The sequence below is a fragment of the Cygnus olor genome, chromosome 19, assembly GCF_009769625.2.
Source record: "Cygnus olor isolate bCygOlo1 chromosome 19, bCygOlo1.pri.v2, whole genome shotgun sequence".
NCBI lineage: Eukaryota > Metazoa > Chordata > Aves > Anseriformes > Anatidae > Cygnus > Cygnus olor.
In genome coordinates, this window is record NC_049187.1 from 9,405,046 (window position 1) to 9,641,638 (window position 236,593).

General features: G+C 46.4%; 9 protein-coding genes and 2 long non-coding RNA genes across 31 annotated transcripts; 4 read left to right on the top strand and 7 right to left on the bottom strand.

Moving 5' to 3' along the window:
* Positions 1 to 5,111: 5,111 nt before the first annotated feature.
* Positions 5,112 to 73,465, bottom strand: KCNT1 (potassium sodium-activated channel subfamily T member 1). Of its 8 annotated transcripts, none has more exons than XM_040531200.1 (32): positions 40,468 to 40,859; positions 31,182 to 31,223; positions 26,035 to 26,114; positions 25,100 to 25,199; positions 23,874 to 23,930; positions 23,511 to 23,559; positions 23,283 to 23,342; positions 22,618 to 22,692; positions 22,348 to 22,431; positions 21,809 to 21,903; positions 20,946 to 21,126; positions 20,589 to 20,753; positions 19,942 to 20,078; positions 19,575 to 19,638; positions 19,378 to 19,486; positions 18,904 to 19,012; positions 18,032 to 18,181; positions 17,634 to 17,872; positions 16,506 to 16,722; positions 15,886 to 15,991; positions 15,634 to 15,806; positions 15,335 to 15,406; positions 14,905 to 15,039; positions 14,589 to 14,700; positions 14,076 to 14,177; positions 13,892 to 13,975; positions 13,370 to 13,498; positions 13,078 to 13,098; positions 11,958 to 12,237; positions 10,445 to 10,507; positions 7,929 to 8,013; positions 5,112 to 7,827 (listed from the first exon to the last, which is right to left on the bottom strand). In XM_040531200.1, the coding sequence occupies exons 1-32, from the start codon at positions 40,614 to 40,616 to the stop codon at positions 7,707 to 7,709; spliced, it is 3,645 nt and encodes a 1,214-aa protein (XP_040387134.1). In that variant the 5' UTR covers positions 40,617 to 40,859; the 3' UTR covers positions 5,112 to 7,706. The 8 variants fall into 8 exon arrangements, with proteins under 8 accessions (XP_040387134.1, XP_040387133.1, XP_040387132.1 ...); XM_040531199.1 differs by having other exon boundaries at positions 11,958 to 12,255; XM_040531198.1 differs by having other exon boundaries at positions 11,958 to 12,261; positions 16,506 to 16,716; positions 40,468 to 40,858.
* An 11,080-nt stretch (positions 73,466 to 84,545) lies between these two features.
* B3GALT9 (beta-1,3-galactosyltransferase 9) lies at positions 84,546 to 87,051 on the top strand. Its single transcript, XM_040531206.1, has 2 exons — positions 84,546 to 84,961; positions 85,737 to 87,051. The coding sequence occupies exons 1-2, from the start codon at positions 84,956 to 84,958 to the stop codon at positions 86,841 to 86,843; spliced, it is 1,113 nt and encodes a 370-aa protein (XP_040387140.1). The 5' UTR covers positions 84,546 to 84,955; the 3' UTR covers positions 86,844 to 87,051.
* Positions 87,052 to 88,455: 1,404 nt separating this feature from the next.
* PSMD5 (proteasome 26S subunit, non-ATPase 5) lies at positions 88,456 to 96,477 on the bottom strand. Its single transcript, XM_040531209.1, has 10 exons — positions 96,268 to 96,477; positions 95,954 to 96,098; positions 95,185 to 95,298; positions 94,603 to 94,731; positions 93,755 to 93,864; positions 93,223 to 93,365; positions 92,468 to 92,659; positions 91,519 to 91,628; positions 90,749 to 90,889; positions 88,456 to 90,295 (listed from the first exon to the last, which is right to left on the bottom strand). The coding sequence occupies exons 1-10, from the start codon at positions 96,438 to 96,440 to the stop codon at positions 90,038 to 90,040; spliced, it is 1,515 nt and encodes a 504-aa protein (XP_040387143.1). The 5' UTR covers positions 96,441 to 96,477; the 3' UTR covers positions 88,456 to 90,037.
* A 718-nt stretch (positions 96,478 to 97,195) lies between these two features.
* CUTA (cutA divalent cation tolerance homolog) lies at positions 97,196 to 106,291 on the top strand. Its single transcript, XM_040531210.1, has 6 exons — positions 97,196 to 97,369; positions 99,522 to 99,670; positions 103,187 to 103,246; positions 104,023 to 104,068; positions 104,424 to 104,473; positions 105,028 to 106,291. Exons 1-6 carry the CDS (start codon positions 97,292 to 97,294, stop codon positions 105,128 to 105,130), a joined length of 486 nt encoding a protein of 161 aa, XP_040387144.1. The 5' UTR covers positions 97,196 to 97,291; the 3' UTR covers positions 105,131 to 106,291.
* LOC121057298 lies at positions 97,687 to 103,178 on the bottom strand. 2 transcript variants are annotated; one of them, XR_005813742.1, is made up of 3 exons: positions 101,938 to 103,178; positions 99,092 to 99,284; positions 97,687 to 97,875 (listed from the first exon to the last, which is right to left on the bottom strand). It is a non-coding gene; the product is annotated as an uncharacterized LOC121057298 (long non-coding RNA). The 2 variants fall into 2 exon arrangements; XR_005813743.1 differs by having other exon boundaries at positions 101,538 to 103,178.
* Positions 106,292 to 106,391: 100 nt separating the features above from the next.
* Positions 106,392 to 115,088, bottom strand: PHF19 (PHD finger protein 19). 2 transcript variants are annotated; one of them, XM_040531208.1, is made up of 15 exons: positions 115,038 to 115,088; positions 113,759 to 113,959; positions 113,395 to 113,476; positions 113,147 to 113,242; positions 112,941 to 113,041; positions 112,677 to 112,825; positions 112,270 to 112,365; positions 111,964 to 112,032; positions 110,991 to 111,111; positions 110,172 to 110,239; positions 109,912 to 110,082; positions 109,749 to 109,836; positions 109,489 to 109,574; positions 109,282 to 109,377; positions 106,392 to 109,143 (listed from the first exon to the last, which is right to left on the bottom strand). In XM_040531208.1, the coding sequence occupies exons 2-15, from the start codon at positions 113,948 to 113,950 to the stop codon at positions 108,792 to 108,794; spliced, it is 1,767 nt and encodes a 588-aa protein (XP_040387142.1). In that variant the 5' UTR covers positions 113,951 to 113,959; positions 115,038 to 115,088; the 3' UTR covers positions 106,392 to 108,791. The 2 variants fall into 2 exon arrangements, with proteins under 2 accessions (XP_040387142.1, XP_040387141.1); XM_040531207.1 differs by lacking the exon at positions 115,038 to 115,088 and adding an exon at positions 114,766 to 114,828.
* Positions 115,089 to 119,532: 4,444 nt separating this feature from the next.
* On the top strand, positions 119,533 to 122,246 carry LOC121057300. The gene is made up of 2 exons (XR_005813744.1): positions 119,533 to 120,422; positions 120,770 to 122,246. It is a non-coding gene; the product is annotated as an uncharacterized LOC121057300 (long non-coding RNA).
* TRAF1 (TNF receptor associated factor 1) lies at positions 121,283 to 139,645 on the bottom strand. 2 transcript variants are annotated; one of them, XM_040531213.1, is made up of 11 exons: positions 139,538 to 139,645; positions 137,574 to 137,795; positions 136,475 to 136,559; positions 132,944 to 133,042; positions 131,356 to 131,517; positions 127,757 to 127,828; positions 126,913 to 126,978; positions 126,022 to 126,459; positions 125,457 to 125,634; positions 124,716 to 124,864; positions 121,283 to 123,517 (listed from the first exon to the last, which is right to left on the bottom strand). In XM_040531213.1, exons 2-11 carry the CDS (start codon positions 137,780 to 137,782, stop codon positions 123,299 to 123,301), a joined length of 1,677 nt encoding a protein of 558 aa, XP_040387147.1. In that variant the 5' UTR covers positions 137,783 to 137,795; positions 139,538 to 139,645; the 3' UTR covers positions 121,283 to 123,298. The 2 variants fall into 2 exon arrangements, with proteins under 2 accessions (XP_040387147.1, XP_040387146.1); XM_040531212.1 differs by having other exon boundaries at positions 126,913 to 126,981.
* Positions 139,646 to 150,869: 11,224 nt separating this feature from the next.
* C5 (complement C5) lies at positions 150,870 to 183,616 on the bottom strand. Its single transcript, XM_040531214.1, has 43 exons — positions 183,299 to 183,616; positions 182,133 to 182,325; positions 181,236 to 181,398; positions 180,552 to 180,622; positions 179,806 to 179,897; positions 177,617 to 177,699; positions 177,009 to 177,099; positions 176,590 to 176,695; positions 175,677 to 175,803; positions 175,237 to 175,352; positions 174,822 to 175,022; positions 174,057 to 174,260; positions 173,348 to 173,557; positions 173,018 to 173,167; positions 171,963 to 172,092; positions 171,571 to 171,636; positions 170,764 to 170,964; positions 170,011 to 170,101; positions 169,488 to 169,564; positions 168,691 to 168,830; positions 167,821 to 168,042; positions 167,171 to 167,231; positions 166,477 to 166,566; positions 165,989 to 166,201; positions 165,770 to 165,845; positions 164,748 to 164,907; positions 164,187 to 164,282; positions 163,754 to 163,925; positions 162,702 to 162,907; positions 162,167 to 162,319; positions 161,733 to 161,795; positions 161,265 to 161,346; positions 160,529 to 160,580; positions 159,690 to 159,792; positions 159,211 to 159,285; positions 159,007 to 159,112; positions 158,724 to 158,810; positions 158,266 to 158,355; positions 157,087 to 157,170; positions 156,424 to 156,562; positions 154,184 to 156,153; positions 152,193 to 152,319; positions 150,870 to 151,197 (listed from the first exon to the last, which is right to left on the bottom strand). The coding sequence occupies exons 1-41, from the start codon at positions 183,361 to 183,363 to the stop codon at positions 156,024 to 156,026; spliced, it is 5,037 nt and encodes a 1,678-aa protein (XP_040387148.1). The 5' UTR covers positions 183,364 to 183,616; the 3' UTR covers positions 150,870 to 151,197; positions 152,193 to 152,319; positions 154,184 to 156,023.
* Positions 183,617 to 184,921: 1,305 nt separating this feature from the next.
* Positions 184,922 to 218,554, top strand: CNTRL (centriolin). 5 transcript variants are annotated; one of them, XM_040531215.1, is made up of 45 exons: positions 184,922 to 185,199; positions 186,659 to 186,914; positions 187,327 to 187,460; positions 187,987 to 188,117; positions 189,460 to 189,601; positions 190,075 to 190,261; positions 190,357 to 190,550; positions 191,692 to 191,739; positions 192,295 to 192,414; positions 192,739 to 192,964; positions 193,401 to 193,510; positions 193,768 to 193,962; positions 196,303 to 196,456; positions 197,107 to 197,327; positions 198,019 to 198,195; positions 199,153 to 199,287; positions 200,311 to 200,456; positions 200,936 to 201,116; positions 202,003 to 202,182; positions 202,472 to 202,651; positions 203,209 to 203,325; positions 203,741 to 203,885; positions 204,381 to 204,520; positions 205,172 to 205,349; positions 205,593 to 205,903; positions 206,223 to 206,431; positions 206,616 to 206,808; positions 207,128 to 207,258; positions 207,387 to 207,527; positions 207,650 to 207,776; positions 208,243 to 208,407; positions 209,188 to 209,347; positions 210,079 to 210,194; positions 211,088 to 211,305; positions 211,748 to 211,905; positions 212,150 to 212,223; positions 212,956 to 213,144; positions 214,079 to 214,304; positions 214,557 to 214,762; positions 215,064 to 215,204; positions 216,291 to 216,563; positions 216,673 to 216,735; positions 217,323 to 217,529; positions 217,845 to 217,952; positions 218,378 to 218,554. In XM_040531215.1, exons 2-44 carry the CDS (start codon positions 186,692 to 186,694, stop codon positions 217,926 to 217,928), a joined length of 7,056 nt encoding a protein of 2,351 aa, XP_040387149.1. In that variant the 5' UTR covers positions 184,922 to 185,199; positions 186,659 to 186,691; the 3' UTR covers positions 217,929 to 217,952; positions 218,378 to 218,554. The 5 variants fall into 5 exon arrangements, with proteins under 5 accessions (XP_040387149.1, XP_040387150.1, XP_040387151.1 ...); XM_040531216.1 differs by lacking the exon at positions 191,692 to 191,739; XM_040531217.1 differs by lacking the exons at positions 184,922 to 185,199; positions 186,659 to 186,914; positions 187,327 to 187,460; ... (2 more) ...; positions 190,075 to 190,261; positions 191,692 to 191,739 and adding an exon at positions 191,401 to 191,457 and having other exon boundaries at positions 190,495 to 190,550.
* Positions 218,555 to 219,673: 1,119 nt separating this feature from the next.
* RAB14 (RAB14, member RAS oncogene family) lies at positions 219,674 to 236,129 on the bottom strand. 7 transcript variants are annotated; one of them, XM_040531221.1, is made up of 9 exons: positions 235,898 to 236,129; positions 234,468 to 234,723; positions 227,870 to 227,928; positions 226,528 to 226,581; positions 224,944 to 225,121; positions 223,758 to 223,824; positions 222,766 to 222,853; positions 222,406 to 222,436; positions 219,674 to 221,789 (listed from the first exon to the last, which is right to left on the bottom strand). In XM_040531221.1, the coding sequence occupies exons 2-9, from the start codon at positions 234,515 to 234,517 to the stop codon at positions 221,612 to 221,614; spliced, it is 705 nt and encodes a 234-aa protein (XP_040387155.1). In that variant the 5' UTR covers positions 234,518 to 234,723; positions 235,898 to 236,129; the 3' UTR covers positions 219,674 to 221,611. The 7 variants fall into 7 exon arrangements, with proteins under 7 accessions (XP_040387155.1, XP_040387158.1, XP_040387161.1 ...); XM_040531224.1 differs by lacking the exon at positions 235,898 to 236,129 and adding an exon at positions 233,759 to 233,922; XM_040531227.1 differs by lacking the exons at positions 234,468 to 234,723; positions 235,898 to 236,129 and adding exons at positions 229,452 to 229,746; positions 229,831 to 233,649.
* Between the last annotated feature and the right edge of the window lie 464 nt (positions 236,130 to 236,593).

The following is a 236,593-nucleotide window of genomic DNA, read 5'->3' on the forward strand; positions in this document are numbered from 1 at the left end:
TTTTCTTTGATCTCTTCAGTATTCAGGTAGTGCCAGAACTTTAGAAGCACCAAGGGAATGTATTTTGCCAGACTTCTTGGTGTTAGCTTGCTTGTGATTTTTATAGGCAGGTTGCCTGAATAAGCTGGCGATTTAAGCATCATAATGCATCTAGATTGGTTGCACGAAAATCAAGTTTTCATTCTCAAAGGTATAATTTTTCCAATGTAGAAATAATTTTCTGCAACTGACTTTTTTTCATACAAAAACAGTTCTTGTAGTTTTTCAAAAAAAATTTAACATGATTTTTTTTAGTCTTCATGCAGACTGAAATCTTGCTGCCCGTAGAAAGGACCGGTCTACAAAAAGGTTGTGGCACCTCCAGCGTCCTGGGTCTCGTTGTGCTAGGTCATGTCCTTACTCTCCCTGCTGCAGTGTGGTTTCGTTTACTACTGGGAGCAACAGGAGGCAACATCTGCTTGGAGAGGGAGAGGAGCTGGGAGCGCTTCATCTGTAGGCAGCGTCTAGTTCCGAGGATCACAGGGGAAGGAGAGGAGAGATTGAATTGTCTGACACATACGTAGTCTGCAGAGCATAGTTACCAAAAAGTGTTAATACTTAATAGCTTGGTAAGGAACGTGGTGCATTAATTCAGTCCGAAAGGCAGGAAGCTTGTTTGCAAAGGCTATAACCTTGACTTCGTGGGTGTGTGTGCAGAGCAATGTAGGGAACCCGTAGCTTTGTGTAGGCAAACAGGCCGTGCTTTGTAGAAGGGAGAATAATTCATAGACTTAAAAACGTTTTGCACAATCTGTGGCTGTAAATGTCAAATGTGTTCAGTGTCAGGCTGGGGTAAAATGTGAGTGCAGGACCATGACTATCTTTGTTAGCGTTTTTTATGTCAAGTTTACCAAATTCTGAATATATAGGGTTTCTCATTGTTTCCAGTGAAATCACTCGTACTGCTTCACTTTAAATGACCGAAACTTTAAATGACTGAACTCTTTCCCAGGAGCTTTGGTAGGAGGGGAGGATGGGAGCTGGGATGCAGCTGCAGTACCAGCTTCTGCCTCCTGACAGGAGAAGGGAAGTAAATTGCAATAGCTTTCTGAAAGCAAGGGGCTTGTTTCCCTGAATCTTCGGAGACTTCTGTAGCGCTCCATGGAAGGGGGGGATGCAGCTCCCTTGCTGCATTGCCTCTGAGCTAGGTAATCAGCACCGAGCAGCATCAATGTGGATCTGTCTTTTGACCTCTCTCAATTTCTTACTTGTTTCTTTACAATAAATACAAGAATGTACATCTTTAAAGTGCTTTAAGTGCAATTTCTTTTTCTCAAACTTTCATACTTCAGTGTGCTGTGTATTTATTTACGGGTACTGTTTTGCTTTTGTGGTTAATGTGTCTGTGTCTCATCTTCATCATGCTCCCTGGTTCAAGCAAGAACAATCCAAGCTTTGAAAATATTTACTCGTCTTGAAAACCTTCATATGGTTCAACACTATGCTGTATTATTAGGACGGTTGCACACAGAAAAATAAACCTGCCTTTCCTCCCTGTTACACTAGGGAGATAGGAGTACCCAAACCGCTCCTCCCTTGGGAGTTGTCACTACTGCCACCACTGCTTTGGGGAGAGAGGAAGGGCAGAGAAACGTGAATGAGTTCTCAGGACCTGAATTTTCCATTCAACTCTGACACAAGTGGCAGTACAAAACACTCAGCAATCCCCTACCAGCACCCCTTAAACAAACCCAGCGAACAAGATGCGGCGTCTTCACTCTGAACCTGCTGCCCTTGGGGTTGGGTATCCAGCGTACTTCCTGACAACAGGATCACACCTGGGCTCTTATTTCCTCAGTCTTAAATTAGTATAACCAATCTCTCATTATGGCTATGTATGAAGCTGCTATTCATGCTACGCTTACCTAATTAAGCACCTCTGTTATTTAGAGTTTTACATTCATTTTTTTAGCAGGTCAGCGAGACGTGGGTGGTTGGGGTCTCCCAGTGTGATTGAAAAAGGCGCTGGTGGGGAGAAGCTGCCAGGTACTGAATGGCACTAAGTGTCACTAAATGTCTGCAGGGGATTTAGTGGGCAAGGCGGCAGGCAGTAGCTGAACTCCAGGAGCTGAGATGAAGCTGCTGTTCTGGGGCACTCAAAGGATACCACTCGACAGTGAGGTGCAAAGAGGGTTTGGGGCGGGGGGGGGAGACTGATTTCGTACCCATTTTACTGTTGTGTTACACGTGCAGACCTGAGAAATCTGTGAGGTGTTTTGTGGGGGAGGTGTTTTGTGTGTGCTCCTGAAAACTTTTATATAATGCTCTTCAGGACGCTTTGAAATAATTTGAGATATTCCTGTGGTTGACGAGTATATTTTTTTAAAAGTCTAAAAAATGCATCTTTCAGTACATTAAAGCCAAAAGAACTGAATTCTTATTCTCGCCTCCATCAATCAGATGTTTTGTTGAATCATACATATATATATATATTTATATATTTATGAAGAATGAGTATTAAAAATGGGAGAAAAAAGTTGAATTCATCTCACCTTTAATTTTTTTTTGTGTTACCTATTTGTTACGAGACCTAAATTTTCTGTGGATGGCGATTCTGGTCCTGGCTTTAGTTCTAATACCTTCTTGCAGCACCCAGGAGCGTGGATGTGACAGATCCTACGAGGGTCTCCACAGGCAGCTGTCAGCGCTCACAACATGAAGGCAATTTAATCCCAATTTAATCCGCCTCTGTCGTGGGCTTCAGAAACGCCGAGATAAAAACAGTGAGTCTCGACTTGCTTTCTGACAAGCGCATGATATCCAGGCCGTATCTCAGGCAAACTCTCGGGGCAAATATACGAGAAGTGCAGCGAGAAGAACGGGACTTGGATTTTGTGAGTTGCAAGGGGAAAGTACATGTAATAAAATGTGAGTACCTTGCACGTGCCGCATCTGAAATTTTGCTGTTTTCTTTGGATAACAATTCATAGAATGTCCCTTGTTTGTTCTAAAATAAATCAACTTTCAAATTACATCTTGGTGCTGAAATACTGGCTTATACAGTAATGTCTAATAAATTCTCTGAACTTGTTCAGAAATAACATTTATTATAATGGGGGGACAAAAACTCTGGGGAAAGCTTCTTAAAGTGATGTATGCAGCAGGGATGATTAAAAATTCAATATACAGCATTTGTTAAATTCAAATGAGCCCCTTGAAAGAATAGTGTGAAGCTTAGAAAAACCCTAGAATTACCACAGCATTACATGAAAAATCCTACTGAAGAGAGAACTTATTTCCTTTGGATGTATGTCTTTCAGGGAATAACTCTATTAAAACTGAATTTACACTAAAGTGAAATATCTTTCATGGTTTTAGTTTGCTTTTTGCTTCTTGATAATATTACCATTATTTTTCTTTCTAATGTATATTTTAGTGCTCTAGATTTTTCTTGTCTGAAAGAAGTTTTCAGTGTTAAAACTAATTTTTCTCAACTATGGCAAAGTTTTAAAATTAATTTTGGTTACTTGGCGGTATTGTTTCCTCTTCTTCTCCTTCTGTGCCTGTTGCTGTGGGATGTGAAGCGAGACGAGGAATTGCTGAGATGAGAGCTCCGGGCAGGCCGAGGAGCGCGGTGCTCGGGAGAGCTCCCACCCCCTGCTGGAAAGGGCAGAAGCAATGAAGTTTGAAGCTTCTGCGTGATCTGGAGTCCTTCAAAACGCAGCTCTGCCTGGCTTCTGTTGCTTCCCAGCTGGAACAACGGGGAGCAAAGTGGGCACCCCCAGGACACCACCCCCGTGGGATTGCTCAGCGGCGTTCCAGAGCAGCCTGGGCTACTTTGGTGCTGGTGGAAACAACTCCGGGCACCGGCTCCTCTGCTGCTTCCAACCGTCACAATGCAGCTGTACTGGAAGCCATTTCACCAACTTTTGTTTAAAGACAACAATTAAGATATAATTTTGACAGGGAGCTGCAGTCCTGCTTTCCTCCTTGACCAGGAAGAGTTTACAACAGAGTGACTTGATGGCTTCGCTGAATTTCTCCTTTGTACATGTTTGTTAATCCTCAAATTATCTTCAGTATTTGTGTCTTTCCCTATAGTAGCAAATAAATATATTGTAATTTTTGCAGTATTTTTCTAGAATGTCTTAAAAAAATAATAATCTGAAACCACCAGGCAGGACAGCAGTTTCTATTGTTGCTGCATGCAGCTCTTTTATTTTAATTTGTCTTTACAGAAATGTGAAGCATCTTCACAATAATTGTACAAAAACATCTCCAGTTGGCTGTCTACAGTGCATACCAGAAGAACATGTCACAAAATTAGGTCTCAGAGAGGGAAAGAAGTGATTTTTATCTGCCATGGCTGATAAAAACCCATGCACGAGCTGACCTTGAGAGATGACAGGTCCCTCACTCGGGAAATAAAAACATGTTTATATAGGCTGAAGTAAAAAGGGGGTTAACAGGAGATAAATATATCCTAACATTTGTTTGAATACTTGGTTTTGCTTTAATGCATGATATATGGATTTAGTCCATATTTAGAGGATGAAGCTGTTAGTGGACGTGTAACATGCAACGGGGTCGTTTGCCAGTAAACCTGAAATACCGCACCCACCCGGCTCTCGCCTATTTCTGTGTTCCCAGGGCCTTTTGTGTCCGCGTCAAAGCACAAATATTTCCTTTAGAAAGCTACATTTTTCTAAGTTTATTCCCTAACACTGGGAGCAATAGCAGGGCATTTCCTCTCCCACAGAAGCTGCAGGAGGGCTGAGCTGCACGTGCTCTGGGGTGCCCACGGTGCTCCAGGGACCCCGGGTGGCCCCAGGATTTAGGATTGCTTTCTGACACCCCAGGTGGGGTAAAACCCCCACATCCGCAGCCAGCCACAGCACGTGCTCTGCGTTTGGTTATCGTTTCCAGCTGGCCTTTCTCCAAAACTGTGCCACCTGTGACAACCTGCAGGGACTGGGCTGGCTGTTCCCAGGCTTATCCCTTGGAACATGGTCATGAATAGTTAAGCCATCTTTTTTTTTGCTAGTTAAACTGGAAAAAAAAATGAGAATAACCACCTGATTTATATATATATATACACACACACACACACACACATATATATATTTTATATATACACATATATATATAACATGTGTGTGTATATATATATTTGTATTGTGGTGAGTTATGGCTTAGCCACTGGGTTTAAGCAAAACTGGCATGCCATCACACCGTGCACCCTACCTCCTGCTTCTTGCTGCTTCTGCAGCACCCGCCGCACACCAGAGCACGCAAACCCACTGAAGAGTGCAACTTCATCAGTGCTTGCTCCTCTACGACAGCCCTTTTATAAGCAGAAACAACTCTTTTTGATGCATCAGTGTTTCCAGGACCGTTACAAAAATAAATATTCTTGTTTTTACATTAGTATTGTAACCGAGTCTAAAGAATTAGAAAAAAATTAAACATTTGTTCTCTGACTTGCATTGACCACAGTTAAGTATCTACAGGATTTTTTTTTTTTAAACATCTCATTAGAATGTCAGCTATAAATTTACACCATAGAAATAACGTATGCAAAATGAGTAGGATTTATACACGCAGCTTTTTCTCTTTAAATACAGTATTTATACATTAAACAGAAGCATTGGTGGCACACAGGCACAGTGAGGGCGGCTGTCTCGGCACACTCACGAAGCCCCTGCAGCCTCCCCCGCCGTGCTAGGAGGGTTTAAGGAGGGTTGATGTGGCTGAACCTGGGGCCGTGGGGCTGCGGATGACCCACACAGCTCTGCTGAGCCGACCAGGGGGGCGTTTGGCCCCGCACACACCGCAGCCGGACACAGGACGGTCCCTTCGAGGGGGGTCAGCACGTGGAGCATCACATCACCCACGTCGTGTTTTGGTTTCGTAGCTCTGCTTTGCTCTGCTGTCCCCAGGGGCTAAGCAGGGCTGGAAACTCTTCGGGCTCTTCCCTAGGCTCACCCAACCGCACCACTTCTGGCGGTAGCAGAGCATCGCGAGGCTGACGTGGCGCAGCCCCCTCGTGCTTCTGTCCCCCAGCTGCTCTCGCCGTTCAGCCTGCAAAACCTTTTTCTTTTTCAGATTTTTTGGCATGACAAGGTACAAACAGAAATAAATAAAACGTGTCTGCCAGAGCCAACAAGATAAAAAAAAAAAGTTAAAAACAAACAAATAAAAAAAAGTAAAAAGCATCAGAAATGGTTCTGTTTGTGCCCATGTCTAAGCGCAGGGGAAGGGGCAGGGCTGCCTGGCTGCAGGTTGTGCAGGGCCTCATGGCCAGCAAACCAGCAAAAATTAGGATTACAAAAAGCCCAAGCCCAGAGCCCGTCCAACCATCAGCATGCAGAAGTCCTATTGACTACCAGCTGGCCTTTTTTTTTTTTTTTTTTTTTTCCTCCTCCCAAAGACCTCCAACAGCTTGCACAGAACTGGAATTTTTCCTCCTTTTTCAGGTGCCACAAAGGTCTGTCCAGTCTCAACCCACTTTGCGAGGTGCCGCAGTTTTTATCAGGTTTTTGTAAACAGCTTTTATTTTGTGTCATGGAGAAGGACTGGCAGATGGTAACGGCAAAAGCCCACCCACCTGGCAGCGACTGGGATGCTGCCGGGATGGCATGGCCACATTGTGCTTTACAGGCTTCTCATCCAAAAAAAAAAAAAAATTAAAAAAAAAAAAAAATCACATTTAAGTTTTAACATATGAATGTAAAAGTATATAAAGTTACCAACTCGGTTATTTACTTGGCAGTCAAAGAAAACCTTTACACGTCAACATTGTAAAGTGTGCAAAAATAGATGGAAAATACATCTCGTGTTCTGCTGCAGAGGTCTGTGCCGCTCAGCCGGGGCGGGCGGGCGGCAGCGCGGTGCCGCGGCGAGGCCGGGCTGTGCGTCCACGCACCGCCACCGCGGGCAGGAGCCGCTGGCATGCGGGGTCTGGGTACAAACAGCACTGCGAGAACCTGGGAATGGGGGCAAGGGGAAGGGGCAGCATGGGGACACATCCCTGCCCTCGGTGCCTTTGGTGCTGAGCCCCAGGAGCAGTGGCCGGTGCCAGCATCACGCACCCTGCCAAGAGCCACCGCGACACCCGGCGTGGCAGCCGCTGGAGCCAGTGTTTGGCTACGCCTGGGCACATGCGACAAGGCCCGTGGCAGACGTCTGGCACAGCTTTGGGTCCGTTTTTGTCTTTTTGGTGTGGTTTGGTTTCTGGAGATGCCGCCAGAGCGCTGCAGGGGGCTGCAACGTCCTCCCCAGCGCCTCCGCGCAGCTCCCGGCAGCACCCAGCAAGCCGACAGGGGGAACACCGGGGTGAAAGAGCCACATTTTGGGTATCCCTCAGGGATGTCTGGCAAAAGAGGAGCAGGATGAGCACAGGGTGGCTTCTCTTGTACCAACCGTGCCCCAAAAATTGCAAACGACCTGCATCCTCCTGCTGAGCAGCCTCAGTTGTGGTTTCTGACACATCCCACCAGCACCAGCGAAGACGTTCTCACTAGTTGCGGTATTCATACAAAATGTTAAAAACACCCACGCGGGTGACTGCCAGCTGGCCGTCTGTCCGTCTGTCCCGTCCCTCCGGGGCATTTCTCAGCCAGGCTGGGCATCGCCCGGCTCCAGCGCGGGGCAGCAGCCTTCCTTCCTTCCTTCCCTTCCCTTCCTTTCCCTTCCTTTCCCTTCGCCCCCAAGCCCCGGGGGTGTGCTCAGAGCTGGGTCTCGTCCCGCGTCTCGGGGTTGCAGGGGCCCAGCTTGTTGCTGCAGCTGCTCTTGCGGCTGTGCCCGTCGTTGGCCACGTGCGCCAGCGGGTCCGAGCGGATCAGGTACCTGCGGGGCAGAAACCGGGCGCGCTGCAGGGCTGCACCTCAGCCCCGTGCGTGGAGACCCCAATTTGGGGGTTGGACTGGGGGTTGGTGGGTGGCACCTACACGATGTCGTTGAGCTCCAGCCGCGTGTCCGGGGGAGGATTGATCAGGACGTAGGACAAGGTGTTCTGGTGGTCGTTCATCTCGTCTGCCAGGGGAGGGAAGGGGATGGTAGGGTGAGCGGGGCCGGCACCGTGCCCTGGTGGGCGTGCCAATGGGCACCCCGATGGATGCCCCAGTGGACATCCCAGTGGACACCCCAGAGGACAACCTGACAGCCCCGGCTCCCACAGCCCCCTGCAGCATCCCCAGCCCAGCGGGGTCACAGCCGGTCCCCAGGACAGCACGTGGGTCCCTTTGCAGGGCCGTGCCACTGCGCCTGGCGAGCACCACGAATACTGACACCACCTCCTCCTGTGCCCCACAGCCACTCCCCAGCCAGGGGACTCGCAGACTCTTCACTTAAAAATCCCCCCCCAAAAGAAATAAGTAAAGGTGTCTTACCTTGTTTTAGTGCAAAAAAAGGAAAGACGTTAGTTTTGCCGCGTTAAGTACAGTGCAACGCCTCCAAGCACCTGCTCAGGGCACCTCAACCACCCCCCCCCCCCGCCCAGGGCCACGACAACGGTTTGCCACCTCCTTCCCTCGCTGAACTGCTGAATTTATCACCCTCCAGCAAGAGCGCTAAGCTCAGCCATCGCTCCCTGCTCCTGCCCGGGGGACACCGCTGCCGTGGCGCCTCCCAGCCACCGATGCCCTTCGGGGACGGCCCTAAGGCACGAAGCTGCCGCGACGCCAGCCCGAGCACGCGGGGCCCTTCGCTACCAAACAAGATCATGGGGGGGTGGGGGGGTGGAGCAGGCACCAGGGAGGGGCAGGGGACACAAGTAGCAGCGGGAGCACAGCGAGGGCGTGCGATGGACAGGACGAAGGGGATGGCGGGGGACAGACGGGCGCGGGGGGTGGCGGGATGAGCGCGGCGGGACACGGGCTCGCTGCAAGGCTGCTCATCGGGACGCCGGCACGGGTGGCTCTGCGTGACCCCCCCCCCCCCACCCCACCCCGAGCAGCACTGGGGGAGCAGTGGGACACATTGAGCTCCATGGGGGCGCGTGCTCGGTGGTGCACGGTGGGCGAGGAGCAGCTTGGGTCCAGGCTGAAACCTCCAGCACAGGGTGGGCAGGGGGATGTGGGAAGGGTCTGTGCATGGACCCCCGCCTCCCCCCCCCCGCTTTTTGCTGCTCACCCCCTCCCCAGGGGCCACCTTTGCTGCTCTCATCGGTCCCACCACCGCTGAGAGCCCTCGGCCGTCCCAGTGCTCAGCCTTACAGCGAGGCGGGGACGGGGAATGGCGACGCTGGGGCGCACACAGAGCGCGGGACCCACGGGGTGCGCCGTGACGGGGGTCCCCAGGGCACCGCAGGTTCTCCTGCGCCATGGAAGCACCTTTTCCTTTCCCCCCCCCCCCCCATGCAGCGCTGCCAAACCCACCATGTATATTGCCACAGTGTCCCTTGCACCCAGGCAGGGCTCAGCCCATCGGCACCCTCAGGTAGGTTTTTTTTTTTTGGGGGGGGGTGGGGGGATCTGCAGCTCCTGCTCCCACGCTAGCGATGCGCCCACTGCAGACGGGTGCTGGTGGGGGTGGCTCCCGGTGGGCTCCCGGTGCCAGGACCCCGCAGCACGGCTCACGGAGCCAAAACGCTGCCGAGGGAGGGGGAAAAAGCAGCGAGGTCTGAGCTCCGCAGAGCAGCTGGCAATATACCGAGTTGGAGCGGGGCTTCCATGAGCCACGGCTGGGCTGGGTCTCTGGTGATGGACGCGGTTGATAGGAAAATGCCAACTTTTCACCTTAAGCGTGGGCTAGCGAAGCCTAAAATATGGATCGATTGGGCTGTGGCTGACCTCTAGGCTCTCCTGAGCCCCGCTGCACGAAGCCGTGTGCCGAGCATGAGACCCGCAGTGCCGAGCCGCCCACGGCAGGGCTGGGACCACACGGCTGCCCTGCGACCTTTCCCTCCCAGCCCCGAGCTGGGCCTGGGGTGACTGCTGGGACATGTGGGCTGCCAAGCACGGTGTTCTCCCAAACACAAACCTGGGATGAAGCAGGGCTTTCCAAACCCTACAGAGCCATGGAGCTCAGAGCGAGATGCAGGCAGCACGGAGGCGAGCGGCCGCACTCTGCTGTCCTGCTCCATCCCCAGCGCACGTGGCGCTGGTTTGCCCACCAGGAGCCCAAAATCCCCTCCTAGAAATGCCTCTGGTTTTACAGATCAACACCAACTTGCAGAGCAATGCAAGGAGGTGGCTGTTAATGACAGCTGCAGGCTGTGACTTCCTTGCAAGAATTCGGCTAGGGAAGTTGTGCTGTTTGTCTCCTGACTTCACAGAGCCTTGCATCTGCCCCGCAGCTGCAGGACGGTCTTTGGTTTTCCACCTCCACCCAACAAATGAGTGTGTGAAAGGCTCGAATATCTAAGGTGAAAAACGGCAAGGGTGTGGATTGGGCTTAGCTGGCATGATCTTGTTGGACGCTGTACGCCGTGAGTCACGCGTGACTCCCAGGGAAAGAGCATTACCTTGCAAATATCCCAGGTTTACCCGATTCATCACATCACTGGCTGTTAAATTTGCTACATCCTCTACAGAACATACAGGGAAAGGCACAGACATAAACAGAGAGAGAGAGAGAGGTCAGCAAGCCATGATTCGGCAAATATTAGAGACGAGCTCCTGCACTTCAGCAATTAAATGAGCAAAAGACCAAGGCAGGGGAGAGCAGGCACAGCAAGGTGTTCTTCCAAAACACCACGGCGTCCAGGCTGGCAGGCGACACGTCATGTCCCTGCGCTGTCCCGGGGTGACCGGGGAGCTTTCCATCCCCACCGATGGCCCTTCCCTGCCGTGCTCTCTGCGGGGCCGGGGGTGCTGGAGCTGCGTGGAGCTGCCCGCCTGCAGCAGCGTTTCAGGCAGCGAGTGCCATCAGCCGTGCTGCAGGCCCTGAAGCAGAGCCGAAGGGAGCTGGGAGGCTCCCGGGATGAGCCGCAGGAGCTCCGGGGACCAGTTAGGGACACAGAGAGGCGAATGCTACGCTGCGAGCTGCACGCGGCCCTGTCCCCACTGCTCCCACAGGCCCCGTGTCCAGCAGCCCTGGGGTGGGGAGGCGCCCAGCGCTCAGCACCCAGTGCCCAGCACCCAGTGCCCAGCACCCAGCGCTGCAGAGCCCCGCAGTCATTCACGTTGCCTGCAGGCTGCAAGGATCAGCCAGCGGCAGGCAGCAAAACCCCAGGGGGGCCCCGGGTCGGCGCCGTGCGCGGGGGCCTGGCCGTGGCGATGGAAGCTCGTCCAGCATGGAGCAGACAGGCAGCAGCACAGGATGGCTCGAAGGAAAGAGAGGACAAAACGAACCAAGAAAGCCGTGGGGTGCGGGCTTTGTCGGGACCGGGGGCCGGGGACCCGCCCGGGGAGGCAGACAGGCTCCAGCAGCGGTGCTGGGCGGCAGACCCCACGAGGAAGGCGGCTGCACAGAGGGACCCTGCGCACTGACGACACCACGAAGCCGCACGCACAGCGACACACACGGCGGTCACACGCAATGAAGCAAAGCCCTCGGCCCTGCCGCTACCGAAACCCCCTCTGCGGACGCTTGATGAAGGATGAGGAGCCAACACCGACACCAGGGCCTTGCACCAGCCCACCGGGGGTCACTTCTCCCTGTGGCGCTACGGGGTGGGACTCTTGGGTTTTGCTGATATAAGGGCAGTGGGTTTGGTGTCTCCTTAACGCCATTTCTGCCGGGCCAAACGCTGAGCCAACCTGGGCTCTGTGTTACAGGCTGCCCAGTGACCCCCCATCCATCCGCAGGCTCAGATCCCCACTGGGGCTGTCCTGGGAATGGTGGTCACTGCCCGGAGCAGCGCGGGACGTGCAGGAGGAAAGCTGGCAGCTGACCAGAAGTGCGCCCACCCCAAGGGACAGGACTGCAAATGGAGACGGGCCCCAGCGTCATCCATGGGGCTCGGGCACGCTGGAGTTACCTGCAGAGCCCACGGGGCGCGTTGCTGCAGGGAAGCGCGACCGAGCGGCACTTACCGTACCCGGTGGTGGGCAGGCCCAGGTGCTTCATGCGGTTTTTGACGAGCTCCGACAGCTCCTGCCTCTCCGAGCGTCGGTACAGGCTGAGCCGCTGCTGGCTGATCCACTCGGCCGTCTTGCTGGAGTGCTTGTTGCCCTTCCTGCTCAGCCGGCGCGCCCACTGCATGCTCTTGCGCCGCAGCAGCGGGTGCTCGGACTGGTCGCTGGAGCACGAGTTCCTGTGGTGGCTCGTCTTGATGCCCCAGTGCTCCTTCACGTCCTTCGTGTCCTCGCAGTCCTCAACATTGATGGAGATCTGTGACTGGAAGCCCGGCAGGTGACGGGGGGAGCAGGGTGACGGAGCACCCAGGGGCACGTGCGGGGGCTGCTGCCTCCCGGCCCACCCCGCACCACGGGACCCGTCCTCGGGACGGAGCCTGCCTCGGGAACGGCTGCTTTTTAGCACCCTGGCCATGTAAGAAGAGCCAGTCCTGTCTCTTGACAGGGTAGGACGTCTCCGGTGGGCTGGGATCCCACCTCCATGCTCCTCCAGCACATCACCTCCGTGCTGCTAAAGCTGCATGGGCAGCAGGTGTGGGGTAAGCACTCCAGAACACCATCGGCCATGGGGCATAATGGGTGCCTGCTAGCTAATCTCCACTAGCACAATTCTCTCTTTGCTGCCCAAGTGGCAGAATTGCCCTCGTCCTCCTCTCCGACATCTTGCAGCAGATGCGCTGCCACATCTGACACAGAAAGCCCCGCTGATAAGCACTAATTTTCGAATAAAGTGGATTAAAGCACCTCTAAGAACGAACAGGATCGCATTTAATTAAATGTCAGCATCCAGCTCCCTGCAGCTGCTTCTACAAAGCTCAAAACCAAAGGTATTCACAGCGGGGCCAGGCTCGCTCCTGCTCCCTGTGCTGTGTAATTACACCTCCCGGCTGCCGGGGCCGTGCCGGAGCCGCAGGAGGGGCTCAAGGTGAGGGGGGCTCCAGGTGCACACAAACCAGCCCCAACATCGCCCACGGAGCAGCGCCTGTGCTGCGGGGGGCCTGGCAGAGGAGCTGATAATCCCAAGGGAATTCCCCACCACCGACCTAGCACCCAAAGACTGGGAGCAAATGGTACTCACCTGCGTTCTGATGTCGTGGGGCTGCAATTGGGGAAAAAAGAGGGGAAAGACGGGTCAGCACAGGAAATGGGCATCCCCAGTGTGCAGCATCCCCTGGCCCCTGGGAATTTAATGACATGATGTGCTGGATTGCTGATAAAGGCCACCCCTGCTCGCCTGCAGGCACTTCTTTGAGATGCTTCTCTCCCAGATATAAGCATTTGCACAGAGCCCCAGGAGCCAGGAAACGCCCCCAAGTTGTGGATGAGGCCGGGAACACCCCCAGCCCCTTCCTGCGTCCGCTGCCCCTTGCCTCAGAGGTGGCGAACATGTGCGACTCCGTGCGGTAGATGCCAATGGGAATCTCTGCGCTGGAGGAGCAGAGCTTCTGGAAGAGGCGGCCGTACGTCCGGATCCACAGGTCGTCCTCCGTGATCTTCATCTGAGCAGCAGAGCACAAACAGCGACCGCCGTCAGCGCCTGGGGCTGCGTCTGGGCTTCCCCCAGGCACAGAGATGCCAGACCCGAAAGGAAGCCTCAAAAAGATCAGGGGCAGCTCCCGTCCGAAAGGAGGACGTACGGCTGTGGGGCTTGGGACATGGCTCAGAGGTGGACATGGCCGTGTTAGGAGGTGGTTGGACTTGGGGATCTTACGGGTCCATTTCAACCTAAATGATCCTGTGGTTGTATGACTTTGGGGGCTCTGGGAGCCCTGAGATTGCCCACACGCGATGCTGGGAGCAATGAGCTGCCCCGTTCTGCTCCATTTTGCCCCCCACCCCGCTCCCCCAGAAGGGGACCCCCCAATGCCTGCATGCACAGCCTTGGCGCCTACCGCGCAGAGGTAGCCGGAGCCCGGCGTGGTATCAAGGCCCAGCAGCAGCCTGGTGATGGTGATCATGTAGTCCTTCACGAACGACTGCGGGGAGACATTTGGGCAGGAAGGTGGGGAAAAGGTTTGCAGGGGCACTCGCAGGGGGACGCGCTGCCCCCCGCCGCCGGGCTCCCGCGGCGCTCACCTGGTAGAGCAGCGTGTCCAGCATGCTGATGCTGAAGACCCGGCCGGCCGCGAAGGGCAGGCGGAACATGAAGGCCAGGTTGGAGCCGTTCTCGCGCTCTTTCTGGAAGCAGAAGGGGTCTGGGGAGCGCCCTTGGTGCGATTTTGTTCCCGTCCTCCCAGGGCATTTAGAGTAGCAAAACCCCACGGCCTCCCCCACATGTGGTGCGAATGGGAGGACACCAGCTGAGCATCTCTGGGGGTGCCAGCAGGGAGGTGGGGAAGCATCCCTCACGCTGGGTGAAAGAGGGATTTTTCTCCATGGAAACGTGTGAGACATCATCATCGGTTTGGTTTTTTTCGGACACAGGCTGGATGTGGCGCTATGATGTGCCTCAGTGTGTGGTTTAGGGGCATTTCCCCGTTGCCAGAAGACCTCAGCACAGTCACTGCGCTGCAGTCAGAGCCCAGAGGCCACTGCTCAGCATCCCTGCACCCAGCACTGCCTTCCCAGGAAGTGAAGCCCTTCCCTTACCTTTTCTAGCTTGGAAAGGGCTAACGAGTAACTGTCCTTCGCTCTGAACTGCATGAACCTCATGTTGGAGGGGTGGGTCAGCTCCGTGATGATGCTGAGGCTGGGAAAGAGCCTGCGATGGGAAGAGACCTGTGGTCCAGCGGCCGCCTCAGAAGCGAGGGACTGCCTGCATGTACAGCCTGAGGAAAAACCAAACCTCCCCCATGCCCTTCTGAGATCAGAAATAGTGGGATAGATTTGTGTCTTCCCCGTGCTGCTGTGACCTCTCCCTGCAGCACCTGCACCCCCTGGGCTCGGCCGTGACTGCCCACCCCACCTGAACATGGTCTGGACGTTGACGATCGTCTTGGCATCGGCCATGTAGTCCTCCTCCGCGCTCATCGTGCTCTCCTTGTCCACCACCACCAGGTTGTCGGCGTAGATGATGCCGCACTGCAGCAAGCTGTCCAGGCTGGGCAGTCCCCAAAGAGAAGAGCGCGGGGTCAGCCCTTGGGAAGGACACAGGGAGGCAGCGCGCTGCGACGCGCACCCAGCCGCCTCCTCGCCACCAGCGCCCAGCTACCGGCCGTGCTCCACAACCCGAGAAACCCACGACGGGGTCAGCTCTGTGGCAGCTGACCCATGGGACGGGAGGGTGAGGGGCTGGGGGCACATCTCCCCCCCAGCATGCAGGTGTCAGGACTGGGTAAATGCAGTGCCTTTAGACAGCAATGCAATTAACAACGGCCACGGGCAGAAACACCTACTTATCGATCGTGCCTTCCATGTAGTAAACCATGGGGAAACAGCAGATGGCTTCCAGAAAGTGGTGCTCTGGCCTGCAGGGAGAGCAACAGAAAGCAATGGGGTCAGCAGCTGCATGGAGTAAGGGGCCACGCACAGCACCGCGCACAGCACCGTGCACAGCAGTGTCCCCACCACCGGCCGAGGGGCACCCTGGCGGTGCCGCTGCCTCCCCTGCCCCATCCCCACGCAGTGTGAAATGCCCCCGGTACTACAGGGAAGGGCTCGGTGCAATGGAAAGCATCTGCGGAGAAGTACTTGCTTGTTGTCCAGAAGCAACACAATCGGGTTTAACTCTTTGCGGGACCGGTAGTACGCACGAAGGGGGACAATGAAGTTATACAGTCCGTTGCCAGCCGTCTCTGCCGACACGATGATCAGCTTGTTCTTAAACCCATAGGCCTTGGCGTCTTCGAAGCTGTTGTGCTTGCAGCCCTGCGGGGAGGGGAGGCAGCTCGGGGACCCGTGGCAGCCCCCGGCCATCACCCGCCTCGGCCCCAGCGCTGCCGCTCACCTTGTCCAGCCTCAGGCAGCAGAACGGGGCCTTCTCTGGTAAAAGGTGGCACAGGGTTGGGGAGCTCCCGATGTAGGGGGAGTTCGGTGGGTAGCCTTTCACGTACCTGCAGCAGAGAGAAATTGCAGCACTGTAAGGACACAGGGGGAGTTTCCCATGAATACAGCACTCAGACCTTTGGAAAAACCTTTAAAGTCACAGACCCAGAACTCATACACACCACTGGCAAATGTTTTGCAAAACTCTCCTGCATCAGATAGAAATGTCTAAAAAGACACATACTTAGGAACGATTTTTGTTATGCAAAGGGTCCTGAGATTGCAAATAGGCAATGTTCCCAGGACAGGCAGAGAACACAGCAGGTAGGAGCAGCAAGCATGGCTCAAGGGAGACAAGACAGTGAACTCCAGGAGAGGAGGGGGACGCTAAGCCATACAAAGAAGCAAAGACCTCAAGGCCCATTTTTAGATTTGCTTTCGGTTAACAGCTGTTAAGAAATCACAATTTGCATTTCTGATCGGACCAGAAGCAGCAATTTTCATTTAAAGATGGGCACAAATTAAAAAGCGTCCGTGCCTCTCTGCAACGAGGGACGGCGCGACCGAACGCGGGCAACTCACTCCACCACCGCTGAGCCCTCCTCATCCGACTGCGTCATCTCGTCTTCCGACTGGTCGCTGAGCAGGTCGCAGGGCAGCAGGGACGAGGTGTCGGCCAGCTCGAGGACGGGCGCGATGCTGGGCCTGCGGTTGCCCGAGCCGTTCTCCGCCGGCAGCGCCAGCTTGCTGCTGTTGGCGGGGCGGCACTCGGTGTTCTGCAGGTCCATGGCCACTGTACCTGGACGCGGCGGGGAAGGAAGCACAGCGCGCTCTATGAGGAGGGGAAGGAGCTGAGACAGCAAAGCATTGAGCCCGTCAGCCCTGGGGGGACCAAGCACCCCACCCAACCACGACCTTCAATATGGACCAGAGAGGCTGGATGCCCCCATGCTCCAGCACCTCCTAAAAACCAGATGTATTTATGGATTATTAATCATGGCCATCAAGGTTTTGGCCTCAGTTGGAAACCCCAGCCAAGGCTGTCATCTGAATCTTCACCGAATAGTTACTTTCAGATGGGTGTGAAAGCCGGGAGCTCCACAGCAAGCCAAGCACGGGGCTGGGTGCCCTCCTCCCCCAGCAGCCGTGGGGCTGGACCCGCTCGCACTTGGGCAATTTCTCTCTCATTGCACTTTCTGAAAAAGTCCCTCTGCGAACAAGCCACCTAACGAGAACATTGACGAGCGCTGCTCAGCAAAGTGCTCTGTGGCTTGCTGTGGGATAATCAGGCAAATTGCTGCTCATGAATATAAATGCATAAATTATTTGCCTGAAGTACAATGTGCTATTGCAGCTCAGCCTCTCCGGACAACCCCACAACTTGGTCTTCCCAGCTGCAGGCTGGGAGCAATGACTCATGGCATTTTTTATTTGAGAAACTGCACCACTCGCTGCAGAGCAAACCACGCTGCTCATCGGGTTGTGAATCATAAACATGATTTAAGAGGAGGCCAACAGCATTCATTCTTCCAGCCAGGACGTGGGGGATTTCTGCAGACAAATATCCTTAATGGCAATGGGTATCACGAGCTCTAATGGTGATTTTTGGGCTTGCTGAGAGCACCCAGGATGCGAGGAGCAGGGACCTGTGTGTATTTTGCTGGTGGGGTGATCTGGGAGGGGGTGGAGAAGGGGGCCCCGTGGACTCACCCATGCTGGCGATGATGCTGTGCACGGGCAGGCGGGACGGGCCGTCGTAGGTGCCCCTGCCCGCAAAGCCCTTCTTCTTCTGCTTCTCCTCCTGCTTGAAGATGAAGGCAGAGTTCTCCTCCTTGGTGATGTTGATGTAGAAGCAGGTGTCGGACGCGGCCATGATGTGCCGCGGGCCGGGGTTCAGCAGGATGCTCTTGTTCTCCTCCCTCCGGATGCCGATCAGGCAGACGCCGTACCTGTGATGGAAGCGTGGTGCGGACGTTCAAAGCCAGAGAAAAGCCTCTCCAAGGGCCTCGTCCCTGCAGAAGGGACCTCAAAGCACCCTCCAGCCCCAGTGCTGCTCCCAGCACCTTGTCCCTGACCCCAGCTCTGCCTGCCACCCCCCCAGTCCTCACTTCTTGTGTGCGTGGAAGGCGGCGTAGGTGAAGCTTTTCCCCTCGTACTCCATGAAGAACTTGCTGTCGCCCATGCGGATGTGGTAGACCTCATTGCCTGAGCAGCGCCCGTACATCCTCTGCCACTGCTCTGGGGACTCCTGGCCCTCCCTGCAAGCACAGAGCTGCGTGCCGGGATGGGGCCGCAGCCGGCACAGCACCATCCTGCTCCGCAGGAGCACCCAGGGGTGCTGAGGCTGCCACCCGGTCCAACAGCGGGGAGGTGGCGGTGATGAGCTGTCAGCACTTCCAGGCTGAGGCTGAGCTCATTTAGATCTCTGACTTTAAGTGCCTTTTTATTTAATGAGGGCTCCCAGGGGAGTGGCGGAGGCAGGGCTGAGAGCCAGTGTTGGCAAACAGCTCAGAGCATGGGGCGAGAAGCTCTGGGAAGGATGTTTTGTAACTCTTTGATTTCACTTTAACAAAGCACAGCAAGTCCTGGCTCGGCTAAGGGGCAAGGGGCCCGCGCCAGGGCCCACCTAGCTGCTTCCAGCTGCACTTTATACAAACCCGCAAAACAACCTGCAGGCTCCAGCCTTGCAGTTTGTAAATCAAGCTTCCTGCCAGCAGGATCAGCTCAGTACAAACAAGATGTTTTACTCCTGGCCTCCAGCAAGGCAATCTGCACAGGAACAACCAGGCTGTGCGCCCCGGGCTGCCGCCGAAGGCAGTGCCCCCAGTACCTCCCACCACTAATCTCTGGCTGGAAGAAGACGACTCTGGGCTGCGACTCAGGTGGTATTTTGCCAAGATAGGAGCCCCGGGGGTGCAGACACGGCGCTGCCTGTGCCGTGGGTGCCCGGTCACCCCCACCCCACATGGGCAGCACTCACTGGCCTCGGGAGGTGTGCACCAGCAGCGTGATGAGCGTGGAGGTGGCGGGGCAGACGCAGTTAAGCGCCAGCATGGCGTACTTGCACTCCTCCTCGCAGACGACGTGATCTGCAAGGAAGAGGAGTTAGGGTTAGGGTTAGGGCACCGGCTGCCTCTGCTTGCATTGCTTGGAGATTTCGGGGCAGCAAACCCAAGCAGCCCGCGGTGCCTTGTGCCGTGCCGAGGAGGGCAGAGAGGTGCCGGGGTCTGAAAAGTACACTGTGGTGGTGGAAGGGGACAGGGGAACATGCTGGCCCTGCAGACGGGATGGGGACCCACGGCCCTCCCTCCATACACCTCCCTCCCTCCTCTACTCTGAACCCCTGGTCTGCAAACCCACCCCTCGGTGGGCTCTGAGGATATGGGATGCCCCCTGGAAGCATCAGCTGGTCCTAAAATCATCCAGCTCATGGAGGACAGCCCCGCAGACTCACCGGCAAACTTCACGTGAAACTTGTTCTCCGGCTTTAAGATCTGAACATAGAGAGGGCAGTTTGGAGCAAAATCTTTCACAGCCCAGGCTCTCAGGATGGTTTGGTGGTCCTAACAGAAGAGCAAAGCACAGGCTAGCTCCTGGCAGCCTATTTCCCCCAGCACTTCTGTAGCTAGGACAAACTACAAAGCAGCTTACCGCTGCCGTGCGGTCCACCTCGTTTCGGCTGCTGAGGATGAAGCAGGCTTCTCCATTGTCCATCCTGCAAACAGAGAGCAGCGCCCGTGCACCACCCAGGCCGGCCATGCCGGGAGCCTGCAGGCACCACCCGGGGCGCCCGCAGAGATGTCAGCGTGGCCATCGTCACCCAGCCAGTGACTGCTGGGGACGCGTGTGGCTGAATTACACAGTGCTTGCAGCCGTCCTGCATCCCCCCGAGGAATATTTCATGTTTAGGGATTAGTGAGCAGCACAGGCAGCATCCTAGCATCCCCGGCAGCAGCGTTTCAGCCCCAGCCCAGTACCCCCCCATGGCTGCCTGCAATCCCCCCGTCCCGCTGCTCACTTGGCTCTCATGAGGTCCTGGTCCTTCAGCGCGGAGCCCTGGAGGTAGATGACCCGCTGCGACCACAGCGGGATCTGCAGGACCCGCCGCACCTGGATATCCATCTCCGTGGGGCACAGTATCACCACGTAGTAGTCCTGAAAGAGAGAGAGGTTCGTGTAACCTTGTGGGCTGGCGTCCCGCATGCCTGAAGACAGAAGTGAGCAGGATTTTTAAAACTCAATGTATGGAATGAAGGCTGAGCATTGGTAATGAAGTGTAGGTGAGTTTTGCAAGGAAATGCCAATCTGAAGCAGCTCTGTAGTGCTGGCGCCCCATGGAAACGGAAAGGCGCAGTCATTTGCTAGAAGATCACTAATTAAGTGAGGATATTCCAGTCAGGTAAATCCCCCGACGTTTTGCAGTTACACATTCTGTTCCTGTGTAAGATTCCATCCACTGGAGGCATCCTTACAGAAGGCCGCCCAGTATGTATGTGTACGCCACACATACGCAGAGCTGTAAGAGGCCTGGCCACAAAACCAGGGCAGATCAGGCAAAACAAGAGCCAGGCTCAGCCGGTGCAGCCCAGCCATGCCCAGCACCACTGAAGCCCAGCACGGGCAAAACACAGAAGCAGTGAGCATGGGCACAGGCCCAGCCCTGACCTGCAGGCGCGGGTGGGCATAGAACTCGTTGAGGAAGTCCATGAGGAGGTCGATCTTGAGGGAGCTGACGCACAGCACAACGTGCTTCTCTGTCTGGGCCCGATGACGGCTGTAGTTGCCTCCCGACTTCTGCCGCTCCATCCACAGGTAGACGAGCTCCTCGAACTGCAAGCAAAAGCCGAGGGCTGATGTCCGAGCAGCAGGGCGGGGAGGCAGGCCGTGGTGCTTTGCTGCCTCCCAGACACGGTCCGTGGGGTGGCTGATGGCAGCAGGCAACTGGAGAGCCCTGGGGACGCGGGGAACATCCCCGTGTCCAGCCCAGGCTCGGTGTCCTGCCTCCCCAGCCCTGCCTCTGACCTGCAGCGGCAGCACGACCAGGGCAACGCAGATCATGATGACGACGAGGAGCTGGGAAGGCCAGATCTTTGGTGTCACGTCTCCGTAGCCCACCGTGGAAAAGGTGACGATGCAGAAGTAGAAGGACTTGAAGAGGGAGAGCTTCTCACCTGCTCTTTCTAAATGCTGGATGCCGCAGGTGCTGCAGGGAGAAAGCACAGGTCCCTCGAGCACCCGCACCAGGCAAACAGCAGTGCTCCCTGCCTGCAGCCTGGCACTGCCCTTTGCTCTGTGAAGGCAGCCTTCGAAGGTGACTTCCACTTCTGTCCTCAGGGGAAATTTGCCTGCAATATGCTGCCTGCATCTGAAGTGCATTTACAGCACCAATAAAAAGGATTCGGCTCACGGCACGAACAGATTAAGGAGTTAGTTTGACGTGGTTGCTCATCAAAACCATGGTGGGAAGCCGAGGTGCTGGGGGACACATTGCGATAAAGCACGGACAGCACTGAGCATCACAGGCGCCACAGCGGGCAGGAGGTGCCGCGGGTGAGGAGCCCGCTGAGCTCAGAAATTGCATTAGCCGCTCATCTGAGAAGATTGCCTTCGTTGTCAGAGACTCAAGAGCCCAAAAGCTTCATTTCCTGTCCTCTCAGCAACTGAATTGATATTATATGCTTCAAATGCAGAGCGAGGGGACGGGAGGAAAGCTCCAGAAGCCCGATTCAGAGCTAAGCACCCACCCGGAGCAGGGCTCCTTTTGGAAACCTGCCCCTGCTGTTGGCCAAGCACAGGGTAAGGGCCCTGTTAATTAGCTGGGCCTACAAACGAGCTGCTCAGAGGTGCGGTGGCGGGGGTTCGGTGACACGAGGCGCGACACTCACCCCGTGAAAACGAGACAGAGCAGGGTGCAGATCAGGATGAGCACCTGGTTGAACATCGCCGACTGGGTCCGTTGGATGGCTCGGTGCAGGTCGTTCTGGGGACGGGACAGGAGCCTCAGCAGCTCTCGCCAGCCGAGAGGCCGCAGGAGCACAGCCACAGGCCCTGCAGCTGCCTGCAGGCTCCAGAAACGTGCCGCCCTTGGCAGGGTTGGGCACTTCTGTGCAGAGCCACGATGGTTGGCCCAGGACCAGGCTGTGCCACGGGGCCGGAGGCACGCAGAGCGGGTGGGCATCCCCTGCTCACGCACCGAAGGGACCCGATCCGCAGCCCAGCCTCACCAGGAGGCGGCTGGCCTAGCCTCAACCCCGCAAACTTCACCCCAGCGCCTGAAAATCTGCCCCAAATCTGCCCCCAGGCACCCCAGTGCCAGGCTGCAGCATGGCCCGCTGCCAGGGCTCGGGCAGAACAGCTTTGGGCGCTTTTAGTTCCTGTGGCAGAGGAGCTGGGATGCCTGGGAGGGACACGGCTGGTCACTTACTATCATGTTTTCCAGGGCGTACTTGGCAAGCCAGCAGTTCAGAAAAACGGGGATGAACAAATTCCGCAGAGGAGGCCAGAATATCTAGAAAAGCAAGGGTTTCTCACAGGCTGACTTGCAAAGGACTCAGAGCAACCGAGTTCTTTACCAAAAATAACTGCCAGCTTTAAATGCTGCTTGGCCAGACACCTGCTTTTGTATATTTCACCACCAAAACCGCAGTATGTGTTAAACTTAAAGTTGCTTTAAGTGACTCCGGGGACTACACACCGTGATAATGAAGGGCACTGTGTTGATCATCTCGAGGATGAAAGAAATGCGGAAAATCTGTTCCCAGATGTTCCCCTGAGGAATTAAAAGTAACAACAATTAATTAAAAAGCTTGAAAGTATGCCAAAGGCCAATTAAGACGCTCCCAGTGCCCAGGTCCCTGCTAGATGTGAGAAGGACGCTAGCGCAGGCAGGATGATGCCGCGCTTTGCCTGGGAGTCGCGGTGCTGGTGCCAGACAAAACTTCCCAAAACGCCTGGTTCTTTCCCAGGCGGGTGGCACCTCTGTCGGTGGCTGTCCCTGACAAAAGCTGGGAACAGCAACGCTTCGTGTAAGGACTGAAGGCAGCAACGAACACAAACCTCTGACTCAAACACATGTGGGGGACGCCGGGGCTGAGCCTTTTCTGCCCCCAGGGCCAGGAACCAGCCATCGATGGGCCGGAGCCAGAGAAATATCTCCACCAGCCACACAAAACCATGAAAAACTCTCCCGAGGACTGTGAGGAGATGCCATTTGCTAAGGTCCCTGCCCTTGGCCAGCTCAAGGAGCCAGCTCGCCCCCGTCCCCGGTGTGCCCTGGGGTGGTGCCCGCTGGCAGCAGCGGGACAGGCACACGAAGGACAAGCGGCCGCAGTGACTACAACCTCCCGGCACAGTGCTCACCTTGTAGCTGAGATAGATGAGCAGCATGGTCTCCAGGAAGCTGATCAGAGCTATGCTGACCTGCAGAGACAGACAGCAGGCGCTGCTCAGGGTGCGCTCCTGCAGCCGCCCCCAGCAGCGGTGGCTGCCACACACTTCAGCCTCAGCCTCCCCGCTCGGTTTTCCTGCACCCGTCTGGTGCGTCGGCGGGCGCCCAGCACCGTTACCTCTGCATGGCCGGCCACTCACCTGAACAGCCCACAGTGGCAGTTTTCTATCCACCCAGAAGATATGTGACCTGCAAAGAACATGCCAGATGGATCTGAACCGTAGCTTAATTAGCAGCGCTTTTACTTCTCACTGCCTGCCAACCCGAGGCCATCTCTGACTTCATCCAAGGCAGGCTCGTTACTGGTGTTGCTCCATGCAGAGCCTGAAGCTGGGTCTGACAGTCCCCAAGCTCCTGTGAGTCCACCCAGCACAGCTCCTGTCCCACCAGCAGCCCCAGGCCCCTCCCAGCCCGCTCCTCACTGGGAGGCTCTGCACCCACCACCTGCGTCCCCACTGTCACGGCAGAGCCAGACCCAGCGCCACGAGCATCCCACAGCTCACCAGTTTATCTTTGTGGACTGGTTGAAGAGCGTGTAGTTCTGCTTTTCGCATTCCCAGCTGGAATAGAAACATAAACCAGGGGAGAGCCGTCAGTGGGACGGTGAAGGGACAGAAGAACGGACAAGAGGTGCGGGCTTTGGCTCCCTAGCTTATGGGATGCCATCTCCGATCTGTCCTGACACTGGGAGAGGTCCTAGGACAACATCCTATGGGGTCAGGCTCATTTTGGTCCCCATCCTGGTGATTTCTGCAGGACCCTAACTCACCCCGGCAGTGTTGAACACTTTACTGCTCCCATGCCGAGGTCTCGCCCTGCCCTGCTGGTGAGGGATGTGCTCCCAGCAGCCAGCATCTGCTTTACCACAGGCACACCAAAAGGGGCTGATGTTCCCCAGCTAACAGGGAGGCTTCCCCAAATCGCAGCTGTGTTAAACCTCACAAGGCTGTCTGTCTATGTCGCTCTTAATTCTCACAGGGCTGCAACCACTTTTGGGCAGTGCAGATGTCCTTGGCCGTCTGCAACCTTTCCAAAGAGAAAATTAAACTGCTAACTCTCATAGAGCGCCCTAGCCCTTTGAAAAAAAAAAAAAATCAGCATGTGAGATAAACAAAGCAAGGACATATTAAAAACAGGGCTATGCCGAAACCCAGAGCAGAGCTGCTAGATGGAATCATCTGTCACCTCAGGGATCTAAGTGGCAAAACGCATTTCATTCCCAAACTCTTAAATGGGATTTAGCAGAAGTGTCTTCAAGGGCGTCGCTATTCAGAAAACACCTGCCTGACAATGCACTGAAGCCACGAGCACGCGCCTGGGCCGGCAGGCAGGGTGGGCTGTGCACCCCAGTTTTCAGAGCCCCAGAGGCAGGCAGCCCGCAGCAGAGCCGCCCCAGCACGGTGGCACCACTTCTGCTCGAGCTCACGGTGCAGAAACTGCCCCTGCACCGACCTTGGATTTTTCCACCACCTTTGCCCCGTGCATTGTGCAGGGCCAGCACGCCTGCATGACTTTATTTGAAACAGCGAGAGAAGCCCTCGGGGACCTACAGTTTTGCTAAACCACCTGTTGGTACAGGGAGAGAGAGGATGGAGTGAGAAAAACCACCTATCCCCCTGTGTGTGCGCGCCGGGGGGAGTGAGCGCCCGGTGCCAGCTCTCACCACTGACCGGGGGGGTTTGGGGCTGTGGTGGCACCGTGGTGGCACCATGGTGGCGGTGGCACTCACCAGCCTATGCCCTCCTCCGGGTTGTCGAGCAGGACGCGGACGATGTAGAGCAGGCAGGTGAGCAGCTTCAGCGAGAAGTTGAAGAGCCGGATCCTCAGACCTGCGGCGGAGGGGCCACGGCGTGGGCAAGGCAGCGCCCCACGGCACGGCCCCATGGCACAGAACCACGGCACAGCACCACGGCACAGCGGGTGCAGAGGAGGAGGAGCAGACGCAGCAGCACTGCGCTGCTGGGACATCCCCCGTGGGGTTCAGCATGGGCCCCCCCTGCACAGCCACCCCTGGGGCACCCACGCTTTGCCCAGCCGTGTCGGGTGTACCGCAGCATTACAGACATAAATACTGGAGAGTCAGCTGCTCACCAGCCCCAGTGGATGCAAGACAAATCGGGGAGCTGCTGGGCTGTATCCCCCTCGTTAACCATCACCCATGAAAAGCACGGGACTGGCAGGGCCTGTGCAGCGTGCAGGAGGGGGGCCGAGCAAATCCACTCCATCCACCCTCCCTCCGCAGCCAGTTTATCGGGCTATTACTCAAAGTGCAAGTGAGGAATTCATCACATTTTCATTAAAAACTTCCCCGCGGGCACCCTGTTGTGCCACGCTCCAGCTTTTTAACGAGCCGGCAGGATGCAGGGAGGAAAGGAAAATGTGAGCTAATAAATTAACGAGCGGGCTCCCTCCGGACAGCTGATGAGAAAACAGCTTCCAACACCATTAGTCAAGGGACAGCTCATCTGCAGGGCCAAAGGGAGGATAGTGGAGTTACGGGGGGCTATGGGGGCCCCCAGCTCCAGCTGGGGACAGGACAGGGGGTGGCGGCAGCCCCAGGCTGGGCACCACAACCTGGCTCAGCACCAGGGCTGGACGGGGCCGGCTGCCAGCAGATGGCAATGGCTTCTCGTCCCCACCTCCGCGTGGGCAGGGAGCACTCACTCGACCGCTGGTTTTTGATGAAGAAGAGCTTCAGGCGCTCCTTGAAGGTGTTCTCATTCACGTAGAACTCCACCTGCACCCTGCGGGGACAGTGCCCGTGGGGCCGGTCAGTGAGGGGGGCATGGGCAGGACCCCTGGCACCCAGCCCTGGCCCCTGCAAGCTGGGTTCCCCCCGAGCCTCCCCCAGCTGTCCCAGTGCCCCCAGGGCGGCCCAGCACCCACCGGTGGCATCCCACTGCCCCACAGCATGGCTGCAGCTTGGGTGAAGGGCTCTGCTCTCATTCAGGTGCACCAGGCTGGAGCCTGGGGGGCAAACACCTCCCCTGCCATGCACCCTGCAGCTCTCCTCACCCCTGTATCCCCCCAGCTCCGTCCCCCTGCCCGCTCGCAGGGCTGCAGCCAGCCAGGGCCGTGTCCCACGCCCCGGCCTTACCCGTGCCGGAGCAACACTCGGCAGCGAAGCTGTTAAGAACCAAATCTGATCTAAAAGGAGGAAAATTCCCCGTGTTGCTAAGAAACCGCATTTGGCCATTCCAGAAGAAGCCAGGAGCTGCCAGCCAGCCCTGAGCATCCCTTGGTGGCTGGTGGCACTGGGGTGAGGCGAGGGACAGCCACCACCGGGGGCTTCTCCCAAACAGGGTTGGAGCCAGGAGGAACAAGGGACCAAGCCAACCCCACTCACCCCGGCCCCGCTGGGCACGGCCGCTCCCATCCCAGACACATCTCCCCCACCACAGCTCCATCTTGCATGCCCAAAGCCAGAACCCAGCCGCAAATCGCTCCCGTGGGCAGGGCTATAAGTCACACTGCCTGCTCAGTGCAGCCCGGCAGGGATCGGTTCCCGATGCTCTGCTTTAGGTTCCCGGCAGGACAGGGTCCGCTCTTCAACGCCACAGCTAATAACGGGGCCAAGTGCCAAGATTTAGCAATTTCCCCTCTCTCGCTCTAAGGCTAAGCCCCTGAAATGCTGCTATTATTACTGTTTTTTAATTGCTTGAAGGTCACCAAGGCACATTGCCAGGCGAGGCGCAGGCCACGGGGACCAAACCACAGTGTCAGACCCCGAGACCCCCTCCCCGTGCCTTCCACCTCTGCAGCCCCCGTGCCCACGTGGCGCAAGCTGCAGCCAAACACAGCCCCGAGGACGTGATTTATTGGGCAGCAGCTGCCAGGCTCACGTGGTAGAGGGGAGAACAAACCTTCACCGTGTGTGAACACCGAGCTGGGCGGGCAGGGAACTGGGGAAGGCTCAGGAGCCCCCCACTGTTGGGACCCCGTGCTGTGATGCCGGCATTTAGCAGCCGGCCTCGCTCGCAGGAGCGTGGCATCCCTTCGAGAGCTGCTTGTCGGGTTGGAGAGGCAGGCTTTTACTTTACAAGCTTCTTATGCACAAAAAGCAAGAGCACGGAGAGAAAACCATTGCCTCAGGCATGATAGTTGGGATAATATTTTATAAGGGCTATCAAACTTTCAGTTGCCAAATGTGTCCCTCCGGCCCCGGAGCAACGCAAACCCCAACACCTGCACCCCGCAGCGGCCGGGACGGCAGCAGAACCTCAGGGGCTGGCAGCGGGGGGATGAGGAACTTTGCAAGCAAAGCTCAGACGCACATTAACATTAACCTTTTCCAAAGCCAGACTTTGCAAATAATTCAGCTGTGCCAGGGCATAAATTAGGCAGCTCGCGATGCTGCATGCACGAGGTAATTGCTCCTTCTCCATGTTAAAAACATCCCCAAAATGCCCAGAGCGGGGGGACCTCAGGGACAGCGCTCATCTCCCCACATGAGCAGCACAAACCCCTGGGGGCAGCCAGATGGTTAGCTGCTCTCTAGCACTGCAGCCCACCGCAGGACTGTGAATATAAACGCTGGTGGATAAAAGTGAACGATTAGGAGAGATCTCTCTGACGACGAAGTAGCCATACACCTCCCAGTAAGAATGGCAATGGGAAGAGGCAGCACTGGGAAAGCAGCTGAAACGGATCCGGGGGGAGGTGGGTGCTGGCTGCTGCCATGGGGCAGGCAGGGGATGGGAAGGAGACTTTCCGTGCAGGCCCCCACCGCTGCTGGGTCTGGCAGCCCCGGTGCGAGCAGCGCGGGGCCGGGCCAGGCACCGGCCGAGCCGCGCGTCCCACAGCGAGCGAGTGGTGCCTTTACCGGGCAGCAGTCACCAGAAAGCACAACAGATCCTTCTCCACTTCCAGCCAAGAGAAGGCGATCAGATCATTTAGAGCACATCCTTTAATTTCCCTGTCAAGAATTTAGCTTAAAATAAAAATCAGCGTGCCCACGGCACACCCCGGCTGCGCTACCACGCTGCTCGCAGCCCCAATTCTGCGTCCCCGCTGCCTGGCTCACCCAAGCTGCTCTCCCTGGAGCCCAGCTGGGCCCACAGCACCCAGCGAGGAGCCCCAGCCCCCCAGGACCCCTGTCTGCAGGGTTTGCACCAGATCGTGCCCTCCCAGCACCCAGCAGCTCCTCAGGGCCGTGCCCTGGGGGGGCGGCAGCAGCTCAGCCCCGCCAGCCGCCCCGATAAGCATCGAGGTACAAGTTTGGTCACAAGCCCTCGCTTGGAAGTGTAATTACTGCTATTATGCACTTCATAATGCCTGAGCAATTTCATTTTCTTCGCCCGGTTATTTACTGTGCTTTATTAATCTAAGATTAGAGACAATTTGTTCTAAGACGATGAGCTCCCGAAAAAAAGACACAATAATTTGTTCTGAAAAGCGCAGGGTACGAGACCGAAACGGGCACAGCTCTGCTCAACGGCGTTACAACAGGCGAGGAGGAGCCCGGCCAGCTGCCAGCCCCCACCCGCACCCCCCCCGGCCCCACGCGCCCCCCCCACCCCCCCACCAACCCACCCATGACGGCGACAAGCACAGCTCCACGCCGGGGCTCACCGTGGGGGGCCGGGGCCGTACCCCGAGCTCCTCATCCCCATGAGGCCCGGGGGGCACGGTGGGCGCAGCGGCTCCTCTCTGGCCCCGCAGCTGACAGCTGCCTGAAAACTGAGCCGGCTCCGAGAGCAGGTGCCCAGCAGGGTCCCAGCGCCCAGCACCGCCTGGATGCTGCCCAAAATCTCGCCGCTGCTCCCTGAGGAGGGGTTTACGTGCATGGGATGCTTTTGCTCTGTTTCACAAGGATCAAAATATTTTGCCGTGAGAAATGCATCTTTGAATAAGCGTGGCTCTTGAAAGGGAGGAAAAAGTATCAGCACCTCTCTGCGTCTCCTGTCCTTGCTCCCATGCTGCAGCTGGCTGGGGAGCACCGTTCTCACCCAGGGAATTTCTCAAGACAGGAGGAGGTGACCAGCACATGTGGGGGCACCGGGAGCCACCATGGGGAGCTGATGGGGACAGTGGAGGGGACAGCCAGCACTGCACAGCTGGGGCTGGGAGAGGCAGTGCTGCTGGTGCAGGACAGACGGACACGAGCTCTGCCACGAGCACGGTGCGAGCATGGGAAGGGGAGATGGGCGCATGTCTGCACATCAGGTGCATGTATCAGGTGCATATATAGCACCTGGGCGCCTGCCAGAGCGAGACGCGCGGCGCAGGCTGCCCCCGCGCTCCATCAGCAGTAATTGAACAATTGCTCGGAGGAGGGGGGCACCGCGGCTCCGCACCGCCCGCACGGCTCAGCCCCGGGAGCAAGCAAGGCAGCGGCTTCGAAACGGGGCCCAGCGTGCTTACCCAGCGCCGCGGTTAAGTGTGCCTCCCCGTGAACGTCTCGGCTTCTCTGGGGGCTGCCACACACCCCCCCAGCATTTCTCACGACACCAGCTTCTGCAGGAAACCTCTGGAGCGCGGTTAAGCAGGGCAGCACAGCGCTCCGTGCTGCAGAGGAGCTCCGATGGCCACGAGACGCCGCTGCCCCAGCACCGCCAGATGCCCGGTGCCACTCCTGAAGCACGGCACGCATGGCAAAGCCACTGAGAGATAGAGCCCCCAGGGACATGGCACACTGAGCTCCAGGACTGGCTCAGAAAGGGGCTTCCTCAAAATTTCCTCCATTCACCATGGGAATAAACTGAGAAAAAAAAGGTATCTCCTGTTTTATTACAGGAGATTTGTGCTTTGTGCCCAAGGGAATGAAGCGATATTGCCAATCTCTCCATGGCAAATTAAACACAGCTGGACTCGGATAATGCCACCCTGGCTCCAACAGGGAACACTACAGATTTTTTAAGATTCTGGTAAAAAGCAGGCTCCAAGCAGCTGCTTCCGGAAAGGCGCTGCCCATGAGCAAGGGCAGCTGCACCTCGTGAGGCTGGTCCTCCCGGCCACCCGTCGCTGCCCCATCCACCAGCTCCACAAATGCCTCCGTGCCGCCAGGTGGAACGGCTCAGCCCCTGCCCATGCTGCAGAAAAGTGTACCAATAGAGCAGAAATCTGCTGCTGAACTTATTTTCCTCCTTGCTGTTCACTGGGGAGGCTGCTGGGGAAGTGGGAGTTTTATGTTGCAAGAGCTGACCGGCTCGTCGTGCCCTGGAGGATGCTGTGGTTCCTCTCCGGCTACACTCAGCACCTGTGGCGCTCAGCCTCAGGCCGAGTCTGCAGCCTCGAGGTGTGATAGCTGCAGGTGGTGAGGAAGGGGATTTTCCTCCTCACACGTGGGCAGCACGAGCCCAGGCAGGGACACACTCGTCCCTGCATCGACCACACGGGGAACCCAGCCCCACGCTGCCCTGCAGCCGCACCGTTGCTCTCAACAATAAAAAAAAAAAGATGAAAAACCAGAAAGAGAAGAAGCAACAGAATAACATGCTGTGCTTTGTTTGCCGTATTTGTTTTGCAACATTGGAGATTGACACTCAGGAATCTGCTCCGATAATTGCTTCTGCTGATGACTCTGGATTGTTTAATTAGAGTCTGCGCACGGAGCTCATCGCTAATAGGCAATCACCAGTTTGCTGCCAAGATATCACTCCTTCCCCAGGAAGGAGCCGAGCAGATATTGCTCCCCGTGGCGGGACCCATTTCTGTTTCAGGAAGCTTTGCAGGCACTGCCCGCCACCCTTGGTGCCAAGAGCAGCCAAGGAAGGAGCTGGGGCAGCCCGGAGCACCCTGAGCACCGCTCGTGGCAGCACGTCCTGCTCGCGCCGCTCCCGACATGACATGCAGGCATGCACGGCACTTACTGCGAGAAGGAGGAATCCACGCTGAAATCCTCGGCGTGGGGCCTACGGGGCGAGAGCATCACAAGGGGCGAGGTCAGTGTCCAACAAATGGCACGGCGGCCAGGCAGCGCCAGGGAAAGCTGGCACCGAGCCCCGGGACTGCTCGGGGACACCCTGGGGTCCCGTGTCGGGCACCTGGGGATGCTCGGGTGGCTTTGTGGGCACCCGGCTCTTCTACGGGCTCAGCTCCACAAATAAAAATCTTTACGTATGCTCTCTGGGTTTTCTTTGATGAGCCTCTGCTCTGTCTCGAATCAATTTCACACTTTGTGCAAAGAATTTACATTCTGGAAGGTGCCGCTCGGGGTGCTGCTGGGAGCCCGGCACCGTGGGATCCCTGCGCACCTTCAGAGAGCTGAGCTTGCGCTCACAGTTGATGATGAGAAAAATGAAAACAAACCAAAAATAAAAGAACGCAAAGGAACAATGACGGTGACATGGAGTGTCAATGGCGTGGTGGGAGAGAGCATAAAGATGGGCAAGAGCATGGGGCACTGCAGAAGGTACCAGCTTCACACCCCACTATGTCCCTGCAGGTCCCAGCAGAAGCTGAAGGAAATCCCCCAGCGGCTGCCCCAAGCTGGGGAGCAGCCCCACAGCCCCACACAGCACTGCCCTGCTGCCATCCGTGGGCAATAACCCTTCCCCGGGCTGAAATAACGCACAGCAGCACGGTGCTGGGCAACACAGCCAGGAAAGAAAGAATCCCCTGTGCCAAAATGATGCCCCTTTCAATAGGGGATGGATGTGACCCCCTGGGAGCCCCCACACAGTCAGTGCCCTCCTGCCTTCTGGGGGAGGCAGCCTCGTTTAACCTGATCAGGGCAAGTAGGCAATACCGCCAAAGAAAAAGGGGCAGGTACAGCTTGGGGAGGTTTTCTTTTATTTCGCCTCACGCTTTATGAGCCCACAGCGCTCTAGTATAGTCCAAACAATATAAAAGCAATAAATTCTCATTTCAATTAAAATGCGAGTCCAACAGAAAGCTAATTCACTCCCCAGCTATCCAGCAGAGAAGTCTCCCTGCCGTATATTGAGTTTGCTGTTCTGCCTCTGCTGTTATCTGTGTGACGGCTGCCCCAAGAGGGCTCGCGGATGTCCGAGCAGGCACGCAGCGAGAAGCCGAGGTGTGAGGCTGGAGCCCTCCCTCACCAGACAGCACAAAGGCAGAGCAGCCCCCCCCATACCCCCAGGATGCAGACCCGGCCCTCCCCAGCCCCACTCCCTGCCCTGCAGCTTCTCACCCCCACCTGAGGCTCTCGTGCCACCCGTCCCAGCAGTGACGGACCCCAAGAGCTTGAGGACAAACATCCCCGAGCTCCTCCAGCTGCAGAGCGCAGGCGAGGAGAGCGCAGGAAGGCGCCCAGCCAGCCCCGCTCCCCTCGCATAAAATCGGATTAACACAGCGGCAGGGGCTGCTCCAGCCCCCCCCGCACGCGCTGGGTTTTGCACAGGACGTGTCCGTGCCTCGCAGACACATTATGGGCAAGAAACTGCAAATTAATTGGTTCTCTCCTAATACACCGGCAGCTGGCAGCCGGCTGGTGAGAGGCTGGCACAAAGAGGGGGTTGCTCCAGACCCCGCTCCCCACGGCAGGGGACGAAGGCTCCCTGGCAGCACCTGGCCACGGGGCGCTGAGTCGCACCGGTCTCTGCTGGCCCTGGAGCTCCGGCCTCCCCCAGGGAGCTGCAGCTCCCCGAAAGGCACCGCAAGAAAGGGCTCAGAGGGACAGGCAGCCCCCAGAGCTGAAGCACTGCAATGAGAACCCAGCAGCAGGTGCTTGCGGTGTCCAAAGCAAAGCACCTCTTTGTCCAGCTCACAGAACAAGAAGCAACCCCGAGGCGTTACACTGAAACTTTCCCTCTTCCCACCAGGCACCCGAATTCACAAAAACCGTCTAATTGCTGAGAAAATATGTAAAATAATTTTTAAGGAAAACTAAACCCCACTCCAATTCTCACCCGAAAAAGGGTTGTTTTCCACACATCAAAAACTTAACAAAAAGTTGGCGGGCTCAGCTTACTACAGGAGGGCCGGGCCCGCTTTCTGCAGGGAGCAGGATGGACAGGAGGACCCACAGGGCGCAGCACTGCTTCTACAGGCAATGTGTTTTAATGTGTTTTAAGTAACCTACTTTAAGTTCACCTGTTTTTTTCCTCCAGATCAGCCTTCCCGAGCATCGCTGCACCCCTCCTGGCCATACCCTGGCAAGCCCTAGCCGGGAGGCAGCCAGCAGGGTGCTCACCCCCGGCTCCCTGCAGGCTGGTGGCAGAGGCACTCCTACAGTGACAGCAGTGACAGCAGAGAGCAGAGACAGAGCAAAGAAAGGAACTTCGCTGCCGCAGACAGCTCTGTCATCTGCTCCTGGAGCTGCAGCCCCTCGCAGAGGGCAGGGCTTTATTGGGAGGGGAAGAGACAATGGCACGTTTATTATTAGAACAAAGGCAACCGAGGAACCTTGCTTGTGTACAGGAGCGAGCAAGCACCTGCCCGCCCACGCTGCACCGCAGCTGCTCGGCACTGTCCTGCTCCAGCTGCACACCTGAGGCTGCGGCACCTCGAGGGAGCGTGGAGGCATTCAGCTCCCCTGCCTCTTGCGGGTAATTTGGGGCAAAATGCCTACACTGTGTGTACGGTGCTTGAAGATGGAGGAGACGGGGGAAAGGCACAGCTTTGCCGGGCACACACAGAGCCTGCGCTCAGCTCGCTCAGGTCTCTTCCCCCCAGCCAGTTCCCAGTGCATTCTCTGCCATCTTGCAGTTTTCTGGGAGGTATTTTGGTAAACGATGGGTATTAAAATTCACTTCTGGTTGTGAACTTCCCAACATTTCCAAGCAAAGAGCCCCTGCCTCGACTAGGAGCCCCTGGACGACCCCAGGGCACCAGTGATCGCCCGCCAGCACCACACTCAGCTTCAGGCTGCTCAGTTATCACCTGCCAAGCTCAGAGGCATCTCGAGGTCGGGGGCTAAGGGAACCCCCAGCTTGGACAGGTCTGTCCTCCTGGGGAGGAGACGGGGCAAGGCAGGGGGACGAAAGTGAACTATGCGAGGTAACTGCTGGGGAAGGCTTCCCAAAGCGCCTCTAAGAGCGGAGATGCACCACGGTTCTTACCATACTGACAGTGAGAAACTAATCCACAAAAATAGCCCGATGTGAGAAGGACAGATGGGAGGAGACGAAAAAGGAAAGCAAAGAGGGGGAGAAAGAGTGAGAAAGAGGAAGGGAGAAGCGAGCGGAGCAGGCACACGTCTGGCCACCAACACGTGCGGGATGGGACGGAGCAGCCCCGGTGGCTCCGCCGGGCAAGGCAGCTGCATCCCAGGGGCTGGGATGGGGATTGCATTACGAGCCACTTGCAGCCAGTGCCCAGCGGCTGCTGGTGCTGCCAGCCCTGCCCTTGCAGAAATGCTTGGCTCGCCCGCGTGCCAAGCCCACTGGGCAAAGATGCCCTGAGAGGCGCGGGTGGCTCATAATGCACGTCTCCCTGCCTTCCCTGATGGGCTGAGCGGTTCCCTGCGGCCCTGCTGAGCCCCGGGGAGGCAGTGCTGCACCCCAGCTCCACGTGTCCCCGCTTGCTGCAGCCCTGTGCCACCTGCAGTGGGGCTGGCAGTGGGGACAGCTTGTGCCACCCGCAGGGATGCTCCCCCAGCGGGGCTCGGGGTCTGTCCCGCTCGCTCGCACCGTACCGAGCAGGTCAGCCTCCTCCTCCGCAGCAATGCTCTGCCCCCATGCCCTGCTGGGCCCTGATGGGCTCAAGAGACCAAAAATAAACAGGGCAAAAACCCAAGCGCACGTTTCGAGTGTGGGTGTCCTTAGGCTTGGCACCGCATCCACATCTCAGTGCCTATATAGGGCACGGCGCCGTGCGGGAGGAGCATGCCAGGGACGAGCCCAGCAGGACCTGCAGGGACTGGGAGCACAAACACAGTCCGAAACATGTCCAAACCCTGCAGGAGGGAGTCGGGAGCTGAGCCCTCGGCAGGACACGGTGACCTAGGGACCAAACAGGGATGGTGAGCACTACCACGGAGCAGCTCCAGGGTGAGCGCAGGAACCAGGCAGCCCCAAGCCCACCTGGCTTGAGCCAGTGACAGTCGCAGGCTGTGTTTACAACCCCTCTGCTTGGCGCGACTGCTGGCAGCTGGCAGCTCCCTGTGCCGCCAGCCGGGACCCGGGGCTGCTGCCTCTCTGCCAGGACCAACAGCACGCTCACAGCCCGGTGCTGCTCGGGATCTAAGCCATCGGGCACCGCGCCCATTTCTGCAACGGGACTCCACTGCGGCCCGTTCAGTGCCACGCCGCTGGGGTGGCAGAGCAATCACCTGCCCTGTGGAGGAAGGAGATGCCCAAGCAAAATGCACCTCCTGACAGCTCCTCCTGACAACAGCCTCCAAGGCGGAGAGGGGTACCAAGCCCCCTCAGTCCCTACGCTGGGCACATCCCAGCCCCTTGCCCTGCTTTGCCATGCACAACCCTCAGCAGAGCATCCCAGCGGTGCACAGGAGAACAACCCGAGCACAAAGAGGTGCTGCGGGATCCCCGGGATGCTGAGCACGAGGCAGATCCCAGATGGAGAACACCCCTGGTATGCTCGCTGTGCTGGGGCAGGCTGTGGAGATGTCCCATGCCCAGCTCCGTGGGACATCCCCACTGCTCCCCTTTAGGGCAAAGCCCTTCCAGATTCCCAGGCAAAACCCTAGGGAGCCAGCCAGGCTCTTTTTCAGGTCGCCTCCGTGACGGCTCGCAGCAGCACAGCCCGCAGCACTACGGCTTTCTGCACGCCCAGCGCTGCGGGGGCACATCTCAGTGCCTGGCACCGCCGGTCCCGGCTCCCAGAGGAGCAGGACAGGAGCCGTGCCCGGCACAGATGCAAAAACACTTCACTAAGCACACAGTCTGGGTGCCTCCTGCCCCAACACTGCTCCGTTTCTGGTTCTGAGAAGTGGGGCTCAGCCCTGGTAGCGGAGAGCTGGGGCTGCCGGGGGCAGATTTTTGCCATGGCAAAGGCAGTGCTCAAACAGCTGGACATAGGCAGACACACGGACACACAGACCCTCCAGCACAGCCCCGCCAAGAGCTCCCTGCTGGGGGCCACAGCCAAATAGCATCAGCAGACGAGCCAAAGAGGGACCACAGAGGTGGGCAAGCCCTGGGAAGGGCCCTCTGTCCCCTCTGCAGACAGCCCTTTTTTCCCAGAATCGCCTCACCTGAGGCTGGTGCACAAGCAACACACGGCTTTTATTGAAGCAAAAACAAAAGAAATTTGGAAAAATATCACTTTTGGCTTCTTGCCCTCCCCCAGGGGGGTTCAGCCTGGCAACACATTCAGCTGCAGGTGGAACTTGCACCCGGCGCTTGTTCCCGAGACCTGCCATGGAGACCATCGCCGAGCAACCCGGCTGTTAAACGGAGCGGTTTTCATGGTCCCAGCAGCCCGACTGGGCCCTTCCACAGCCCTGCTTGTGTCTGGGCGTCAGGCGACAAACACACACCCAGCAAGAGCTGTTTGTCAACGCCTGGCGGCCCCCTGGGAGAACACGCATCGATTGCTTAGGAATTACATTTTCAAACACGTCTGGGAGGTTTTCTTGCTCTCTGAAGCGCTCGGCATCCAAGAAGCCTTGGGTTAAACTCTCCCAGCAGCGTGCTGCTATTTCTCACCGGGCTGCTGCTCAGTTCCCTGTAACATGGCTGAAGCGAAGCCCCACTTCTTGGTGCCAAAAATACCACAACCGCCAGACGAGGAGAGGCTGGGGGCGGTGGGACCGCGGAGCCTGCAGAGGAGAGGTGAGGGAAGGAGCTAATTGCTGCCTTCAGCTACCCGATGGGAGGCTGCGGGGCGAGAGGCAGCCAGACTCCTCTCCGCGTGGTGAAAGGACGGGAGGGAGCAGTCACAAGATGCAGCAAGGGGAATTTAGACTAGATATAAAGAAAAAATATTCACCCTCAGAGTGATTAAGCACTGCGATAGGCAGGCAGAGAGGCTAAGAAAGCTCCGTCCTGGGAGGTTTCCAAAACTTGGCTGGATCGGTCCTGAGCAACCTGATCCAACCTCAGCCTTCGTCCCTTGAGCAGCGGGTTGGAGCGCAGGCCTCCCACCGCCCCTTCTAACCTGAACTAGTCTACAATTCTCATTTTCTCCCCCAGACCTCAGCAGCTTCATTCGGTTTCAAACAACAGCACCTCGTGGTCCTGCAGCCTGAGTTCAGGACTCGTGCAGCGTGCTTGTGCAGTGCTCAGAGCACCTGGAGAGCTCGCCCTGGGCCACGCCAAAGCTCTGCGGAGCTCCATGCCCGACCTCTGCGCCATCCAGGGTAGGAGGACCACTGCTGGCCCCTGGCCCTCCCGGCTTTTTGGGCAGATCTTCAAACCCGGAGCCGTTACGGGTATGTTTACAGTCCCTTAAGAATATCAGTTTGCCCCAGGATGCATAGTGGCCAGAATTTCCCCTACTTCCCAGCAGAGCTGCATAAACAGGACACACATATCTTGTAAAAATATTTAAAAAAAAAAAAAAAAAGTCCGCATGTCCGGTGATACAGAGAGATCAACAGCACACGGAATGAGATCCGAGCACGGTGATTTACATACCCTCACGCCTGCCAGCAGCTGCCTCCCAAAGACAGAGCCCTCAGCCTGCAACACCGCAGCACTCTACGGAGAGCACAGCGGAGAATTTGGCTTCCCTGTGATTTTCTCCCACCTTTATGCCTCCCCCTCCCTGAGTCCTCCCCAGCACCAGTCCCCCCTCATTTGGGAATGAAGCCATCTCTCCCAGAGCTGCCCAGCTGGCCCCAACCCGCTCACACCGGTCCCCCCGGGCCAGCCCCGTGCGCCCTTTGGTGGCTTCACGGTGCGCAATGTTGGGGCTGCGGAGCGCTCTGCTCCCAGATCCCTTCCCAAATCCTTTTCTCTTGTTGTGACCGAGAACCCCTAAAAGCTTTGAGGCGCTGCAGTGACTAAGAGAGAGAGCAAGAGGCAAATAAAGTAGGTGAGAATAAAATTCCCTGGCTTCAGCCGTCTGGAGAGCTGCTTTGCATCCCTGGGAACATCCTGTAACTCACATCTTCTTCCACCGCCACCTTGCAATTTCACCCCAAACTCCCAGCAACAATCATTACTGCTAACTCGGTAACGCTGCTTCCGTCTGGCTTTGGAGGAGACGAAGCGTCTCAGACGTATTCATAATTTCAGAAGCAATCTTCCTTCCTTTGTTGCCTGCATACGCAGTGCAATACAAGTGCACAAATCTCGCTCATAACAGCCAACTCAATTACCAAGGAGCAGCGCAGGAGAGCTCAGCAGTCAAGGAATTCGGGCTCAGCTGGCTGCCAGAGGAGCACAGAAGTGTTGCCATCAACTTCCCCACCTCTCGCCAGCAGTGTCCATGGCACCACTGGTTCCTTACAAGAGGACTGCAGCAAAACCCTTGACTTCCAGGGAAACCCAGGGACCTGGGGTCAATGCTGGGTCTTTACGAAGCCCTGAGGTGCCCTGCTGTGCTCCGCACACTTGGCCTTCTGGCAACTGGTCCACTGCAAGCTGCAGCTCTGTGACTTTGGGAACTGTTGTCCCCGTGCCCCTGGATCCAGCGCTGCCTTGCAGCGTACTCCTCGTGCCACACTCCCTTCCAAGGGACGCGGAGGGGCCAGCCCTGGGCATGGAGCTGTGGCCCCACGGTCCTGGGCAGGAACCCCCCTGTGTTTAACCGTAGCTGATTAGCAGGGGTTCGGATGATTTCGTTCGAGTCCCCCAGCTGCAGGAGTGAGCCTTGTCCCAGCCCCGGCACGTCTGGGTTTGAGAGGCCTGGCGCCGTGCTGAGGGGCACATCGCAGCGCATGCAGGGGTGCCGGGAAGCACACGGTGCCATGGCTCCTACCCGGGTGGGCCAGCCTGCCATGCCGGTCAGAAGGAAGGCATAAAACCAGAGAAGGCACCCCTGGGAGCACAGACTGAGATCGCCTGTCGAAGCGCGATGACACCCCCAAAATCAGGGACATGGTTCCTGTGTACCCGCATGATGCCCAGCTGCAGCCTCCCGCACGTTTGCAGCTTTCGGACGCGCCAGCCCCAGCCTCACGAAGTCAGAAGGCAGCAGCCCACCCAAAAATCAGCGCCGGTGCCATCTGGAGAGCTGGCACATCGCGCCCGGGCAGAGACCTGCACTCAGAGCAATGTGGGCACAGCGGGACTCTGCCTCCCGGGCCCGGTGCCCAAAGCGGGCACCGGGCCCAGCGTGGTGCCAGGGGGGTCAGTGGTGTTGCCAGCCCTGCCTGTGCCCCCTCCCAAGGGGCTGCATCTCCTAATCCTTGCTTGTTGCTACCTCTGCCAGCCCACCTACGGGCTACGGGAGGATGCTGCAGCCGAGGCAGTTAATTCCTTCCAGTCTAACGCCAAGCAAGTAAAATTCGCTGTGAGCAGGAGCCTTCCTACTGTGCTAATTTGCACTGGAAACCAGAGCTAGAAACAGCACCAAATCACATCCTGGGAGACACACAGCACACAACCACAGGTGAGGCAATTTTTGCTGAGAGGGAAGAGAGCATGGATGGGCTGAAATGTTGAAGAAATGGAAAAAAAAAATAAAAAGAAAAAAAAAGAATAAACAGAACGAGAACTGAATTACTGACATATGCATCCTCGTTATAATGAGGGGACCTAGCTTCTTCTGAAACACTGTGCAATGTAAATCGTTTTTATCCTCCTAAAAAATAGCACGTTTCTGCCTGTACATATCAGTTGTGTGCTTGCAGAAAGAGGCTGCAGCATTTCCTATGGTAGCTTTTTTTTTTTCCCCAGTTGTAAATAAATTATTCCTCAGAAGGGGGATCAAGCATCTTTTCTCCCAACTGCAAACATGGTGCTTCTGCACAGTGCGTGCTGTGGTGTAGGCAGTGTAAATAAGCTTCAGTCTTGTACCGCACAGATAAGGTGCAATACAAGTTAACAGTGTCATGTAGCAGCCCTACAGTCTTAGGGCTGCCATTCACACATGCTTATGGCATATTAAAAAAACATGGAACACTTATAAAAAATGTAAAGGAACTGGCTTTCTTCTGCTCCAGCTACCTATTTCATAATACAACTTTAGAGCTGCTGTGGCTCTTTAACATCGCTCGCAGAAGGATTTCATCTGCCACCCCTCCGGCCCCCAGTGGCACTAATCCTTTTCCCCTTATTCGAAAGATAAACCGTGCTGCCTCCCCCACCCCAAAACCCACGCACCACTGCAGTCCTGCAATACCTTTGTCCGACATCGCTCCCCAGGGATCCCATCCTCCGAGCTGGTAACAAGGGGCTCACCCCGTGGACATCCTCGGTCGTTGCCGGTGGGACGGTTTTCACGTGCGAGTTGCTCTCGGAAGGGGAATTCTTCAGCTTGGCTCTCGCCATCCTGCGAGCCTCGGCTGCTCCGAGACTCCCTCCTCTTTCCCCCCTGAACTCTCCCGTACATAGCAATCCTCACCGCATTCAGTTCAGAGCCGTCGGCACGTACCATCTCCTTCCTTCTTCCCTCTCCCCACTCGCAGCAGCCCAGTGGAACAATCCTGCCCTGTGCATTTATTTTGGTAGTGAGGGGAGTCAAGGCAAACTCTCTGGCCTTGCTGCTGCAACCAAGTCGGTGCAAAATGACCGGGGAAACATTCACAATGCAGAAAGCTCTGAAATGGCTTTGTTCAGTAAATAACGCAATTGCCTTGGCAGCCTCCTTTAAAAAACAGACGATTGCATTACTCCTATCACCACAAGCAGGGCAGGGGACGAGGGATTATTTTTTCCCCATCCCTGTTTTTCAGTAGCGACACGAGGGGGAGGAAGCTATTTTATCTTACCCCTCTGTGTAAAGAGCAGCGTGTGCGGACTGGATGCCAAGGAACAGACGCAGTGTGCTTGGCTCGCAGACACAAAGCAGCAGAGCAAGGTTCCTCCTAAACGTACCCGTGGTGAGCTGAGTGGGGGGAACCCCCCGCTGCATCCCTCTGAGCGGGCAGCGGGCGCCCAGCGCTTCCACCCTGCCCACCCGGAGGTGCTCAGGCAGCGCCCAGAAAGGTGCTGTGCCAGCTCAGCATGGCTTTCCCTCCCCAGGTGAGAGCCCGAGCTGCTGCTCCTTGAATTCGCTTGGCATCCATTTCTCAAGACATCAAACAGAGCAGGGAAATCTTCATGGCCAGGGGAGCCCCTGACGAGAGAGAAATCCATCCGTCCCCCCGTGCGGGGCTGGAAAGAGGGGGTCATGCATCTCGTCCTCTTTCTGGGGGTGCCACCAGCCCATAGCTGCTCCTACTCATCTCACGCTTGATGGCTGCTCTCCACAAAAAGCATCTTCCAGCCGGCCTCGGCGGTGCCAGAGCTCATGGGGACGGCGCCACAGCACCACGGACAGAGGTGCCCCAACACCGCCCCATGGAGAGCCCCCAAACCACCTCACGGAGCACCCCAAAACTGGCCGGCCATCTCCTTTCTCTGCCGTGCCAGGGGCCTGTCGAGCCCAGGCTCTGCTGGCAGCTCTCCTCCCCGCTGTCAGTGCCTCGAGGGGCCTCGTCCCGGGACACAGAGGCAGTCCCAGGCTGGTGGGGAAGAGAAACCAAGTCCCTGCCTCCTGTTAACAAAACCCACGTTTGCCTACTCGGCGAGTAATTTCTTAATGGGATTTCTCCGTAAGACGTATTTTATTTCAGCATTTTGAAATGTAAAATGGATAAAAAACCGCAACCCATTTACTAATGTGCCAGCTTTCAGCGCACATTTAATTTCTCCTTTTGCCTCAAAATGATTCATCAGATCAATGCGCCTGGTTCCTCACCGAGCCGCTCCTGCCTGCCTCGGGGCTTGCTTCAGCTCCCCCAGCCCCTGCCCCGGACCCACCGCATCGCTCTGCTTCGTGCCCTCCTGGCCAAGAAGGGCCAGGGGCTGGGGCAGCAGGACAACTCCTGTCCTATAGGTAACTACCTGTAAGTTCTGCTCTGCGTGGTGCCCCCAGCTCCAGAGGAATATTACGTTCAGCATCGAGGTTTGATGGGAAAAGTGGATTACGCTGAAATTCTAACCCCGGCACTGATGCCATCAAGCAGCAGCACTGGGGATAAAGAGGTATTATTAGGGAAAGGCTTGGGGAATTTTAGCAGAAAATTGCAGCCCTCCTGTCACACTTTTGTTGTATAGGAGGTGACAAAAAGCATGCAGCCGAGCCCCTTGAGAAACTCAGCTCCTGCCTGTGGGAGCCTCTACCTGAAGACACCTCTTCCATTAAGCACTTAACACAAGCCAAGGCACAAAAACCAGGAGAGAGAGGAGCAATCCAACGCAGGGTCACAAGAAACAGGACGCAGGGCTGCTGTTCTGACCCGCCGCTTCCCTTCCGAGGCAGGAAAGAGGCCGTCCGAAGCCGAGGAAACCTCCCGGAGGCTGCCAGGTCCTCCAGAGCCAGTCAGGGCTGTGCGCTGTTCTTCAGGCTGCAGCACAGGAAGCCAAGCTGCTGGTGAGGGGAAAAAAATCAAGGAAGCATTTGGCTGCCAGGTCGCTGGTGGAGCATGATGCTGTCTGTAAGAGGGGAAGGGCTCACACTGAGTGCTGCAGCTCGGAAAGCGAAGGTCTGTTACTCAGCAAAAGATGTTTAAGACTAATTGCAGGTCCCCTGTGCTGCTGATGCCAGTTTATGGCTGTTAGACGCTTACCCAGAATTCAGACAATGCAACAGTCAAAAGGCAGCACTCAATATATAATGAGCGGTGTCCAGAATGCCCGTTCTTGCTGGGAAGTTGCATGTTCCTAGAAAGAGCAATGGCTGTAAGATGCAGCCCAAAGCACACAGTACGAGAAGGCAAAGGACACCCCCAAGCATGGGACCGCGGAGGAGGAAAGCCACCGAAACACAGCCCCGGTAACTTCACGGGCTGAACCAGAATTCCTCTGGCCCAGAAATATTTGCCCGGCTAAATGAGTGCCAAACATCCGGCTGCAAGCCAGGAAGCCAGTGTTTAATTTTAGTTTGAGAACCCATTACAAACTGCTGAGCTCTCATTCCAGGGCCTGCATTATGCAGAGACCACTGCTGTGCTGCTGTGCCAGGGTCTAGGGAAATGGCTCGGAATTGCTCAGCAGCAGTTGCAGTCATAATAATATTTCTTAAGATACGATTTTAAAAAAGAAGCAGATTTTTCCTTAGTCTTAATTGAATCCACAGCAACTGTCTCATTAGATATTTCCCTTTTATCTAGGTAGCTTTCAGTCCCAACTGCCAAAACTCCTTTTACGCACCGGTTCAACATATTAATAATAAAGCACGATCTAGCTTATTGTAAGTAGCTGATGAAATGGGAAGGTGGTTTTTTTTTCAAATTCTTCTGGCAAGTAAACCCATTATACTCAGACAAGACCTAAAAGTGTTAGCATGACAGGCTTCTGTAAGAAAAGACGGTTTAATACCTTTAAAAACCTGGAGAAGTCACCCTGAAAGGCATATACTCCATGTAGGAAGACTTCAGAAAACCACAAAAGGTAACTCGGTTGTGTAGGGTGTGCATTTTGCCAGAAAACCTCTGTGCTCACGGCTGCAGCAGCACCGCACCGGAGAGATGCCAGCACCCATAGCCCTGTTGCTGCCAGCAGGACTACAGGGAAATGAAGACTAATTAAGGCTCATTACCGGATCACTAGCAAACCCCCAAGTTCTGGGGAGCGCTGGGAGCTGCTCCAGGACCACCCGTGCTGGCCCAGGCTGCCCAGCTCCGCACCTGGCTGCATCCTGCCCTCGCAGGGCAGCCGTCACTGCTTCGTGCCACGACTCCGAGGAAAAGCAAGGTCCCACGCAATTTTAACCACCACAAACTCTTCATCAGATGCAGCGCTACCAAAATTTCAAGGGCCCTACAAGTTTAACAGCATGACATTAGCACTTTAGTAAACTTCAGAGCACCCCTAATACTTGACAAACATTACAAATTTCCCTGGCCAAGCCATTTGCTGAAGTGTTTTTCAAGAAGACAACCCAGGCCGGATCCACCCGTTAGTCACCAGGGAATGCCCTACATTTCCACAATGCATTTTGCAAACAGCATTTCAAAACCTGCCAATGCCTCAAGGTTGCCAAGGTTAGTGCACAGCCCTGCAAAGCCAGTGGCTCTGCAAGGCTCCTGCAGCCAGCCTGGTGTGGAGAGGCACGAAGAAGAGCTGCTAAACACCAGCAGAGGCACCTCTCTTCAACTGAGCTGGCTGCAAACGTCAGTATTTTTCAGGAGATTTAAAGATTTTTTTTTTCTATTTACCATTTTTTTCTCTTTTCCAAAGGGAAATTAAAATTGCAGAAGACTGAGGTTTGGCTTCCTCACTAGAATATCTTTTTCCTCTGACATTTGTTTCAGTTAAAACAACAAATTTGTCAAAAAGAAAAAAATGTGTTGATGCTCCCTTTTCTTTCTCTGCGTGGGACGCATCCCTTCCATCTCCGTGGGGTGCCAGCGCTTCTCATCCTCCCAGCGCCGCGGTGCAGGCAGCGAGCCCAGAGGCTCCCCGGGAGCAACCGAGCTGCTCACCATGTGCAACACTGACCCAAGTAATTCTTTTCCAAACAAGCCAGATCCTCCTGCCCATATTTTTGTCCATCCAACAGTAGGTGGAGTTGCGGTTAATGGTAGGGCTGAAGCCAAAGAGCCTCAGTTCCTTTTACAGTTGAAAATACGATATCAGTACATTGATTACTTCAGAATTGCAGAGAGATTAGAATATACACGAGATGTCTGGGAATCTTCCCTGAACAGCGAGGATGTGCTTGTCTATTGATAATCAGGCTTAGAAAATACTGCCTATATTGATCCTGGACCGATCTGAAAACCTCTCTCCATTTCCCTTCCATCAGTGAGGGGAGGAAGCCCATCCGGCACACCATGGGAGTGGGAGCCCAGCGCCCGGCTGCTGCGGGGAGCCAGCAGGTCCTTCTGGGCAAGGAGCACGCCATGAGCACCGGGGTTCAGGAGAGAAATAACCCAACCCTCTCTGCAGGGTCCGGGGGAAAGGCAGGGGCTGGCTGGAGGCTCCAAGCCAGCACCCAGGGATGCCAAGGGCGAGGCCACCATGGCACTTGGCAATCAATGCACCCGGGATGTGGTTTGCAGCTAAGCACGTGTGAAGCCCCACATCTGGCACACGGCAGCTCCCAACCTTCCCTCTCTTCCCGGGCAGCAGATTGCCAGAGGCACTGGGGGGGGTTTCCCAGGACTTTGGCTTTCTTTGCAGTGACCCCGTGTCTTGGCAGCCTCATAAAGAGATCCAGCAATGGGCTGCACGCAGCAGGAGAAAGCATTTCAATGACTCTCCCCCCGCATTCGCTGTGCACAGATGCATTATTATTCTCCATTTGCATTACTGTCACACCGAGAGGTCCCAGCCAAAACAAGCCTCGGCTCTCCTGGGTTTGGCAGAAGCACAGAGCAGCAAGCTAGGCCCCTGCAAGCCTGAACTCTGACCAGAGTTGGGGTGCAAGGGGGAACACATGGCAGGACAGAGAAGGGGGATGAAAACCCCTTCCCAGGAGCTTGCTCAGAAATTTTGGCCTCTTTGAGCCCTCCAGATAAGAAGCCAGCAATTATTTCAATGTCACTGCTCCCCACACGAGGATTTTCAGTGCCAGGAGCTGGGAGTCCCAAACCAGGCTTGGAGCGACCGGAGAGGCAAGGTGCAGGGGAGTGATGCTCATGGGGGTATCAGGGCAAAGCAGCTCTCTCTGCAGTGCCCGCACACCAATCCCTAAAGCACAAGCAAGTGAACGGGGTGTGCCCAGTCTCACAGCCATTTCCACCAGCTTCTGGTCCCTCCACGCACTGCCTTAGCAGGGTTAATTCCTGTGCACAACAGGACCCTGAGAAGTTCCCTGAGAAGCAGCTGGATGGATCTATACCACTGCGAGCTCTCCTTTGTATCCGGGACTCTTTCCTGACATTTGTCTTTTTAAAAGCAACACCATTCATATGAAAAGTTGATTACTTCCACTTGTTATAATTATTCTCACAAATAAAATCCAGCTATTCCCCCCTCTGTGAGTATGGGGGATAATGGTCCTTACCCTTCCCAGCAAAGCGTTTAAGTACCCAGCCTGAGAAGCTCTGTTCAGAGCGCTAAGTGTTATTATTAAACTGTCATTAAAAGCATTTCAGGAGAAGTTCATAAAACCGCAGGGATTTCGGTCGTCGCAGCAGCTGTCGGGAGGGCAGTTCAGCTCGGCGGATACTGCCGAAAGCGCCAGCCGTGCGACAAGACCCCGTTGCCTTCAGCAGCCTCTGCTGGGGCACCTGCACCTTGGGCAGTGCCAGGGTAAGCTGTAAGCCCCTTACCCGTGCTGTGCCCAGGGATCAGCCCCCACCGGGACGGGCTGGGTAGGGGGGGCACCCAAAAGAGCCCAGCCAGAGAGCCCAGAGCAGCAGTGTGCCACTGTCCACCACATCCCCTGGCAGCTGCCCGAGCCTTTGGTACCGCAGCAGACACCGGACGCTCGAAGGCGCACAGGAGATTCGCGTGACTGTGCAGGCTGCTTTTTTCTTCACTCGCTCTCCCCGTTTAGTCCCGGCAGTGCAACCAGCCAAGGCGATTGCAGAGCCCCGGGAGCAGCTTCAAGCAGGGGCTCTCGGCCTGGCGGGGTCTGCTCAGCGGAGTTGGGAGACTTCTGTGATAAACTGGAGCGCTGCGGTTTCAGGGAGGAACGCTTCAGAAATGGAGGGAAGCATATTTAGCAGCAGCAAGAGGGCTGGAAATAGAAGGAAGCCTTTGAAGAGCCTGGCTGCTGGATATGGATGGGAAAACTATGTACAGCAAGAAAACGCGCGCAGAGCTGGCAGGCAAGCTGCAAGCCCAGAGGGGGGACGGTGTGTCTGATTGCAGAAGAGCCTTTGATTTCACTTCTCTTCCCCACTTCTCCACATTAACATTTCCAACGTTAACAATCCCCAAATGTTCACGTGTACAACGGGGGAGAGCATCTCCCCTGAACGCCCAGGGCTCCGGCAGGGCCCAGCACCATGCAGCCGTGCTCTGCGGCTCCGTGCCAGGGGCTGTGGGTCCCTGGTCCCAGGTCCCTCATCCCTCTGACTGTGGTGCCCCCAGAGCCAGGGCTTACGTAACAGCAGGGACGTGAGCGCCGCGTGTGCCGAATCCCAAAACTGTCATCGCAGCCTTTACAAACCCATTTTTACCTCCCTAAGTGTGGCTCGTCAGCGACGAGCATGAAAGCTGCAAAACCAGCATGTTAACTCGGGACTGCTCGGCGGAGCCTTTCGGAAGAAGAAATAGAGCAGACATGAAGAGATGCTGAATAAATAACCCTACCAAGCCGTGATGCCTCCGGCACTGGGTTCCTATTTCTTGGTGCATTTTACATGCTCAGGAGCGGAGCAATGAGGCCCCAGAGCCTGACAGTGATCTCTTCCCAATTTTCTTGACAAAGCTGCTGCCAGGTTAAAACGGCCAGGGGAAAAAGGGCACGTATCTGTATACCTGTCACAGCTGCTGGAGTCAGTGAGGAAATTAAAACCCTGGGGTAAAATCTAAATATATATCTGCAAGCAAAGCATGAAAACTCTCCGGCTAGCGCAGAGCAACCCGGCACGGCTGAGTCCCTTTCCCAGGCAAGCACAGAACAAGGCTGCTACCAACCAACCTCTCAGGGTTTAATGGGAGCAGTGACGAAGCTGACACCATCGGGGCTGCACGGCGGTGCTCGTGGCGAGCGATCCCCGCGTGGCACGGGTGGCACGACAGCTGCGGACCCGCTCCCCCTGCACGGCCTGCCATTAGCAGCAATCCGCTGCCTGCCGGCCGTAATGAACTTTGTACTGTTGGTGTTTGTTACCCCGAGCATTCGTGTGGTGCCTTTTCCCCAAGAACCAGAGAATGCCTTGCAAACACTGCTTGGTGCGGCTCCGTGCAGCAGGGACGCAGACGTCCCTGTGGCCAGGGTGGGTGCGTGGCATGGGGTGGGCTTGCAGGACACGGAGCTGCTAACACGCACCACAGAGACTTTCAAAATGACAAAGTGGCTCCTAATTTGCAATTTTAAAGGACTCTGAGCCTTTTCTGCATGAGGTTTTTTCCCCAGAAACTTTGTAATTAAACTATTAAAATTCTAATGAAATGACCTTTAAACCGTAAAACAGTATTTACTGAGAAAATGGCTCCAAGGTTCTGCTTAAAATGTGGAGAATTTTGGCATCTAGAAGCTTTCCTTAAAGGTTTTTTTTTTTTTTTCCCTTTTTTTAAAAGATGAATCTTCAAAGGAGAAATTTAGGCCTTAGGACTCTCCATCAGCTCTGCCAACTGTGTCTCACGGTAATAAAAACTTCCTCTGTCCCCAGGGCCGCTGGATCATTTGACGTACCATTTGCCATACATTTCCAGTATCTGTCACCATTCATTTTTCTAATACGTTATGTAAGATGGAGAAAACTGCAAGTCCCTACAAAAACAGATTCACGATGTGCTGCAGAAATGAGGCATGAACTCCGTGGAGTTTCTGACAGCCTCATCGGGCTGTGTGGGAAGGACAGGAACAGGGTTTGTACCAGACCAGTGACCTCCAAGTACATTTCTTATTTTAAATTCAGTGAGGAAGTTCTGCTTACCAGCAAATAGCGTGCTGTAGCTGAGCTCTGCCATGAGCCAGGCATCACTCAACGTCCAGGCGATGTGCAATGACAAGGCTCGTGCTGTGCCCAGGTACCATCAGGGGGCACAAGCAGGCTCTCTCTATTCACACCCACGGCCAAGAGCAGGGATCAGCACCAGGACATCGAAAAGAGAAGAAATATTCCTTGTGTGCTGTTCGGCCATGAGAACCACCAGCACGAACAGAGTTCCTAAAGCCTTACACACAGCATTGATGGGATGGAGACGGTCTTTGGCTATCCCTGCATTTGGTATGTTCTGGCAAAAAGCGAGTAAAACAGGTGGAGCACTGCATGAAGAACCATGCACCTGACATGAGAGGCCCCTGGAGCCCCCTCTGCACAACCCCTGAAGTTCTCCCCGAGGAGCCGAGCGCTGCTGTACGCGCGAGCTCTGTGCTGCCTTCTGCCGAGGAGCACGAGCTGAGCGACAGTCGTGGGCAGCAGCCAGCCAGGAGGCTCCACGCTGCTGCTCGTCTGCTGGCGGCTTCTGCTCAACCCCATAACCAAGTCCTGCACGGGGACAGGGATGGGGATGGGGACGTCCCTGCCAGGGGCTGGTCTGACAGCAGGTGCTGCCTCGCGGACACCTCATCTTCGCTGCATACATTTAGAGTAAAAAGCACACGTAAAAAGATAAAATTCTTGGCCTATTCTCATATCTCATATAAGGACACGCGTAAATAAAAAGCAACAGACCCCCATTTTTTAAACAGTGCCTCCACAAAGATTTAGCTGCAAACTTATTTCTCAGCGTCCCTCCACTTACACTCGTTCTCGGCAGGCAGAAGCTTTTAGGAAGAAAGACTGTTTAATGAACAGACATCTACAACATACGTCTCTGATCTTGCAGTCACATCATCTGGAAATGAGTCCATTAAAGCAAGTGAGAAACTCTCTGGTCATTAAGTTTGTTTAATGTGATCAAGATTAAATTGTATCATGAATTTGTTAATATCTGAACCAGCCCTTTCAGTTGTTCTCCCTTCTCTCCCTAAAACCTGGCAGTGGGAAACAGAGCAGCTTAGAGAGGAAAAAGGCCTTAGAAGGTGTCTTAATAGTTAAAACTCCTAAAAGTTGCTCAAGAAAAGCAGCCACCAGGTCCCAAAGCCGATTTCTGTGCCCTCCCACGCTCACTAATGCACCCGACCAGCAGCAGCACCCGCTGTGCTCTCTTAAATCATACGAAGCGAACATGGGCACACCAAAAAGCACCCACGGTGCTGCAAAAGGGCATGGGACTCATCCAAACGTGCGTTTCATCTCATTCTATCCTCATTCTAAAGATTCCCCTGCAGCAGAGACGAAGGGCACTCCTTTGCCTCCTCCCTCCCCAAAAGCCCGGCGGGGCCGTGTTCCGCTCCGCTGGCTCTGGAGGACGGTCCTTCCGATCTGAGCCGCGCACAGAACCAGGCGGCAAAGCAGCCCGTGGGGATGGGAGTAGCAGTATTCGGCAGGGCAAATCCATGCGTGGCACGGTGCCACTTGCTTCAGCGGAGTTACACGCTGAATAAAATTTGTGCCTGAAATCCTAAGCTGGAATGCCTGCCTGCAGCACAGCGCACCCACAGCTCTGGAAAAAAAACACGCATCGCAGGAGATGACGACACTTCCCTGTACAGCACAGAGGCAGAACAGCTTCTCCGTGCAAAGGATCTCCCTGGATGCACCTAACCAACCCCTTGGGGCACAGTGCAAATGCCAGGACGGATTCCTGCCTTGACCCTGAGCTGAGCACCAGCTCTGCAGCCACAGCACGGGCGGCATGAGTGTCCCTTGGCACCGTCCTGCTGCTGCAGCCTGCACCCCGGCTCCACGCCTGCCGTCCCTGCCACGAGCCACCAGAATGGCCCTGGGCACCCAAGAGGGAGCCATTGGGCTCAGTTTTCTCAAGGATTTGATAGCTGGGCTTTGCTCTTTTTCACAGCTTTTTGTTTTTCTGTCTGTTTTTATCTCACACCATTGGGAAGCATCTGTCCTTCGTACATGCGCAATGTGCTCTGCGCACATCCATGAGCAGAAATCTTTGTACCACCACTTTTGACCCTGGAAGGCAGCTCTGAACGTTTCTTAGCCACAAAGCATTGCATCCGGCATTAAAACGCATTTACAAGCAAAGTTCCTAGTAAGAAAGAAATATCTCCCATTAGAGACCATAACAAGAGCAGGCCAGAAATTGTTTTTCCTCTCAATTTTAGCCCAATGGCTGCTGGCAATAAACCTCTCCATCAGCACTGGGCCGTTCTAAGTGCAGATGCTGTGGGAAGTCCGAGCGAAGTGACAATATTGAGCGTTAAAAGCACTTTGGAGAAAGACGAAGAGGAGCAATTGTTGGATGCCAGCAGTGAACGAGGCTCATGAGACCTCACGGCTCTTCGTGCCACCATCCCTCTGCCACGCAGCACTCTCAGTGACCCAGCAGGTCATCAGCTCCTGCAGCAGAGCTTTCCGGCTCACGGCCACACCTGTACGACAGCTCAGCAACGGCAGCACAAGGGATCAGCCCAGCCCAGAGGGATTCTCTAAATGCTTTCTCTGCATGGGGAAACCTCACGGTGCCAATTTAGCGAACTGGAACTGAAGACACGTATGTAGGCAGTGACGAACTTGAGGCAAGAGGGGATGAGAAGGTGCACAGCAAAGACAAACGTCCCCTTTCCTGCTTGCATGCCGGCTGGTGGGCGAGCACACTCATGCACGTATGTGTGCGTGAGTGTGTCAGGAAGTGTATGTCACCGCGCCAGAGAGGCGGCGCTGCTCCGGATGACTAGAAAGACCAATCCAAAGTCATCCGAAGTGGGAACTGAAGTGTCAGAGAAGGCCTCCACTCTCAACAGCGTGGGCGTAATTGCATCAAACTGTAATGAAGCGAGCCCGTCTTCAAAATCCAAGCTTGGGAACAGTGACTAAATAGCTTCACCGAATAAATGTCTTTCCAGGGACCAGCTGTAACTTCTTGCTGAGAAATATGAGCACCTCCTAATACCCTTTCCTCTAGCCCTGAACAAACAATGTGACTGTGCATTATAAATACCAAGCTAAATTAGTACACTAGCATGCATTGCAATTATTTCAATTAAGCTCTCTTCTAATAACCAATTACTACCCATTTTATTAAATTAGAAATTTTTCAAGCAATACTCCCATATGGAGCTATTAGCCCTGAGGTAATTACACACTTCACACTTTGACACGTGGACACTGGGTGGATGAGTTTCTTTAGGGCTGTGCAGCTCTCCCCAGCCCCAGTCCCGCAATCACACCCAGAGCCGGTCTGAAAGGAAAAGTTTAGACAGTGTAGAAAGCATTTGAGCTTTGAAAAAATGTATTTAGCATCTGTCTGCAGAAGAGCTCTCTGTTTAAGCTTTTTCGCACACATACCAAGTAGCACGCTGCGTGCAGCGAGAGGGCCAGTTTCCAATTAAATAGCTCGTGGTGATTTATTAAGGCGTTCAGAAGTGCCGCAGCACGGCCTGGCCCGATGCTGACGTCCTAACAGCCAGAGATCTCGTGCCGAGAGCCTTCCTCGAAGGCGCGAGCCGCCAGCTGCCCCACGGGTAGCCACGGAGCTCACGTTGGTGTCAGCCACCAGCGGCAGCACCGCCCGAGCCTCAGCTGCCTCCTGCACCAGGGACGGAGCTGGATGAAGCTGGGAGCAAGAAAAAACAAGGAGAGGAGCTGGCCCCATGGCGAGGGGCCGCTGCCTGGCATGGCCACTGATGTGCCGCGTCCTGGCCGTGCCGCTGCCACCTGCCCGCCTGCCAGCGCGGGGCTCCCACATGAAGCATTCACTCCACCAGTCCCAGGGGCGGAAAAAACAGCCGCTTTTGGCAAAGGCCTCCCTTCCTCGTAAACATTGAGCTGTTTGATTTTTTTATTTTTTTTTTTTGCTGCTTTATGACAGGATAGCACATTTCTCAGCGATGTCACTCCTGCCCACAGAATGGCAAGGTCTCAAGCTGACATTTGCTGAGCATCTTCACCACCTGCTCCCCAGAAATGCTCCTCTCCTAGACAGAGGAAACGTTCTCCTCGGCAGCTCCTGCCACCGGGGAGCTGCGCCTTGTGCTTGGCAAGCAATGCCTGGCCTGCTGGGGCACCGAGCCCGTGGCCATGGCTCGCAGAGGGCCAGCAGGGCCATAGCAGCAGCACAGCATAGGGAAGCCCCGCTCCCAAATTAACCCCCTGCATCAACCCAAGGTCAGGAACCGAGTGCAGCAAGGACCGACAAAAGCAATGACTTTGCTAACAGCCACCACCAGAGCCCAAGGACAGCCGTGAGACACACAGAACAGCTCTGCGACCGACCTACCCGCGGCCCTGAAGGGAAACTCGCAGCCCAGACAGCAATCACTCCCTGCCTGAAGGTAGCTGCTACGTTCGCCAAGCAATAATCCTGCTCCTGCTCGAGCCTGCGTGGGTTGCAGGAGGAGCAGTCACTGATCTAAGCACAGCCGCTGGAGCGCAGTCGCTCCCTGTGTGCCCCTGCGGATTCCTGCCCAAGGGCACTGCAAAGCCGGGGCCTTCGATGCGTGGCGCCGCGGGTGACAGTCACACGTGGCAGCAGTGCCAGCAGAGCATCGCGGCACGCACACAGGTGAAATCCCCACCCAAACAGCATCTCCTTAACAAAATCCAACATGACTGAATTCCCAGCGGCCTCTTTCTTTCTTTGAATTCCCAGGATCTTCAGTCGCAGAAGATGGGAGGGTTTAACCCAACCTAAAAATGACTTTTTTTTTTAACTCCTACTATTGTAACAGGCAGCATCAGTTATCAGTGTTAGAGGGAGGGCACCGGGGCTCCCATCACAGCTGTCTGAGAACTAGAAACAAATACCCAACGTGCGAAGAAAAGCAGGAGGCGCAGGAGGAAGGGGGAGCACAAGCTCAACTTCCACACTTAACTCCAAGAGCTTCAGCAACCACAGCCAGGACGACAACAGCACCAGGCTCCCCCTGCACGCCACAGACAGCGAATTCAACCCACTGCTGCCAGCTGTGTGCGAAGCCGCAGCCAGAAGCTAGAAGACAGATGACAGTGACGCGTTCCGGAGAGAATAATAAAATCACAGTTTTACCAGGGGCCCAGGGAGCTCGGTCCGACAGGAGTCGTATTTGTGCTGTCCTCAAGAGGGCTCTGCCACGGTGTTATGAAAGAACAGCAGCAAAAGTCGTTTGTGACAAAGAAAGCGTTGACATGAGCAGACACGACATAGGGCCCGGCACACACGTGCCCCACGAGCCCCCTGGGGGCTCCCCAGAGGAGCCCTCCTGCCACCCAAAGCAGCTTCCTCCCTTTTCTGCCTCACTGAGTCAACAACCGGCTGTGCGCTCCCCCTCTCTCACCGCACTTAAGTCTTTCACCCTTGAAGCAAATCAATTCTTCGGTATCTACGCTCTCCCGCTGACCCCACGCGCCGTGAGCCCAGCCTCCTGCACAACCTCTCCTCCCTGTGGCCATGCCCTGGCCTGGCCCTGAGCTCCCCAAAACCACGGCTCTTGCACACCACGGGCGCACACTTGCACACCCACACAACGGCCACAAAAAAAAGCAGGCAGGGAAAAGCAACGACGGCATCTGCTCAGGGAGAGAGCGAGGGTGAGCAGCGCGCTGTCACACGACGGAGCCTGTTCAATGGGAAAAAGTCCAGGCAGGTTTCCACTCGGTTTTTCTACACCCGGGTGCCCAGGAAAAAGCCATCGGACTGCAGAGACTTCAGTTCCCAAACTAGTAGGCTTTGAGCATTTTGGGACTAAACACCTAGCAACTCTTTTGGAAGGTGGCACGATCCTGAAGCTTCCATCCATAAAACACCACCTCCGTGTCCTGTTTGTCAGTGAAACCCCACGGCCCCGGGCCACCTCCCAAAGAAAGCTGATGGAAGGGAAGCCATCGGTCTGGTCTGCCTCCCTGCAGGACACAAGCACTGACCATGCACCAGAGGCCCCACGGCAAGCCCAAGGGGGCAAAGTGACTCGGAGCTCCTGCGGTTCTTCCAGAAAGTTGCAGATGGCCCTTGCAGGGCACATCTGTCATCCGCAATGAATGGTCTGAGGTAATCTTTAGAACAGAAAATAACGCTTCAGGATGCTTGAAAGCTAACATAACTGGTGCAGAGCGTTGCTTGATCCAACATCACAGGCTTCCTGCTTGAAGGAGAGGTTTTCTGAGTCAGAGATCTGGAGATCATGCCTTTTTTTTTACTTTAATCCTCTAGTCAAGCACTCAGGTTCACAACCTATCTGCCCCCCCAACACTTAAGCCCAGTATTTCAACTCTGTCACCACCAGCTCCTTCATTATCAAGTATTTATCATCTAGAAACATTGAAGGGGTGGCGCTGAAATGCACCCAGGGGACCTGCGGCCGGGGAGCCTCCTCCCCCAGCTGTACAGGGGAGATGTGAGGACACGAAGTAAGGTGCTGGGACGGGGACACCAAGGTGCTGCCTCCCTGGGGACTGTCAGCCCCGTAGGAGCGGTGTTCTCTTGCTGGCTGGGCTTTGATCAGCCCCCTGCGGTAGCACAGGCAGCTGTGCTCGCTGTAACAGCAGCTAAATGCTCCCGAAAAGAAAGGAAAGAAGGTAATGACAGCACACAAAACTCAACACCATGTTTTATACAAAGTGAGAGGCATCAGTATATCCTTAACTCCAAACCCTCTGACAGATAAGAAGGAATGTAAGATAAGCTGTCTCCTACCAACGTAATTCAGCCAGTAACAAAACGATGCCAGAAGAAACCTCCGGTTCCAGTGGCTCCTGGGCTGGTGCTGCTCAGCCTCGAAGTGCCCGGCCCTGCAAAGCCCTCCTGTGCCAACTGCAGCCAGCACAGCCCAACAGGTAGCTCGGAGACATTTGCACGGTGCCTGCACAACCCATTAACTGAGCTGCCAGGAAAGAGGAACGTGAAGCATTTTCTTTGCAAATTAATACCCATAGTTTTTGCTACAGATCCAAGCTGGTGCCGACGGAGCAGAGGCAAATGCAGCATGGCAAGGAAATCTGCACTAGCTGCAGGGTTTCAGCAGGCAATGTGTTCACTTCCCTGTTGATAAGCAGAGCTGAAAATAGTAGATTATAAAATTAACCCTGAGTGGAACGTCTCAGAAAGAGAGAGTTCAAATTGCGGTCCCTTATTTCTCTCTAAGCCTGTGTGCTGCACAAAATGAGGTCTCTGAGATGCTGCGCCTTACATGGGGATTTTCTGACCAATTTATTTAGGATCTGCTTGTGATCCTTTTTGCCGTGACCGTGCAGAGGTCTGCAAGAGGGGCCGGGCTGGCTGCAGGAGGCCGCAGCTCCAGCACCCGTCTCCCCAAGCAGGCGGTGCAGAGGAAAAGGAACGAGCACCACCTTCAGAATGGCAGTGAATTATTTCCCTCGGGAACAAAGATGCAACTGTGACTTAAAGTGGTGGGAAAACATAGCAGAAAAAATGTAATGCATTCTCTGCAATTACAGCTACAGCTGCCAAGCTGTTTCTCGTGCTGTCATTGCAGCAGATGTGACAACCACGGTCTCGGTCTGACCTCCCAACCTCCCCAAAGCCGGCGGCAGCCCTCCCATTAATTCCTGCAGGCACAGGGGTTTGCTGCGATGACAAATATCATCATTGCTTTGCCAGATCCATGGGCACAGACTCATATTCTTGATGCTTCCCTGGTGCAAAAGGGAGACAGGTCCCATGTAGATCTGTGCCGAGATCTTACACACAGCCAAGCTTCTTTCAATGGCTTGTGTGTGATTTCTGCTCTTTACCAGCATGTTCAAGTGGCTGCCAGGCAGAGCCCAGGAGCTCCAGGAAGCAGCAAGCAGGAAGGCAATTCTGCCCTTACAACTCGTCAAAGGGAGCAAAAATCCTCCTTTTGGCAGCGTGGTTCTTTGTCCTGCAGGGAGCCTGATGCTCCCCTGACTGCATGCCCAGGTCCCCGCTCTTCCCCTCTGCTCCAGCTCGCAGCGGGAGCTGGGGGACGGATCCTCAGCTGGGGTGACACTGCCTGCACCACGCCACGCCGCCCAGCCCAGCCGCCCCCGGGGAGCTCTGCTCCCCGCACTCCCAACAAATTGAATGGAAACCAAGTTGAAAGTAAATAAGCCGGAGAAAATACACCAGGGAGGGATGGAAATTGGAGCCCTTAGTGTTAAGTTGTGCTAAATAACTGAAAATCAATGTTGTGCTTCCCTTTCATCATGGCACAGCTGTACGTACTGCATCACTCCTGGGACACCTCCGCTCATTCCACGAGGCAGCTATGTGCACTCGCTTTTATTGCCAGCAAGGGCCCGTTGCTGACAGTAAAAGCAATATCCCTGAAAAGAGTAATGACATTTTGTTTATAAAATAATAGATATAATTGTAAGAGAAGTGCGTTTCTTCTCTTACTCTATTACTTTCATAACTTTACTAATATTCCTGCTGATGTCCAGGGGTTCTTGCATTAAGATGAATACTCAGCGGTACATCAATAGGTACAAGGAAACCTCAATTCAAAAAAAACCTGAGCAGCACATCGGTTAAGACACCCCATTAGCAATCATCACTACAGCCTTTCAGAACAACTGAAAAAGCAAGCCGCAATTAAGAAGGCCATATATCATTAAAAAAACAATCTACAAACAGAGGGAAAGCCATATCTGTTTGATAAAGCCGCCCCAGGCTCCCAACATGCTCTGCCCTCCCACGCATCCCACCAGGAGCTGGGCTGAGGACCCCACGGCAATGCACTTTGGTGTTGCCTGTGTGAAAGGCAAGGAGCTGCTGCAGCCCCCCCTGCAGCCCCCTGCTGCAGAGGACCCGCTGCCCAGGGCCAAGGTGCCAAATGGGACCGGTGGCAGATTTAAGCCCGCTAACGCCCTGCCCTGTGATGTGTTTGTGGGCACCGCTGTCAGTTCTCCCAGCCGGGGCCAAATGCACCATCCCACAGGCGGCTGGTGGCCCAGGGTGCCCCTGCCCGCTGGCTGGGAGCTGGCAGCAGCCCCACAAGGCGTGCAGTGCGTCCAGCCCCCCGACAGCTCAGGTGGCACCTGGGGACTGAACGGGGTCTCGTCCGCAGCCCTGGCTGGCACAGCAGAGCCACAGGCATGATGGCACATTGGCATTTTCTCTGGGAACAGCTTCACCACCCACCCGACCTTTTCTAGCAAGGCACTAGGGGCTGGCTAGGGGAGGGGTGTTACAGCCGCAGGCTGCCTGAGCTTCCAGGAGCCCATACTTTCCTGAGCAGCACCAGGCCAAGGCTATCTGACAAAGCATTGACTCAGGAAAACAGCTTAATCCCATTAATACAAGTTTTGATTTTGCTTTGCCAGGTGGCAAAAGCAGAGAAGATGCAATTCAATTCGAGCGGTCACACAGGCACTTGCACATTTCGGGTTTGGATCCCAGCATCTTCCCCCGAGTTATTTATTACTCAATTTGGAGCAGGGCTCGGGCATCACAAGTGAGACTGAGTCACCCCTTGTGAGATTCTGCACACAGGGCTGGTGAAAATAGGGTCTTAACAGTGACTTATTGATGTACCTGGGTACTAGGCAATAAATATTTCTTTCTCAAGCAAGTGGTCAAACTTCTGGCAAATGGAGAGCCTCAGCCAGAGGAGTTTTGTGGCAGAGGGGGGCAGCAGAGCTGGATCTCCTAAATCCAAGCACAAACCTTTACCACTTAGTACAGCCAGTACAGCCTGAACTGACTTGCAGGCCAAAACCTAAAACATTGACCATTACCTCACCATCACAGAAATAAATGTCTTTAGCTTCTGGACACAAATGGAGATTTTTCAATTACTATCCACATCTTCCAAATAAAATGAGAGAAATTACCCATTAAATCAAATGGCAATGAAGTGGGGATTCAGCTGCAGATATATTCAAGGAACCTGACAGAAAGACACCGAACTGGGCTCATTTTCATTAATGTAATGATGCATCCGATGAGGATGTCACTTTGGGCATGTTAGCATGAAACTACAAGGATAAGATTCTACAAATCTGATATTTCAGCACTACTGCTTGCTTTTGCCTTGTATAATCTAACCTGCCACCTCTTAACAGAGGGAGAAGCTTTCAAAATCTAACTTTGGAAGCAGAAATTTAAAAGAATTCGCCCTAGTTGCTAAAACCTTCTCTTTTCCTGGTTATGCAACGTATCAAAAATCTTTGATTTGAAAAAGAGACGTTAAAATTTTTATAGAGATGTTGCTGAATTCTTCTGCACAAGCAGCTCTTCCAAGCTTCCTCACCCATTAAAATGATTCTTTGCTGATAATTAGTCTCAGAAAATGCACTTAATCAAAGTGATATCCATTAATTCTTGCTACTGTAAATAGGACTGTGGCTTGTGATGATGATGATTTTCTGGAAAGTATTCAGACTATCTAAATTAGGCTACAATAAGTTCCTAATGGTGCTGCTCTGAGATACAGTTTAATTTTATTTATGGGCTTTTTTTTTTTTTTATTCATGCCCCAACCCAGTTGTCAATGCTGCCCAAGAAAAGAGAATACAAGAGATCAAAAACTGCTGTAGTCAGGGCAGCAAAGATCAGAGGGATGCCACAGCTTGCGGTATAAAACAATATTTATCAATTCAGCAGATGTGCTTTCTCAGCTGCCTTTAATCAGCAAACACCGGGACCACTTCGGAACAGAAGCCCTCCTTGCTGGAGAAGCCCCGGCTTGCAGCACCAGTGGGATCCTACCTTCGGCTCCTTCTCCCTTCCACCAGCAGCCCTTGGCCTTGCTCCTACACACAGATGGTTACAGAGGATTCCCATAATCCGAAGAGTCGTGTGCCAAGTGGGTGAAAGGGTAACTAGGCAAAAGCAGGATTTGTTCCCCCATTTCTACACCTTCTTTTTGTTACAGGCCCGACACCACAAGCTCTGGCTTTACTGCTCTGTTCCAGTGGCTCTGAATGACTTTCACGACAGCAAAACACGAGTGAGATACGACATGTAGCACTGCCATCGCAGAGGAGAACCAATCTCTTTATCTTTGACATTGACAAAACCTTCCAAAAAGAGGGAAAAAAAACTTCTAAACTAGACAGGACTTGGAAAAGGTGAGTGAGGCAAGTCCTATGATCCCAAAGAGAAGTGTCCCCAGAGAAATTACCTCCCAGTCCCCATTAGTCAGATTTCTGCCTTGAGACAGCAGTTTGTATCCTCTGGAAATGTAAAACTGAATGGCAGTTAATCCTGTTTCTATAAACTAAATGACCTGCCTTGCAAAAATGCCAAGCACAGCATTTAAATACAGCTGCACTGCATTTAAGCACAGCTAAGCCCCAAGTCTTCCAGATGCCTCACGGCAGCGAGTTCCAAACATGAATAAGAAGATGTTGGAAGGAGCATTTCCATTTGATAATTCTAGATTTGCTTGTCATTAGGCTTTTCACTCCCTATTGCACAAATCCACTTACCTCCCCCACTGCTCTTCTATATGGTCTTTTCCTATTTGTTTCCTGGCTGATTTATTAACATCCTCCACACAACACTTAAAGTATTATTTTAATTTTCACGTCAGTCTACCTGCCAAAGGATAAGCCTTACTTGGTTAGATTGACTATCTTCACCTTTCACAGTCCAAAAATAGAAGTAAAATAGGCACCATGTTTTCCACCTGCCTATTCACTGATTAGTTCTTCCAGTTCTGTGGGTTGTCTGGACACGATCTCTCCTCCTGCCACACCACATCTCTCTAATTACCCACTTGTTCCAGCAAGCTCTCATCAAGCTCCAGCAATCTCCTCAAGCTCCAGCATTACCTCATTCTTTTACCTCGGATCAGGGTTGGTGTCTCCTCAGCATCCTCTCTGATGAGGATGGATTAATAAATATACCACAGTCATCTCAGTGCTGTAGCAAAGCACTTCAAAGCACATCTCCGAGCTGCTCGGTATTTATAAGCACAGCATAGCCTAAAAGGCTGTCTGCTTTTCTTCTGCTGGCCTAAACCAGCTACTGATTCAGTTGGTTTGGAACAGATTAACCTACTAGTCACAGCTTCTCTGGAGGGTTTGCTTCACCTCTAAGGTCCCAGAATCACTATGGACTTAGACAGAAACAGAGGCCGAGCAGTGACACTGCCAAAAACCCTCAGCAGTGGCTCCCCGAACTCCCAGTGGGGTCAAGCAGACCACATGCAAACAGCAGAGGTGTGCTCCTAGATTTGCACTCCCAAACACTGTGAAGTTGCTATTTTCTAAATGAAGGGAAAGCCAAACAGCTAAACATAACAGCCCACATAGGCAGTGAAACAAAGACACCTTGAGAAACAAGGCTAATTTGCCAAAATAACCCGGAGTATCTCCACACTAAAATTAAAGAGATTCTGAATCAGAAACATTCAAATCTAGATGAAAAGGAAAACTAAGGGTTATGACAGTGAAACACAGAAGAAACACAATCTGTAATTGCTATCTTCTGCATTTCTGTTCCATTAAAATACTTACATATGAAAACTACTGAAATGCTGAACTTCAAACTTATTCTAATGAACCATATCATAACCATTCTGAAATTCAGATATTTTCTACAGCAGGAATTTCCAAACAACCTGTCACTTGATACCGTAAGACTATATCAACGTTTAAGTGCCTGTTAGGGAAATCTGGGCTTTAAAAGCGTAAGGATCACAGACTCATTTTTGAGAAAGACCAATTTTTATGCAGCTATAAAAGTTAGGAATGCTTATTTAGAACATTTGTAAATCCCACATTCTCAAACCCAAATTCATATATATTTTGTCTGACATTTATGCATGAAATAATGAGACTACCTTTTAACACAGACGCACAAAAGCTTTGTTTCGGGTCTACCAGATACACAGCAGCTACCCAAAAGGTAACTCAGCAGCAATGGAAGGGGTATTTTCAACATGGGTTACAGCTCTCCCCGTTCACATCGTGCAGTCAGTTGATGGGAAAAGATGACATTTTTTTTGATTCCCCACTGGCACTGTAGCTCCTTGAATTTTATCATATGTACAGACTTGAAAGGACAGTTATTCTTGTTGTTCTCCATGTAATTGCTCCTCTTACGGAATTCACTTGCCACTCATGACATTCCTCCTCTCGCTTTAGCTCAGTCAACCTAGTAATAAGCCCCCGCCAGCCAGGAAGGAACAGCAGGCTTGGTGCTCAAGCCACATAGCCCATTTCCCTAGACAGCCCAAGAAAGGGAGAGTTGTGCCTCATTCACAGCAGCTCTTTCGAGTCAATCTGCTCCTATCGGCATTCCCTGCCACAAAGACAGTCTCTGAGAACAGGCTGGCTAAGCTTTACTTCTTAAATAAACGTCCGCACTCATGCACACGGCTTAACGGGGAGTTTCACCAGCCTCTCACCTCGCCATCTGTACGCTATCCATCTCCCAGAGAGCAACCCCTTGCATCCTCGCCATCCCTTAACAGGACTCCCAGGGACAGCAGGCTGCCCGGCAGACCCTCAAGTCTCCACGTCTGCTTCCCCGGTACCCCCACAACTCCGTGCCCAACATGCCCCCGTGCTCCCCTTGCCCCCCACCCGAGCCGTGCCCCCGCACACCGCAGCGCCAGCTGCCTGGGACGAGCCCGCAGGCCCACCCTCCTCCTCCTCCTGCCCCCCCCGGCTCCTCCAAACCCACCCCAGCACCCCGATGTACCCAACGCCTCCCGGCGCCCACCCCCGGCCGCCGCCAGCACCGCGGAGAGCTCCGCACCCGGCGCGCTCAGCACCGCGGAGAGCTCTGCGGGGCCCCGGCATGCGACCCCCGGCCGCAGGTACTGTGTCCCCCCCGGGGACGTGTGTCCCCCCCCGGGGACGTGTGTCCCCCCCCGGGGACTTGTCCTCCACCCCGGTACGTGAGTCCCCCCCCGGGTCCGCGTCCCCCCCCAGTCCGTGGCCGAGCCCCCCGAACCTGTCGTCGCTCTGGAAGGACTGGTCGCCCAGCAGCAGGTCGCGGAAGCGGTAGCGGGGCGGCAGGGGCAGCACCTCGGACTCCAGCTCCGTCATCTTCAGGGCGGCGATGTCCAGGATGAGCCCGCTCCTGCGGCCCCCGCAGCCGCCGGGCGACGAGAGCCTGCGGGAGACGAGGGGGCAGCGGCGGTGAGATGGGGCGGGGGGGGGGGGGGGGGGCTCCCTGCCCTACCCGGCCCGGCCCTGCCCTGCCCTGCCCGCCCCCCCCCCCGGCACCTCCTCCCACCCCCCCGCAGCCCCGCACGCACCGCCCGTGCATTTACATTGCGGGGCCGGCGGCGGCGCCCCCCCGGCAGAGCGCCCCCCTCGGGGGCATGGGGGCGCCCGCGGGGCTCCGCCGGCCTCGGGCGTGGGGAGGGGGCAGAGCTCGGCCCCCCCCGGGCTCGGCTCGGCTCGGTTCGCTGCGCAGGGCAGCGCAAGGAGAGGAGCCACTGGAAATGGCAAGGGGAAATAAAGACAGCTCGCAGGGGAGCTCTACAGCTGAGAGCCAAAGCCGGATCCTCCCCCTCCGCTTCCCCCCCCCCCCCCCCCCCCCAAGGAAAAAGTAAGGATGGTGGAGAGATAAGGAGACGGCTCCCCGGCAGTGCTGGGAGCAGAAGCACAACCTCCTCTCCAGACTGCCGGCACTTAAATCACCCGGACAGTCCCGGTATTAAATGAGAAACCGCGAAGGCTGATGACTCAGTCATCTGTCCAGCCGCCAAGTGTCATGGCCGAGAGGATATATCGCCCGTCCCTCGGCGTGCTCACGCCTCTGATCAGAGGTGCGGGGGATCGCGGAGCCTGGGAGAGATCCAAAGCGGTTGTTCAGACAAAGAGGGCTTTGTACGGTCACCTACACGCAGCCTGTTCCTGCCACACAGCAAAGAGACGAAGCTCAGCCAGCTCTCAGACTGGCATTCGAGATGGCTAAGAGCTTGTCTTCGCTCTCCTTTGTCAAACCACACTCACCAAACAGAACATGGGTACTACACCGCTCCCCATGTCAGCTAGAGCTGCTAATTAGAGCTGATGGGAGTTAAGCTAATTTCACAAGGCAACGAAGCCATTCAATCCTGTAGAGCCAACATACAGGCACACAAGGCACAACCCTGGTCCTGAGCCTCTGGGTCCTGACTTCAATTTCAAATTAATCTGTGCCATGAGAGTCACTCCAATTTCACAGGCCCTTTTTGGAAAGCAGGATGGAGGGGGAGACCTCAGAAGAGGGAATGTGGCACCTCTGCAGCAAGACGATTGCCCTCACACATAAGCTTGAAGTGAGAGGCATGCAAACAGCTGAAAGGGTCCAGCTCCTGCCAGGTGCACTTCCAAGGGGCTCACCCCAAGCCTCTCCAAGACTCACTACCACCACCTTCCCATCGCTTGGCCTCCGGCACATAGTGTACAAGCTCATACAGGGGAGAAAAGAGGGAAAAAAAAAAAAAAAAGGAAAAAAAAAGCTTCAAATAGCTTAACAGTAGATTATCAACAGACATCTAACTTTTTGCTGCAGGCTGCAGAGACCTGAGGCTCCCCAGATCACCTCCTACCTCTAACAACTCAACCCCCATATGTAACTCCCCAGCTGACCAGGTTCCGAAGTCCTGAGCAGCTGCTGGTCGTAACTTTCTGGAAGAGCAACCAGCGTGCAATATTTCTGCTGAACACAGCCCCAGAAGACAGCCCAGCTCACTCCCAGCACTTCAGATGATTTTTGCTAGTTTTTTTGCTACTTAATTCTACACCCCCAGAGCTTTTCAGTTCCTTTTAGCTACCATATGCACACTGCAGCCGAGGCTCTGTGCTGAGTAATGCATCTGTGTGGGGCCTTGGGCTTCAGGGAGGTTATTCTAAGATAAAAATTGATCTGAAACTTGGTCTTTAAGAGAAATCAGACCAAATTCCTGTCAACTCAAGGACTCCCTCTGGATCAATTGATATAAGCACAGAAGTTAGCTGTCCATCTCTAGCTCACATTGCAAAAGAGGATCTAACACTAATCTAATCACAAAGCCACAATTAAGTCTTTCCTCTTAGAGCTCAACCATAGTTATGTCAAAAGCTTGCTTTCACCAGGCCACCCCCAACAAAGCACAGGTCCAGCTGAGACTTATTGTTGCTGTGAGGCCAGGACAGCAACCTAAGCTTGGACTTTCAAGGAGAGAAAAAATAAGAATAAATAAGAAAAAGCATTATTATACTTATATACTTATTATACTGCATGCTTTAAAATGGGGAGCCAGGTGCTGACTCCAATTGTGGGCAATTGTATTTGCATTTGAAGTGGACTGTTACACACAGTAATTGCCTTTGATTATTAGGTGCCTGTTTAAAGGATCGAGCATGTTGCTTCTTTTCCCGGAGGAAAGGCAGAAAGCTAAGGCTGCTCAGCTCTGGACACACCGACTGCCATGTGGAAAGGGCACCTTTACGCAGAGCTGCCATCACGTCCTTCCTGATGCACGTAGGTTGCATGTAGGCAGGGCTGCTGTGACCCTGCACCCACTGAAAGCTAAGGGCACCCTTATCTGTGCACGGCCATCCTCTTCAAATGTCAAGCCTTTGTTTGATTGTTTCTTTAACATCGCTCTTTTTAAACCAAATTAATCCATCTCTTTTGGCCTCAGACCATGCGTCAAAATTCATGAAGCAAAGCAAATATTTGCCAATGTACTTTATTACTTCTAAGAAATTGTAATAAAATCCAGCGATACAGTATCTTTGGAAACACAATTTCTGCTATGTATTTGCATCTGAGTTTGTTCTCACATCCACAGTAACACCTACATTTTGCATACATTCCTTGTTTATTCTCACATATAGAATCATTCAGAATTTTTAAAGTTTGGCACATTTCTTTATTCTGGCTTCAGATGAAGGTTGGGTAAGGCAAGTATTGCATGCACCTATTTGATAAAGATGTCTTTCTTACACACTGACTTTAAGATACGTTGCAAATCAATGTTTCAGAAAAAAAAAGTGCTACTGCAGTGCACACAGATTTCCTTACATCGGTACAGAGAATTTGCAACCCTCCTCTCCGCCCAAACATTGGGATTCTGAGCTACAGAAATGCCACAGCAACACAGACAGTTCTTCCAAGCAATAGTGGTATAAAATAAAAAATTCATGAACAAGCTTGCTTATTGCATAGTCTTCAAATACTACTGAAAAAAAAAAAATCCCAAAGTGGTTTATAGCTAAATACAGGACTGCAGCTTTATTTTTATCTTGCCTTTCCTTCCTTCCTCCAGAGCCACGTACAACTAAAAATGCATGCTGTAATCAGCATATGGAAACCTCAACACTATTCCACTTCATCGCTACGACACCGTCTCTCCCCCAGCTTGGCCGGCTCCCCGCAGCGAGCAGCACGCCGCGAGGGGGACACCCTACTGCTCCGTGTATTGGGAACACAGAAGCTGGGATCGAGCCGAGCGTGATCCACCCGAAACCTCCCTGTCGCTCTCTTCTACCACTAAACTGCAGCGTGACACAGTCACGGTGCCATTTTAGCAAGCACAACTGCCCCTTGGAGCATGCTCCACCAGGTCTCAGAGCTGCACCAGCCTTGGTTTTCTTCGGTAAGCGTTCTCATGCACAGGCTGGTCGTGATCTCCTTCCTTCTTCCCTCACTCTATTTCCCCACAGGGCACACAGGAAAGCTTTGCTGCTGGCAGTGTGGTCCCCAGAGACTGAAGGCACACGGAAGAGAGCAGTGACAGCCCAGGCACTTGCCTGCACCAGCTGCAGCTGTGCCCAGCCACCTGCCCTGCGGAGCTCATCGAATGTGGTTCTGGTCCTTAGCACCCAGAGACAGCTTTGCCTCAGAGGACACCCCACAGGCTGGTAGCTTGTTGCAGCGCGTTTTCGGATTTTACCACTATTTTTGACTGCATACGTCAATGATGAGGATGGACACAACCCAAGTTCCTCTGATGCTTCCTTGCATGCTGCGCAGGACATGCTTGGCAGCCAGCCCGTGCCATCTCTCACCCTCGGAGCGGGAGCTCTCTGGGCCCTGAGCTCCCCCTCCAGAAGGCGAGTCCCATCCCCTTCTCTTCCCCCACAGCAGGAAGAACAAGGTCCCACAAGAGCACGTGGGTTTCCAAGCTCCTGGCCCACCCCCAGCCCTGGTCCCGTCAGCTGCTGCCTGTGAACAGAGCCCTGCAGGAAATTCTGCCCTTTCATTTTCTATATTTATTAAAATATATATAATCATCATTTATTTGCTTCTCCTCCCACAGCTCTTATGGTTACCGGGTTACAGTTGTCATTACCCCTTCTTTTCTTTTTTTTTTTTTTCCCTTCTGAGTGACATCCCTGTGGGGTCTCCTAATGGCCCGAGTGCGTAGGGAGAAGCAGGCACTGCCTCCGGAGCTGGGCTGCGCCCCTCTGCTGCTGCTGCACGCGTGGGCACCGCTCTCTTGGCCAGGAGCTGAGTGCCCTTCTGCAAGGGGCCATGCTGGGGAAGAGCACACACAGGACACAAGGCTTTTCCCCCCAAAACACATTTTAAACATCTCTTCTGTCTTCTAAACACAAGTCTCATAGCCAAGAGGTAAGCGATTGCAATCAGAACGCCTCCCAACCTTAAAAATAATCCACGAGGAACAAAAGTGCTGCAGGATGCACGAACGGAGCCTTCCCCAGCACACCCTCATAAAACACCACTTGAAAGGAGCGTTCATTGAGGGCAACTCCACAGACCAAGCGTGGGGGCAGCAGCGATGAACTGGTGAGCTTGCAGTGCTACTCCATGATCATGTATGAAGAAGAGCTCAAACGACAGGCACTGAGGACCTAGGCACTACAACCCTCAGCTTGACACAGAGAAAGGGAATCAGGAGAAGATGGGGGCGATCTGTTTGCCTCAATAAGACCATTTTCTTCGTAAACATTTCTGTGTCTACAAGCAAACACCTTCCACATCATTTAATTTTTATCAGCTTCTTGTTGCTTGTATGATGGTCACACTTCTTGATTCAAAAAGAGTTTTAAGTGCTCCAAAGGATATGAAGAGGCCCCTCATAATGTCCATGCCACTGTTCCAGCTGCTCTTGGCAGCCTTGTCCCAGGCTATGCTTAGTGGGTACGGCGGGTGCAGAACATCCCCACACACATGCAAGATATGAAGTGCTCGGTCTCCCAAATTTAACTCTTGCATCCACGTTTGCATCTCCCTGGACAGCCACACTGTCCATGGCAGGGGCTGCAGTTGCTCGAAACTTCTACATAAAACTGCTCAGACCTCTGACGAATCCATCTATTGCTTCGCTTTCAACAAGCAGAGGCAATTTAGCTCCACAGGCCTTGCAGAAAATTTAGCATGTTGTGTATTTCACTTTGAAAACTAACAGGAAGCGTGAGTCAGTGCACAACTCCGCAAGCGTTCTCCCCACTGGCAACGCTATTTTCTAGAAGATAAAAGTATAAATTGTACCTTCCAGGTCCAGAGTCGTTTTTCTTATTAGACAACCCTGTATTAGCAATTCAGTGCCACATATCCCCATTCCCTTCTGGCCTGATGCACACGTACAGTTTGTACCGCAGGGTAAAACTCCCCGCAGCCGAAGCCCTGCCGAGAAGGCTTGTCACCCCTCTGTCCGAGCAGAAACACGCCGCCCATCAGGCACACGAGTGGCACAAGCCAGCACCAAGCTCCGCTGGCCCAGCCCTGCTGCCTGCAGCGATTGCTCCTGGCAGAGGTAAACACATCGGGCTGATGCCCCAGGAGACTGCAAAGCCAAAATAATGCCGGGGGAAAGGAGGGGAGCAGAGCCTGCACACCCTGCGCACTGCTTCTGGCAGGCAAGCAGACCGGCTCCCTCCTCCGCAAGCCTGGCCTGGGGCTGCCACGGCAGTGGAGCGAGACGGAGGCATAGAAACACGTTTCCAATCGTGACATGCATCTAGTTACACCTAACATCTGGGGGGATTGAAGCCCCCTAGACACAAACAGTGTAGGCCAGGACAGGCAGGACACCCCAACCCAGTGCTGCCTGTGGCCACCCGTCCTGCCCAGCCCTTCCCAGCAGTTCAGCCACGAGCAGCCTGTGCAGGAAGGACAGATCTGAAACGCTCCCAGCCTGCGAGCCGAGGTCGCTAACCCTGCCGGGAAGCTGCTGACCCGGCGATCTCCGGGGCTATTTATGGATTTCACCATTAGAGTGGATTTTCCCCTCACAAGCTCCAGCTGAAGAGCAGGTTTCCCCGAGTTCAGCCCTTCCCAGCAAGGACTGGAGCCTTTGTCTTACCATGACGTTGGGTCCGCAAGGTGGCCTGGAAGCACGTGCAAGCTCACTTAAAAGCGGAATCACTCCCAAAGTTCAAGAAGCCAAGAGACAAGGATGACCGCTGCTGGGAGTAAGAAGCTGTCCCTCCCTCACGCTCCCACGCCACGAGGCCCCTCGGTGCCGCTGGGGATTTCCAAGCCCTGCACACCAGGCTCCCTGAAATCACCGGGCCTTCAACGACAGGATGCTCTCACGGGCAGGGACAACAGGCTCACGATTCACTCTAAACAACCACAACAAAAATTAAACCGAATCAGATTATTAAACTAAAAAGAGAGCAATGCACTTGTCACAGCCCCCTGCTCTGTTCCCGGAGCCACTAGCCAACCCTCTACTATTCCCTGTGTAAGAAGGGGAATATAATTCCTACCGGCAACACCACAAGCCTCCGCATCTCAGCGACTCCTCTGTTCACCTCCTTTAGCTGTCGCTTTTCTCAATGCGGCCACGCTCGCTGCCCAGCCCCAGGGCAGTCCATATGTCCACGAGCTGGAGATGCCATAAGGAACCTCGCCCACAGGTCTCTGTCCCCTTTTTCCAAGGTTTGAGGTCTTTTCAGATGCCTCCTGGCTGCAGGACTGCTCCGGGCCCAGGGTCTGCAGCCTGCCCCCACACCTCTCAGCCTGAGCGCTCCCCGGCCACCCGATCTCGCCGTGCTATGTCCCTTCCCGTGTCACCCTTCCTGTGTCACCCTTCCCGTGTCACCCAGCAGCTGTCCCTGGGGACCCTGCTCCAGCTGCTGACATCACGAGGAAGCCCAGAAAGTCAAGTGGGTCTTGGCCACTTCCAGCTCTCCCAAGCAGACCCTTCTCATCCCCCACAGCCCGCTCCATCGCAGGCTCCATCCTGCCAGCACGCCCCTTTGCAGGTGCAGGCAGACCTCCTCCCTCCAGCCTGGGGCACAGAAAAGCTTTCCTCCAGCTAAACTGAGCCTTGACAGTCCTTTACCCTCTTGCTGTTGCCCAATCTTTTATTTATTTATTTTTCCTGGGGCTTCCCTTCCCCACGCGGAGCTTACCTGGGACCGACTTCATCCACCCCACCTTGGGAGCCAGCCAAAAGCCTCATCTCAGTAGATGCCTGGCTGCAGGCAGGAGAAAGCTATCTGCTCCCAGCTGCCATCAGGGTGAGCAAGGAGAGCCCCTCCAGGCAGAGCTCGTTACTCCCCAGGATTGTTATTCTCAGGAACCAAGGGCTCACCTGGTATCCCACAGCACAGGATCCTCTCACTCACCCTTCTGCCCCCAGCTCTTACATGCCCTCCCAAATCTGCCAGTGCCCAATACTTTTCAGGCTCATATTAAAAAAAAAAAAAAATGCGGCTGCAAAATCAGGACACTGCTAATTCTTGCTAATGATCTGCTGGGAAAATCCTCCCTTCTGCTATAAGCAGCCAGGAACAAAGCACAGAGAAGAAACTTCTTGGCACTCCAGACCCCTGCAGAATGCTCCCTTCTACTGAGAGCAGAAAATAATAGAGAGGCGTGGGAGGAGGAAGAGTCTTTTCACATTGCTCGGGGATACAAAGGCTTACAGGAATAAACCCCGAGAGGCAGGCTTGTCAACCTGCCTGCCAGACCAGGGCTGTAATGGGGCAAAGGGGGGGATGTCTCCTGGTTTAGGAGGCAGGAAACAAACAGAAGGGCAACATGAAGCAAACATTGTTTGTGGGGTCCCACAAGGCTCGCTGCTATTCTGCGAGTTCAGAAGTGATGGTGATGAATCCAAATTATCCAGTATGGCCAAACCTGGACCTGACTGTGAAGAGCTGCAGGAGGATCTTACAGTATTGTGTGACCTGATGACAAAATACTGATGAAAATTAGCATCAATAAATGCCAACTAATCCCAAATGGGAAGGAAGGGGACAACATATTCCTGCACAGGCACTAAAAGGTCTGCAAATGAGCAGCCAGAAAAGAGCCAAAGTCACTGCAGATAATACCACAGTCAGCAGCAGCCTGTCAGTGGTGGTCGGAGAAGACAAGCAGAACCTGAGCAGAGGCTGTTAGGCTGCAGGCAAACCCGCAGCGGAGCCGCGCACGGTTCTGGTTCCCCTCCTCAGAGATGATGTGGCACAGAGAAGGGCAACAGAGAGGACTACGGGGACATAAAGCACTTTGTACAAGGAGAGACTAAACAGATCAGGAGGAGCCTTATGCCTGGAAAGAGACGCGATGAAAGGGAGGCGAGATCAGACAGAGCGACCAAGGAGCACATCACAGGAGCTGCAGGAGCCCTGGGCAATTACAGGACAGCAGGCTCAAGCAGAAAGCAGAGTGCTTTTGCACAGACCAACCGCTTCAGAGAAGCCACATCCTGTGGTGGAGGCAGAAGATAATGGGTTTAAGAGGGACCAAGCAGGTCCCTGGGGAGGCATCTGTCCCTGCGGCTCTGCACAGCCGTGGGACACGGCCTCAGCCCCAGGAGCATAACCAGGGGCTGTGCTGTGCCTGCCCCAAGCGCCTGCCACCAGCCGCAGGACACAGGGCCAGAGGCACCTGGGTTCACCCCAGTACAGCCACTTGTCTGTTTTTATTCACAAGAAGGATGAATGAGATATTCCACAGTCCAGCACAGTTTGGCACGGATGCAAGAGAAATATTAACAAGGCTCCAAAATAAATTGAGTGCGGCACTTGGGAACCATGCATGGAGGTCAGGAAGAGGTCTCTGTTGGAGAGTTGGGAGGATCCAAATAGATGCTGCAAATATTTCTGCAGAGCAGAAAAAGGCTTGAACACAGGCAATGACCTACTTTGCTGCCCTCCAGTGAAGGGTGACACAGCCATACTAGAACCCAATGGCATTTTCTAATTAAACTAAATAGCAGGGACATTCCAGAAACCCCTCTCTAGAGACAGATGGGTCCTGCAGGATGCTCTCCTGTGGTGGTTTTAGCAGCACCACCTGCTGACAGACGTGCCCAGCCCTGGACTTCAGGCTCCTGCACGCTGTCCCGTCCTAGGCAGCTGAGGAAAACAAGAACAGAATTCCTTCTTATCTCTGCTACATAAACACTGAAAATACGTGGTGTTTGGCCCTGGAGTTTTATGGCTCCCTATTGCAATTTCTCCTGGAACAGGGAGGCCAAGATCCCCACAGCCACAACGGTTGTTGCAATCCACAAGGTTGGCTTTTTGGAAGCTGATAAATGTCTAAGCTAGTAATCCAGCCTGGCAGAGCTGGTCATTAATTAGCTACAGTCTGGTTCAGTGCGAGCTCTGCCAAGGAAGCATCTTGCCACTCATTTCCAGGAAGTGGAGAGAGAGCTACAGGCTGCCAGCTACGGGGACCACTCCTCTGCTGAACCGAGCCAGGTCACTCGACAGACCCAGCGTGGGGCAGGAGAAGCCGTGGGAGAGCCATCCTGCATCCGGAGCAGTGCGCGCATTGAGCCTGAACCCAGTTTTAGTCAATGTCTTTCTGTTGAATTCACATCCTTCGTGGACTCAGATCAGCCCTCGCATCGAGACGAAGCCCTGGAGAGCCAAGGACAGCGGGCGCTCGGCTGGCCTGGCCCCAGCAGAGGCTCTTGCCAGAGAGGCAGGCGATGCCTCCAGGCAGTTTTTGCTGCCGCTGCTTTCAGCCTGGCTGCGACTTCCAGGACAGCAAGCACGATCCTGGCTGCCAGCCCGGTGGGACTGGGGGCAGACCCCGCTGCAGCACAGCCCCCATTGAGACCAAGCCCCCTCCATGAGCACAGAGCAGAAAGCGGCTGCCTCTCTCTACCCAGGAGACCTGGGAGCCAGGGCAGCAGCACAGAGGCACAGTGGAAGCACGAGGGACCAACACGCTGCCCCGTAACGGGGGTGGTCACCACAGCCCCCAAGCAGCCTTCAGAGCGAACAAACCCAGCAGTGAAGCGCACCCCACGGCACAGGGGAGCCCAGGGACTGGTCCCACGGTGCCACACCAGCAGCACGAATGGGCCCCCCAGCTGCAGCTCTCCAGCCCCCGGCTGCAGCCTCTCCAGGGCTCACCCTGGTGCTGCCGGTGCTGCTGTGCCCCGCAGATCCCATTGGGAACAGATCCCAATGCCGTGGCGAGGTGCCCAGCCGACACGGGACGGGCGGCGCACAGACAGCGCTCCTGGAGGAGGCTTCAAAAACAGACACGAGAAAAGCCACGTACGTCTGAGGCACGGCCGTGATCCTCCTAAACGGCTTCTCCAGGTATCACCGTGCGTGTCTTCTCGGTTCGCCTTATTCTTCTGAAACAAGCCATGGTGACGGGAGGCAGCGGGTGGAAAAGCCGCCTCTGCTCTTGCACGTCTGCTTCTCTCGCAGGCCCCCTCGCTTGTGCAGGGTATTTTCGCGTGAGCCCTTCCATATGGCCTCTCATCCATCACTGCTCCTTGCCAGAGTGCCCTTACATGGGCAAGGCGGAGGAAGCAGAGTTTCTGGGCAGGAGGAAATCCTGTATTCCCCTAAGTGACAGCCTAGCTCCTTGTACAAACATTTACCCATGTTTCCCATGAGGTAGAAAAGTAAAATTTAGGCTATGTGTACCCTAAGTGCCAGAAATGTGTATTTGTTCTCCAAACATTCCTTTAAGTGCTTTTATGGTTAACCCTTTGCTTTCCGACAGCTTTCAGGATAATTGTCCCCTTACAATGAGGACCAACAGAGAGCACACAGACACTTACACCCACACCTGCACACTCAGGTGACCAAGGAGATGGAGTTTATCTCACCAGCTTCCAAGTCACCCCTAGATTTGCAGAGCAAGGGGACAACAGAGGCATCAACCCATTTTAATGGGGCCAGCCCAGCTGACGTCCCCTTGAACACGAACGTTAGGCAGAAGGCACATTTAACGTGCTACACGTCTTTGCCGCTCAGCTCTACGCCGGCTCTCACATCACATCCCCCGCACACACCTCTGGTGCTGGGTCTGCTCGTCTGCCACCACCCCACAGCCGCACGCACCCAGGCACACGAAGTGGGGCCATAAACCCACATGGGGGTCCTGGTGTGTGCCAGGCACGCTGTGCTCGTCAGGCACAAACCCTGCACCAAGCAGGGAGCCTCCCCCTGCCTCAGCTGGACAGAGGAGAAGCCCCAGGAGGTGAGGAGGAAGGTCTCGCTCCGGCACAGGCGGAGGTGCTGAGCACAGGCGATCACCCTCCGCAGCGATGCGCGCCCCCAGCCCCAGGGGGAAACCAAGCAGCAGAGCAGCTAGCAGGCTCCCAGACCACCCAGAGGGTGGGATGGTGCTTGTTGCTCCGGCACGTTTCTCTTTGCACTGTTTACAGTGAACGTTTCCTTCTCCTTCAGCAGTGAAAGCCTACATTAGAGATCCAGGCTGCACCAGAGCTTGGGAAACGGGCAGCTGCAGGAAACTGCCGAGTCCTGTGGGCTCGAGGCAGCTCATTTGGTACCTCTGGAAGGGCAGCAAAGGGCTGTGCCCAGCAAGCAGGCGAGAGGAGCCGCAGAAAGCAATGGCATTTCAACCTCTTCAGAGCCAGAGGGGGTTAGAAACACACGGAGCTGTGTAATCATAATTAAAACCCCAAGCTCTTCTATTCAGCTTGAAAAAGACAAAGGGGAGGACCTTTGGACAAGGATTTTGTTGTGTTAGATGAGGATAAATTCCACCGAGCAGTATTGCAGAACAAGCAGAAAGGAGCAATAGCTCTGCTGTCTGAGCTCGTGGTTGTCCCGGGTCGTTGGCCCCCACCAGCCGCCTCCCCTGACTGCTCTCTGCACACACATGGACACATTTGGTAACCTTATCGAGGACATTGTGTCTGCAAACACACTGAGTACAGGTGCGAAATGAAGAAACAGGTTTAGGTGAAGGTACTACGGCCCCATCGCTGCCCCAGCACGCCCAAGGCCCCCAGACAGACAGACAGACAGACTTCCAAGCGGTGCTTTGGGGAGTTGGGTGGTCCTGGTCCTGGTGCTCTGCAGTGCCTGGGCTGCATCGGACACTGTGCCTCTGCGGAGAGGACAGCAGGGGGAGAAGTGATGGGGGACTCACCCCCAGCAACTCAAGGACTTTACTGATTGCCCAGCCAGCGGCAATGTTCTGAAGTTAGAGAGTTCACTGACTACACTGCTCCATCTTTTTCTATCTAGTCTTTCAGGAATAAAAGAGGGTCTGCCCAAACCAGTGAGAAGATGTAAACATTAAAAAAAAAAAACACCAACCACACCACTACAGTTGTCCAGCCCTGGGCACAAACCCAGCCAAGGTCCTTATCTGCCAAGAGCGAACCGATGCACACACTTGATTTGCTCGGTGAAGCTGATATTTGTTGAGTGTGACAGTCAGAAGAGCCGCACCAGTAAATGCAATCAGACTGACGACAGTATAACGGAGTTATCGGGAAAAGCTGGGAGACTCCAGCAACAAGCACATGTCCCCTTGTAAGAAAAGTGTCTGCCCCTGCCCAGGCACAAGACAGGCTCCTCCTAGGCACACCGGGGAGCAGCTCTTCGCTGCTGCACCGCAGCCCCTGCCTGGCCCCGCACCCCGTAACTTTGGCCAAGCAACACGCGAGGACAGAGCATGGCCAGGATGAGACCTTCCACAGGCCTCAGCCCGGGCTCGGTTCAGGGCTCAGCTGAGGCAGCTCCTCCAAATCCGTGCCCAGCCTGCGCACCTCGGGGCCCCTCCATGTGGGGCAGCAGTGACAGGGGCCTCCGGGCACCGCCGCCCCCAGCAGCCTCCCACTGCCCCCTTCCTGGGGCGATGGCACCCAGAGGGGGATGTGGGGTGGGGGGTGGGGGGCTGAAAGCGTCCTGCACAAACTTTCATAGGATCACAGCAGGGAGGGGGCCTGCCAAAGCCCCGACGAGCCCTGGCAGTGCCCCCTTCCCTTTCCCTTCCCCTTTTCCTTCCCCTCTCCCTTCCCTTTCTCTACCCCTTCCTTTCCCCTTCCCCTTCCCCTTTTCCTTCCGCGTTCCTTTCCCTTTCTCTTCCCCTTCCCCTTCCTTTTCCCTTCCTCTTCCCCTTCCTTTTCCCTTTCTCTTCCCATTTCCCTTCCCCTTCCCTTCCCTCCCGTCCCGTCCCTTCCCCTTCCCTCCCGACCCCACCGCCCCCGACCCCACCTGTGGGCGCTGCCATCGTCGTAGAGGAAGGTGCTGTTGGTGTAGCACTCGGAGCACCCCGGGGCGCCTCCGGCCGCCCTGCCCTCCGCCGGCCGGTAGCTGCCGGGCAGGCTCCGCTCCTCGCCCGCGAGCGGCATGGGCGCAGCGGCTCGGAGCAGGGCATGGGCGCCCCGCGCTGCCCACGGCACAGCCGCAGGCACCGGCGCGCTCCCGGTGCCGCTCCCGGTGCCGCTCCCGGTGCCCGCCGCCCATCACGGCGAGCCCCGCCGCCGCCGCAGCCCGCGGGAGCTCCGCATCTCGGCCCGGGGGCTGCGGGGCCGGGAGGGAGGGAGGGAGAAACGAAGGGAGGAGGCTGCCGGGGGGCGGGAGCGGCCCGCGGGGGGGGGCTTGTCTGAAGCGTGGGGGCTCGGCACGGCTCGGCTCGGCTCGGCTCGGCTCGGTTCGGCACGCCTCCCTCGGTGCTGCCCGCCGAGGCTGGCTATGGCACGGCTCGGCACGGCTCGGTTCGACACGGCCGCTGCACCACGCCGCCACCTGCCGGCCGCGCCCGGCCCCGCCGCCCGCCCCGGGGGTGTGTTTGGGGGCTGCGTGGTTTTTGGTTGATTGTATTTTTATTTTTTTTGGCCGTAAGAGCCGCGTCAATATTTGTGCTGCGCGCTGGAAGCGAGCGGCCGGCCCCGGCCCGCTGCGGAGCGGCCGAGCCGTGCTGAGCGGCCGGGCACTGATCTCCCGGGGGGGCCCCGCTGCAATAACACGGAGCCGCCCCCGGGCGGGGAAGGGCCTGGAAACGAGCCGGGAGCCGCCGGGAGGGGGTTAAGGGGAGCCCGGGGAGCCCTCTGTCCCCTGGGCGTTCAGCCCCACGCGATGCGGTGCCGTGCGAGGCGGTGCCACGTGTGGCGGTGCCACGCGTGATGCGGTACCACACGCGACGACATGGCCGAGCCAACCCCCGTGGGCAGGGGAGCGGCGCTGCCCCAGCCCAGGCGCACTCAGCCGTGTTGGTTTCTTGCTTTATTTCTCTCCCAGGGCCCACGCTGTAGTGCAGGCGTTGGGGTGCTCGCCGTGGGACCAAAACGCTGCGTGCCGTGCAGCAGAGGTGACCAGGTGCCCCCCCAGCCAAGCATCGTTTATTGCAAAATAAACCCTCGCAAAGAAAATCAGCGGCCTGGCAACGCTCCTCCTCCCGCACTCACCCCAAATGCCAACAGCCACATAGATCAGACCCAGGGGAGGGTGACACTGGCCAGGAGCACGCCGTGCCCCAAGGAGTGGCAGCCACCAGCTGGTGATGTGGCAGCACACGGAGCCCCTTCGCTGCAGCCCCCAGCTCCAGGCGAGCCCGCTCAGATACTTCAGGGTTTACGCATCTCACCAGGACCGGAGACTTTGTTTCTCTTGCAGCATGCCTTCCTCCTCCTCTCTCTCCATATGGGCTCTCCTACACTAGGAGGCATTTGAGAGAAAAGCAATTAATGCTGCCTGTGCGATCCTTCCATGTGATGCTTCCCGGCCCATCATGCTTTTAAGAAGGAAAGTTATTCTTCATTCACTAATTGCCTCGCATTATCGGGTGCAAAATGTTAACATGCAGCTCTGCGAGGAGAGGGGGCGGGTGGCACAGCAGCGTATTGACATGCGAGGTGATAACACAGGTGTGGAGGAGGAATTATTTAAAACGTTACGGTGGGGGTGGGGATAGTAAGGAAAAGAAGTGAATAAAATGAACGAGAAAGAGCCAGAAGAGGAAACCCATCCCCGCCCGAGTGCTGCAGCCCAAGCAGCGAGGCTGGTGCAGAGCCACATCTGCAAGGAGCTGTGGCCATGAGCAGAGGCCACACGCTGGGGGACACCACTGCTACCACTGCCTGTCCCTGGGGTGCACCTGGCTGCTTGGGGTGTCCCCGGTCCCAGCACTACCCCCAGCACCACCACTCCTGGCTCCTTCTCCTGTTGAGGGGGTGCAAGGGGAACCTCCAGAACAAATCATTTCTCAGCCTGGAGTTAAAGGAATAAAAACAAAATACTGCCCCCATTGTTTCCAACACAGGAGTTTAAAGGAAGAAAACCCTCCCGGGGGCACGTACGGTCAGCACCAACCACACACTTGCGCAGTCTGAAGGGAGAGGGGGAGAGAAGGACTTCGTGCTCCTGGCCTGAACCAAGGGCAGAGGCAGCAGCCTGGGTGCTGAGCCCAGGCTGTCCAGATGAGGTGTGGGCAGCGGGGACAGCCGGGCTGGTGGTAGGAGAGGGAGAAGATGTCCTGCCCCAGCCTGAAGCTGTTTGTGAGCTCCTGGCCAGGAGTCACGTCTCGGCGGTGTCTGTGCACATTAATGGGGCGCTGGGGCTGTCTGGGCACACAGAGGAAGCAAACAGCTACCGGGAAGCTCTCCTCGCTCAGGCACGGATTGCTTTCAGCTATAAGGTTGCCCCACTTTGTACGGATGTTTTAATTACAGTTGGCACAACGAACGGCAGCCATCCCCACGAACAGGCACCAGCTGCCCTCACCCGTGCTCCCGGGCCTGGGGATGCTGCGGCCACTGCATGGGAAACTCCGACCCGGTGGGCGCAGGGACCCCTTCGCTCTCCGTGTGAGTGGACTGGGCCGGAGCTCACTGAGCTGAACCCCAAGGGCATCGAGGTGCAGCACCATGCCTGGTGAGACGTTCAGCCTTCAGGAGGGTGTCTGTGGGTGCTGGAACCGCCAGCATCCCTCTCCCTCGGCACACCCACACACCGCCACGCTCCACACTCAGCCTCCCCCCTCCTCCGGACCAGGATGTGTCTGACTGCGGCTCCCAGACCTTACAATCCTGCGTCTTCCCACGGCCTCAGGAGCCTGCTTTCACCCCGTTTTCTCCCCTGAAGCCACACTGCCACACGGAGCACCTCTTCCTTTGCGTTGTGGAAAGCGAGGCAGGCTGCGTGCCGCTGAGCGCTCCCGCTCCTCCCTGCAGCCTTTCCCCCGCCGCTGGGCAGCGTTTGTGGCTCTCGGCTCCCCAGTTCTCAGCAGTGCCACAGAGATGCTGCTCTTCCCCTCTGCCAGCACTTCTCCGAGGTTAATGGCAGTAAGATTCACTTATCTGTGGAAACACATTCAGCTCCCAGCTCGCAATGCCCTGGGATAAAGCTTGCACCTTCCCAGCAGCCGTGGATGACACCACCACGATTGCTCATTAAAGGATCGCAGACACTCAGCCCCTCCACGGCATCCCCTCCCCAGAGCACAGGGGGGCACAGGGGGGCACAGCCCCCCCGGTCTGGCTGCCCAGGGAGGGGCCCAGCTCTGGCGCTTTGTGTCTGGAGGAGCAATAAATAAGTCTGTGGGAGGCGGCGGCGGGGATGAGTCAGAGGCACGAAGGAGAGAAAGTCATTTTCTGAGGAATGAATTAACGAAGTCCGGCATGCCTCGGTGCTCCGGAGCCAAATAAATATCTTGTCAGAGGGTGTCCTGATGTGCCCAAACTCCCTGATAACCCCTGCCCTGAGGGCACTTGGCCACGGCTGGGGGGCTGCAGCCCCAGCCCCAGCCCCAGCCCCAGCCCTGGGGCACCCCCAGTTCCACGCAGCAGGTGCCGTCCAGCACCACGCAGGCACTGCAGGATATGGAGAGGAAGCACTGGTGCATGGCCTGAGCCCCAGGAGCCTGCGTTCAGCCCCCTCACTTTGCATTTTTGGGTACAGCACACACGGAACGAAGGAAGGCCCCGACACTGCCAGCGCCGCTGCAGCTGCAGAGCAGCCGCGCAGACACGGACCACGCAGCCCAGCTTGTTCCTCACTGCAAACACTGTCAGAGCGTGGGCCGAACTCAGTCAAAGCCAAGCTTCATTCAAGGCTCCAAATGTTTCAGATGTTCCACATCTCATACAAATTTCACATGAAACCTGGATTCACCAGGGACAAATACAGCACGCGTCTAACTTCAGGGAATGGAAGAGGAAGGCGTAACCTGCGTGGCGTGCTGTGAAAATCAGCAACAAGTGGAAAACTTCTGGTCTACAGGAAAATAGGTGACTTTTCTGCCAAGTTGACATCTTGGCAGAGAGACAACCAACGCAGCCAAGGGGCTGGGAGCCCTGCAGCCCCCAGTTCAACATTTTTCACAAGCTAATGCTCTCTCGATCCAGCTTATATTTAGCTCTGTATTTCTGATGCCGGCTGTAGCACTTAGAGAATGCACAGAGGGTTTGAGCTGTCTTTATCAAAGAATATAGTGGTAGCTGGTTGTCAAAGCTGTCATTAAACTCAAAAAGTAATAATCAAACATACACATACAAAAAGATGGAGCTCTGTAATTCCAAGACTGATGTATGCAAAGAAAGAATGAATGCTAGGAACTTGGCTATAAAACATGTTTTTAATGCAGACAACTGAGCCATTACATAGGAAAAAAAGACACCCTCATTTGTACGCCAGGAGTGGCCGATCTATTTGTCTAATATGTCAGCACTCCAGTTTGTTGTTTTGTTTTTAAGTTTTCTACCTCCATTTAACACCCTAAGGAACATTAAATATCAAAAAACAAATGAAATACACGCTGTGTAAGAGTATTTCTATAAACCTTCTCTTCCATCACCTCCCAAGCTTCATGAAGAATTTAGGGTGAAGAATTGCTTGCAGGATCTGAATCATATCTTTAAGCAAAAACATTGCTGTTAGGTGACTAAGACCAAAGCAATTGTCTTCCGTTATTTATTGCAACTGATGCTGTTATTAAAAACCAGACATGTCCCTTTCCAGCCCCTTGCGCTATCTGCTCTGCGTGCACTGGTGAAACACAGCAAAAGCAAGAAATTGGCTGGACACCACCTCAGGACAATTGCCCCAGCAAGGGGAGCGGGTCCTGCCCTGGGTGCCCCAAACTGCTATCACTGGGGGCTCAGCATCACCCCGGGCAAGGGCCACATCCTTCTCTCTCCTGGCCACAAACACACACATGGGACCTCGCTCCCAGCTCCTCATTGCATTACACATGGAAGCTTTGTATTTTTCCCTCTTTATTCTATTAATTTTAGCCCAAGAGGAACTGGTGCCACCCGCAGCGCATGAGACGTTAACCTGGGTGCCAGAAAGCAGATGGAAACCCTGGCTCAGCAGCAAGCAGAGGACAGGCTCAGGTGAAGGTGGCTCCTGGCAGCCCCTCCAGGCACAGACATCCTTGTCCCCTCTCCCCAGCACCCTGCACTAGAGCAGGGGAAGACAGGGCAGAAACTCCTGGTTCCCTGAGAAATTGCAGAAAGAGGCTGAGAAGAACAGCCTGCCTACACATGGCTCACGCACACAGGATCTGGCATGCCTCTGGAGCCAGACCAGCCAAGTGAAGGGCTTAAAGCCTGCCTGTATGAATCAAATCGGTTTTCAGGAAGGTTTTGGGTGGATGGCAGGTGGGATGATGGCTCTGCAGGGAAGGGCAGCACATGGCACAGTGTGACTACATGGGGGTATGTGGCAGACAGAGCCTGGGCTCTTATATTTGAGCAAATGTGTGTCTGAAATCCAGTTTTCATTGATTTTCCCCCCAAAAAATCTCTGTCCGCCCTCCCTCGCCTGCACCACCACTTGAGAACTGTGCGTCATCCAAAGCCTTTGCATGCTCAAGAAGCAGACTCAGGCAGAGAAGAAACAAAATAGGCTTTGCTCCCCCTTCCCAAATGTTCAAGCACCAGGAGGGAAGCCAGGAGACTCAGAAAGATGTTTCAGGAATCTTTGGGCACGGCCACTCCCTGCAGCACGTCACACCGGGCACCCTGCAGCGGGACAAGGACCGGCACACATTGGGCTCTGACCTCCCATATCTCGGGAGCCCGGGGTCCCTTCCTCTCCAAACATCAAATCCAAATCCCAGCCATCCTTTGCTCTAAATGCTTGCCGTTCAGATGATAGGTCAAGTTGTCTAAAGTGCTGTCAGTGCATCCCTGCTCCTGTTACGAGGTTTGCTTGGATATAAAATAAGGAAAACATGAAAATCTCTTACATGAAACAAGCTACAACCCCATGCCTCAGGAAAACCCATTTTCCTGGACATTTCCATAATTCACACCCACCAGATTTCCTAGGGTTTAAGTGAAGACGCAGGAACAAATTTTACCCAGACCAACCTGAGCTCAGCCCCTCCAGGGATCCTGAATTCCCTCTTCTTCTGCAAGCTCATGAATCTCACAGGGAGCAAGGTTTTCCCTGAACATGTCTGACTTCGGCAACCTTGAAAGCAAGATAGGCTGATACAGAAACCGCTGTGTATTAAAACATCATATGTTACAAAGCCTGAGTTTTTTAAAGGCGATGCGTTGATTTTTGCCCAGCAAACCCTGTGAAGCTGACGGTGCTCATGGCACCCAGACCAGTTATGTGACCCCCCCAGCACTCACCGCTTGTCCTCAGACCTCTCCCAGTGTGACCCCACCAAGCTCTGCAGATAAAATTTATCAGCTGAACCTCAGTGAACAGCTTTTGTTGGATAATGTAAATACATGTATATTTTGTATACATACGGATATATTTTGTATGCATATGCGTACGTGACTATTTGAGATTACTGCTGCCACCACAAAGCCATGCAAAAGAAATGACTTCAGATATACTGCAAGCATCACGCTGTGTGAAATTGCAACAGGGCTGATACACATGTGGGTCTTATTGTTATTTTAAAAACGCACAATTGGGAAGGCCAATATTTTTAATGGAAGTGGTTTCAAATACTGGTATTATTTACTTATTAAATAGTTTAGCTGGAGACAGAGCATCTTCAAAGGAGGAATTTTTTCTCAGAATGTGTATCTGGGGCTACAGTGCTATATTATTATACATGAAAAATATTTCCTTATTAGCTTTTTATTTCAGAGAACACATTTAACTGACACTTCCCCTGCTGACAGCTTGCCAAGCTTCAAAGCACAACTTCTCAGAGGACTACAGTGATTTCGAAGCTCATCCAGACAAAGCTGTAGCCCAGCTGACACACAGGCTACATGAAAGGAGGGTTTCCAGTTTTTGGAGATCCTAAAGCTCTGGTTGGAGCATGTGTGCTGTGCTTGGGCAGTTTTTCAGAGGGGCACGATGCACCTCCCTGCTATGGCTGCATCAGCTGCCCAAGAAGACGAGATTGTCCTTGCCCACAGAGAAAATTTTGCTGCCAGCAGCAGCTGGAGGGGTGGAATGGGAAGCCCTTAGTCACCCAAGCAAGAAGTCCAAGGTCTTCTCCCCCTCCCGGGGACATTTGGCTGGTGCTGGCTCCCTCAGGGATGTTTTAGGGATGGTGTGAGGGTCGGAGCAGCGCGCCCTGGGCCTCACAGGGCACATGGCTGCAAACAAGCACAGCAGCAGCACACCCTCCTTACACCCCTTCAACCTGGGATGCACTAACAGAAACACACCCTTGACTGTGAGAAATCTCTTTAAAATTAAAAAATAATGATCTTTCCGCTCCAGTGCTGAGGCTGCCATCTGCCTGCTCCCCCCCAGCCCTCCCCACGCAGCTGCTGGGGACCCTCCCGCCCCGTGCACCCCTCAGTGCTCTGCGGGTACCAGGCCTCACAGAGCTGCTGCCAAAATCAATTCCCCCCGCTGACACCTCCGTCCTGTTCGTGGTGTCTTTGGCACCTTCCACACCAGCACTTCCAGTCCCCTGCGGCTCCCAACCCAGTAGGCCCCAGCGCAGGCCGTGGCCGAGCCAATGTCAACACGCAGAGGCTGCAGGACGGCCGAGGCCGCCACCCGAGGTCCCTCTGGGGGCGGTCATCACAGCTCTGTACTGGGACGTGCAGCCACCACCAAAGCACAAATACCTGCAGTCAGGTGAACCAGGGGTGAAATAGGGGTGGGCAGAGAGCAAAGGACCAGACAGTGCAGTCATCTTGCCAGGGTTCATGCTCCCAGTCTTGTAAATGGGTGCTGGAGAAGGAAGGAGGAAGGAGGATGGGGGACACCAAAACATCCCCAGTCTCCAAGCCGTGGGCCCCCAAGACATGTCCCCAGCTGCACACCATCAACTTCTCGTGCACAGCTCCTGCTTCGTGCCTTGCTCCACGGGACCCACTGAAAACAGCTTGCATCAAATGATTCCCTGCACTTCCCTGGCTCCTGAGAGCAAAGTGAGACACCTGGCCTGGAGAACCCCAGCACAGGGAAAATCCCTTTCCCCCACCCCTCTCAGACTGCCCCCAGGACACTGCAAAACCTGGCCAGTAGCACACAAACCCTGATGTGCCCAGGGCAACCCCCATGCGCACAGGGAGCCCTTTGAGCCACCTGCATGGTCACCCCACCACCAACAGGGTGCTCCCAGCTCCAGGGTAGACCAACCTCATCTTACAGCAGGTTTGTGTGCCAAATCTCTGCCTGGGGAGGGGCAGAGCACCCGGCACGGGGGTGAGGAACCAACAGGAACACAGCCCAGCTGTGAAAAACAAAAACCCAGGAAAACAGCAACGAACCGCCAGACCTAACGCAGCCCAACACAACCAAGGGACCTCTTTTGCCAAGGTGGCCCCAGCAGTGGCTTCAATTCGTTACTCCTCAGATTTTAGTGCAAGCCCCAGCTAAATGTTGGGAATTAATAAGGGAACAGCTAGAGCTTCGCTTGCTTTGTGCTTCATGCAGCTGCAACACGATCGCCCCCAGGATCATCTTTCCTCCCCGCAGGCAGGCGAGGTGGAAGCCGCCGTGTGCGGGTTTGGGCAGTAACTCAATCCTGCAGCCCCAGATACGCGCTGCTGCCGAGCCGCTGCTGGGAAGAAGCTGCCTCTGAGGGGAACGTGGAGCCCACCACACGCAGGGCTCCCCACGGCCATGCAGGTGGGTGCTGGGGCTCGGGCACACCCTCACTGCAAAGCATCTACTGGGCGTCTGCTCTGGGCTCCCTCCTCTCCATGAGGTTGGGCTCGCAGTTGCCATTTGTGTTAGGGGAAGGGGAGCAGCAAAAACACAGTCCTGTCCTTGTGCGGGGTACAGCCGTGCACAATGGCACGAGGCTGAGCTGGAGCCCAGCATTGCAGGGGCCTCAGCAAAACCCCTCCTTGGGGCCGGTGAGAGGGGGCTCAGCTGAACCAGCAGCACCCAACAAGTGGGAGGGCCGGGGGTCGGTCCTGGGTAGAGATGGGCTCAGTCCTGCTTCAGCGCTATGGGGCCACAGCTTCCCCTTTCCCCTCTTACCCTGCCAGGTCTCACAAGGCATTGTCAGACCGAGCACCAAGGCTCTCCTCTGAGGAAGTATACTGTCCTTACAGGTCCTCACTAGGAGCTCAGGCCTTCAGTAACAGGCTAAAACCACCCAGAAAGCATTAGAGCAGTCAGTTACTCCTTGGTATTTCCCCAGGTAGATGCGCAGAGATGAGCCATTTAAGCTACAGCATGTTAATGTTCTCAGCTTGAGCTCTCACTGCACCACAAGTAGGGCTGGTCAGGTTTCTAGGAGGTAAAAAGCCGTACGCTTAGTACATGTACAAATCTAAATGTTATGATTCCACTTTGCCTCAAAGTATTATAAAATGTATTATAATGGTGTTATAAAATAAAAGCCTTTCCAATCTAGTAGCAAGAGCATTCGGTGCCCATGTCTTTTCTTCCCCAGCTGATGCTCTGCAGGCTCCGGACTCACCAGTGGTGCTTCATTCTGTTTAACGTCTTGCTTTTCCACATGCTGCTTTTTGGAGCAGATTTACTGGAGGAATACTTCCTGCGGTCATTACCTCTCTCTTACACTGACGCAAAGACTCTTGAAATCAGGGAGAAGGCCAGGAAGCTGGATATGGACCCTCTAAAGGCCAATCTCTCCAAGTCTTACACCATCAGCAGTGCAGCAACATGCTCAGACCAAGAGATATTTTTGCTGGTTCTTGTCTGCAGCAGCCCAGAAAACAGGACAAGGCGCAACGTGATCAGGCAGACGTGGGGCAACGTGACAGACACCAGAGGTTATGCTGTCCTTACTTTGTTTGCTTTAGGAAAGCCGGCTTCAGTAGCAGCCCAGCTGGAGATCAATGAAGAGTCTCAAAAGCACAGAGACATTATTGAAGGCAGCTTCATCGATTCGCCCGAGACACAGATGCAGAAGATGTTGATGATTGTGGAGTGGACAGTAACTTTCTGCCCTCACGCAAGGTATATCCTTAAAACAGATGAAGAAATGTTTGTCGGTATTCCAAGTCTGGCTGGATACCTGCTCAGCTTAACACAGCTAGAGGACGTCTACACCGGGAGGGTCATTCATCAAAGAGTGCCTGACAGAGCCCCTCAAAGCCCTGGCTTTGTTCCCATGCATCGATACTCGGAGGAGTTTTACCCAGATTACTGCGATGGGAAAGCATTTGTCATGTCCCAGGATGTCGTTCGGAAGGTGTACGTGGCCGCCAAGGAGGTGCCGGTTTCACTGTCCCCTGATATCTTTGTCGGAATCTGTGCTAAAAAAGCTGGCATCACTCCCATTCACAGCTCTCGGTTTTCTGGGGAGAAGCACATCAGCTACAATCGATGCTGCTATAAATTCATTTTTACCTCTTCCAATGTGAAAGGGGATGAGTTATTTAAAGATTGGAAGGAAACAAACGATGGGGAAGACTGCTCGCTACTGGAAACATACTATAGTCTGGTGTCCTGCAAGGTTTTGACCTATATTGATAAATTCAAACAGTTTAACTTGGATAGAATAAAAAAACAGGCTCTTCATTTCGCCGATTAAAATTTTACTTTTGTGAAGGAGGCCTGCATTTTCTTCCACCAGCCCTTTTACCCTGTACGTATTCAGTAATAATTTCCTCTTCAAGCTATCTTTTTTCTCTTCAACAGCAAATAAGTTCTCAAATGCTGTAGTGTTACAGTAGCAAAAGCATTGTTTGTATTCTACTTACACCTGTACATACCAGTGCATGCATGCAAGTAAAAAGTATTCCAAGAAATGTGGTCTCTAGTGTGTTTTCCAGACATTTGAAGGCCTCTACTTGAACCCCCAACTCTTCCTGTATTTTGATCTGATTCAAGTGAGTTCGGCATCACCTGTTTCCACAGTATTTTGTAACACAGGGGAATTTATTCATCCAAGGAAAAGGAGCTATTTCTGAAGAGCCTGCTTTGCACTACCAGTGAAACCACAGAACATCTTAGAGCGGCAACAGACAGCAATTCCCATGATAGTTCAATAAGGTAAACAGCCTGGGGAGGTTCCGGGCCAGAAATCTGACTTACCTGCTAAACAATCCTGTACTTGTCGTGCACAGCATCAGAGAGACACTGATACAACCATCTCCATGCTGTAACGTTATGCTGGAGAATGGGGTCAGCCATGAAGTCAGAACAAATTCACCAGAGGGCTGGTAACACCAAGCTCATTAAAAATGTAAAAATTCCCTAAATTAGGAACCAGTCACAGAGGGCACAACCCCACCCGTGCGTGCATCCTCCAGATTAACTCTTCCATAGCAGCTCCTCCAGAAGCCGAAAGATTAGCTGGACAGATGTGCTAGAATTGTGACAGACACACACGGAAAGAGGCACACACATACCTTTGAAGACCTCATCTACTCTTTCTGGTGTGACTGAAGGAATTAGAGGTGGGTTCCAAAACTCCACAGTTCTTAAGTATCAAGTTGTGCTGATTGTTAACCAGGGTCAACTGATGAGCTCATTTTTTGTTGTTGGTGGTGGTTTTTTTGCTTGATTTTAAACCAAATTCACCCAGTTTACCACATTATCTCAATCCTCATTCTCCATCATTCCATTTCTGCTTTTGCCTTAATAATCCCCCCCATTATGTTACACGGGGGGCATGCAATTGAGTTTTCCTTTGTATACAAGATACACCACTGGCACCACGTAAACCATACGGCTACAGACAGAATGTATTTGCATATAATGAATACATGTGGACAACAAGGGGTAAGAGTCTGAGCTCAATAAAAAGTGCACGTGCATCCATAAAAATCCCCTTGTTTGGCACCTCTGTGTATTTTAAAATATTTTATTTGGCACATGTGCCATGCAAAACAGATGTTAAAGACTTGGCACACATTAGCTTTCATAAGCAACAACTGAAAACATGCACAGAAGAGACTCATGAATTGCAGAAAAGGTTTATATTGGTTTCTTTTGCTGAGATTTTAGCATACGGCTCATACAGAGCTACCTGCACACAAAGCCACCCAAAACAACCACGTTGAACTGCCCAATAAAAGTGCAAACCAAGGATTTCTGTATCCTTTCCATTTCCTTTTTAGCACTTTCACGTTTTTCTGGATGCTGAGATTCACTGAACTTCTGTGCTCCCTTAGTTCACAAACGAGACACTACAAACTGCCTTTTCCACTAGCAGATGTTTATTACGCACATTTAGAATGAAAGTGTGAGCAGCAGGATAATGTTGGATGACAGCTTTTTGTACATATTAGGTCATAAGCAACAAAGCAGATCACCTGCATTCAGATAGTTTATTAAACATCAACAGATTTTCCCCAACTACCCTGCTTCTCTCAGCCCAGTTCAATCCCTTGCCAGCAATTTTTTGGCAGGCAATGCTATCACCTCTGCTGCAGCCCGAAGCTACTACAAGCAATAAAAGGGTTACTGCATGACTAAATCATCCCATTTCACTTGGCAGAGCGGAGACACAGGGCAAGTACTTTCCATAGAGGCATACCCGACTTCATACACTACTAAAGCAAGCCCCGAAGTAGTTAATTCATGTTTTATTATGCTCCCCCCAACTTATCCTCAGATTTGTGTCTTACATTCTCAGCAAAAACAATATAAACCTTTTGTATAAAGTACATTGTGGTCTCTGTTTACGGACCAACACATCACAGGTCACTAAAGTGACCAGTGGTCCGGCTAGTCCTGTACCTTACCCACGTGCTAGCTGACCATCTTCAGAAGAAGACAAAGCCTCACGAGGTACTACATTTATAGCCTCCTAATTCGGTTCATGCCTTTAAACATGACAGCTTTAATGTTCTTACCCCTTTTATTCCAACTCTGGTAGATAAAATTGGTATATTTTTTTTTTAAATAACACTTAAATTAAAAAAATCATCTTTGATAAAAAAAGTGTAAACTGTTTAAGATTTGGTTCTGAAGTAGATTTGTAGCTCATGCTCCTTTGGCAGCTCAGTTTACTTGCTGAAAATAGACAGCTAATGACACAAAGCTCCCAATTTGGTTTTATACACTAGAGTTTGCTTTCACTTGTTTTTAAAAGGGCTAAGTGTTGTTTTTTTTTTTTTGTAATCCTCAGTATAAAATGTAAACAATATTTAGGACTTATTCAAACAAGACTTACATCCAGCAAGTTGACGAGAGAAGAGAAGCCAGTTTGTACTCCCTCATGTGGGCAGAATATTACTAGCTTTTTCTTACCACCTGAGTTTCTGGCAGAACTAAATCTAGCTAAAAGTGTCTTCTATGCAAGGGCCAACTTCAGCAGATAGAAAAAAGTAGTAATAAGATTTTTAAAAAAGAGAAACCATGGCAGCATCGGAGGTTACAAACCTCAAGGGTTTTTGGCTTTTTTTTTTTTTTTTTAATTCAATTGTGATCTACTGAGAAAACATGATAGGAATTCCAAACCCAAGAAGTTTTAAGTAAACACTGATAATTTCTGCAAAATAAAACAGCCAGCAGTTGATAGAATGCTTACCTTGTTTACTTGTCTCAGGACAGCACACAGAGAATTTCTGCCATGAGATTCTGTGGAAAATTACACTGTGCCCTAATAGGTTTTGATTTGCTCTCATGACTCTCATTTCAAATAGAGTCAAAGTGCTTCGTGTTCCTTTAAAGAGACAATCTAAGATGACTCCCGTGTGGAGAGCCTTTACACCTTACACCTTAACATCGATTTCAGTAACGTGGTTTGTAAGAAGGGGAACCAAGACATCAGTGATATTATTCTGCTCCTTCCACAGCTGTAGTAGAAACTGCCTTAGCATAATAGGGGCCTTCACGCAAGTAAGCCCTAAGCCTCAAGTAATACTGATTTCCAAAAATTTCCGCAATTGTTTTGGAGTTTACAAGGGCCTTAACCAGTTCATACTTGGCATCCTTCGAAGCTTTATCAGGTTCCACAGATCTGTCCACGATGTATTCCACAAACCCTGGACTGTTCAGCATCAACTTCTGCGCCCACGGTTGATTTGCAATAGCCTATATGCAAAGACAAAAAGAGGAGGAAGAACACCTCATTTTAGAAAACACCCAAAAACCAGTTACACAGAAGGCTGTTAAGCTAAAAGTCAAAGAACAGAGAAAACTGAAGTGGGATATTCATTCTACACAGTAATTCTGCAACCACCATATAAGCAGCAGTATTTATCACTGGAAACCAAGTACAGTGCAGTGCTTCTCTTTAACATTTTAAGTAAATTATCAAAGCAGTGACATACAGTATAGCACTTATTATTATTAAAGTTTGTAAGAAAATAAGCACTGCACACATGATCCATTATTTAAATGGTGAATGCAAGTGATGTTATTTCTGACTGCTTCAGGACTTCAAAAAGACAAAACAGAAAACAAAAACGTGTGACCGCCACTGAAAAATGCGAGGCTGAGTACAATACGATTCACTACCTGATCTTTAAAAACAAAGAAACTTACAGTAAACACTCTTAAAGCCCCACAGTGGAGATCAGGGAACGGCTGAGTACTGATACTCCTGAAGAGTTCCAACGGCTGGCTAGACAAGGATGTGAACCATGATTCAGTCATTGTTAAAAGGTCTTCTGTCTGCTGCTCTGGCTACATATATCAGAAAAATGTACAGAAATGAAAGAGTTTGGTTAGGATTATAAATAAATTTCAAGTTTTAAGTACATGCTCAGAAAGTTTAAGAAGTTATTTAAAACAAACCACCAGCAAAATAAACTGAAATACCTTATATTTTCAACATATTTTCATGAATGAAGAAATAGCTATCTATATTTCATTTAGCTTGGATGACAGAATTAAATAAACTGATTTTAATACATGAGAGAAGTGCCGTGCTGTAGTACAGTAATGTAAGATAAACAAAAACTGCTCACTTAGAGCTGCATTATTAAAGCTAGGTCACTGAATCTAAAGAACATACAGTCAGAGCAGTTTGCCTTTAAAGCACAAGAATATTCAGCTGTTTACTCTCATTCCTTTGCTAACAATACCTTGACCTCAAGTTTTATAAACAAATTTCATAACATGTGGTCTCTTACAAACTCAAACTTTAGGCAAACAAACAAACCAGGGAACTTCAGGACAGTAAAGTTACTCACAGTATTTGAAAGCTACCACTACTACCTAAGCTGAATGCTGCAGAAAGTCTTCACATGGTTAACGAGATGCACAATTATTTCATTCTTATAGATTTTAAAAACAAACAAAAAAAACCTTACAGGCAAGTAAAGAAGAGATGAAATGGCATCCAAACATCGAAGTCGTAGCTCTGTAGGGGCATTCTTTGCCTGGTGCCCTATTTTGTTTAACAGATTTTGAAATCTGCTTCCTTTGGGAGAGGAAAAAAAAAAGCACTTTGAAGTAATTCAGATAGACCTTAGGAAAAAGTACAATTTTACTAATCAGTCACATTATACTGCATTAACTGGTAGAAAGAGTATATAAAGGTTGTATATAAAATCTGAGAAAGGATTGCTTTTGATCCACTATCACAAAAAGAGTAAAGATTCTCTTTGCTTCATATAGACCTACGGTAGATGAATACAAAGCTTTATGGTCTATCTCTAGACTATCCAAAGACCATCAGAAAGGAAGTTATTTGTCACAGATAATTGAGTCATCTTGGGCAGTACACACCCTAGTATATTTGTGATTAGATATGTCCAATCCCATTCTACAAAGCCGCAATAGCTATATGCTCACACATTTTCATTTAAAAGTTTTTCACTTTGGACAATCAGCAAAAAACAAATAAAAAAATTATCACCTACTTTGAATCCTCTGAACCATTTTATATTAAGAAAATAAATGCAGCCTGTAAGGGAAGTGCCATTACATTTCTAACCCTGGTGAAAAGGCCACGCCATAAGTAGAAACAAAGGAAGCTAAAATTACAAGACTACCGATGATTCATACGATGCACTTCACTGGAGAGGAGTAACTTGAATCGCACTTGTGATACCAGAATTCTCACTGCTAGGCATTTCACGCTACCATGCCTGGCAAGACTATTAAGACATCTTATCTGCTATACCACAGCTATTCAAAGAGACCCCCTTGACTATTAGACAAAAGTTTTTCAATTCTTTTCTCTATTATACCATTATCAGCTTCCTCTTGTATGATATACCGAGAATATTTTCTTAAAAAAAAAGAAATCATACTAACTAGTTTTCTGTAAAACCTGTTTGCCTTCTACAGTTGATCCCAGGATTCCCAATGTGTCCACAGCCACTCCAATCATGGTTGGATCATGACTTTCTGCCATTTCAAAGACTTTTTCCATAAAGACAGGGTATCGTTCGCAGATCTGCTGTGGGCTATCTACAATAGCCAGATTTCCAAAAAATTTAACAAAACCTGATAGAACAAGACAAGACAAAAGTGTTCAGAGTGGAATAACAACAACATAAGAATGTCAAAATTAACAATACATGAACATAAGACTTACTCACTGATAATTGTATTTAATTGTTAATTGATTCACTATTAAATGCTATTAACACTGTGAAAGGCACAGAACTAAGGAAAAAGCCAAAAGAAGCTTAAGACTATAAAAGACAGCATCACAACTTGGACATAGTCTTTGCACAGTCCAGGTGAGTACAACTCTTCTATGACAAGATGTATTCATCTTTTAACAGCGACTTAATTCATGATGTATCTTCTGTCCTCTTAAAAAAACACTACAAGAACACAAACTTCAAACCTCTGGTACAGTCTCTTCCGATCATACCTTTGCTACCCACTCTAAATGAATGATTCATGTATTGGACTGTCCTTCAGCACGTTGTGCATGTCCAACGTGCTTTACTACTCAAAAATTCATGAGCCTTCAAAACAGAGGCTTAGTAGTCCTCCCAGTTTAACGTATTAATGAATGCAAGCGGTAAGCAATGGAAATAAGAAATGCATGATGTAACCTGGTAAGTAGAAGCCTGAGAAAGGATCAGACTCTGCACCAATGATGATGTTTGAAATTTTATCGATAACTCCTTGTTGAGCAAGATACTGACGTCCATGCGGAGTGTGGGCCAGCGAGGTCACCATCTCTATGCACGTAGCTCTGAAACAGACAAAAAGTTCATTTGGCCTCCTTCAGACAGATTGTAGAAGTACAGAGAGATTAAGAAAACACACAAAGTTTTTCTACCCTTACGAAAAAACAACCAACCAAAGAAGAGAAACAAAAACAAAACCACAGCTGTGAAATACTCGTCCAAGCTCGCTCTGCTTTCTGATGATACACCTAAAGAAAGACAACTTTCCAGGAGTATTTACATTGCAACCCAACAATACAACTACCACAGCACACTGCGGAAATTTCATCCTGGTTCTCAAATTTACAGGGTTTAATGAGAAACAAACACAACTGTGTTTAAAGAGAGTTATTTTAAATAAGACCAAACATCACTGTTTAGCAACTGGGGAAATGTCGAACTCGCTGTAACATACCTGACCAGTACATCATCTCCAGTCAGCTCTCCAATTAAGTCCGATATCAATCCACTGTTTGCACAGTAACTGAGCGAGTCTGCTGACACTGAAGAAATCTCAACAATTAACTAAATAAAAGCACAGGGGGAAAAAAGGCTGGTTTATAAAAACATTGTAACGGCAACAGTTCACAACAATGACCAAATACATCTTACAACACAGATTAATTATTTAAATATTAAATTATGAAAACATGAAATTCTATATTTATCTGTTTGTCTGAAACAGGCTCATAGAGCATTCCAAGTTGATATTTGATTCTATTCAAACCATCTTCAAGGGATCATCACTGCTATGTCCATTAAGATCTAGAACAGCTAAACTGTATCATTTCTCTTTTGTCATACATATCTAGATCAACACACTTAGTATCTCATCTCTTCCCCCTTCAGAGCTTTCAACAGCTCTTTACCTCCGGTGGTAATGAGATCACAGATGGTATTTTACCCTTACTTTCAGAGAGGCAAGCATTTAATTGCATCTTCAGTCATTCTGTGTCGCCCCTCCAATGTTCTAAGCACCACAAGTTAGCAAATAAAAGATGTAAACAGGACTTCACACCTTCCTACCATAAACTGAGAAAGAGAAGTTCTGACATTACTTGAGGACCAACAGTGCTGTACCCTTCCTGATCCCTTCTAGTCTCGACAAAGCATAGACATGAAGAAAACTTCATGAAGCAGTTAAAAAGTAATGAACGCTAACTTAAAAGCATGTTGCAAAATCCAAGCTGTAATTCAGAATCACAGTCCAAGAGAAGTGCAGAACAACGTCATTCAGAAGGACAACACTGATCTCATTCCTACCTCATACACTCTGTATCGAACAACATCATTTGTCGCCATGACATTTTTCAAGTCGCTCAACAAACTGCTCACAAATAAAGCCTCTAAGCCCTCTTGTGTCTGCGCTATTCTTGAGAGAGATTTGATGGCCTGTAAACAAAAACAGTAGCTTACTATAACACAAAGGGACAAAAATCCAGAATGATCAGACAGTTTCAGTGTTCTTTTGAACACATTAAGTCATGTTAAACATCTACAATTTTAGTTTTCATTCACTTTTCAATGAAAATTATTGTATTGCTGACAAGGGCTAGTCATGGTTACTGTGATACAAGCCTCTAGCATCAGATGCAGACCTGTAAGCTCATCTTTGCATCAACAGCTACTGGAAGATAACAGGTCTCAGAAAAAATTTTAAATCACATTTAAGAAACTTCTGGGCTTAAGGCACCTATGTGATTACAACATCTTTCAAGCAACATGATCTCTCCTTTCTATAAAGGAGAGCAAAGGCTGCCATCTCAGTAACAGGAAAAAAAGCATCCTATGCCATGTCTGCATCCATTTGTAAAGGAAGCAAAAAAAAAGGAAGCAAATGCTTACCTCTTTAGCCACTGCTATTTTCTCTCCACCAATGCAATTTATTATTTGCCGTAACAGTTCGGGACTGTTGAGAATTTCTCTAACAGCATCCGAATTTTCAACAATCCTCCCAATCTAAGGGCAATATTAAGTAACAATGTTGAATAATACCAAAACAAAGTTTTTCCACATAGACATGCCAGCACTAGAATAGCTACCCGGACAGATGGAATCACCATTTTTGGAAACACCCAGAACTCAGCTGGACAACACCCTGAGCAGCCTGCTGTAAGCTGAGGACTGGACTTGAAACCACGAGAGCTCCATCCCAAACTACACCACTACACAATTCTGTTCTTTTAACTCAATGCAACAAATACCAACTCGGTTGAGCCTTTTCCTCCCCAGTGTTTTCCCAATGCTGTTCCAAGTATCCTGAATATTAAAACGTTGCTACATTTAGTTCTTACAGCACCTGCTGTCAGCGCTGGCTTAGGATGCTTTACCCAGAACACATGACAGCCCTCAACAAACAGAAGATTTAGTTACAAGTTACTTCTGTCAAGACGTAGCTTCATATATTATGTTTAATAGATATATCATGAAGCATTATATATTGACATATTGCACAGTAACTATCCAAAACCACGTATAAGAACACAAGTCTCCAGATAACACACGATGTAGTGTTTTTGTCACAATTTAGGCCACAAAACGCCAGTAACAGGTTGATACAAACCTAGCCTGGCCCACGATGCACCTCTGTCCCCCCCTGGAGCAAAACCTGTACCTGAGATATGGTGAGGATTTTCACAGAGTCGTCGGGGTGGAAAAGCCCTTTCTGCAGCTCTTCTTTCAGGTTCTGGATTATGTAGAGCGGGTCCAGGGCCTGCAGGAGCCTCTCCAGGATGGAAACACACGTAGAAACCTGCTCCCTGGGCGGGACAGAGAGAGACACGAGGCCTTCAGCACCACCTCCTCGTCTGTGCCACCGCGGAGGAGGCCAGTGAAGGGGACAGAGGGCAGCAAGAGGCGCTCAGGGGGAGGGGGTGAGGGGAGGCAGCAGGGCATGACAGGACAGGCCTAGGCCGGGCCGCCGCTCACCGGTCATTGACGCTGAGGAGGGCGAAGAGCGCTCCCAGGTGGTCGTCGCTGAGGCGGGCGCGCAGGGCGGCGGGCGGCACGGCCTGCAGGGCCACCCGCAGGGCCCGCAGCTCCTCCAGCGGCGCCCCCCGCCGCGCCGCCCGCTCCAGCAGCTCCGCCACCGCCTCCGCCATCTTGGCAGCGCCGCCCCGGGGCCCGCCGCCGCCCCTGGCAACCGCGCGCCGTCGCTAAGGGCTTCTTTCGCGTCCGCGCCGCCGGAAACAAAATGGCGGCCGCCACCCGCCCCGTGGGGGCCCCTCCGCCGCTGCGCGATGCGATTGGGCGGCTGCGCGGGGGGCGTTGCTAGGAGACGGCGGGGCCCGGCGCGGCCCGGCCCGGCTAGGCGCGGGGCTGTGGGGCGCCCGGTGCTGGCGGGGGGCAGCTGCGACCCCTCGAGGGACCGAGGAGGAGAGTAGGCACCCCGGGGGCACCGGGGGTAACGGTCGGGGGCAGACGGAAGCCCCCCGCTGCTCCCTGGCTGGCGGGAGTGGTGTTAAATGTGTCAGGTCCGGATAACGTAACGGCTTTCTGTCAGTTTCTGCCCAAAGAATGCAAAGCACCGAGAATGTTGTCTCAATAAATAAATAAATAAATAAAACAAAAACAAACAAAATAAGTCTGAGGGAAAGCAAAACAAAACAAAGCAAAACAAAACCCAAAGAAAAACAAAGCAAAGCAAAACAAAAAACAAAACAAAAAACCAACAAAGCAAAACCCCAAAACCATAAAGCAAACCCAAAGCAAACAACCCCAAAAAGCACAAACCAAAACCCCAAGCCGACAACGCCAGAATCACAAAACCCCAAGGGCCGGGAGGATGAAGGCGGGGGGTGGCCGCTCCGTGCCCCAGCCCCGGCGGGCAGCAGCCGCCCGCAGGCCGCGGAGGAGGAGCCAGGGCCGGGCTCCCCCCCTCCGGGTAGCGGCCCCGGGCCGGGCAGAGCAGGTGGCGGCTCGGCGGGGACGCGGCTGCCTCCCGGCCGGGCCGATGGAGGCGCTGAGCCAGCGCTGCCCCCTGCCCGCCGCCCAGGGCTGCCCCCGGCCGGGCCGCGGCACGGTGCTGCTGGTAAGTGGGAGCCCGGGCGGGGAGCGGGGGCAGCCGGGGGGCAGCCGGAGCCCGGGGGTGCACGGAAGGGAAGGGGCGAAGGCGTTGTCACAAGGAATTTTGGGGTTTGTTTCCACTCGTGCTGAGGGAGCCTGAAGGTTGCCACCAGCTGCGGTGTTGTTTGGGTTGGGTTTTGTTTGTTTTTGTTTCTGTTCTGGTTTTTGCACGGTGCCTCGTCCACGCTAGAGGCGTTTAGGGAAAGCCCTAACCTGGTGATTTTGATCCCCGAAGCTGTTTGTGGTTCGCCAAAGCCAAAACAAATAAATCTTGCAAAAATCTTAGTCTCTGTAAACTCGGATGTCATTGTGCCAATCAGTGCTTTTCAGTGAAATACAATCGCACAGTAGGGTTGTCAGCTTTGTTCGCTTTGACATTTTGGCAGTCATGAGTATATTTGGTTTATCAGGTGGGAATCCTGAAGTTTCCATCCTTCAGTTTTGCACCATCCCTTGGCAAATACAAGTATTCTAAGAACAGAAAGAAAAAGGAAAAAAAAGTGCTGTAATCTTTCTTGTCAGAAAACAAATAACAACAACAAAACACCAACAAACAAAAAACAAGAGGGTGGTCACTATTATACTTCTATTCAATACAAATGTTCAAGGGGATTTCCTTGTCACATGCACACACATCTTCCAAGAAGATTAATGATTGCCATGCTGAACGGGTCAGATTTTTTTCCTAAGCAGAGAACATGATTACATCCTAATCTGGAAAAGTAGATACACCAGCATATCTCTGTCTGGCTTGTAACTATCTGAGTGGGTTCTGGGATTTGTTGCGGAGTAGTGGAAAAAAAGAACACAAAAGAAGCTCTAAATATTATGAGAAACCTTGTGATAATAGAGTATTCCCTCAAATGGATTGAAAAAGAGGAGACTGCTAATAAAGAACATCAGTCATTTTACAAACAGAAAAGACTTCCTGTCTTTGTGGTAACAAGAGAGATTCTTTTTTTAAATTCAATCTTGAAAGAAAAAAATCTCTGACATTAGTCCTGTAATGGGAGTTTTTTCAGAGGGTGACAATAAGGGGGGGGAAAAAAAAAAAGAGTATCTTCTTAGTCTGATCAAAACCTTTTTATCATTGTCGTTGACTAAGGGCCAGATGCTGTTTATTTAAAAAACAAGACAAGAGACAAAGAGAAGAGCAGCTGTGCAGCAACAGTGAGTGCTGCAACCCAGGGCACAGGCACCCATCCTTTTGCTGTTACTCAGCACACCAAATTAACCTTGCTATTTCAGCCACGTCCTGGCTGACATAATTTATGTATTACATTTCTATGTGACCGTGTTTGTGGCATGTGAGTAGAAAGAGCAGCCAAGGGGCTTGCCAGGAATGGGATGTGATGTACAGCAAAACAACTTGTTGCCACTGTACTGGCAGTACATGGAAAGAGCATTACTGTTTCTGCAGCCATACAGGCTCAGGCCATGTCAATTAGGATTTCTGTGCCTGAAAGGATTGAATTTGACTGTACTATTCTTATCTGTTAATTAAGATGAAATGAATTTTAAACCTGCATTTAAGTCCTGTCCTCCCTTGCCTGCTATGCGAGGGCTGCACGATAGCCTGGGTGGACTGTGAAGCATCTGTCAGCAGAATGCAGTAATTGTCCTGGGTTTGCAGGAAAGGGCTAAAGCTCTCCAGGGCCTGCACAGAATGTATTATCCAGACCCCTACCTCTCCTGGAAATACTGCTGTCCTCCTTCCACATCCCCAGCAAGGCAGAGGCTCCGTCCCCCCTCTTTCCTAGAGGAGTCAATGTGCTTCACCCTGGATGTACAGCAAGCGGACGGCTGTGGGATGTGTCCTGAGCAGGAAAGTAGATGCGCCTGCTGTGGGAGCCAAGCCTCATGTGGTTCCCTTCTCACTCCTTTTTGAAACAGAAACACAGTTTAACAGAGGCAGCTTGGCAGAGTATTAGATTGGCCCCATTGTAGGGGAATAAATCTCTCCATGAGTATGTTTTCACTTAAATTACAATGAGCATTACTGTAATGTTGAAAGAAAGAAGGCTGGAGACTTCCTTTGAACCAGAGGTAAGGTAAATGCTTATTTTTAGGAAATGCAACATTTTACTTTAAGCCAGCACTCATATTTTGCATTTTAGGTGATGACTCTGTCTTTACTGATGTATCCAGTGCTGAGAAGTCTTGCTCTCCACATGCACGCTGCCGTCACTGGCAGCTACATTTCTGGGACCCACTCCATTGCCTTCATCAACTGTCTCAATGAGCAGATTGCCAAGGATATTGCAAGGTACAGAGAAATTTCCCCTGCTTGTCTGCTTGAATTATTCGAAAGCAGCTTTTCGTGGAATAAAGCTTTTCCTTGTCCCTTGAGAGGAGCTGCGCTTCTCTGCTGGTTTAGGGGTTTCACATTTCTGCCCAAAAAGTGTTCCTTTTCTCCTATACTCCCTCTCGTTCTCTTTCTCTGTATCACATATCCACTTAACAAGAGCTGTGCTTTCTAAAAGCAAGCTGACAATTACCTCTGAAGTCAGTGCCACAGTAACACATCAAGCTAATTCTTAATTTATTCCATTGCCTTTTGTTTTCAAGATCAGTTTTAAAGCCATGGCCCTAAATCTCTGGGTCCTCAGATGGATGAAGCCCCAGCCCCATGTTCTCTGATGGGCTATATAGTCTTTCTTCTTCTCTGAACAACACAGTTAAATTCCAGGCTAAGCGTTTATGGAGAGCGATGAAGCACAGTGCACTAACATAATAAATAAAATCAGAAGTGGTCCACAGAAAACACAGAGCAGGCGCTTGTGAGATACCACCTGAAAGCCTGCACACTGTTCACCAAACAAACTTCAAGGAATGAGGGCTTTACCTTGATTTTTTTTCCTCTTTCAGTGTATGACATGCATTGCATGATGTTTTGCATGCAGTTTTTCCACATAGCCGTCAGTCCCTGACTCAATAGATGGTTTGTTCAAATTACTGAAACTGTGTTGACTGGGGAAATGTTTATGATGGACCATTAAGTTTCCTGCAACACCTCCTGTGAGCTGTTTTTCCTGCTGCGCTCCTGCTTGCCAAAAACTCTCCCTGTCTTCTGTAATAGCTGACCATTCCCAAGCAGCCATTCAGGAGCTCACCGGCTACTGAAAGGGATTTTGTGTCACCTTAAATACTTTAACTGTATTAAGAAATTCAACTAGAATTATATTTATACTGCTGGATGTCTTCTGAATAAATGAGTAACTGTACGTGACTGCTGAAAAGATCCCTCAGTTCCTGAAAATGTTTAATCTTAACGGCTTTGCAAAAGTTTTCCACTCTTTGATGATTATCGTGCAGGGAAGGGAGAGGAAATAAATCACACCCCATTGCTGAGATTTATGTACTCTGGTTGCATTTTTACTGGTTGAGTAATTTTTCTTTTGTTCTGGAATTTGTAGGAATGAGTAACATTTGTAAAGGATGACACAGGGCTTCTACGTTCATTTTCCCACCCACCTTTTTCCTGGTACTGTCATGTCTATTCTTCCTTCATGTTGCTCAATGGAAGAGCAATTACTTTGAAGGATCAGACTGCAAAGAAATTGTCTGCTGGTTTTAAGGAAAAGTTCAGGGTTTGTGAAAGCAGACTAGCTATAGGTAAAATTCAGCGCCTGGCTTGTTCATTTGCACCATCTCTAACCCAGTTTATCTGGATGAGATAACTTAAAATCCTCAGAAGAGAGCCCTGGCCCACCCAGGAGATCCAGCCTCTCCCCTGTGCCTGCTATGAGAAGTTGGCCCCTCTGGGCTGGACAGTGCAGCCTCTTGCATCTCACGTAGCTCATCTAACACCTGAGCAGCCCATGAGCCTCTGGCTCTGCCTTAGACTCGTGTGTATCTTTTTCTTGGCTTTTCTGCTTATTAATATTTTATCTGTCTCATTTCAGAGCCTATAGTTTAGTCAGGCAGGGACAAAGAAACACGCATTAAGTACCCAACCCAAAGATATCATCTATTATGCAGACGTTTTCCACAGACCACGTTCAGCTTCTTATAATGTTTCCCGTTACCATGGTGGCTGCTCGTTTCCGCTCAGCTTGCTGGAACAAAGTTCAAGATATCGGTTAAGATCACCATTTATTGGGGCAAAGCAGAAGTAATTAGGAGGTACTCACCCAAATCGAAAAGGCTCCTGTGCTCAAGTGGCTTGGAAGTTGCAGATGGCAAAACAAAGTGATTTGTGCCATGTGTCTTACATGATAAATGCAGCGGGGATATCTCCGTGCGCTGCTGCAGTTTGTTGGTCCACAGATTAACTCAAGATGCTTTACAAGCATTAAATGACTCGTGCTGACTACACGTGGTTAGAGCAAACAACCCGGGCCTGCGGGGACAGCTGTCCTCCCAGGCCGTGGCCCCTCAGCAGAGGGACGCCCAGCTCCACCGCCTTGCCAGGCTTTGACGTGAAACCCAACCGGTGACTGAGCTGTGGCCGTGCACCAGTGAACTTACTGGTCCCCTCCCCAGGTGTCTCTGGGTGCTGCTGGGTTTGTGGGAGCACTGCCAGGGACTTACCCATCCTGTGACTTTCTGACGGCGCTGCTGTAGGGTTCCTCCTGTGGCGTCAGTGCTGCCGAGGGTTCAGCCATCCACCGGCCACACTGCCGCTTCCCCAGAGCCTCCCCACCACAACAGCTGGCAGCCACAGACCACGAGGAAAATTCTGGAGACCACTCGAGATCCCAAAGATCATCGTCATGACCAGAGTCACTGCTGCAGTGGCAAGGCTGTGTAAGAGCCACGGGAAGAGCTGCTTCCTTGCAGCTCCAGGGCTGCTCCCGCTGCCTTCCTGCACCCCACAGGCTCACCTGGGCAAGGTATGAAGTGCTGCAAAAGGACAGAGAGGGCAGGCCGCTAACACAGATGTGCAAGAGAGCTAATACACGTTCAGACAAGAGCTCAGCTTTCCTTCTGGGTCAGAGGCCAGATTGCAATACATGATGCAACTGCACATTAGCACCCCGCCGGGCTGTCTTCTGCTCGTCTCCTGCAGCACACTGGCCACTGACCAAGTCTGTCGTTTTTACAGTTCATAATGTCTTTTTGAAAGCTAAGATTTCTTATGCTTTGTTTTGTCATCACCTTCAGTCTGTACCATAACCTGAATGTAAGGATTGAAGCAGTAGTTAATCAGAATGGGTTCAATTCTTAGCTCACTAAGGGTTACTTTTTGCAGGGTGTTGAATCGAGCCTTCCCATATCTAATAACTGTCAGCTTCTCTGCAGTTCAAGATTGTCTAGTAGTTCAACGTTTGCACTGTTCAAGCCCTTGGTACAGAACAATCCCCGGCAAGGCCAGTGTTAAAGAAAGGTGAAGGCACCAGCACAGCGCCTGTGAGAGGCGCCTGCAGGAGGGACGAGGCTGCCACCACCGACAGAAGGGCCCAGACATTGTTGTGGTCAGCAAATACAACATTTGACCTAGTTCTTCCAAAAATCCACCCTGAGGTTGCTTCAATACTCTTTAATCACTTAAATACCACTTGAGCTAGCAGACCAAGCAGCTCTGCAATAAATCAGCCCACAACTAAAGGAGGAAGCATGGGGGGAAGGAGTTTATTTAGGCTTCGGATTTCTAGGACATTTTGGGTAGAAAACCCATGATGTTGTTAAATTAACAAGTTCCACATTTAGTTCGCTCTGCAAGGAAGAAGCATAGCTTGACAGCATATATACGTGGCTGGGAGACAAACCCCTCAGCTTCCATCCAAGCCCCGGGTGTCACGGCTGGGGGCAGGCACTAACTCCCTCCTGTTTCACCCAGGGGCATCATGGACAAGAGACTGGCTGCCTACGTGAACATCCTGCCAAAGAGCTCGGCCTTGTAAGTTGGGCTGGGGATTCCCAAAGGAGGAGGCAAACCCCGGGCCGCTGGGGAGAAGGAGGAGGCCCCCCGAGGCTCCTGGGGCAAGGAGGCACTTGGCAGGAGGCTGCTGGTTCTGGTTGTTGTTGGGGGTGGCTGAGATGATCCTCACCCGTGCAAAGTGCACTGAGCTTATTAAGGACCACAGATGCTCTGACTGCCAGCGGGGACCACTTAGTTCTTGGTTACTTAGCTACGGAGACCTAGCAGGGTGATTTGTGGTCCTGAGGACGCAGCTCCTGTTTGTAGACAACCTAAAAAGAAGCTAGGATAGGGACCAGAAAAGGCTTTTGCAATATTAAGCAGCACCTTCAGGAAGGAAGAACGGTATCTTTTACCTCAGAATAAAGCCAGCCAGGCACTGTAGGTATCCTCAGCCATCCATGCAAAGGGATTGCCCTTGTTTTAGAGAAGTTAGGGAGCAAAGCCCCAAAACAGCCGGCAGGAGCGCTCCTGGTCTGTCCCTTCTGGAAGAGGGGAGCCAGGTGCCCACATCACAGCCCCTGGCCCCGGTCCCAGCCCCTCACCTTGCCTTGTCCTGCTGCCCCCAGCAACCTCAAGCCTGGCACAGCGACATGGGTCTGGTCTGGGAACCCGGGGTGCTCGGTCACAAGTACAGCAGATTTTTAGGGGATACGTGCAGATAGCACCAAGCAGGAAAACTGAACCCCCCAGGGGGAGCAGCATGGCTGCACCCATAGCTGTATTTGCTGATTATTCTTTTCTTTTAAATATAGGTATTTCTGGAAAGGGGAACTGGAAGAATCCACAGAAATACTGCTGGTAAGTAACAATTCCTTATGTCACAAAAAAAAAAAAAAAAAAAAAAAAAAAAAAAAAACGTCCCAGAGAGCCCAAGCCAAAAGGGGCTGCAGGGTGTTTTTGGGGAGGGTGGCATCAACCTGCCTGAGATTTGGGATGGCTCTCAGGGACCCCAAGCACTCCCCTGCAGGCATGGCAAGGGGGAACAGCTCGGCTCAGCCCCTTGACCTGGTGCATAGGGGCAGACCCAGGGCAGAGCCTAGGGTTGCTCCTGTCGCACCACCAGTGCTGACCGGGTGCACTGGGGCTGTGCATGTGCGATTGCTCCCTCCCTTTATTTCTCCCTTTTAATTTTTTTTTCTTTTACTCTCTGCAGTTAGTGAAAACAAGGACATCCAAAATAGGTGAATTGTCCAACTACATCAGGTGAGGCTCTGGCTCTGGGGAGCATGGGGTTTCCATCTAAGGTACGCTGCCATCTCATGCTTGGGCTTTGGGATTCAGGCTCCCCGAGCCGGGTCCCACCCAGGAGGGTTTCAAGTGCTGCTGGATGTACCCTGCGAGCCCTAAAAACCCAGACACTGCATCAGCTCAGAACGGGTTGGCAGGAGTATCAGCTGCTGGGCTCCAACCAGCCTCTCGGCACTGGGAGCAAGGAGAGCTTCTCCTCCTGCTCGCGCAGGTCACTGCCCGGCTGCCTCCCGGCAGGATCCTGCCCTCCCCAGCGCCGAGTGCTGAGCACAGCCAGGGCCCCTGGCAGTCAGCTGTTGGCTGTGGTAAACCCCAAACCCAAAGCAAAGTTCTCACATGGCAAAAAGGAGAGGCGGGTGCTTTGAAGTTGGTGGGACGCATGGGGCACGGCTGACACGTGCCGCTGCGAGCAGAGACCTCTGCTTCCTGCGCCTGCGAGCCGACGCGGGGCTGTTCCTGCCGCGGGGATGGGTCCGTGACTCCATTCTCTGCATCTGGTTCCACTTCAGATCCATCCACCCCTTTGAAATTCCTGAAGTCATCAGTCTGCCTATTGACCAAGGAAACCCTCTCTACCTCAAATGGATAGAAGAAAACGTCCCACGGGATTAAAGGAAAAGTGCAGAAACCAGCCTGCTTTCGGGGAGACGCGACAAAATGCGCTTTGTCCTGCTGGTGTCCCTGTGCAGGCACACACAGGGAGGCAGCTTGAATCCCTGCGGGCTTGCTACGGCACAGAAGCTTGGGACTGGGAATTTCATTTGCACTAGAAATGTCCCCTCCTTGGCCAGACGCTGTGCTGCAGGGAGCACCGAGCCTGGGGGCAGCAGGGAAGGGCACCAAGGGGCTGCAGCATCGCTGCCACGGATACCCAGAGGTGCTCACGTCAAGACCCCAAGGCACCTGGGGATGTTTCAGGCCCCCAGCAGCCAGGTGGTGGCCGTGGCCTGGCAGCCCCCAGGCATCCTGCAGCCTGCGCCTGAGACCCTTCCCTGGCTCCGCTGCAGCAGCTGTCGCAGCATCTGCACCGCTCTGCCTCCCGCTTCCCCAGCCACAGGATGTGGCCGGGCACCCCGCGAGGCACTGGCTCACACCCTCTCCTGCTGTCATCCAGCCTGCTGGCTCGTCTGACAAAACCCAAGCAGAGAGCAAACTTGTCCAGAGGCTGCAGGCACTTGCCAGGAGCCCCAGTGAGCATAACACACTGACAGTGCCCTTCCTGCTGAGCTGGGCCAAGCCGCTGCCAGTTCAGGGAAGCCAGGTGCCAGCCGGAGCAGGGCATCGCCTGGCTGCAGGGACGTGCAGCCCCGGCACTGCATCCCCCACCTGTGCCTGGACAGTTGCTTTCCACCCAGGCCAAGTTTAGCCTTGTAAAAAGATGCTCATGAAGCATAATTGGATGTAACTTATGAACCAAAACCAAGTCAATTATGTGACAGGGAAAGGAATAAACAGGCGTGTTCCTACCTGCGCAGCTGCACGAGTCGTTGCAGTGAGCAGGGCAGGAGGGTCCCTTGGGGCTCTGCAGTGATTCCCCGCAGCCTGATGCCAAACCGTGCTCCACTGGCTCCGACCTGCTCATCTCAGGCAGTGGAGAAGTGGTACAGGGAGCCTTGAAGGTGTTGGGCCACAGGTTTGCATGGACCCATCAGCTATCAGGGGTAGCAGGTGTGGGAAAGAAGGTAACAGGGAAAATGGGCTGAGCTCTGAGAGCAGGAAACTTCCCAGCGCTAAGTCAGGAGCGGCAGGATCCCAGATGGGTATTTTGTCTGGGAAAAAAAGAAAAAGAGCAAAGCACATGAAGAAAGCAGCAGCACTGACCCCCAGCCCACAGCTGCCCAAACTCAGTAATCCTGGTACCACAAAGAACCAGTGACGTTACAAAAAAGACTTTTTAATTGTACATCAGACATATTAATTACAACTTGGATATAACAAGAGTTGGTTATTACAAGCAGCAACCTGAAATCATAAATCTTTAGAAGGTGCACAGAGTCATTATAATATCTATTACAACTAATGCAAAATATATTCTGGAACAAAAATATTTTTAAAGGCTCCACATTCAGTTCTCTGCGAGAGGAGAGGGAGAGAGGGAGAGGAGCTGCTGAGCTGGGGCCACCACAGCATGGGTGCACCCATGTGCACGATGTCCCCTTGGCACATCCCATGGGAATAAACCTGCTTGGCCCCAGAATGGCTCTTGGCAGCCCCCAGCCCCTCCCCAGGGCAGCAACTCAGACAATAATAAGGCTTCATAGGCACTCATGAAAGGGAAATACTGCTAGCGCTCCTCCGGCAACCAACGCTGGCAGGATGGGGAGGGACCCGGCTGAGCTGCACCCATCCCTGCCAGGCATGGGGGGCCTGCCAGCGATGCCTCTCAAGACAAGGGGCTCCCCAGAGGCCCGTCCCAGCCCAGCAAGCTGGGGTGCAGACCTCGATGGTGCCAGCAGCCTCTCCCCAAGCTCGCCTGACCCTGCTTGGCTCAAACCATTCTGTGGCTGGAGCTGGGCAGAGCCTCGTGTCCCAGCCATACGCTGCACCAGCAGCCAGCAGCATCTCCACCAAGCAGACCACTGGGTAACTCATCAGAAGGGAATTAAAAGGCTTTTACTTGTTGTGCCCAGTATTCAGGCTCACAGCACAGCAGCTGAAGCAGCTCATGCCTGGCCTGAGCCATGCGGGCACCTCCCCATCCAACCGCCAGCCTCCTGCACCACCTTGCTGTGGCAGTAGCTGAAGCAGCAGTTTATTTTTCCAGGACTATGCTTTGGCCTCCGGTTTGCAAATATCACCTGCTCTCTAGTGCTGGTCACGCCGGTGGATTTTTGCCTTTACTGGAGGGGAGGCAGCAAGACACCTTGCGCCCCATGCCTCACCTCACTCTGCGTCTTTACAGTGCACCACCCAGCCACGTGGTGAGCAGTTTAGGTACTTCTTCAATAAAACAACCTTTTCAATTCATCCTCCGGCTGGTAGATCACAAAAGCACATGTACAAACACTGATGCTACAGGGACAGGGCATGCGGACAGAGCAGGACCACACCGCTCACCCGCACCGTGGGGCAGCCACAGTGGTGGTAGGGGAGAGAGGAGAGCAACATTAAATACACATAAAAATATCTTAGAAAAAAAATCTAACAGGTATGTCTGATATTAGATTTTTTTTTAAAAAGACAACTGTTTGCTCCTGAACATGACAGTATTGCTTTAGACAAGAAGGGGGTGCTGGTTCTCTGTCAGAAGAGAAACCACGTTGCAAGAACCGACCCCGCACGAGTAACAGCGAGCGAGGCACAGCCTGTGTGTGCCCTCCCCGGGAATGGGGGCAGCGGGGGAACGCCCCAGTGCTGTCTCCCCCCCTCTTCTCTTCTCTTCTCTTCTGCCTTTTTGGTTTGTCTGCTGGTTTGGCACCTGCAGGACAGGGTTTCCTGCAAGAATAAAGGCCTCTGGCTCCAGTCCGGGCGGTGCCCGCTGTGGTTTAAGGCAAGAGCATGTGTTTTGGCTGATCAGTTCCAAGACATGATTGTCAGGCCAGGGAAACGAAGCGGCCACAGCACCGCACACGGTGCAAGCCGCAGGATGAGGGCCGCCACGCATGTCCGCGAAAGCGCTGCATGTGGGCTGTTCACAGGGCACCTTCCCCTCGCTTAGAACAAACCGCATTCCTCGAACAAATGGATTCGGGATGAGAAGGAAAACCCCATGCAACAGCTGCCACGAGAGTCACCCACCATTTCCTGGGGGCACAGGGCCAGGCCGTCGGGCTCCTCGGCGTGACAGCAGAGGTGCTTGGCACCCAGACCCCCTCGAGGCTGCTGTTTAAGGCGTGGATGTGGTGACACTGGAGTGCACCAGGAGATCCCAAGAAGCCTGCCTGCATGACAGACAGCCAAGGGGCAGCACCCCGGGGACCCTCCAGGAAAGACCAGAGCCGCTCACTGCTCCCCCGCCGCTGCGGCGGTGCCTCTGGCTTGGCCAGAGGCTGAAGCAGGAAAGCGTCTCTCTTTGCGTATACACAGCCAATAAAGTAACAATTGTCAATGAAATACAATAGAAAGGCTGCAGGTTTCACCCCACAGCAGTGCAGGTTTGGATGCTGCCTGCACCCCTCATGGCTCCGGGCAGCCAGGACCCCAAACACAGGGGGCTCTGAGCCCACCCCGGCCATGGTGGTGCCAGTGCCTCTTCCTCTGCAACGCACCAGGGGCTTCACCATGCCCCAGACTTCCAACGTTTGGTCCGGGAGAGGAATCTGGGCCAGGGGGCTCAGTAGGGGGTCGTGCCTTCCCATTCCACCAGGTACTGGACCTTGCCCTCCAGCGTCACCCGCCGCGCCAGCACCTGGTACTTCTCGCCGCAGACCAGCCGGCCCGCCGCCCCGAAGTAGCTGCTGATGGACGACTTGAGGTGCGAGAGCGAGGAGTCGTCCTCGCTGATGCTCTCGAAGGTGTGGCTGTCGATGCCATCGTCCGGTCGCTCGGGGCCGCAGGCCACCTCGCTGCCCTCGGGGGTGCCCCCGGCTGGGCGCCCGCCCGCCTCCCCGCCTCGACGCTTCGCCCCTGCCGAGGTGTAGGCCGGCACGGCCAGCTTCCGCTTGCGGCTGCCCACTGTCCTCCGGCTACAAGAGAGGGGGACAGGGCAGGGGATGAGGGCATCAGGGTGCTGCCAGGGACAGGCAGCAGCCCCTCACTCCTCTGTCCCCAGTTGTGCCACTGGGACCCCTCTGGAAAGGGGGTGAGGGGGGCACAGCCCTCACCTGGACTCGTAGGAGAGGCTGGTGGTGGCCGAGCCTGAGGTGCTGGCGGCGTCTGTGGAGTCCACGTCCGAAAGGAAGGTCTGTCCCGAGCTGGCGCTGAGGAGGGGAGGCAGCGTCGGCCCCAGTCCCACACAGGGGAAGGCTCCCACAGGGGACCCAGTCAGGGACTCTGCGCCTGGGCTTCAAACCTGGCTGGGCAGCACTCACCTCTTCAGGCTCTGAATTTCATCCAGTGTGAAGTCAAAGATGCTGGCCAGGTGATGGTTTGTGCTCCAGGCGGAGGTGAAGTCGCTCTGCACCGCAAAAACGAGTGCCCTCAATATGGCCCAGGACCCGGGCTCAGTACCCTCTGCCCAGCCTCCACCTCACTCCCTCCCACAGCCCGAGAGCACCCAGTGGGCTTCACACAGCCCCAGGGTGAGGGATAGGAGCTCTCCCCACCCAGGGATGCGCATCGCAGGACTCACACTGGGGATGGCGTCCTCCAGCAGGAACTTAGCCCGCTTCCGCCGCGCCGCTCGCCGCTTCTGCTGCTGGAGCTGCCGCGGCAGCAAGCTGCAAGGTAAGGGGGGGAGGGATGAGGCTGTGGGACCCTGACGCTGGGGGTCCCGGGCACCTTTCATCGCTCACCTCTCTTTGTGGACGTATTTGCCCTTTCCTCTCTTCTTCAGCTCGCAGGAGCCGCTCTCGCCCGCCCCCGGGGCTTTCTCTGGCAGCACCTTGCTGGGGGGGTTCGGCGGGACGCGGATTCGCAGGCGAAAGATGCATTTCTTCTTTTTGATTTCTTTCCCACAGAGAAACCTGGGGAGGAAACAGCCCTCAGCCTGGGCGGGCAGGAGCATCCTGCATCCCCCTGGCCCTGTGCCCCCCAGGCCATGCCCAGGGCTCACCTGCTCTTGTAGCTGTTGAGGGCGTTGAGCAGGTGGGGGCCTCGCTCGGACACGGGGGTGCCGGTGAGCTGCAGGGGCAGAGGAGAGGCCGGGCTCAGTGCTTTTGCAGCCGTTATGCAAAAACTGAACAGACGGGGGAACCCGCACGCCGGCTGCCTCGGCAGAAAGCGAGGGAAGCAAAACCATGCCGGCGGCGTAACGGAGTTCAACACGCCTCACTTTTATCGCGGCTCCCAGCTCCAGCCCTGACTGGGAAACTTGTCAGCTACATCACAAACAGGAAAATCCCATCACAAAGTCGATTAAGCAAGCTTTGAGCACGAGCTCCCCAGGCCAAGTGCTGTGGGGATGAGCAAGGCTGTGGGCTCCTTCAGGTCCATGCCATGACACAGGATTTTGTGGAGATGCCCACGCTCATCAGGGCAGGACTGCCAGCACCATGGCTCCACTGACACGTGGACCTGTCCCCTTCCACCCTTTGGCCACCTGTCACCTGTGTCCCTGTGCTCTCCCCACAGTCACCCACCCTACAAAGTCAGCACTTCCAAAGCTCTGGCCCTTCGCAAACAAGAAACACACCAACACACCTCCGGGTCGGCAGCCAAACAAAACCCGGGGCAGAGCTCGCTGCCCCCAGTTTCACCGTGGACACTGCCCTTCACCGTCCAACATGCCCCAGCATCACAGCTCCAGCCACCGCAGCGAAGGCCCGGTCCCCCTGACCATGGCTTTGGGAACAGCCAGCCCTGACTTGCCGCCCCAGCAGCAGCTCTCCCTCGCGCTGCTGCCCCCCAGCTCGGCTCAAGCGTGGACATTTACCTTTCCAAGCTGCAGAGGGTCCCAGTGGTGGTTCACGAAGGCCAGGATCTCCTCGAAGTCGAAGTACTTCTTCTTGCTCTGCACGCCCAGGTTGTAGAGGGCGAGATGGACGACGTCCACCCTGTGGGAGTGACCAAGGCCAGGGGTCAGCAGCCTGCTCCCGGTGCAATGCCATCCCCAGCCCACTCATGGGTTACGGGACCACAGTTGTGGGAAGCGTGATGGCCCAGAGCACAGCCTGGGGGACGCTGCAGCAGCAAGGACAGCACACCTGTACCTCAGGGACGGGGACATTCCCAAAAAGCAAGCTCCCTGAGGCCAGGAGCTCAAGGACATGCTGCTCCCAGGACAAACACCCAGACTTCTGGTGTTTTAATAAGCTCCAGCCACACACTCTTGCTGCAGTCAAGTACAGGAGCAGGATGGCTCTTACTCACATGAAGACAGACTGTTTACAAAACCGCCTCTCCTGTGGGACTTTACACTTGCGTCTCCAAAAATGAAAGCCAAGCAACATATCCTGGAGGATTTCCCTTATCCCTCACCCAGCCTGCTACCCTGCGTTGCTCCCTGCAGCATCCCCACAGCCTGTTCGCACCACCAACGCATCCGCAAGGAAAAGCTGCGCTGCTGGCACTGTCAGTATATTTTATAAAGCACTTTTGGACCACCAAGGTGCACTATACGGTACCATATAAGCTTGTATTTAATCACAAAATTTGATGACGCGTCCCCTAATTGCTTTTTGCAATTATCTTCTGGCAAATGTGTGCTTTGGCTCCCAGATAACACAGCAGGTTTGGAGCACACTGTGTGGGAGATGCTCCACGAACTTGCACTGCTAAAATCCGGCGCTGGGGCTGGCCCCAAGGCGAGGGCTTGGCAGCACCAGGCACCAGTGAGCCTTGTGTCCCACAGCTACCCCACAGCGGGGACCCCAACATGTCACAAAGGAGCCGGGGCCGTTCCTTACCATCTCAAGGGCAGGCGCTTGATGTATTCAGGTCCCTGGTTGCACACGGAGCAGAAAAACACATAGAACCTGGAAAACAGCAGGGACGGAGCACATAAGGAGGGGTGGGATCATCCTCGCAGGGATGGGGGCCTAGGGATGAGTAGTGCTGGGTGCCGAAGGTGACTGTGACCAGGAAGAGCGGGACTCAACGGACAGGGCCACCCCTTCTCCCCCCACCCCAGCACGGGACTGCAGCAGCACCCGCCTCAGTGCCACAGCCAGCTGGAGGAGACGCAGATGGGACCCCGGGACACCAGGACGTACCGGTCTCCGAACATCATGGGGTCGCTGAGGCACTGGGTGCAGGCTTCGTGGAACCACTGTCGGCAGCGGTAGCACTGCAGCATCTTCAGGTACCACCTGGGGAGGGAGAGGAGCTGGGTGACAGTGAGGGCAGTGGAAGTGGCAGCCACCACCCCGGCATCCCCAGCCAGGGAGATGAAATCTGGCCGTGAGAGGCATCGTCCATGGCCACGGAGGTGGGGGCAAACGGTGCCTCCCAATCGCAGACACAGAGCGGGCAGCAAAGCCACCAGCCTCAGGGAATGGTCCCCCAGCTGGGGATTTGTCTCTTGGAGGAAAAATCCCCACCCTGACCCCATCTGGGTTTTGCAAATGTTTTTGCACATTAAACTCTGCGGGACAGCCCTCCCAGCAGGCAGGGTGCTTACTCGCCGGGGCCCCCGCAGTAGCAGTAGCACTGCTGCTGGTTGGTCCGGTGCGGGGAGTCCCACTCCAGCAGGTCGGGGTTGTAGGACAGCACCATCTTGACGGCTTGCAGCGTCTTGGCGATGGCTCCCTTCTTCAGGGCACCCCCCTTCTGCAGGACCAAGCAGGATGGGGGTCAGCACGGCCACTCGGGGGGGCCGCATCCTGCACCGCCGCACCAAGGGCGGCCGGCAGACGCAGCCGGCACCCCCGGCAGCCCCACTCACCCGCACGGCCAGGGCAAATATGCAGCGGCGACAGAACCACGGCGTCCCCAGCGGGCCCTCGCCGCCGCTTGCCACCGGGACGTGGCACTGCTGGTGATAACCTACGGGAGGGCTCAGCATCAGCACCGCCAGGCTGGCTGGACCCACGGTGCCGGGGCGGAGGTGCGTGGGATGCAGCAAAAGCAGGGCGATGTGCCCGCACTCACCCAGCCCACACTTCCCGCAGATGAGGATTTCGTTCCTGGGCCCCGACGTCTTCCCCAGGCAGACGTTGCACTTGGGCTCCTCCCCAGGGACGCCGGCTATGGAATAAGGACGGCAGGGTCAGAAATGCACAGGGCACAGCCACATCCCTGCACAACTGCCTGTAGCACCAGGCTCCTGCGCCCCATGTTGCTCTGAAACTGGCAGGGAAGTGGATGCTGGCAGCAGGGGAGGACGGGGTGGCACTCACCATGCTGGATGTCCTTCCAGAGGACCCAGTACTTGGAGTTGTCCTCAAATGTCACGAGGCAGCTCTGCTTGGAGCCGCTCACCTGCGGGAACAGAGTGGGAAGATCCAGTGAGCCCCCACTCCCATTTCCAGCACTTTCCTGTTTTCCCCCACTGACTGCCCTGACTGAGAGCTGCGGGAAGGCAGGTTTTGGGGGTGATACCCAGGTGATGTCAACCCAAAAAGCCCCGATGACCAAAGACATTGCAGCCCAGGCCAGCAACTCTGCGAGCCACCCCAGGGAATGGCACTTGCACCAGCTACTCTTTGGATGCCCACTTTCCCTTCTGGGCACCCACTTTCCCTTTCTGAGTACCCCTTTTACCCTTTTGATCTTTCCGAGGTAGTAGAGCCCATCGGTCCACCGGCACAGCACGTACTGCCCCTCCGTCAGCTTGACCATGAGCTCCCTGCAGCTGCCGCCCCTCCGCGCGGAGGCAGCGGCTGGCGCTTGCTGGACACGGCCAGTGGCCGCGTAGACATCGCGGATGATGGGGTTCAGCTTGCCGTTCTCCATGAGCAGAGCCTGGGAGGGACACAGCCGCTCGTCACCGCGCCGTGATACAAGGCACCCACCGGCTGGGCAAGGTGCTCGGCTCCACGGGGGGCTCTGCCCGGGGGCACCGAGCCTGTGGACAGTTCAGCCCCTGCAGCGGGTGCTCAGAGCCCACAAAACCAACAGGGATGAGCTGGGCTCAGCCATGGTAATCTATGTGAAATCAGCCAGAGCAGCCTCAGTCCTCGCCACTGTCCAGCAGGGGTAAGGGGACCCTGATTGTCCTCAGCCCTGAGCTGCTCCGTGAGTGCAGCACGTCCTGCAGAGGGTGCCTTTGAGGATCTGCAGCTTTAAATTTAACGTGAATTTTACTTGACAGTTGCCGTGCAGTTTTACAAGCTCCCAAGCCGGAGGAGCGGGGAGCCACAACCAGCAAGTGAAACCCGGCCACCGGGCTCCGCTCCCTGCGAGGGCTTGGAGCGAAGAGGCAAAGAGGCTGTGCCCGGCAGCTGCGCCTCCCTGCAGCTCCTCTTGCACCGCTCTGAGCCACCCCTAAACCAGCCCCAAGCCGCTTCCCCCCCCCCACCCCCCCCGGGGGTGCGGTCCCGGTGCCACCCGTTCAGCGCCGGCAGCGGCCGAACCGAGGGGACCCCCCCCGGGCCCGAGCGGCCCCCGCCCGCCGCCGCGTGTCAGCGCCCAGCCGGGGGGTCCCGAGCTGCGCCCCCAGCCCCAGCCCCAGCCCCAGCCCAACGCGGGGGGCTGCGGGACCACTGCGGGGCCGCTTCGGGCCGCCCCGTCCGGTCCCCCCCGTCGGGCTCCCCCAGCCCCGGCGGCACCTGCCGGGCGGCGGCGGGGAGCGGCGGGCAGCGGCGGGGAGCCGCCATTGGCTCATTCAAAGGCGCTGCGGCGCCGTCGCGTCCCCCCCATCCCCGTCCCGTCCATCCCCGTCCATTCCCGTCCATCCCCGTCCATTCCATTCCCGTCCCGTCCCGTCCCGTCCCGTCCCTCCCGGTCCCGCCGCCCCGTCCCCTTCCCGCCCCGCCGGGGCTGCTCCCCCCTCCTCGGCCGCCCCCGCGCCGAGCCGAGCCGAGCCGTGCCGTGCCCTTACCGCTCGGCGCCGCGCCGCCCCTCTGCCGCCGCCGCCGGGCCGGGCCGGGTCAGCGCCCGCCCGCCCGGGGGCCGCCGGGGCCGCGGCGGGGAGCGGCGGCGTGCGGCGGGGGCAGGGCGCGGGGCGCCATCTTCCCGCGCTTCCCGCGGGCATTGACGTCCCAATTATGCAATTAGCGCGGGGCCGCCTCCGCCGCCGCCGCCGCCGCCGCCGCCTCCCAGGGCTCGGCTCGGCCTGGCACGGCTCGGCACGGCGCGGGGTGGACGGGACCGGGGTGGACGGGCACGGCTCGGTGTGGCGCGGCTTGGCACGGGGGGGTCGGCAGGGCACGGCACGGCACGGGACACCATAGCCCGGCACGCTGTGGCATAGCACACCGTGGCACGGCTCGGTCTGGCACGGATCAGCACGGGGGGGTCGGCACGGCACACCATAGCGCGGCACACCATGGCACGGCGCCCCCCCCCCCCCCCCGCTGCAGGCAGCACCCCCCCCCCCAGTGCACGCACAGCCCGTGGGGTGCCTGCAGCTGCCCCACGCAGGTGCCACCCCCCCGTGCCCCCCTCCTCCGCCCCAATCCGGGGCCCCTCCGCCGTCACCCACCCTCCTGGAGGTCCCCGGGGCACCCCCAGAGCCCCCCGGGCAGGGGGCGGCCAGGGGTGCCCCCCGCGCTGCCCTGCCGGCGCCAGGGAACAACCCGTGCTGCTGGGATTCCCAGAACCGGGGGTCGCTTTTCTCTGAATCTCAGCAGAGAAAATCCATCACTGCAAAAATGCTTTGGCCGGTGCCAAGAAGGAGTCTGAAGGATTTGCTATTTGCCGGAGAGTGCTGCCAAAACAGAAATGTTTTCAGGCCTGCTCAGACAGCAGAGAAGCTGATTCCCGATTTAGGGTCGGAGCCAAGCGCGAGCGGCGTCCGTCTGAATTTTATTGCTGTAATCGATGAGCTCCGCGCAGCGCCGCAGGGCGGCTTCCCCACACTGGGGCTCATTGCACAGCTGCAAAAAAGTTCACCCCACACACGAGCTGCTCCCCTACGCATCACGCAGGGTTGGCACGGTGCTAAGATGCCTCCTGAAGGTCTCTGCACAATTCTGTCATCTTAGAGTTAGTTTTCTGCAGCTCAAACTTCCCCACAAAGCACCAGCATCGTGCTGTGAGCACCCGGCCCAGCAGGCAGGCAGCGCCGCTCGTGCGAACCTGAGAGGTTCTGCCACGCATGGGGCACTGCAGGAGTGCTGGTGGCTGATTTCCAGAACTCGAGCAGTAAATCCGTGTTGTCTCCCGAGTAAATATCCTGCCCACAGCGCTGCAGGCCCCAAAGTGCCTATGTCAGAGAGCAGGGCAAGATGAAGCCAAGTTCATTTTAAAGCTCCTGGACGTGAGCACAGTGGCAAACACAACCTCTGCAGTGCACCTGGGACCCTGCTCAGGGTTTACTGAGAAATGCAGAAATAGTCCAAATAGTCCTGGATTGTCCTTCTGGGGACCAGGAACCATGCTGTGCCACACTGTGCTGTGCCATGCCATGCCGTGCTGTGCCATGCCATGCTGTGCCATGCCGTGCCGTGCCTACTCCCAATTGCCCAAGGCTGGGCCCATGTTTGCAGAGCTTTAGGAAACCAAAAAAACTGGCAGCTCATTCTCCCTGCATGAAACACCATCCTGTGCCTTCACGGGGAACCTGACGCATCTTCAGAACAGCCCAACGACCAAACTCTGCGGTGAATCATGGTGTGCTAGCCATGAGTCACGGCAGGATTAAAATAACTCCGGCACCATAACCCTGCTCGTGGACAAACACTGCTGCTCACCTTCCTGCAGTGCCTGGTGCTGGTTTGGACCAAAAGCAGCTGGTTTGGGACAGGAGGGCAGCGCCGTGCTGTCAGCCGCTCTCCTGGTGGTGCTCGGGCAGGGATGCTCTCAGGCACTCCTCAACCATCATGGCTTATCCTCACAGTGTCCTGGAAATGCAGGCGGTGAGACAGCTGCATCGAGCCCTGGGTCACGCTCACCCCGTTAACAAGTGGGGACAACGTCAACAAGCCCCCTCCAGCATGCAGCAGCTCCCTCCACCCTGGGAGAGGGCACCCCAAGCCCAGGGCCTGCCAGTGGAAAGAGCACGTTAACGTTGCCTTGGAACAAAAGTCCCAAATAACAGGAATAAAAGAGGAATCTGAGGTGGATGCTCTGTTTCTGAACACCAGTCCAGCCACACGTGAGCATCTGTCCTGGTTTCTCCATGGGTGCCTCTGCTGAGCCAACCCCATCGAGCCCAACGCGGGGCTCAGGCACAGCTGAGCGGCCGCTTTCACACCAGCGGGGCCACAGGGACCTTGGTGGGACGATGCCGGACCCGCTCCACTGTGGAGGGACCCCCGGCCCCTGCCGACACATTCCTGTGCCGCCCTCACAGCCCGGCTGCAGAGCCCTCGGCACCCTGGCACGCCGAGCCCGGCGGATGCTGAGCTGCTCTCCAGGCGAGGAAGGCGCTGGTTAAAGCAAAGCAGCAGCAGCAGCAGCAGCAGCGGGCCGGGGCCATTCTGGGAGCAAGTGAGCAGGGATGGAGGCCCTGAGGTGGGAGCACAGCCCGGGCTCACGCAGAGCCCCGGCAGCCCTCCGCCTCCCTCGGACGAGCCAGGCTCGCGCCACGGCAGGTCGCTGCGGCTCCTTCCCCGCCATTGGAGCTCCAAACAAAAACAGCATTTGCAGAGTGGTTTGAATTAAGCCTTGGTGGTTAATTACTCTCCCCCCTCCCTCGTTTTGTCCCCAGAACCCTTTCATCATCCCCAGCGCTTGCAAAGGCGGGGAAGGCGCTTGGACGAAGCCCCCGGGGCCGAGGGGCTCCTGCAGCCGTGTCCCGGCCGGGAGCTCGCAGGGGCAGAGCGGGGTGCGCAGCTCCCAGCTCCCAGCTCCCAGCGCTGCTTTTCTTCCAAGGGCGCTTTGAAAACTGCCCAGAAATTGGGTGGCTTCTTTTCACAGTGTTTTTCTTTCTTTGAAAACAGGAGTGGGAGGAGGGGTTGTATGTTGGCTTGTAGTCTTGGAAACCGAAGCCGAGGAATATTGAATGGAAACCCAAACACGAAGCTGCCTATGAACTCCGGGCCTGATTTTGAGATAGGATCTGCAGAAACAACGCGCGCTGCCTGCAGCTGCCCAGGAGCCTCCTGCGGCCGTGCAGCGTGGGGCTGCAGTGCTCAGAGACCTCGAGGCCCAGCACAGCTCTCGTACGCTCCCCGAAACAATTCCCAGGTGCCGTTTCCGTCTGGAGGTTCAGCTGTTAAAATATTGCACATTCATGCTGATAGAAGTAGCCACAACAAATGTAATTTGAGGCTACTGAGTTAATTAACCTTGACCAACACTTCCCTCTACTCCCCAGTTCTCCACCACCTTTGCTCCAAAATATCTCCCTGGCCAACACAATCAAGTTAAGGAAGCTCAAAGCAGCCATGTGCGAGATGGCAAGTTCTGCTTCTGTCCTGAAGAAGGGTTAAAGTAGGTCTTTTTATTATTATTATTATTTTATTTTTTATTAGTATTAGTTAATTCAAAAAAATACTACCTTTCCCTACAAACCTTGTCCTTGATTATTTTAGACCATCCTAGCTACACAAGCACTACTACTCTTTGCCAGCCTTACCATTAAATATGTAGCAACCCATCCTAATTTAGCTCATTAGAACTCTCTATTATTATTTTTTTTCATCATTTGAGGACCAAAAAAATCAGCTGACAATTTGCACAGCAGAAGCGATCTGGTTTGGATTAGCAAAGTCTTGGTATTTCTCCAATTCCAGTTTCTGTCCCAGAAAGGGGAATCCGTCTCCTTATCAAGAAGGCCGTGTGGCTGACGGCCTCGGAGATGGGTCCCTTCCAACTCGGGATATTCTATGATTCTATGATTCTATGAGGATCGGGGAGGCTGTTCCTGGAGATGAGGATCGGGGAGGCTGCTCCAGGAACGCGAGAGCCTCCGCGGAGCCCCGTGCTTGGAAGGCGCCGCAGCTCAACGCATTCCACACGGACACGGTAATGCTCGGCCGTGCTTCGCGCGCTGCGGCACAGGGGGAGTCGGTTCTCGTTCGAGCCCTCCCCGAGCAAAGCGATCTACCAAAGGGCACATTGAAACAAAGGTATGGTTGTAATTAGAACGAGAGTAGTTAAATCCGACGTTCAGCTGTTTTATGCCAGCTGTGCCTTTAAAAGGAAGAGCATTTAGGCGTCGGGTTTCATGTCTTTTTATTGTTTATTTAGTATGAATTTAATCCGTATCATTTTTTTTAGGCTTAACTTTCTTTGCGTGCTTCCATGCAATTGCATAAGACATGAAGAGCTTGTAAGTGTTCTCACAGCTGTGCAAGGTTTATATTAATGGAGCCGTTACATAATTTTGACACAGATATGTTATGTACACGTCTGCAGTTTCTGAGCTCAGCTCAGAAAATACCACTCCCCCCCTCCCCCCCCCAAAAAAAAGAAAAAAAAAGACAAAAGCCCATTTTATTCCAGGGACAACATGAAAAAGAGTGAAGACCTGGGTGTACTGGTGGCTGTGTGCACACAGCGCGACAAACGTGCTGCTTTCACAAGCTCTCACAGCTCAGCTTGCCTCTGCCTCCTGCAAGGCTGGCTCCTACCTGCTGCAAACGAGCAAAGCTTCGTCTGTGTCGTGTCCCTGGGATGCTGCACAGCACCAAGTGGCACCAGGCACTGCCTCCCCCCCTTCCCAGGCCTTTGCCACCCAGGCCTGCACCATCCCCAAAGCTGGCTCCACACAGTGCTGCGCTGGGACAGGGCTCCGGAGCATCCTGCCCTTTCCCTGGGGTACTCATCCGGCCAGCTGGGAGGCCTCTGCCTCCCTGCAGTGCTCCCGTTGGCTCTGACCTCCTGGCTGGAGTGGCACTGGGGCCCCACAGTCAGTGAAATACTGCCTGCTTGCAGGATTTGAACAAAATCAGTGGAGTTAGTGGTAGAATCAGGCTAGGTAAAGGCATGGAGGCGTCGGGTCCCTCACTCAGCTGGCTGCAGCCCTCCACCTGCACATGCACACACACACACATTTTTTCTTCTCCCTGCAAGCACATCTCCTCTCCCGCACACACGTGCTGTCTTCTCTCCCACGCACTTTCTCTTTCCCCAGCTCTCAGCCACCCACGGTTTCACCGTTTCCCCCCTCTGTCTGTCACACCCAAGGAAAACCCTCCCGTTTACTTGCGGCTGATAACCGCTCTGTCGGGACGCATTTCACAGAACCAGTGGGAGCAGAGCACAGAGGCAGCCGCCCCCCCACCACGGCACCGACCCCTACAATAAAAGCCGCCAGGTGAATCCCCACGGGAGAGGCAGCGCCCCTGGCAGTGAGGGCTGAGGAAAGCTCACCCAGGTATGGAGGGGCTCCGACTCCCATGGCAACGAGGCAGAGCTGCCACTGTCTTAATCTGCAGTGATCTGGAGATCAGTGGCCTCCCCGCTCCGCTCTGCTCCGGCTGCAGCAGCCAGAGGCTCTGAAATCAGCTCGCGGGGCCGATGGTGCCACTCGCACACCTCCCGGCGCCAGACCCCGCTCTGCTCGGGGCCCTGCTCCAGCCGGGGATGGGGGCGATGCTGGAGGCCTTGAGCTGTGCTGGGCACGAGCTGGACAGGCGGGAGGGGGGCAGCAGCCTCCCAGCCCCTCTTTGCATGGCTGGGGCGATGCTGGGGATTTGTCTGACCCATTTTCCTTTCTCTCAGCCTCCTGGGGAGGAGTAGCACTTAAACGGGTCAACACTGAAGACGCAGCTCCGTTCAGGAGGTCCTCACAACCCTTTGTTCAATTTTCCAGCATGTCAGAACCCCATCTGCTGGGTGACACTCCTTCCATACAAACGCACCAACTTCCAGAGGCAACAACATGATGACCCCGTTGTTCTGGCACTGAGACGAGAGCAGAGACTTTAGGGTTCATTCCCAAAGTTTCCACAGATTCCCTGCAGGACCACAGGCGAGCCACTTCATCACCGCGCCTCTCGGTTGTCTGTCAGCATCCTCGGGTCTGCAGGGCACGGGCTGGCTGTCACCGGGTCACCGGGCAGCGGCAGCACAGCTGGCCCTGTGCTGTGTAAATAAACCTGCCTGGTGCTACTGCAGTAGGAGTCAGCGAGGTTTGCAGCGGGACTCGGCTGTTGCTATAGGAAGCTGCTGTCATCATACCTCCAGGTTTTCTGAGTCAATTCCCGATTTTACAGCTAAAATAATACACAAACCTTTTTTACGTTAGTGAGCTTTATTTAGGAAATAAATAAAATGTTAAGAAAATATGAATGATTGTAATAAATACAGCACTTGTCAAAATTGCACAGCTACGAAAAGCATAATATTTTTAGGCATATTACTCCAGTGTGGTTAGAGGGTCTGGCACATAACTGGAAAAATAACTTTCTGTGCCTGAAAGAACATTTTAAACACGGAAGAGAAAAAAACTATGGGGCAGGGCAAAGAACATCCAGTTCCTTCCCAAACAACCTTTGACAGATATTTGTTTATGAAATTTTTTTGTTTTCTGAAATCTGATACTTCATCACAACTAATTATTTAAAAGGATGCTGTCGAGATAGAAATGAGAGATTGAAAAATCTGTTCGTAAGTCAGCAGTCAGGCTGGAGGTTAGTTACAGCACATGACATTTCACCAGCTCTACCAGACAGCTGCTGTTTCCATGGTTTGCAAAATATCAGTGGACAAACAGTTTCTCCTTTCCCTTCTCATGCAGTGGGCACAATATTGTCTCTCAGTTTTGAGTTTTCAAGTGAGACATGGGGAATATTGCAGAGGAAAAATGAATATAGTTGCATAAAAGCCTTTCACTCATAAATACACGCTTGCCTCTGTCTGCAAGATCAGGCCTTGGGTTCGTGCACTACAGTCCCACTGGTCCTGGAGAATGCCTTGCGGTCCTGGACGAGCAAGCTGTGCTGCTGGCATGAGTTTGCTGGAAGTTCAGAAACTGCTGCACCAAAACCTGACTCCAGTGATTTTGCCAATCAGTTGTTAAGTAGGGAATAAAGAGCATGATGCTTGCTGTTTTGGAGGATAAGGTTTAGCATTTGAACTTCATACATTTGCAAGCTTGACTTGATTGTAAAAATAGTCTCTATTCATTCCTTGCCTCTATTTAAAAAAAAAAAAAAGGATAAAAACATTTCTAGTAGATATTTCCATTTTAGCATGTGAAAAGAAAAATCAGAGCACAGAAAAATAAATAAGCAGGAAAAAGATCGGTGCTTCCTAATTAGTCACTTGCCTTGAAGTTTCAGAAGACACTGAACACTTTAAAACAAAGCTACTGAAGGGTCCTTACCACTGCTTGATCCGGCAGCTCTGGACTTCCCTGGGATTAACCCTCAGAGCTCCACGTTTGAAGTGGGAAAGTCAAACTACTCCTTTCAGAAACACTGGAGTTGATTTCCCCCAGGCACAGTGTAATCTGGTCACATTGCTGATGCAACAGTGCATTTTTTTTACAGAGCACATAAATATAGGACTAAAATAAATAGCAAGAAATAAGTCATCCAGCAGAAGGATTTCAAGCTACAAACGCTATCCACAACTCATTGCTTTCAAGGTTACCAAAAAGCACAAAGACACCCAAATGGAGCCTCAGGGGAAGGAATCTGCCCTTGTCCCTGGCAGGGAACAGCCAAAATCCCACTGCAGGGCTGTCCCTGGCAGGGAACAGCCAAAATCCCACTGCAGGGCTGCCAGCCAGGGCAGCTGAGAGGTGCACGGAACCTCCTGGAAAAGTGAGCCGCGTGCCTCGGTGCTACTGGAGGATGTGGAAAGCTCGGCCTCACCTCTTGCAACCCTGCAACCTCTCAAGCCAAGGCTGCCAGATGGGAGCTTGGGCTGCACTCTGCCAGAGTGACACACACACCTGGGCACACGTGGGAAGGAGCAGCCCCTCTGTCCACATGTGAATCTGCAGGGGTGTGACTGTAATCTACATCTAAGGCAGGATTATCAGCTGTTTCATGAAATAATCACAGTTCTCATTTGCAGTAGCACACTCCATGTGGCACTGGGCAAAGCACTCAGCATGCTCAGCAGTAACTGTCGCTAGCGGGCAGATCCGGTTGATCTGAATTAATTCAATGCAGCACAGGCTCAGGCTCTCTGGATTTTGAGTGCAAATGAAAACTAATACGATGTCTCAAGCTGATGTTTTTTTTCTCGTAAACTAATGAATTTCAGTGGTCGATTTACCAGACACCCATATTTCAAGATTTAGGAATTTGTTTCTATAATGCATTTAAGGAAAAGTGTGTCTTCTTTCACATAGGCATATTTAGGTGACTGTAATTTGGTCAAAGGGAGGAACATGGGACAGCCACTTGCAACATTCATATCATTCACTGGTCTCTGAAAGGAAGCAGAAGTCAAGTCTGGGCGAAATGCATCAATAATATGTTCCCTATTATTTTGGTCAAGCAGCATAAATGTAACCTGAAAAACAGAATGCAGCAATGATGAGCTATTGAACTGAAAAACGAACCAGAAAATATCAGAGACAAACACACAAACATGCTGCAAAAGCACCTGGATGCTCTGTTTATAATTAAATGCAAACTATAATGAATGTTTCACAACCTGCAAGGTCAATTAACGTGAACAAGGGAGATTGTAACAGTTCCCAAATTAAATATTTAAAACTTTGCCACCCATAAAATAAAATGAAATAAAATAAAGTAAGTAATTATTTCCTGGTAGAGAATTCTACAGTGCAAAGACTTTTTTTTCTCTCTCTCCTCACAACTTAAACAAACCCCAGGTTTGGTTCCAGTCATTACACTCATTCTGGTGCTGTGGTTTGGAATCAAAAGAAACAGCTCTTGCTTGTACGCAAATATGTAGAAGACACAACCTAAATATCAGTATAGGCTCTCACCATTTTATTACCACTTTTATTAATTCACTGTTCTTTAGTTGGAAATGTAAAATACATATAATACTTTTTTTAATACAATGAGGATTGAGAACTTTGATTTCTATTTTTTTAACTGCTAGATGGTAGGAAGGCTATTTATATGAAAGGCTTACAGAATTATTACCATACAAAGGCAAATACTAGAAGAGATCAGAACCCTGTGCATATTTCCACTGACTCTCTAATCATTGTTGCCCTTATCAGATTCCACTTATAAAATGAGAAAAAAGAAAAAAAAAAAAGAAAAAAAAACAGATCAGGATAATGTAAGACATCTATGGCATATTTATACGTGGAACTCTAACCTCACATTTGTAACACCTGTGTTTCAGGCAGCAAATCGCAATTTTCGTATAAACTGACATTATATACATATAGGAGAGCCAGGAAACATTGTGTCTCCTGGTTTATCCCAGGTGGACACAGGTTGGGATACAATAACCTTGAAAGTGCAGAGTTATTTCAGTATCCTGGAGTTTGAAAATCCTTCAGGGCAAGTGTTGAATCTCCGTAGGAGCAGCTTTCCTTGAGTGCAAATCACTCCATTCAGTGCCAAATTACTACCCAAAATTAGAGTGTGGCTTATAAGCCATCAGAGAAGAAAATGGGAAAACGCTCCAACTTCCACTAAAGTCAAGAGAAAAAGTTCTCTTGAGTTCACTGGGAGAAGTAGTGGGTTTATGCTAGGATCAGATATGAAAAAGTTGCCCTTCTTACCTTGTGTCTGAAAGGCCAAGGGAGCAGAGCATCATAGTCTCCTTTCATAACAACAAAGAACAGTGACACATGGGTTCCTTTTCCTGTCCCATCCCCATTCAGATAAATCCGCAGACAAACCTTGTAGCCATACTTTGCAGTGTAGAAAGCTGAAAATCAGAACTCTTCATTAGTAAAACCTCCTCTGAAAATAAGACAAAATGACTGTTTTGGCATATGCAAGAATATTTGTGTCATGTTTTGGTATTATAGAGATGAGGAAAACACACAAATCAGTACAGCTAATAAGCAATGAAAATCCAGTGGCTGGAATCCTTTTAATGACTCATACCTTGGTGAAAATTACCTGGTGTTAGCCACAGAAGGATAATTTACCTAACCAAATTACTTCTCACATGGGAGAAAACTGCAGCAGAAGACCATTCAGTACCATCAGGCACCAAGGCTGTGGATTAGACAACAGAGATCCAGCAGATGTCACTGCAAGTAGCTGTAGCGGAGGGCAAATTGCAAAATGAAAGCCCAGAACAGAACACAGCTCTGTGGCAGCTTCCCTGAATACCAAGCAGGAGAGCATGAGGTCTTCACACAAACAGCATCTTAGGAGCTCTCCTTAATAGCTCCCTGAAGCTATTTTAAAGCACTTCCTGTCCATGAGCAGAAAGGAGTGTCATTCTAGAGAAATCAGTGGGTTTTCTAAAGGACCAAGTTTTGCTAACACACGTATACGTCGTGTTTTACCTGGTGAGTACAAACTGACTGTTCTTCCCGTCACAGAGTCCTGTAACTTCCGGCCAACATCTGTTATTTTCCACAGAAAGACCCCATCGTAGGACGCTTGCTCAGAGAACAGAAGACTCTTATGAAGATTGCTGAGGCCTGCATCCTTCTGGGTCAGGCACCGGTGCAACTCTGCAATCTAGAAAAAAAACATCGCAGTTCTCAATCAACCCCACTGCCCAGGCTGATGTGCTGCAAAAGCAGCAGAACTGTACAAGTGTCCTCATGTTCTGAAGGGTTTCCTTTGATTTCTTTCAGCAAATTCCTAACATTTACAACTCTCGGGAATAACCAGAGACAGAACTGCCTAAACACAAATTTAGATAAAAATTTTAAAGAGATCCCCATTTGAAAATTTATCCAAAACAAGAAAAGGATCTTGTAGATGTGTCCAGAACTTAACCCTTCACAGCTTCAATTCCTGTGCTCATTTCTATCCCCATCTCTACATCGTCTCTCTCTGACATGTGTTAAGTAAGTCATCTACACAGCAAGCACACAGGCAATGTTTATCATAAATATTTACCTTCAGTTCAAGGCCTCGTATTATATTTTGGTCAAGTTCACTCTGTCTCCGAAAGGCTGTGATTTCCAAGTTAGAGGTTTCCACTTCCTTATTGAGCACTGACACAATATTCTCAAACACGTGTAGCTTATTTTCTAGCTCAGAAATCACTTTCTCCCTCACAAGTTGCTGCAGAACAGATTCATCTTCAGGAACAGAAGATGCAGGAAAACAGTCTACTTCCAGATCCCCATTGATTTCCAGACCGCCTGGGATCTGCAGATCAGGGATGCTTTTGTCTGCAACATTCACATTCAGCTGTGATTGTGGGATGAAACAATTTGCAGCTTTGGAAACAGTGCACAAGCTTGCCTTCAGTTGCTTTATGTGCTGCAGCAGAAGCAGCATGTGGGCCCCAACTGCAGTTTTTTCATGCTCCTTCATCTTCTCTTTGCTTCCCTGTAAGACATGATTAATACTCTCTATACAGCTACCGTAACTGGCCAAATCAAGCCATGTTCCCTCTAGCTTCTTGGGAGAGACAGGGATGGGAGGACTGCAAGATACAGGCCCAGCTACAGAGCAGCAGACTCTCTTCAGAGACATGGAGAATGGAAAACCAACAAGCCCTCTAATGACCTCTAACCCAGCAGAATTGTAATAAACATCCATTTTTATCTGAAGTCAATGCACTGTGCAGGCCAGAGAGCAAACCACATCTTAAACTCACCGTGTAACCACAACAGTTCCAACATCATCTCTCCTGGTCTACTAAAAATGGGTACATTTCTCACTTTCCTTAAAGATACATTTCAATCAAGGACTAATACCCTGAACACAAAGGCTGGCTAGACCAAAGGCACTGAGTTGCATGTCATCTGAGGCCTTCCTGAAGGCAGCAGTTTCACTTACCCTAAATGAACAGCCAACTTCAGAAAACCGACATCCATCCTTGTTGATCAAGACTGTAGAGTGGTTCTGCTGAAAAAAAAAAAAGAAAGAAAAGGCAATAAAATAATCAAATACCAATTTCAATTCTTGTATCTACCTACTAACACCTTGGTCCCATCCCCAGCAGCTATAAATCAGGTTAATTCAAGTCAAGGCATTGCCACAGCTTACAGTGTCTGACCAGTTCTGAATACTCATTGATAAATCAACCAAGAGTGTGGTGGATTGGAAGTTACTTGGAGGCAATCCGGCAGTTGAGTGCCTTTCTAACATACTGATATAACAGAGTTTAACAAACCACAGTGATTCCCTAGTAACAACTTGTCATAAATAATATGGCAATAAGCAAGTTGGCCCACCACAGTCGTGCACACAGCCACTTTTACACTCTTCCTGCTCTTACAGAAAGCACAGAAGAGCTGCGTCTCGCAGCACGCCCTGGGAATAATGGATATATTGGACCAAAAGCTCTGGCTGGCACAAGAATTTAGTTCCTTTCACAACCAAAAGCACCTATCTTTAAATACACTGTTAGACAGCATATTCTTCTTTCGGTCACATGGGTCTTCCTGAATACTTGAAAGGAAACAAACACTTCCCTGGCTTTGGCAGATTAATTTAGTAAGTTAATTGTGGGAGCAGAGAAGAGAAGCTATACATGACAGCTATGCTGGGATGTAAAAAGCATCCAGATATAACTGCCATATCTGAAGATGTTCTCAGATGATCATTTAATCTAAACGAACAAGTGATATTTTCACGAATTGAAATAAAGTTGTACTGCTTTCACTCATCTTTTACCTACCTTTTCCTTTGATGATGTTTCTGTTTGCACACGTTTCTGCTCCCTACATAAACTGCCTTCACATGAATGTTTCTGTCATTAAAACAAGAAGAAAGGAATTGAGTACATTATTAAAATCACTGAGTATCTTTACTTAGGAGTCTTTGAAACATTGCTTCTGTTTGGGAATGCTACTCCTATTTCACAGAAAATGAAGGCTAGAGGGGCTTTTCTACAAGAAATTCTGTGGTATGGAAGAGTTTGCAAGAAGTTTCTTTCTTCCTTCCTGGAAGGCGTGGATTTAAGGAAGAGTAAAAGAAAGGAGAGTAACTTCCATAGGAGCACTACAAGCTCCGCAACACACAGTGCAAAACCCTGTACCCCTGTCCAGACAGTGACCACTCTCGACCTCACTACTCAATAGACTGCATTGTTTTCAGGCTTCTTTTCAGACAAAATAACCTTCAGAAGTGTGGGACTAAAGCACATCTGTTAAAAGTGGGTGCTGCTGTCTCCTCTGCAAGGACTTGGTTGCACAGGGGACGGATTCAGTGGTTTCTTAAGCTCAGCTTCTCATCTGATCACGCAGCTCAGCTCAGCAGGTATGTTCAGTGACACATCTCCAGATGCAACACCCGTTAAATGAAAGTACAACGTGTGATCTGTTACTTATGAGGCCCTGAGTTCTTGGAAATTACTTACAGATGCTTTGCAAGGTCATCCTGGGAAATCTGATACAAGATTGGCAATGTACAAGTCTTGCCCAGTTCAAACCATAGCATGTACAATCACACATGCATGTGTATGTACACACATATGTACACCCAGTGGCACGCAGGTCGATTATGGAACAGAAAGCAAATACATGGGAAAACCAAATAAAAACTCTTCTTCCATTGGCTTCGTATAGTTTGCTTAGTGTGCAGACCCTTCTCAGGTTCTGCTTATTAACATTTTGAAGGCAGGAATCCAAATTTTCCATCATGATGTAGTAATGCAAAATGCATTAGTGCTAACATGAGACTTCCTGCCTTTCCTGGCTTCAAGGAGGGGAAAGTAATCCTCCTGCCATTGGTTCAAACTACAACTGTAACTTGTGTATTTAACACAGCAACTGTCAGCTTTCAACCCAAACTATACAAGGGGGTTACCTTTAATCTTTATAAATGCCTTTGCATGCCAGTACATTTCCTATAGTCTGGAATTTTTTGTTGATAAAGCCATTTCAGCAGCCCTCAAGTCCTTCCTCTGCAGAGTCCTGAGGTTTCTCTTTTGATCCCCAGAAATACAGACAGTTTTTTTTTCCACTCTTTAATTTATTTTTAAATACTCTGTATCCTAGGTATTGCACAGTGTGTGTCTTTACTTCTTACTTGCTGCTCTTTCACTCCTTCAGACCCCCAACTTCCTGAAGGGGAGAGAGGCTGGCGGGAAGTTTGTTTAAAATATGGGACTGCAAAAGTCATGAGACCAACAACTGATTGGCTAAGATGGAGAGAGTGAGAGCAGTGCCCCAAACGTCCCGTGCTCCTGGAGGACTGTGGATATACACACAAACAAGCAAAATTCATATGCCACATAACTATAAATTTAATAAGGCAGATCACGTAACCAGCGGAATTCCAATTTTATGAATGCTAACTAAGGCAGGCAGTGAAAGATCAACATTTCAAGGCAAATCCCCTGCCAAGGCTTCCTAACTAAAAATTAATAAGATGACAGCTAAGCAGAACGAGGGGGAGGAAAACAGTTTGTCATTGCAGGAAAATGTAGCCCGCTGAGGTAGATCTGCAGCGTCACAGAGCTCAGGAAAGAGAAAGGTGCTCAAGGAACAGACTCAGCTCAAGTTTCACCCTCCTGCTTGCCTCTTTCACTCTCCTGCTTGCCTACTGCACTTTCAGAAGGTTGCAAGGGATTAAGTGTTGCCACCTTCTGGTATCTGCAGTCTCTCTGAAACAGACACTGGATTTACCACTGGTAAAATGTGCCTGGGTCTAGATACTCTTCTCTCTCCGTAAGAGTTGCTGAGATATGAAGAGCACATGCAAAAGCTTTCTAAGAAGCTTGTTTTAGCCAGAGTGCCTTCTTCGTACTCCAGAAGGACTGTTACCCCCGTATGTTGGGTGTAGCTCATGGCTCAGTATTTGGAAAGGCTTACATCTGTGACAGTTATGGCATATAAAGCCACCCACTGCTATTTACATCAGGCTACATTTCTGAGGTATTCACGACGCTCCTGCTATGTAGGTCTTAACATCACTATGCCCCCATTCCAGGACAAAACTCCAGGGCTGGCAACTGTTCTCTTTGCATTATCTGGTGGGCTCAATATTTATTCTGCCCTACCCTAGAAGAGTGCTGTCCCAGCAACACCTTCCGAGACGAGAGCCCACAGGGTCACAAGCTAGGTGGGGTTGGGATGAGAAAGTTTGCAGAGATTTCAAATCGAAACACATGTAGTGGTGTTAGCAAGGGTGGGTCTCTCTCGTTCACGCTGCTGTTGCTTTGTCCCAGGAGTTTTTAAAGCACAAAATGCCCTAAACAGAAGGTGATGCACTTCCACCACGAGGCTGAGAAACGTGCCACTGATGCTGTATCTTTGGCAATCTCTTTGCATAGCAGCTAATTTTCTACCACTTTTCATCTGCCCCACCACACCATTTCCTCCTTCAGCAACACAGAACAGTTTCTGTTAGCTCCTTTGATGCCCTCAGACCACTCCCAGAACTTGTACCACTGCATCTTCAAAAACGGGGAAAAATAAAGAGCAGCTTTAAAGATGTTAAAATGAGCACACGAAGTCACTTAAAATCTGCAAGTACTAATGCAGATTGTTGCCCTGTTTTCACAATGTTGAGCATCAACTGAGAAATTCATTGCATTTAAGTAAGAATGCAATAGGTTTCGCAACATAAACTTAAAAGTTTGATGATCAACTACAATTTAATGAGAAAAAATATTTGTTGTTTTAAAGAGAATTTTGAGCAAATGCTGGGGACAGACAAGTGTTTTTAAATATATATAAACACACACGGGGGATATATACATCTTGCAAGTCCCTGTCACAACAGTGGGAAACGCAACTCAAACATAAAAAAAATTTAAAAAAAATGTTTAAATAGTCACAGAGAAATTTCTGGCAGAATGAGTTCTTATGCATCCTGGTCTGTATGGACATTGCTGCTAATTTTGAGATCTATATATTTGATCGTATCTAATAGAAATACTATCTGATAAAAGGAAAAAAAAAAAAAGGCAATTTTAGTTTGAATAAAAAAACCAGACTCTTTCAAGATCTCTTCCCTGCAACTGCCTGTGGTTCTGTATGACATCTACCTCATACTGGGAGACACACTTTGACACTGGAGATAAAATGTGGACTACCCGAGCCCTGGATGAGCACACAGGTATTTCCCTCTCCCTGCTGTAATATCACAAGCAGACTATCAAATACTCGTCATTTTTCTCTCGAATACATGCACGGAAAAAATAGCAAATGCAGAAGAATTAAATGTTCTCCACATGCAGCAGCATTCATGACATCGGGATGAAAAATGTCATGATAGATTATTTAAGCAATTAATATAAAACCATTATTTGAAACAAATAAATGTTCTTACTTGGTATTCACTACTGGATAGGCTCCGCTTGCACTTCTGACACATTGTCACATTATTAACACATCCGTTTTCCAAATGATCTGCAAGATTCTTTCTCATTACCATGTGTCCACAACCAGTGTGACAAGGGATTAAAGCATATTCACATAAACTCTGATGCTCCTGGAAGTTAGAAGTTGCAAACCAAAATGTTAACTGCAGATAAACATTTCTCAATAAATAGCTTGCATTCTGCCAGCTTTGCTTTGCATTTCTTCTAAGCTTGGGTAAAATCCCACTCTACAGCGTTACCAAGATTACTGTTGAAAAATCCACCATCTTTACTGGGGCTTTTTTGATAATTCTAAACTTTAAAAAAAAAAAAAAATCCCACAACTTTTGATAAATTCAAACATGAGCTCTCTCTTGAACTGCTCTGACTGACAGGATAAATGTGGTTAGCCTGCTGACATCTCTATGTAGCATAAAAGAATGGCCATCTGACACCTATGCAACAGTTAGGATACAACTCTCCTCTATATTTTAAATAACTTTAAAAACTTTTCCTTTTCATTATTTGCGTCTTCTCATCTCAATAAGGAAAAATGTCAGCATCATCTTTTGTGACTACATCCAACAGGTCTACTTTCATTCTTAAAAATACAGTATTCCAACAGAAAATATTTATTCTGGCCTCTTCTACTGAAACTTTGGCACTGTGTCACAACTGATTTTGTCTTCAGAGGGAGATGGCTGTCCCCTACAGAACTGGCTCAGACATGCCAATTTCAATCACACGCTCAACTTTCAAATTCATTTTGCCATGTATTCGTGCTGAGAGGGGCTCCAGTTCTCAAAACTATGAAGCTGAGCAAACTGGGCAGATTTTTTTCCTTAAAGAGGAATGCACTCAAAGAGAAAACTTGTGCAAAATTAGCGAAGACTAGAAAAGGCAGCAGCACCTCAGATGCTTATCAGATTCACAGGCATCCATGGTACACAGCAGACTCCCTGTTACAAATACAGAAAGGCACCCTGTTCCTACAGCAGTGGTCCAAAATAAAGCTGCCTTAGCATCATGAGATTTATCTGCATTTTTTCATGATTCTGTTTTGCATGTTGGATTCACAAACCTTGTCCATCTAAATTTTTTATCTGGGGCATTTCACATCTGCCTGAAAAGAATGATGAATGCATTCAATCAATTGGAATCATATGCACAGGATGAAATTATCTCTATTTTAAAAAAATACTGAAGAATTGCTCATAACAATGTCCTGGAAATTGAAGTATTTTCATGCTACTGCTTGTAGCATCTTTGAATTTAAGTAATAAGTAAGCTCTATGGAAAATAAATATAATAAAAAACCATAGCTGACACATTTGAGTAACGTTAATTTCACAATCATTCAGGATGTTCTGGACTCGATCAAAGCCCTGTTAAACTTAATGAGATGTTTTGAGATACTCTGTTGGTATGAATCATGATATCTTTGTTGATTCTTGTGAATTTGCACTAATCTGTGTTTGCTGAGAAACTAGATTCATTCTTCTGTCCACATTCAAGTAAAAGCACATGTTAATTTAAATAAATTGCCTTTAAACGTACTTCAAAAATTTTCATGATACCAGACCAACTGCATCCAGGGGTCACGCAGTGTACTTTGAGCTCAGAAATCTCTTTATTAATGGCAGCATCGCCAAAAGCCTGGAAAGTAAACACAGTAAGAAAAAATCACTGGTCAGGAAGTACTCCAGCATGCATTTTTGTGGTAGGGATTATCAAGACTTCGGATCTTGATAAATCCCTTCTTTTTTTGTTCATTTACTCTACTACCATAACACTTTCCTATTTAGCAAGTATTTTGGTGTTAGTAGAGTCAAATAATTATAATTTCTTTGTTATGATTCAAAAATAAATTATTTGATGCAATATAAATTTATTGAAAAGAGCATAGCCAACTATAGCTTTTATTTCAAGTTCCTTTTCACAGAAGCCTGAAATACATCACATGCAATGAATGTGCTGATGTGATCCTAACTATAGGGTGCTGCCATGTGCAACTCTAATGAATGCATTTCATTATTGGGGTCATTAACACCTCCTAAAGTGCTGTAGAGAGGACTTGGGTCTGTTCTGCAGTGAGACTACATTTCTCAGACCAGGCTGTTTCCATTTAGTATGGCACTGTGTACTAAAGAAATGTAAACCACATGTGAGATTTTTTTTTTTTTACTACATAGTCGTTGTTTTTTTTTCTTATGCTGTGAAGAATTGTGAAATTATTCTGTAAATGATGAAACACTACACATTTTTAATATTACCTCTTGCAAAATCAAAATAGGTACAGTGACACGAGAACAAGACAGTGGTAAGTACACAGTACAGAGGACAGCAGATTTCCTATGTAACCTAACAAAGAGCAAGGCAGGAATTGGGGCCGGGGAGGGTGTCTCTACATATAAAGGGGGGAAAAGTATTTACAAATGATGTCCACATTTCTATGAAGTTACTGAAATTCTACATAATGAGTTAGAAAAGTTAACAAATAAAATTATCAGAATCAACATTGCTGTTTGTTTTTTAATCTAGATACAAATGTTTGTAGTCATCTACATTCGTCACATTAAATCATATAAAAGAAGCACAACCAGCTCTATGAATGGTAACAAGGAAATAAATTTATATATGCAGAGTCTAATAGAAACTCCTTTCCTCTTCTCAACCCTTAAGCAAAGTTTACCTCTGAAGAATTTCTGCGCACAGATCGCAAACAACTCCACAAACAAGAAATTAAAAATAATAATAGGCTGTACAAACACATGTGTGGCTCCATCTGCATGTATGGAAGATATTATGTAGTAAGCTAGCAATTAGTGAAAGCATACCAGCCCCAGCCTCTAAAATATTCTAGTCTAATTAATGAGCAAATCAAAGAAATTCAAGTTATCAGGCACATGGTGGCTTTTTCCCCATGTCATAAGAAAAAAGCTCAAGGAATTTCCTGACATTACTAAAGAGATCTTTTAAAATATATTTAACTACAGGGACAGTCCCAGCAGTGCCAGGGTTTCTTACTGCTGTGTGCATTCCCTGTGCTTTTTGTTTCACACCTGTAGTTGCTAAATCACTCTGGACACAGCTCAGTTGAAAAACAAGGCAGAAAATCCTACTCTCTTCTTTTATCCGCACAGGTCACTGCTTTGAAATACCCGCAAAACTTCTTGCCCTCATATCTGGGAACATAAGCTTGCACGGAACTTCGTTAGGGGCCTGAGTCAGACCCTCGTACTGTAAATGAGATGACTCTCACTGACACAAAAGCGTTCTGGGTCAAAAAAAAGGAAACAGAAACTATTTCTCTCTGATTTGCTATATTGTAGTTGGACGTCTCCCTCTCATTTTAGCCATTTCAAAGGAAGATGTTGGTGCAGGTGCTGCTGGTGGTTGTTGTGGGACACCACAGACGCCTGGTCCTGTCTGTCCCAGAGCTCGCTGCAGCTGAACCAGGACCTTCCACTGCTCTAACACAGCCAGGAGCCACAAAGGGGTTCGAGCTCAGTGCAGAGTAGAGAATTGTCCCCTAAGCAAGCTTCTTGAATGACAGCAGATAGGGTGTGAGCAGAGTCAGAGGCGGACACCCCCCACTCCTCTGACTGACTTCAGTGACGGATGCAGATGCACAGCAACTGATGAAGAGCACCAGGGCAAGGCTTGAAGTACATGTAGTATACCAACGGTTCATAAATTAAGAATATGACAGGGAAGGTATGGGAGATCATGGGATAAGATAAAGCAGATACACCTCTTGACAGGCCCTTTTATTTCCTCTTGTGTAAGTATCTTATTTAAAATATAAACATATAAACAGATAGCATAGGGAATAAACATTAAGCAAAACCACAGTAAAGGTAAAGAAGAGATTAACCAGGATAAGATATGGAGCAAAAAACAAACCTGCTATACAGTCTTTATTACTCTTGTTGTTCACAAACTGTGGATCACTTGTTGTAAACTGATCTATACAGGCAGATCCTCATGCTTTTGTGGTGACTGACTTCATGTGAACTCTCAACAGGCATAAGAATCTGCCCAGGCAGATCAGTTTGCAAGAGTGGGGCCCTGTTTACTGTAACCCACCCACAGATTTTGCAGAAAGTCCCAAAAGACTTAGGGAGAATCCTGCACCAGAGAAATCCGAAAGTTATAAAAAATTAACAGTCGACATAGAATAAGAATTTCATAAGGGTTTAGCTCTATCTATCTGTGGTTCCATGATGCATGAAATTCTGTTACCGGGAAATTTACTGCAGAACTGAGGATTTTTTCTGAGATCTTACTGAGTTCAGTGTTAACTGCAAATTCATTATTTTGCTGCAGTCAGTTACTATATTTTGCCTTTTACCTCACTGCCAGCTGACTCTTGGGTTTCATTCTTTCCTAACAAATTTAGACAGAATGTGTATCTCTTGGTATTCCTGCCTGGAATCGGAATGGAAGGAAGAAGATGAGCTGGTACTGAGCCCTTTGTTTGTATTCAGGATAAAGAATAGTGCAGCGAGATGCCTGGAAAATCACCTAACAGCAGAAGAGATCTGCACCATTAAATTACAGAGGAAACATTCACCAGTGCATAATTTTTATCAATGATTACGTTCAGCTCTAAGTTTTCCGCTCTTTTCTCCAGATATCCTGGCTGTCAAAGCACGCTCCAGGCAATTCAGCTGGCTAGCCCATACTCCAGCTTCTTCTCTGAGAGAGAACTCTAACCTGAAAGTTCAGTAACATGTTTGAAGGGTACAGAGAAACTTGCCACCCCCAAGTGGGAAAGCCACTAGGATACTTACTAAGGATAATAAGTAACAGCTAAGACATATTATTACAAGTAGGAAAGCACAGGTTCATGGAAGGCAATAAAGGTTAATTATACAGAACAGTGGGGAATTTTACACTGCAGAACTGAACGGACTTGAAAAGTCCTAAGGATGCCGTTACACCTTTTAAAATCAGAATCTTTGGGAAATTCAAATGACTGAAGCACAAGTTAACATTCTCTCCTAAATTATAATCTAATGTTGACTATAGAGTAGACCAGGCAGTGATTAATGATAAGTTAATGAACTGTTTACTACAACTTACCCTTTCTTCTGCCAATAGGCTTCCTTCACTTAAAGTACTGGGATCCTCCTCCTTACATTTCTGGCAAATTGGATTTTTATTGTTTCTGGCAAAAAGAAAGAAGAATAAACAATCAATTAGTTAACTGTAGTTTAGGATGTCTTTGTATACACACTGAAATAAATTAAAATGTGGAAGTAATTTCTACTCAGAATCCATAATCTTTGTTCATTAAAGGGCCGATTTTTAAACACACTGAGGTAAAGAAACAAACGAAACCCCTGCTATTCCATTCCTCGAGATCAGAACTAGGCCCGTATGTTTTATCTGTATTTCAGCAAAGCAACAGCAGCTTGGATCATGAAAAACAATAAAGCTGGGAACCTATTTAGCCAGGGCTACAACCCTGTCACTATATCTTGACTGCTTCTGTTTTCCAAAACATCAAAGCTCAAGTCATATACATACAACTCATATATATACAGTCATATATATACAACTCATATACACAGACATGTACTGCAATTTCACCTCCCACCTGTAGGGCAGACAGGAACTTTTCCAAAGGCTCTGAATCAAGGTGTAATTCTTGAAAGAAAAGGGAGGACAGAAGCAGGTATTCAATCATAGCAAATGCCCACCTAGCTCCTGGTTTTCAGGCTCTCCAGGAGAATGCCTGTCATTGTTTGTCATTAATGGCAGCAGCACCTTAACATGTAGTGATCTAGCTGAGTTACTAAATTTAAAGCTCTAAGATAATGTTTATTAAAATCCCATCCCATCGCTTACCAAAGGACTGTAAACTCCTATGGTAGTATTAAGTCAGCCTTGCACTAATTGTTCAAAGCTAAACCAGTACCATTATGTTGCAATTACACATAGGAAAACTGACATCTTTCAAGCTCCGTAATCCAGCCTTTCCCACCCCGAAGACATCCACACTGGAAACAAGGAAGGAGGCAGAGACCACCCTGCATAACCCTAGAGGTAAGTACTTCCAGACAGACCAGTGGGCCAGGCAGCCACAGACTCTCGCCTACTGAGCACAGTGGCACTGCACAGGGTACTTGCAGCCACAGAATGGGTCACAGCAGTGTGACCCTTTGTAGCAAGGACCTACCGTACAATCCACGACAGGCAGGCTGAGCAGTACCTATGCCCACAGAGCGTTTGCAGGGCTTTCTTCAGAATATTGTTGCAGTTGCTGCACAGGTACTTCTGATCAGGTGCATCTTCACAGATGTTAGTGGGATATCCAAAAGGAAATTCATTTTCATCAGGAGAAGAGCTGAAGACATCCTGCGGGCCTCTGCTTGATTTCTCAGCCATTTGAAGTCAACTACTGTCAAAGATGAGGGAAAAAAAAAGGTGCTGAAACAAGAAGACATACGCTCACTTTGATGTAAGAGAACACATCAGGCATCAAAGTCCTCAAAGCAGCTCCAAACCTGTGTAGCAGTCTAGCGATCTGTTTAATTGAATCTGTAGCTGACATGCGTGACTAAATGTCACAGTGGGGTTTGACGAGGTACCAGCAGGAAATTACTGTACAGATTTAAAATTTCCCTGAAACACAATATGAAAATGGACAATACTTTAAAACAAAAGTCCAGGGTTTTCTTCCCACAGTTTTTTAGTTTGTAGAAAGATGAAGTAAACAGTCCCATCATCTTGATCCCATCTGTCCACAACACACAAAAGAATTTCCTGTAGAGTAAATCCCCAACAACATTCAATTTCCAGCAGCCAAAATTTGAGATTATGCTTTATAGATGCAGAAATTGAGCAACTGATATGTCTTTAGTGATCTTCCTGAAGTCATACCACTATTGGCAAAATGAAAAAGGAAATCACAAAAAGCTTAACACCTGTGCTCTAACCAGAAACACCTAAAGCCACACATGAAAAGGTATAAAGCATGTTCAGTACAGGTTTTGGTTAACGAGAGCTGTGCAGTTGAATACTTTCGGACATGCAACCAGAAGTGATTCTGGTGGTCTCCACAGTTGATTGGAAAGTTCAAGACAGGTTTTTACCCAGGGGCATGGCACATTTGGAACATAGTGAATCTACTGAAGACTTTAGGAATCTATTTTTTCCCATGACAGTACTGACACAAAATAACCTGTCTCAGTACCAACTCTGACTTTACCAAAAGTAATACTACCAAGTCTGAAAACAATGGAATCAATATTTAAGTCGATTGGACTTGTTCAGGTTTGTGCCCCGTGGGTGCCAGGTTGCCCTAAGCAGACTTGCCTTGCCTACATGTCCACACTGTGGTTCTGGGGCACGCTTGGGGCACGCTGCAGACCCCTGCACTGTGTCAGCACACAGCGAGAGGCTGGGATGGAAGTGGTTGCAGCTGCCACCTTGTACAGAAAACCGTAACGATGGGAGACCCAAGTTCAGCTCTCTCCCCTGTTTCAGAGGACTCAGACTGACATCTCCCACCTTCCCTGCACCACTGCAGCCAATTCGGACACTTTCCACACCTCCTGTGTAAGCTGCTCTCTACGTGGGGACGAACAGCCAGACCCGTTGGGCCAGGCAAGGAACAGAAACAGTGGTGTGACTCTGACACGCAGTGCACAGGGCATCCCCAGGATTTTAAATACCTCTCTTTGAACAGCATTTTGTTTTCTGGTTCAGGCAATTCACTTGGCCTCTCTAGGCACTGGAAAAGGAGGCTAGCAACAAACGCAGGGCTGCCAAACCTCTCAAGAACCAAAAAAATGAAAGCCTGCAATGCTAAATGTGACAGAAACCGCACCCCTAGCTAATGAAGCTCTGTTACAGGCGTAACTGATGGCACCCAGTGACAGCAGGCACAGAGGAGGACCGCCAGCCTTTACGCTGCCAACCACCCACAGGCTTTGCAGGGCCGGCCTCCTCCTTCCTCCTCCTCCTCCTCCTCCTCCTCCTTCTTCTTCCTCCTCCTCCTCTTTCTCCCCGCCACTCCACCCGCCAGGCCCGAGGATGCCGAGGGGCAGCAGGCGGCTTGCCCGCCCCCAGAGCCCCTCAGCGGGGCCAGGGCGGCCTGAGGCGGGGCCCGGGGCCCTCCCTCCCTCGCGCTCCCCTTACCTGAGCCCGCGGGGGCGGCCCGGGCCGAGCCGGGCCCCTCGGCACGCAGCGGGCGAGAGCCGCGGGGCCGGGCGGGGAGCGGCGGAGGTGCCTCGGGCCGCCCCGGCAGGGGCGGTGGCGAGGCCGGGCCCTGCCCGCCGGGGGCGGCTGTGTGAGGGCGTGGAGGCCTCCCGGGGAGGTCCGGGGGGGCAGCGGGGGCCCGGCTGCGGGCAGCTCCGGGCCTCTCCCCTGCCAGGAGCCGGGGGAGTGAGCGTGGAAAGGGCCAAGGGCTCAAACTCCCCTCAGGACAGCTAAACTGAGGAGCGTGTTAGTTCTGTTGGTGGAGTTAGTTCCTGAAAGCGGTGCCGTGACGGCTGTGTGACACTGCGACCTGGCCCCGTAACTCAGAAAGTGCAGCGTGCCCAGAGCAGGGCTGGAGTGAAAGCTGCCCTCTGTGCGCCTCCGTCTGCTCTGCCTGGGGGAAAACCCGAGTGCTCAGAGTAAATCTGGATGCTTGAATTTCCTCCTGAAGCCTACTGGGGATCCTCCCCATGCCTCTGCCCTCTAGCTATTCTCAAATGCAGATGATATTTATAACAAGCTAACACAAGGCCAGTTAACTAAGGTATGCAAATCCTTTTAAGATGCTCATGGCGCAGTGAAGATTTCTACAAAAGGAAGTTTCACTATCAGGATAAGGCAAGTTTACACTGAAATCACATGCTGCAACCACACCGACTATGATTCAGTCAGAAGAGAGTTTCAGTTGCAAATCTGTTAGTTCTTCCCTGTGAAAGAAATTTGGGAAATACCACTGGGGGGGACTCCTAGCTGAAAACTAAAGGTAAAAAGAGGAGCTGGTGCTCTAGATGCTTCGCTTCGTTTGCTATGCTGCAGCATTTACAGCAGCGTTTGCATCCGGGTAGCTTATGCCAGCCTACAAGGTTATTCATCAGTAAGTGTCTGCCTGAACTCTGATACCTCCGTTAGTTCCACATGTGGAATAGCTGCCCTGCGTGATTGTCTCCCCCACATAATTGCAGATTACCAAATACAAAATTAACCAGAGCTGTATTAAATAATAGATTGGAAGGGGGGGGATCTTCTGGAACAAGGGAGAGCCCTCATTCACGTAAGTGAACTATACGCTGTAGTGCTTTGTTGCATTGCTAGAAGAAACATTGGAATTAATTCCTGATTTTTTTTTCTCCTCACATTGTTATGAATACATATTCATAACAATATTAATGTGTTTTCACAAAGAAAAAAAGAATATTCATCAACTCTGCTCACACAGCTGTGTGTGACTCAGCTTGTTTGCCTGGCTGATATAGCAACATGTATTCATTTCCATGTGTTCCCTTACTGCGTGCATGCTGGGTTTATTGAAGATTTCCCAGCAAAGAATTCCATTAAACTTCTACATTTTTGTCTCAAAAGGACAATGTCAAGCAACAGAGGAATAAACAAAACATTTTTTTTGAGACTTCAGAAGGGCAACTTAATTTTAAAAAATATATATCCAAGAAAAAAATAACTCTAAAAAGATGGCCAGGTCTAGGGGTAGGATATATACTTTTATCCTTTATAGGGCCGATGTATGTGTACACAGGAAAAAATAATCTTATAACTATACGGTACTGTGAGGATACTATAAGCACCAAGCCTGGCACTATTTGCAGAACAGAGTCTAACAAAACCTAGAATATTACCAAAAAATAAAAAAGTACAAAATGAGATTGCAAATTTTATTTTCAATCATCTTTGTGGTTAATTGAAAATAACAGGAAGTATTAAAGATATACTCAGAATACAAGAGATGTACACGGCTTCCCTATGAAAGGCAGATAGCTGCTCAGTTTTCTTTATCGTTTCAGACTCTGCTGTCTGTAACAGAGCATACTTCAGCTCACTTGCTGCACGGGCAATATCTTTTCACAGCTGTATGCTAGCGCATTCATGGGACTTGGAGACAGATAACGACCATCTTCTGATGCCTAGCATTTTTAATAATAGAAGTCACATTCTTGGAAGCATTATCTAAGAAGTTTCCTATGTTTATGTTCACAATTTCTTTCACTCTGTTTTATTAAAAAAAATAATAATTTGTGGGCCAAATACTGTTTTCAGTTCCACCCTGTAGCCTCACTGGAATCAGGATGCAAGACTCTTTCTAAGAAAATAATTTGATCCTTCACTTTGTCAAAAAAGTGACATTTTTATTATTATTATTGTTTAAGGTTTTAACGGTTTAAATGTGATGATGCAAAGGAAATTGTCATTAGAGAGAAGAAAACGTAGGTCTGATGGAGCCAATTGCCATGAGTTTGTTTTAGAGTATCCTTCTGGCTTATTGCCATACATCACTGGAGTGTGGTTGGATAAACCACTAGCCAAGTGAATGCTTCCACCTTCCAATCTGCAAAGAGGGAGCAACATTTGTTTCCTTTTGTAAAACGCTTAGATCTCACCAGATGAAAAGCATCATGTGCAGTTTAGTAATGCTGTCACAGCACAAGAAAATGGCTCGTTTAGCAATGTGGGTGTGCAATTACTTGTGTATCCGCCATGGTACCTGCACATGTAGCCTCTTTAACAGCTAGGATGTTAATAAAATTTGGCAATAAGATTGTGGAAGAGGACGATGATGTCAGTTCTATTAAAGTTATTTTTAAGGCTTCCAATTTAAATATCAAGATCCACTTATGTGAGTAGGAAGACTTGCCCTATTAATACTTTCAGAATCACATGTAATGTCTTTTCATTTCCACTTCCTTCTCTTTACTTCTCTATGCTGTAAATGTATTTGTAGATGCTCTGAATGCAGAGTCATCAAGGCCCCATATTAACTAAAGAGTCTGTGTGGAAAGTGTGCTCTGGCTTAGTTTGTAGGGCTTGAAATATTTACTTTCATTGCTTTATAATTAGGGCTGCTAAAAGTCATGGCAAGTTAATCTGGCACAGACAGTTTCTGCCAGGATGTGAGCTAATCTTTCAAGAAGTTTTAAAAATAGTTCTGGATGTGGCATTTTTAAGCTTTCAGAATACAGAGGTGCAAGTTAATCATTTCAGAAAGACTGATGTTACACCCATGGGACAGTTTCTGTTTCGGGATGAAGGGGCACTATGTGCCACTAACCTACAAGGCCTCCTTTCTGTGCTGTTAGCTTGCTCCTTCACTTTAGCCTTGAGAGTTCTCAAAAGTATTACACCTCTATCTTAAAAGGTGCTGAATTACAGAAAGAAACTAAAGATAAGTTTTTGGTACTTTCCAAACTAGAGATATTTCCTCTGGTAAATTTCCCCCATATGAGATCAGTTAACCAAAAACAGGATGTGGCTCAGAGAGAGACCAAAATTTGAAGTTTAACTTCATTGTAGAGCCATTCCACCAATGCTAGCATTGCAGAGCACTGTGTTACTATTTAAGGTGAATGATCACTTACACATCCCAGAAAAAAAAAGCTCATGAGGGAATATATTTAATTTGAGTATTTTCCTTTTGAAAGCATCCCTGAGCTTGAGCTTTTTAATTAAACAGTTATTAGTGTGTTTACAAATGGAATTTAGGCTCAGATGCTATGTGTTTAAGGACTGTAGTTGAAGTGCAAGCAGTATTTTCAGGGCTGAGAATCTCATTTCAGACAGAAAAAAAAAATGCTGGAGATAGGGATGTCTCACTCAGTGAAAACGTAATTTTCAGTTAGTATAAATGATCTGGAAATGCGTATATATTCTAGGAACCCTGAAAAACTGGTAAAATGCAGGAATGAAAACTTGTTAGTAAAAGAAGATCCAGCCCCCATGAGATGCAGTACTTCCAGGAACTGGAGCTGAGTGCTCCAAGTCAAGATCCCTTGTTGTTCATAACGCTGATACTAGTTCATTCTTTATCTTCTATGCTATTAATTCTTTCCAGACTTTACCGACCCATGCAGTAGGAGTACAACAAAGTTGTAAAATTTCATCAATTTATCTTCAAGACTTTCAAATAAAAACATGAAGAATCATGAAATTTGATTTATTGATATTCTCAGCAAACTTGACAGCTTTGCCACAGTTCAATCTTGTCTACAATAAAAGATTTTAAATGTTTTTCTTGTATCTGCTTGAGCCCACTACCAGTTTAAGCTCTGCTTTGTTATGGTGATATCCTGAGGACCCAGTCCAACTCATATTACAGGAGATGGAAAGTTTCCCATTAAATTCCATAAGAGCTGGACTGTAATCCTCAAAGAGACATTGGGAATCAATTTTTTTTCCTTTATCCCCACTCTGCCTCAAAATTTTTCCAGATTATATTCTTTGTAGCATAGTATTATCATCAGCTTCCTAGTAGTTCTAGTACTTTTTTTTTTCTTCCAAACAATAGATGTTCTGGAATAACTCTTCAGCATTTGTCAGAAAAAAAAAGAAAAAGAACCACCCATAAAAATGGGCATTATACAAGCCAAGGAATCCCATTGAACAGAAAAGAGTAGAAAAAAAATAAAATGTTTCTCTTCTTGTCCTTGATAGTTTCCTGTAAGCAATACTACTTCAGCATAAAAACATCATGAAAAGATTACTGAGCCTGATATTAGGCAACCTAATTATGCAGACCTCTTTTACGTTATGAAGCTTCTTGGTGGTATACCTGTCTCAGTCACTATGTTTATGCAGCGGGACAGACACTGGGTATAGATGTGTAAAGCTGACATGGAACAGTTTATGACAGTTTCACTAGGTTAAGCTCTGCTTTCTGTTGCAGCCTGTCTACATCAAGAGCTTATGCTGGTACTTGTGGTTTTGCTTCTGTTTCTCTTAACATACACAGAGTCTGATCTAAACTGGAAAATTCTTAGCTGCTTATTTCCATTCTTACTGCTTTGGAGAGAACTCTGGGAATGGGAGCTGTGCCCAGCGGGAAGCCTGCCAAAACACCCTTCCAATGCTCTGGATGTAACATGAAAAAACAAGCTAAGATTCAACATCTTTTGACTATAAAGCAGCTGGCAAAATGTGGATACTCTATTGATAGCTCAGTTCACTTGTACAGTGTGTTACAGAAACTATATAATTATCAGAAAACTTGGTATATTTGAGTGGGACTAATTAGTGGAAAAAGAAAAAAGTTTTTTTTTCTTTCTTATTAAAGAAGAGATTTCTTTTCTTTAATAATGTCTTCATTAATTTTCATTAATGAGAGGAATAGAGGGAATAGTGAAGACTGGTAAATCTTCCGTAACCCTGCCAGAAGTTACTCATTTTGTTAATAAGAGCACCTTAATCCTAAAAGATGTTTAGAAGATGATCTTTATACACGTGATAGAAGCAGAATGAGACTTACTATCCACTAATTTGCATTTCTTTTCCACTGAGACCATAATTAACTTTGCTGTTGGAAAGTGACTAACAGCACGAGGCTTATCTTTGCAATAGCACTTTTCAGCATGGTTCATAAACCTGAATAATTTCTATACCACCACTTACAATGTCTATTTGTGCCTGTACTTTATAGGCAAGAAACCTGGGGAACACAGAATTTCCAAGCTTTATCCAAGGTTTCGCAGGAGGAAAATGGTATTCTACAGAGAACCAAAACTCCCATCAAAACACTGCTGCAGAAAGAAAACTCCCGAGTGTTCACAAAACAAGATGTCTTTACAGAGAAATCTAAAGGAGAAATAAAATTATATTGTAAACACAAGAGACACCTGAATGAAAGAGTAAAGTTGGAAGTGGGAGAAAGCCGGCAAAGGGAAAGACAGGTCTATATTCTGAACAGACAGAGGCAAGCAGGCTTAGCACTTAAATTCTGGAATAGAAAGAGTCCTCTCATGAGGCCAAGTATCTTGGCAGCTTTGCCAGAGATGGGACTCCAAAATCACATCATCACATACAAGTTCCCAGCAGCGTCCTTGGAATTCAGCCAAGAAAACAAACCTTGAAACTCTCTGTCAAATACATGCATCACAAATTGAATGTTGAAACCCCACAGCAAGTGAATGGGGCACAAAGTGATTAGGAAATGAATGCGCCCATCTGTTCGTGTTCAGTAACAGTGGGTCATCCTGGAAGAAATTGCAGATTGGTTTCATAGTGCAATGGTTCAGAATTGTGAAAATTTTCACAAACTAAAGTTGAATTTTCTTTGTGACAAGATACATACAGGACAAAAATTCAGCATTTTTAAATATGGTTATCTAAAATCACATCTAAAGTTTTCCCTTACCATGATTTGTTGGTTTTTTTTGCTTCATAGCCCAGGCCTGTCCGGCAGGGCCCTGAGCTGGACTGCCCTCTGCCTCGCTCCAGAGCAGTTCTGTTCAGAACTGGGCACCAAAATCAGCAGGGCCACTGCTTACCCAGGGCAAATGGCCAACAGACACAGTGAGGTGATGCACAGTAGCATGGGTTTCTAAAAACTTGCTTTAAATTCATGTGAGTTTAGGAACCTTCCCCAGTTTCTGGTATTAATCCATTTTATTCTTTTAAATTGCATCACAGATTAATTTGACCCCTCAAGTTTCCATGGGAATTTTTTGATCCTAGCTCATTTTTCAGATTCCTGACCAAAACAGAAGCTTAGCTGATCCTGCCAGGCTTCTTCAGTGCCATACAGACACTGTGAAATGGTGAAGTTATTAGATTTGATAGGAAGCCACAAATGACACTAGGGACATAACGAAGATTCCCCCTTCAGCCTGGGTTGAACAGTTTTACATAACCACAAGCTCGGTGAGGTTCACGGACATTGAAGTTTGAAATATTGAAAATATTAAAAACATTGAGCATACATCTCTGTCTGCGTGTGTGTACTTGGTGCAGAGGAAAACATGCACTGCCTTTTCAGTCACTATGTACCCAAAGAGGTTCATCCCAGGAGCTGAAATCTCTGCCACAAATATATCTCCAGATTTCTCTTGTCAATGGGAGTAAATGCCTTTACAAGAGAGCACCCTGGGCCGCTCAAAACAAGCCATCCCGAGGTGGCAGCAGTCAGTACGTCCTTCCCTGCCCCTCCTGCCCCTGCTGTGGGCAAGAGCAGCACTTTCACTCGCTGACTTCCACCAAAAGATCCCAAAGCACTTTGCAAATATTAACAAATGGTACTTCTGCCAAGGTATATTTCCATGTAACATGGAAAAAAGAGACACATAAGAAAGCTAAAAGTCCACAGGCTTCAAAATAACTTCTTGTACTCGGTGTACAGGCTCGGGTGCTCAGTTAAAGGCATGCACAACTTTTGATATTCACGAGTGCTGAGAATTTGTACCCTAAACTGAAGTAGAACTGTAGATGTTCAACACCTCTGAAAAGTGGGTCCATGGAGTCAATTCTTCAGAGAGTCTAAATTCTAGAGTACCCCAGATGGTACTCCAAAACTGTTGCTGAACATGGCATGATGCATGTTTGGTGAAAGTTTAGTGAAATTCAGGACCAAAATGGACCTCCTGACTTTCAGTTCCCTTTCATAAGTATTTATCTGGAGGTCAACCCACATTTGCACTGAAAGAAACTACAAATGCTACTTAAAACAATTACTCGGTATGTACTGTTCTAATATAACAAAACTAACTGGAGCTAGAAACAAAATACCTTTCAATATAGCAAAGATTGGTGACTCCAAACTTTGGGAATTACAGGAATGGTGGAAACTAATACCTATTGCTACCTAGCTCTCAGAGCCTCTGTCTGAATACTTTCTAGGACCTTGCAGCAGTAAGCTTTTGTGGAAAATTTTATGATTTGGGCAGTGAAAATTGCTTTTTATAAATAATGAAGGAAAACTGGCTAATCAGACTCTGGCAGAGACAGACAATGCAGGCACGTAGTAAGTGCAACTCTTCAGTTACAGCTGCAGTTTATGCCCAGTCTGTCAGCAGAACTAACATTTATGTCTATACATTGTAAATCACATTTCAGCAGGTATAAACTGGCATAGAGAAATGTGAATCTCTATGTTTGTTGGGGTGAGATGTTTATAAAATATTTTCTCTTTGATTTTCTTTTTTTTTTTTGTGAATCAATAAAAGAAATACTACATCTACAGGACTAGATATCAAGTATAAAAAGTATAGCTTCTCCAAAATAATTGTAACACTGATTTGCATTAGCCAAGGATGTGCTCTATAGCCTCACAGTATAAATTGCAGAGAACATGTAATAGCCAGTGGAAAGAATGCACTGTTGAGGTTACTCTTGTAAAGCCAAATTAGACAATACAAGTCCATGACAGGGCTCCTTGAAACCAGCTTACAGTGTACTACATCCAAACTCTAAGCCTCTCTCTGTTTCTTTTGGAGAACTTTTTACCGGCGCCAGCGGAGCTGCTGTCATTAACAGAAAACTGATTTTCCATTGTAAACCCCAATTTTTGTCGTCTAATATCTCAGCTGTTCTCAAAGTGCATCAAATATAACTTTTTGTTTGCTTTCCTTAAGACAGAAATTGACAGCTTAGTTGTCAAGTAGCAAATAAAGGAAGCATAGTCTGAACCACAGCACCTGAGGGATAATCTGCATTTCATGGCTTCTAGCTATGAGCACAGGTAAATATAACTATTTTATGAATAACCACCTGTGTGTAACAGATACTTCCAGGGATAGAAAAGAAAGGGCTGAATACAGAAATCTTTAATCAAGATTTCTCTGCTATTGTTTTCTAAACTTGAATGTTCTTTTCATGAAAGCTGTGGGGTTTAATTCAGTACAGTGTTTTCCAGGAAATCAGTTGCTGCTTAAACACGTATCCAAATTCCAAGTTCATTCAGAATTTGAAAAGCAAAATTTAACACAAGGAATGGAATTTTGTAATGACCCAGCAATTGGCAAAACCAAACTCTTGGTTCCCAGGAGAATGAAAGAGCCAAACCCAGATATTTCTCCTAATTAGAGGTGAAAACATTATTAAATATCTTAAAAATTGAAAGCATATGTAGCTCCTATAAGGTGGTTTTTTACTGGAAAATAACTGATGGCCATGCCAAATTTCAGTGTGTTCTCATGTACGAATTCAGCGGGAGATTAAGAACACATTTTGCTAGAAGACATGCATAAACATTAGCATTTACATAGACTGTAAATAAGGCTCTGTAGGTAGGGTCAAATGAGAACTCGCAGTGGATGAACACCAAGTTGGCAGCCCTCAGAAAAAGAATGATTTTTTTTATATTACAAAATAATATTCACTCAAATGAAAAAATGGATTTCCCTAGTATGTGTTCACTCAGCTCTTCCGTTCATTTCTACACCCATACTATAAATGAATCTACTGACAGGGTTGTTTGTGGAAAGTTTGAGATTACTTATGGAAAGAGATTTTTGAACTTGAAGTCTTACTAAGGAGTATATCCTAGGGTTTTTTATTTCTCCATCCAGTGCAGGATCCCACCTACAGACTCAGAAAAGAGGCTGTGCCTCTATTGAACACTTATATTGCTATAAAGAGAGATAAATTAATTTCAGTGCAATATCCTGGCTTTACATTGCCCAAATACACTGAGGAAACACCTCAGCATGATGTAGTGAATATTTCTCCTCTTCCAGATGATTTCAGATTGTGTGTACTGTCATAACAAAATAAAAATGATGTGAAAACTTGGACTTGCATCCCACTGGCTCACATAAGCAATTTTCTTTTTCACCTGGTATTTAACATGATATGGTTTAAAGTCAGCCAAGAAAGAATGATGACAATCACTTAAATATAAAAAGTGAGAGTTTTATACAGGGACTTAGCATTCCTCTCCTAAAACTGTAGGGTATTCTTAACTCAAAAGAGTTTTGACAGAGCCCTGATCTGGCTCAGGCTACTTAGGCCTTCTGATATACCCAGAAAGTTGTATTCACAGATCATTTCTGCACTGCTAGTAAAGCAACAGCCAGAGAATGGCACCATTTGGCTCTCTTCCTAAATTAGTCACAGTAGTTAGATGCAGCACAGCAGCTTTCATGACCAGACCAAAAAAGTGAATGTTTCATGTGTCACTGTGCATAATAGGGTGGAATTTGGTCTGTTCAATCATTTATTAGCTTGGATCAATTAGACAAATTTCTGGTTGCTATGAAGAGGGAAATCATTTTGTGACACTCATCTATCTAAAAAAATCAATTAAATAGAAATGGAAAATTACGGAAAAATACTTAAGTAAAGAACTAAAAGGCTTGCTTAGTAATAACCCTTAGAGTTGTTATCTCTGGAATTCACCTAATTCGGGTCTTACATACCTGCCAAGAGTACTCAAGGAGAATCACGTTAGAATGCCATCTGGTGAATTTTCTTATTTCAGAGACTGATCTGGGAAATGTATTAAAAAGGAACAAAAGTATAATGACCAAACTCATTTCATTGACTTCAATGGGCCTTACTTTTAGAGATTATCTGTGCACATCACTAGAAGCAACTCTGAAGTTCATTCTGGAGACTACTTTGACTGTAACGTACTATTATGCCAATAAAAGAATTTTAGAAAAAGCCTGTTTACACATGGCCCTTGGCATCTTGCCAGAATTGACAGACTCAAGGCCAGTGATCTCTGTTCTAGGAGAAGTGAGAATAAATTTGGACTGGAGTACATAGCTCTCTGGACAAGTGCATTAATATGGAGGCAGATCAATAAGCCCACATATGGATGCTGGGCTCGGGATAGAATACAAAAGTATAGTAGTCAAACACATGTTTCTCTGGAACCACTAAAGCTATTAGCCTATGACTCAAAGCCTGGAACATTTGGAGACTTGCACACCATGTATGTAAACAACCAAGGAATAGAAAAACACTGTGTACAATTCAGATATAAAAGGGCCTTTCTGATGTCCAGAATCCCCAGTAAGTACAGAATGTGTTCTGAAATAATTTCCATTTCATAATACAGATGAGTCATCTAAGCAGTGATTTTTCCAGGAATTTCTATTTTTTTTCTGAGATTAATCCTGTGAGTTGCTGTGTACCTCAGGGCTCTCTGACTAAAAATCACTAAGATTAGCATGGCAGTAGATACCAAAATCAATCCCATGCTACTTCCATTTTCTCCTGTCTTACTGACTAGATCCAATGGAATTTGCCTGTGTCAAATAGATGAAGACATAGATGTTCCTTTTCCCCATGTTTTTCATGGTTTTCGTATGAAAGTCATGCAATGCCACATGAGACAGGTAAATTTTTCAACATCAGTATGTACATATGTACACAAACCTCCATACTGCACATGGTTAAATGTGTCTAAATATACACACACATAAAATACAAGTTTAAAATATTTTAACAATCAACCAATTCAGTCGGTTTAAAAAAATAAGTGTAGCATTTTTATACAGTATTTTAAAATTAATTTGCTAGATCTTCAGGAGCAATACAAACTCTTTGGGGTCTGTCTCACTAAAATAATCAACAGAACTGAAATTTCAGAAGTCACATCTGAAACTGAGACAAGCTCCTTGTCGTGTAAAGCTTTTATGTAAAGTTCAGAATTAGAAATGCTTACAGCTGGACTGCCTAGACAACCTCACTGAGCAATGAAGTGTACTTCACTCTGCAGTTTGAGTTTATATCCAGATATTATTGGATAGAGTGTTATCTTATGCTTCTTAGAAAAGTTTAGAAGATTAAAAAAAGCACTCACAGAGCCAAAATTAAAAATTGCATCATCTGTGACCTTCTTCTTTCCACATATTAATCACTCTGGACTGAGGATATTCCTAAGAGAGAGGAAAAACTGTGATTTTGAAGTTCTTGGCTGTGCTGCTTTTGGGCAACTAGTCAATAAAAATACAAATATGTGCAACTGTACTTTGTATCAAATTATTTTCTCAGTTTTACTGGGAATTAAGCTGATTTGTGCCAGCAGCTGTGAGAATGTAATGTAATTTGGCCCTTTATCTGCCACTTTCCTGGAGGCAAGGCAAGCTTTTTAACTGTCCAATTCAGTCATCAAGTGCCAGAGTAACATTTGTTGTGAATCTACCAATCTACCTATGTTACAGTAGACATTGATTCAGTCTACTATGTTTTAAAATACAAATGAATGGCACAAATATTATTTGGGAACTTTTTTATTTTATTTTATTTTTTGGACAAGAACACAGAGCATAAATATAGCACTAGTTACCATCAAGAAAAGACAATGGAACATCCACAAAGAGGTATTCCAGAGAAAAGTGTAAAAAAGGAAAACCTAAGGAATAAAACTTTTTTTTTTTTTTTCCCACAGACAGTAGATGAACTGTCTGCTTTTATTTGCAAAGTCATACAAACATAATTTTATAACAGCAGACAAAGATCCATAGCAGAAGAGCAAGACACTCTCCACACATATGCAACCTCTGACTTGTCCGCTGGGACAGATAATAAGGCGACCACTGCAATGTGCAATAGCCACAAGCTGCAAGGATAGAGCCGCTTGAACAGTGCGAGTTTTGCAAATATTGTGTAAACATCCCATCTAAGGACAGTACGGGTTTGTTTGCAGTGACTGATGAGTACCTTCTGAATACAGAATTACCTTAAAAACAAGATGACACAGGACAGACAGTAACTGTGCCCACATGGTACCTGTGCTGGATTCTGCAGAAACATTTTGCACAGAGGACAAATGTATACATTAGAAGAAGCATTATTCCTATCCTTTCACAGAGTTTCCTCAGAAGCATGAGCTACACATGGCTTATGCACTAATCCATAGGCACTTACGCACCAGATCTTCCAAATACAGAGGCATTGTAGCATGTTCTCTTATGAAGATAACCAGAAAACTTTAGACTAAAGCCACCACTGTTGTTCACTGTCATACTTTTATTTAAACCGCAGATACTAAGATGAACCTGAAAAAAAAAAAAAGGCATTGGGAATGCACTAAAATAAACTGCCAGTGTACTAATAGCAAACTTAAATGCAGATCAAAAATTTAAGAACTGCAGTTAAAGAGTTTACCTAACCAAACCAAGAAGGCGGTTGAAAAATAACTAGAACTTGTTTATTCCAAAAGCATACAAATTGTGAAGACATGAACCAAATTAAAAGGAAAGAAAAAATAGACAATAACTGGTGTTCTTTAATAGGCATTTTTCCAGGTTTCTCCCAAAAATACAGCCTCAGGGGAGCTGCCTCAGAATCTTGTTCATGTAAATCCTCCTCCAGTGCTCCAGGTTTACAGGAGAATTAGAGATTTCATGACTGAAGAGACAGGCTGATGGAGGGTAAGAGTAAAATGAAAGCATCACAAGCAAAGACTGATATGCTGAACTCTTACTGGTTTAGAAACAGGCTGCCCTTTTATGGCTTTTTGTTTTATTATTTTTCATTTCCCTAATTTTTGTTCCTCATATCTACTTCATACAGGTTATATTAGTTTACATGCTGCTTCCCTGGTCTGCTACCACACATATTTTGCTTCCAATATTTCTTAGCATTGCAAGATTTCTTCATGCAAAAGAATTATATTAGGCATCCCTACTTGTACTTCTACATCAATTTCTTTTAGTGGAAGGCTAACAATTTTGAGAAATTCACAATGCCATTATCAGCACAATATACCCAGTGGTAAGAACCTTCTGAATTGAGCTGACCACATAAAATTAAACTGCTGTGTAGCCTAGTCCGTTGAAATATCATAAAGTGTATATGCTAAAATCACAGAATCTAGGAAATTCTAATATGAAGAAATCTCCTGTTTGATACAAATGTTTTAATTTGTAGCTTAAGTTCACTCAGTACATGCTACCATGTACATGCACTTGCTAGACAATGCCCAGGTTAATCCGGGGAAAGGAGGACTTTGTCAGGCTGGATTCTGAATTTCCTTATTTCTGTGGTTTTAAACTGCATTTAGACTAGATTATCTCTCTAAAAGGCAGGAAGCAGCACTGAAGTACATTTCCTGTTCTGAGTTCTCACATACTACATTTCTCCATGGGGAGTAATTTTGCTATCCTTAAAATGAGTGCAGCATCCTGACCAACAGGCTGTATTGCTGCTTGCAGCCACTCATGCTCACAACTCTGAGCTGATCAGAGGAGACTTGACACCCTCTTTATCACACAGTCCTGAATACAATACCATCTCTGTCAAATCTCAAATTTGGCCAAGAATCAGAGAGATTTTGGGGTGGCTCCTGTCCTGCAGGTGAACTTCATTGACTAAGGGTTTCGGTTGAGATGTATTTTTTTTTTGCCAGCAGTCAGGAAATCAACATTGTGGCACTATACAGTGAAGTACTTCTTTTTTTCATTCACTAGGCATTTCCAGTAGTTGAACATTTGAAAAATGTCTTTCAGAAGTTCTTTTTAGGGCATGAGGGGGTAACATACTAATGTTTATAGGACCTATATAAAAACTGTGTTCTTGCGCTCCCTCTACTGTTACTGTGTGTTGCAACCTGGGAACATTTCAAAAGATGTGCATACTCCTTTGTATAAGATATACTGATGCCTAAGTTAAAAAGGGGAGCAATTTCTTCTGGCAAAATATTTTCAAAAATAAAGAAGCATGGTGAAAAAATTTAGTACAAACTGCACTATCTATCTGGAAAATAAGCTTTTATGCATGATTCAATGCCATGGTCATAGCTGGGCAGTCTGTTCCATTAAGAATACTACGAAAGTATAATTCCATGTGAGTTTAAAATATTATTGTAATATAAGTTATAGTATTGTGACTTATTATCATAATTGCTCAAACAATTCTTACCAAGACTGCAGGGTTTATACCCAAAATGTGGTCTTCCTAAAATAGAACCTGTGAGAAACATACTACAATTTTTAAAATAATCTATTTTCTCTACACAGATCAATAACATACCAATGCTATCAGGAAAACAAAAAAAAACAAACAACAACAAAAAAAAAACAATACAAAAACATCAAAAGTATTCAAACTTGGTTGAAGTACATTATATACGATATGACAAACAACATCTTGAAAGAGGACTTACCAAATTGGTTAACGACTGAAATTCTTAGCACACCATCAGCAAGGGGAAACACTAGATTTGATCTCTCTCAGAGTGGGGTTCCCCTGTATCACATGCTTGGTTTTTCATTGTAGTAACATGACTATTTTCTTTTTCGCCTTGATTTAACACTGCCTTCTTATAATCATGAGACTAACAATGTTTGCATTATTTTAAAGGTACTTTGTGAGCTTATTACTCAGAAATATTAAGGGTTTTATAAAAAAAGTTTGTTTGCTCTTGCAGCACACCTCCATAGCACTTCAGAAAAATGTTTTTTTCTCATCAAACTGTCATGGCGTGTTCAAATCATTCCAACAGCTCTTCTCAAAAAAATTCCTTAGAAAACTATTAATTCCTCTGAATATACCACTGACACTTCACAAATTAATCATAACTGCTGTGCAGATTCAACAAACTTGGAAGTTCACCCTTTCATATACAAATGGGATTTTAAAAAGCTTCTAATTAAACGTTTTGCTTATTCAGAGAATTTTACATGCCAAAATGCTTTACAAATGACAGAATCTTCGATGAATGTAAGTATCACTTCAAAAATGAAATGCTGCCAGGTATGGTGAAGATTTTTCAGTTTGTTTAGTTATAAAAAGTGAAGAGTTGCCTGTAACTGAATATGAACTGCATGTTTCCAGTATGTTTTCTTTCCATTGCAGGGAGTGGGAGTTGTTTGAGTTGCACTGCAGTATTTCAATGCACTGTTAAAATAAATTTTCGCATTTCAAACATGAAGAAACTGTCATTTCTTTACTTAGTAAATCTTCAGGATCATTTAGTTTAAAAATCTGTTACTCCAACCACAAGTTGAATGAAAAATGTTAATGTAAACACCTGGACACCAGCTTAGGTAAAAAAAAAAAAAAAAAAAAGCAAGAATCTGTCATCTGCAGGTCTAAGGGGTCTAAGGTACAATAAAATGAGGATGAGGAAACTAAAGAAGCAAAAAAGGGTCAGCAGTATCTGGCTTTACACTCTTAGCGTAATATAAATAGCTTTAGGATTTGTCTTCCACCATTCTTACACTACAGTACTTTACTGTGGTTGGAAAATGAACATTTAAAATACGTACTATAAAGTAACTGGGGCGCAGCAAGGCTTTTGTCCTAACTACTTGGATACAATTGTGCTAGGTTATGTATGTCTTTTTTTTTTCCAATTAAAGTTGGAACAAAATTATTTGATAAAACAATTCTTTTTTATTATTATTATTTTTTTTTGCTGAAGGAAGGGTTATGTTTTAGTAAGACATTGGATTTCAATGCTTCTGATGGTTATTCTGGCAAAAGACAGTATTTTCCATATTTGCAGTCATTCCATTTCAATTCATCTCACTTCAAATGTCTTTGCAGTATTTTGCATTATTCTCCAATCCAAGCTTAAAAGACATACTTTGAAAATTACCAGGTTATAAGAAAGTCGCTATGAACTACACGCTAAGAGTGTTCTCCAAGATGAACTAGTCACGAATGTTAAGTTCTGAAAATAATTACTGAACAGCTGAGGATTTTTTTTTAAATGAGGTTTGATCTGTATTTTTAATTAAAAAATTATCCACGTAAATCAACAGCCACTGATGATGAGATCTTCAACAAAATCTTCCATTCTGTTTAAAAACTCCTGACAAAATGTACATGCTGTGTTTGAAGGCCACCACTCAATCCAAGTGCTGGAGTCCAAAGGGTACTGGAATCTAAAAAGACAACAGAAAAAGCACATTTGCTCCTAAGATTTGGGGAGGGAATTGCCTAACAAGAAAAGAATTACAGTATGGAATAGATTGTTTTGTGTTCATAATCCTGTTTTAAATTCACATCTGAAAACACATTGGGTAACCATTGGTCAAACTGATACTTAAAAAATAAATTACGTATTACATGAGAATTATTACATACAAACACTCGCCACTTGACAGCACACTTTAAGATTATATCTTAGCATATTCTGATGTTAAATTACCTACCTGAAACTATAACCAATGCTTATCTTTAAGGCTTCTTTGCCCATGATCAAATACTGCTCTCCTGGGCTCAGTTCAACATCAGTACAGGTCTTCTTTTTAACAAAGGTAATTTCATTATTTTTTTCAGCAAAAGCATGCCCTGAAATAGAATGTCAAGAATTAGAAAATTTCACAAAAAGAATTTTCAGTCACACGTGTATGAAATAGAAAACATTAACTTGTTCTACAGTACAGTATAGTCAAGTGAGCCATTTGACACTTCTTATAAAGCAAGAAAATTTGATAATATAAAACATGTTCCCTGCAGATTTTTAAAATTAAATGGAATGTTAAATATACCTAAACAACTCACAACTATATTAATTGATTATGGAATATGTTCAACTTGTTTTGTCATACAAGAGATGTTTAACTGATTAAAGTTCAGGTTTGTTAACAACAGCTATAATAGAGAAAAGCTGTTTAAAAACATTATACAGTGCCTTTCTTAAAAAATTTCTTTCATAAAAGAATGCTCAAAGGCTGTATTTGAGACTACGGTTTTCTACTTTCACGAAATGACTAGATTTGACTCTTGATTTTTGTCAGCTGCTTCATTGGTCTCAACAAGACAGCTCTTGCTCTAAGTGAAATAGTTAAATGGATTAAAAATAGGACACACACCTCTTTTATAGAGATCTAGAATAGCTGCAGAATACTTTACGAAATAACCTTCTTCACGACGAGACAAGATGTTCACTTTATAAACTGCAAAACAACACAAAACAAAGTTTTCGTTATTCCTTTTTTTTCCTGCAATATATTCTAAATGTCTTACAGATGCTCAGGTAGAGAATATAACATCCCTTAACTTCTGCGAAAATCACGGCTACAGCTATACACTGTATGGTTCTCATCTGATGGCCTGCAACTTCCCCTGACCCCAAAGCCACACAGAATCATAGAATTATATAGATGGGAAAAGACTTTCAAGATCTTCAACTCCAACCATCAACCTGACCTACCAAGTTCCATCACTAAACCTTAGTGCCACATCCATGTCTCTTCAATACCTCCAGGGAAGGGGACTCCACCACTTCCATGGGCAGTCCATTCCAATGCTTGACCACCCTCTCTGTGAATAAATTCTTCCTAATATCCAATCTAAACCTCCCCTGGTGCAACAGGAGACTGCTTCCTCGTGTACTATCACTTGTTACCCGAGAAAAGAAACCGACATCCTCCTTGCTGCAACAGCCTCGTTGCTCTTCTCTGCACAAGTTTGAGCAATTCAATATCCTTCTCCTAGTGAGGGGCCCAAAACTGAACACAATATTCAAGGCGCAGTCTCACGAGTGCCACACAAAAGGGGACAATTGCTTCCCTAGTCCTGCTGGCCACACTATTACTGCTGGCTTACATTCAGTTGGCTGTTGACCAGCACCCCCGGGTCCTTTTTGCTGGGCAACTTTCCAGTCACTCTTCCCCAAACCTATGCCACTGCACCAGGTTGTTATGCTCCAAGAGCAGGAATCCAGCACTTAGTCTTTTTTAATGTCATGCAGCTGGACTTGGCCCATCAATCTACATGATCATGTTAGAATGGCACCATGAGAAAAAACAGCAGAACTCATCAGACCAGGGTTACTGGGGCAATAACCCTTGTTACATGAGTTTTGTTCAGCAAAGGGTATGGGCAGAACTTATTCTTCTCCGCTCCAACATGTTATCTTCATACAGTGTATGCCTGCTGAATTTTGATCATTAAAGATCTAATTGGAACAAAATGTTCTGCAGCAATAGTAAAGAAGTGACTGTTTGAGTAAGAGCATGAGAAAGAGGTAATGACAATTCAAATACTACCATATGCAATATCATTCTGGCATGCAGCTTCTCTCCTGGTATCAGCAGTTATTGACTGATTCAGTCTTTCTTGTACTCTACTACACTCAGCTACATTGAGAGAAGAAAAAAAAACAGCATTAAGACAATGTCATTGCATGTCTTCACATAAAACATGATGGACCTCTACCTGCTCGAATAATCTGCTGTTACTGAGAAACAGTGTAATTATGGGAGTGCATGGTGGAATAATGAATGTTGAAAAAAGAAAAAGTATCCTTAATTGCCTGAACTTAATGCAGTCAGACAACCATGATTATAGTGCACACATTTAATTATTTTTTAATGTAAAATTTTAGAGGACAACAGCTGTGTTCTTACAAGGATTTTTCCTTGTGCTTTAATATGTTTTTGTCCAAAGCATTAAACTGCATTTTCCCACCAAATGAAATGGCAAAACATCTTAAAAAAAGCTTTACCTTCCATGCATTTGCATTCATTTCCTTCACACAACCTCACAAGTTTTTCATCTCCATATGGGTTATAAAATATAGTGCATCTTTTATCTAGAAGATCCAAAAAGTTGTAATAAATAAATATAGAAAATTCAAGAAGTCAGCACTGAAACTTTGTGAGTCAGAAGTTACCTGAGCTTAAAGTAATAAGGATTAGAAAGCTGTTGAAGAAGGAAAAATGTAGTCTTCAAGAAGGAATAAACAGCTGAAAAGAACAAACATGAATTTGAAGACATGGAATACATACCTGGTGCATGATACTCATATACAGTGAATGTAGCAGGATTTCGTATTCCAACATGGAAAAGCTCACTTATTCGGAACCCAACACAGAGGAAACTATCAGCTGGAACCTATTGGAAAGACACATGAATTAAGGAGTTCTATAAAGCAAACACAGTGATTCCAAAGAGTTAAAGTTGTTCTTAAAGTTATGGAAGGGGTAACATACAGAGTCTATCTGAATAACAACATGCCCATCTATTATCTCATAATCAGCTATCAGTTGATCCACTCCACTTGCAAGCTGTAGGGAAGAAAAACAGAGAAAAAAAATTATGCAACAGTTAAAGATTTTTGGATGATCATGAAGGTTTACTTATCACTAGCTTTTACATAATTTTGAGATTAAAAAAACTTATTTCAGTGTTGCCTCTTATAATGTTTAAACTATTTTTATTTTTTTAAGGAAATTATCCTTTTTATTTTAATTACAAGAAGATAACAAAGAATTGTAAAGCTAATTATCCTTAAAGGGATACCTGAGTCCACATTTAGCATCCTATTTAAATCCTGTAAGTATAACTCAGATTGCCTTTAACTAATATTGACATGTTGAACAACAATTACAATTGAACAGTAAATATCATAATTCTGTCAAAAAAAATAATAAAACTTCAGTAAGAGAAATAAAGTTTTTTTAATTCTTACAGTATTTAAGTCTTCTCTATTTGCTTCCAATCCACTAACCAAACCTATGTCCATCACGGCATGAGCAGACCCTGACTGTGGCTCTCTCATGCTGGGCTTGTACCTAAAAGAGATTAAAAATAAAATTAGTTCAACATAACTGAAACTAAAAAGTAAACTTCATTGTGTGATCCCAGAAAATAGTAAGGAAAATTCTACCAACATTTAGAACATTATAATGAAGCAAAATATTCCAGATGAATCATTTCAGATTTTTGTCAATATCATGGATATGAACTTTTCTTAATACTTATGTTCCCGGAGAACACAGATATAAATCAACAAAAAATGCTCTCCCAAAAAAGTAATGACCTTCATCTCCAATTCTGTTTACACTCATGCATAAAAGGGAAGAAAAAGGAAGAAAACAAGATCAGAAGACCAGACGCAATTATTAATAAGGGAGGATTAGCAAATAAAAACATTTCAGTCTCTTAAAAAAATAAAAGGAATTGAATATAATGCTAGTGTGTAATTGAATATAATGCTAATGTCAGCTAATGTAATATTAAAACAATAACTAAGAAAAAATGTAAGACCAGAAAGCCTTTGTAACATTCTTAGAGTAATGTCATTATGCATACATAGAGCCACAGTGCATTTCATTTGCACTGCTCCAATTCCTTAACACATCAGCTGGGAATTCCCCCTTTTTAAGTAGGAGTGTTGAAACTTGGGAAACTGAGGACATTTAGAACCAGCATTAAGTTTAAATGAAACCTTTAAAAGTAAAACCTTGTTATTATTTCCACAGTAATTGAGACAAACTACCCAGCCAAAACCCCACCAGCTGTACTTACTTTGCACAAGCCTCTACGCGCCCAAGTGGCCCACCATCTTCTATTCTGTAACCTTTTCATATCAAGTAGAGTCAAATAAGTGATCTTAAAACTCTTCAGGAATAACAACCCCAAAATTCTTGTAAAGTGTTTTCATAATTGAAAGAGAATTTTTAAAATAATTTTGGTAGCAATTTTTCATAGGAACTCATTATGTAGCTACAAACAACACTGAAGTCTTTTATAATTCAGGTGAAATGTCAGCTCTAATGCTTAGTATTATTTATCACATACTTATGTTATTAAAACTACTTCATGACAAAAGCTCAGAATGCGTTTGTACACCCTACTGTAACTGGACTACAACTTTCAGTACTTTGTAGAACTTACCTTCTAAGAACTTTTTCTTACCTTGTAGAACCCCAAACCACCCTCCTACTATATTCCTTTCTTCTGCTAGAATTTTGTATTCCTCACTGCCCCAATTGTAATAACACTTCCATAAATGAGTAAAAATTCAACTAACAGAAATACATTAAAGATTAATTCTATTCACAAAAAGACAATAGTTTCAAGAAGGGCTAAGAAGGCTTCTAGCAATTTCTTTTCCAGTTTTGCATTCCACTGAAAAAAAGTAAGAATTTATTAGTTTCATTCTTAATAAAAAGCACATTGTTAAATAAGCTTTCCTTTTTTTTTTTTCTTTTTCCCTGCAGTGATCTGGGTACTAATATTTAAAACCAGATTAACCCTTTACCATCATCTCTCTTTGGAACAATCTTCAATTCAAAGTTACACGACTCTTCAGAAGTACCAATTATGTTGTATACTGTCCTCACCTACAAACATACAAATAAATTAGACAAAATACAAACAGTAAACAATCCTCAAATATGGCAAAAAATTGTGAAAATTCAGAATATGGAGTTAGAGGAATACGATACAAGTAAAAACAAACAGCATGCTTGGCATGTTTAGTTTTGATAAGACATAAAATTCTTGAGCAAAACTACGCCGCTCTTGCTGGTTGTATTTAGAAGACTAAAAATTATCCTGATTATTTTTATGAACATAGATACTACTACATAAGAATATTTACATTTTAGAATACCTATGTATACCTATACATTTTTGGAATACCTTATGAAAAAATCAGTTTATTTTTCAATGTTCACATTAACAAACCAGAGACACTACTAAAAAAAGAAAATGGTTCCATGCTTACATTTACTGTAGCTATGCCAGTGCTGCTGCCAGTGCTTACGTATATGTCATCTTCCAAAGGCACCTAAAGGATTGATGTTAAATATAAATAGTTAGAAGGTAATAATAATAATTACTGTGCTACTAACAAGAACATAATTCAGGTCTGATGATCTATTTGTCTTTCCTATGTTTTAAATACAATTAAGGCTACAAACAGCTTCTACAAAAAATTCATAGAAACAAGCAGAAATGCTAAATTTAAATGAATTACACATTAAAAACTGCATCAAATGTAGCAGATAAGCGAATTTCTTAAACATTTGCTATGTCATTTTAATACCAGTCTATTAAAAGAAAAAGCTAATTCAGTACAGATTTCAAAGGTCAAAGAACTATTTAACAGGTTACTGGGAATTTTGCTTTAACTTTTCAAAAGAGAAGCTATTCACTCACTGTCAAAGTTCTTCCCACAAAATTTTCTTCTGTCAGTTTAAATAGATGAAGATCTCCATAATTTTTGTATGCTACCTTAACACTCATGTCCAAATTAAGCCGTTTGACAAGAAGGGAATATTCAGTCAAGGCTTCAAGAGCATTAATAGTGTCCTGTCAGAAATCAATTATAAAGATTTACTTTCTAAAATTAAAAAGTAAATATTTATTACAAAGTAGTTCATTTTCTGCTACCTAAACGCAATGACACATAATGGTGACCACTACCAGCAAAACAGCTTAGCAGCATCTCAGCAGTACACTTAACACGCTGGTAAGATATTTACCAGCTTGCAAATTTCTGTTTATAATGGATTTCAGGAAAAGAAGTCATACTTCCCAGAGAGAAAGAAAATCATAGTATCAGAGCAATTTGATACTAGTACCACAGAAAGGACGCTGAAGTTGTCAAAGGCGTCATCTAATGATATTACCCTCTTAAGGCTTCTTAGATTTTGGTATTTGAGGAATGGGAACAAAGTATTTTAAAGCTCACCTGAGTTGAATAAAATCCTCCACCATATCTCTGTTCTTCAGACAACCATTTGATGATTGGATTAGCATAGTTCTTGTCCCCTCTTAGTAAAGCAGTAAGCAATGCATATGCTGTAGTTTCAACCATTTGTGCGGTAACAGAATTGGGAGCATGGTGGTCTAATGTTTTTAAACTACCTTTCCAAAAACGATAAATAGGAGGCTCGCCTACAAAAATATAAAAGCCACGTTTCAGGTTGCCTACTCAGGTCAAGGAGAAAAGGAGGAATTCTCTCTGCATTTAACAGGAGATGAAGATAAGCTTCTTTTATGTTTATAAATCTGACATTTATTCTTGAAACCGATGATAAACAAACCTGATGCAAAGCATTTGAATCACATCCAGGTAATTACTGGTCCTGAACAGTGATAGAGTGGCCAAAAAAAACCCAGAATACTGTTTTTATCTTTTTATATATATATACATATATATATTTTTTTTTCTTTTAATGTTAATTTCAACATGCAGGGCAAAAGTTTTCTATTCTAGGAGAACAGTCTGAGTCTTTTGCCTTTAACAAAAAGCACTAAAAATGAACAGCATTCACAAGAGATTACAAAGACCCTCATCAGCCAGTGAGAAATTAAGAGGAAACCCCCTCAAAAGAAAAGTGAGGGTGCTGACAGATACTGTGAAAAATTCCAGTCTGAGCTAAAGAAGAGAGTGGTCACATCACAAGGATGAGCATGCAGACGAAAGTAACCCCCTATGGACACTTGCATAAAAAAAAGAAAGCAGACAGAACAAACATTGTGATACGCTGAGGAATGACAAATGTCTAACCAACTTGCACACTGCTAATGAAATTGCACTGCTGAAAAGCCGAAAGCAGGATTAAACCCTGCAAAAATACTAGGCCACACAAGACTAAAAATTCATATATGCCAAAGCAAGCATCATTGAAAATCATGATCCAAGTAGAAACCCATTAGAGACTTTTTTAAAAAATGAAAGAACAATCCACCTGAGAACGAACTACAATACACACTTTGAGAGAACTTAATAAGCAATACCTATGACAGACGCTTCCTTCTTCAGCGCAGAGAACAACAATCGTGCAGACTGATGGTTCAAATCCACAAGAGCTAACGCATACGAAATTATTGCCATAGTAAAGGGGCTTTGTGCAGACCCTGCATTTTTCAATAAATAATCCCCTGCCTTATTTTTAGCATCATGGATTTTCTGAAAAGATGAATAGACTGCAGCTTAGTATTAGACATATTTTTAAAGAAACACATCTATAAAGACAATATACACATATATAGTATTTTCTACAATATACCTTAAAATAAAGTCATCCATAATTGTGTTGTTCTTTTACTGATTTTGAAAGCAACTAAATCTAAAAAAAAAGTGTTGATTTCTTTGAACAAATGTTAAAGAAGATGCAAGAAATTAGAATCCCAGCATACGACTGCTGGCAGAAATAAAAACAGTATTTACCTGAGTAGGACATATTTTCATTGACTTTTCAATTCCAATAATAGAAAATGCTGTGAGATACAAAGATTTTTCTTTAGCTTCTCTAGGTAATGTACCCTACAAAATCAAATATAATCATATAAATAAATAGAAATAACAGTTAATTTAGATAAATATAACTTTTTACAGTTTATGCGAGGAAACAAATAGAAATTCTGGTAAGAAATAATAATTTGGTTTTACCTGAAAATACATCAACTCTTTTGAATGTAATAGCTTATCGAAAAAAAAAAAAAGACCAAAATATAAAAAGTTACAGGAAAGCTGGGCTATTATATTGTAAAAATCAACCTACACTTTTTTTCTTTCTAAATATCAAGGAGTGTCACACAGCTACTTTTACTGTCAAGACAGAAAAGTTTTCAATACTGTGCTTTCTTTAAATGAGTTCAGAAAGAGGCAAATTTAGCAAAGTTGTTTTGACTAGATGTTCTGGTGAAATGCAGCCATAAATATCTTGCACCTCCTGCGTCTCTATCTTTTACTGTACACACACACGCACAAAATGTTTGGTTTTCATACCTGTAGTTTCACTGGCTGATAATCTGAAAATTCAGTGAATGAGCCATCTGGCATTTGACAGTTATCAATCAACCACAGAAGTGAATTACAAACAGAAATTTGATCAAGATTTATATATTGATTAACTTGTCCAAGAATTCTTAAAGCAAAAGCTGTCAACCTGCCAAAGAAATCAAACAGATTATGTTTGTTTTGATTATCAGATACTACCACATTGCTAGAGATCAGACAAATCTGCATTACTTATGATTTAGGTATGCTATCCACTCCCACAGTTCAAAGAATATAGCAAATGAATCTTAATTTTTAACAAATAGGCAATAATTAGCCATAAATAATTTTATAACTAGGACCAAATCCCATGGTTCAGAATATGAACTCATTACTCTATACATCTCCAAAATATTTTTTTCTTTCATCAGAACTTAAGGAAGATGCTTCTGAAGCATCTTATTCTTTCTTTCTATAAGCCAGTTGCATTTGCCGTTGTGAAAGGCAAGACGGTGACCATGTATTTTGTCTAATTTGCAATGGTAGACTCTATTTTCCATAGACTGCATTACCCCCTTTTGTTTGATATCTTTTAAGTATCATATTTCTGTGAACAAAGGGTATCACCTTTTTGCCCTTGTCCCTCCCTGTACTTAGCTTTCCTTCTTCAAACTTGGAGTGCAACCTTTGCTTGAGCAGGAAACCAAGCTCTACATAGTCCTATTGTAAAATTCCAAGCCCAAAGAAGAGTTAGAAACTATCTCAGGTATGTCTACCTATGTACGGACCCCAAGGTCCAACTTGCTTGTAATGGTGTGAACTATGGACACACAGAAAATATTTATCACAAGAAAACAAGGAATGAAAAGATACTATTCAAAGCTATAAGCATCATTTAAATCTACCATTACGCTCACTTGTCCTACTTACTGAGAAGTGTCACCCTTTAAAAAAAATAGTTATAATATGAAAGCAAAGGGCTGAGTGAAACTTTTTCCATTCATACTAATCAAAAGATTTTTTTAACTTACCATGTGCTAGCTTGCCCATTCTTCCACATGCTATATGAGAAGTCAGAATTTCTGAATGACAAAACGCTTACAATTCCTAAGGGATTATAAGGCAGAAAGAAAGTTATGAGATTTATTTTAAAATTGTATTTGCTTACTCAGATACATGATCTTACTTATTCAGCAAAATTTATGCACTTCTACAGCTCTGAAGCAAGAGAAGCAGCTATATTTTTCTACCTTCTTTCATCTTCCTCCTCATTTCAGTTCTGGAAGTTAAGGTTTTGGAACCCAGTATTTGCCAGTTATCTGATGCTTCCAAGTAGTGAAACACATAAAAAAGAGGGGCAATACTCATGAGCTCTGCCTCTGCGCTGCCCTTTGGAAGATTAGTAAGAATACTAAGACCACTAGGATTAAGGACTGTGGCAATCACTTCACCCATAAGATGTCCTGTGGAAAGAAAAAAAAATAAAAAGATTTAAAAGAATGATCATAGAAGTGAATCCAAGGGCAGAACCTGATACCTATAAGCAATCATTCTATACGAGGTATTTAAAATTTTACATAAAAAGGTGATCTGCAAAGACTTTACTAAAAAGAAGCTAGGAATAAATTCAGACAAATGTAAACAAAGGATGTAAGACAAATCAAAGATAAACAGAACATATATACAGACACTACATATGTACTAAGAGTAATAGACTAAAAGCTTCAGTTCAATTTACCTTTTACACTGACACTTCTATCGATTTTTGTTTTAGGGACCAGATTTAGTGGTATTTTATAACGAAATTCTTGGCGTCTCTTGACTGAACCTATAATTGAAAAGGTTCAATATTGAATATATAACATACTGCAAAATCTAAATCAATAGAGGATTCAGATGTAATAGCCAGATTTAAAGATTTCAACTATTGAGAAGTCAGCAACAAATAAAACAACAATAACATGATAACTACAACTATCCCCAAATGTACGTACAAACAATATTGACTGTTGAAAAATTACAGATGCAAACACATTAATCTTTCTTTTGACATTATTGTTAAGAGAAAATCTAATCTTGACCTAAATTTTTCGGTTTCAGAGTCACCTCTGGTTAAAGGAGAAAATATGCTATTTTCATTACTAAAGCACCTGCTAATCAATTTTCAAGCACATTGAGAAAAGCTTAGTATTATGTTATATTAAAAGATACAAAAAGGTTACTTTAAAAAAAATCCACCTTTTTTGAAAGACTAGCTATTCTGAGATGGATTTGTCAATGAAAGGACAAGAAATCCTTGAAAGGGTCATATGAAGAATATATCAAGAAGGAAAAGCACCAATTTTTCATATTATGGAAAAACTGATCATCATAACTACATGAATCAAGAAAATGAAAAAGTAAAGAAAGAAGATGAAGACATATTCTCATACCATAAACACCCTGTGGATCCAAAGTGAAACCTGCATGAAGTTCTTTTTTAATGCCTTCTGGCTGTAATCATTAAGAGGAAAGAAGTAGAAAATGAAAACGCTTTTGTTTAATCACATACAGTAGCTGAAGCAACAGTTTAAAACCTTAGTATTTTTGTCCTCTACATCCTTCTGTGTAGTTGAGTTTTACTTTTGTAAACCAAAAACACTGTTGTTCTGCATCTATTTTATATCTAAGCTAGTAGTCTATCTCCCAAAATTTTTGAGAAAATTTAACAAAAGATTTAAATAAAAGCTTTGAAAAGTAAAAAATTACCAAAAAATATCTTTCAATGAAGTATGCTTAAGAACTTGAAAATCTGAACAAAGTGACTTAGAATACAATATCCTTCTTGCTTATTAAGTTAAATCTACATGCATCTTCCTGACAACTTTTATATGCAAAGTTTAAAAATGTACATATGCAAATACTTGGTCATGTATTTTTGCAGTGCATACAGTGAATTCAATGATACTACATGATATGTGTGAGTATGATAACATTAAAATAAATCAATATTTATATACTGATTTCATATATTTTGTACTTCTTGAGACTGAATCAATACGAAATTCAAAAACACTCTAAACATTTTAATTTTTTTTCTTACCATTACGCGTAATGTTTTAACTACAGTTTCACTGTTTCCATCTGTCAGCAGTGTGAAGTTGATAGTGTGAAGACCTAATTCCAAAGGAAGTATTCTGAACATAAATGGCGATGAAGAACTACCATCTAGATACTTAAAATTACAACCGCGTATCCTTGCTCCAGTAGTTGCAGAACCTCCGGAAGAACAGATTCCATCTCCAGCTGCTATTTTAACACAGAACTGAATAGTGGAAAGATTTTTAATGTTCAACTCCATGACAGGTACTGCACCAGAGAAATATTAAAGCCATTGAAATACTATACTGAACTTTTTTTTTTTTTAACCATAATACTTGTTTTCTGTTTACCATGAACAAGTGTTACTAGTGTTACTAACTGTGGAATTACTACTATTTGCATTAGAGACACACTAACAGATGTTCCTTAGCAACATCATGGAACCACAAATACCTTTGCAAACTTTTCAATAATTCTGTATTTCTGTTTAAATTCATTTCATTAAAAATAGTCCTTTTATGTAAAAACCCTAGACAAAGTAATCTGTTAGCTCTGGAGCAGGTTATTCCAAAAATCCCATTAATTATTTGACATTTTATCCTAACATTTGGAATAGAAAAATGTATTTTAACTTCTGTGAGGCAATTTGCTATGTAAGAGCATGACAACACTGTAATCAGAATGGCTGGAAATTAAATGAGTAATGACTGGATTTTATTGTTACATAGTTATGAAGAGCATATATAACACCTCCTGAAGGATTGGAGAAATCTGATACAGTGATGTGTTTATATTAGATACTAGCAGAGGAAATGCTTTTTCAGTTTATTTTGTTACTATTTCAACAGAACTCACAAAGGCCACAAATTACCTTAATTGCAGAAGCTCTGTGGTTATAAACTGATCCTTTTAACTCAATTTGTTCTCCTCGCACCACAGAATAAGGAACATAAATGTTAAGGAAGATGTCTTTTACAACTTGCACTTCCAGTGGTGCAGTAACACATATACCTAAGAAAATTAAACACAAAAACACACTATTTTATCCACCCTTCTGATAAACCACATCCTTGCCACCTTTACCGATGACTTACGATTTTTCAAAATGTACTTTGAACATGTCCAGCTTTTTCAAAAGTGACCGGCTCTTGCTTCCCATTCTTCTCACGTATGTTTTCGTTTACAAACTCACTTTCACATACATTTCTTTTGCATACTTGCTGACACGGCAGTCCTTTGGGCTTCTACCCTTTCTCAAAGCTAGAAGCAAACCTTCTGTCTGGACTACCATATCTATCGGAAAATCTGCTTCTTCCTTTCCTCAAGTCCCTGAGCTATTGATAACTGGACAGCACAGTTGTGCCAAGGAAGTCACTGACTATTTGTGATGTTATTCTTCCTTTGTCATTTATCATGGGCCACTGACAAATACAAGATACTATGTTAGACAGACCTTTGTCTTGCCCTGCCGTTTTTATGTTCATAGCAAGAAAGGCAATAATTACCGTTCCTTAAACTACACATTTTGATGTTTTCTTTTCCTTTTTAAAAACCAGAAAATGAACGTTAAAGAACATATGTGGCAACTAAAATGAGAGTCTCTACAAAATCCAAACAGAAAAGCTATGTAATTATTTGGCTAAAACCTAATTAGGTTGCAGTACCTACCTTTATCAGAAATGCCAACACCTTGCACTTCCCAGGTAGTCAGTGAATCAGGCAGAGTGATAGACAGAGACTTTGATCTGCAATTAGAAGTGTTATTCTTTTACATTTAACACATTTATACATTATTATTAGCCATTTGTTAACAACAGCTAATCAACATAAAACCTATCTGCCCAAAGCAACTCCTGTATCTAAGACAGAGTCAGATAGGACAAGAAATGAGAACATACTTAGGGAACACAGGGGTTTTGTTTGAATAAGCTTGTTTTTATCTGACTTGAAAGAAGCTGGTGTTTAGCAAAGTTGAAAGTGAAAGGAAAAGTGATTCAACCATGTGGGCACCAGACAGTATATCCTGCATTTAGAACAACATGACAGGAACAATGCGTTCATATAAAACTGCAATTTAGTACACATCTAGGGTATGACTAGTTACTCGGGTTATGTCAAAATTTTAGCATTTACTTTCTAATAAGCTGATGATTAAGTCAAATGTTAGTAATTTCTTTGAGAAAAGTAGTACCTAGAAGAAACTTGGTGAACTTCCCATAACCAGCTTTCAGGAAAATAGCTACGAACTTCTGCTTCATCCAGTTCCAAGATAGCCTCAAAATCTGTAGACGATGTATAAATCAAGTAAACAAACAAACAAACAAAACCCTTGCCAACAGCCTTCCACCAAAGGCCTGAAAATCATTGTATTTTCCTTTTGTGTTACTGTAACTCTATTTGCCTCAAGTTAGTTCTGATACAAGAAAAAATTATACCTGAATAACCTCATCAAAAGTTTATTTATTCTACCTCAACTATTTATAAATGTGGATACCTGTCCAATACTCAGACAAACAAACCTGTTAACAAGCAATTATAAGGAGAGAATGGGAGACAGAAAATTTCACACTCCCACTGATCTTTCCTGAGGTGTTACCCATTGGCTGTTTTAGGCCTGGGCAAATGATTCCAGTTGAGCATTCAAGTTTAGCATTACCTTCACAGGCAACAATACTCCCATTTTGCATGGCTGCCTGTTCTAAACATGGATGAATAGAATACAGCTCTCCAATACAGTCCTAACAGAATAAAGAATTGCCCTCCTACCCCTCTTTAGGGGTATACAACCAAGGTGTATGGAGACTACAGTATCTGCTCGAATAACCCTCTCTGGTAATTGGAGAGAGTTAATAGATTAACAAAGCTATCGCCTCTATATTTATCCATAATCTATTAAAAATATTTCACCACATATCCACACAACAGTCAAAGCTCTTGTACTTACGCATTCTTGCCAATATTAGCAGCTTATTAGGCTCTTCTTCCCGCAGTCTGTTGGCAAATTCACAGCAATCCCTGAATGCTGAAATGCACTTTTCATTACTCCGAATTCGCCGAGCTCTATCACTGCAAGTCTCACTGACTGGATATGCTTTTACTCCAGCCATACAGCAGTTTTTAATCGCTTCATATTTATATTTGGATGCTGAAATAACAATAAATAAAAAAATCCCTTCCTTGAGATGATGTTTTTATTTTCAAATGCATTTTAACTTGTTATACTAAATGTGTTTTTAAAACTTGCAAAATTTCGATGAAGGTATAGATTCAAGGTTGAGCATAAACATGTAAATGTTTAAATGTTAGAGACACACACTTATCACTACAATACTGAATTTAAAATATAAATTAAAGAAGTTTTATTACACTAAGATTTAACAGACAGAAGGTCTTCTGTCAGGCTTGGTTACTGACAGGTGGTCACTTGGAAAGACTACCATATGGTAGTACTGTGAGTTTTCAGAATATGTCCTTTCCGAGTAGGAAAAAGAAATCTTACAGATATGCTATATTTTCAATGGGTACTTAATCTTATAGATTTCAAAGTGTGCATATGGATGAGGAGCTTTATAAATGGGGTCCTCTAAATTATCATCTTCCATATTTGTCCATCTTTCCACTACACTAAGTGGATAACAACAATCAAAAGTACTATGCAAACTTTCAGATTCTTGATTTCTAATAGACATGAACTTTTTTTCATAATTAAATACTTTCATAATTAAATATTTTAAAATAATTTTTTAAACACCTTCCTTGAGTATTCGCTCCTTGAAGTCAGACCGTTTGGTTCTTACAATTTCATTGCAAGTTTCACCTGTTTAAAAAAAAAATCACAAAAACTATGAAAGACAGGATGTTTTTGGTAATAACACAGCCCACTTCAATCCAAAAAATCAAATTGCAGATTTGGTAGAGATTTAAAATCTATTATTTGAATTACAAAAAAAAAAAAGAAAAAAAATAATTTAAATTACAGAAAATGACACACAAACTACAATGCTTTCCTCCCTCAAAATTGTATTTCTTAGTATATACATGCTCTGCTAATTTTATTAAGTTCCAATATAATAACTGTGAGTCATAATAGAAAATTTCAAGAGAGAAAATCCACAGTTTCATGTTTAAAACTAAGAAATATACCTGCTTCATTTGAATCATCAGCATTTGCATTAGTTAAAAATGTAAGCCCAGCCATTCGGAATACATCAACATTATTCCGTCCTCCTCCAGCACCACATCCAAGGTCACTCTTTTCCAAATCTTGTATTACCTGAGGAATAAGCGTATCAGCAGCTAACTAAAATGTGGAGAATATCATACATATCATATGACAGATAAGAGAATTATACATGCAGAAAGGCCACTTTAGTCTAGAAGATGTCTTCACAACACACTGAAGAGTACCATTTCACGATATTTGAACTAATTCAAGCACCAGAACCAACAAAATCATGCTCCTGTAGCACACGTCTGAGCTAACAAGTTATGTAGAACTGAGGCAGAATGCTTCACTAACGTGTTTTTAACAGTTCTGATACTCCATCTATCTTGTTGAAAACCAAATCAAGTATTTTTACCCAGCATTCAACAGTACTAGAAAACAGATTCAAATAATTCAAGGTTGGTGCAAAAGTATTCTCCTATTCATCTTCTGCCTATCTTGTATCTGACTGTTCTGAGGTATTAAAGAACTGCCATGTTTTATCACAGGAATGGAATTATCTCAGTGACAGATGATATGCATGTTTACTTACATACACACATATCTAGAATTCTACAAGGATTGAAAACCTCTATAATCCAACAAACATAATAGCATCTGCCATATTATCCTAACAGTATGCCCTAAAAAAACAGAACCTAAAAAGATTTTAGGAAGAACTACAAGGGAGAATGTGGTCTCCATGCCTCTTGGACCACAGAGCTCTCTCACATTGCAGCCTATTTTTGTCCAAGTCTGAAGATTTATGTTGACACGGTTCAGATTGGGCTTTAAAACCATCATTTACTTTTACTGGAAATCAAAACATAGTAAATGAATTCTTTTTATAATTTAGAACCCACACATTTTATTTTGGGTTGAATTGTTCTTCTGTGTATTTTCAAGTTTATTGAAGGCATAAACCATAACAGCGATCTGAATATGAATCTGAAACAAACAGCAACTTATTTTTCTTTTTTGGCTACTACTTAACTTTTTCCATTGCTCTCCTTCCTCTTCCAATAACTCCATATACTGCCTTGTCAATAGATGACAAAGCAACAAAGGAACTGAACTGTGTTTTCATGTAAAGCGATAAGACTTCTGCTGGTCTGTGTGTCTTTTTGCTTGGTAGCACCTTAATCTATAAATCAAAAACAAACGTTAGTAATTTTAAAAGTACATTGGCTCAAAATAAATGCATCTGGAGGCTGACACTTTATTATGTTAAGGAACTGTTAAAGAACTCGTGTAATACCAAGTTAAAACCTGACCATAAAATGAATGCACACCCACAAATGTCAGTGCCTATTTTACTACTCACATCAAGACTATTCCCACACTTCTGTTCCACATTCAGCCAGACTGAATCAGCTACTAACTCAGCAGTTTCTTCTCCCATGACGATGTAGTAAACAACAAGACGTGCTGAAGGAACCATTTCTTGGGTTATCTGAAAACTTAGGTGTTCATATTCCAAATCTTTAATTCTTTTCTGAGTTCCAAAGCTTACTATCTTCCCTTTTGACATGATCTATAGTAGAAAGATGATGGAGAATAAAGAAGTCAAATTTTATATTGAATGTCTCACACATGTAAAAATTATTTTGCATTTAGGTATAATCCACCACACACAGAAATGCATTTGGCACTGGTGTGACTAGTTCGAGGGAAGGTAGTTCCCTCCCTGTAAAAAGAACTGCTGTCTCTGTGCATCTTTGTCTTCTTTTCCTTAGATGATTCAGCTCCTGAAACAGCTCTCAGATTGGCACTACTTCTTAACTCCAGTCTACATTGGGTGAGAATTCAAAACAATATAGCCTTAATATATGATTTAAACATGAGACTGGTAACAAATTATAACTACAGAACGGACACATTTTATAGGCAAAGGCAGAGTACATATTCTGAGCAGTTTTCTGAGCAGCACGTATTCTGGTGTTAATGATAGATCCTGACTGCTGAGGTTCTTCATTAAGGATCATATCTCAAATCACAACTCAAGATTTCATGTGGAAACATCAGTTACTTACCAAATAGCTGTAGTGATGTATTTTATGAATATACCGACTATGTGGATATACGTTAATATTGATGAAATCCCCTACTTGAAGTATTTTGTGGTTTGAAGCCCAGTCAATATATAGATAACTCCGACTTAATGATGAATAAGCTCTTGCTTCATAGGTTTTGGTTGCTTGGTTTTCATCTGAAAGATGTGGATCAACAGTTTTTACCTGAAAAGATAATAATATGTCCAAAAATTTTTGTAGCAAAGGAGGAAACAAAAGCTGCATGTCCTGACTTCTGAATAGTTTAAGTATGAAGTTATACTTCAGAAAATAAATAATCACAGTAATAAGCCAACTCAAGACTTTCCTGTTTTCTTTAATAAAAAGATTTATAAATACCAAGTCAAATTAAAATGGCGGTATAGAAGCATGTCCATAAATAAGCAGATCAGAAAAGGTCAATAATATGCCTTCCTGTCTAACAAGAGAATCACTCTCAGAGATTTGTTCTCTCATAATTCATTCAGATGTTTTATTTAATAACTATTATTAAATAAATATATGACAAATTGGGATATTTTGTTTCAGAATACATCCAAATACAACTTAATATAGAAGTAATGTTTCATTATAGCACTTAGGTTTCATAACTGATCGTTGGTAACAATCTCTAAGTTTATAAACTACTAACTTTTAAGAACAAAGTCTTACCACAGGTGCTGTACACTGGCAAAAGTACAGAATTAAATCTTCTAAGAAATCAGTTAATGGGAGAATTTAACTCACTTGAAACTCCAGTAGCGTGCTATCAGATGGGATATTAATAACAAATAAAGCAGTTCCATCATTCATGCTTGTTTTTCTTCTCCCAGATTCTGAACCCTCTGATATCAACTCAGTCTCATCCATTTGCTCACTAAATGATTTTGCAGTGAGAGTTACAGGGATGTTTCCAACAAAGTGATCTACTGTATCTTTCACCTGCACCTATTCATTAGAAGAGATAACATTTCTTATATGAACAACAACATTTTTCAAGCAGAAAACAAGCTGCTAACCTTCTACAGTAGCAAATGAAAAAAAATGTAAACAGTCAAAGGAAATTAAGTGTGTGTTAAGACCTACAGATATTGACAAACAGTAAGGCTTCTGCATTATGGATTTTACGTTGTAACGTGCAACAATACTTCTTTTAACTAACCTTTACGAAGAATGGAAGTCCAGGCTTTATAAAGAGAGGAGTAGCAATCAAGTTTAATTTGTAAGGAGATACAGCGTATCTGACTCCAGTAAATTCCACTTCACCACTGAGGCCACCTAAAAAATATGCCGCTTTTAATAATCACATTCTAGGGCACTTGCCTTCAAAGGGCAGCACAATCTGTCTCTAATGGTGAAGTCCTTTCACCTAAAAATTAAACACTTAACACTGTGAAAACAAATAGCAATTAAAAAAAAAAAAAGTTTAACCCCATTTTTACACTGATGGACAGGCTGTTCTTTATAAGCTTTTGGCTGAAGGATTTCTGAGTACTGAAGAAAGTCTGATACTAACAAAGTTAGCTGTATAGTTTTGTTTTGTTTGTTTGTTCTGTTTACATTTGCAGATGTGTTCAAAGAAATCACTTGAAAGCAACTTACCCATAGATTCCATCACTGATGCTGCAATATATAAATATGACCCATCCAATTCTTCTAGACTCTGAAATCCTAAATAACTCACTTCTTTCTTACTGTTAAAACTGATTTCAGCAACACCATTTTCAAGCTGGAAATTAAATAAAAATTATTCCTTTACAGTCAATAACTTAGAAATAATATACGGTAAACTATGAGTAAATTCTTTTCAGCATGTTTCTGCTCTGTCTGTTTTCAGAGGAAATCAAAGATGGAGACGTTTTAATGTAGAATTTCATGATTAAGAATTCTTTTTTTACCTATATAATTATTAGTAATTAATCAATCGATAGTACATGCTATGAAGTCTGCATGCAGGCCAAACAAGAGGTAGGTGGTTCTTAGATGATCTTTAAGGTCCCTTCCAACCCAAACCATTCTATGATTCTATGACTAACACAGATATATCTCTGCTCATTCAGGAAAGATAATGTCTTTTATCATTCTGCAATGAATAAAACAAAAAGACCAGACTAGATGAGGGAAGGAGAACTGGTGGAGAACAGTTTAACCAAAATACATCGATATAATTTTGATTTGTCTGTCTCCAATCCTGATTTGGTATTATTACATTGATCCTATATTTGATTTCTTTTTGTTTATTCTATAAATAGATAGCAAAAATGGTATTTCATAGAAATTTCAAACACAGTTTACTCAAGGAAACAACTGAACGAGACTGAAGTTCCGTTCTGTCTGAGATGCTGCCTCTGAGTTTCATTGTAAAGTACGTTTCTATGCCCCTGGTGACAGGATTACAAAGGAAAAGTTGACACTCAATAGATGTCGATCCAAATGGAGTTGGAAGACATTCTCCCCAGCTTGAATGGAATTAGATCAGTCCTGAACTAAGCAATTTAGGCTTGTTTTTTCTTACCCTAGTTACATGCATTGCACGAGGCATCATTCTTTTTCCAGTTCCTTCAATTATTCCAAAACGAAGAAAAACATCAGCACTTGGAAGCCTTTTATTATAAAAATAGCTGAGAATAAAACAATGATAGAAATGTTTTTAAAATCGTAATGGCTGCAACAAAGCATTCATTTTTGAGAAGAGTCATTTCCTAAGCAAGAAATAGAAAGCAAATGCCTATGTATCTTTACAAACACTTCTGTTGAAAAATAATCACTCTGTGAGAATTTTAAAAAGGTTCACTTAGCTCTCTCACATAGCAGAAATGATTGTGATGACAGGGCTCCCTGAGAAAGTAAAAGAGGAAGCTTCTCAACACGGGACAATCATTCTTAAGGAAAAGATGAGACACACATCTAGAAATCAAAGCCTAATTTCCTTACCTGGCTGTCACAGCAATCCTGAAGTTCTCAAATTTATCAGAACTAATAAAGTTACGTTCTGGCTGTATGACGATGGAAAAGCTTGGCAGTGCTGAAAAAATGAGTAGAAAATTAAGCCACTTTGATGTGTTTTTAAACACACAGATTCTCAGAACCACAGATACTCAGATATGTCACAGATACATACACAGATATGTCACTGTATATGCATCAAAGAATCACGTTTTAAGTGATTTGAATTATGTCACAGCCCAAAGATAAAGCTGTCAGCTTGTCCGCAATGAAGCACAAGTTATAAAGCCCTAAGTTAACAGCTGCTGCCCTGGCTCCACATTTTGCACCAGTGCAACTGCGTCAAGATTACTCAGGATACTGAAGAATAACTCTATAGGCAAGTTGCATTAATACAATCTTATACTGATATGACACATTAGCTTGAACTGATATTGCCACTTGGCACTATGCTGCATCCCATTGCTGTATAAGTAGGCCAACATTACTTCAAGCATTTCTGTGTTTTGTTCCTCTGTGTTGTATAGCTGACCTACATGAATTTCATGCAATAAAGGTGTGTAAAATCAAGATTCACATGTACATGAACACCTTACCATATTCCTTAACTTCAAATTTTGCAACAGCAGAGGTTATGAAATTCTTTTTGTACTTGGCTTCAATCTTCCAAATTCCATACCTACAATATCAACAATCAAACATTATTTTTTAAAATGAAAATTAATATCAAAAGTGAAAATATTAATGTTAATAATTAGAAAAATTGGGCACTGATTTTTTTGCACATGTACAATACCTATTTCAGAAGATTCTGCTACTTTGATATTTTGAATAAAATTACTTGAAACTTATTTTGAAGGATTGATACATATTTGAAAAGAATATGCCATTATTTATGTTCTGACTACTGTCAGATTTTTTTTGTCATACAGTTACAAAAAGCAGAGACATATTTTGAAGACTGCAAATGTAACTGGAGTCATTAAAGCACTATTTGCTACCATCTTCCACTTGCCAATTATCACCCCTGAGATTAGACAAATGCCTATATGTGGCTCTCCAGCTCTGTTTCAGTGTAGTCAGTATGATTACTGTGCATCACCTATCTGATTTACCATAATTTGGATGATTTTTTCCTGCAACTAGAAGCACTCAAAAGGCATGTGTTTCATTTCAAATTGCTTTACTTAAGCGCCAAAAGTTTAGGTGCAGATCATATTTAACTGCGTCTATCTTCCTGTTTTACCATTCAAAGAAACTTCATAGAATCGTACGATGGCTTGAGTTGGAAGGGACTTTTAAACATCATTTGTTCCAACCCCTCTGCCATGGGCAGGGAACACCTTCAACTAGAGTGGGTTGCTCAAGGTCCCATTCAACCTGACCTTGAACGCTTCCAGGGCATCCACAACTTCTCTGGGCAACCTATTCCAGCCTCTAACCAGCCTTACAATAAAGAATTTCTTCTAACGAAATCTACTCCCTTTCAGTTTAAAACCGTTACTTCTTGTCCTATCACTATGTGCTGGTAAAGAGTCTCTTCCCATCTTTCTTGTAGGCCACTTTTATGTATTAGAAGGCTCCCGAGTCTTCCCTTCTCTAGGCTAAACAAACAAACCTCTCTCAGCCTTTCTCCATAGGAGGGGTGCTCCAGCTCTCTGATAATCTTTGTGGCCCTCCACTGGACCTGCTCGAAAAGGTCCATGTCTGTCTTGTGCTGAGAGCCCCAGAGCTGGGTGCAGTACTCCACGTGGGGTCTTACAAGGGCAGAGGAGAGGAGGAGAATCACCTCTGTCAACCTCCCAGCCACACTTCTTTTGATGCAGCCCAGGATACGACTGGCTTTCTGGGCTGCAAGCGCACATTGCCAGCTCATGTCAAGCTTTTCATCCACCAGTACCCCAAGTCCTTCCCTGCAGGGCAGTTGAGGAAAATGCTCCAGAGGGCTCATGCAGACTTCTGTTAGGGTCCTTCTCTCTCTGACTAGAGTACTGAGGCCCAACCGCAATTTACACTAAATAATTCACAGAAAAACAGTCCCTACAATATTTTGACTTTATATTACCACGATAAAAATGATGCAAGTCTACAGTTAACAGAATCTCAATTTCAAAAGGGATACAAAATTAATTTTTACATGGACTGAAATTATTGCTGATTTCCTAATGGAAAGTAAATTTGACAGAAAACATTTTTTCAAGTGCCTGCTAAGCATCCTTCTGCCAACTCGGTGTATCTTCAGCACCCTCTCAAGACTAAAGGGAGAACTGTAGAGGCACGTATATTGCACACTGGAAAAATGATGGTGATCTGTATGAATATATGTATGAAATACAAACAATTCCCTTCATTGAAATCAATGTTTTTGACAGTTTTCCTATCTCTACAATAGAAAATTTATTTTTATTATTTTTTAATTGAGCATGACAAACCCACCACCAACTGCTCTCTTATCTCAGTTTTATCACCAGTGTTTTCACTTATTGCATCTCCTCACTTTCTCTCATTACAGTGAGGATATTCCATATGTTTGAGAATACATGCAGTAAGCTTCCCATTTCACTTTAGGAGACAAATGTTCATTTGGAAGTTAGCTAAAAAGAAGAACACTTTGTCATAAGTTCTTTATCTATACCATTGTTATAAATTATGTGAAATGATAGAAATCTCCAAGTTTTAAGTCATGGGCACTCTGTGTATCAGCAAAAGACACTCTGATAGTCTTTTGAAAAAAGAAAAGGCAGTATTATGCTAATAATTCTCAAAGAACATTAATTATACCTACTTAGGATTAGGAGGAATCTTGAAGTCAGGAAAAGAAACTATTCCAGTAAAGTCTTTTTCTTCTATGATATCCACTTTTACTCCATCGGGATCCTTTGAAAAATAACAGAAAAGAATCAGCAGTTAGATCATTCTTATTAAAAGAAAAATCTTCTTTCAGTTATTTTAGTGGGACCCTGCCCATAATGTACATTTCTAAGAGTTTTGTCGATTTCACAGCACCAAAATGCAAACATTTTACAAAGGAATTCAGGCTCTGAAATCCTGACAAAACATTTTACTGAGTTTCCAACAATTAAAAGTTGTTACTACACAATACTTAATATTGCTAGAAGGTTACTCTAATAACAATAATAACTATTGTTATGGTTAAAAAAACATAGCACAGGAGCTACTGATTATTTTTTCTATCTTAAAAGAAATAAACAACAATATGAAAACCATATATTATCAAAATTTTCTCACAAATCCTTTCCCTAGATATTAAGGATAATTCATAGTTTTTCTTTTTCCATTCTGTAACAACTTCACATCAAGGACTTGAAAAGATCTAAGTGTGCAGTCTGTTTTAGATCTTTTAAAAGATGTCTGGCTACCTGCAAAAAAAATTCTAACGTTTTTATTATTGCAAAAATACTTACTTAACAATTTTATTATATATCCATTGCAATGCTGATTTACTACATAAGAAGGTTTATTGCTTTTGTGACCCACACAATCTTAAATTTAAATTCAGTAACAACATACCACAAATGTTAGGACAGTTTCTCGCCGAGCTGGCTGCAGATCTTCATTCAGAGAGTAAACTCTGACTTTCACTGTAAGAAACATTACAATAAATCTCAAAGTCATACTGTTATCAATGTTAAAACAAACAAACAAAAAACATAAAACTTTTTTTCTCTACTAATTTGTTTAGTATTTATAGAACGATTTTGACCTTTTGTCAGTATGCTATCCAAACAATATTTATTCATGCTAGCAACAACAGATCCTGCACCAACACTTTTTCATCTTTTCTGCACTCAAATCACAGTGCAAGGCTATTTCTTACAATCACAATACCAACAGATCACTTTTGTAGCAAATAAGCTCAACCTACACAGAACCAACGATTCAGTTGTCACTATTTCTTGACAATTTTTTTTAATACATATTCCCTGTACAATTTTTCCAGTGTTTGTGCCACAGATTAATCATGTAAGGTGTAGAGGGCAGGGATTCAGAGGAGAGGATATTGGGAGAAACGATTAATTTCTACAGTATGATCAAATATTTCAAAATATTATTTTGACGATTAAGAAAATAAATAGTGACTGATAATAATACACTATGAACAAGAGCTTAAAGTACATTTAAATCCTCGTTCCCTGTCAATGTCATCAGCTCGTAAAAACTAAGTAAAAACTAAGAGAAATAAACATTATTCACCTGACTGATCGGGAGTATAAACTGGTTTGTCTGTGTGAATAAAAAGAAAGCCATTCTCATAGGAAACAGGAATTTTTTTCAATCTGGTAAAATGTGGGGAAACAGCTTCCAAATACACATACTTGACTGAATCTGCTGTTCTTGCTAAATCTGTTGGTTGAAGCTGGAGGAGATGAGATACTGTTAAAGAATATTAAAATATTTTTCAAGTATTTTTTCTACAGCATTTCTTGTTGAGAATGGGTTCTGAATAGCAATTAATATTCTGTTGTTAATTATTATTAAACAAAAACATCAACACCCACAGAAAGGGCTTATTCTTGCTTACATCATTGATAACAGTCTGAAATATTAGACTACAAAGAAGTATTTTCAATTTTGTATTTATTTCAAGAACTGAAATAGCGCAGTTAAAACACAAGTTATGAAGTTATGAAAGTATAATTTACCAGATTTCCATTTATATACATAGCGAATCTCAGCCACAGCAATGTTGCTGTTGTGGTTGATAGTTTGGTGAAATAGCTTGAGCTTCAGTTCAGTTGCCATTTTGGCTTACTCTGAACACTCATTTGAGGTATATCTTGTCCACACTGAACACTTCTCCATCCCTTCCTTTTTGTTTTTGGAATGTTATGCAAACAAGATAATGTTTCTAAAATAATATGATCTTATGTTTAGCTTTGACGACACTCCTTTACACTCATTTTATCCAATATAATTTCAATTTCAGACAAACTAAAATGAAATAAACTACGCACAGCAAACTGACAAGTCAGGGCCCTAGGCTTTTCCTCCAAGTTTAAGCAACTGTAAGCTTACCACAATCTTGTTTTTTTAACACTAACGACTAAATGCAACAATAAAAACATGACAAGAAAAGTCCAAATTCCTTACTGTTAAAGTTACGGCATCTTGAAATTTGTTGGCTGGAGTTAAAGAAATGCTGCCAGACGAATAAGAAACAAGCTTATCTGGAAAGCTTCTTAAGGCAACGTTGACTGCAAATTCCTTCTCATAACCAAAAGCTTGAACTACGACTTTCTCAGATGTCCCAACTCGGAAAATCTTTGATGCTGTAAGGACATAGCTGTATACGAAATATGAAATAATAAAAGGGTATTGGAACTATACTTTTGTATTTCTTACTTACATTTGTAATTCATTTATGTAGACACTGGTAAAGCAAACGAGCTAAAGATCAGGCAAAGTTATTCTAATACAGTAGTTAAAACCAGCATAGCCCCAGTTAGAATCATTTTTATGAAAACTGTAATGTAATGTTACCAAATAACAGCTTAGGCAATATATACGGATTTGATTCTGCAGACACAGAAAAGCATGCCTACTATGACAGGATATTTATGTAAAAATAATTACTTATTTTGCCAAATGAACACCCAAAATGCTAATGCTTCAAGTAGCATACTTGTATAGTTTTCCTACCAGCAACGTTCTTACCGAAATGAAAGGGCAACTTACAATAAAAACAAATGTGAGTAAATTTTTGTAGGATTACCCTAATTTCTTCATTGCTTTATAAACTGAAGTATGCATTATTCCACAAAACCACAAACCAGGCTTTAATACCTGAACATATATTATACCTAATGTAAATATATATATATATGAAGTGCTGCTGCACATTCAATATACGTGCACCTTTTTCTGAAATGGTAATAGCACCTAGATCGATTGCTATAAATAAGAGCTTTTATGAAACCCACAGCATAGTATGTCTTCAGGCACTATAGAAAAGGTATCAAGCACCAAGCTTTACTTAACTTTTTTGCACATTTATCTTTTCATTATGTCCAGAATTTATGGAACATACTGAGTTGATTCTACCCTTTTCTTTGGCAGCAAATAGAGTAATTCCAGAAGCAGCAGTTCTTTTTCTAAGATTAGTCCACATACATTAGTAAGAATTTTGCTTGTGAAGACACATCAGTTTGAATAGTGTCTTCTGCACTGGCTCTACTGAAATCCGGTGTCTATTCACTTAAAATAGCAGTCAACTATCAAGTATCATTTCCAGTAAATACTATATTTGTTTTACTTACGTTTTATCTTGACTAAAAGTTGTTCCAGAAAATAACAAAATAAAACAAAATATTAAAATAGCCATAGCATCACAACTAACACACCAACAATGCTAACAAATCTGGATTAAACTCTATCTGGCTTCTGCTGTAGATGAACAGAAATACCACCAATATGTATCACCCACAGTTAATAATTAATTGCAGATCTTGTTTTACTAAAATGTTATTGCCCCTTCCAAATTCTTTAACTCTCAAAGAACCCAGAACAGCTAAACTTAGGATTTCATTTTTTTTTAAATATATGGAGCAATTCTGTCAATCCTAACATTCTCCCTGTTAGATAGCCACATAAAACTTTTCAGAGGAAGCAAAACAAAACCACAAAAAATCAGATTCAGCTAGTACTTCAGAAAATATTTTTTATTTAAATCCATGATATGATTTTAAATTTGCTTCTGAAGAAAAAAGCATTTCAATTATATTGACCAGACTGTTCTGATATTTTTAGATCAGAAGTTTCCTTTTTTTGTTTTGTTTTGAAATAATTCTTTGCTTGCAATTTTTTATTTATTTTTTATTTTTTTTAGCTATCTGTATTCCTGATTATGCCAGCTTTCTGAGTACCTACACTAGAATATGAAAATATTAGGGCACAATACACTCAGAACATGTACTATTGTAAATAGCATTTGCAAAAAGAAACTAATAAAAACTCTGCATACTTGGTATTTAAGCATAGGATCTAAGCAAACAGGATTATAGAAAGTTAAACTAAAGTTGTGTAAGACTTCTCAAGCTTAAATAAACACTGGAGTCAGCCTTTACGGGAAAACTATTTACAAAACTATTTCTGATCAATATAAAATTCAATTACAAGAAGACCAATAGTGCCTTCAGAAACTAAAGTTACAAATGACAAGGGAAGCAACAAAGTATAAAATAATAAAGTATATTAATATTAAAATAAAATAATAATAAAATATAAAATATAATGATTGTTATTAAAAAAAACACGTCCAAATACCTATCAATACAAAACCACAAGAATGTTCATGTGGGTGATATGTAAATAAAAAGGAGTAACCAGTAAAGAATGTTGGAAAACACTTTAAAGGTCTAACAATATTCTGGATGCTTTTCAACTTGTATTGGTTATAAACTCTAATAGTTATGTCTTCCTTACATTCTTTGTCAGATTTGGTTTACTGTTTTTTCTACTTGCTGCACATTTCACACCTAGAAAGTGGGCAGACTCCAAACACACACGTAACATCAAACTGTTAAAAAGGCTTTATTTAAATATTGCTGTGAAAACACTGTTATATTTAGGCCTACTCCACTGAGTTCTGGAGTTAAAACCCATGCAAGGACAATTTTACGTGTGTAGGCTAAAATGTGATACACGCAGACATATAAAGCACGAACAAAAAAAATCCCCAACAGGTTGTTATATATAGGGTCACTGGGGCTTCAGTCAGGACAAAACCCCTCAGCAACCCCCTCAGCAGTGGGCACAGCCTGAGGCGAGCCGCCCGTTGGCCCCGCGGCGGGAACGGGGCAGCGCACGCGCCTGAGGGCACCCCGCGGGCGGGAAAGCGGCGGGCGGGGACAGGGGCGCGGAGGGGCGTGGCTCCGAGAGGTCCCGCCCCCGAGCCCGGTCGCCCGTCGGCGGCCAGCGACCAAACAAAATGGCGTCGGGTCGGCCTCCGGTGCCGGGTCCTTAAAGGAGCCGCGTACCCGCGGGCGTGGCGGCCGGGGGAGGGAGGCGAGGACCGCGCGGCGGAGGAAGGCAGGTGGCGGACGGGAGGGGGTCCTGGGGGCCGCCGCCCTCACGCGGGGGGCTGCGGGAGGCCGTGGGAGGCCACCCTGCCGGCCCCCGCCCCGGCGAGCGGCGAAGCGGCGTTACCATGTCAACGCAGGTAAGCACAGCGGCGGCCCGAGGGGATCGCCCTCAGCGGGCACCGCGTCCCTCTCGGCGTCCACCGTGCTCCCGGCCGCCTCGCTGCGGGCTGGGCGAGCGGCGCTGCCCCGGGCTGGCCGTCCTGTCAGCGGTGTGGCGGGTGCGCAGCGCCCAGCGCGGGGCTGGCGGCACCCGGGCCCCTCGGGCTCCCCTCAGGGTGCACCGCTCGGCGCTCCCCCCCCCCCCCCCCCCCCCCCGCCCTTTAGAGCACGGGAGGTTTGTCGGGGTTTTCGGTGCCAGAATACGTTTTTTCTCTGTAAAATCTAAGCGTTAAGGTAACTGGCTGCTTTTCTTTAAAACATGACGACGCTTTCCATGGTAGCTTTTCACTTGCTCACCGCCGTCTTACGCCTCTTCTGCCCCTTCAAATCTCACTTTCCCGGCCCTGAATGAGTTGTGTCTCTACATGCTGGCTTACAAGAGAGTGGCTTTTACCTTCGTTCTTTTTTTGTCTTTAAAGATTCATTGAAAATTCCATTGTAATAATAATAAAAAAAAGCTTTCTCAACGTTAAGCTATATGAGTGAATACATTGTGTCTAAGTTCCCCTAAAAGCACGTGCTTTTATCTTAAAGAACATCTTAGAATGTGTTTTTGCTTACAGGGTCTCGGTTTTGGTAAAACCCCATCCCTTGGAGATGTTTACTACGAGGGCTTCCACACACACAATGAGTATGGCTCTTTCTGCGCTTACCCTTGGGGAAACCACATTCGTCATCAGTGGAAGCTGCCATTAACAATTCTCTGGAACTTCCCACTCAGTCACAGAATAATTTGTTGCAGCAAGGGGACACTGTGCCAGTGTTAGACAGATACTTATTTATTTATTTTTACTTCCTTTTTTTTTTTTTTCCCCTTTTGCTTGTAACTGCTCTTTTAGCTACAAAGTGGATGATTTCTAGCCTCCATAAAAGCACTTGGGATCCTCGTCCTGTCTTTCTGTCCTCTGCCAACTATGTTAGCCTGAGTTGTGAGTGTCTCCAGACTTTGCATAAGCCATAAATTACATGCCAAAGTTACCAAGATGAGCTGCAAAACAGAAAGCAGTTCAGCACAGTTCCTAGCGTTGTGCTTTAGAGTGGCATAAGTATACAGCTATAACATTCCTCCAGATATACGTTGGCCCATGAAAAATGGAACCTGTCACCCGCTGGAGAATTGGTTTAAATATATTTTTGGCACCCTATTATTGCTGGAAATATTTCTTATGCTAAAAAGACAATTTTTCAAATATCACCTCTGTGATGTCTCAAACTGTGTATCATCTAAAGCAATAAATTGTGCCATTAGGCACAGATACTTAAACAACAAGCACCTAAAATCCTTCAACAACATACTTCTTTAGCACCTTTGTTGGAAAGCAAACAATTAAGAGTTTTGGCTTATATAGAGAATTACATTTATTTTTTTCCTTACAGATATTGGTCATATGAGATTCTATATTTTTGGCAATGAAGAAAAGCTACATAAAAAAAGCATTATGTGGAAAAACACAGATGCCATCTTCTCGGACACCTAGTCCAATGTCTTCTGTTGGTTCAAGCACCAGATCACCATCTCCTCGTAGCCAACAGACATCTCCATCTGCTCACAAAAGCAGGGAGCAGAGGAATCAGCAACTTGATATTACAGCAAAAAATGTAGAAGCTGCTCTTGAAGATAAGTTTCATGAAGGTAATGTATAAAAAACTGCTGGTGTAAAAGTACACAATAAAACCACAAAAGGCCAATGTTCTGTCAACTCTGTGATTAAAGATCTATGATCTGCTGGAAAGAAATGTGAGAAATTTGCTTTCAACTCTTGGTACTCAAATGTGTAAATGATAGCAGTGAAAGCTGTATAGAATAATGCACCAGGGGAGATTACTAAAAAAGGGAGGAACATACTGTGCCTTTTTTGAAAGAATATACCCGCTTATGCTAACACGTCATTTCCTGTAAATGCATCTGGTGTGCTGTTTCTTCTCATCCCATATGGGGGAGAATGATTTTCAATGCCTTCCCTGTATTCAGGGTGAAGTAGAAGATGAATGTAAAGGTCACCAATTGTTTCACCACTGAAGGTAGTTTCTTTGTTTCATTTCAGATGAAAATGGTGTTAGTCCAGGAGTTAAGTACATTACAGAACCCCTCATAAAAGTCCTGTCAAAACAGGAAAATTTGGCATGTATAAGCTCACTCAATCTTTCATCCCCAAAGGATGGGGACAAGAAATTTAAGGTAAGTTATTGAAAATAACTGTTAATAAAACCAAAGTACATTTTGATATATTTGTGTATATATATATAAAAAATAACTGTTTATATCCACTTAAAAAAAGACCTTTGTATTCTAATTATATTAGCCTAGTTCTGTAGAAGCTTCTGTAAAAATAAAAAATATGTATATATAGAGAGAATGTCAATGGAGACTTGTGCAAAAGAAGAAACCATGGATCAATTTGAATAAAGTTGAGAACACTGTGTAAACTTCTTAATTTTTGGATTGTGCTGTTATTTTAGTCGGGGTTCTTTATAGCAAATTCCCTCTTGTGTAGATTGGTCTACTGCAAACTTAGAATCTAGTTTTACTCCTCCAACACTATGTAAGGCCGTTAGTTAAAAGAGGGTGCAACAATGAAAGTGATTAATAACGTTAGAAATAGTTTGCATTTTTTTAATGAATGTGTTTGGTAAAAATGGAAATCTGCCTTTCTCATTTAAAGAAATAAAGTGCAATGCTAAGTCACATGTTTTCTATTCTTTAGTATATAGAAAATTTGGAAAAGTGCTCTAAACTAGAGACACTAAATCTTAGCAACAACCAAATAGAGAAGATTGAAAAGTTGGATAAACTGTTGAAGTTGCGTGAGCTCAATTTGTCTTGCAACAAAATCAGGTAAGCAGAAACACTTAATCATTTAATCTCATCATATCTTACCAAAACTATTAAAGCTGTCATTCTCTTTTTGTTTAAATGAGATCTCTGAAGTGTGAAAAGTTAAACTGAATTTCCCATCAGTTGGATGGCAAGACCATAATGCTTTGGTGAGCTCTTACTAAAAATCACAAGTTCCTATGAAATATCCTCAGAAAGCTATTTGAAGGAGAAATAGTTCTGGGAAGTGCTGTTAATATACCAAGGCTTCAGTTAAAAATGTTTTCCTAGGAAACCAAGCCAGAAATACAAGTTTCCAGATACCATAATGAAAAGCATACAATATCCCAATTTAATTAAACTTGTACTGCATATTGTTACCCATAGTACAGGAAGTTTCTCTTTGAAAGAGGAAGCTGAATGGACCTGATCAGGCAGGCTGTAAACTCACTAAATTGTTTTTTCACTTTCACTGTTTCAAGAGTCTAGTATCTTTTCTGAATAGTGTAAAAAATTTGGAAGAGTCATGGTTCAAGCAATAGCAAACATCTTTGTTTCCTGTAATTTTTTTTTATTAGTGAATTATGATCTTTACATGACTGACTTTGCAGTAGAGAAGTTGCAATTTCAGTAGAGAAGTTAACAGTATTAAGTAAGCAAGACACTAGCATTTCTACACATTGCATTCACACAACTTCCTCACTTACCAGGAATTGAAAAGGTCATAGTAGCTTTTAGCTAACACTGTACATTTTCAGATTTTAATTATGTACAATAGGTTTCTACTCAAAATTAATAGATCAACAAGAGCACGTTCAACCCTAATTTGTTATGACATTTATCTTTAGATCAACACCCAAGGAAATTAAAACTCAGTATATTTTCCTTGTTAGTGGTTAAGTGTACTACTAAAAAATGTAGTTCTGTACACTGTAAGTTTACAGTTGATTCTTGCTTTTGTCTGGAGAAAAAAAATAAACCCTTTTATTTTGGTTTAGCTGTGTCGCTTAAGTGTGCAATGGCATTCTCAGAAGAAAAAGAGCAAGATTTGTATACTAAAATGGTATTGTCCCACATTTAAATAATGCTTTTAATGTCATAAGGAAGAGGTGTAAAAGTTAAGGTTTTGCCACCAACAAATTCTTGCCTTTTTTTTTTTTTTTGGCGTTATCATAGCACTTGAAGGTAAGCTGGTGTAATATCATTTAATTTGTCAGACCATTGCAGCAAGCAACTGTTTTTTGCTATTCTTTGAATGGCAATTAGTTGAGAAAGATTTTGCTGTAGTTTGTCCGTAATGCCTCAATTGCACTGTAAATTTGGTATGCATCATGATGAGTTATACTTTTCTTCTTATTTTCAGTAAGATTGAAGGCATAGAACATATGCATAATCTACAAAAGATGAACCTTACAGGGAATGAAATTGAACATATTCCTGTGTGGGTAGGAAAGAAACTGAGATCCCTGCGCATCCTTAATTTGAAACAGAATAAAGTATCATCAGTAAGTGACTTAATTTCCATGTTTTGCATCTACAAGAGGGTGTCTATGGAACGAATTTACTTAATAATACAGTTTCTAAAGGAGTCATGGTATTTAGGAGGAGAAAGAAACAAGACTTGAGTATTCCACACAATAAAAGTTCACTTGTCTCATGAACTAGTCTGGGAGAATGGAAGGTTGTGTATATCCACAGACCCTGTGATCTTGGACTTTCCGAGGTCAAGCTTGATGACATTTGTTCTCTTTGCAGTGGTATTTTTTTCATGGAGGAAAAAAATTTGATTTTAGGAACTTACTTTAGTCATAGTACTGTGTATTTTGGTAGGTTTTTAGAGTTTCCAGTTTATCATAAACATCAAAATGGATGATATAGATCTAACATATAACATTTTATACAATCAGAAATTCAGTTAATTCAGTTCAATTGTTCTTGGAAGGATGTCTAATCATTGTACCATTTGTCTTTGATCTAGCTTCATGATATAGCTAAACTAAAGCCTCTACAAGATCTGACTTCTCTATACCTTGCTGATAATCCAGTTGCAAGTCTGCCTCACTACCGCTTGTACACCATATTCCACTTGAGAGCGCTGGAAAACTTGGATGGACAGACAGTGACAAATAATGACAGGCAGGAAGCTTTAAAGAGGTTTAATTTAGGTAATAAAGCTATGATAGAAGTGTAGTGAATGACACCAAACAAGTTTAGCTGGAAAAGATTTCTATCGTAAAATTTTTTTTGCTTCATTTTTCAGAAGAGATAGAAAAATTAGAAAGAGAGTTGGAAAACACAGTAAAGGAGATGGAGAACCTTAAGCTTAACCAGTCCAAAGTGCTTGAACAACTTCACCATCAAGATGAAGTCAACAGATCATTGAAAGAAAAGACTTTGCAGCAGAAGCAAAGCTATGAAGATCTACAAAGGGATGTGGACACCAAAAATGAATTGGTAAGGTAATCACTTGCACTAAGTATATATTTGGAATAGTTTTGTTGTCAGAAATAGATGTCAATGGGAGAGTTCAAATGGCTGTAGATTTATGTTAAAGATCAAGAGAAGTCAGTATTTTGGGAGACAAAAGTTACGACCCTTCAACTTTTTATAGAATGTCTTTGATATTCTTTTTGTGGAAAAAGTAAGTGTATTGAACAAGCAGTCAGTATCAATCTCGTAATTTATATAGTAACTTTTTTTTTGGCCTGTAGTCATTTTTTTCTTTAATTTTTTTTTCAATTGATGAAAGGTTAAGCATCCTCTAGCTGCTAAATTGTTGACATACTAAATTGCCTGTGTTGTTCAGACTTCAAAATGCTGCTGTAATAAGGGAAAGAGATTAAATACTTTTATAAGAACAAGGTATAAGGCATACATGTTGCATGCCAGTAATAACCACTTGATGATTATTATTTCAGGTAATGCCCATTAGTTTGCTTGTACTTTCTTTACATCATCCTAAAATCTTATGTATAATAAATGTCTTTCATTGGTAACTATAAAATGCAAGGCTCGTACAGGGGCCCTGGAAAAAGTCCCGTTGATTTAAGAGTGCTCAGTTGTGAATGACTTGCCTAATATTTGGCTTTTAATCTTACTTGTTAAACTTGTCCTCTACAATTTTATCCTTCAGATTCTCTATCGCTAATATTTATTGAGCTGTTTCTTTTGTGAACACGCTAACCAGCAGCCTATTTCTAAAATGTAGTTTTCTGTATAGTGAGATTTAGCAGCAGATAGTTTGCAGCTTAACCCACTCTTACCCTCTGGATGACAAACTTTGCTCGCTTCTTTCTTCCTTTAGCTGGTGTATTGATTTGTCACAGTTCCCTTTCCGCAGAGCCTTTATTCCTCACTGAAGGTAGCCCCCCTGTGCTCCTGAGTTGCATGGTTATTTTCATTTCTAGAACTTTTTGCATGTTAATAAAGTAGGAACATCGTATAAAGTGTTCCAGTGACACTGCATTCAGTGTTTTGGGGTACAGTCTTTTTCTTCTTAAGCAGTTATTTTTTTTATGACATATGTTGTTCTTTAAAAATCTTTCTTTAACCCTTTCCTTTATTCCATTCTATTCTATTTCTTTTCCTCCATTAGTTTTGCTTTCCACTGTGTATTGGAGTCTTGCTGCATGTTCTCCCTCAGGTATTCAGCACGAAAAGTTGGTTTAAAAAGGAATCACATGATGGACCTATTTTTAAAAACAAAGAAACAAACAAAAAACACAAAACACCCAACTAGCACAAGGTTAAGTATGGATATACGCTTGATAATTGAGATAACTATTTTTTTTTCTTCTTACAGTGACTGCTAGGAATGAGTTCTCATTGCTCATTTGTAGCAGTAAATATATTCAGTATGTGGCATAGATTTTACAAAAGAATTGTACCCAAATTATTTTTTTTCCAAAGTTAGTGAAAAACTTGCTTTCAAACCTCTGCACGTAAACTTAAGAGGCCTTTCATGTGATCATTTGTGTTATGTTGTGGGATTCTTGTCTAATCTTAGTCGTCATGTTGTATCTTGTAATGAAGTTGTACTTTGTGATATTCTTGACCCTAAATATACCATCTTACCTTTCTCTAATGTGAACTTTGTTTTGAAGTTGATGTCTTTGCCATCCTCTATTCTGAATTGAAATGTACGTGATAATGATGATACTTGATTGAAATCAACTTACTTTGCTTACTGATTTATTAGCTAAAGCAGAAAACAATGGAGCTAACCCGAGCTTGCCAGAAGCAGTATGAATTGGAGCAGGAACTGGCATTTTACAAGATTGATGCAAAATTTGAGCCATTAAGTTATTTTCCATCAGAGGTAATAATTTTAAAATAATGGGTTTCTTCATTCCTTTTTCTCTTGGTTTTTCAGTTGTTCAGATATCAAACTTTATAGCTTTTCTATAATTCTAATAGATTCTGCTCTATAAAGAGTTATTAGTTGTAAAATATAAAAAATCTCATTTTAAAATCATGTTACATGATTTGATCTAAATTGTGTGTTATTTAATGTGTTGAATATTAGTCACTTTCAAAATTAAAATGATCTTTGTAAAGATGCCTGAATGAGGGGAGTCTGAGATGTTTCTGAGATAGATGTATAAATGACGTAACATTTATATATAACTGATATACATTTCAGGATATTGAACTTGATAATGTACCTGGTGAAAGCCCATACATTGGTAAGGCCAGATATAAAAGAAATATGTTCATAAGAGAAGGCTATATTGCTAACAAAGCTCAGCAGATGGAGAGTGGAAAAATGCAACTAGACGAAGATGATTTGTGTAGGAAATCTCAGCTGAAACTGCAGTTTCAAACTCTAGATGAACAGTTGGAGGATAAAGAGAAAAAGATTAATTCAGGTAAAAGCTTTATTTTTTATGAAATAAAAATAAAATACATGTAGCAATGTTTATTCCGCTGATGAAACTTTTGGCACAGATTTGACATGAGAATGATAGCAATGTCAAAGGATGTAATTGCTGTAACCTCTCAGCCATGTCCTTTATGTCTTTTGGGACAAAATCGTAACAATTTTTTGCTATTATTTTAAGATAATTATGAAAAGATTAAATTTTAATATAGAAAAGAGAATGTTGGACACGTCTCATATCTGATGCATCAATTTAATTGTATCAATCACATTAAAAGCTTGTTAGACTTTTTTTTTTTTCTTTGAGAAATCATAGTATATCAGCTTTGATTGTCCCTGTTTAAGGAAGTGTTTTCTGATTAACATGTTAATAGAAAACGTGTATCAATGTTGTATGGAATATTAATACTTTTTTTGGGTTACAGCACAGAGAAGATTAGAAGAACTGCAAGGTGCAATAGGAAATGCAGAGCAACAAGTTCTGAAAGTAACAGGGGAACTAAGACAACTGGAGGATGCTCTGTCTCAGAAAAAGGTGCGCAAAGGACTTGCTAAGTGATTAGCATTTGAAAATGTTTGCAACTGTGTTTATATAGAAAACAGCAGTGTTTTTCTCCCCATCCTTTTTTAAATGGGCTGTGTATGCGTGTACAATGAGGATTCAAAATAATGAGTAGGTCATATTTAGACAACCTGTTAAGCTAAACTACCAGTCTGATTTAACCGATTGACAACATTTAAAAAAGTCATATTTCCAGTTTGTTTTACCCAACCTCCTAATGCTGTCTCCAGATCTCACAGGCCAACAAGGAAGGTCTGGAGCAGCAGTTGAGTAAAAGGATACAAATCCTACATCAGCTACGCAATGAAGCTTTAGAACTGGAAAAACAAATGGAGAAACAGAAAAGAGAAATAGGGAAAAAACAGAAAGAGCTTGAAGACTTGCAGAGTTCTCTTGCTTCTGTAAATTCTAAAGATCCAAGACACGTGAGTAAAACCAAAATCTTGCATTTTTCTCTACTACATATATTCATGTACTGAGAAATGTAGTAAAGGCAATTTTAACTGATTACCATTCAGTTATATAATTCATGAAATAGACATTATTTTGCTATTTAGTAATTTCTTTAGTGGTTAGGACACTTTGCTTTAGCTGTTACTCAAACGTACAACTCAATATTTACGATTTTTTTAGATTATAAAACGCTTGTGCAACTGATTTTCAATGCAGCTGCTGTACGTCATGTTAAGAACTAGATCTTTATGCTTTGCAAAAACATGCTGTGCAGAGCCTTGGAAGGAGAGAATTTCTTTGTAAGAGAAGTCACACATCTCTTCATAGAATCTGGCCTTAAAGCCTTAGAAAGGTCTGTGTAACTGCTGTAGGCGTGTAGCTGAAGTCCTGCTCTGTCTGAGAGCTCTTGCATTGGCACTAAAGTGGGCTTGCAAGTGGCGGGCCTAGAAAACATCTCTGGAGTGGCAGATGAAGCTGACCTGGCTGGAGTGGTGACAGCTGGTATTGATATTCCAGGCAGCAACAGCTGTGGCTTTCTGCAACGGTCTGGTATCCAAAACTATAATCAACTTTCAATAAATAGTTCTAATTCTGAAAAGATTTATCACGTCCTTTTGGCAGGGACTAATAACCTTCCTCAGCTGTTGTAGGTGCTTCTGTTGTTACTGATAGATTCAACAAGGTCTTGAGGTCGCAAGGGTGTGCCAAGAGCTCTAGCTTCTTTTTCCATCTCTATGGAAGCAAGACTCTGGATTTCTGAGCCATTTACTGTGTTCAGACACAGTAAACACTTATGAAACTATTAAATTAAAATTAATTTTAATATTAAAAAAAAAAAAAGTGCTTGTCTTTTAAAATGAGAGCTTTTCCTGGCCAGCTTGAGGCTTTTAGGCATGCAGAGAAAGAACTTCGAGGCTCGGCTCCCGTCTCCAGCTTTCAAAATCCGCGCCTCTCCCCCCCGCGGTCGGGTAACGGGAGGGCGGCCCGTGCTGCGGGCCCCTCGGCCCGGCCCTCCCCGGGAGCCGCCCGGCCCCTCGGGCCACCGACCGCTTCCAGTCAGGGCGCGGGGACCGCGACCGCCCAATCGCCTCAGCGGCGGCAGGGCCCGCCCGGCCCCCCCGGGCCGCCCCGCGCTGAGGGCTCTGCGGGCTCAGCCCCGCCGTGCTCGGTGCCGCCCGGCTGAGGGAGCGAGCCCCGGGGTGCGGCGTCGTGTTCCGGCCGCGGAGGCAGCAGACAAAGGGCGAGCTGTATGTAAGTGCTTGTTGTTTTTCAAACGGGGCTCGCGGGGCGGTCTGCAGCTGCGGCCAAGTGACTCAGCAGCGGCGCCTCGCCGCCCGTTTTACTTGCTGAAATCTCGCTTTTGAAAGCTGGACGTTAGTTTGTTTTTAACAGGTGGCAGGTTGAACTGTATTAATTCGATAAGCTACTTCTAACGTTCATATTTTAATACGTTAAAATTGGGAAAATACATTTTTTTTTTTTACCAAGTGCTTTGTTATAAAGTTACTTCTATAAGTGATTTTTCTGAGAGTATGTCTTTTTAAATTCCTACTGTGAGCTCTATTTCTTTTTTGAGTAGAAAGAGAAAAGGTGCTGGCTATCATGGCAGCATAAATTATGTACTTTTCCAAGTTTTTTGTTACTTAAGTTGTTGGTAACTTCATCTAGTGAGAAACATGTAGCAGTATGTTATGTCTATAGTCTAGCTTTGTATACAATTGAAATAATCAGTTAAATTTATCCTAAATGTGTGAAGTCCTGGTCAAAGTCTGTGCGAAGTGTGGAATTGGTGTATTTCCTAGAAAAACAAAAACAATTTTGCTTTATGTAAACCTTAGCTACGAAGTTGGCATGACTTGCTGGTTGTTCAGTGTTTTCCTTCAGGTGATGACCTGACATGTTCTGAAGCATGACTACCATGAAGGCAATGCAGGATGACAGGATAAAGCTCCTGGGGAAAGTCATGTCAGTTTTCGAATGAAACAGGAAATAGTATAGCAGAAAATAGAGGTGTGGAAAAAGCTAGCAGCCATGAATATGAACTTGTAAATGCATGCCTGATTCATCATGCCTGGGCAAGGGGGGAAACTGTACCTGATCATGCTGTTTGCCACACATTACTTGCCTACCTGGGATTCTTTGTGAGGTAGTAAAGAGGAACACAAACAAATAAAACCAAACTCCAGAAGATACGTTGTGCTCGTGCCTTTCACTAATGATAGTGAGACAGTGCAGAACTGACTAAAATAGAGAGTTGACTTCTTTAATTGGTGCTGACATTGACCCACTTGACCTTTCCAACTAATTTACAGGCTCACATGAAAGCTCAAAAAGCAAGTAAAGAACAGCAGCTGGATGTAATGAACAAACATTACAAACAGCTTGAGAGTCGCCTGGATGACATGCTCTCTAGGATTGCTAAGGAAACTGAGGAAATCAAGGACTTGGAGCAGCAGCTCACTGATGGTAATTTTTTCCTTGTCTTACAGTATTGTATTTAGGATAAGATGGTAATTGAATTGGGGAATCAGTTCTGCTTTTCTTTGCTTCAAAGAAATAGAGTGTGTAGGTTAAAAACTATTCCCAGCTGATCTAGGTAGTGTGTATGTGTGTTTGTTTTTCTTTCTTCCCTTCTCTTTTTTTTCAGAAGGTGGGAGGAGCAAACAGCTGCTTTGACTAAGTGCTTTGTTGCTCTGGGGTTCAGGATCAAAATGTTGAGGCAGGAGGGCTCTTGATCAAGTCTGAGCTGAGTGGTTTGTTGATTACTAAATGTATCCTTGTCATCTGCAATTTTGTATACATAATAACCTATGTGAAAGTAAATGTCCCAGAAAAGAATATGAATAAAAAAAATCTTTTAGAAAGATGCCATTTTAGAAAGAAGCTGGGGTGGGATGCAGGTTCTTTTCAGCTCTTCCAGTGGTCAGGTGAGTACACTAATAGTGGAACTCTTAGCCTTTAAAAACACAACGCAGGCATTTTCTGCTTGAATTCTAGCTGCTTCTTACTTCATATTCCAGTAGGTGAACAGTTTAAGATTAGGAATGGCAGTTTTGTGTGTTTTGTAAGTAAGCATGGTGTCTTCGCTATTTTGAATTCATTTTGCGTTTCTGCAGGTCAAATAGCAACAAATGAAGCACTGAAAAGGGATTTAGAAAGCATTATCGTTGGATTACAGGAATACCTGGAAAGTGTTAAAAGCCAAGCAAAACAGGCCAATGATGAATGTAAGGAGCTGCAGAAAGATAAAGAATCTTTGCTGCAAAGATTGACAGACCTACAGGAGGAAAGAAAGAACCTGGAAGTAGTTGCCATGGATGCAGAAAATATGAAAAAAGTAAGGCTTAGTACTATGTTTCTTCCCAAGTTCAGATTACTAAGAGTAAACTTAAAACTAAGCAAGCAATCAAATAAGAAATGTCAAAACATAGCTCTCTGGACAAATTTATTTTCTGGTAGCGTAACTTCAGTCAGATGTGCCCATGCACATTAAGAACAGAACGGGGCCTTTCAAGCCAGTAGCAAGAGGCAGACAGTAAATCTGTACTTTATAGAAGATCTCTTAAAAATGCAGGCTCTACCTTTCAAACATTACTGAAAATGTACTTGCAGTCACTGTCATAGTGAATTGTGAAAATAGTGAATTTGTGAAATTGTGAATAGTGAAAACTGGACACTAGCCCAGGGACCATACATCAGTCCTGTAATCCAGCTACTTAAAGATCTGTCTTAGTATCCTGATAAGTATTATGTAAACCTTAATACCAGAGGCACGTTTCACTTTAGGCTACACCTTTTTAACTTGTGTGCAGACTTTATGCAAATTCTGTCACAGTAGCATCATTGACCTGACCTTTATATATGGTAGTGCTATCTAGGATTAAATTTTAAATGTTTGGTGATTAGAGTTAGTGGCTCTATTTTGACTTTACAGCAGTTACTTTGAGTTCCTGAGAAAGAGAGGCAATGTACTCTGAAGAAATCTTCTCTCCTGTGTCTATATTTCTGAAATTAATGTAAAATTCCAGGAAATAGCAATGCTAGAAGGTGCACTTCAAGAGCAGCGAGAAATAAACGAATCACTTAGAGATGCACAAAGGGATGTCAGTGCCTATGAGGCTGAACTGGAAGCCCAGCTAAGAGACAGAGACATTGAAGCCAATCAGCAAAAGGAAGAATTGGAAAGACTGAAACAACTTAGCCAGGTAAGAACAGAGCTCTACTGCTGCCAAGGTGATAACCAGCTGGGCTAGTGGTATGGGTGGAACCTTTCCTCCATACCTTGTCTCCAACCTTGATTCCTTTGCAAGAAGTTGTTGGTTTAGATGTGTCCTGAAATGGAAGTTACCAGTTCACTAGGACTTGTACCTCTCTTCAATGCAAGGTTACAAAGTATTTGTAGCCTCAGTAGAGTTTATTTACCATATTCAAAGGAAAATAATTATCAGTGTCTTTTTGGAAAGAGATGCACACATGTCAAAGAAATAATACTGAAGCAGTACTGTGAAATGTAGCGGGAGAAATTGGCCACTGTTGCTTTTTCTACTAGAAATTGAGATTTATAGTTTTTTTTGGTTTTTTTTTTACACATAAAGTAATAGCTTTCTGATGGGGAAAACCAATATATGCTTTAATTTGTACATTTCTATTTTATCTTCCTGTTGGTGATCCTCATATGGATTCACACACAGTGATGGATGGTGACTACCATCTTGATTCAGTTTCCATTCATCAGAAATGAACTTATTTTGTGGTGGTGGCCTTTTTTTTTCTTTCTTTCTTCTTGAAAGATTTATTCCACCTGCAGATTCCAGATTGCAGGAGGACATGAAAATGCAACACAAAGTGCTTCTGTCTCCAACCCTTCCAAGTCTTCTAGTTTTGGTGATTCAGGGAAAACTTGGAAGCTGTCTGTAGAACCCTGACAAATGTAATTCTGTCAGTTTCCTGATGGGTAGGGTATGCTCATATTAGGTCTGTATTAGAATTTGCTATACCACTCACGATGATGATGTTTTAAGAAATATTAGCTGTTATATGGCGATGGTTGTTTCCTTAGGGGCTGTTGTCATACTGTTACTCTTTTAGAAATACAGCTGTTACATATTTGCGTGACAGGCTGGGAGTGGGGCTGTTAATCTGAAGGTTTTCTGTGTTTGTAGATGGAACTGTCAGCTCTGCAAGCTGAACTTGAAAAAGAAAGGCAAGCATTAGAGAATGCTCTGACCAAAGCACAACTAGTAGAAGAGAAGGAACAAGAAAATTACAAGCTGCTTACTCAGTTCAAACAATTGCAGGTGAGGTACTTTGTTGCCTTAACAAATTACCTGATATGTAGTCTGCTTTTCCACTGCCACTAGGGGAAAGTGATAAAAAAAATTTTATGGGGTTCCTTATAAATTTTGTTTTGAAGTTCGGTAGTACTTATGACTGTTCCTGCCTTTAATTTTCTTGTCCAGAGACCCTACGCCATAGTCTTTTATCTATTGTGGACATTTGAAATTATTTCAGAGCTGCTCTATTATATTGCAATGGAATTGATAGATTGTTTAAATATATCTTTATTTCCCACAAGCCTCATTCAGTATGTGTCAGTAACTTTTTGTGTGCAGTAGAAAAACTGGTCCAATACCTAAAGCAGAATTTATTTTATCTGTTTAAAGCTGTGATCCTGAAGAAGCTTATTCAGTTACCACAAAACAGTAATGGCATCCAAGTACAATAGGCAACACAGCTTGTGATCGTTGGATTTCTAGGCATTTCATGAATTCCTTGATGTTCAGAAACACCTCTGTTTAAAAGTGTCACAGATCAGTGCCTCATCTTACCTGGGATTAGAAAACTAAGTGTGCTTCTTCCTAAAGCTGCTGAAAGGCTCGGTCAATGGGATTTTCTTAGGCAAGAGTAGTACACTGGGTTCAAGATTATCAAAATATATCTGGCAAAGGAGCCTCCTTAATTTTTAAAATTAAGAAAAAAACCTGTGCAATTAGAGCAGTTTTCCTCATTGTGGGAAGTCTGGGTTCAGTTCTTTGCATACATCTGATCCCATTTTCCCATCTCACATGCTCCTCAAAGGATACAAGGACCACCAGTTTATAATTAATTCTCACCAGATATTAGCACTGTAATTTTTGCTTGTTCTCATTTTGTTGATATTGGTCCAGCTCACATTGGGGGAAAAAAATGTTGGATTCTTTGTTTAGAAAGAAACATAGAGCTAGGTATTCAAATTTTATAATAATAATAAGCATTAATAATTTATGTATTTCTTTCATTATGTTTGTGTGGGGTTTTTTTGTTTTTTTTTTTTTTTTTAGGGAGACAATAACCTCCTGAAGCAACAGCTTAAAGATCTTCAGAATCAGCTAAGCCATGCAGTTGGCAACTTGATTCATCCTGAGGAAGTCCTAGCTCGTATAAATGAACTCAAGGAAAAGCTTCAGACAGGAGCAGGAGAGATTAAGTGAGTAAAATAAAAGTACAAACAGTATTAGATTTGTGCACGTTAAATTGGTAAGTAGATGAGAGCAACGAGGTACATCCGCTGTGTCCTGCTGAGTACCGTGTGGGCAGTTCAAACATGAGATTTAGCACCCTGTGGTTAATTAAGAGAGCATCACCTGAGCTCAGTAATTGTACTACTGAGGCAAATATGCATTCCTCTTGGGTTTCACTGCAAGAGGTAGAACAAACTTTTTTTTTTTTTTTTTTACCCTTTGTCCCCAGCAACAGAGAATGGGAATAAACAAAGAACAGAATAATCAGAGCTGGGTGTGGAGGTCTGTCTCGTGCAGTGTAACCTGTTCAGTACTGCACCTGATTTCATTTACATTGGATGTCTGCAACTTGTACTATTGTACTAGGTTTCACTGTTTCAATATCTGGTATTGCAATTTAAAATCACTGTTTTCTGTCTTGGAACCTGGCTTATTTGTCTTTCAGATGTTGGAATTCAGATGATGTTTTGGGGAGAAGCCTTGCAAATCTGCAGAAAGAATTTAATAATATCCTTGCTGATGCACAGAGGGAAAAAGAGAAAGCATGGGTTAGACAGAGACAATTGCAGGAAGAAATTGCATCCCAGCAGGAAAAACTGGAAGATGTACAGGAAAAATATAGACAGGCATGTATCAAAACTACAAAAGCAAGAGTAAGAAAACTTGAACTTAGTCTAAAATATGTAACTTGCAGCTGAAGGATCAAGCTTCATTACAGGTGTATCTTTGTTTCCCTCCATCTCTCAGAGAAGTATTTCACTACAAGTAGGTAAACTGAGCACAGGTGCTAGTCAGAAGCAAATTCAACAGCTCACATCAGAGCAGGACACCTGTTACTTGTGATTCCCACAGGAATACTAACCATTATTAGAGCTTTGATTTTTTTTTTTTTTCCTTGTGTACACAAGTGTATGTCAGGTCATAACTTTTGCTATTTAAAAAAATGTATAAGCAGGCAAGAGCTTTTGAAGGAGGAGAACAAACAACTGACCACTTCTATGCTGTGTATACTGTGAAGTTCTGTTTAAAGTAGAGAAATATATTGTCCATTCTTTTCATAAGAACCCTGTGAAGACAGCGATAAAACTGAAGGTATTTTTAAGGCACCAAAAAAAAAAACCACAATAAAAAAGTATGCTTATACTTTAAACTGCTTTAGATCAGGTATTTGATAGATATGACATGTGCTCCTTTGCAATTTTTTGTTAGTTTCTGTTTTATAAAGCTTGAAAAAATCTTGCTTGGAAGAGTAGGATTTGACATGCATTTAAACTTCCACAAGCAATCTCTAATTTGACCTGTAGGATAACGAGGAGAGACCTGCTTTTTGGTGTTCGTGTAACAATGGAGTCATTAACAGGTTCATGAGTTTTGTCTCATTTTTTGGCGAGTTAGAATTTGGACTGAATGCTATGTCTCTCAAGCAATAGAGGGTTTAATTATAGGGAGAAAAATATAGCCAGTAACCTTCTCAAAAGTTATTCTGCTTATTCTAACTTATTTCCCTTACAGGTTAAATGTGAAAACAAGCAGAATAAGAACAAGGTCCGTCAATTAGAGAATGAAATTCGACATTTACTTGAAAAAATAAAGAGCATGGAAGAAATTCAGGGCCTTGCTGATCAACAGCTCCAAGAGGCAGACGAAGAAAAAGAGACTATCCTTGCTCAACTGGAAGATTTAGAGAAAAGGGTAAGAATGAGTATGGACACGTCCATGCACAGTGTTTGATGTCCCAGGAAAAGAAAATTAAAAAACTTCTGAATTATTTTGCATTTTAAGACACAGATCAAATGCAGGAAGAAACATGGCAATTAAATATAACCTTTCTTTTCCTAAAATTTTATTGGTAACCCTTATTTTTGTATTTTTCTGATACTTCTCTACATGCAATACAAAATAGGATGTGTGGGGAAGTCTTTCTTCTATGCTGCTTTCTATTTGAAAATTATCATAAATCCTATTGTTTTCCTGGTTTCAGAAAAAAATAGAAGATGCCAGGGCACAAATGCAATTTGCCAGTCTAGATAAAGAACTGAAGGAATTAAAGAGAGCAATCATCACTTCAGATAAACTGGCAGCTGCTGAACTATCCATTGCTAAAAATCAGCTGAAGGCTCTTCATGGGACTGTTCTGAGAATTAATCAGGAACGAGCTGAGGTAAATCAACATTGATAATTAATTGCTAGTTATAATTAAGCAGTGCTTTCTAATGTCATAATAATGGTAGCAGTCCTGGTGTTGCTTTTAAATTCAAGTTCAAATCTTTATTTTGAATTGGCCTGCCACGTGGAAGCTGTTGCTTTGGACAGTCTTATCTTGAAATATAATAAATGAATGTCTGAGCAAACTTGGGTTTGGATGGGCTATGTTGCTGCATGGTGGAATGTGAGGGAGAGGCAAGTTTGATCTTCTAGCAATTGAAAATCAAACGATAAATAATACATCGTTACATAAGACAAATAGAAGAAAATATGGAATTTAGTTCTTATAAGTCAGGCTTTTAAAACTGGGAATTATTTCTGGCTACATACTAACATCTATTTTGTAGAAACGTTAAAGTTAAAGGAGAAAATATTTTACGTAAACTTAAGTGTCCATCTGGAACAGACAAGTGATGATGTTTCTCATTAGTCTGCATTTCACAAATTTTCATATGCCTGCAAATTTGTGAAGTATTCTTTCAAACTAAAGCTAAAATAAAATTTCAATTTTAGGAATTTGAGGAAGCTGAAGAGTTCTGTGTTGAAGCAGCTCGTGCAGCTCGGGATCTTGCCCGAGCAGAAGCAGAAATAGAATTGTTACAACAACTTCTAAAACAGAAGGAAGAACAAGTAAGTTGGAGCAATATTTCCTCTATATTATGAGGAGCGTAAAAGAGTGGTTCAGCAACTTTCTGAGACTGCCATATTCAGTTGTCTGCCGTAGCCTTTTTCTTCAAGTTTCTTCAAGTCACAGTGTTCTTCCTTCGCTTTACACTTGCAAAGAACAAAGTGAAAACCTTACTGACTAGGTTATCTGACTTAGCAAACAGCAGGTGACAGGTTTACTTAACATACACAGCCACATAAAGATATTTAAGCCTCAGTCATAAGAGAGGATGGGAAGAACAATTTTGTTGTATCAAAGTAGTATGTGCATTGTGCCAAATGGCCATTTCTTTAGGAAAATGTAAGCCTGTTTGAAAGCTGTAGTGTAGTCTACTTTAAACTGAAGTGCTTTGCTTTGATTTTAACTCATTTAAAATAGTTACAGCATGAAATGGAGAAAGCTGGTGAGAAGAATGTTGCATCAAGCTCTCAAAAGTTTGAAATAGATCAACTAAATGACACTCTGGAGCAACAGAAAGCAGAAATTGACCATTTAAGATGGTTGTTGGATAACAGCGGGACAGGTAATATCTCTTACCTCCATTTCTTGCAGTTAAGCATGAATGCAGAACAACTCATTTTCTTCTCCGTATTTTTTACTGTTTGTGGGAAGCTGTTCAGAGCTCTGTAATTTTATTGCAGGAGAAGTAACTGTTCAGGATACCTTTCTGTACAGTTCTTACACCGTTACATATATTCAGTCCCTAAATAACTCTGCTTCAGTGGATTCTCTGTATCTATGTATATGAAGAAAACAGCAAGACCTAACATTTCCAACGTACAGTATTTTTTACAGTGCATTTGAAATGCACAAAGTACAGCTATGTAAAGTGTACGGGTCTTTGCTTCTTTGAATATATAGAATGGGAGAAATGGATGGCTAAGGATCAGCCACAGTCCTAGCACTTCTCGGTTTCTAGCTTTGCCAGTTTACCTCTGGTAAATTTAGTTAAATTCTGAATGTTTCTGGCTTTATTATTAGCCTTACATGCTTTTAAAACCATGTGATTAATTTACAGGTAACAAGGATGAAATTGACAATTTACAAGATGAAATTGCAGCCCTCAGAAATGTGCTTTCATACCAGAACGATTACATCGCCAGTATAGCAGATCCACTGAAAAGAAGGGGATATTGGTATTACATGCCATCATCACAGGTCAGAAAATCAAATCCTATTATGTGGAGAGCAATATGATGTGGGGAAAGTCCACTATAATCTTGCTAGGTCTGGGGAGAACTTAAGAAAAACATTGACTGGCATGGAAGAGAAATACAGAAACAACACGTAAACAAACAGGTCTGCTGACAAAGTCTTTGCAGAGCTGTTTAGTGATAGAAATCTGAACACGTGACTTGGAGGCCACCCTTCAAAATGCAGTACTGTAAATTCATTTACATAAAAGTTTAAAAGGGACACAGTACATACATCTATTGTTGGTTTCCAGCAAAGCTGTAGATACGCAAATCCGGATTTTTATTTATTCATTTTTTCCTTTGGTCACTTTCTACTGTTATATTGGTAATAGGTTGAAGACAGCCCTGCATACTGACAGTTCTCAGACTTTTTTCCCCCATAGCACAGGACAATTTTTATAAAAACATTACTATGTATATCACTTGCTTGATGATATGAGAAAATATATTTGATCTCTTTAAAGCAGCAAAATGTTTGGAAATATGGAAAGACAGTTATGTATAGCATGTTCTTGAAAAAAACAATGTTTTAGAATGCCTACAGCTAATGAATTATTTTACCTTTATTATGTAGAATGGGGTATCTCATATTAACACATCTTTTTTTCTTTAGGCCTCAACTCCTGCTTCCCACAGCACAAAAGATTCTGGAGTGGGTTTACTGTGTCCTGGCACATCCCCGCCTATGAGAGGGCATGGTCAAATCAGAAAGGAAGACTCACCCAATCCAAGAGGATGTTGGGTGTATTCACCAGTCAGAAGTAGGTTGTACAAAATGAATCCTGATAAAGGTAAGTCAGTCTCATGGTCTCCAAATGTTCAGGAGCATACTAAGCATGGATTTGCTTAGAGTTCATAATGAATGTTTTTGATATGCATGAGTGAATTACAAATGTTTTACTGCTGAACTCATTATTTAGTTCAAGCAGTGTTTATTATTTTTGTATATATACTGTGTATTACTTTGAACTGTGCATTTGAAAAATGTTTCATTTAAAAAGTGATTAAGTAACTTTTTTTTTTTGTACATAAAGCTAGAAAAACAAAAGAAGATAATAAAGGAAATGAGGAAGCTCGTGTTCACGAAGACCCAGCCTTTGTACCGGCACCTGGTACAGTTATTTACACAGCCCTTCCAAATGGTGCCCCTGTACCTCAAGGAACCGTGGTGTATGGCCCTCCTCCTGCAGCTGCAAATGGAGGCTCAATTGCTCCTGGATCTGTTATCTATGGCCCTCCTCCTGTGGGGGCCCAGGTTGTTTATGGCCCTCTTCCTCCGAACTTTACTCTACCGCTCATTCCTGTTGGAGTACTTCACTGCAATGTGCCTGAACATCATAATTTGGTAAGATACAGAGCTGTAGGCTGCAGGTTTAGCTGTAGGCAATTGACTTATGAATAGATCAGGAGCATCTTTTACTATATGCTTTCTTAAGTAAGGGAAAACAATAATATCTGACTTCTACAAATTTAAAAGTTCATTTTTAAAAAATCTTTTTTAGCAAGATCCTGGATCTGAGAGAGCTTGCTAATAAGAATGCTCTGTCTTCTGTATGTAGTCTGGTGTCTGTTATCTGTAGGTGCTCCTGTGTCTCAAAGCCCTGCTTTGGAGGGCTGAAATAGGAAAATTAAGACTTATTTTCCTGTTTTTCTGTTCTGTGTAGGAGAATGAAATCTCAAGGTTAGAAGATACTGTGCATCATTTAAAGTCTTGGAAATCCAGAGATAAACGGTCAGGGACAACTGAACATAAATGCAAGAATGAGGTGGAAAAATTACATCAAAACATAGATGATCTTCTGCACGAAAGAGAAGAGCTGGAATGTGAAGTAGCAGAGCTGCGAAGAGCAGCTCAAAAATATAACAAACGCAAGTAAGAATATCGCACTAGAACATGTAGAAAGTCAGCATGTGGAAATACCTAAAACTTTTAGTCAATTTTGACACCTTTACAGTTAATGTGCTTGTATAGTACATAAAATGGAGTAACTACAAGAGGCTTCTGGGCCTCTAACATTTCGTATTTTAATGCAATGTTTTTCTTCCTGGTGTTTTAGGGACTTCATTGAAGGGTATACTGAAAACCTAATGGCAGAATTACAGTTAGAAAAATCTCTTAAGCGTCAGGAAGATATTGCAGAGGAAATTGAATGTATAGAGAGGACACTTCTAAAACGACGAGCAGAGCTTAGAGAGGCAGATAGGCTACTTTCAGAAGCTGAAGTGGAACTTGAGAGCACGCGGGGAAAGGTATGTAAAGCTGTAACTAAGTGCAGAAGGATTTTTGTGTTATGTTAAGATTGTTTTAGGTGGAGAATGTCTGCTTTTTGTCTAAGCCATTTATTTTTTTTACTTGGGTAACCTGCAGCCTTTTAAAAATGCTTCTATTTTAAAATAAGCCCTGGGATAATGTGTGCTAAAAGAAAAATGTTTTGGTCCTTGCCAAAGAAGAGGATGCTTTCTTCTATTTTTTTTTTCTGGGGCAAGAGGAGACAGCTAACCTGCAGATTATAGGTGTGCGAAGGGTAAGATGGAATTGTGTTGTCTCAGTCTTCAATTTTTGCTTTAGACTAAAGACACTATTCAAAAGTACAATCATGCCAAACAGCACTTGTCCCGTACTGAAACTGAGGCAGAGGAGCTGGAGCGAAGGGCTCAGGAAATGGCCATTAAACTTGTGAAAGCGGATCAGCAATTAAGGTACGCTGTTCTTGTGAATTTCTATTAAATGTGGAGAAGAACAAGATTCTTTCAAATATCAAGATAATGCTTTTGGAGAGGGAGAGCTGTTAAAATATTAATATGAAATGGCATAAATGCTTCTTTAGATTATTACAGGCAGATACAAGGGATTTAGAACAGCATAAGATGGAACAAGAAGGTATTTTGAAGGAAATCAACAAAATGGTGTCTGCAAGAGACTCTGAGTTCCAGTCCTTAAACCAGAAGATAGAGATGCTGACTGAAAGGTGAATTTATCTTAAATTTACCTTAAACAATATTAGATATGCTAATCATGACCTTTTCTGGTAAGTTACTGCCTAATTATATTCTTGTTTGTTCTGCACCATGCTTTTATTCTCACTGTCAGTCTTCAGAAGCTTCAAGGTGATGTTCAAGTTGCAGAAGGCAATGAAGAACATCACCTCCAAATCCTCAGAGAAGCAGAAAACATTCTTCAGTGCAAGAAAACTGAACTGGAAAGACTGAAAGATCAGGTAACATGTATCTGGTTAACTGTGGACTATCAATTTTACTGTTTTTAATGTAACTGGGGAATCTTACGTTCCAAACTACCTTGTCTAAAGAATTTAATTCATAATTTTATGTTAGTGTTGGTAATGTGATTTTTTCTTGACTTGTGATAAGTATGACCCCAGTCTTGCTGTTGTTTCTGCATAGAGAACTCTGCAATAATATTTACTATGTTCTTATTATGCTTCAGAACACGAAGCGTAAGAACCTCTGAGATACAGGACTGTACTTGTCCAGATCAGAGCTTAGTCTCTAGCATTGGCCTTGTTACACGGGTCTAGCTCACTGCTCTGATGGAATCCTTATGTGCTATGGAATTCAAATAAATCTGTCTGGGAACAGTGCATTGCATTTATTTTTGTATATTTGTGTAGCTTCAAAAGCCTTCAGATGCTTGTTCTGTTAAATTTCTGAATTTCTACGTTATAGGTTACTGCTCAGCAACAAGAGTTGTTGTTTCTGGAGCAACAGTTAAGTCAACGAAAAGAGCAGCTCCATGTCCTTCAAGACTGTATTTGTCAAAAGAAAGGTGACCTCAAAGAAGCTCTTCGAGATGGGGAGACTGAAGCAAATGAAAAACAACGCCAAATAAGAGTAACTCTGATTTTTCAATTTATTATATCTTTGAAGAACAGCAAAAGAATAAAGTATCAAAAACATCAGAGAACTTCCACAAAACTAGCTCTGCTTTCTATATCCTCCCCAAACCCAGTGAAAAATAGAACAAGCAAGTTTACAGTTTTGTGTGCTTAAGACCAGGTGCACAGATGAGAAATAGAACTCTTCTAATTTTGTTAATACTTACAGATTGGTCCCTTGAGAATGAAACTATATTGAATAGAAGTCTCTGAATGACTTACTGTTGCTGAGGCAATCAGCTAAAGCAAATCAATCTGATTAGCGTGCATAAAATTTAACAAAGCTGGCATAAGTCAGCTGTCTGTCTCCTTCCTTCCCGTTTGCTTGCTCAGAAAGGCATCTATACTTTCTTGTGGAAGAAAGACTTTACTAGATTCATACTCTCAGCACTGAAATAAAAACAAAGGATCAAAATTATTTTTTTTGGGGGGGGGGGAGTTGAGAGGATGTTTTGTCTGGCTTCCTGTTTTAAGGCCTACCTGCTGTTCACTTGAATTATGCTGTTACGGTGAGATTTCTAGGTCAAAATCTTCACAAAACTAATGCTTTAAATTGACAACTATAACTGTAGTTATATTAATTGTTAACTGTAACTATAAATTCTGCAATTAAACTGTCCAGTTTATAGTTGACAGACTTTTAAAATATATTTTTAAATATCTACAATTTATTTAAAGAAAAAAAAATCAAATGGCAAATATTGACAGTCATTTTAACACTGATACATTTCCACAGGAAATAAAGCTGCTTCTGAAGGAGCTTACTGTTGAGAGGAAAGAACTGGATATCCAAATAAATGAGAAAAGAAGACAGCTTTCATTCATAAAGAAGGATATTGGAGAAGAGGAAGAAAATCTTCAGGGAATACTTGGGCAAATTACTAAACATAAGACAGGTAGATATTAATCTGTGCAATTTGAATAGAAATACACTCTAAGCTGCTAGTCGTACATCTGTGTAGTCATCTTTTCTTCACTCTTTTTAAATATTGTCCTAGAGAGAAAGAGTTCTGTGTAATTGGTGTAGTTGGAGACTCAGCTCTGTACTGTGTACTGGAGAGTCTGACCATTTCTCTGTGTTTGAGTTGAGGCTGTGCTTAGTTTTGCTTTGGTTTTGGGACTGGAGTTCTTCATCCCAGTGAGAAATGTAAACAAATCTACCATCAGGACCGACTGGTTAAGTTTGCGTTCTGGTGTTACGTGTTTGGGAGATACCAGCCACTTGTGACACGCTGACAGAAGAATTAAACATGGGTGCAAAGGGAAATGAAGGATTGCCCTTCCAGGCAGTTACATCCTGTCAGATTGTGGGAAATATAATCAGCGTTAGCTTGCAAAATTTGTACTTTCTGAAAAAAAATATTACTTCATTGTCTGTCAGGTACTTGTCCCAGAATAACTCCCTAGAAAACAGGAAAAACAGGAGACCTAGGGACCTGCAACATTCCAGTGGAACTGCATCAGATACAACACTTGCTGTGTCTGCCACAGCAAATGAAAGTGTAGTTTTTACAGGGATGATATCAGGATTGTCCTTTTTTTCTTTTTTTTCCTTAATGTCTTTTTAAAGAATAGAATTAATTTCATGTGCGTGCTAATAACCTTTTGATTTTTTTCATCTTATTAGAACTGAAACATGTTCTGGAAATGCTGGAGATTGAAAATAATGAACTTCAAGGTTTGAAACTACAACATGACCAAAAGATCAACGAACTAGAAAAGACTCAAGTTGCAGTTCTAGAAGTGAGTATTTCTTTTATAGCTAGTACAGTAACTGGAAGAAGAGACCTGCATGTTCTGTGGTCCTATTAAGATCTGGGTGACAGAGTCCCTGTGCTCTTAAATCTGAGTCACTAGTCTGATTTCAGCTTATCATAGAAAAGCTTGCTTGAGCACTTAAAAACGATGGGAATTTTTTGGTGCATATAAGGGAAGGAGGGTGAAAAAGACAGGCAAAAAGACAGAAGGCTCTTCTGTTATCTGCAGAATGATGAATACAGTTTTCTTAGCATTAGCTTCCAGATTGTTTTATCCAAATTCTATTTGTGCCCTCACTCACAAAGTTGGCATGGAAGACAGCATACTAACTCAGCTGGATGATGCTTTCTATAACTGTAAAGGTATTTCAGCTCAGCTAGTCTCTTCCTATTTTGATGAACGCGGGCGGACAGGCATTCAACTTTGCCACGAGCGTGCAGGAAGATCAGTGGCGTCCATTTGGCAGCCTTGTAATAGCTACGGGATTGTTAGGTCAGAGCCCAGGATAACACTTCTTTACTTAGATGTGTCAACTGTAGCTCTTAAAGTGGTCATTCTCTCAAAATCCCCGTGATGAAGGGATTTGCTACTCATCTTATGGCTGGGAGAAAACAATAGTGATTAAGCTATGAAGGAACGAATACTTGCACCTTCATCTTCCAGTTGTCATCCTAATATTCATGCTAAACTTTATCATAAATGCACTCAAATGAATCTGGCACTTTAAACCGTTCCTCCCTCTTCTAATGCAGTAGTTAGAGAGTACTGTATCTGCTTGCACATGATCTGTGAATGAAAGGTTTTTAAACTGCTGCAGATAAAGATGTTAACTTGTTCTTTTTCACCATATGTGTTGTTCACAATATTTTCTTCCTTAGGAGAAGTTGAAATTGGAGAATATTCAGAGATTATTTCAGTGTCAGCAAGGGGAAGTAGATTGGCAGGAACAACTACTTGAGAAAGACCGTCAGGAAAATGAACATCTGGTTTCTCAAATGCGCACTCTGCAAAGTAATATCGAGTCTTTGAATAAAGAAAGGCAAAAGCTTGAAGAAGACTGTCAGAGTTTGGAAAAGAAGTTGTCACAAACCAGAAGGTGTGAGGGGGGGATATGCATTCTGCGAAGATCAGAAGTGTCTTGAATGTCAATTTATCCTGGTTAAAAACATTACTGGAAGTCTGAGGTGCCCTACACAATATGGGCATCTATTCTATAGAATACTGTAGAATATGTCATTTCTTACGCCCCGTGGAGGCTTTATTTTAAGTATGTATGTCTGTAGAATGTCTATAGCAGGCTTACAGAAGGTATGCAGCAATTGAAGCTGCTGAATGCAGCAGCATTTGTTACATCCTGGCAATGCAATGAGAATGTTATGAAAAGCAAAATGTTAAGTCTTAAAATGAGACTTCTGTCTTGTTCTCATGACTACTAAGTAACATGCCCTTGAGCTGAAAAAACTACTGAAATGCAACTGCTTTTAGAGTCCTCACCATGTACTTCCAACAAACTGAGAACATACATTCACATTTTACAGAGACTTGATAGCTACTGAAGATAGCAGCAGAACTGCATTGTCCAACGTAGAAAAAATGGAATTGGATGTTAAAAGCCTGCAGCAGGAGATAGATCTACTGAACAAACAAAAAAAGTCACTGAATGGAGACATTACTGTTGTACAAAAAGATCTTCAAGGTAAAGATCAAATTTTCTTTTTAAGCTGTAATGTAGTTTAAAAGAATGGCATTAAAAGGCACAGTGTGTGTAACTGTACTGTATGATAAATGATCTGTTATGCTCAAATATCTACAGGCAGAAAGTATTTAATGTGTCAGAAAGATGGAAACTTTTTTATTCATTTACAAGAAGAGAAATTTTATCTGTATAGTTACTTTGTGGATTGCTGATTGAAAATGTCTTTCTTCAAATGTTTTCCTAGAAAAAAAGGAAGAACTAGAAATGCTGAAAGGAGAACTCAGTGACTCCAGGCAACGTCTTCATCTGGTGGAACAGGTTAGTTTTGGTCAAATTTATGCTTGTTCTTACGTAGTGACTAGATTGCACAGAAACAAGGGACCTTTTTTTATCACCGTTGATAGTCCATTGCCTGTCTCTTCCTGTAAGCACGTTATCTTGAAATCAGACACTTTGCATAGCTAATAAACACTGTCTAGTTTCTTTTGGTCTCGCTGAGTTTGGAGTGATTTGGACTATGACAGGTACCTAACCAGGCGATTTCTATTTTGTTTTCCATTTTTGAACATGAATGGAAGTGGCAACTGTGGTGAGGCTCCCTGTCAGGCTGTTATTACCAAATGCACCTAACGGGAGCCTGTGGGTGGGGTGGGTTTGTGCGGTGTGGTGGTGGCAGTTTGGTGGGTGGTGGTGGTGGTGTTTATATTTTTCTTTCTTGAAAACAGTTCAGGTATGGAGGCAAAATCAACCTGTTTTACCGTTTTTTTTTGTGTGTGTTTTGTTGTTGTTTTTGTTTTGTTTTTGTCTTTAGCAAAGACAATTTGTTTTTGTTTTAAAGTACAGTACAGCCTTTACTCTGGCATCTTTAAACTTAGGCATCCTGTGGTTCCTATTGTATTTATTCACTCAGTGCCTGGTTTAAAAAGAAGGTAGTCTTTCAGTGTGTTTAGGGGTGATCAGTTATTTTCTTTCAAATGCAAGCCTGTTGAGCCAGACACCTGTTACCTTTACCAGCTGGTTATGTCACTTGATTTTCTGTTTGTATTACAGGATTTGAAAAATAATAAAAAGCATCAGGAAGAGCTGCTTAGAGAGCAGGCAACCCTAAAAGAAGATATCCTAGAAAGTTTAAAGAAATGTAACAATTGCCAAGAGAGACAGAAAAGGAGGGAGAACCATTTGCAGAAGCTCCAGAAAGAGATCAAAGAGAAAGAAACAGAACTAGCCAAACAAGAAGCGGTAATGAGCCTGATAATGTGTCTAGCTTTTGCCTGGCCTCTAAAAGTGATGCAGACAGAAAAGCTTTCGGTGCAAGAAACATGAAGTCTCATTTCTAGAGAAATAGCAATGAACACACAGCTTCAACATTCAGTTATGTCTTAGTGAAAGCTACTATGTCCCAAAAAAGGACTGTTCCTTCTTAGCAAGGTCATCGTATACTGAACTGATAACAAAACCAGTAAAATCAGCAATGACCGCTGAGTGCATGAAGGGCTAGTGTAGTGGCAGGCACTGTACAATGTTGTATGTGGGCTGCTGTTGTGTTACTGGTACAGATGAGGGAATGGACTAGTACAGATTATTCTCCATACTTTTTGCTTTGTCAGCTGACAAAATATAGCAGCTAGATATAGTTCAATGAATTTCTTCCCATGATTTTTATTTCTCGTCGGAGGTAAGTGAACAGTTTAGTATACCTGAACTGATGAAATGTATTTCAAGTGAAACTAATCAAAACTTAAGTCCAGCTGTATTCTAGAATTCAAAAATTAGCATCAAAAAGTTCATGGTCCTCTATTCCTGAAGTTTACTTTTGATTTTGAGTGGGTTAATGTTTGCAGCTAGTTCTTGTTCTTCTGTTCTACTGTATTTCTGTGCAAAACCATCAGCTCTTCATGAAAACTAGGGCTTAATCATATATTCCTGTAGTAAAATTAACATATGTTGGCCAAGCAGTTTCAACAAAGTGTTAGCCAGAAGAAGAACTGAAACTGTCCTGGAAAAAAAAAAATAGGAAAAAAGATGAATTTTGTTTGGATTGAGTACTATACTACATTTCTTCTTTCAGATTTCTGATGCTTTAACTTAGGTCTTCTGGTGATGGTATTTGTTCTTACTGAGTTGCTACTAGTTAAAGTTTGAATTGATGGGATCTCTTGTTTGTTTTTGCCAGATTCTTCATCAGCTCAAGCAAAATTCAGAGTGTGAAGGAAAAAAACTGGAAGAAAGTACTGCTAAACTGAAAGATCAGAAACTACTACTGGAAAAGGAACTAACAGATCAACAGAAGAAACTGGAGCAGGCAATAGCAAAAGTAAGGCTGACAGAAGAAAACAACAGGAAGCTGGAAAATGAAGCATCCCGATTCGCAGCACTTGAAGAAACTATCAGAAAATACAGTAAGATCTGTTGTACAAATAAGTCACTTGGATTTTAATTCAGCGCCTGGATTGACTCTTGATCCTTAAATTGATTTGTTGAAAGAACTGAATTTCTAAAGCAAACTGGTTTTCTGTCCCCTCCCACCTTGTGCCAATGTTTTTCCAAACAGTGTTTGGCAGAAAAATGTTTGAAACTATCTTATGTGTATGAAATGTACCAAGGTATTTACACTTCTGCTAATCAGTGTTTATTTTAAATGTTGATTACAGAACATCAGATCTCAGAGAAAGAACTACAGTTACAACAAAAAAATAAAGAAATTCAGTCTCTTCAAAAAGAACTGGAACTCTCCAGGTCTGAGCTAAACCACCTCCAAGGTCAGCTGGCATCAGAGAGGAAAAAAACAGAAAAACAAATCTTGAGTCTGAAAGAAGCAATGAAAATGCAGAGGACACAGCTTGAAAGAGAACTGCGAGTAAGCCCTGATTGGATGGGGGGAATATTGGAAGTTTTTGGTGATTTTTTTGGCAAAATGATAAAAAGCCCCTTTTATTGCAGGAAGAACAAAAGTCATGCATTATAACTTCATGGCTAGACAGACTTTGAGGCAAACAAATTCTGGTATTTCTAGACTGTGCTGCAGAATACCTCTCTAGTCACTTACTTTATGCTGTTTTTACCTTTTAACTTGAAGAAATTGTCATGTGTGGGTTCTTTTTATCCATTTTTCTGAAGCGAGTGCTCACATTAAAGACAATCTTTGTGCATTTTCCTAGGAACAAAAGCATGAAAATAATTGTTTGCAGAGTGATATAGCAACTGCTGAACAAGTAGCGCACCATAACCGGGAACGAGCCAAGCGTCTTATTAAAGAGCTTGGCCAGATCCAGCAGGACTATATGGATCTCCAGAACCAGGTATAACTGTAGACAAATCTAGGCAGGTCGGAGGGAAAGCTGTCTCTTCTAGACAGGGTTATATTGTATTGGTTTTGAATCTCCTCCTATGAAGCAGACTGACACTACTTAAAATTGCTATGCAATTATTTATTTATTTATTTTTCTTCAAACCTGGAAGGTTACGCTTTGCTAACACTCAGTAGGACAGCTCAGTAATCCTGGTTTAAAAACAGACCAACTCCAGCCAGTCAGTCGGGTGCTGAGTTTTCAGTCTAAGGCTGCCAAGCTCTAAAGCAGTTCTTCAGATCTTGGGGGTCAAGGCGGAGTGGCACAACTGCATGGTTACCTTCCCATCACACGGTAGAGAATTACAGGCCCTGATTAGGCTACTTCAAATGGGTCGGTCCCTCTCGCCCAGTGAAGTGGTGCCTGAAATAGAGACTGTCTTTTAGGGATGAGCTGAGGATGGTGGTGGGGAGTCCTAGCTATTCCTTAGAATAATTAAATCTGGATGTTACAAAGATACATGGTAACTGTACTGTTTCATTTGCTGTCAGCTTAATTTATGTAATGTCTCAATCAAGAACTAGGACTGTTGCTCCTGTTTGCATTAAGGTTTGGTCATAGGACGCTGGCATAACTGTAGGCATAATGTATGTAAATCACTAAATGTTATCAAAGTTCAAAGCTACTCACTGGAGAATTAACTTGGTAGTGCCAGCCTGGACCAGCATTTTCTTCTTCTGTTACTAGCTTTAATTTAAAAGGTGATTCCACATTGTCCCACCTTTAAGCTGTTTATAAGTTGTTTGTAAGTCCTTTAAAGCATTCGAGGAAGGCTGTGCTAGGTCAGAGTACGAATAGGTTTAAGTTAACTGCTTGTGTCTTGGTAACTTTCTCTCCGGTCAGAGCGACTTCATAAGCAATTAAAGTTAATTTCAGAATTAAGGCTGTATCTACTCAGAGATTTTATGACTTCTGATTTTAATAGTCAAAGCATAAACACTTCAGAGATAAGACTTGTTCAGTTACACAGGAAATCACTCTGGATTGATGCATTTGTAATGTGACAGCAGCGTAGCAAGACTGTGTTTTATGTCGTAGGTTAAGACTCAAGAAGACCTGGAAGAGAGACAAAGAGAAATACAGAATACAGTAGCAATGCTTAAATTGGAGGTTGAAGATGAAATTAAGATAGGGTTTAAATCTTCACGCCCATCCTCACCAGAACCAGTGGAAGATCTGGGAGCATCTTCTGCAGTAAAAAGTCTGCATTGTGAACCTGGTAACTTAGAGGAGACTCTTCCATTTGCTGCTGCTGACAAAAGACTGTTCTTATTGGAAGAAAAATTGGATTTTTCTAAAGTCCTCGTAATGGTAAAATGCTTTCAGAGAGTAGCCCTTATTCATGTTACAGCTGAGTGTGTCCGTATCGGTACCTCTAGCTGTAGTGCTCAGTTGCTGAATGTGCTTTTGTTTCCAAAAGGATGAACAATGGCGTGGAGAGGCTCTCCGAGAGAAACTGCAGCATCATGAAGATCGGTTGAAGGTGGCGCATCTCTTCCCCATCGCACTAATACGTCCGTTAGGTCCCTTCCAAAAGTAATCTAAACAACAGAGTGTGGGAGATCCTTCTCTAGCTCTTCCTTATCTACTCTGTCCATAATGATGAACTGCAAAATACCTTTGGGTGTCTTTTTTTTGGTGGGAATAGTAAAAGAAGGCCTAGCAACTGTTATATCAAGATGAATAATATTAAATAAGTTAATTGTAGTTGGATTTTTGAGTATTCCAAAATGTTTCCGTCGCTTACATTATACGGTGCTATGTTAGCAACATGAAAATCTACAGTTCAGGGGCACCTGTGACCATTTTAGGCAGATATGATGGCCAATTTCATTTAGTTGCCCCTTCAAGCAGCTAATGATAAATGCTAGATGAATACAGCTTACTTCTGACTTAAACTTATTTTTAAATAGTTTACCTCTTTATTTGCAAAGCCATTGCCAGCTGCTTGTGATTCAAGAGACTCTTAACATTATATCCCTAATGGTTTCACTTCAGGTCATCAGACTACTAAAATAAGTCTTCAAAATTATACTAACTGCATATAAATAGGACTAATGATTTATTTAGGCTCAGCTCCGGCAGTGTATGTCCAAACAAGTAGAAGTATTGATCAGAGGAAAACAACAAACGGAAGGCACCCTTCACAGCCTGAAGCGACAGGTTGATGCCCTGGATGACCTGGTCAGCAGCACTTCTTCAGACTCCCTGTTTCTAGCCCAAAGCTCATCAAGTCTAGCATCTCTTCATGATGCTCTGAGTTTAACAAAAACACAGGTAATGCTCTAGTGCATACAAGAATTCTGATTGTTTTAAAATGTTTCTCTCTCTGGTAGTCTGTTACACCTGTATGCTTACCATCTGGAGGCACTGCAGGGGTTTTCTGTAGGTGGGGCAACCACACTGTATGCTTGGTTGCTTCACCAGTAACTAACTTGTTAGAGGAAGCCTACCTCCTACCTGCTTCAAAGATCACTTTTATACTTACTTGCTTCCTTACCTTTTGTTTTTTAATCCATTTTTTCTTTAAAAAAAAATCTCCTTACTACTTGAAGACTAATTTATTGCTCAGACTTCTACTGCTTCCTCTAGGGTGCTCTGACAAGACTTGAACATGTCCCTGGCAGGCCAGCAGGCATTCCAGTGGTGTCTCACACATGGCATTCCTGCTCATGACAAATTTCTCAGTAAAGTCCAGAGGTAAGAGGGATTGCTTCAGCTTAGTTTGCACTTAGTACTTGTTTGTAAGTGTCTTGAATTTTGGGGCTTATGAGGTGATCAAGGAAGGGGGAGGCACAGTACTGTTCCCAGACCATGTTGTCTTCAGCCACATGAAAGCACTCCTATCCTGCTTCTAATGATTCCTCTCTAATGATTTAAATAAAAAAAAATTCAAGAACTGCCATACATCAGTGCTCAGAGAGAAGAAAAGCTTTAAGCACACCTACAGCTACTTCTAAGCCCCTGCCATGCAGCAGGAGTTAAGGCTCAGGACATGCAAAGCATCCATGAGACTGTAAATGGGGCCTGTGCTGTACAAGCCAGTACTATGCAACAGCCAGAACTCATCACACACCACCACCTCTTACTGATGTGCAAACCCCCTCCTGTCACTTGTTTTCTAGATATACAGCTGTGCTCCTTGGGACTGTACCATCTACCACTTCTGAAGACTTCTACCTCACTATTTTGCAAGCCCTGGTAGGAAAGGCATTTACCAGCAATAACAGCTGACTGCAGGCCCTCCTCTGTACTGTGAAGTTTTTGTATGACTAAGGGAGCTTTATGTATATATGTTTTTTGAAAAAACTTTAAAGATGGGTTTAAGGGTATCCAAAACATTTATTTAAGTGTAGGTATGTCAATTTACATTTCAAAGAAAATTTTTAACAAGGACAGTTGTCATTTACATGTTGTCAAATGCATAAATATTGCAAATAAAGCTATTTTTGAGTACTTTCTTAAATTTCAGTGCCTAGTGCTTGCCTTTTCTCCTTTTTCACCTAAATATTGTTTTTTAATATGTATGCTGCAACATTATTAGTTCTGCAGTCTTGGATGAGGATGGCAGAAGCAAGCCCTGAGTCCCTCTCTCCTAGAGGCAGACCGCAAGCCTTGTCAAACACTGATCTTTAGGTAGTAAGTTACTGGCTACCTTTTGTGACTATCGTTACGCTTTCTTCTCTGAACAGGAACACGTATTGCTTTTCTGAAGCACGGGCATGTGGTTTTTAATTCTGCACAAACTTGCAAGCAGTATGATTTTAACTAAAAAAATTTTGTAAATGAAGAGATCGAAGCCTTAGTGCAGCAGCAGCAATAAGGCACTATGAGATACAGGAGAACTTCTTCCACATGAGCAGGCCCCATGCACCTCTGCAAAGCAGGCCTGTCCCACTCACACAGCCTAAGGAAAAAGTTGTACAAAGGACTTCCCAAAGCTCCTGCCCTCCTTTTGATTGAGACAGGCTTTGAAGTTGTTCTCAGACTTGCCTTCTCATCTACATTATTGATATGTAACTTTTTTATGCAGCAAGTGTCACATTTCACTAGGAGCATACACTCTCACACTCAGCACTGGCCTGTTAGTTCTCCAGGAGTAGAAGACACTGGCAAAAAAAAAGCCAGTGAAGTTCTTACCATGAAGGTCTCCTAAAAGTTAACACAAAGCAATTAAAGCACAATTGCCATCACTACAAGGGCACCTTGCATAACTTCCCTCTTCCAACAATTTAGTAAGATACTTCTCCTCAAAAAGCAGAGACCTGACTGCAGGTGAGCAGAACTGCCTGTTAGCAGCTTAGGCAAGCCAGCTGCAGTGGTAGAGGGGCTGCAGTGGGGCTCCTTTCCTATTGAACAGCTCCAAGGAACATTAGCACAGAAGTAGAGAGCACCAGAGCAAGTAACACAAGCCACTCTGGTTTATCTAGATACAGGTACTTTATTTACAAATATTTAGATTAATAGCATTGTTACATCAAATGAGGAGTACAGCAGTCCAAACAAATCCTTTCTGTGACAGAAACAATAAGACCTACTGTAACTTATTCTGGGAATACAGGTATTGCACCTCAACAAGCTGTAGTCATTAGAACATTTACTTCCGAACTTCATGTCAGCAGCAGGTCATGGTCCCTGGGCAAACCCTTTGTGGTGCAACCTTGGTTTAAGCAGGACACTTTAGCTGTAGATTTGAACATAGCCATCTATTTAAGAATATTAGTTTAAGAAAAAAAAAGACTACCAGACAAAACAAAGGGACAGTGCACAAGTTACCCAAATCCTATTGTTTGCACATTCCAGTTTTGGCTTTTTATTTAACATTGACTGTACAATACTCTGGTACCACTGTTGACTTACAAGTCTGAACATTGTATAGTTTTAGTGTCTAGAGAGAGATTTTAAGACTACTTTGTATTTTAAACACTGCAGCAAGACTAAAGGTTGGACATTTGATCAGTTAAACACTTACCCCTTCCATTTTGAAGTCGTATTTGATGTTTTCCAAGTGAAGCTGCATGTGAAATACAGTACTGCATAGAGAGCAACACATTTAATTCTGACAACATAGTAAACCCCACATGCAGTTCTACAAAATCCATATGTGCACGGTCACCACTTGACATCTCCCCTTTATAGAAGTATTACAGGTTGGGTCACCCTGTTAAGGATGTACTCTCTGAAGAAACCCAAGTCTTAAAAGGAACCCTCACACGGTACTGTTAAAATACAACAGTAGCTAAAAATCCCTAGAGAGCACGTTGTTTTGACTGTCCAGTTCAGTATCTGACCATTGAAAAAGTTAAAGGTATAAAAGCGTAAGGTGTGCAAGAGAACCAGCCTTTGTATACAATGCAAGGCAGGTAATGAAGCCCAATAATGCAAAATGCTTACAGAAGAAAGCAGGTTAGCACACTGCTGATTGCACAGAACAGGATTAATAAAATGGCATAGATATACCACAGTGCAAAGATGAATGACAGATTCCACTAGTGTTAATTTCTGCATTGAGATTAGAGTTCCCCCAGCACAATGTCCACTGTCAACACCGAGGAGTTAAGCCTATGTTAGTGAACTGCAGTTACACCTATATCTGTACTAAGGGGGCATGTGGCCACATATAGGTCATACTGTACAAACTGATACTTTCTTATATACTGTTCTAATGCCAGTAATCATTTTCTTCATTAAAATCATATACACAGGATGTATTTAACTGTTAGCTCAGTTCCTTCAAATTTTATACATATTTACGTTCTGTTAACAAATGTAAAGGATAAAAGTGGCAAAAAAATGATGTAAAGCTATGAGCACAAGAATGAATGGTTTGTTTCCCTGTGCAAGTTGTACACTCCTGTGCCAGCCCACCCCTGCCCCCAACATGCACACCACAGGGAATTCTTTCAACAAGCACATCGTTACAGAGCCCCTTTCTACCATCAGAAGTCATTTCACAGCAAAAAACTTATCCTTTACTATGGACAGCTCTACACAGTTAGAGGTGGGGAAGAAAGGCTGAAGAACCATAAAATTAAACCGTACAAGACAAAGCCCTGCAAAAGTGTAAAATCATGAGTCCAGCATCAGTGCTCAGTTTAAATTACGTATCTGTGACACTATCACAAGGACAATCAAGGAAAAAAAACTTCTAGATTTACCATGCAGGAGAGGTTTTATTACTCTACTTGCCTTTGATAACCTGATTACATCTAAAGTTGTTTAGCAGTTTAGTATTGTGTTAAACTTGTTTCAGTTTTAATTAAACCCAATAAGATGTACAGAAGACATGGAAGCAATCAAAAGCACTGCTCCCAACAGACAGGTGAAAGGTCAGAAATGAAGCCATGAAACAGAGGTCACTAGCAGCCACAGCCTTCTCTCTGGGGCTGGGGTTCACTGGTTAGTCGCCCCCCCTGCGGAGCCGATGGTTTGTGCTGTACACCCGATTCTGCAGCATTCAGATCCAGGCTTCCATCTTGGATATTCTGGTAGATTTTCTTGGCAGCCTCCAGGAATGCATCTTCAACATTCTCTCCACTACGAAGAGAGCAGCGGGAGTTATTTAGGTTACACTTGAGCACAGCAAAGCAGGCTATGGAGGCAGCTGGCTAGACACCCTTGCTGGGATTTGACAGGTCACCAAGTAAAAGCTGTTGCTACCCTGGTCCTCTTTTCTCAAGAAAGAAAAGCTTACGGTACTTTAAGCACACGCGTGAAGTTTAACAGTTCATTTGCAGGACAATTTCTGATACGGTAATTCACTCCCTAGCCTTTAAATCTGCCTGGAATAGCCTTGAATACCACTCCATCCCAAAACATGGAATATCAAAAATAAGCTAAGGCATTGAGCCACACGTACACAAGTTTCAAAGAGGCTACAAGACAGTGGAGTGACTGTTAGTAAAACCTTTTTGTTTAAAAAAGATTCCATTAAAACAGGTGCCACTCAGAACCGTATTTATTAGCACGTCTGGAGATGCTATCCCTTGTGTTCTGTCAGGCCACCCTTACCTTACACTAAGACCATTTAAAATGGTTTCCACTTGTAAAACCTTATAACACCTGAACCTCATGGCTATATTTAAGAGGAATATAGAGTTTATGGCTAAACAGATCACATCTGGTACATTAACTCTAGGCAGAAGTAACTTACGTTTTTGCACTTGCTTCAAGGAACAATAAACCTGTTTAAAAACAGAAGTTTAACTGTCAGTGCATAATACGCTTCAAATAGCCTCCAGTCAGGCAATGTTCTATGACCTTCAGATTGCATGCAAGAGACTACTTTAGCCATAAAATACCATTTAGTGCTAAGTTAAGGCATCAATACACAAGCTGATTTCTAAAACCAAGCACAGTTAGAATTAAGCCAGACTATCTGAGGCACAGTAGAAGTTTGTACATATAACTACATTACTTTGGAAGAGCAAGCTTGCATCTATCAAGGGTGAGGATTCACGTTAACATCGCTATCTTGTAGGAAATGTAACACCTCAAGAGAAAAAAGACACACCATTTTCTTCAGCAAATTGTTTGGCTTCTTCATACGTAACATCCCTCTGTGCTTCCAGATCTGCTTTATTTCCTATGAGGATTATCACCTAGTTCAGAAGAGAGAAAATTAGTCTGAGAAAAGGCTTATCTTTTTCCACCAGTAACCCCTTTATTACAAGATGAAAAAAGAAAAATGAAGCGTTCAGAAAAGCACTGCTACAATACCCATGCATCTTCAGGAGGACACTGTTCTAGCAGTGCCCCCTCTATGCAGTCAGGAATAGCACCCTGCTGCCACTTTCAAGTTCTTTAATCTGTTCTCATGAGGTGGTCATAAAAAAAAGCAGTACTCCTATTCTTTACTCATGAAAAGTTGTACTCTGAACCACACTTCTTGCATTTTTTTTTTTAGTCACCTGCTAATCTAGCCAGAATCTTTAGCAGTTCTTTCACCACAGTAAGAGTCTTCCCATGAGCTTGGTTATAAAGTATTTTAGAGTCATTCACAAAGACTGAAGGACAATTTCATTGTTTAGTCAAACAGACACAGAAGAACCTTCTTCCCTCACCACCCCTCCAGAGACCTGGACAGCTTTTTTTGAGATTTAATTTACATTCCAGTCTAAGATGAGTTCAAATTCACTTCATTACCACCAACAAGGCAATGCGAAATAGTAACAGCAGTTAAGGATTGTTCAGAAGTGACCATAATTTTGGTCTCCAACTGCTGAAAATAGCCCAAAAAGCAAGTAAAGCAGAGCAAGATTTTTGGAAGAAACCACTGTTTCCCTACAGAGAAGCCTACACTTTTGCACCAATTGCAGTAAGGGAAGAGTTACCAGTGTACTGCAGGGTGGGGACATAAGGGTAACTGGGAACTAAGTAGCTGAGAAACACAGGCAGCTTCTTTTAAAGAACACTGTGACCACTCCAGATGCTTTGGCATAAGCCTTCTAACTCTCGCTTTGAGATAATCAACCTTGATTTCAAGCTAAGTAGAGTCCAACTTACAGTATTTGGATTGGTGAGATTCCTTGCATCTGTCAGCCAGCTGCTTAAGTGATTATACGTACTTCTTCTGCAAAGAATCGAGTGAGCACAGGTTTTAGCTACAGAGTTTTTAAAATACTTAAGACCAACAGTACAGTTAGCATCCATTACCCACTCTACCATGTCATACCTAATCCTCTCCCCACCTCAAGAAAGAAGAAACAGCAGCATCTTGTTTGGACTTGCACCAAGATTTCAACAAGCCACAGAGCAACTCTTGCAACACAAACAGAAGACAGAAAGACAGACCAATTCCCTCTTCCAGTATGTAGCAGTACTACTGCTGGCTTCACAAGGACAACACTCACATTGTGTTGTATAAAACACTAAAGAATTTCCTGATAGATACTCTTTCAGAGCCCTGTGCAGTAGTACAGAGCTTTGGTAACAAACAGTACATAAGGTAATTTCGTTTTTACTTGAGGTTTAAGCAAACAGGCGATACACCTATGTCTAAAAACAGGAGGTGCTTGAAGAATATCAAGAACAGCCTCAAAGGAAGATGGGAGACATGAAGGCAGAAGTACTTCACGTTGCACATCTAATTATTCTTTTAAGTAGTATCTTTAATTTTCATTTGTGAAAGAAGAACGGGATAGCTTCCATGCGGTCTCCTTTTATTGAAGTCTGACTTCGGGGCCTCTCCGCAGGCTCGTCCTCCAGTTCTTATGTACTGAGAGAACGTTGAGCATGTTTACATAGCCCACTGCAGTAGAAGTAATGTTCTGTCCTATGCCTACTCTAAGAACATTCCTGCCAGGCAAGCAGCAGGAATCCTCTGCCTCCCTGCATCACCAGGAAGATAGAAATCCATACACTGAGGGGTAATTCCAAGGGGAAAGCCAGTTCTTTAGCCAACTTCAACACAGGCAGCCAAGACCCGAAATTGCAAGATCCTTAGGGCTTGTCGGCAGTGAAATTTTCCAAGAAAAGCAGTTCAGTTAGTTCCCTACGTTTCATTTGCAGCTTTTTAAATGCTGCAAAGTTATTCACATAAGAAACGTAGTAAGCTTCACACACGACATCCCAACACAGAGTCCTTTCAATGAAGTCAAGAGGACAGACAAGACGGTAAGTAGAAGGCCGCAGTACCCAAATAGCTTCTGAAGCGCACAGAGCGTCAATACAAGCGTCAGCAGCATCTTACCTGGTAATGTCATAGACCATGAGAGCTCCTGCTGCTCCTCTGTAGTAGCTTCGTGTGACAGCCCTGAATCGCTCTTGTCCTGCTGTATCCCAGATCTGTAGTTTAATTTTTTGGCCACTAACTTCAATTATTCTTGTGCCAAATTCAACACCAATTGTGTGGGGGCAGTCCGCCATAACTGTCACGAGAAGTAAGAGGGAAGATCAGATCCTTCTAGCACAAGGTCTCCTTGCTACAGAGATCTTACTGCCATCAGTTTTGTTATGCTGACTAGACTTTCAGTCTCTAAGAGACTTTTTACAGCTACAGTAACTAACCTGTATCACTTAACCAGGAATAAAGTGATTTCCTGAATTGTTCTTAGTTTTTAGAAGTTAAGTCTTCTCTAATGAATCCTACTGCTGATACCATTTAGCTGTATGCATCAGAAGATATCAAGTCAGTTGATTCTCAGTCCTATCCTTGCAGAAATGGTTAGCTATTTTAATCCAGTAGGAAAAGACAGCTTTAAAGAATTAGCAAGATACACTTAGAAGCCTCTAACATTTGAGAAACAAACATCCAGGTTGTTTCAGATGGAGTAACAGTATGACCGTCCACATGAAAAAGCCAGTTTCACAAGTAGCTATCATATGGCCAATCCAAACCAAAAAAGCGGCTTCTAATTAGAATTTCATTTTTTAAGAAAAATTAATTCTCAATTCTTTAAGAGAGATCAAGAAAGTTGAGAAAGGACAAACACATATTCAAGCTGTCTAGAGTGAGTCCTGCAGTACAGGTGTTTGACACGTTAGTTTGGCTGTACAAGTTCTACTCAATGCTGATATTTTTCAAGAATTAAAAAAACACAGAACCACCTGTTTGTGAATTTAACCATATGCAAAGTAGCATTTAAACAACTGGGTTATCTGGAATTTTGATTAACAGATAACTACGGATTTATCCACTGAGCATGAGCTACAGGGAAAGTCGTAAGAGTTCAAGAGCTACTGCAAACTCAGATGCAATGCACACTGGTAAGAAGAATTGAAGATAATTGTTAATTTGCTGTGATAACATACATGAGGAAACATTACAGTGGAGACGGAACGCAGTAACCCTTAATCACCATCATGCAGGGCAGTCCCAGTCTCATGAGTCACAGCAACTACAGAGGACGACAATGCTACTTAAGCCTGCAAACAATGAAAAATGAACTGCCCGCCCTTTAATTCCTTCATCTTTAAAAACGACGACTCTGTGTTTGAACTATACCAATATTAAATGCATGCACATTTCAGACAATAAATCTCACTTTGTTTCGTATCACAGTTCCCTGGAAGAGCTATAAAAATGGACGTGGTCTTCCCGCCACTCAGTTAGGCCTGAAGCATCACTCTCACTATTACTACATCGGTATTTTGTTTCCATATTTGCAGAAGTCAGAAACAAACAAATCTGAGCAAGTAGCATACAATCACATGGTTAGAAACAAACCTAGGTTCAGAAAGACAATGCATCAAGCTCATGCATGACAGAAGCAGAAAGGCAGGAAAGAGGGACGAAGTATACCAGTTCGAATAAATATTGTGAATTTATACTCACATTTCTTTTCTGTGAATTGATGAAGCAAACAGGACTTTCCTACACCCATGTCCCCTGTTACAGAAAGGACAGTTAAGGCTGACACCATATCTTTGTCACAACAAGTCCGTTTTGTTCATTTCACACAACAAGAGTACAGATACAGGCAGCCAGTCCTCCCTCAGGTCTGGTACGCAGCGTTCTACGCCTGGCTACAGCCCTTAAAAGTTATCAACTTCCGCACTGTAATTTTGGTTACAGGTGGAGGGTTGCAAGCGAAGGCGGAACAGAAACACAAAGACCGCCTGCATTACTGACTTCACATCTGCTTCAGTAGGTCGCAAGCTGACCTGCAAGAAGTGGAAGCGCAACACACATTTCAAGTGCCTGCCCTCCTCCTGTCACCTCCAGCTGCCGGTAAGCACATCAAAAATGCTGACAGCCGACCAGAACACACCAAGAAATTGCCTCACTTCCACTGATCCCCTTACACAACACCCACAGTGAGAAACAGCAAGATCTTTAGTACCACTTTTCCACTGGCTGATGCTGCCACAGCACCCCGACTCACACACCTTACAAGATCGCAGATCACTGCCACGTACGCAAGATCATTAAGAATTAAACAATTAACAGCAATACCAGTTCTTCCAGCAGAGTAATAAAGGCAATCAAGTTGCTGGCTCTGAATAGCCAAGGAAGCTGCAGCTAAAAGCAACCTTTCCAACACAAAACTATAGCCTAACAGAGGCTTATAAGCCTAAAGCAAGGGATTTTAGTTAGCACTTGGGTTGTCTCCAAAAAAATTTAAGACCTTTGAGGCTGATGGTGGAAAGGCAGTAACAGTGCTACAGCAAACCAGCACATCTGAGAAGCCATCACAAAAGCTCTTCCCATTTCCAGTGCATTTAGAGATTTTCCTAAATATAAGCCTGATTCAGGGACAACACGCACAAGTTTTTAGAACCCTTTTCCCACCCCCCCAGTGCTGTGCAAGGTGCTAAGTGCCATGGCCCTAGCAGGGAAGATGTTCAAGAACGCTGAAGTATGTCAAGAAGAGCAGTGATTTGCTGAGGATCTCAGCAACAAAGTGAACTCTACAGAGTATTCTTTGGTACTTGCCCCAGTCCGCTTGGCACCAGCTGTACCAGCGCACAAAAGCATTTGCCTTTATATTGTCAGTGGCTGAAGTTTCAGGGCAAGCGTGGCAATTTGTGAGGGACTGAGGTTGGACGAGTTGGACCAGAAGAATTAATGCTACAGCAGGCAATGTGCGACAGAAGTCAACAACAGTCAGGCACAGGGTTTGTAGGCAGGATCACAGAAACAAGCACCGATAGGTATGTGTCCACTTCATACTTACCAATAATGATGTACTTAAAGATGTAGGAATAGTTGTAAGGTGCAGTTGCCATTGTGGCACTAAAAGAAAAAAACAAAAATAAAAACATATCAGAACTGCTACTTATTCACTGAACTCAGCCCAATTCACCCAATTTAGCTTATACAAGCAAAGAAAAACACCCTTCCTCTCTCTCCCCCAACTATCTTTCCTTTCACATTCAAGTGTTGTTGTACTTCCCCAATCACTGAATCAGTGCCAGAGCCATTCCAGCCAGACTCCCATATCATTTGCTCTGACCCTCTATCAGCAAGAACTCTGAACAGAAACACGCTCTTAGTACTCATTCAGCTTTATCAGGAAAGACTCCAAGCTGTTGAAAAGCTCCAGGAGCTTCTTGGTTTGCACAGTCACTGAGTAGACCAGTACTCACCGACCAAACAGCCGATGGGAACTGAAAATAAAGTCCGACTCCAAAAGAAAAACCTGAAGAGGATTAACAAAACCAGCTATTTGGAACTATTACCACACTTTTGAGACTTGTAGCAGAAGCAAACAGTGCAGTTTGCCTCCAACAGTTAAGAATCACTTGAGACAGCACAAGAATGCTGCAGCAGCCTTAACTGGAGCCTGGACTTCTACATGCCCAGGTCCAAAAAGCAGCACAAGCCACAAGTCAGATGTTCAGGAAGTTAGTCAACACATCTGCGGCTTGGTTAGCACAGCAGCACTACATTACAGCAAGGCTTAGCAGCTTTTTTTTTTTAAATAGCATAGCTCACCAGTGCTGTAAGATTTACTCACTAGTCTATGTTCCACAGTGGATGTGATAGCACTGAAGTTAGATTTGGGCTAAGGACTTCCAACATTCCAGAATTTTCTTATGTAGAAGGAACTGGCTTTAGCAATGTAAACTAACTCGCCAACTAACATCAGCTAGCAGAACCACGAGTCTGTACTGCCCAGGTTCACCTTTGTCATTTTGCAGTGAAACGCCTGCTTTTGTCCCAGGTTTTAAGTTAAGAGTTATAGGTGTGATCAGTGAAGCAAATGAGGATTTCTGCTAGGAATTCACCACTTCCTTTCCTGTTCCTGCATGGCAGGCAGCCAGCCAGCGGCACAGCAGTACTTGTAATACAGAACATGGCTTCAGCCTAGAAAGGTTTCTATTCAGCCGTGTGTCATCCACATGACAAATTGAAGCAGTATTGCAAAGAACTGAAAACACAGGGAAGCTTACGAGCCTGTACCTTTTTCAAAAGCAAACTGGTGTTTCCTCAGCCAAGATTAACCCCCAACGCTGACCTGCAGCCACAAGAAAGGTGACTGACAAGAAATCTCATTCGCAGCACACAGCCAACAGCCGCTGCGTCGCACAGCTGAGGTTTAGAGCAAACACTCCTATCTAGACCTTGGAGGAGGGACAGCTGCAGCAGGTAGGTAAGAGGGGTTTGTACGATCTGCACCTTTCCTCCGTGCTTTGCTCAAGATCTGGGAATTCAAGGACTTCTCTCCCAAGCGATAACCAAAGCATCGACACTCAGTCCTAAACATACACACACGCTATTAAACCAAGCCTAATCCACGATAGTAAGCACGCAACTGTTTTGGAGCTTAATTCCTGTCGACGTTGGCGAAAACAATTCCAGAGGAAGCGCCGCGCTGGTTCCAAGAGCAGTCGTTTCCATCGAGAGAGTTTCAGAGGAAGTTCCTCCACGGCAGCGAGGGGAAGCCGCGTGCAGCCAGCCCACACAGCAGCCAACCCCAGGTCTCAATCTGAGCAGCAACTGCTCAGAGCGCTTTTACCGCTCTCCTGAGTAAGGATTCACACCCAGGACTGACAACACACTGCCCTTCGTCCGCTGTGGAGCAAGCCAGCAACTGCAGTGCCATGTCTCCTGGAAGTGAAAGATCCAGAGTTACAGCATCAGCTTCAGGACAGGCACTGACTATTTCCAACACTGGCAAATACCGGCAAGTACCTGCTGGTTAGAATCCAAGTTATTGTGACACTGCTCAAACACCCTGTACTTCAAGACTTCCAAATCCATCTCCACGTGTTCTTCCTCTTCTCCAAGACGTCCCAGTACTCCAAGACATCCGAGTACCAGCAGCTTTCAGACTGCAAGCACCTTCTGATCCAATGCACTTGTTCTTGCAGGTACTTTTAACTTGCCGCCTGCTTTCTAAGTAAAGCTGGGAGGGCTGAGTTCACGTCTTGATCCATTTTTTAGGCAGACAGTTGAACAGGAAGACGAGGAGGTATGTCCATGAAGTACACAAAAGCTGAAACAGACCGATTCATATGCGCAAGCCCTTCGGGAGGACAGCACAAAGTATGCTGTTTCTCAAAGAAAGTAGGTGTTCCGGCCACAGCACAGGAAGAAAGCTGAAGAGCTCAGAAGCGCTAATACGCATCCCGTTGGAAGGGCGGTATTGTTCTGAGCAGTACCTACGGGTGGTGTACGTATGGCAGTACCTGCTAACTTACAGGGGTTCAGCAATGCAGTGCTGTGAATTTCGAGGCAGGGAGCTGCTCATGCAGTGATTAAACTTGTCCTGCAGAAACTTCATTGTCCCCTCTTCCCTCACAATCCGAGTTGGCTAAGGAACGCTAAGTACTCCAAAATACTCCAAGGTTAGTGGTTTTGAACACCTGACTTCACAATAAGACAGTATGTAACAAGTGAAGGGCACACGTCTCACTACAAAAGCTTTCAAAAAGCACTGCTGCAAGGTGGGGAAGACTTTTTTAAAAACAGTGGACAAACCAGGACCCCTGTGCAGGCTATACCACAATCTGAAACGAGTCTCTAACTAGAATCTTTACTGACAAATATGCGGTTCTGCTTACTGGACTCTTTGCTTGCTGAGGTATGTCAGTTTTTGTAACAGTCTTTAAGTAACGAATTCTATAACTAAGCTATTTCAGTATAAAAGAAATTGTCACTGCTTTGCAACATATGCATCAAAATCAGTTCCCACTTCAAAGTGAAAGCTAGAAAACCAAATTCTGTGCTTGGCAACAAAGTCAGTTACCCCTTCCCACCCATTTCTTAGCAGACTTCAAGCCACATTCACTGTGAGAACCTCACCCTCGTTCTGAGAGTGACGTTAGACTCCTCACAGAGGGGACATGCACCACAGACCCCACTGGGTGCAGCCAGAGCTAACGTGCTCTTTCCACAGCTTAAAGAAATAGATTAGCAGCAATACTGAGAAATGCACTGAAGCCAGGAGCCTAGAGCTTCTCTCAAGTCCCAGATAGTTCAGGGAGAAGTTACTGCGTATGACAGATGTATTGAAAGCTTACAGAGATGGATACTAAGTTTAAACAGTTTCTGGAGTTAAACTGAGCAATAAAGCAATGCTTTGGTACGAAATCCATTCCAAGGGTCATGCCGCAGAAAAGATGGTGAAATGCTCCAAATTAATACTAAGGTCAGGAATCTTTCCTGAAGAACAGATGGCCTCTTTAAAAAGGCTTTTAACATTCAAATTCCAAGGAGGATAAGCAGGAATCCAAACTACACTGAAATCATGGAATAAAATTGACATCCCTTTTTTCCCCCCTGTTTAAAGATGAATCATGCAGCAAAATGAAAATATTAAGCGAGAGTTATAGACATTAAGTAAATCATCTGGGATTAAACTATTCCACCTTGCAGCTAACAGCATTTTCATCTCCTTAACGGGACAGAACCTTGCTAGTAGTAACACATCTCAAGCTTTTCACGATTTTACATCATCCCATTACTTCACTAGGTGGATACACATGACAACCCCTGCTGTAAGATATTCAAGATCTAAAAATAAAGGTGGATCTGAAATGTTCTCTGATGAAGGGGCTGAAGTGTGACAGAACACAGAAGACAGGAAAAATTCATCCTTAAAGCTTACAAGCTCAGTATTTCCCACAGATGGAGAAGGAAGTCCAGAGGAGACTAGCACACAACAGAATTCAGTAAGCACAGCACATGAGCTACGTATTAGTGATAAGGGTTAATATTGTTGATGGCTTCAGCTATATGCAGCTATATATATATATATTCTGTAGGAATTGGTGCTCCACTCCCACTTCAGAGCCCTCTGCTCCAGACGCTTACAGTCTCTATGTTCCCAATACAGGGGTTCAGAGTTGTCCTCTGAGGGGTGGGAGCAGGGAGCAGCTGTGCTGGTAGGAAGAGCCACAGGACTGGCACACAACTTACCTGCAGCCGCTGCTGCTGTTACACGATACGATAGCAAAGTTAACCAACCATAGGCTTACTTGTACCAGAAAGCAGAGGTTGGGTCTGGAGGGTTGGTCTGCTTGCCTTCTTTCTTCCAACAAAGTCTGCCAACTCAGAACAAGTCCTGGCTCCTTTTCAGAGGTAAAACTTCCCCAGAGTTCAGAGCATTATTTCTGAACGGCAACTAGCCAGAGGATCATGCTTCACTCTACACAGTTTTGCTAGCTTCAAAACCTCTACAATTAATTTCTGCATTGCAGTTAGATTAAAAACAAACAGTGTCACCACAACCCATTTTCTGTATATCTTTTCATTTTTTTTTAGAAAAAGGGAAGGTGACCTTACTAAGATACTAGTAGCACCTGTATTTCTTCCTCTGACCAAGCACTACACCAGCATTTTGTCATCTCACTAACACCTGATTCCAAGTACGAGCACCCACCCGTACAGACTGAAACAAGGTAGTTCTAGGTGCATTACCACCAAACTCATCAGATGCACCCAGCTGTTGATTATTACAGCCACAGCAGCTTCCATGAGGCCCATGCAGTTCCTCAGAGCTTAGCTCAAGGACACAGCCCATTTCAAGTCTTCACTGGATATCATTTGCATGGAGAATTTTCATAGCTTTACGCTGAGCAAGAAACAGTGTGTTAGGAGAGACGAGAACCTGTAATCACAGGTTTTATTAGACGCTGCATGCGCTGAATCCATTAGCTGGTCAACCCACACAGAAGCAAATAGCTGTCTGCAGAGGTGTCAGCTTCCAACTCAGGACAGTTGGAATATTACAGGTTCCCCTTCAAAACATACCGCCCTGCAGCCAGACGGCCGCTGTTCAGTTAGTCTGAAGCATTTTATTTATTTTTTTAATATCATCTGGCCATCCAGGTGTTCTTTTGATCATTCCTCAGGGATATGTGACAGAAAAGAAACTCAGAGGGCAAGTTCAGTTTCCCTCTATAAAAGAGGATGCCACTGTACCATCACATCCAAAAACAGAAACAACTTTTAAAAAGATGATGTTAGTTTTTCTTTCATTTGGAAAAAATATTAGTCATAAGGGGAACTGTATGCAACCACTATTATTTAGAACAGATTCTAGATCTCTACACAAGAACTAACAGGTAGTTATGATCTTTCCCAGCGCATAATCTTCCTTCTCTTCCCTGCATGTTTACTCTGACGTTAATTCACAATGAACACTGAGAAGAGATCGATACAAGTGGGCAGAGGGGAGGGAGGGAAATCTAGTGAGAGGCAGAATTGTTTCAACTCATTATTTTACTATTCCCCTGATGAAGACTTTTGTCAAACACACCAAAGAACGCAGTCTAACTGGTACCTTCCTTTAGAGGGCTGCTGGAAATACAGTCTATAATTGCATCAATTGTGAACTCCTGTAAAGACGTACCACACTGGAAGATGATAACGGTTTTGTTATCAAATACACCCAATTGGTGAATTCCAATTGAATTGGTGAGTCCATAGCAAGCCCCGAGATACCATTACATTTCATTGTGGTTCTATCACCTCCGTGCACCACGGAGATTTAGGTCTTCCTAAACATATAAACACCTCAGCCCTCTTTAACAGAATGGTCCCACAGCCTCCCTGTTGTTTTCCATCCCCTCCTCCTCTTCTCGGGTTTTTGTATGCTCGTCTTTAAAAAACCCACCTTTTTCTGAGACTGATCCCCAGGGAGTCCCATGAGCAGGCTGTGGTAGCAGCCCAACACTTTCTCTTTCATAAGATTACTTCCTGCCGGCCAGTTTCTTACTCATTCTTCAGTTCTTCCAGAGTCATCCTCTCTAGTTTCCCTGACTGGACTTCAGCAAGCATCTGATAAAGCCAAGCACAAGTAAATCTGGCTGAACTCATCTTCAGCGATAGCGGTCCAGGAAGCTTCTTATGAACTGCTTTTGAAAATCACTTCGTATTTCCTTATTACTTCCACGTCCAGTTCTCTCTGAAAATGCACAAGGCCTGCATGTTTCTGGGCTCAGACTAACGAGCTTGCTGCTATGCAGAGCCTTCTTTCAAGCTGTTTTTGGAATAAATGTATTTGCTATATTCTTTCATCATGTTAAACACGCTAACTCAGCCTGAGGTCTAGCGAGTACTTCTAAAGAATTCACAGGTCTTACATTCTTTCTATATAAAAAGCCTCAGCTTTGATTTAAAATAAAGTCAACGTATCACGCCATCTTCACGTTTTGCTCAGCAGCTGTCCAGCTGCACACAGGCCGCGCAGGTTATCCTTTAAATGGTTTCACACCCTATCAAGTTCTGCCATTTTATTTCCTACGCTTCCTGCATTCACATGCACACACATCATTTCTTGCTAACCACACCCTAGCACTGCAGCTAAATTAAATATTGCATACCTGTCCTCATCAGTAAGAGCACTTTCTCCGGAGTCCATTCTCTTAGCCATGGTTGTTTATCCATTTGTATGTCTTCATCTATCCTAGTTTCCTCTTCCTATAAGAGTCTAACCTGTACCACGTGTCTGTCCTGGCAGCAGAGGAACGAAGTTCCACAGATATCAGATAAGCTTAGGGGCAGTATACACAAAAACCAGAAGAGTTCTGTTCTCAGCCTCAGAAATCAGAGCAACATGCAACTGTTTGGAGTCATCACCTTAGGGGGAAAAATAAAATAAGGTTTTAGAACAAAATTAAGGTCTACCTCCTTTGTTCCAGAAAGATACAGCAAAAAGTGAGAAAGAATCATAATTAGGTTCCATTGGATGCATAAGGGTGAGCAAGTAACTTTAAAGGTTCCATTTACATTTTGAATCCTGGTACCTCCAGTATAACAGGTTTGCTTTCAAACTACCGTCCTTTACAATAACTTTTTCTTTAAAAAGAAAGTAAAAACAGGAGGTTCTTCCTTCAATTCAGATTTAAGACTTGTTTAAATCCCTACAGAAAACCACTAAATTTCTCCTTAAATCATAGTAAGTAAACACCATGAGGCTTAATAAGTCCCCCAGGGCTAGGATCTTCTTCCCATTCCCGTGCAATGCCCCAGCATGAGAGGCCCTCAATCCAAACCATGACAGAAAGATCCCAAAGCACACATCCCATATCACAATGTCCAGTAACTGTAAGAGTTCAGATTTCCATCTTGGGGTTTGAAGTGATGTAGGATACAAAGCATCTATATTATACACCAAGGCGTAGTTTTATATTTGAGAAACAAGAACCACTATACTTCAAAGGCCTGGAGAGTTCACATCATGTAACCTCCTCCAAAGCAATACAGCCACAGCCTGAGAAAGCACCAAATCAAACACTTCTATCCCTGGCTTTGCAGCAAGGAGAACTCAGTATAATTTTAATTCAAGACAGAACTGTGCAGAGATGTCAGAGAACCCTCAAGGATGCGGTGCAAGCGGGCACCAGACAACCAGGTGACAAAGTAACTTGTCTGGGCAGAAGCAGCGCTGACAAAAGGAGACCAGAGAACGTCTGTCAGCCCCCCGGCGGGCAGCAGCACGGCTCCCACCTCACCCCCCCCGCTCGCTGTTTTTCCACCAAACCTCCCGGCGGCGGCACGGCCCGGGAGCAGGGCCGAGGCCCCTCACGGCCGAGGCCCGCAGGCGGTGCCCGGCAGCGGCCTGCTCCTACCGGGCCGGCCTCACCCCGCCGGGCCCAGGCGGCTGCTCAGGGCCTGCCCCGGTGCGTGAGGAGATGGAGGAGTAGAAAGAGGCGCCGCCGCCCCGCCGCGGCCTGCAGGGCCTCGCCGCCGCCCTCCTCACGGGGCCGAGCACGGGCGGCGGCGGCGCGGCCCCCCCACGGCCCCTCCGTACCTGGCCGCGGAGCCCCCCCCGCGCTGGGCGCTGAGGCGCTCGGCTTCGGGCTGTGGGGCGGCGGGCGGGCGGGCGGACGGGCCTGCTCGGCGCGGCTCCGTGCGGCTCCGTGCGGCTGTGGCTCCCCGCGGGTCCCCGCCTGCGGCCGCCGCTGCCTCGGGCTCAGCTCCGGCGGCTCCGCTGCGCCCCCATCCCCGCCCGGGCCCAAGATGGCGGCGCGGCGCGCACGGGGTTTCCCCTCCCACTCTCGACGGGCGCCGGGGCTGCACAAAGCGGGGCGCGAGAGGCCGCGGCCCAGCCAATGGCGGAGCGCGCCGGGGGCGGGGCGGGAAAGGCGCGAGGCGGCCGCGCGCCCGTCGCCGCGCCTGCGCCTCAGTCCCTGTCCCCCCTCCCTCTCCGACGCCCTGCGGCGGGAGCGCGCCGAGGGGCGGGGCCGGGCGGGGCGGGGCGGGGGGCGGGGCCTCGCCTCAGGCAGTGCCGCCGCCGCCTCAGGTGAGCGGGGGAGGGGCCGGGAGCCCCCCGGGTGCGGCGAGTTAATGAGGGTAAAAATTAACGAGGGACACGCGTGGCCTGGCGGTCGGGCAGCGTCTCGCTGGGCTGGGGCCGTGTGTGAGGCCCGCACGGGGAATGAGGTGGCGCTGAGGGGAATTTGTGCTTTTTGTGAGGGAAAGAGACGCGGTCCCGGGCAGCCCCCGG

Bases quoted from the DNA above. Each gene is read 5' to 3' on its own strand.
- KCNT1 (XM_040531197.1), bottom strand. From the start codon at position 40,616: ATGGCGAGAGCCAAGCTGAAGAATTCCCCTTCCGAGAGCAACTCGCAC. The intron at 14,701-14,904 runs GTGGGGTGGGCA...TTCCCATCGCAG, and splicing joins AACGTCCAGACCATGTTCAG to GCTCTTTCCCAGCCTCAGCA. The intron at 10,508-11,957 runs GTAAGTGCCGCT...TATGTTCTGTAG, and splicing joins CCTGCCCACCACCGGGTACG to AGGATGTAGCAAATTTAACA.
- PSMD5 (XM_040531209.1), bottom strand. From the start codon at position 96,440: ATGGCGGAGGCGGTGGCGGAGCTGCTGGAGCGGGCGGCGCGGCGGGGG. The intron at 95,299-95,953 runs GTACAGGTTTTG...TATTGCCCTTAG, and splicing joins AAATCCTCACCATATCTCAG to ATTGGGAGGATTGTTGAAAA. The intron at 90,296-90,748 runs GTAAGTTTCTTT...CTTTGCATATAG, and splicing joins GGGCTTTAAGAGTGTTTACT to GCTATTGCAAATCAACCGTG.
- CUTA (XM_040531210.1), top strand. From the start codon at position 97,292: ATGGAGGCGCTGAGCCAGCGCTGCCCCCTGCCCGCCGCCCAGGGCTGC. The intron at 99,671-103,186 runs GTACAGAGAAAT...TGTTTCACCCAG, and splicing joins ATTGCCAAGGATATTGCAAG to GGGCATCATGGACAAGAGAC. The intron at 104,069-104,423 runs GTAAGTAACAAT...TACTCTCTGCAG, and splicing joins AATCCACAGAAATACTGCTG to TTAGTGAAAACAAGGACATC.
- PHF19 (XM_040531207.1), bottom strand. From the start codon at position 114,813: ATGGCGGCTCCCCGCCGCTGCCCGCCGCTCCCCGCCGCCGCCCGGCAG. The intron at 112,826-112,940 runs GTGAGTGGGGCT...TTGGTCCTGCAG, and splicing joins TATTTGCCCTGGCCGTGCGG to AAGGGGGGTGCCCTGAAGAA. The intron at 109,837-109,911 runs GTGAGCGATGAA...CTTACCTTGCAG, and splicing joins AAATACGTCCACAAAGAGAG to CTTGCTGCCGCGGCAGCTCC.
- TRAF1 (XM_040531212.1), bottom strand. From the start codon at position 137,782: ATGGCTGAGAAATCAAGCAGAGGCCCGCAGGATGTCTTCAGCTCTTCT. The intron at 131,518-132,943 runs GTACGTTTAAAG...TCTAACTTCCAG, and splicing joins GTATCATGAAAATTTTTGAA to GAGCATCAGAGTTTATGTGA. The intron at 123,518-124,715 runs GTAAGAAGGGCA...TCTGTTTTTCAG, and splicing joins CTTGGCCTTTCAGACACAAG to GTTACATTTATGCTGCTTGA.
- C5 (XM_040531214.1), bottom strand. From the start codon at position 183,363: ATGGCTATTTTAATATTTTGTTTTATTTTGTTATTTTCTGGAACAACT. The intron at 179,898-180,551 runs GTATGTTGTTAC...TATTTTTCAAAG, and splicing joins AAACTGTCCTAACATTTGTG to GATCCCGATGGAGTAAAAGT. The intron at 168,831-169,487 runs GTAGGTACTGCA...TAATTTTCTTAG, and splicing joins TGTTGGCATTTCTGATAAAG to GTATATGTGTTACTGCACCA.
- CNTRL (XM_040531215.1), top strand. From the start codon at position 186,692: ATGAAGAAAAGCTACATAAAAAAAGCATTATGTGGAAAAACACAGATG. The intron at 204,521-205,171 runs GTCAGAAAATCA...TTTTTTCTTTAG, and splicing joins ATTACATGCCATCATCACAG to GCCTCAACTCCTGCTTCCCA. The intron at 216,564-216,672 runs GTAAAATGCTTT...TGTTTCCAAAAG, and splicing joins TTTCTAAAGTCCTCGTAATG to GATGAACAATGGCGTGGAGA.
- RAB14 (XM_040531221.1), bottom strand. From the start codon at position 234,517: ATGGCTAAGAGAATGGACTCCGGAGAAAGTGCTCTTACTGATGAGGAC. The intron at 225,122-226,527 runs GTGAGTATAAAT...TTCTCGTGACAG, and splicing joins TCAATTCACAGAAAAGAAAT to TTATGGCGGACTGCCCCCAC. The intron at 222,854-223,757 runs GTAAGTTGGACT...CTTCTGAACTAG, and splicing joins ATCTCACCAATCCAAATACT to GTGATAATCCTCATAGGAAA.